This window comes from Nipponia nippon, unplaced genomic scaffold, assembly GCF_047370975.1.
Source record: "Nipponia nippon isolate SJK-2023a ecotype South Korea unplaced genomic scaffold, ASM4737097v1 scaffold_4, whole genome shotgun sequence".
Lineage (NCBI taxonomy): Eukaryota > Metazoa > Chordata > Aves > Pelecaniformes > Threskiornithidae > Nipponia > Nipponia nippon.
Window position 1 is genome coordinate 75,905,729 of NW_028262358.1, and position 288,358 is coordinate 76,194,086.

The window sequence follows — 288,358 nt, forward strand, 5'->3', positions numbered from 1 at the left end:
AGCCTGCCTTTTTTAATCTTCTGGTAAAAATAAACTCATCATGGGATGACCAGATGGCTTAACAGACACTTGCTAGAGGCGGAAGTGCAATTTTTGGACCATGTTCTCTGCTCCCTGCCGGAGCAGACCTCCTGAGCCTGGTAGGTATGTTGCTTTTCTGTGAGATTGCGACAGATCTGTGATGCTGTGGGCATGCTCCCGAAACATGACAGTCTTCCATCAGTAGAATGGAGCAGGAAAAAGAAAAAAATAAGACGACTGTCATTTTGTCTTGACTTTATTCTTCAGTTGACAACAACCTCATCTTCATGCTCCCTTTGCCCCTTCCCCAACATCATCATTTCACACTCCTTTGCACCTGGAACCATATGCCTTAAGCACGCAGTGTTTGTTACTTACCAATCCTGTCGGTCCCTCCCCAGTCTGGGGTCAGAAGCTCTGGGTTTAAGGCACGCAAGCAGTTCGGAGAATTTCCTAATTGAGCAAAAGCCAGGAGATATGAAACCACATCGTGAAATGCATCAACAATTTCTAGGCTTAGGTGGAGAGCTCTGAGAGCAGCCTGCAGAGAAGACAAATGCACAAATAAAACCATTCAGATGATCATCCCTAAGCAAACACATCAAAGTACCAAATTTTTTTGCTTTCTGGGCTGCAACCGCTCCTGGGCACCATACGAGACCTCCCTGGGAGGGCACTGGGGCTCCCGGAGCAAGGTCAAGCACCAGATTTTGTTCAGGCTCAGGATATCACTCCCAGCTGTCACCATTCCTTCGGGTGTCACAGCTTCTGGTTCAGAAACTGCTTCCCCAGTGTCTCATACAACCGCTTTTTTCACTGTTTTTATCTACCCAAATAGATAGACAGGGCCAGGCAGCCTTCCCCTCGCAGTCCTTCCCCTCCTGCGCTGCACCATCTCCAGCTCCCGCCCTGCCAGGGCCAGCCCAGGTACCTCCTCCCTCCTGTCCCCTCTCCTCCCTATTTCAGCAGAAATAAGTCAGAGGACATGAAGGTCCCAGCCTGCTGCTTTGTGTATGTGGGGACAGGGACGATGATACTTAATAAACTGGTGGGATGGGGAATACTTTCACAAATAGGAAAAGGCAACACAGCATGGCTGGGTTTTGGTTTAATTACTTTTGATCTTTAAACTAAAGGATCCTTCCTTTCCTGTTGCTTTTGTTTCTACCTCTAAACCAAGAGGACTGAAGCTCTCTCCTTGCTGACAGGCACTCTTCATCAACACTCTTCATCAGTGGCATGTGTTAGCTGCATCCAGAATAAAACCACTGATGTTTATTTCCCCATCTCCAGTGACAAGCAAAATTGTAATGCCTGTGAAAAGACATGTGTGGCTTAGTGCCTAGCACAAAATCTCTTTTAGCATTAGCAAATACTGACCTTCTCTGGAAGCATTTTTGAACATGATCAGCACTTCAGTAGGGTGAGGGATGAAGCACAAGTTAAAGAAGGTGCATCCATCTGGAGACAGCAAAGAGCGTCGTCGAGGATGGAAGGATCTGAGTTATTGCAAGAAGGGAGAGGTGCTTAGCGTTTTGGAACTTCTTTCTGCCTGTCACTTCCCAGAAAGACTTTTTTTTAAAGTTTAATAAAACCGTTACTTGAACATAGCATTTGCCTCTAAGATTTGGAGCAAGTGTGTTTTTTTAGACATAACATGATTTAGCTTCGGTGTGTAAGATGAAAGGTAAAGGTCTGACCTCAAAAACCTGCTGAATTTGAGAGGAATTTGAAAGATACTTTCTTAAAGCGCCTGATTTATAAAGCAGGGACGTGAGCTGCTGTGCTGAGGGCATTTAGGGTCTCTTCCCCTGGGGAACATGCTTTTGCTGGCTAGAACAGGAGACAGGCAGGGCAAAGCAGCAGACAGGCATTAAAAAACCTGTATCATTATTTTAAAGCATGATGTGCACGTGCCTACTAGTAGGCAGCCCACTTTTTTACCAGAAGATATGAAAATACAGCATTATTACATGAATAATGCATTTTCCTGTTTTTATATACAATGTGCCATTTCTTGGCTTCACATACATGAAGATGAAGTACAATGTGCGGCTAGTACATTCTGAAATAAGAGTTATAAATTCAGCTTGGAGATTAAGTTCAGCTCTTTCTGAAGTAAGTTTCGCAAGGTTTTTAATCTTTTTTCTTCCTTTTGTCTGAAAGAAAAAAGCAAGGCTGCATGCAAAAAATAGACCTTTGGTTTGGGTGGGATGGGGTCATGAAAGGTTAAATACTCTGTGTCGTAAGCACGGAAATCATATTTGGGCAGGGTTTGTTTAGCCAGCTGTGCCCTGCTAACTTTTGCACAAGAATGATAAGCACAAATTGTACCTAAGGAAACCAGACAAGTGACACTTTTCAGGGTGAGATTAGCGTTCACGCTCTCCATTTCCCCCGCTTTACATCACAGCCCGTAAACAATACCGGCAGGGAGAGAGCAAACAGGGCGACCAGGGGCAGAAGCACACGAGCCGTCCAGATGTGCTTCGTCCTTACAGACCTGGGCGGACAAGGACTGTGGGCAGCCTCTCACAGATGCTGTACTTCCCCGCCTCACCACAGGATGTTAAGGGTGGCTTCTCTGCAGCCGTGTTGCAAAGGAGCCCCACACTACATAACCCTGCTACGGTGCGGCGCCTAACTTCTTCAGAAAGAAAATAAGGACAGTCCACTGCGTCCAGATAAGCCCAGGGGCTGCTTACCCCAGCAACACGGGAGCCGTTCGCAGTGCCATCTCCCAGGACATGGCTAAAACACAGTCTAATCCCAAATAAAACAGATTTTCTACGCTATGAAAAGAAACCCCCAAAACCTCCCAGAGGTGCTATGTCACGCTCACAGAGTGACTAGTACTTTTCAAAGATGTATGGCTAAAGAGCTATGACCTAGTTTCATATGCCTAATCTGAGAACAAAGAAAAAGGCTGGGGGAAGGGAAGAACAGGATGGCACCGCTGCACGGAAACCGCAGCCCTACATTTTCCTCTTTCTTCCCGCTTCTAACATTTACTTTTAAGACAGCGGTTGCTGAGGGCATCTTTTACTATCTTATGTAAAAGATAACATTTCTGCTGCACCTGAGTGCTTCTGCCTTTTTCTAAGGGATGCTGCTAAGGCTTAGGTAAGTCAGCAAGGGTGGGTGCAGGGTACCTGTCCACAGCCTTCCCTTTGTCCTGCTGCAGCTGGGCTCTATCTAACATAAAGGTAGCAAAATCAGGAAGGACAAGGGGTTCACCTGACCAAATGTGGGTGTTTACAATATGAGTGCCTCCCTTGAGTCCCTGCAGAGAGAAGGAGGTACTTCCAGGACATAACACATCTCATCCAAAAGTAGGAGTCTGAAACAAGTCATCCCTTTGAAGCACCTATTGATTATCAGGGGAGTGTAGTCAGATACAGGCATCTAGAGTTAGGCAGGCTATTCTCAAACATTTCCCATTGATGTTAATGAATTTTAGGCTTATGGAAATACATATATATATATATATATATATATATATTTGTAGAAAGCTTTTCATTATACCTATTCCCATTCTCATTTCTTCTGATCCTCCCCCAGAGTCTCTTCTTTCCTTTCTTCCTTTTTTCTTTATTCCATGTTGTTTTTTCTCTTTTTCCCCCTCTTCGCTACCCACCTCTCTTTTCCTCCCTATATTTCCTCCGCTATAACTAGCCACCTTTCCTCCATCCACCAGATAGATACAGGTTTCTTCCTCCCAGCTGCAGGTCCTTCTCAGAGGGAGGGAGGGAGAGAGGGATGGGGAAGGCAGGACCTGCTCACCCCCCAAGTGCCTGGCAGCCACAAATGGAGGCAACGAGATTAGTTCAGAAGATAAGAAAGCAATTGAATTAATGTCCTGCTATAACCCACTAAATGTAGGCAAGATGGAAGCTAAATTTCTGCTTTCATCATAACTAATTGACAGTTGCTGTCTACAAGGTGCTTCTTAGCTTCAGTTAGCCAACAACAGAAAATGAAACATTAACTGGTAATAACTGATAAAGTGGGGACAAAAAAAAAAGGCAGAGGGGCTGAAAGGGCAGGAGCCATTTTTAATTAAAGCCTTTTCTCCAGCTCCCTGCAGCTCCCTTTCTGGCATGAACACCAGTTTCCATGCGCAGGGGCGGGTCGACGCAGGTGCAAAGGGCGTGCTGCAGTGGTGCCCGCGCTCGCGGCTCTCCAGACACCTTCATGTCTGCCTCCCTCCGGTGGGAAAGGATTTGCTCTCGGCTTCCTTTGTATATCCAACGCAGAGAGGCAGCACGGTATAGCAGGCGATATGAAAGTGAGTGTGGGTGGGCCGCAAGCTGCTGGAGAGACACAGGCAAGCGTCGAAGCACAGGACGAGAAAAGGCAACCTCAGAAAATTCAGGGCTATTTAAAAAATAAAAGGCCATACATATGTCTACATGCTTATTTTCTAGGATGTTTCATTGTTTCAGATGTTTCATTTTAAAGTGTAAAAGGACAATGTGTAGATGCTCATAAGTAGATATGCTTATATTAACAGTTTTAAAGAAGTGTAATAGTATAAAGTATTATAGGGTATTGACATATTTTCTTGCTGTTGAAAAGTTGCAGGTCCAAGAGGCACAAACTGTTATCTGATTAGACTGCACAATGCTAGGGCTCACTGATCTGTATGTTGAATATCCCAACAGAGGCAATGCTCTGCAAGACCTTCTCTGTCACAAGATGGATACTGCCAAAATGCACCATGGCTTTATGCTTGATGTCCCCGCGACACCAAGAGTACCAGGTAGTGCATAGCATGAACTGCAGAAGTACGGGTTCTGCAGCTGAACTCAGCTCCTCTGTGCAAACAAATCATGTTTGACTTAGTTGTTGCTAATAAACTAGGATGACAACCAAAACAGTTGTGATGACAAGTAACCGCTCTTTGTCCTGACTCTGAGATGAGTTCAGGGCAGAAGATGGACACTGTGTGAGCCACGAACCCCCAGATGGAAAGAACCTGGGGTGGGGAGTACCTTAAGCTTGAAATGTAAGTCTACTAAAATCTTTTGCTCTAGGATTACTATTATCTCTTCTGTTACTGTGTCTAGAGAAGGCTCCTTCTAAAGCTAAGAGTGAATGTGTTACGAATGGCCCATGTACAACTTCTTATGATAATATGCAAAATACTATAGAGCTTAAAAACTTCTCAGGGCATCTGAGACGCCAGTACAAAATACAGTGCCTTAGAAAACACCCAGTAAAAGCAGGTAGATAAAGGAAGGGAAATGGGCTGTACTGCGGGCCTGTGATGGGGTTACTCCCCAGCAACTACTAGCCAGATAAGAGCTGGCCGAAGACCAGTGTAGCACTACAAGCCTGCAGCTGGCGTGCAGTTAAACAACAAGGAAGGGGTGACGATCGTCTTCTCAAGTATCTTGTTGATCCACTTTTTATGATTTGTTGGGCTTGTAACCACACTCCCAACCTTTGTTATCAGAACTAAAGCTTTTGCCTGGACCTTAATGAGTGGGGTTTTTTCATGTTTGCTGCTGAGCCTCTCTATTGCTGGGGAACAAGGTGATCAAGAGCAAAACCAGTGTGCTGGGTGACTACTTTCACATCTAAAACCATCTGCCTGCTGGTGCTAACATGGGGAGCCCAGAGACTTACAGACAGTCTGCAGAAAGGCTCACCTTGCTAGCCACAAGTTTTGAGGAAGGAGATCCTTGTGACACGGCCAGAAAAATGTCCCCTCTGAAAGGAGCAGATGATACAGGGTCATCCCCTAGCCTGTCGTGTGCTCTTTCTCTCCTTTCCTAACTTCTGACAAGTCACATGCCTGCAACTTATTAACAGGTTTTGTTTAAATCTTAAATAAATCAAATTTAAAGGGTAAGACAACCCTTACTACCTAGGCTTAATCATTAATGCAGAAGATTTACATCCTGAAAATGAGATTATCCATTTCTTTCCCCCTGACATGCAGTGTTGGGATTAGAAGCAAGCACGTTTCTAAAGTTTTCCTTCTTCGTATGCCAGTTTTTGCAGGTGACTCTGACTGTGCACATTCTCCATCCATCAAAATAGCCTGAAGACTGGCAGAACACACTGCTCGGGGCACTTTCAGACTATCATTCCCCTTACAAACACGTATTCACCTTTACTTAGTAATATGGACTGACTGAGGACTCTGGCCCCCGGGAACACACTTGCAAACATGATACAAACCTGGGATCAGCTGCAAGGTTCTTCTTTAAGTCTTGCTCCTCTTTTTTTCCTTGAGATAGTCCAATTATGAAGTATTTGTCTCTGATGACAGGAAAATCATCTAAGAGGCTTCTTAGGCTATTGTAGTAGCCAATGAGCTGACCTCTCAGGGCATGCTGGGACACACGCTGATTCAGCCTAAAAAAGTGTAATTAAAATATGGAGTGTTGTGCAGGGTGTCATCTGTCCAGATAAGATTTACCTTTGTTGAGCTTAATCTCTTTCTGTATGGACATCTTTGGCATCTTCTACAGCAAAATTTACAAGCTGTGATTCTTCTGTACTGTGACAACCAGTGGGATAAAAATTGTGAGTGGCATTTAAGAACCAAGGTAAATCTTAGATTTAATGTTTTTCTTCACACAGATGTCTTTACAATGCCTTAGAAATGTCTGCAAGTTAATACAGCAACTGCTTTGTGGTAGCTATTGATACTTACATTACGATAAGGAAGCAGAAGCAGGAAGGAGCTAAATGAGATGATGAGTTAACTGCAGAACTGCGAACCAGACAGCGTGACCCTGAGTCAGCTTTCATCGTCGCTGATCTGCACTGAAACTCCACTCCAGCCCCTGGCTGCAGGCTGCCTCCAGACCCATCGATCTGGCTTTACCTGCACACTCGATAAGCTGTACCTGGGGTAAAGGTAGCCTGCATCTGCAGCATGACACAAATCTACGTCATTTGCAAAACATGGCTTAGTGAAACAGCTGCCCTACTTGCAGCTTGCTCCTTGCCATGCTCTTTCCCAAGGCTGCTCGGATGCACGTCTGCATACCTGGGCATATGAAGAGAAGACAGACATGGATGCTGGTCACATGCCAGGTTCTTGCCTAGGCTTTTGACAGATTGGATCTGGAACATAGAGTTCTGAGGTGGCTTCATAACAGGCTACCCACTCCAGTAGAAAGGTAATGCATAAACTAGTCTAGTGAAGTATATCAAGTATGGTCTGTTTCTCAGTGAAAATAGACAAGAAATAGCCCATTTCCTTATTTTTTTCCCCTTCATTATTGGCATGTGTGCTCAATCTCATGATACTGTGTGCAAGACAAAGGTCCCAGAAACATAAACTTACCTGGGAATAAAAATCATGAAATACTGAACATTGACATATGAACACAGGATTAAAAAAAATAAAATCAAGTCCAACTCTGTTTGAACCTCTGGTTTCTCCCAAGTTATCTCACAAACTAGATTGAATTCACAGGATAGTACATCCCACTCATTCATTCGTTGATCTACTGCACATTATTTCCACTACAATTTATTGCTCATGTCAATAATGTTTATCTGGTATTTCTGCTGAAATACCAAAAAAGTGTTGGTGTCGTGTGCCTCTACTCAGCATCCCATCATCAATCCCTTCTCCTCATAAAGAAACCAAGTGGCATATTTCCTACTCATCCAGCAACATGGCTTGTACTGCTTGTAATGCTATCCCACTAAACCACTGAAAATGTTCTTTTCCTCAGCTTGCAAAATGGCTTACAGGTATATTCACAATATTCTGAATAGAAAGTCCATCAGTTCATATTATCCACATGAAAAAGACGCCCTCAGAGCAAGAGTTATGTTTAAAACATGATGTTTTTGTATTGAAATGTCTATACTAGATCTATATTAAGCATATAGTAAACATATAGTAAACGTCTATATTGGTTATACTTACTTATGGCAATATTCAACAATAATGTCTCTCTTGAGTTTCAGAACTTCCTCCTATAATGAGACAATATTTTCTTCTTATTATCATGTAGGACTTACATATGCTGTGAATCTAACAAAGCCAAAACACTTGTAACATTTTCTATTAATATAATTTTAAAAAACCTTCCAGATTATGTACGGTATTACAAATATCTAAACTATGAAATTCCAAAACTTTAAGGAGGATAAACATCAGGAAAGATTTCAACCAATATGCTAGACACAGTAGACAGTTAAGGCAGTCTTGTAAATAGATGCAGAATTATTTTATTCAAGTCTGGTTCATATAATTTTGTTCACAAATTCTGTAACATTTCCCAAAAGAGTCTGCAGTGAGCAGTTATTTCCTCATACGCTCATATAGCCTACTGAGCTGGCAAGAAGCTTATGAGGACATTAATCTAAATAATTTATGGTGACTATTTCAAAAAAAGAATAGCCATTAAGGGTTTGTGTAGAAGGAGTTTGATTTTACTATCTGGTAAATTCTTAAAAGCCATGTCTAACCTGTAATGTATTCAGCACAAGATACAGAATCACAAGCAGTTTAATACAGGATCCATGTTCTCACCTTTAGACACTGGATAAAGAGGAATTTGCAAAAGGCAAAATCTATACCCATCGTGGTATCTTTACAATTATTATTTTTTATAACTCTCATATCTTCCTCTAAAATAAAAAAAAAAGTAAAACTGCTAGAAGCATATATTTAAGGAACCTTTCTCACACAGTGTCCATCTCTACCTAAGACCACTGTTGGATGCTTCATGTGTAAAAGCCCAGAACAGTTCTGTACCTATCAGCATAACTGTAGCCAGAGTTTACCTCCTTACCTAGGGTGGAAATAGTCTAGGAGCAATGCCTGTTAGCATCCACAACCTTTAGTTAGCCATGTGTCCATAGACTGCTGCTGTTCTCCACGCACCTCTCCGTCATGAGCCTTGCAGCCGTGCCCATGGGAGGCCGTGGGGAGAGGGCAGAGTGGAAGAAGGTTCACTTGAGTCTCCCACCACTGCCAGTGGAGCCGGGCCACCGTCTGCAGCCCCACGCCTGACCTGAATGCCCCGGCCACGTCCCAGCCTCCTCCCTTCCACCAGCGTTTCCACACCTGCCACCGTCTTACCTTACTCCCTAAAGGAACCACAGAGTAAGTGCAACGCTAACTCAAAGCTACCACTCTGCCTACATGCCAAAATCCAACAGTCCCTCTCAAAAACGCTGAGGAGCCTCCTGATGTACTTACAGGGTTTTGCAGCCTGCTGCCCTGTGCTTCTCTCTTTTGAGTGAAAGTGTTCAGCATCCTATCTCGGGGTCCCCGTTTCTCCAGCTGAATGGAAATGAAAGCTCCTGGAGGCCTAATGACGGAAAAAAAGCGTGAGAGCTGAGAAGAGTCACCTCTCCAAAGGTAAACTGATAGCCTCCTTCTGAACCACTCAAATAACTTCTTTAGATTAGACACAGCTTCTCCAACAACATTCATTTTACTCATTCCTTATATATAACAGGTACAAATACACTGGATCTTATGGATCAGCTACCAGAGATGAGATGAGCTCTGGGGAAAGTCTCACAGTCTGCCTATTTTTCATTGCAGCACAAGTGAAGTAAATAGTGAAAGAAATAGTGACAAAATAAAAAAAAAAAAATTACCTCCTTATACTGGCATTAAGGCAGTAACAGGAACTGTGAGGCTGCCTGGACTACACTGGACATGCTGAATGCCTTTTTATTTATACCTTCAAACCACAGGTTGTTAAATTAACACAGAGTTTTCAGTGCTTGCCTTCCAGCTGATCAGCACTGAATAATATAAAAAAATTGCTCTGTGTCTTGCCGGTACCCTGTTAGTACACAGTACCCCATGTAAAAGCCAGGAAATCGGGCCGAGGAGCTAGTAAGCGGGCACACAAGCACCAAGACCAAGCTCTGTTCTACAGGAGGAGCGAAGTCATATTTAATGGCCTTATCCTGGCCCACTTATTGTTTGCCATAAGTTTGCAATGTTTTCAACTGTTAGCTCACTGATGCTTAGAAATTCCTATGAGGTATCTGGATTTCCTCCTTTAATTAACAGGTTATCTCCATGGGGTCTGATGTGAAGCCAGAGTCCCATCAACAGGGTATGGCGAGACAACCGTACCGCTCAGACCACCAATTCACACCAAGAAACAGGGCATCTGGGAATGTGTCCTTACGGTCGAGAGCCCATTGCTATGTTTTTTCATGGCGGAGGCCCAGCACAATCTAAAGCAGGTAGTGCTTGGGGTTCACATGTGTGCCAGACTGACCCCTACCCAGTGGAGGGGGCTTGGCCAGTCTGTAACAAATACCTTTTAATGGTACAGAGTAAACCTGGAGAACACCCAGGAGAAAACGAAATGGACGGTGTGGTTGCTTGCAGCAGCAGATCCTCTGTTTCACTCCCAGACGCTGAATTTCTTCCACTTGCTGAACTGCTCCGACTTGTTAGACTTAGATTTCCTTCCTAAAATATCATGAATATCAATTCTGTGCTTGCTCTCATAAAGACCGGCAGCTCTTCCTACTAAATCAATGCAGATTTGCAATTCTGTATGCTCTCATTTACCCTAGCTTTATGATATAATAATTCACTGGGGTCATTGAAAGTCACAGAAAAAGAACATTTCTCATTGAGCACAGGCATAATGAAACTGTAGCAGCAGCAGAGTCAGAGGCAGTACCCGATTTATAAACCAGACAACATTCTTGACAATCAATCAACTGCAAATAAAATATGAATATTCCCAGATATTCACATTTTCAAATATGTACAAATAATTGTATATCTAGACCACTTGTCTGGAAAATCAGTTTGCCTCCCCACAAACACAAAAAACTATACTCATCCCCCCACACCACCTACTTAAGTCCCAGTGGCTCCTGGTATGAAGGAAACTCAGAAATTTCTGCATATTTATATAAAAATAATCCTAATTTTCAAGTAGGAACAAGTGGTACTTTTCCAAGTTCTTGAAGTCGTATTTCAAAAGTGGCACAGGCACTCTGAAGTCCAGGGAAGCTAAAATAGCACACTAATTCCCTTGCAAATCAAGGAGAGCTATTGTCTTTTGCGTATGGTGGGAAAGGGAAAGACCAAAGTGGGAAAAAAAAAGCCATATTCTGAGAGTTGAGTTCCTTCTCCTAACTAAGTACAAGCTTAGCTTGGGTTAGTGCCAGCTTGCAGACGGATCTACTAAAGAACACCTTTGCTCTGTTATAGTAGAAAATGGACTTATTGCCCAGAGAACAATTCTTCCTGCTTGGCTGAGCACGGGAAACATACAACAGGTATTAAAAAACCAGCGGTCAGCAGCTGCCTTAGAAGTAAATGGGCAGAACACGAGCAGTGTCTTTGTTCCTGAGAAATATTTCAGCCTATAAACAAAGCCGGTATAGAAATGTTGGGCACTGAGTTTACAAATACATGGGAGTTTGCCATTCTGAAGGTCCTAGTCCAGTATCAAACAGGCTGGTCTGCATGAGGGCTTATTGCATGGTGAGACTGGGTGGGTTAAGCCTGTGCCCTTCGTGGCACAGCCCATGGGTCTTGGCTATCAACCAACCAGACCGTGGCAGGTGTTGCAGAGCGCACAGCTCCCTTGGCATCACGCAACCAGGTCTCCTTCACATGGGCTGAAGGGAGATGCCACGGGCCCTGGCCTGTGTCAGGTGGGCAACCATACCACTCACAGCACTGGTGGGTCCCTCGGTGCAGACACAGCCTGTAACATCCTGCAACCATCTCCCTTTCCTATGTAAGGAGGTTATACAAGATTTTTTTCCAGTTTTACATGTTAATCTCGAATAACAGATGCATGACCTCCTTATCACTGCCTCTGTTGGTCGTATTAATTGTCCTCTGTGTGTGTTTGATTAGTTAGCTCATACCCGCTGACTGTAAATCAGCAAAACCTGAGCCAGAATGGATGCAGCAGCCGTTAAATGATTTACAGAGGAGAGAAGACATCTGAAAACAAAAAATACAGTTGCTGCCATTCTGTGGAAAAGAAACCATTCAGTATTTAGACAGTAAAAGGTCTCCAAATGTTTGGAAGATCAATCCTTTTCAACTGGGGGATGAAGAGCTATTTCCAGAGTAAGACTACTCATGGTTATCAGCAGAGACACACAACATCAGCGCTTTGTATGGCAGCACGGAGGATCGATTTGGGAAAGAAACCAAGGTTGCTCAGTTCCACTGAGGATTTCGGTGCTGCAGGATCTGATTAGAAATGAAGATGCGCAATCTCAGACTTCTCCGTGAGAAGGAATGGAAACCAGCCTCTGGGACGAACTAGACCACAGCCAGCCCTGGGAGGCTGCACAGCTGGCCATCCAGCTGCCAAACACCTGGGTGCCCACCAAGTGGCTGCAGAGTGCAGCAGCTCCCTGGGACACAGCCCATGTGCTGCCAAAAGTTGCATGAGATCAGTGGTGTGAGGGGTTCCTGCTCAGCAGCAAGCAGGCGTCTCTGACCATACGATACTAAGCTTTTTTCTGGTGGGCTGTCAGGATATCAGTTTGTTTGGGTCAGTGGGTCTCAGCTGTGCGGTGCAGAATCACTGTCGTGCTGGGACAGGATGCAAACCATGCAGTGGTGAAACAAATTTGTACTCATGCAGTTGACAGTCTCTGGGGTGAGTCTTGGCCCTAGAACCTCTCTTACATTCACCTCTGGTGTAAGGAAATAAAATGTACAGGACACTGCTCTAGGAACGGCAATTCATGCTCAGAAGCTTGCAAGTCACAGCTGCATGAGACGTCTTTCCCTCCCCTCCGCACGCTGCAGCTCTGAGTGACCCAAAATGAGACAATGGGGAGTCATGATAATGTCTATTTTTCATTTTTAAACTCAGAAAAAAACTTGTGTCACACAGGAAATGTTTTAGCCTCATTCCCTTAGCTGGTTCAACCCATCTCTAACAACTTTTGAACCCTCTGACTAATTTTAAATACATTTGACATAAGAACAGAGATCTCAAGGGTATAAAGCTCCTTCCAGATTTGCAAAATCAGCATTCAGCTAGTGAGGAGAACGCCCTGCTCAAAGAAAAGGCTAAGAAAGTTTGATCCCTAGCCATTTTGCTTGGCTTGCTCAGCTCCCAGGAGGCAGCGGCCAGCTGGGCTCCCAGCATGACAGCCAGGCAGTCAGCGTGTGCACGGCTACAAACCTGCCACAAAACACAGTGCGTCTTGCCCAGGTAAAAAGCAAAACACGGGCACTTCCCAGACACAGGAATGACCTGAGGATACTGCCTGGTGGCAAGGGACTCAGCATGGGGAGCACTGGGGATGCAAGAGGGGGCTGAGGCAGGATGGATGGCGTCTCCTAAGGAACATGGAATGAGATGTCAATATAAGCACAGAGAAGGCAAGACAAGCTCTAAAGCATCTCTATTTGCTTATGAATTCAAAATTGCATATGAGGTCACTTAGCTCATCGCTGTAACACAGCTGTCTCTGGAAGAGGCACAACAGCTGTGTAAGAAAATGCAACACAGAGCCCTACAACAATTTAGCATGTATGAAGCAAGGGCAGCTCCTGAGCACCATATATTAAACACAGGATGAAAAAAAAAAAAAAAGCCAAATAGGAGCAGTAATGGCTCGGTGGCCCTGGCAGGTAGCTTTTGAACCAACATTACAGCATCAGGCTGACATGAATGTTTCCCATTGCAAATAGTGTTGACCATACTTCTGTTTTCAGAAGACAGGACAAATGAAAGCAGCAGGAACTGATGGTTTCGCCATCCCAGAAGAATGCATATTTCAAGGTCAGGTTGTGATTGCTAGCCTTTCTGCGTACCACAGGCTATAAGATTTGACCCATGCCTTTTGAATCCAATTCGTCTCCAACCTCTTTCAGTCCTCTCTTGAGGTATATTTTTAGCTATGCTTCATCACTTACCCAACTAATAGACTTTAAATAAATCACTGATGTGACACCATTTATTTTTATGTCATATGCTAATACACAATCACTGCGGTTCCTGCAGTCATCAGTGATGCTGTTCCAAGTGTTGCGCAGGACTGCCATCCAATTGATTATAAGCAGAATTAACAGATACCCTCTGTGGGCTAAGTCTGACAAAACCCATCATTACCAGTGCAATGTGAGAAAGAAGATGCTGCTAACCTTCACATCCAGGGTATGGGGAGGCTGGATCAAGTAACAAAAGGAGGCTTGCTGAACAGCCACCAAAAGGGCATTTTTCTGAATGACCTGACAGGCCAGGATAAGTTGCGTGTTCTGTATTCCAGATGGACACAAGAGCTAAGGAGAGGGAAAACAACACGTTAGGCATTTCCTTCGCCATTTAAAGACAGGTTACTTTACAGCCATCCCTCTCTGTCTTGTAGTACTTCAGCAGCTTAATTTAATGAAAGGAGGGGTAAGGGAGAGCATTCTATTCTATTTGTATACGTTGTTATCATTGAAACATGACTAAATGTAGAGATCAAGGAAACATTTCATTCATTTGCATTCAGTGAGTTCTATTCTCAGCTCTACTCGGTAGAGCAGGACGTGCCAGACAGAGCAGCCAAGTGCAAACAGGCTGAGAAAGGAGTAGATACCAAATAAAACATATTTGGTTTTCCTTGGCAAATTTTTAATTGCATGCCACCCTGCTGCAGAGTACAGGTCATGACTGAGTTGATGGCAAGAAGGAGACTTTGTGGAGAGCTTTAAAGAAGAAATCTCCACGGCCTGGCAGTCTGATACTGTTTTTATACACTCGTACAAAGAGGAAAGGACTAAGTATGCAAAATAGCATTGAAGACTAAGATCGTTTTCTTTCATTACAGAACTCTCTACACCAAACGTTGTTACTATGTGTGCATACAGCCACACACAGGCATCCTGCTTTATTTAACAAAGTTGCCCAGACAAAACTCTGCTGACTTAAAGAGTTTCATCCCAGTAAGGATTCCTGGATTAGGCCACATTAACAATCATCAAATTTTCAGTGCAATTTTATGAAGTTAATTATAAAACAGTAGACTAAATCATCACTCAGAGAAAGATAAACAGTAGAGAAGTTTATAGTGTCTCGTAAACACATGACTGAGGCCCTTTTACATACTCTAGCAAATAAATAATAATGTAATACATATTTTTTTCTTATTCTGCAAATTAAATAATTCACGTGCATAACATCACCTCTTGTACGGAAACTAAACTTTCCAATATGACTGTCAATTTCTTGAATGCTTAATGGTAAGCTAGATGGAATGTATCTGCAATGAAAGCAAAATTATCTATAAACATGGAGTATGACACAGAAAGAAGCCGAACTGAGGATGAAAGGAAAATAGTGATAAATTCAGAAATACTCTTCATTTCTTTCCTCCTTTAAATTTAGAACACATAATGGAATTGGTCACTCTAGTCCCTAATTTAATGATATTAGGATGTTGCTCTAGTTTTCAGAAGCAGTTTTGTAAGAAAAAGAATATATGCTCATGATGTTTTGTGGTTGACTTTACAATGACTCATTAGCTCTTCCTAGATGAGCTTGGTCTAAACCAGTGAAAAATCTGCTTGTTCAGTTTAATCATGCCTTGTTTCAAGTATTAGTTCCTAAAGTGGTTTTTTTTGTGCTGCTGTGCTGTCTTCTGGGCTCTGATGTCCATCACTGCCCCAATTCAATTAGCAGCTGAAGTTTCCTTCCAGGTTGCTTGCAATTGTTGAACTTGTTTGGAACAGCCCAATTTTCACAGCGGGCTAGAGTGTAGGCAAGTGAATAGGATGCAAACAACAGCACGGGATTGCAGGTGGTATAGCACAGGTTGGAAGGGAGCCCTACTGCCCCTGTTAGCCATGGGGAACGACTGACAGGCTGCCCTCTCTGAATCGAGTAAGAGAATTCACAGGTTATTTCCTTTCTTCCTCATAAACCTTGATCTAAAAGACACACAAACACACATGCAAAAACCCGTGTATTTATGTATGTGTATCCACACACATATTTACCAACTCTTTAAAGAGTAAATCAAAGAAAATGTAAAATCTACTTGTTCCAGTCACCTTCCCCAGGGGAAAAGGGAAGATAACAAATAGCCTTTTCCTTGTGCAGAGATTGGGTCTAGTAGTCACTGAGTTGAAAAACAAAGATCAAAGATGCCACTTCATGAAGTGCAGTATAACTCTAGAACAAGCTTTCTTCATGCTCAGAATAAGGACCTTATTCACAACAGTTTTTGCGGTCCTGTTTTGCTACCTATGGGGTTTGGGGCAATCACTTTCGGGCCAGCCCCATTAGGCATCCCTCACTTTCATAGAAAATGCACTTTAGTCCCGAAATTGCCAGCGTTCCACACAAATTCAAAGTCTCCTCATTTCCACTGCTCAACAGTTTTAAATTAGCATCATTCCATCCCAGAGTCTATACAAAAAGGAGACAAATCATGCAGCATTTTACATTTTCTGCCTGAATAATTTTATGTATTTTACACATTGAATTTTTTGTGGCTTATATGTGAGCCTAAGCAGACTAAAGGCTTGATCTCATCCAATCTAAAGAGATTATGCCCTGTGAAACACAGAAAAAGCTCAGTCTACCTGTCAACACAGCTGTCATCTTCCAGGAGAGATGTAATGAATATTGGTGGGAGGTGGTCTGCTTTCTCCCTGTGAGATGCAGATTCGAAGTGCACGGGCCTCAGGTACAAATGGAACTCCCCAAAACCTGCTTCTATTGCAAAAGCCTTATAAAATCTAGAAACAAAAATACAGGGATGTATTTGAAAAATCAACTGTCTTCCTGCTGTAAGCAATTCATGTCTAGAAACCATCAGGCTCATTTCAATGAGACATCTGCATTCAACTTAAAACGTTTCTTGGCATCTGAAATACTATGATGGGTACGAAGCAAACAAGCATTGTACCCAGATAGCTGATGGTTGCTTAGTATCGCCCATTCGATTGACACAGACAAACAAAGGACAATAAGTTGTGAGTCTACAATGTTATAAGGGAAAATGAAGGGAAATATGTTAAATATTCCTATTTAGAAAGGACTGCATTTGGCAGAGAGATGAAGAACATTATTTTAGACTAGAAATTGGGAAGAGGACTGTCTGCCAGAGAGGAAGCTTCAATAGACAAGCAGAGCTCATACACATTATTACTACTAAAACAGTGACTTCATAGCTTAAGAAACATTTATTCTAGAAGCCCCCAGTATGACACAACCCCAGTACAACCTCCCCTATATAATAAATTATGAGGCAGTCCATCAGCAGACAGTAAACACATGGTCTAGATGCAACCACTAGCTCAGGAAATCTCTAAAGCACCAAGTGTCAGAAGCTGGGCACTGTCCTGCTTTTTGTAATCCCTCCGTATGGATCCATCACTGCCCTCCTTCAGATGCAAGACCACAGCAACACTGATCTGGCCTGTGATGGCTCTTCTCATATAGTGTAAGAAGATATGAAAGACACTGACTTTTTGATACAGACTGCAAAGGAATAAGACATTCCTTTGCTTCCTCCTAACATCTAAGGCAGGTGTTTTATCAGTCAAGAAATCAGGTGACAGAGAAGCTATGTTGTGAGAATGTGATAAAGACACAAACAGGACCTAGAAGACATAGCTCTTATTTCTTTAAAATCAGCTAGCATTCCCTGCCTGTAAAGTAAGGGAAAGAAAAGGGGAGGAGACAAAATAATATATAAAAGACATCATGAGCATCAATCAATAGTCATATGGAGCACAGCCAAAATCAACTCTAAGGTCTTAAAACAAAGAGCTCTTTGTAATTATTATAAATGTTGCTCTCTTAGTTGACCAGTATAGACAGACAAATAGCTTATACAGAACAGACATCAGCACACAAATCAGCTTATTAGTACTGTGTAAAGGGGAAAAATAGAGAAAAAGAAATATATGAAAAAGGTGACTGTGTCAAACAAAAACAGAAAGAAGCAAAATTCAGACTAAAGCTGCACTGTCTAGGTCTACTATTCTACCACAGGATGTCCCTTTTCATCAGATGGTAGAAGATGAATATTGAGGAACTGAGGACTGAGGAACACTGAGGAACGACAAGAAGCAGCAAGGCCTGTAAGGAACAGTGCATACAACATAAACATGTACTTTTTGATGTGAATGACTTTCCACTCCAGGAATGGAGAGACAGTCAAGTAATGGCAGTAATTCTGGCAGATCCTCCTCAAAAATCTGATGGAAGCTATGGTATGAGGCAGAGGAATCCATAAATGTAGGTGTACTCTCTTCATTTTACTCTACTTAGCAGGAAAAAAAGATTACTAACCTTTCTGATGTTTCAGTCTAAATCTGAGTCTCTAACTGTCCATATTACAATGATTTGTGAACTCCATCACATCTAAAGAAGATGTAAAAATAGCACCTCAAAATGTCATATTAAATAAACTATATAGGTTTATACTAGTATTTAGACTGACATAACCATCTTCTATTAAATTAAGATAACGTTATGCTTAATGGCCTTACGTGTGCATCATGAGGTCTTACTTTTTGTCATAACTTTCCACTGAATTCCCATCCTGTAAAATGACAATTTACTGCTATTTTTTCAGGGAATTCTAAGTATGTCACCTCAGATGAGTATGTCTTCTTAGCCCTGTACCCCAAAGAAATGCAGCCATGTGATGATGCGGTCTGCTCCTCTGTCTCCTCTGGATAACTTTTAAAGCAGTTGGTGAATATTAATGAAATCTGATACAGAGACAGGGCTTTCAAGATATTAAGTAAGTTCCTACAGGTTTAAGGAAAAAAAGGTGATTAGCTATTGATTTTTCAGCTAAGTGAAAAGTTGCGGTGTAACCTTACCCCTTATTAATTACCAGAAAATATATGTGTGTGTATGTATGTATGAGTGAAGGAACACAGGGATAACTCAACCAGTGGAAAAAGTTTAACTAGAATCTGTATTTTATTAGAAAGCTGAGTGTCCAAACGAGAAACACAAACTGCCAAGAAAGAAGACCTTCTTGCTTCATGGAATTGCTTGGGTTGAAGTAAATTAACCTGTTTGTTAGTTTGCCCAAGAAAGTTCCAGATATCAAATGATAGTTCACAAAGTTCTTATTTTAGTGGAAAAGAGTTGTGACAGAAAATCAGGTTTTCCACCAAGCTAACTTGAATGGTTGTGGCTCACATATCTTAAAGATGTCTAGGTTTTCAGCTGCTGAAAATAAATACTGCTGACTTTTTGATACAGACTCTAAATTTTCAAGAAGAAAGCTAGAGAAAGGGTTAAGACAAAAAAACCACGACTGGAATGTCATCTACCCTACACACCCAACTTTGCTATTGCAAGCAATCACATCCCACAAATCCTTTTCATAAATGAATCAAGCCCCATTTAAAAATTGTTGGTTTCCTACCCTTTGCTCTTTCCCTTCCAGAACTTTGTTGTCTGATTCTTAGAAATCCCCTTTTAATTTCCAGCTTAAATTTATTCACAGTGATTAGACCCATTTGTTCTGCTGCCAAAATTGGCCTTTAACTTAAATAGCTCCTGTCTATTCCCAGCGCCTATCTTCCTGGTGTATTTATAGAGAACAATCTTATCTTCTCTCAGCCTTCATTTTGCTAGGATAAACAAGCCAAGATATTTCATTTGCTTTTGTAAAATGCGGTCTCTGTTTCCCCTCAGCATGCTATTAGATCATCTTTGCTCCCATTCCAATCTGAATTTATCTTGCCTGAACACAAATGTCTGAATTATACTTAATAATCCAGGTGAGGTCTCACCAGAATCATGAACACGGCAGAATTTATTCTCCCTCTATCTACCGGTTACAAAACTTATTGCCTGATTACAGTAAGATATAATGGCTTTCCCCCGCCACGGCTGCAATATGTTGGCAGTTTACAATCATCCCGTGGCCAGCTATACACCCAGTTCTTTCTCCTCTTCTGTTGCTTCCAACTAATAAGCTCAAAGTTCACAGGAGAATTTCCTATTATTATGCATAACCTTAAACTTTGTGTTATTGATGCTTATCTCGTTTCTACTACTCCAGTCCTTAGAACCGGGAGTTCTTCCTGTAACATATTCCATTTATTTTCCATATCAGCTTTATCTGCCAGCACTACAATGTCCTGAATTTAATAACACCCTCTTATGTTTTCTACTGAGATCATTAATAAAAATGTCAAGTAATATGGAGCTGAACAATAGGAATTTCACCAATAACCTGCCTCCAAGCCAGTAGTTCAACACTACCCTTTGTAGTCTCCCCGTTAGCTCAGTCCTTATCTTCTTTGTCTTCCTGTACAAATTGTCATCTCCTCCAGCTGATAACTCCACAAATGCATGACACTGATTTCCCTTGTGTAGATTATTTAGTTGTCATTGTAAGGATCAGCATAGCCAGAACAGTTTTTATTTTTTCCTACCTCTGGTGGTGAACAAACCTGTACTTCTTGTGTGCCTTTTCTTATATTGCACTACTCTTCATAAGAGGGCAATTAAAATAATCATCTCTGTAAAACTCTGCAGAAGGCAGCATCTTTGTGTTGATTCAATCAGTGAATTCCTCCTGCTCCTCCTCCTTTCGACAAAATTTCGGTGTTTTCACTGGGAAAGGGCCTCTTCTGTTAAGCTTTGAGGAGCAGCGTGGTCTCAACTTTTGAAACTGATGAACATCTGCAGACCCCAGGTACACTCCATCTCCACATAACAAGCAAACATATCTCCCACAACACAAATGCAGGCATTCTCCCTCTCTCTCTTTTTTTCCAACTGTAACAGGTGGTCTCCTTAAAAGAAGTTACTTTTTCCCTACAAACAAGACCCCTCTGAGGTCACCATAGCTAAAACAGCACTACTGACCCACTAACCTGGCTAACCACGCAGTCTCTGTCGCCACCTCTATCAGCCGATGGTGGAGCGTGGCAAGCTCCAGGAGCATGGAGAAGGAATCCAGGAGAAAGAACTGTTTTTCTCTGCCTGTCTTCTTTTCTTCCTCTGCTCCCACCTCTAAGGGTGACAGAGCAATCTCTCGCACCAGCACAGAGTCTTCTATCAGTACGTTGGCAAACAACTGCAAGGAAAGGGAAAAAAAGGAAACACAGAAATCATTCACATACAGATGACAAAGTCTTTAAATACTTTAGGGGACCATTCTCCTTTTTCTTTTTCTGGAATAAATCATGACTGGAGTTGCTTCTGACTTGCAACCCATGCAAGGTCAGAATTGTGTCCACCCTGACCCCTAAAAATACATTGGCATTTTGCCACTTGCTTCAAAGGTGAAGCAACACTGAATCTATAAACCTGGCTTTACTTGGAGGACTTAACAAGGTTTATTTTAATTTCTTTTTTATATCTAACACAAGATATTTGCCTTTTTTATTATAATCAAAATTCAGAAGGCTTTCAGATGTATACACCTCTCTAAAGCAGGGGCTCTGCAACTTGGTTCACTTATTACTAGCTGGCACCATTCCTCCTCTAAAGAGTGTACAGACCCCAGCACACGTGCCGCTGTATGTATGATGCTCCCAAAACGGGGACAGCAAACTCATATGGTCAGCTAAGTCAGCAGAGCTGGACCCCTTTCCTACTGGGACAGTGGAAAACTCCAAAAGAGCAGAAAGCCCAGAAAAGAAAAATGATCAAAAGCTGCGGCTCAGTAATGTGGAGAGCTGGAAAGAAGAAAATGGTCCATTGGCTGTTGTGCTGTGGAAGTGCAGTGGAAGAAGAGCTCCCGGCTGTGCGTGCAGGAGAAGATGCTCCCTGTCCCTAGCTGTCTCAACCTGTACAACTGTGCCACCCTGCTCATGTCAGACAGGATAGATGTGGCCACTGGTACAGCCGAGTGGCTTTCACGCTTTGCTGCTTATGACCAATGAATCACAGAACATTAGGAAATCTGAACCCAGCCATGCAGTTATTAGTAACAAATATCTAGATTTCAACACCTGCCATTTGCTACATCTTCACAGCTACACTGAAAAAAAAAAAAAAGTTTGAAAAGACAACACCCAAAGTTGTGTCAGAAGTTGCGCAACTTTATTTTGTCCTTCTCCCCAATGTGCTTTTGTAATTCTGTGACTCTGGGTGGGTAGAACAGGACAACCCATCTTTATGTGCTTCTTCACAGAGCTGCTACAAGGAGAACAGCATCTTCCCTATTTCCAAAGAGGAAAAGAGAAGAGGTAATAAGCTTAGACTGTAGCAAGGCGCATCTGTGCTAGACTTTAAGGAGAACTTGCTAAAGGTGAAGCTGGTGAAACACTACAACAGACTGCCTGAAAAAGTCTATCACGTGATGCGTTTAAGAACAGGACAGCTATTTATCTCATGGGAATAACATAAGTATAGTTGATCCTGGCTTGAGGTGAGCAAGAAAGGTCTCTGAGCTTCCCAGGGATCATTTAGCCTTTTGATTCCAGAATTCACTCTTATTTTCATTTGGTACTCTGGTATATCTACAGAGGAAAAGCACCTGTTCCCTAGCTGGCAGCATCTGTACCTCACCCCTGGGTAATTTGTTTATTATGAAGTATACAGACATTTAGGAAGTCAGATGAGGAATAAGAAATGGATCTTGTAAAACCATCCTTAGTGAAGGGTAAGAATAACATGAAAGAATGAGGTCCAGGGTCACAAAAGAAGCAGTCCAGGAAGGACAGAAATGTTGATTTTAGCATACCAAAGTCATAAAGAAAAACAATGTGATCATATAAAGACTGCATCATCATGGCTATGCAAAAGGAAACCAAACTAAATATGTTCTGGCACAAGTAGATTTCCTAAAATTTAAATGTTTGACTTTTACAACCTTAGTGTCTTTCTAAACATTGCCTGCTTGCATGTTTGTCTCATCTGCAGCTTCTGTTGGAGGAAAAGGAATGGGCAAGAAGTAAACACAACAAACCCCCTCCCTTTCCCCCTTGGCAACAGCAATGTGGTAACTGTAAGATCCATCACAGAACTCTGCCACTGACTTCTAGGATTTAAAACTAAAAAAGCAAAGAATCATTTGTGATCTGCTGTGGACAAGAGAGTAGTGGGCACCGTCAGTGGATTTTATTGGCATCAAATTGATGCTGGATCAGTAATTCTTGGGTTTTGCTCCAGGGCAGGGAGGGGAATATGGAAAGTGGCTGTGCCCTTCTGCCTTTAGTTTGCCTCTATACTGTCTTACCCATCACTGTCTTCACAGTCTCTTCATCTAACCAGTTCCGTCTCCGTGCCTCAAACTTTTCATTTTCATCCCCACTCCCTTGATTAGCAAGTCTTGTTATCACTGCTTTTGGACAGCTTGATCCCATCTCTTTAGCAAACCATTCTCAACCCTCCACCCCACCTGAGGTGCCTTCTTGCCCCAGTCCCAATCTGCAGTGCACTTTTTCCCCCCCGTATCTTTTCCTTTGAAAAGGGAGGAACCCACTGGGTCTTAGTCCTACTCTCTGTCCCCCAGCTTTTCGTCTACCTCAATCTTCATTCCCATTTAGTGGCTGCCATCCCACTTACCAAGCCAGCTGTATTTTCTCCATGCTCCTGCCCAGCTCCTGCTCCACTAGCAGAGCTGCCGCTTCTCCTCTGTGATCTGCTCAGCCAGCTTCCTCCGTTGCCTCCAGTGAAGGCAACGTGAGTGGTGAGTGGCACTGCAGGCTAACAGCTTCTCATACTCACTTCCAATGCTCAGACCCAAATCAAACATGGATCACTTAGACCAGAGCTATTATTGAAGGGACAGTGGAAAGTCCCGATTTGCCTCAGGTTATAGTTACACCAGGGCACACAGAAACTTCAGATAATGTCTTCCTACTGAACATGTTGCAATAGCCTATTTTATTTTAGTTTATGCTGGCTAAACTTGGCAGGAATGAAAGCATAGCATATCACTACCTAATGAGCATTCTCAAATCTGAAATGTATGCTCCAAAGTATAGCTGTATCACAATCTTGTAAAGAAAACAGATAAAATAATTTATTTTCCATTTCTTGCTCTCACCAACAACTAAGCTGTCTAATTAAAAAAAAAAAAAAAATCAAACTGATAGAGACATCCAGCATTGATAATTTCATTCACAGTAATTAGCATTTATCAAAATTATAACCAACCAAATTCAGAGTTCTACACCAGGAAATGGTAGACATTACAGTAATAACCGGCTCCACCTATAACAATATTTGCTTTAATGTCTAGTCCTTTTTTTTTTTTCCCTTCAGACTGTGCACACACAAACACAAAACCTGGAGACTTACTGTGATCTCACGTCAGTTTTAAGTGTGTGCATTTTCCTTCTCATTAAGCTGATTTTTCCTACTTTATACTGGCATGAGATCAAGAGTTCTACCTTTCTGTGTTGATTTACAGAAAAAACATCTTGTTTTAAAGGTGGATGGAATGGATCTTCACCAATCACAAGCAAATAATTGAATTGAGAATCACATAGCTAGAACTTTAACCAGCAAGCGTAAATGAACTATCCAGATCACACTCTTGGCCATTCTGCTTTAAAGAGTCATTACTAACATAAAAATTGAACTTACATCTTTTTGAATCTGAGAGCTGTAAAAAGTTTCTGTCTTTTCCATGTTATCCACTCATCAACTACTAGCTGAAGTACTTGTTTTTCTAGATTATTTGCTTTACTGGATGTTTTGGGTCTGCAGATGCTGTAGAATTCCCGGTAGACATACTCAAGAGCTTTGGGGATCAAGCACACCAGACCAAGAGAAGGGTGAAACTCCAGTAAATAAATGTTCTTCAAAGTAGGTCTTAAAAACAAAGAAAGAATAAATAGCTCTCTAATAAGGCTTTTATAAATTGTATATATAAAGAAACCTTGCAATTGCTTAATTTGCAAAAATAAATTGCAATGGCTTTAGTGCACATCAGAAATCAATCATCAAATCTGAAAATAGAACTGAAGCCTTAATAAACGTAATTATGTTGGAACACATCTAAGTAGTCTCATTTGCTAATGAAAACAGAAAACATTTAAAATTCTCTTTCATTAGCTGACATGTTTTATTAATTGCATTTTCACGTCTATTATGCCCACCCATTAAAACTGTCTGACTTGAAAATAAGCCCTCAGATAACCAACACAAAATCAAAATATGTGTGTGGGAGGAATAGGGCCAAGAGGCTTGAGACAGAGGCAGGAAACCAGAAGGGAGCAGAGGCAAGGGACTCTTGGCCTTTGGGTGCGGATTACCTGCTGTGGAAACCCTTCGCATAACCCACAGCGCTGCACAGCTGCAGGATGGGGAACATGTGGCAGGTCTGTACTGCAGGTCGTGTTTCCACGTGTGAAAACAGAGTACACGCACATCCAACCGGAGAGTTGTGCGAGAAAGAGTAATAGACTGTGGCCAAAGGGCAGTGAAAGTTGTGAAGGCAGGTCAGGATACTGATGCAGCCAGTCTAAAGCGAGGCTAACCTCAGTACCCACTTTCATCATTACTGTTTAATGGTCTGTACCCATGGGAATATTAATGTCCCAGTGCACTGCAAGATGCAATTATCACATCCATTGTCATGAAAGGGCAGTGTAAAGCCAGTGGGGGAGGAATCACTTTTCTTCTTTGAACGTTTTTCTGGCTTTCTAAATAGCATGAGACTAAATAACATGAGACACTCATCTATTGCTTGATTCGCCTTAAGACTGTCATTTTTTCAAATACTCTTATTTTCAGGTGCTGGATCCCAAATTTTTACAATCAGTTACAAAAACTAGAACACAAAGAGGTACTCTCCAGAAAAATAAAAGTGTATAATTACTCACCAGCTAGCGTTAAGAGAGATAAGCTGCTTAGTAATTACATTATAAGGAAGTCCAAATTCACCGATGCCACCTCTCTGACCTTCCCGCCACATCTTGTGGATGTATTCCCTCTGGGCGTCTATCTAAAACTCAGCAATAAACACAAGTGACATTAGTCAATAAAATTCACACATAGCTAGAAATCAAGGCAAACACAACTATTCTTTATTTAAACATAAGCTGCAAAAATTTCTATTTTTATATATATATATATATATATATATATATATATATAAATTTTCAAGTCAATTATATATGTACCCACTCTAGATGAATTATTCCTGCTAAAATTATTTTGAAACTTTCATATTCTTTCAGAACAAAATCTGAGCTCCAACGATTCTGACAAGGCTCCATTTTTATTGCTAGCAATACGGTAGCGTTTGTGGCAACAGCAGAACAAGAGTAGCCTCTTGTATCAAAACCCAAACTTCCATTTGTGGACTAAAAGCCCAGTTACAAATGTTAGCTAATTAAACTTCCCAACTTGCAGCCTCTGAAATCAAAGCTTGGAGAAAGGAAATATCTTGTGGCAGGGCACAGAGAAAAGCTGAGGCAGATTTTTCAACCAGAGGAAAAATGTGACGATTTCAAATGTTGTGCTTTAATTATTAGCACAGGAATTCACAGTTATCTGAAATATACTGCTTTTCAAAGTGCACTTTAAAGTACAAGCTTTGTTTATATTATTTTTAAAGTCTCTTCTCTCTTACTATAAACAGGACTAGTTCCTTGTCCACTGCATCACAGAACAATTTTATAACAACTATAATTTTAACTTCCACGCCTCTCAACTACTATTTCTAGTTGTCTCAAACGGTAACAGATGTGGCTTTAACATGACATATGAAGTTCTGCAATCTTTCCAACATTTTCTTTCTGATACTGATGAAACGATAGCTTTCTGCTCTTGAGCTTCAGCCCTTCAATTTACTATGCATCCATAGAATTCATTGTTAAATTACTATTGACCAATTTTAACACTGCAAACCCATGCAGGCTATAATCAAAGCTGCTCATTCTGGATTTCATCTCCTACTTCCCCAGGATGGATATACTGTAAATTCAACCTACTTGTTGGTTTACTATGTCCCTCAGCAGTTGGAGGTGAAGTTGCAAACAGATGCATTCATCCTTGTAGGTGTTGACAAAATATTCAAGCTTGAGATCAAACCTTGGACGTTTATGCATGATGTCAGTTACTATTTGGGCCAAAGCAAATCTTTCCTCTGGGTCCAAAGCGTGTTGGTGAGCTTCAAAGTAAACACCTAGAAGCTGAAGAGATATTCAGAAGCACATTTAGAAACGTTTATTCACCCAAATATTCATTCTTGGTTGGGGAGAGATTTCTGAACACGGATTTTGCCACCTGTATCAAACCAACAGTGACCCGGTATGGCATCTTGTTTCTGGCACAGGATATTACTCAATGCTTCATCAGAAGGCTCAAGAACAGAACACAGAAAAAAACTGCACATATGAAAAATTTCTTCCAAATCTTGCATAGTTAACATGCTTTTTTTCTGCTTAAGTATGAAGATTTTTATTCTGCACATTTTTCCCTTCAAAAAGTAACAAGGCAATGTACTTACTACTTTAAAAACACCTACTTCTTTCCACTCAAATCCATTCTCTATTTCCTTTCCGGCACACACACTGGTTTAGTGTCTTTGAAAAACTCCATTTCCCCCAACCTGAAACCTGCAGACTCATACAAGACTCTCCATTATCTCATTTGGCAATGACTGTCACAGTTACTTTACATTTTTTGGAGAAATTCCAAATTAATTGAAGATGTAACTAAAGATGTACAAAGGTGCATGCCCTCTTCAGGCTCCTCTACCAAGAATAGCTGTAAAGTTTTATTTAAATAAAAATTTTAATTACAAATACCCACAGCTTAGGACATAAAAAGAAATGTGCCAAGCATTACAGCATGCGAACCCTCACGATGACATTGTAGTACTTTTGGGTCAGATGGCAATTAAGGGGTTGAAAATATGAACAGCCAGTGCTCTTGCTTCTGGACAAATTGGTCATGTCAATATGAAATTATCTACATGGGCTATTTTACATTGATACGAAAGTAGAAAAGCATCCACGTTACTTTCCATACCAATATGAGAACACTGTGGAAAAGGAAGATGCAGAAGGCCCTGAGAGGTAACTCGGTAGCTGAGAATTCAGATTTCAATGTAAACAGTCAAGTTTTCTGGCATAGACCTGCCTGACTTGAACTGTTCTGGAGGAAGCTAAGACACTAGAATAGGCCATAAGGAAGTTTTATAGTGGCTAAGCTGTCTCAGCTGCTGGACAAAGGGTTATTGTTTCCTCATTCAGAAAGGACTCTGTCCCAGCTGGAAACAAAGCTAGCGAGACCCACTTCCATTTCATTTCATCTAAAAGCAAAAGACCTCCAGCAACAGCACATCTGTACATTTAATCCTGCCTAGAGAGCAGGGTTGTAAGAGCAGTTCCAGAATACACTCTTTGATCGTTTTGGAAGAGAATTAGTGTGTTGCTGCTGTAGAGGTTTCATTCTTCTCTACTGGGAGTTTTTCCTTCAAAAAGAAAGCAAGTCTCCTTGTACAAAAGGTCCATGATAAAAATAAAAGGTAGATTCACAGAGCTAGCATGATCATACAGCAATGGAAAGGAAAGTCTATTGGGATGAGAACAAAAACTTAGTGAACTAGGCAATTACACAGTATTTTATACAGCTCTGTAACACAAAGCCCCTCTATGAAAATGGGAGAGTAGCCTTAGGAGATTTCCTAAACTACATACAACTACTTCAGTTTAAAAGGTTTTCTATTTAAAGCCTTTTCAGTGGTACACAGGAGATTCCCTAACACCCTCTAGCATTCCTATTTTGAGAGCTGCCCTGGGTTACTCCAGGACTGAGAACAAAACTTTTCAACTGTGTGAAGGCAACCTCAATTAGTGCCATTTCTCCCTGCTTCTAAAGTGGACTACCTGCCCCTTTCCCCTTCCTGACACTCACAGCACTGTCCTTGGGACTGGTGAGTCCCACAGACAGAAATAGGCTTCCAAGCTCCTCTGGGTCCCTTCCTCTGAACTTGTCTACTCTTCATCTTTCACATCTTTGGGCAGAAACCCTGTATGCTTTCAAGTCCCATGGCAAAATACAGACACATGACTGGACTCAGAGAGAGCAAGGGGAAAGCCTGCAGGATATGCAGTAGCCCTTGTGAATGGCAAAGCTACGAATCACTTAACGCACATTTTTAGCTTTAGTTTGTTTGTTGGTTTTTCTTAACTCCATACTAAATCATGGCATTTTTTTCTCAAATAGATTAACTAACAAACAAGAAATAAATTTATAATATATGTAGAATCATAACTATAGGTTTTATTAATAAATGGATTGGGTTTTATGCTGTAACATGCAAAATATCTCTCTGGTTCCCTCTGACAAAGGGTAATCCAAATGATGGGCCTAGCCAGCTGCAGACTGAGTCTCTCCTCCTTGGGCTTCACAAAGATGCAATGATTATAGTTCTAATGACAGCCATAAAAAGTTTCCTGCACCAGCCCCAGAAAGCAGGGACAGCCAGGACTACAGAAAAAAAATGCATCTTGGACTTCCTGGTGGCCCCGGCTCCTCAGGGCTGGACCTGATTCGTCCTAGTCTGCATTTGCTCCATTCCCTGGCACACAAGGAGGGACACAACACACTCTGCAGTTTTGCTCAGGAGATGGCCTTGTCCTTCCCAACTATCCTTCCCAGTGGTGGGTGACTCTCCCTAAGGCCTTGCAGAAGTGCTTCCAGCCCCTGGCACAGCAGCTACAGAGGCTGTGTAGACTCTCTTGTTGCAAAACCCATTACATCTGGTCCTTTAGACCCGACTCACAGCACCCAGCAGCTCCAACCCTCTGTGCCCAGCCCAGCCCAGCACCAGGTTGCCAGTGCATCTGAAACCCGTACCACCACCCACGGCTGCTGGCTCTGGCTTCCATGTGTATACACAACAAGACATACTGTTGAAAGGGAACCTTACACAACCTGAAGTGAACGGATTGTAAATCACTGTTTTCAGAGCAAGAAAAGCTTCTGTACCTGGCATTTTTTTTCCAAGAGAGCAGTTTCACAGGTCCAGAGGTCAAGCAGCACAGCACATTGATCCACAGAGGCATGTGCCCAGCCAAGGATGTTGCTGCCACTGAATTGCTCACAAGTTACATTGCCTAAGACAAAAAAATTAAGTAGAAAACAAGCAGATGCCGGCATCAGAGGGATTTCCACATGCCTAGAGTCCCAGGGCTTGTCATAATTCTTTTTATTTATAGCACAGGGTTGTGGTTTTTGCTTGGCAGGGAAACCTAGGCCAGGAAAAGATTTCAAGTCCCATAAGCTTTGGAGGGCCCCAGAGTATTCTGCAAGGCAAAAAACAAGCGCAGCAGGTATTGGGTTTAAAAATATCTCTTCCATCATCTTTTTAACAAATATTCCTTGAGATAAAGGGCAATGGCTGGAGTTCAAAAGACCCACATCAAGGGATAAAGCCAGAGAAAGCACAAGAAAACTAAGGGAGGAAAGTGAAGAGAAGCTTAATTTTTCACAGCACCAAATCATGTTGGGATCGTCTTCACCTCCTCACCTTCACTCTCAGATCAAAGAAACGCGGCACGAACTACTCAAAGATAAATTTTACAAAGAGATATAGCAGGGCAGAGTGCACACCCAGGGGAGGGCTTTCTTTTCAGATGGCTTGCTATTAGAAAAGTCAGTCTTCATAATTTAAAAATGACTGTGAAGGAAGGAAAAAAATCAGTACAAATGTTTCTACAGCAGCAGCCCATGAGAAATCGTTGAAGAAATCATGCTTTTGGTTTCTTGGTTGTGATACAATCTAAATTAGAGCTAATTTTGACGATAAATGATAAATCGAGTAGAGTGAATCTGAAATGTTTAGAGCTGCAGAGTTAAAAATCAGCCATGGAGTAAATAGAAGAGGCTTCAGCAGCTACTCCTCAGGTCCAGACTTTAAGTGTCTTATTTTTCAAAAGCTGAACAAGAGCGTCATTTGAAGTCCATGATCATTGAAGAAGTCAGCATTAAAAGTGTTTATGTCCATGGCACACAGAAAGAGACCATAATAAGAAGGAGCATAAGGAGCTAGCACAGGTTCTACATGACCAGTCCTCAGGTGTACTGTGTGATGGTGATAATGAACTGACATGTAAACACAGGAACTGCTACACCAGCCAGAGTACCTTACCTCATTCAGTAGTCTGCCTCCTGTCATGATAGAATCACAGAATGGTTGAGGTTGGAAGGGACCTCTGGAGGTCACCCAGCCCAACCCCCTGCTCCCAAACAGGGTCACCTAGGGTGGGTTGCCCAGGGCTGTCCAGTCAGGTTTTGAATATCTCCACAGATGAACACTCCACAACCTCTGTGGGCAACCTGTGCCAGCGTTTGACCACCCTCACAGTAAAAATGTGTTTTTTTCTGTTCAGATGGAATTTCATGTGTTTCAGTTTGTGCCCATTGCCTCTGGTCCTGTCAGTGGGGACTGCTGAGGAGTCCGGCTCCCCCTTCTTCATTCTCTCACACCAGGTATTTATACACACTGATTAGATCCCTCCTGAGCCTTCTCCAGGCAGAACAGTCTCAGCTCTCTCAGCCTCTCCTCATATGAAAGATGCTCCAGAAAAAGGTCTGCAATGAGGACCTTTAGGTGATTTCAAAGCAGCCCCTAGCAGGCATTTAGGCATTCACAGGTTTGTAAAGGTTTTTCGTCATCTTAATCCTCAGCTCTGCCCTGCATTCTCTGTCAGAACATTCAATTTTAGGGACACATATTAAAACATCAGACCATTATCCTATCAATACAGAACGTAATTCCAGTGATTTAAGAGGTATTTTGTGCATTTCTCTGAATATCATAGGTCTTTGTGGCATTTATTCACTATTTTCTAATGGCCCTCCCCCCATACTTTCTACAATTACAAGCTTCTTCCTCCTCACTGTTCTAGAAGTACAGCTGCTCTTTTTAGAAATCTGTAGTACAGTCTGCCTCAACTCAGCTCTTATTCTAAAAAAAAAAAAAAAAAAAAAAAGGCAGGAGGAAAAAAGGAAGTCAAATATTTTGCAGCTTCTTATTTACAACTGAGAAGAGTTTAGAAGTGGTGGGAGGTAAATTTAGTTCTGCAGAAAAGCAATCCAATACATTAATTAAAAGACATTCAGAAACAATTAACATTTTTCTTTTCTGACTCTCTCTCTGTGCCTTGAAGATGTGCTTGCTCATTATATTACTTAACTACATCAGTAAATGTCCCTTCTATGTTATTTTTCCCTCCAGGATGACTTTGATGTCTATGACCCTGAATAAGTGCAAAACTGTGATATTAACAACATCTGACAAGCGACTCCACGTGCTCAGTAAGGTCTTTGTAACATACTCATCACTTAGCTAACTAGGAGGATAAAGAAAGATCCCAAAATTCCAGTCAGCACTTGGTCTTGCAGAAGTACAGCAACACTCAAGACATCATAGGATCAGCCTACCTTGAAAACAGCAAACCAAATTACCACAGGTCTTTTGGACCTGTAGATATCTTACTTTTATCTTTCTCAATGTACTGGCTGGCCACAAGCAGCATCTGGTTCTCAAACTCTTTCAGGCCCTCTAAAGCCACATCATATATTATGGAAACCCCTCGCTGGTCCTGTGTGTGAATATATCCATCTTTGCTAGCGTGAAAGTCATCATGGTTTTCCACCTCTGCAAATTCCATGAACTGAGCGCTGTGGACCTATGCCATGAAAAAGAGAGACAGAGAAACAAGCAGTCAGCTCTGCAAGGATTGCAATTCTGTATAATCAACATACCTAAGGGTGCACCTGGCCTAGGGACATGGTATTTTGTCACTAGCAAAGAGCAATAAAATAAAATATTGCCAAAGTATTATTTTTCACAGGTAACACCTACACTGTGGCTTCATTTATACTATCATGGAATAAGACAAGCTGCACGAAATTTCTGTCGTGCCTAGTTTTTCCTTCAGGCATATAAATCCACAAAAAGCACCAAGAAGGCATCAAAACGAGAAGATTAGCACTTGAACTAAGGTATGATTTTTTTCCCTTTTTCTAATTTAGCTCAGACTTGGCAAAAAGTGTCTGAAATTCTGATATTCGAATATGAAGTCAACATTTTTTAAAGCCTTCTTGGGTAAGTTACGCTTGCAAGATTTGGAGATAAGCTCACACACACAAAGACTTTAGCACTAATTAAAAGGAACGCCCATTGACTGATGTCCCAAATTGCTGTGACATCAGCACTTGTTCAACAGAACAGTTTAACAATGACCTTACTTTTCTAAAAAAACATCAACGTCTTTAAAAGAGAATCATCTACCTTGGCAGTGAGTCACTAGTTAGCTTGGTAACACCCCAGGCAAGAATCCAGTACTGCAGTCAGCAGAAGTGGCGTTTGCTTTCAAAATATTCTGTTTCTTGACTAGGAGAGCCACAAAGGGAATTACATACATCTGTCTCTAGGTGTATAATTAGAGAAGTTAATCTCCCAGTGTAAATAAACACTTGGTATAGGGGTATAGCCATAGAAACCTTTAAAAGTGGTTCTTGTAAGAAGCTAGCAAGCAAATGCAAGCTCCTCGTTTTCTACTGCTTGTTTTTACTGTTTCCTGGAATGTAATGCACCTTTGTTCTCACTTCAGTGCCAAATAATGATGCACAGTGTATTGGGACTTCCTACTTTCACTGGCTCTCCTAACATCTTCCTTTACAAGATCCCCAATGCTACCCAAACTTTACCTGCTAGCACCTGGATGTCTCTCATTCTATTAAAAGAAAGGATGGAGGAAAGGAAAAAGTATTCGCTTTAGTCATGGAAATCTTAGTCAAATTTAAACGCACTGGGAAGAACAGCTTGCCAGCTTCACAGATCTGTGCTGGATCAGAATTCATTCTTTACCACAAAGTTAATGAGGCAGCCCTGCAAAATATACGCCTAATTTGAACATAACGGTGGATCAGCCTGGTCAGATTCCTCTCCTTTTTCTGACACGGTGTTCTGCACTCTCTGTTCTTTCCTTATTCTTCTGAACAGACTATTTATTTCACCGTTCTTAGTGATGAGGTACAGAATTTGCTAAAGGTTAAATCAAAGCCCTTTATAGAAGAATTAAATTCAACTTGATTTAGATAAATAACGGAGCAAATACTGGGCTGACTTCACCATAGCAGGTAGTAGGGGCTTTTAGTTGTTTCTAAACATCCTTATGGAGAACATTCATTGAAATATCTCCACTTCCTTGATTTTTTTCCTGTGATTTCTGCTCTGTCCCACTCCTAAAAATCTCAGTCAAGACTACTGCGTTCTGCAGAAGGGGCATGTGACTACAAAATTGAAGAGTTCTTACAAAACAAAACCAAAATGAAATGAAGACTTTCTCCCTGTCCTGTTTGGTTTGGGAGTCATATTTTAAAGAGACTACCCAAGCCTTCTAAATACTACTTATGCCTATAAAAAACATTAATACCCAGTTATATGTCTATAGCAACAAATCAAGTAACCGGATATTTATGTGCGGTGTTTTTTGCCTGCAGATTTTGGCTTTCCTCCTCTAGCTCTGGGGCTTAACAAATCCCTTTTGGGTTATAAAGCAACACTTATGCACCTACATATATTTTATCTACTTTCTTCCAAGCTGAATCTCAACAGGGGACAGAAAAGAGTTTTAATTTAATGTAATGCATTGTTTTGCAGGGCCTTCTGTCATTGAAACTCATGCCTCTGATGCTCTCCATCCCAAGCAGTCTGCTAGGGAGGGTGCAATACTGTCTCAGAATCTCGGTTTCAGATAGCTCACAGCTTACAATGTGGAGGGATTCATAACACAGGTCTGCCTCCAATTTTTGGGCATAGATTAGATGCTAGAAGTATTTTAGAAACAATGTGATATGCTTTGGGTTTATAGCACATGGCAGAGAGTATGTTAGATAGGTCTAAATTAGTTTGCCAGTAAAATGGTTCTACTATTGTTTCCGTTCTTGAGAGACAGTCTGTGCAGTACATTAAAAAAAAACCCAAAACAAAACAACAACAACAACAAAAACACATCAGAAACTGTTGTTAAGGAAATACTGTTGCCCCTGCTTCTAAATTTGTTGCTAATTAAACTGTGATAGGATTAGTAAATATTTATCTAAGCTTTAGTCGAAGTTCAAGCATATATATCCGTATCATATGTATTAGTTTAGGGGAAAGAGAAGCTGCTGTGAAATAATGTCTCTCTCATTGCTAGGAGCTCTCTGAAGTATTTCACAGCTAATCTCCAGATCAGAGAGTGCTTAGATGGAAGGTCAGGACTGATCTTTGCATCGTTTCTTCTATGACAGAAAAAAAGGGAATGAAAATAAATTTATATTATGCAGAGTTCAGAAGGAGCGTTTGTCACAACGCCTGCTTCCTGGAAAACTGACACCTCCCATTGCAAAACACAAGTTTTTAAATTACTTTTTCTGACTTGAAAATTGGAAGATACTAGACCACCCAGTTCAACATTTCTTAAGTGGAAAATCACAGTTTTCTAGTTCTAAGTAGCTTTTCATTTAGGAATTTTAATTTATTAGATTTTTAAAGGATAAATGTGGCCATATTAGAAATAAAACTAAAGATACCTTAAAAATATCATCAACTCTATGTCCTCCCCACACACTTTATTTTCAAAGAGGTTTAGATTTTTTTATGTTTAGGGACATGAAGGTTTTTTTCTGGTTTGGTTTTTTTTTTTTGGAGGGGGGAGGGTTGACATAAGCAATAAATGGGGACAGGAAGCCTACTTCTTTTTTGGTTCTAGCCACAATTCTTCCATGAAGTGGCTTGTGGGTTTGATTCTGTGTGTTTCTACAGCAAAAAACAAACAAACAAGTTTTCAGTAAATGAGAAATAAATGTGAGCTCACAATGTTGAAAAAACTCCTATTAAAATGTTATTGTGCTTCTTTAGGCTTTCTACATGAGAACTTTGGGATGAGTGTTAGGTAGCAGAGCTGCAAGGAAATTCTACAGCTCGAAAGACAAAATACTATATCACATCTAACTACTAACATCAGCATGATATATTGATTCTATTCAGTGTATTTTACAGAAGCATTGGGGAAACCAAAGTTTGATAAGCCTTAGGAATTTAATTCGAATTATTATTTTTCCCATCTGTGAAGCTAAGCGTACTAATTATATCACTTCAGCCACATGCCCTCATTCAAGGTTAAAAACATTAAGTCCTAAACTCTACCTAGATCTAAATAATACATTTTAGAAGTCATTAGGAGTTACTTAAACAAGCATATCCATAAATTGCAAAATGTCTCATATTTGTCAGGAACATCTACTCTGTGTGATAAACCCAGACTTACAAAGGTCCTAGTTTAAGCACAGCCAGCAGCACTGGTCTAAGTAAATGTTTATCTGGCAGGCAGTATTGACATGATACTTCTATGTGCCTGAAGTTTTTCAGAGGTTTGCTACAGACTGCTGGTAGATACAGGTATTTAGTCTGTTAAGGTGAGACATGTGATTCTGAATCCCTCAGACGATTCAGCAATTGATCGCAACATAGCTTGCATGGAAGAGAGAACTGGATTAGGCACTCCTGTTGAAGCACGCGTTTTGGAAGACTAAAGGCTGGGTGGTAGCTCACCTTGTAGTCAGCTGGCGTGTAGTGAATATACGGCTGTGAACTCAGGCCGCCAAAGCCACCAGTGCCTCCTCTGGCAGCACTGACCCAGGAGGTGTCTTCTGCACTGGGAATTAGGCAACCAGCCTTGAAGGAGAGGCCAGCAGTACTGATGGTCAGGCTTCTCTCCACGGACCTGAAGTAGTTAAAGATTCCCAGGCACACTTGCTGAAACAAACTGGAGCAAACACACAGTTGCATTTTCAATTCGGTGACAGCACCCCTCTTAAAAAAATTAACTCTGATCTCTGCAGATTTTATGTTGAATTTTTTTACCTTTAGCTCCCGGAGCCTCAGGTGACGTAAGAAAAGAAGGGACGAGTAGGCTCCTCTCCTCACCACGTGCTCCCTGTGGGCAGTCGCAGTGCCCTCTTCTAATCCTAGCAGCAAGCTGCCCATATAACTATACTTTTTTCCAGACAGGAAAAGTGTAATTATATTTTTTGCTACTCAAGGAGATTTCTAAACCTTTCTAAAAGACAGTTTTGCTATGTCTGTTGTCTAAGAGAAGGCTGCTGCTGCCTACAGGACTGACTGTCATGGAAACCTGCGGTATGGAATGGCACTATTGCTTCTGTCAGAGAAACAGCAGGTTGATATCATTTTTCTTCCTTTTTTCAGGTTTTATTAAATATATACATACATATATATATACACATATCAACAAAAAATTTTTTACCCTCTTTCATTCTTCTTTCTGAAGGATGCCGGACTCTTACCGGAGCTGACATTTCCTACATCGTCCCCACTGTGAGCTGCAGCTGTGTTATTATCATCCTTGGTAGTTAGTTCCTAGTTCCAACACACATGGTTAAAAATTGGTGTGGTAAGTATGCATATGATTCTTATTTGACAGCTTTATGCATAGGCTTTATCATAACAAAAGGAAAAGAAAAGAAAGGAAGTGCCATACTGGATGAAATTCATAATCCAGCCAGCAGTGAAATTATCATGGCATATAACTCCACAATATTTTATTGCTTTCCAGTCCTTAGTGTTTTATCCTTATGAAGTCCCTGGGCTGTCTGAAAGAGCTATCCCCTTTCCAAAGACAAGATTGCAGCAAGGGACAGATGGAGGAACTTTTCCAAAGAAATTCAGAACATGTTTTATCAAAACCTCGACCCAGCTATGGCTAGTGACATTTCTGACCTCCTAGTCCATCCTTTTTCCTCCTGTCATAAAAGAAAAAAATGATTTCTGGGCTCCAGCAGATCATAGGCTGAGCATGGGGCAAAATCATAGCAACATGGCAACAAAGAAGTAACATCAGACTAGGCTGTAGAGAAGTTTTACTGTGATGTATACACAACACGCCCAAAACAAGCATATATTAAAATATATTAAATGCTCTAGCTAACGTTCTGTAAAATTAAATTCAGTACTTGGGTTTTTCTCTCACTCCTTTCCAGCACACTCAAGAATGTGCTACAAAGAGTAGCAGAAGAGCAGCAAGCAGGAAAACAGCTATGCCTGCCTTGTTATCAACTCCACCAAGGCCTTCTCACATGCTTCAGGAGTTACTCCACTAACATCAGTGAAATTAGACTGGCATTACTACCAGTGTAAATGAGAAGATCACTGTGAGTCACACAGTATTTATTAATTGTGGAGCATTATGGACAGTGATTTACTAGGCACTATCCAATTACTTTCCTCAGACTTACTTATATATCAAGTATATAAGAAAAATTTGTCCTCTTAACCCACTTCTCTGTCCCAATTTATTTTACCAATTTATTTGAACTTAGATGGCATAAGTTGGAATTCTTTTCAGTGTGTTAAGAGTTTTATAGCATTGATTTTGGCATTGTTTTTTCTGATTAGAGAAAATCCCATTAATGTCTCTCCACAAACTGGTGCTTGTCAAATTTATCCTGCTCAACATGAGACATCCTAACAAAGATACTCACAGAAGTGACACAGGTAAACTCAGGACTACGTTGTCTGTTCTATGAATTTGCAAGTTGACATGAATATTTTGTCTCCAAAAATTCCTTCAAGCCAAACAAATCTTGATGTCAAACTGTCAAACAACGGATTCTTTACATAATCTTCGCAATGATAGATTATCTGTTAACTGATTTCTCTATCCTTACTAAGCATGATCATCCTCACTCATCCTGTCCTCATTGACTCCAAAGGTCTAATTTCTTAAACTTTAGAAAAACTAGGTCCTTCAGTCACTATTACTTAAAATAATGTAAGGTCAAATAGAATTAAAGTATATTTTCCTGAACCAACAGCATTAATTGTACATATCTATTAAGTGTCATAATAAGTATATGGACTAAGCATGGGATGAAGCATTTACACTTAAATTTTCCACTTTAAAAAGATACAGACAATGCTGTCTGAAAAATGCCAGTAAAATGAGGAAAAAAGGGTAGCAGCTGAATTTTTATTTTAAAAACACTGAGACGTGGACAGCACTTTTTTGTGAAGGATCTAATTGTAGCTTTGCTATACCATCATGACTAGACTGTTTCAAAATTAGGTTTTTAATTAACCTAATGCTGCTGAGATCAGTCATGTGCCTTGCATCGCCCCCAAACAGGTACTCTTTCCCAGCCCGGTCGTGGACTCAGTCCACTTGACAGAAGATGTACAGTGCAATGATGTTTTCTTTCTTTTTTTTTCACTAATCATCACATAGCTTGCATGAGGCAACCCAATGGCTTTTTTTTTTCCCCCCCCTGAATTTTTCATCAAGTAATCAAATATTTCCTGGTCAGGGTCAGCCTGAGGTGGGAAGCAACTCTATGTTTTTATATGTGAGAGCTTTTCCTGACAGAAAAATGCGGGTTTATTTTTGAACATGGAGTTGGTATCAGGCTTGGGGCTGATTAATCAGCAGGAAAGAGGGAATGGGGAAAGACTAAATGCTGTCGCTCTCCCTCTGTTCCCTTTCCCCTGCTCCTTTATCACTCGCTGCCCTGCTTGGTCCTGGCCAAGAGCAGGGGTGCAAGAGCTTCTCATTAACATTGGGGCTGCATCCAGCCCCAGTAGCTGAGACCTTTCCTCTTTAAAAAACAACAGCAAAGCAAGGAGATTGTTCAGTTCCTTCTTAACTTGCCACCAGGGCCCACTGGTGCGGGCGGGCAGGCACGGGTAAGAGCGAGCCAAAGGAAGCACTGGGCCGCGGATACAGGAACTTCTGAGATGTAACAGTTCTGTGAGTAATGCTTTCATACTTGTCAAAGCAGCAGCTGTGAACAACTTCTGAGTCAGAAGGACAATAAAGAACTAGGGAATCAAAGTCCATCTTCATCAAAGGGATACTTTCAAATTCAGAGGATTAGTCACAGAGCTCGCCAGGGAAGGCATGGCACAGTTACTACAAATTCCCCAGATACCAGAGAGGTGGGTCCTACTCCTCATTCACTACCCTGACAGTTAGGCCAATTGTGGGTTTTTTCCCCCTCTTCCAAACTTGATGATCTCTCTCAGCTTCTGAGCCTCCGTGAGGCCGTGCCCAAAAACACCACTTCCTCCCCAGGAGGAGGAACTTGCTATCATGCCCGCCCCTGCACAAAGCAGGCATCTTCTGTCAGGTTCACAGGTGCTCAGCTGCTGGATGGCCCCCAGCAACGAAGACATCCCGCCATCCTTCCTCCCCTCTCCTGCATACACACCTGCTAACCCATTCCCTAATACCACACTCTCTAGTAAATACTAGGGCACACTTCTATTTCTTGAGGCCAGATTCACACCCCAGATCTGCTACAGGCATGTATGTATGTTATTTTTCGATAGGTGCAATCTCACACTGCTTGTGCTATGACTGGACCGGTGGCTACGCAGCAGCTAGTGAGCCCCAAGGAGGAGAGGACATCATGTATGCGGCCTTGGCATGTGACCGCACATTGCAGCTGGGCAGGTCCTGCTTAGCAGCAGTAGCACGAGACTGAATTTTGAAAAAGGGGAATGTTGGTGTCCAAACAGACACCTGTTAGAGGAGCCCTCTATCAGAGCTGACAAACGCCTGCTAGACATGTTAATTGACCTTTATTCATCATTTCCCCTTCTAAGTACCTGGTGGAGCTCAGTGCAGGCATAGATCTCCTTCCAGACGCGATCGTAGCTCTGCTGCCCTGAGGCACGAGGAGAAGCCGCAGAACTTGACGGCGCAGGATGTGGTTCGAACACCGCTGCTGCGTGTTCCCGGAGAGCCTCCATCACCCTCTCTTATGTCTGAGACCTTATTTCAAACCACATCAAATACAGACAAAAGATTCACAAGGCAAATGAGTCAGCGTGCCGGCCCCCATCCCGCAGTGAGTCAGGGTCAATTCAGAGCATCTAGTGAGGGAGCCTCTGCAGCACCGCTCCTTACTGCTTCTCCTTTATTTGGGAAAGTTTTCTGCTGTCCCCTCTCCAAGGTGAAAATGTAGAAACAGGTTTGCCTGTCACAGCACATGGAGGGAATGCACCGGATAAGAAAGAATACAAAAGCACTTTTTTCTAACTGAGATTTATGGAGGGGAGGGACTACTGGGTAATCCCCTCTCTCCTTTCCTGTTAACCCCTCACACTTAAGGAGGTGTACATGTTTCTTGACCAAAACCAAACATATCGTATATATTTGGTGAGCAAGCCATTATGGAAAAAAGGAGAATGATCTTTTATTCATTGTCTCAGTGAGCTGCAAAGCCATTTTTACTTTCGTTAGTGGTGATGATGGCTTTTACCCAAGCTTTCCAGAAAAATTACATACTGTGGCAAGATTTGAAAGAATGTTTCCTTTGTGAAATATCTGGCATGGGGAAAAGGTCTGAAAACAGATATCACAAAAGAAAGCTTATTTCAGTCCTAAATTAAAAAAAAAAAAAGACCATAAATGGCTAATCTTTCTTAGAAAGAGTATCATCAAAATCAAATCCATTCAGTTATTTAAAATATTGTAAAGCCAACTTCAGCTGCAAAGTCTACACATCCACTTTCTGATTTCTGCAATTTAAAAAGAGTTCTCTCTCAAATGTTTTGTAAGACCCACAAAAGTAAATAATCAATGTTAAATGGGAACCAGGGAAACTAAATATATACAGAGTACTGCCAAAAAACAGGTTAAACAAAATTAGAAGTAGCACAAAAGTAATTTTTAAAAACCACATCTAATCTTGCAGGATTTTTTTTAATTGCCACTTGTATCAGAAGTATAATTTGAAAAACATGGTCATGCTTTAGCAATTATTGGCATCACTAAAATTCTTTTGACATGAACTCTAGCAAAGCAGTGATAGGAATTCTAAAGGGATTAAGACCAGGAGTTTTATAGGACTCTTCTTTATCATCTGTTTTGAACAAAGATGCTGAAAAGTCAAAACAAACGGAACCTTGCTTAACGCAGGAGGAAAAAAAAAAATAATCATTAAAGGGGGGGGGGGGCAGGGGAGCAAGCAGCCTTTAATAAAAATGTAAATTAAAAATCAAACCCTATGGAAGTTATTTTTCCGTTCATTTCCCAAGCATTTCCTTCATTCACTTTCTTACTGGTTGGGAGTCAACAACTTCTGATCTGTTACTGCTTCTCTACTTAACACGGTCACCATCTGGTGTTTCACTGTCAAGCACCTTTGTTCCCTTAGAGTTATATTTATTTTTAGGCTGGTTAGACACTGAAACACAAAATCAGAAGTCAGGCAGTGGGAAGAGGCTTGGGGAAGGTGAGCAGGGTGGGAAGCCAGGAGCCTCCATTTTCCCTTTCCCAAGCCACAGGGTAGTTTTCTTCAGCACAACCTTAACATCCTCCTGCCTTCAGCCCAACAGAAGCTGCTTTCGAAGGCTCCCCGTTGCCATTTCATTGAGATCGGCTTCAGGTGTAGGCAAAGCAAGTAGCTGCCTAAAAAGGATACAGGAGGCTGATGGGATCCTAGGCAGCAGGCACCGTCCCCACGCGTCGTCCATGGCTACAGCACCGAGGGCTCTATCCTGCTGAGCTGGCACTGTCTGCTTCTGCCTGTTTCTGGGTGTTTTCATGTTGCTTTGATCGTTTTTTTGGCACCCTCTCCCCATGCCATCCACAGTCCCCATGCAGATAGGAAGCCTCCTCCTTCTCCTCCCCTCTGCAGTTAGCACCCCCCAAGGAAGGCAGCAACCCCCACAAGGGGGTCCCAAATCAAGGCTTGCCCACAACTCGAACACGTACGCAGCATCAACTGGGGCTCTGTGACAAGCCCACTGCCCCCTTTCTAGACAGCAGGGGATCTTCAAGCCTGAGGACAGAGGTATTTGGATGGACAACAGCAGTGGTTCCTTGGGGAGAGAAGACCAAGGAGCCCGGTGACATTTCAGGGCTGAAACAGCCTCACACGAGCTAGAGACATGGCTTAGGCTGCTCTGGTGTAACCAACACAACCCGGGTACTAAAGGAAGAAGGAGGCAGCTCATCAAGGACTTTCCATTTCGCAGGAATGTGATCATTGATAGAAGAGAGCACATAGGGGCACGACGCCTCCACAGCTTCAGCGAAGGGATTTTCTGTTTTCTGTGTAAAACTGGGAGCTGAACTACAAGGTGGTCTTATTGTTCATAGTGCTTCAGGCTCAGCCGGGGGATGAGAGACAGTAATCTCATCCTCTGAGTGCCAGATCAGTTTTACTGGCTGAGATATTTATACAGATCCAGTCCTATAGTACCAGTTCACCATCTTAATTGCATTAGTTTTCCCCATCCTTGAGAGGCAGAGAACTCCTGTTACACCAGTTTTACAGATTAAGATACCAGAACTGCTCAAATTTCACTGGAAAAATGTGCCAAGACCCCAGTACATCTGACCAGCCTGTCCCACCCTGCAGTTCATTCATGCATCTGCAGCAGGCATGAATGAGCAGAGCTTACTGGGCATAGGCAAGTCAGCCCTGCAGGGTACATTCAGTGAATAAGATGCAATTAGGACAAATGAATGCTGCTCTTGACTGATGATCACCATCTGCAAGACAATGATGCGAGGTTTTAGGGGTGCCTCAGGCTCATTGTGGATGCAAAGCAGGCCTGATCTGTGAATGTACAGTGCCATTTTTCCAAGGAGGCTGGACGGCAGGCAGCCTAGACAGAGCTGTCCTGCAGAACATCCTCAAAATGGTCAAAAATGGTAATATATCACCAGAATCAAGAGAACCTGTGAAGCTAGAACCAAAATAGAGACACTCGGTAACCTCTCCCTGGAGCACATTGTGCCCTACCAAGCTTTAGACTTGTACCTCACTATTGGAGCAGCTCTCCTTGTCTTTTGAGCACAGGTCTGAGCCTTGGGCACATTAAAAAAAAGCTGTTCTGAGCAATCCCTTTGACACAAATTACAACGCTGATTTTGACCTGACTTAGGTGAACTTCAGAGCTTTTGAATATTTATGCAAGTGCGCAAGCTCCCTTTTGAAACTGCTGAACTGAGAAAGAGGGGGAAAAAATCTCTGTAATGCCTTAGTAATGGGTCTTTAATGAATTCAGGCATATACACATGATACATAAACCTGAGGTAACGTTTAACTAGAGATTTCAATTTCCCTGGAAGTGTCCAATAAATAAATTAAAATCACTTTAAATCACTCAAGTTATATTACCTCTACAAATTTTGAATGAAGGTCCATCAGCTTATCCACTTTTTTCCATTGTTTCAGTTTTATCAAAAGCTTTTGCTGCCAGGGATCTACTTGAGGCTTAATCTGGTTGACATAAAAGTAACCACAAAACTTAGGAATATTGCTACATGTTTTTGGTATAGGAAGCAATATTTAGTAAAGGAAGTGCAATACATTCACCTTTTATTTTCAACAGACATAAAAAGGGCTCTTGACTATACAGAAATATAGTGGTTTGATAAGGCCTGAATTATTAAAAAAATCATCACTTTATTTGTCAAAAGAAACATTTTAGACTTTAATTTTTAAAACGTATTTTGGTACAACCTGAAGACTGCTTAGGACTAACACAACTGAAAAAGGAAAGTTCCTTATAATTACCTTTAAAAAAGGGATCCAGTTGGCTCTCTTCTTCAAAGCCCTGGCTGGATCTCGCACACCCCAGTTCTCTGACCGAGAAACCTCTGTGTCATAACCTGGAAATGTCCTCATCGTCTGCTGTTTGCAGAAGATGCTTCTAAATTTTTGGACAACCTAAAGCATAAAAGGAAATAGTACTGTTATAAATTTCCCAAGCCAGATATTAAATCCTATAGCAAAGTAATACTGCATACTATCAGCCAAAAAAACATAAATAAATGGAGTGATAAAGTGACACAGGAGACATTCTGGTCCTGTGTTTTGTTTTCTTTCCTTTCCAGCAGACACAGTGAAAGTCCCTGCTGTTAACTCTGGAGCCTCCAAAAAGAAGACCAGGATTTTCAAAAACACTGTCTTTCAGTCGAAGTCAACAGCAAATTTATTATCACCGGCTTTGGTAGGAATAGCATTAGCCTAGAAGATGTACTTTGAAAATGCTATTCAAAAATTAATAAGCCGCTGCCAGCCTACAATGAAGATAATATACATCATTGCCTAGTTGTGTAAACAGCTCTGCCGGTGCTTATCTCAGGTAGTTCAGTGAGTTCAGCTGAAGTCGTCAAATGTTAATTTGATGAGGGCCTTACAGACCAGCTTATGCAATCAAACCTTTTTTTCAGCTGTACCACCTGCTCTCATACAAGGTGCGATTTGTAAGGCAAGCCATGTATTTAAAAGCAGTATGTTATTTACCTTTAATAGTTATGCGTCTCTTTTGGCCCCCAGACACATGGTGGAGATTTTCACTTGGTTTTTGCCTTTTGGATGACAGAAAAGACGAAAACCAGAGCTTTCCTGCTGGTAACCCCTGAGCTGCGGAGGCTTGGCGAGGTCCTGGGCAATGGTGTGTCGCAGCCGACCTCTAGTGGAAATACCACAGCTCGGGGAGACACCAAACAAGGCCAGGAAAACTCGAGAAAAAAGGCACAAAAAGCATGGGTGAGAGCTGGGAGAACAAAAGTACGGACTCAGAGCCATGCTGCTGAAAATACAGATGTCAGCAGTTACTATAGGTTAGTGAGAACGAGCCGGGCCTTTCTGCTGCTTCCTGTCAAGAGCGAAAATGCCCACAATCTTGTTTTTCTGTGACGCAAAACACTGACTTCTAATAAATGGAACTTCCTTCCATACTTTTAAAGACTTTTTTTTTTCCCTTTTTTTTTTTTCTTTAGTATCAAGAAGTGCGTTTCAGCTACCGGGGAAAAGAGCTCCATCTCATCAGCTGAGTTCTTGAGATCCTTAAGGTTGTAGTCAATATGAAAATGAGAAAGCAGAAGCTGGAGCTGAGGTTTCAGGTCCCCAGTTTCAGTGCTGTGCCAGGGCAAAGTGAATCCAGTGTCCTTGTGGCAGGATTCTGCAAAAAAGCCATCATCAGACCAGCTGGAGAACATCAACATTTTAAGCAACATGGCTGTAAGCAATGCTGTCGGTGCCTTTTGCTTTGCATCCATGTAATGATGTAATTCCCCTTTTTTTTATCTCGAAGCAGAAGTACATCAGAGAATGGAATGTGATGGGGGGGACGACCCACATTGTATGGATTTTTATTATTTTCATTTTCCATTTAAGAAAGGGCCTTCCACCAGACCCCGAAAGACTAACAGCTTTTGCAGGTCAGGGCACCTCCACAGTCTTTGGAGGAGTGCCTATCTTCCAGCATGGAAAGGATGCCAATAACAAATCCTACTGCCTGAACAGAGTCGTGGCTCAGGGGTGTACAACATTCTTCTCACACACACCCCTCCCAAACCTTCACATGCCACAAGCACTTTAAGTATGTTACTATTTCAGGGTTATCACTCCTGCGGTATTTGATTCTGGCATGATGCTGCTATCGCAAACTTCTGAAACAAGGGTGTACTGGGGATGGCTGAGTTTGGCCTGGTGTCAATGTTGAAGAGTCTGTTGGCAACACAGCACCCATTTTTAGAAGAACTGAAATGTTTTCTCCTCCTTCTTTACTTCATTTCAGGCTTGCTCAAGGCTTTGGAGGGTATCGGTATTCCTTCATCCTTGAACAGCCAAAACAGCTGTGTTCCCCTAAGTTTTGTCATCTATTTTTCTCTTTTTTCAGGTCTTTGACAAGTATGTTTAACACTGGTTTTTATATAGAATCTTAGTTTGCCCCATGCCATCATCTTTCTGTACAGAAATGTGGACATTATTCCAATTGCTTTTTTTTTTGTCTCAGGCCAAGCCATGACAAACAGCAGCACTTTATCTGCTCCTTCTTTTCCAAAGATTTTTGAAAGTCCAAATAAGTATCAACTGATTCTCCTTTACCCAGTGCTGATGGGTACTGCTGATACATGCAAAGATGCTAATAGGTAAGTTACAGTTTGCTAAAGTTCAGCAAAACTCTTGGGGTTTAGTGGAACTACATGTAATCTAATTTATTATCTCATTGTTTCAGCAATAAAAGGCCATCTGTGTTTCTATTCCACGCTTTACTTCAGCTTTGTTTTTAATCATTCTGTTGTTTCATCTATGAAGCTCAGATCTAGATAGGAGATGAATGAAGCTTATGATGGTAATATGATACAGTTCCTCAAATATTAGATAACTAGATACTGAAGATCAAAATGAGCTAGAGCACTTCTGAGTTGTTTTTTAATACCAATAAGGGTCTACTCCATGGCAAAATGAACAGCTCGGGTGAGCTCTATAACGCTGTAGGTCTTGCGCCCTTCTCCGTACATTATTAGCCCACTGCGTCCAAGATCACAGACCATCCCTCCCTCTCCTATCCTGCTCATATGAGAGAAACGTTGGCCTGTTCAAGGGGCTTAGTTTGGAGAGAAGAGTTTAACTCTCCTCTCCTTTTACCTTAACACCAGTAGCGCTGTACTGCTGGGGCAGTGCTGCCGTATCTCCCCAGCATGCCGTGCCTGAGACCTCCTTGGGCCTAAGGCGTGAAAGAGGGCTGCACCAGTACAGCCAGTTCGACCAGTCAGGGCTTAGTTAGACCACTAGGGACTAAAGGCCCCTTATCTGTCCCAGGTAAATCTGCACTTTCCTTAGCACTGTTCTCAATCAGTTGTCACTGGCTGGGCCACTCCAGGCCAGGGCTGTGCCCTGCTGCCCCGTGCAGACCCACAGGTACACCCACTGTGGCAGAGGTCTTCAGTGGAGAAAGGAGACAGGGAGGACAAGTCACAGCCCCTTTTTTTTCCTCCACTCTGGCCAACCCACTTCTTGACTGCAAGCAGGAGGTGTATACCCTGCCTAGTCCCCAGGAGAGAGGGGTTGTGCTTTTCCAGAGACAATCCTGCGAGCTCCTACAGTTCCACACTGTTCCTACTCTGTCTGTAAAAGCAGGGGTTAAATCATAAGATTTAAACACTCTGCAACAGGAATGCTGCTTTGCTTGCTAAGTACCATTCACACCGTGTTGTGGTTTAACCCCAGCCGGCAACTAACACCACACAGCCGCTCACTCACTCCCCCCACGGTGGGACGGGGGAGAGAATCAGAAGGGTGAAAGTGATAAAACTTTTGAGTTAAGATAAAGACAGTTTAATAGGACAGCAGAGGAAGAAATAATAATAATAATAATAATAATAATAATAATAATAATAATAATAATAATAATAATAATAATAATAATAATAATAATAAATATACAAAACAAGTGATGCACAATGCAACTGCTCGTCACCTGCTGACCGATGCCCAGCCCAGCCCCAAGCACTGATCACTGCCCCCAGCCAACTCCCCCCAGTTTATATACTGGGCATGACATCATATGGTACAGCATAGCCCTTTGGCCAGTCTGGGTCAGCCCCCCTGGCTGTGCCCCCTCCCAGCTTCTTGTGCACCGGGCAGAGCATGGGAAGCTGAAAAGTCCTTGACTAGTGTAAGCACTACTTAGCAACAACTAAAACACCAGTGTGCCATCAACATTATTCTCATCCTGAATCCAAACCACAGCACCATACCAGCTACTAGGACAAAAATTACCTCTCTCCCAGCCAAAACTAGGGCACACAGGTAACTCCACATAAGCAACATCACTTCCTCCTTTCCTTCAAAATGTAAGAGAACTTGAAAATAACCACAAGGAGATTTTTCTAGAGATACTTCAGTATAAGTCTTAGACCAATAGCTCTCTTCTCTTAGTTTCTCCAGAAACAGGCCACCCACAGAAATATTTTAAATTATATTCTTGCAGAAAGTTGGAAGGGTGAGTTTCAGGGTTTGGCATAATTGGGACAACATCCCAGATTCTCCACCAAGTTGATCCCACAAGCACCCTTCTGAACCGCCTGTTTCTGCAGCCCAGTGCACAGTAAGGCCAGAGGAGTGACTGCTGCAGATTCTGGGCTCCACTCTGGAGTTTGGACACCAGATTTCCAGGATTCTTGCTGACTTTAAAAGCCACACTCCAAATTTCTCAAGCATACAAACCAAGGATGGCAACATTTGCACTGTTGACCTTTCTTAAAGAATATACATCAACAAATGCATCATCTGTAGGACTTGTGGTTTTAAAGGAAAGCTGATAATTTCTCATCATTTCTTCTTAAAACTCTTGAAAAGGGAAACACATCAATATTAAAAATATCTGAATTCTTGCCAAAAGCACTTCTTAATTTCTCCCAGTTGTCTTGGACCACATCAGGACATTTCTCATCAGCCACATTCATTCTGTGAGAAATAGGCAAATGCTGGAGAACCTGGAGTTAAGAACATATCTGTTGTGATTCTTGGTCATTTAGAAAGCATACAAACTACTCAGTTGCAAATTTAGTAATAAAATAAAACACAAAAGAGAAAAAAACAACCATAGTTATCCAGTGTGTATAATTCCAGAAGTTATTCACTCTCAATGACTTGTAGCACTCATATAATAAAATCATTAAAGAAACTAGATAAAGTAAGGAAGTATTCAGATTTGTTTTCGAAAGTTGGTGCTTAAACAAACAAATACTCCTCAAGTCTACAGACTATTCATTGAGATGACTCAGCCCCTTGAGAGTGTCCTGCTCTATCAAAACATCATCACAGTAATAACAGAGAAAAAAAGCCTCTCCAAGCTTTCTCCTTCTCATCCTGGATCTTCTCAAATCCAGGCAGCCCAACACTATCTACGCTGCACTCAGGGAGCTCATTATTCCACTTACCCAAATTCAGCTTCATCATCGTACTATTTCCTTTCTACTAAAATCAATCTGCTAAAAGAATTGAAAGTCATATGTACGCAGTCTAGCTCATTGCCTACAAACCTCTAGATTTCTTTCACATTGAATTTGATCTTCCTCAGTTTACTTTCTTATCCAAGACTTGAATGCTTCATAATTATACTTCACTGTTCAAAAAATGCTTGTCTTACCTGTAGAAAACGGTGAACGCCCGTCAGAGAGTGCAGGTGACACAGTAACCACCGGGCGTAAATCATCAGATCTTCCTGTGTCACCACATTCACCGGAATTTTCTTTCCTGTCAGGAAACTTTCCCTTGCTGCTGAAAGTCTTGCAGCCCTCTGAACCACATCGTTGTATTCCTCCATGATGTGACTAATTTGCTTCTGTTTATGTACCTAAAAGAGACACCGTCATTTTTGCATTTCCGCATCTTCGTTCCTGATTAGCTGGAAGGCCATTGCATGAGGAATCCTAGTTTGAGAGTAATCTCAAAGGTTTATTTCCTTCCTAAATGCTTACGAATGGTATTTCCAACCCAATGAGGAAAACGGAATTTCAGTCCAAATAGTGAAAGTCTCTGAGCACCTAATACTGACCATAAGCAGACAGCTGAGAGTCAATGTCCAGAGGCAAATTACGCTTAATGTTAATAGCTTTTTATTTTGGTGGAAAAAAAGCCACTGCTAACATTTTGTTTTTCATGAACAGCTACTATGCAAGATACATACATGTTAAATCCTACGTTTTGGCTCCTACCTGATAGAGAGGATAAAGCTGTTCAATAACACTGCTGTGCGTACAAAACCTCTTCCATCTAAGCATGTGCAAATATTTACTCTGGACTAGTTGAGTAATTCTGTATGTAAAAAACCTGAATAAAATCAGAAATAACCAGCAAATCACACATTTCTAAACAACAGCAGCTTAACATTATAGGAAACTTAAGCAGTATATAGATCATCATTAGCATCAGAGAATAACACCAAAACAACAGCTAATCAGTCACCAAAGACCACTGTGCTGTTATATTTATCCAAGAAGGGTACTTCCCCTAAGTTGTCCCAGTGGAAACGTTAGTGTGGGAATAAAAAAAAAGCAGTTAATACAAGGAAAATGGCAGAATTCAGTCCACTGGACCTAGAAATTTGAACTCCACTTAAAAAATGAAAATAAAAATAACCGACAACACAGACGTAGTAGAGCAGCACAAAAGCATCAGGGAACGAGGAGAACCTTGTCGCAGCCCATCTGACCTGGCTTAGATTCCTGTCCTCTTCAAAAAAAGAGAAGAGGAGGAAATTTTCGTACCGTACAAGGAAACTGCAGGCACTAACATTTTCGTGCCCGTTCTCAGGAAGGAGTTTCATACTGTTTTTATTTTAAAATGTGCACAGTGCAACCTGCTGGGCCAGAGGAAAGCTCCTGGATCTTGGCAGCAAGCGGGAGCCCTACCTGGTGCAGCAGCAGAGGCAAGTTTGCTGCTGTATGGTCCCTTCTCCAGCAGCTCTCTAACTCCCTCTGCATGACATCAGCCTGAATAACAAGAGGTTTTGCTTCTGCCACCTGCAAACGGAGCACACGTTGACTACATCTCTTTTTCAGGATATGAAAAAGAAAGTGGTAAATACAGAAAAATGTTTAACTTTGAATTTCATTAGGAGTTGTCACATAAACGCTGCAGGGCCAGGTTCACATTATTATTCAGGTAAAAGAAAGGTTATGCTGTTTTACTACTGTGCAAACAACGTTATGACCCTTCCCATTCTGCCTTTACAGGTCCAGATTCCAAAAAACATATCACTTTCTCTGATTTTAATTTTCACTTACTACTGGGTAAAGAGCAAAGAAATCTTTTTTAAGCCAGTGTACATTTTAGCTGCCTACCTGTAAGCCTTTCTTCAGTGTTACCTCCCTTTCTTTTCTGAAATAAGATGCATCCTTTGGAACTGGAACAGAACTGCAGGGAAAAAAAATAAAAAATTGTTCAACAGGTTGTTACATACAAGCTGGTGTAAACCAAACATTTGTCAGGCCCAACACGACTCAGATGGTGAAGTTAACAGTAAGCAAGTTTAATGGCATGAAAACCCTATATTAAAGCAGCAGAATTTATTTCATTAGCAGACATTTTTTGGCAAACTGTTTTCTTCCACCTCCATTTTTTATTCAAAGCTCTTCAAAAGTCCATCTGGATGCTTGTCAATTCTATGGGCCCATATTGCAACCCACAACTATGCAGCAGAGCTCCTTGACAAGCATCCTTCACAATTTAGACAACTTCCTTCCTAATATGCCCATATCACAGAAGGAGGGGCTGAGAAAACTTCTGGAGGAGAACTGGTTTTTAATTCTCATGTATCCATATACTTACAGCAAGCATACATTACAATTTTTTAATTTAACTGAATAAAAGGAATGCATGCAAATAAAAAAACATAGGTGAAAACTGGACCATTAAAAAAAAGAGCTCCTGAGTCTTGTCCAAAAGCAATGCATGGGAAACTCTGCTGGAACACTTTAGAGCCCTAAAGAGGTAGGATCGGGAGGGGTTTTGTGATCGTCTACCATTTCCACTGCTCTAAGGCAGGGAAAAGTAAATCTGTTCCCTAAAGGTGTTTGTCTATCCTCTTCTTAGGGACCTCCAATCAAGGATGGTCAGCAACCTCCCAGTCCAGATATCAGTGTCTACAATCCAACACAATCGTTGGAAAGTTTGAATTTCAGCCCCTTAGTTTCTGTCCTATTCATAAATGCAAACAGAAGTTTGTTCCCTTCATCTTTACAGCAATCTCCCATGTGTCTGAAGACTTCTAACCTAGAGAAAATGGAGTGGAAACATAAGTCCAGCTCCTTTCTTTTTGTCTCAAGTGTCCTAGTCGAGTGTTCTTCACCTCTGTTTTCCTCCACATATTCTCCCGGTGGTCTACAGCTTCCTTGAAGCACAATGCCAAACCTGGGTACATTGTCATAGCTTGCATCTCATCATCACTGAGGAAAGTAAGAGTGGCTGTCTTAGATGTGACCATTCTGTTTATACATCCCAGCGCTATGTTTGAAGCTAATTCCTCTTCACTGTAAGAAGGAAACACTTGACATGCTAGGGGGATTTAAAGTTTTGTTTGCAATACACAATATGAAATCAATTCAGTTTATGTTTTGACATTCTCTTCCGTTTTAACCATAATTCTGTGGTAGACACACAATGAAAAAGCTGCTGTTCCTGGCTCCCATGTGTGTATTCAGGTCTCGAAATTGAACAGTTATATAGACACATGACTTTTGTATCATGACCAAAAAATCCCAAAAAGAGATACGATGCATTGCTAGAATCTCACTCTCTCCCTCATTCCCCAGGAAACTCTTGTTACCTGTATGCCCTACTGGGTATTCCCTGGAGTATCCTGTCGCCTTCTATTTCTGCCTTCAGCTCTGCCAGCTGTGCTGCTAGTTCTTGCTCCAGCTGCTGGACCCTCTCAGTAGAAGAGATCTGGTATACTTCATCCATTTTGCCTATTTCAGTTCGGCAGACCAAAAGACAAAGCAGTCGCGAAGCTCCTTTCTTAAGATCAAATCACTTGTGAACTCAGAACCTGGGGAACTGTCCAGGTAAAAAGCACAAATTCCCACTCCTATATAGACAATATATAATATGTAGCAACTTCATTAAAGAATTGTTTATTCAGCATCTCCTTTGACAAGAAGACTTTTCTTTTAATATCAGGAACAGAACTGGGTGAATGTGATTTTTCCCATTTTGATTGCCAATGGAAAACAGGAGAAAAACTATTTTGGGCCAAAAATTTTCAAGTATCTTCCTGCATCCCACTAACAAATGCCACCTCCTCCCTCCTCCACCCAGTTTCTTAAGGACACTTCAGAAATTTTAGGTAATTAAACATGAAATGTGATGCGCTGAATCAAAACATTTTACAAAAGAAGAATTGAAACTTTTTGCTTTCATTTTTTTCTGAAACTAAATACACTGACATTCAAAATCTATTTTCTCCCCGCTTCTCTCACCTGAAACTATTACTTGAAGTTGACCAGAATACAAGGAATGAGAGAATTTGGAAGAAATGCCACTTTCTGACAAATGTACCGTCTGCAAATAATCCACTAATACCAAAGTCACTCAGTTCTAACGGGAAACACTTGCTTTGTGAGAATTTCTGAAGTAGCCATGCTCTCTTCCCAACATCTGGAATTACAGTTATTCTATTCACTTGCCAGTGAGGGACATAATCAATCAGAAAGCAAAAAAAGGTAATTGTCTTTTTAAGGGAAGAAGCAAGTCATTGCGGAAAGATTTGGGGTTTCTTTCTTGGGGGCAAAGGGGAAGAAGAGGCTACTTCATTTGTAATCAGTCACAAAGCAACCATCTGTACCATCTATTTCTCAATGGTTTTCAGAACCTGGCTGCTCAGGGCACATAGTTTCTCTTTTTTTCTTGCATGAGAGACCACTGAAAGATAACAGCTGTTGGTCTAGTCACAGGTTTGACTTGACAAACACGGGAGATGATCAAGAGGCTGAATACAGCAGTGTAGGATGTACCTTTTGGGGGCTCTTCTTGGTTGGTGGTATCCTAAGGTCTTGGACAAATCCTTGTCCCATGTTATGGGACTGGTCTTGCTGATAATAAAAGCTGCAAACTAAGCAACTGTGGGAAGGAATCAGAGAATTCAGATCTCTGCACCTGAATTTCACAGCTGAGAGAAGAGGAAATTCAGGTAAAAAAGGATAGAAAGAAACACCAGGGGACAGGATGACTAAAATGAGGAAGGAAGCGTTACCTTAAAAAATCAGACTAAAAGATTTTACCAAACCCAGCCAGGGATCTGGGTGAAATCAATGAGAAGCAGCCAGTATATTCATACACTACAAACAGATGCCTAGGTTGGAGCTTGAACTAGCAACGCAAGACTGAAAGCTGACACTATAAGCATAATATAAACAAGGTGGAAGAGCAAACACACCTTGGCAGCAGGATATGAGATGCTTTGGAAAGACTGAACTTACAGTAAAGGTGATGGGGTAGTCTGGTATTTTAATGGATTGACATGTATGAATGGCTAGCACAGGTAAAAGGTCAAAAGAAATCTTTTTGCATTAGATTTACTTACTTTGGGGAATGAAGATAAAGATTTTAACTAGATTAGTACTAAAAAATCATAAACCTGCCATGCTCTACAAATGTCTGCAATTACTCACTGAACCTAGATGGTATTTCAGACAGTTTTGGCAAGCGGTGAGAACATTAGAGAAGCTATCATAATCTGGGTTAGAATGGAAGAATAAAACCAGATGTGTATGTAAAGAGTTGAAGTCCAAAAGGGCTAATTTAGAGAAATTAATAAAAGTAATTAGAAAACTCATGCAACTAATACCTCAAAGATTTTAACACTGGAGAAGCTGGAGAATGTTTAAATCAATGGTAAAAAGCTAATTGGAACTTGGCCTCAAAATAAAAGCAGGGGGAATAGTTTGGAAGGAAGGATGGTGGAGCTGACCAAAAAGGCATCAAGAGTAGGCAGAGAACCAAAACAGGTAAAAACAAAAAAAAAAAAAAAAGAAAAAAATACCAAAAAATCAGAGGGCTGAGACGCCCAGAACTAAAGCAAGAAATACCAGCTAAATTAAAAATTGCTAAGGAAAATAAAGAGTAGGCAGTTCTTCAGCTATATAAGTAAGAACGAACCAAGAGAAAGGAATTGATGCCACTATGCAGGCAGTGTAGATCAGATAAAAATAATTCAGATATGGCTGCAAGTCTAAAGGGAATATAAATTATCATTTCTGGGTATAAAGCAAAACTTTTGGCACAACAGTAAAGCTGCCCATAAACAAATTCAGGTTGCAAAAAGAAGCTATCTTAAGTACCAGCAAAATAAAATCCTATAGTAGTCTGTGTCTTCCTGAACCAGAGAGCACTGAGTCCCCGGTTTCCAAGTTGTGGATCAGTGAGACTACTCATCGTGGGGAAGTTATGGTAAGCGTGTTCTCAGGACAGGCACTCACATTTAGGCCAATGCACGAGAACAGGAGGAAAAATGGTTGTATGCAGGGCAATGCACAGGATTCCCAGGCTGTCAGCAGCCCAGGACTTACCCAGTACTTCTGAAGATTTTGAAGAACGAATCCAGCATCCTCAGAAATCAGAGGAAAGAGCTCCACATTTCATCAGAATTTATCTGGCCAAACTCTTTGTACAATATAAATATCTTCATTTAAGTTCACCAGTCACCCTTTGTAATCGGAAAAGAGAACCAGGCATTTGGGATAAGATTTGTCTGACTTATTTTAGCTGTTACCTTAGGGTATGATACAGCACACTTTCAGAAACGCTTGCTCCTCTCCGCTGACGGAAGAGAGACTACGGGACCCACACAGGGAACCCAGGGAGACTTGCAGAAGCTTCAACAGGCCCCAGCAGGGGATACTGTAGAGGCAGCCTTGCCCACTTCAGTACAGGCAAGCCAAGGAAACCAGAAAATGCTTCATCAGAAATAAGAGCATATGTTTTATTATCCCCACTTCCTTGTTTTTTTCTGCTATGAAAATCATCATGTGTTTGTACAGTATTCTTATTCTGGGAATGTCTTTCGGTCCACATAAACATCTGCACTTAGTTACGTTAGCCAGTGTCCAAATCCCAGCGAGATCCTGCCCTGATTATTTTGCTAGGAGTGTTTTTGCCAGCCTCTATTCCCAGAACACACTGGATTTATAGCTATGTCCAACCTCCAGCTTTGCTGGTTAGAAGATTGTAACACACATGCTCAAACTGAATGCCTTTTGTACTAGGACAAAGTCTTTCCAGCAGGCTTAAGTAACAAGCCATTAATTTGTGCTAGCATATTTCATTAGCAGCAGGAAAGTGAACTATTGTTGGATACAATTTGCTGGTCTGTATTTTTAATTATACTGTTTGACCTACATCTTTTGTCCAATTTCCTTAATGCCTAGCCATAAAATATGACCCTAGATTCAAATACTAACAAAACCTGTTGTGGCAATTTTGCATAACTCAGCGTAAAAGAACCTGGATTTTGAGTAAATAAACCAATTAGTCTTTTTTTGGGGTCATTGCGTGGTTTTGTCTGTTGCCCTTTATAGCTAGATTCAAAACATTCAGGAAAAAAAAAAAGAAATATACAGTTTCATCTGAGAAGACAAACAAAACCATGCAAGATATAAATCAAAACAAGGATCTGTAAAAGAGTAGAGTAAGCAGTTATTAAGCCAAAACATATTGTTCTTGTGAAGATGACTGCTCTGACCACTGTGCTTTCTCCAAATGTATGTTTATGGAGTTCCAGGCCAGAACTTTTTTGGAGCATAAGACGTGTAGCATTCAGATCCCAGCAAAACTCATTGCGATCTGCCTGCCTAATTCTCTCAGAGCTGAACCTTGCCAACGCTTGTGCACAAGGCTAACTTCACCACTGCGGTTTCTGCAGAATTATTCATGGCTATATCTTTCTTTGAAGACTTATGCGATTGACAGTTGCCTCAAACTGTGAATATGCTAATAAATAAACACATAAGCTGATCTCCTACCCTACCCCCACACTGAGATACAATCTACAAACAAATTCCCTGTGTTTCTTCAAGCAAGAAAACTTGTTTGGGATACACTTCCTTTGTATCTGGGTTTGACTCCCTCAGCCCATGCTGAAGCGCATCTGCTTTGCTTTAGTGTGTGAAAACACATGCGCTAGAGAAATAAAAGCTCCAGAAAAAAAGCAGCACAAAAGAATTTTTAAAATCTAATTAAAATCTTCCAAGTTGAAATGCAAGTGATATACCACCGTCAACTAATGTAAGCTCTCATATCCTATATTCCTATTTTCCCCTCTCGAATCCCAGCTCCAGGCTGGGACAGCAAGGCAGCTTTTTCAGCTCCCCGTCCCCCTCCGAAGCAGGCAGAGGTGCGAAACACGCAGCTACCGACAGGACCGGGTTCGGCAGTTTTCCCCTTCCCTCCAGCCACTCGCCCCACAGAAAGGCAAACTGAGCAGTTTTATTCTGGGACTGGACAGTCCCTGTTGGCACGCACATTTTGAAGACCGACTGTTCAATGCGCCCATCGTTTAAGCACTGCCCCAGCCAGTACCTGGCTGACCGACCCAAAGCTGCTGTCCTCCACCTCCTCCAAGAAAGAAGCCAGGGCCCTCCTTCTCCAGCTCCAGCACCAAAATGGCCCCCTCTTCCCGGGTTTCTGTGGTCAACAAAAATACCAGGTCAAGGCACAGAGGGAGCAGGTGGTTGACGTGCAGGCTCCCTGCCTGGGCAGGCCCAGCTGTCCCTATAGCAACCCCAAGCTATAGGAGCTGCGATGGCCTCTCGGCCGTCAGCCGCAAGCCCAGGGTGCTGCTTGCTCTCGCTCCCGTGGTTGCCGCCATGCAAAGCCTTTCTACCCGTTTCTATGCACTTGGGGCAAATTGCTGGCAATTTTTCTCTCCCAGTACAACGCCCGACGGTTTTTGTCTAGGGCTGGACCTCCAGACGAAATATAATGCTTTAGGCTCCATAGGGCTTGGTAAGGCCCTTCTCACTTGCTCTCTCATATGCGGGTACAGAGCTTCAGAGATTATTTAACTACCCCTAGGAATGGCAAAGGCTTATCTTGTGGCAGCAGGATACCTACAATCTGAAAACGTTAATAGCAGAAATGCTTACTTTTCTTTTGTCTCTGGTATCAGCAATTCCAGTGTCCAGAAATGCATAAACCTACCTCAGAAACACTATCTATACCAGGAAAATACCATGTTGAGAACTGTATTTAAGTGTTTTTAAGCACACAACATGCTTTTCTAAGCCAGAGATAATCCATAAGTAAGAAGGATTGAACAACCTGGTCTTCCACAGTCCTGATAAAGATGTTTAGTACATATAAACTCCCCCTCTCACCCCCAAAAGCTCACACACGTAAGTCCTGTCAAAGATTGTAACAGTTTATTCTAAATTTAAATTAATTGTCTGAAAATTTTCCTAATCCTTTCTCTTGAAAGGATTTCCAGCTTTCCATTAAGACCATACATCATTGCTAGCCTTTATTCAAAACTGTTGACAACAGAGCATGCCTCCAATTTTTATTCATACTTGCACAGGGGCTTGAGAAGAGCACTACATTCTCTTTATACCAGAGATCTACAGCAGAACTTCACTGATACATCCCAACGAAGCTGTTTTTTTCTGACATATGCAAACACTCAGGAAAATCAATACCAGTCAGTAACCTCAAGACAAGAATTTATTGCAACTAAATAACCAGTGTCAATTTGAAGTCACTGTTACGTCTTTTACCGTACATACATAGTATTAGTCCCTAATACTAAGACTGCCAATAAAGCTTATAGAGTAATAATAATAATGAAAAACTAGACAAATAAGAGACAGTACCTCTTCTTGTGCCTCAGTTGCAAGGATCTGAATCTTCAGTTATTAGAGAAAAGGAAAACCACTGTGTTTATTTGAGCAGAATCACTAGCCCAAGTCATTCTGGAAAATCAAGCTCTAAGTATCTCCTTGGCAGCAGGGGGAAGAAGACACCAAAGATCTCATACTATTTTAAGTGTAAAAAAGGTATAAAATTTTATTTGACAAGTTAACAAGTAAGTCATCAATCCATGAAAACACTTTATTACAAGCCAGTGTAGTTGAATTATAGCTACCCTACATGAAAGTTAATTCTGAGGTGAACAAACTGATCTAGCAGTGAGTAGACAGTTTAGAATGTAAAATGCTATATTGATGTTATTTTTAAAAGGTATTTTGTGAAACTAAAAATTTACTAGCTGTCAGACAACTTCAAAACTTCTAACACAGTAAACTTCAGAACTGTTGTTCCCACATGATATCATCTTTTTTCAGTGTTGACTGAAGTTTCTGCACGTTTTTTAGCAGCTGAAGAGAGCTTCTGCTTTTCTGCCCGGGACAAGATTTAGACGTACATTCCCTTACAGTGACTGCAATCTCCTTTGCTTCCTTTTGGTCACCACACTTCAGTTTGATATGAGCTGCCCCTTGCTTCAATTTCTGAGTTTTTCTCTTTAATTTCTGCACCTAGGAAAAAAGATTACTAATCAGAATGTTACATACTCAGAAGACCTACAGCTGTAGAGCTTACTGGACTTCTACCAAACTCCAAACTAAAGATGTCTAAAGGACGTTTAAAAAAAAAAAAAGTTAAAACCTACTACTCTTGCATAGCTGTCTCGCTGTAACAGAAAACACTACAGAAAACTGACCTCGCCCACACAGAAAGCATTACAGAAAACTGACCTCACCCACACTCAACAGGTTGTTGAACCCCATCACTCCCTAAGGTAAAAACGCTTGCTTGAGAGAGACAGAATATCATCTGTTACCAATTTATATTTACAATGGTCTTTTTCCATTTCAGATTGTACTACCCCAACCAAATAAAAATCCTCCAACAAACCTGTAAAATGTATACTGTTTATTATTGGTTACTGTATCTAAGCAGTTTACTCTGAAGCCTCATAACAAAACTGGAAAACAGAATAAATACGGTTGCTTGCTAAAGAATATTTTTTAAAATGTCAAACAATAAGTCTTGACTTGCACTTGGCATGAAAAGGTCACTCCCAAAGATAAAATTAGGCTGGAAGGATTCCATATGCCAATTTAGGCTTTAAGTCCATTTCTAAAAATAATTAACTTTAATTGCATTCTAGAACATACTATTAACTGTGAAACACAGAGATGACTACAGCATTTTTAGTGTGACGGGTTCTAAAAGCAGAAATATGCATCAGAAATATTAAGATTTCTACAAATAGAAATGTCTTTGTGCAAAAGCACCAGAAAAACGATATAGGCCAAGGGTTACAGGACTGGCCTGTATTGATAACCAGGGCATGATGGACAGTAATCAGACAGACAAACACAAAGAATGTGCTATTTGCATCATGACCCTAAGGTACGTGCTCTGATAAGGCTGTACCAGAGCACAGATGACTTGCCAGCAGATCTGCACCCTGATAATAGGCAAGGAGGACAACAAGGTTGCACCACATTGTATGTGCCATTCCTCTTCTCATCATCCCAGAATGAAGGCAGACTGCGGTCATACAGATATGGAAAAGGAAGAAACAAAGGTGCAGTTGTTGTCCTTTGTCTAAGGTTCCTGCAGGATGAAGTCAGCAAGATTCTGAGGCAAGGAATAACACCATAATTGTTGTCTCTTCAAGAATGTAACAGATTTATCCAAAGAACAGTTGTCCTCACTGCCTCCCTTGGCAACGTCTCAACAGTCCACGTCCTTTGTCCATATTGCTAACACACAACACTGACAATTCTATTTTGACATAAGCACCTTTTGCTTGCAATTACGTGGACAATAAAAGGTTTGAGTGAGTAAAATCTATCAAAGAATGAACGTGAATAAAATTGGTCAGATTTAAATTAACAATCACCTCCCCCTTTCATAAGGTCTCACACAGTTTTGTTTTGTTTCCTGTATAAGCAAAGTTCTTAAGTGAGTCTATCCTGAAACATAAGATGAAGAAAACTATCATGAGACAGAACTATGGATTGCATTTTTTATAATATGTTCCAAACCAAATTGCTACAAAAGGGCTAAGCTGTTCATCTACAGAAGAGTGATTTTATATGTGCATATATGAAAAGCTGTTATCTATGGCTCCAAACCAAATACTGACAGAATGCGTACAGGTTCGGGGTTAAACAAAACTGAAAGGCTTGTCTGGCTATGACTTTGGAGAAGTTGTGGTCAACAGACTATTTAGTTAATAAAAAGCTTCAATATTTCAGTAATACGAAAGACATTTAATCCAGTCTGTACAGGAATTACAGCTTCTTTCTCATTCCCCAGAGGGACAGGACACAAAGGAATGAAATCTCAACAGTTTTTCTTAAGGCAGTGAGCAGAAGTGACAAACTGAGCAACCCAGCTCTGTATTGCAGAACTGCCACAGGGCAGGAAGTTTCCCACTAGCATACATGCCTAGCTGCCAGCTGTAAGCACTTTTTCTTGGTCAAAAGAAGGAATTGGAGGTACAAGAACACCGAACTAGCAGTCTAATTATAATCACTCACATTGGAACATCCTGGCTTAAGCATTCCAGTGACATTCTAGTTAATGACAACAGGAGGCAGAGTTGTGGCAGCCTTTCAACTCGAGTGTTACTAGCTAGAGAGTTTACATCTTATTCTTACAGTAGCCTGATGCTTTTTCAGCTTGGATATTTGTTCTCCTTTAATCTCCATTCGTTTTACAAGGCAATCCAGCTCCCGTTCTAGGTCTTCATGAACTTTGGAGTCTTGAGTCTCCTGTATCTGCTTCAGAAGTTCTTGATGCTCACTGTTAAAGACAAGAATGGTACCCTAAGTATTCATGATATAGTCTCTAGCATTTCTTCCAATACTTTCAGTGTATTGCAGGAGTTGCTAGCCATTTTGTCCAGAGTACAGCAATTTCGCATTATTTACCCCCTCACACAATACACATTAATCTGGAATACATTCACAGTAGAAAAGAAAAAGTTTTTCCAGTGCATCTGATTTTCTCATTCCAAATCTGTAGCTGATGTGCATCTTATTCCTCCCCCTTGCCACAGTCATAACAACTGCATGGGTAATAGTGTGCAAAATGAGAATTTGGAAAGTGAACAGCAGCTATGCAGTACGGCATTTTCCCTTCCTGCCCAATTTAGTGCAGCCTTGGAAAGGTTAGTGTAATACAGAAAAGTATTGTTTAAACTAGTACATTTAAGTTATGTTTTTTCTGACAGATAATCCAAGTTAAAATATTCTACTCAAGGAGATTTGCAGTGAGGTGTGTTTCTTAATTAAAAGAAACTGTGTAGATCTACTTGATACCTAGATATCTGAACTAGTCAAAAACAGAGACCTTCTCTTAGATAAATAATCTCTTTACAAAGGTCACAGCTTCTTTTCTGACTTCTGAGTAACTGCTGCTCCTTGACAATTTAATTGAAGCAACTGGTTGTTGCTGTAAAAAAAAAAAAAAAAAAAAGCCTGTCCTTGAATTGCCATGACTAAGACAAACAGTGCTTTTTCAAGAAGAGAAGAGATTGGTTGCCAGTTTAAATTTTGCCACATCAAGGATTTCAAACCAGTGTCAACACCCTAACTGGTTTAGCCAACATGTCCTCCTCTGTTCAAACCACAACTCATTATGTCAACATGTCTACTATGACCAGCTACATAGCTTTGGCCACAGTTCTGCAAGCTTGCATTAATGGGAAGATGCCTAAGAACATGACAAGTTGTAATCCACATTTACTTGCATGGCTAGGAAGATACACACACTCCCATCTAATGCGTTAGCTTCTTCCACACCCTGCCTGTTTTCTAGCAGGAGACTGTCCCTCTTTCACAACCCCCTTACAGGACTGGCAAGTTCTCCTACTGTCAACACGGAAAGGGTATGAACGCCAGACTGTCTCAGCACAAAGACCCATTAGGTACACGCATATGGAGAGAACACAGAAAGAGTGAGGACAAAGTAATAGGCTAGATGTTGTGACAGGACTATTCCTGCCACAGCTGTACTAACCTATTCTACTACCCAGACTGACTGCATGCTGCAGGCCTACTCAATGTTAACACCACCTTTGCAGCCTTCTCCAGGAGAACATTCTTGGTCTTCTCTGTAGATCTCAGAATATGTTTAAAATTTCTAAAAGCATAGGCCTGAAAGATTTTTCATGTGCTGCAGCTGTAGCTTCAGTAGCAGCTCGGTTAAGTACAGGGTGTGGAAGCAGAAAAACCCAACTGAGAGTATGCTGCTTGCTCATGAGATCAGTTAAACACCAGGACAGAAAAGAATTTTTTGAATGAGAAAAATCCTACCAGTCAGGCCTGCTCAGGCCATTCTGTCAACAAGTAGTCCTGCACTTAAAACAGGTTAGGTTTGACTGTAGCACACCTGTAGCTTCACAGGACTACCACTGAAGCCACTTTTACTCATAACACCAGGGATGAGTACTCACAAGCTCATTTGGCCCAGCTCATCTTGTATGAGCAACAGAAGGTCCGAAAGACTTCTGGTGGCAGTAGGTGATGTGGAACAAGAGGATACAGATTTTGAAAGTGCACTGCATCCTGAAATCCCAGATGTAGCTCCTCCTTGGCTTCGTGATGAGATATGTGGATTGCGATGCTTCATAATATGCAACACACTTTGTACATTTGCACTAACAGAATGGCTGGAACCAACAGACTTAAAGCAGAATTATTAGTGGTTTACAGAAGTGATTAACAATTACAGTAAAGAGACTTATTCAAACTGTAGATGCCAATTTAGCAAGAACATTTGGTTTCACTCACCTTCCCAGCCACAAAAGGTAGTTCACCAGCCTTTACATGTAATTGTGGAAGGTGCATTTTCTTCATTGCAGGATTTCTCTGCCGTAAGATAGACAGGAAAGGTAAGACAAGACATTTCGATCTGCTGACCCAACGGCACAATCTTAAACTTTTTTTTTTTTTTTTTAAATAAGTAAAATTCAAATAAACAAGCAGTGAAATGCATCATCTCAGTTTCCCTCTGGCTTAAAAAAAATAATTTCCCTCCTGTATATGGAAGGAGTAGGACTTTCCAACAGCTGAGACAAGTAAATTTTATTCCAGATGTGTTTAGCAGATAGTTTGACAAACAGGTTAACATTAAAGAAATTGAACACTGCTTACTTAAGTTTGCAAAACCACAGTTGCACAATTTTGACGGACCTGTAATATGTGTTGCAAAATCAATTCTCTTGATTTCAGCAATCCCCCCCAAATACACCATCTTATGATGCCTAGTTAAAATTGCTTTGGAAACTAATTTTGCCAGATAAACTGAAAGGCAGCTAAAACAGGACATGGGGGATGTCAGTAAGACTGTAACAGAGGTTATTGTCATGCTGGTAAGGGAAAGCTTTTCAGTGAGGTGCTACCAGCCCTAGCCCAGTTTTAATTACCCAAGGAAAAAAAAAAAAAAAAAGAGGTATTCAGCACTGTTCTTCACTTTGGAAATGGAGTAAAGTGCAGCAGACAAATCAAGTGCCTCTTACGTCACTGTTCTTCACAAATTCCTATCCCTGTGCGAGGCAGATGCTATCAGCAACAGTATGCTAATAAAAACTTTCATGTTACCTTCTTAGTTTTTTTCTTCTTCCCGTTTTCCTTTTTATGTTCATTTTGAGATGTTACTGAAGACATCAAAATTCTGTTTATCTCAAATCCTGTTTGAAGCTGTAGAAATAAGCAAAAAAGAAAACAACCATTTAATGTAATATTGGAAGTATGAAATCACATGGTCTAATTAATTCCCTCTTTCATGCATGGATGAGAACCAATTAAGGGCACTATTAATGTCCTGCTTGGAAGGCATAAGCTACACTTAAAAAAACTGAACAGATTACTAGGATGGCAGGGTATCAGGCAGATCTTTCAGCTCTGTCTTAGAAGTCCTCATCTTCATATTCAGCTGCAGCAGCTGTATTTTTCCACTTTGACAACCAGCAACTGAGATAAGCCAATCCTGCTGCATGCTAGGGATCTGATGATAAAATCCAAAGAATATGAACATTTGTATTTTACAATCTGGGGCCAGAGAGAACTGAGCCCGTCTGTGTAACATTGAGGTCAAACCCTTGGATCGCTCTGTAGTTCAAAGTTGATACAAAGGCCCATGATAAACAGGATAATAGCTATTCCCAATTAAACATAGACAAGGACTTTGTTTTGGCATGTGTAACAGTTCTGGCTAAACAACGCTGGAGGTCCATCACAAAAGTGAGATTATTCTGGCTTTTCTGTCATCAAAAGGAAGTGAACCATCCCACATCCTATGTTTCCCAACCCAGATCCAACAGACCTAAATCGATCCTGCAGTGAACTAAGATGGTACTAATACTAGTTTAGGACTCAGTTTACTACATCTAAGTCCTTTCTTGAGCAAATGTTTATACTACTGCTAAAGGCAGACTATCTGCTCTGGGAAAGTAATTCTTACTATATTTCTCAGCAGATAAAATCGCCATACTAGGCCTTCTGCTCTGCAGCAGCAAGCAGTTTAAGCAAGAAACCCAAAAACCTGCAAGTTTTCAACTGTGTCATTCTGCCGGATTCTGGAGGGGGTCAGATACCTGGGCTACCATCTGCATGTTATTTCAAGCTTCCTGGACTGATGAAAGCCCATCATCCTTGGATGAAGTATAAAAACTGACAGCAGCGATTAATTAATTTAAGCTGTCAGCTTCGCTTATGGCTAGGTTCTTTCAATATTATTCTTCAGCTCTGTATCCCCCCCACCCCAAGGGAATGCCACCACAACTGCACTGTTTCAAAATGGCTGCTACTTCTCGGTGAAGTGAGGTTTGGAATATCTGAAGCTACTTTGCCCCTTTAACAAAAGGTTTCTTTGATTTTGCTCTCTTTGGCAAATATTCCTCTCAGATGGATGGTGGCCCAACAAACTGATTATGGCTCCACAGAATAATGAATTATTCAAGCTCTCACTTAATGAACAATGTAACAGTATCACTGATTAAAGACTTTTCCAAGCATAGTCCAATGTATTAGATTTCAGCAGATCTTAACAAAAAGAGGAAAACAAACAGAATAACCAACCTTACGTGGGGTATAGAGTTTCTTATATGACCACCTTCTAGTGACTGTAAGTTAAGGTTATCCGATTTAGTTGCAGATTCTCTAGAAATCTATTTTCTAGAAATGTATTTTCTACCCAGATCACTTATAGCAGCTTTGAGGCTGATGAACTGTATCATTAATAAAAAACAAGCAGAATCTTCCTTGATTGAGATATGCAACACACCTGGCAAGCTTTCGACTATGTAGTTTATAACTGGTGTAGCTAGTATTCCAGGAGTTCTCCCTGGGTAATAAACATGTGGAGTTTAAATGTAATAAAAGAAAGAGTATTTTGGACAGAGAGACTAGCTTTCTTGAGTCATAAAAAATAAGATAAAAGAAAACCTTTTCAGTTTACCTGAGCAGTTTTGTCTTGCATTAGCTTACACTGATGCTCTTCTTTACAAAGCTTTTCTTCCAGGTGTTTGATCTTGTCCTGAATTTGAAGGCAAGAATGATTAGTCACACTTCAGTTTGCCATGCTGCACCAGAAGTTTGAAGTAGCTTTCAATCTGGGATAAAACAGGACTGTAGGAATTTTTAAAGCCCAGACTGAAAAAAAGACTCATGCAAATGAAGCCAAGGTGGCATTCAGTCAGGTATGCTTTATGATTTTAGCTTTAACAGAGGAAACTTTTGCAAAACTTAGTACTATTAACAGTATGCCATACAAATGATAATCAAATGAATGACTTTCAGACTGTCATTCCATGCATGCTTACTTCTGCAATTCTCTGAGTAGCAGTAAGTTTAAGACACTCTTTTTCTAGCATTTCAAGCTTTTCAAGTTTTGCATGCAGTTCCAACCGGTTCTGAACTTCCTCTTTCTTAAGCTGGGCCTGGAAAAAAGTAAGCAAGAATGGAGTTGGCAGCTGACTGAAATTGTTTCAGACAGCAAAAAACCAAACACACTACAGTAAAGGTGTTTAACTGGTTTACATTTCATATTTTTTAAATTGCAAAGTGATGAAAAATACCAGGCAGACAAAGAAGACTTAAGTTTCCAGCAGCCTTTTTGTCTACCAAATATGCAAGTATTAGCATGGTTTTGTTCATTAGGAGTTCCACCGAGGGAGTCTTTTCATACAATTCATTGAACAGTTGTCATCAGCCAGTTAGACAGTAAATTGCTTCCGTTTGCTACCACCCTGAACAGAGCTGAGGAAAAATGATGGCCATAAAAAAGTTTAGATATTTTACCCATTTCTATACTTTTTAACTATATCACTACTTTGTTAGTATGCTAAAGAGCTTCACCTGTTGTTCTAAAACCATTTTCTTTTCCAGTTCTGCGCTGGAAACCATTTTCCTCATGTAATCTAGCTGTTTCTCCAGCAGGGAGCAGCGGGACTGTGCTGCATTTAACTGCACACTTACATCTACAGAGAGAAACAAAGACATTCAGTAGAGCAATGGGAGTTATACATTTAGCCCGGTCTATCATCTAATTGAGGAATTCTCTGTCTTCAAAACATGCAAGAAAAGTTTGGTTAGCCTGAACAAGTCATGTGGTTAAAATATATTTTATATATAAGACATGAGAATCAAAATGTTTTTCCAGAGCTAGTCCCTAATTTGAATTCCAAAGGTGTGAGCACTGCAGTTACTTTGATTTATATCAGCAGATATCTAACCAGAATCTGGTTTCTTCCCTTCTCCTCACTTTGCCCAAGTTAGCAGTGCTATACGTGTAAACAGCTGCTTGCTTTTTGTAGGAGTTAAACATACCACCTGAAATCTGCTTATTCTTTAAAATAGCTTTATGGGTTATGCAACACTTGGTTAATACATGTAAAAAACCATCTCAACTTGATCCACAATTATCAAGCTCCTGCCCCTCCCCAACTCTGAGGCAAAAAGGAAAGGGGGGGGCGTGCATTAATCAGCAGTTTGCCAAAACAAACAAACAGTCCCCGGATTATGCAGTCTTGGAGTTGCTGTGGCTACACCTTATCACTCAAGAGAAATACCTTTCCTCTGTTGCATCAGTTCTTGATGTGCTGTGTCCTTTTTGTAGGATTCATGCTCTAAGGCCTTCTTATACTGAGCAGCTGCTATGGAGAGGCTGCACAGATTATCTTCAGCCTGTGACTTCTCCAACTCTAGACGGCGGATCTTTTCTTTAAGAGTTTTCAGGGCTGCCACCACAGCTAGCAAACAATGCAACACTTACACCTTAACTAACAGTTCCTATTATTGTCATTATTATTGTTATTGTTATTATTACTACAAAACACTTCAAACAGCGAAATACCACCTAAATTTTCTTCCTGGGATCACTCCTAAAAAGAATTCTATCCCCCAGCAGTACGCTAACACACGCAGAACATACCTGGGAGAAAATGGACAGGTTTACAGCATAACTGAGGTATAAAGCACAGGTCCTACGAGCAAAACTATTTTCACTCCAAATGGTAGCAAGCACAAAGAAATCATGGCAAATTGAGCATAACAAACTTGGGGACTTGTGTTTACACAGAGGCAGGTATCTAAGTTAGGTGACAAGTTTTGGTGTAACACAACCAGTGTGGACAGATAAAAAAAAAAAAATGGACTCAGGACAGGGTGGAAATCAGATACAAAGGGACATTTTAGTAGAGGATGCATTTTAAAAACTTTATTGTTTCAAAGGTAATGATTCAATGTCTAGTTCCTTGTATTTGATGCTTCCTTAAACCACAGAAACAAGTCTGCAAGATTTCATTTTTAGCTTCAAATCAGTATGTTTCAAAATTATGCCAAAAATAAAAGTTGCAACTTCAGCTACGAGGAAAACTCTACTAGCTCTCCAAAAACTATACACACCTGTGGAAGTTTAAGACATGTTCTGTAACAAGTCAAGCGTTTTTTTCTGACATTTTGTAAGCTTTGATAGTTTCCCTATACCAATTCTCTCAGCAGAGTAATACCCAGCAAATATTGCCAGCTCCATAACAACTCTCATCAGCTTACTGTAGCCCCATTAGAATAAAACTAAAAAAAAGCAAAAAGCAGTTACCAGAGAGCAGAAAGGTGAAGTAGGACCACTTCCATCTTTCTATTGGCATGCCAAACATTTCCTTACTTAAACACTTAGCTGCATAACATTAAACTGAACGTTTTAATCCAAAAAGCCCAAACTCTGTATGACAAAAGATTACTACAGAAGTCACAGATTATTCAAATGAAAGAACAATGTCCACGCACACACACATAGGCTATGCCTGTGCAATATTGCAAAGTTGTCCATGATAGTAAATCCAAGTATCGTATCCTTGTGATTCACTGAGCTCTCCAGATAAGCTAAGCCACCGAGCATTTGTCCTGGGAGCCCCAGGGAGTAACCATCAATTAAGGCACAGGACAATCATAGTGGACCCATGTTTCATACAGACTAACTTTCATTCTGCTAACTTTCCTGGGAGTCTGAATTATTCAAAAGTTCTCCCAAGGAATCATACCACACAAAAAAAAATTAGAAGTGATTTTAAGCTAGAGGGAATCGAATAACACTCTGCAAAGCCAATTTCAAGTCCATGTACCATACTAATGATCTTTTTTTTGCTGTATTTAAAGTCATGAACTGCTTCTGCTGAGTTTGAAGCATTCTCCTTTGCTTTTAGAGGAAGTCTGACGATTTTAAGTTAAACAGTTTTCAAAGCCAAAGTTTATAAGGATGTTAGAAGACTTGCAGCAGTTTCCATTCCAGATGTATGACTTCAGGGAGACTACTCCCTCATGACACGTATACATCCTGTCTCAATGTCAGTCTGATAATCGCAGCAAGTCATTGAACTGAGTAAAACAGAACGGGGAGTTTGCTCAAGAGATTTCACATGGAACAATTAAAAAGACCACTTTAAGGACATATTTTGGCTTTACCTTGGTTATTGGGGATAGAAGACCTGTCACAACCAACAGCTGCCAACTTCTTTGATTCTATACAAGCAAAGGCTGCAGGAAGCAACTTATCTGGTGGCTGAAGAAAGCTTCCTATGAAACTGTTCTTTGATTCGGAATCCATAGCCTGTAAAAAGAGAGCTATTTAATGCCATTAGCTCTTTAACAGACTATGTAACTTTTCGAAGTATATCACTGGGCTGTCCCTGGCTCTGTTTATATCAAACCAGATCATGTGCACTAAATTAATAATTAAAAAAAAAAACAAAACAAAACAACACACCCCCAGATGAATCCTGTATTGTAATGCAATTCCAAAACAATGCCTTTCATAACACTTAACATAGCTCTCCTCGACCACTCAAAATGTTCTAAGACTTTTCTCGGTGCTTTCTAATAGCTTATGCTGATGTTTGTCCTTTTAAAAGTCAAGGATTAACAGCATTTTCTATGATCTATTTTACAGACCTCAGTGTCTGCCTCTCAGTGCTCCCTGCAGAGCAAGCATTCCAAGTTTTACAGCCCGTTTTCATTTGCAGCCTCCTTCGTGCTCTAATGGCTGTCTCTTTACATATGGCTTTATTACATAATAAAGACATAGCTCTCCACATTTAGTGTTAAGATAACAGAAGGATGTTTAACATGCAATATCCCCAGCATTCTCCCCATTATTAAGCCTATGTGTTAAGTCCTGTTTCTCCACTCCCTTTCTGCCCCACCCTTTTGCATTCTTTATTTTATCAGAAGCACATTTGAACACAGTTTACACCCTGCCAAATAATGATTTTCCTTGATACTCAAGACATGGATGGTGAAACTTGCAGAAAGTGCTTTAGTCTAATATAACCTCTAGGAATTAAAGCAAGTTTTAAATCACACCGCAGCTACCTAGCAAAGTAGTACCAAGCATTTCACTTGATACAGTGTAAGAAATGAACAGTATATACGGCTTCAGCTGGTAGAATAACAGCTTATTTGAAGGTTCAGTGATATAACAGTTACAGTATTATCACTCGAGTTTAAAATACAGGGCATGCAACTGGAACAGGCTTCCTGCTTGGGCAAGGCTATTTACAGACACTAGCTCCTAAGAAAACCACCCAAAGGAGGTATCTAGTAACAGGAGGACGACACCCAAACCAAGACTAGAACCTGCTGATGAAGCACACCCCAGGAAAAGCCATTCATACCGGGCGGGCGGGAAGAAAGTTTTCACTAACGGAAAACGTTTCCAGGAACAGCTCTTCCAGCACTGTTTCAGAGGCTGTATAAACTAGAAAAATCATCACCCATCCACACCGCCTCTTCAAGATACACACTAAACCAAAGGTACACGGAAATACTTCCTTCCTCCTCCAAGTTGTCGTCGCAGAGACGTCGACATGACCATCTCTTTGCCGGGGCTTGCTTGACTTGGGGCCTCCCAGACACTGCTGCTTTTGTGTGCTAACACCCCCAGGGCAGATCCCACAGTTCAGGGTGGCCCCCCTGGCACCGGCATGGCCCCCCCAGAACCAGCACAGCCCCCCAGACCTGCAAGAGGGGGGCAGCCCAGGCTACCCTTGTACCACAGGCCTTTTCCGGAGAGTTCTCCGTGGGGCCCCGCCGCCATCCTGCCCGAGCCCAGGCCACAGGCTCTCGGCGCTGGGTCCACAGCTGCAGGCAGCCAGGCACGCCTCCATCTCTGGCGAGAGGTCCCGCCTGGTGACCCTGCCACATTTATGGCCACACAAGCCGTTGATGGGCCTCCACAACTCCGTTCTGGAGGACCAGGAAACACTGCACAGGGACACCCGACCGACTCTAACAACCGGCTAGGCCAGACAGGCGTATCGGCCATTTCCATCAGCAGAAGGGGCAGTGGCAGTGAAGGGCACACGGCAGGCAGCAGCAGAAGTCTCAATATACGGATGAGAGAGTCCTGCGGCCATAGGCAAGGTCAGGGCCAAGACAGGAAAGGAGATGGGCCTGGCATGGCACAGCGCACCAGCACAGCATTCCACGAAATAAGAAATAAGCAAGACTTACCAATTTCCCCATTGCTTCTCAACCTCTACACGTTGGTGATAAAAAGACTAAGAAAGTCCATAAAAATACACATATGCGCACACAACAAGCTTCCTACCACTGCTGTGAACAGGGGAAGGCAACTTTGGGAACTCCAGAGGAAGAAGGTGGTTTTTGCTCATGCCATCTAACCTTTCGTCAGTCAGCATAAGCAGAGACTCACTTTTCCAACGTCCTCTGGTGGAACATGGCTCCCTCGCATGCCCGCAGCTGCCACGCATCAATTAGTTTCCTTATTACTGTCACATAGACAAGTTCTGCCGTTTCCAAGGAGATGGGTCTGTGGACAGTTGTAAGGAGGGCGGTGATCCGAAGCAAATAATGAATAAAAGAGGGAGGGAATAAAGCACCAGAAAACTTCTGCAGACCCACAGTTTTGCCTGCACAGCAGAGGGTAATATGCACGCTGCGGCTGGAGTGGGGAGCTCCCCAAGCTACTCCTATGAGTACAGGCTCAGCAAGGGGTGTGAGGGAATGCAACACCCCAGGACCGAGGCGCCTGTGTTTGCAGAACCCCTGCCGTGGACATAGTTACAGACTCCTTGCTTTGCCACAGCTTCCTCAGATACAGAGGCTGTGTGAAGCAGGCTGAGGGAACGGTTGCTATAGCGCTTGGAGGCCCTGCCAACGTAACAGTAGAGGTGCTCTGGTGTAGACAAGTCCTTTAATATCCTAGCAGGTAAATATCGTTTATAATAACCAACCTGCACAGGAGTAATCTCTACAACACTGCAGGTCTCAGGCAAGGACATGGGCCAAGAAAAGGACCAAGTCACGTTACGCCAGCAAGACATCATCAAACATCCTGACCGCTTTCAGCCCACTAGGACAAGAAATCTATCAGGAAATAATTGAGTAGCTTGACATATGTTTGGACGTCAACTGTCCTACCATCAACTTTTTCCCCCATGAGTATTTGAGCTTCTATAAAACCATCACAGACAGGTTTGCTTTTTAAAACTGGTTACACGTCCCACAACCATTGCAAGCTTAAGCTACCGCTCTTTAATTCCACGCTACTCTGGATGCTGGTACACAGCCCTAGAGAGGTGCTTTAAAGCAGATATTGCATCCCGAATGGCAATGTTTGTACTAATGTAACTCCACGAGGCTTAGGGGGATTTAGCACTTGAACAGCACTCATTAAAGCAGCCAAAACACCGTTGTTTAGACAAGCCCTTGGTTGAGGAAATTAGTGCACTCGTTTTAGAGTTTGGGGAACAGCCAAGGGAGAAGTATGCGTATTAAACAGAGGCTGAGAAAATACCCCGATTACAGGCGGAGGGGAGGGGAGGGGAGGGGAGGGGAGGGGAGGGGAGGGGAGGGGAGGGGAGGGGAGGGGAGGAAGAAGGAAGAAATGCCCCACTCCCACCCCAGCAGCCTGCACCGCTGCAGGGAGCGGGCTGAAGCACTTGGGTTGTGCAGGTCACATCTGGAGTCACTGCCAGCCCTTTGGGTTTTTTAACCAGAACCGACCCAGCCTGTGTTGGTGGACACAGTGGTGATGGTCAGATGCCCAGTGTTATTTTACACAGAAAACCACAAAGTAGCTGGTTCATACATACGCTGCATCAAGCATGGGGCAATTCAGTGCTGCCTGTGGGCCTGCTGTTAACCTTCAGCCTGGCCTAGCCACCTATGCTGTCTCCAAGCCCGAGCCAGGAGGCTCCCGGGGTGCAGTGCCACATTGGTTGCAACCCTGTGCACAGTGCATGGTGCCAGGCATAGCAAATTAGCTCTTGTGACAGCACTGCACTAATGCAATTACACCACCTGCCTCCTACCTTGCTGCAGCCCATGTGCTCACCCCCTGGGTGTGAGGATGAGCAGAGCTGGTCGCTTCAGCTGGACCACTTCTGCCTGTTGGCTCACCGTCACATGCGGGCTGGGAGCGAGCTGGCACAAAGGCTGTGGGGGAGCAATCCCATCCTCAGGTCCATACCTGTATGTGTGACTTTCATGCCTCAAAGGAGAGCAAGCAAGCTGGAGTTTGGTACCTTAAAACAGAGAATTTCCCATTTCATCATGGTCATGTCAGTACTAATGTGATTTACCTTTATGCTATATTTATTTTTTGCTGAATATGGCCTGCATTGAGTGCCAGATTACTAGATCAGGCTGCCATAAAAATCAATTGAAATTTTAATTACTGCTGACTAGCACAAGCAAGCATGCCAATAGTCGAGAGTTATTGAACACGACTGAAATCCTAAATGTTACGGAAAGACCATTTATGACTTCCTCATCCTCCTCCATCCTGTTCCTCCCTGCCATTGCTAGCCACATCATTAAAAAAGTTAAAAAAAAAAAATTCTTTTGAAGTTAAACGTCCAAAAATGTTTTGCCACATATACAATTATGTCCTATACTGTAAAGCAGCATGTGGAAAAGCTTTTTCCACATTTGAACTATAGCAGATTCAGGGAATAATGCTGGCTTAACAGTTTCCCAAAAGATATACACTAAGGGAATAATGTGATAATGTAAGTAATGCTTCCACTAAGTTCTTCAATGTTTGTTACCTTACAGAGATCCTGGTTCATTCAAATCGCTGTGAGGGCAACCTTTTAGAACCAAAGATAGAGGTGCTGTCAGAACACCTTCAAAGAGGAAAAAGAAAAAATGGATCAAAGCATTTTTCAGAAAGAAATACAAAGATATCTATCTTCTGACCTGACCTACTGGGCATGCACAATTTATAGTGTTTTTTTTCATAACTGAAAACAAAGTCTCAGATGAATCGAGGAATGATTCACTGTTTATCTGACATATTATAAAAGAAATTTTAAGGAATTGCCCCAACACCAGCTATACCAAGAAACTCCCAGAATGCTGGCTGCCGCCTTGTCTATTTGAGCCAAGCCTTGCTGGCGAAAGGTTATGTGAGAGGCCACTTTCGTGACACAATCCAAATTGGTCTATTTTTTTACCCTTTCACTTTCCTTTGAGAACCAGGGAAAAGCTTGGTCAGCTGTACTAGCTGTGCTGCAATGCTCTTTCAGCCTTATTCCCGACAGACAAAGAACAGCCCTTTCACTGACAAAAAGAAATAAATAATGTTGTAGGCAAACTGCATTGTTGTTTTGGGAACACCCAGTCTCCAGCATCCTGACACAACCGCTTTAATCAGCCCGAAACATATGACCTTGCTCAGGACATATCTAAGTAACTGGTACTCATGTGCCTTCTTTAATCTAAGTGGGTTAGAAATGAAATGGTGACAGCTGCAAAAGTAATAGGAAGTGAAACCTCACTGAATCAATAAGGCATTTCAGCATGTTTTTAAGTTCTGTTGAGTCCCACTTTAAATGAGTTTAGAACAAATGACTAAAATTTGTTGAGGCATTTAAGGAACTTGGGAGTTTTTTGAAAAACTGACACAGGCAAATCCATGGGAGTTAGTTTGTTGTACAAACTGCGAGACACAAACTGACAGTCTCAAAACTGGATATATAAAGGTTAAGTGCCTGGTTTCTTCTCTGATACTACTGTAGCAAAACCTATTCATTCTTGAATTTCAAGTCTTATGGAGAACTTTCATACAACCATTTTTTTTCAGTCTTGGAAGAAAAGGAAAAGAAATTACATTCTGTGTTTTCTCTGTATGTACTGTGAAGTATGATAAAACCTGGTATTTTAATGAAAAAAACAAAAACACCAAAACTGCTAAGCCTTTTATTTCATTGTGTCAGACCTTCTAAACATTCATACTGATATTTCTCTAGTTCCTGTTTGCTAGACATAAAAGACAGAGAACAAAAAAGAGAAAGAAAGAAAATGCAATGAGTTACACAAGTACTTTGGGAGCAAGGCACAGAAATAACCAGGCGGGGAAAAAACAGATTTTTTAAAGACAATTTTTTTTAGGAATGAGTCCTACCTGGCAGTGTTTTAAGGAATCTTGGGTCATAATGTCATTAGAGTTTTGCTGTTTTCTTCAATGAGCACAGCAGACCCAATTCCTCATTAAATTGGGCCTTCATTCATAAGTGCATGATAAAATCATATTCAATACTTTGTGGGGAAATTGAGTTGGTGGAAACTGCTTCAACCTCTATAAGCAGATGATAACTGAACTTAGCATTCAGAGGAGCAAGACTGCAAATTCCTATCTAGTAACTAGATGCCATGTTAGCATGAAAGCATCTGGCCTGGAATAGAGGTTATCAAAATAATTAGATTTCTAAGTCTTTAATCAGACCAAAGTAATTAAATACAACCTTTTTGTAAGAAGCATCAAACACAAAACCAAATACTGTAAATGGTCACTAACATACTTCCTTGCTTCCCTTGTAGTTCTGTTCCTCTTATCTTCTCCTTTCATCCACCCGCACATTATAGTTGCTTTTTCTTCCTTATCTCCTCTCTTTTCCTGTATTTACATCATCCTATAGCTTTGTTCCTTGCTCTTCTTCCTTCGATCTTCTTTTTCTCCCACTCCCTCTTCTAGCATAAAAAGGTAGGGTTTTTTACACAGTAATGAGAGCGATTTTTCCCCCCACAAGAATAACTATCAAGTTTCTTCCCTTCGTACTTAGGATCCAGTTCCAACAGATGCTGCCTGCTCTTAGTACACTGACTGATGTGGACATTGAAGGTGCTCTCCTCAGTACTCTCCAAAAAGTTACTTTTTCTCCCCACTGTTATTTTCTGCTGCTGATGCCATCACAGTCTTCCATATGTGGTTTGCTTAGCTTGGTCACTTCTCTTCACCCTCAAAAATCTGCTTTTGCTCATTAGATTGGAAGCAGCTCTCACAGCTTTCTAGAGAGTAAAGCAGCGTACATGTGCCCCAACAGATGGGAAGGCAGGAGGAAATTACTGGCTCTGGCTATTGATCTTGATTAAAAAGAGGAAGACTTTGCTGTTGTGGAAAGGGAAGGTTTCCAAGGGCAGATGACTCCAGTACGGAAGACTGTGTATCTGTGCACAGGCAGAATAATTAGAGATTAGAAAGGCAAATGTAAAAAGGAAAAGACATATTAGGATAAGGTGGGGCAAATGTAAGAGTGGCTTGAAATGACAATCAGAGTGAAGAAATATAACGAGGTAGGGGATAGTTATTGCAGGTACTGACTCATTCACAGTAAACACTTTTACTGCATGATAATTTTTACCTTTTATGTCTCAAACATTTAATGGGATCATTGAAAGATGATTCTGAACATTGAAACTTGCCCTCTAGGCAGATGAAACACACAGATTGTGTACCCACCATTGCCTTGGAATTTATTTTCAAAGTAAACTTCTGTTTTTTTCTCAGGGAAAGTGTCAATCTCTTCATCCAACATCCTTTAACCTAGCATGGAGGTGGAGTAGGAGGTAGATTTTTAGCCAGATAACTAGAAGACCGTGACATGGACGAGCAGAGAAACACAAAGAGGGTAACTGTTCATAGGATTTGTCTCCTTTTACCTACTACCACTCCTACTTTTTTTTTTTTCATATATTCCTGTGCCGCTGATAAGTAGGCACCTGGCAGGGAACAAGAGCTCCATTCTGCATTTGTACATCAGGCAACCTAAGAAAAAGAACGAGGGAAAAAAAATACTGACAAGGAAAAGATAAGTTTCACTCCTGGCAAGAAATGATTCTCAAAGTCATCTTTTGTCAGCGACACTTGTCTTTAAAGATGCAGAAAAACTGCAAGCAGATTTGAGTCAGAGCAACTCCTCAATCTTATTTTGGAGACCTATTTTGTTGAAGAATAATTTTAAATAATATCATCTGTTTACATGACTCAGAATATTCATAGCAACTCCAACACATCCACACTCTGCATCCTGAACAGGCACAATATCCTAAATATTAATGCCAAATAGTTTGTATATCATATGGTATAATGAGTACTCAAAAATAGTCTATCACTACTTCTGGCCTAAGTTGTCTGGGAAAACTTACAATATTGAAAGCCATGCAACAGAATACTTGTGTCATACAATCTGTACATTTAAACTTGCATGACTTCAGAGATGCAGGAAAAATCTGAGTAAGATACTACAAAATCCTGCACAATGATGTATATATAACAATAACTTAAGTTGTTGACTATAAATTATTTAAGAGACATTTCTCCCCTATTAACTAGATGCACTGTTTCTGACTGCAAGGCAATTTAGTGGATCTCTAGGGACTTGACTTAAATTCTTACTATTCTGTGTGACCTTAATAAATCACAGATGGATGGGACTGATAAGGGACTGATGTTCCAGGATACAATGAGCCTTCCAGTCTCAGGGCTGAATTCCCAGTTTGGTAATGATAGGCTTACATTCCCTGCATGTAAAACAAGTGCAGGTATATGGCCAAAACAAGCAGCATGCTCAGTGAGGAGATAACAAAAGCTGTGTGCAGGGAAACTCTACGAACATGGATGTGTGTGAAGTCCCACCCTGGTGCTTGGCACCTTTGTTCTCTTGGGACTCAGAATTTGGAGTCCTCTTCTGGTGGTGAGTGCCAAAGTCTGTTCTTTAAAACAATGAATAAAGAGTCCCTGTAGCTTCTCTGGTCTGTGACTTCATTTCATACGGCTGCTGGCCACAGCATTTTTCTTTGTGTTATTACTGGAAAACACCAAGGGCTGTTAACAGACAGCCTGCCAAAGGTGTTTTAAAGGCCTATTGGCTGTCAGCAGATAAAGAATTCCCAATAAGCAGTGTTCACTTTCTTTTAAAGTGTAGCTGGAGGAAATAGTGTCCATCTTCTCTATGCTGTTACCCAGTGGTTAGAGCATTGGCCGGGAAGTGGGAGTTCCTGGGGAGCATTCATGCTGCATCCCTGACCACCATGCTAGACTGGGAGGAGAAAGAGCAGGAAGGAAACAGGGAGTCACCACCTTTTCGTTTGAAGTTATGACCCTGTTCAGACAAGCGTGTAAGAGCCTAAGACAAGGAGAAGGCAGCTGAGGTGAAGGACAGAGTAAAATAAGGACACATCTCTCTCATCTAGTTTAATTGTTGGAAGAGAGTCCTCGTTTTTATTGATGTGTTTTTGTAGTAAATAGTCCCTGGATAAAAAACAGCATTGGCTTGGGAATAGCTACCAGAAACCAGGAGTAAGTGCCTACAGCTCCCTGTGTCTCCTTCCTTCTAGTTCACACCAGTGCCACACGTTTCACATCCCTTCCCATAAGGACACAACTTCAACAGGGGAGGTAATAAATGCTTCCCTTCCATTCTGCAGTCCTTCTGAGCACCTGGGACACTCTCCTGGGAATTACAAGATGTTGACATAAATCCCTTTGAGCTAAAAGCCGATTCTCTCATCACGGGGTTACTGCACTGAAGATGAGCACTCTACCAAATGCAGCCGGGCACTGAAGCCAGCTGTGGCTATTACAGAAGAACCTGACTTGTTGGGCTTGGAGAGGTTTCTCTCAGCCGGACCTCTCTTGGAGCTGCTCTACCTACTTCCTAGACCACAAGTGGGCATAAAGGGGAGAGAGGTGCCAAGATGCCCAGCTTGGGGCAATTCTGAACATTTCTATCCAGAAAGAAACTAACAGAGTTCAGGCGGCTGCTCAGTGGAGTTTTTCAGATCTGAATTTTTAGTTCACCCATGCTCTTTTCCGGAGTCTAGCCCTTAGGTCTTTCAGGCTACATTTATACAGTTAAATGGAGTATAGTCAGAGAGTTGGCAAAGTACAGTAGGACTTTAAGTGGCCTGTGGTTCTGGTACGCCATAGCCCGGCTCTTCTCAAAGCAACCCATGTTTCAGCGTAAAACTATTCCATAGTCTTTCTGCCAGAAAGATATGGTCCCCTAAGAAGAAGCCAGTGGCTAACTTACCCATCCTTGCTGCATTTGTGTCCTCTAAGGAGGCAGGGTGGCAGAGTTTGGTGCAAACATACACAGGCAACGCACAGTAGGCCAGAACACACGGTAAATGTACGAACACATGGTCAGAAGTAAAACAAGGCAACATTTTCTCCCACATCTTACACCATAGCTTGCTCAGTCATTGAGGCCAGTCTGTTGGGATGATACATGAGTCTGGGCTCGACACTAAGCTTGGACCTCGGTTCAAAGACAGTAGAGGAGTAGCCTCTGGCTTTCTGGTGTCTCTCTGTAAAAAGAGGAGTCACAGAGGTTTGCTTCCCCAGAGGGCTGCTGTGAAGAAAAACACATTAAATACTGCGGAGTGCCCAGCTATTGCAGCAACATGCCAAAGCCCAGATCTAAAAGGGGAGGGTGAATTTTTAGAAAAGAGTGATCCCATCCTAGGTATTTACCAGTTGGAATGAAATAAGCCTCAACAAAACCAGGTGTAAATAAAAGCAGTTGAAGGAATCTAATTTAAAAAGCAGTTCCTTCTAAGTTGCACAAGTTTTACTGTGTTATTACTAGCTCTTCAGAAATCAACTAAGTGAGCTCTGCAGTAAAGTGCTCTTTTGTGACATACAGGAACTGGAAAATACTTTAAAAAGTAAATATAATATAATTTAGATCTTATATCTTAGAAAGGACATGAATACAACTACTTTATATTGTATTTTCAAAAAATACTTCTGCATTTGGGTATCATTTGCATATGGCTATACAAGTTCTTATCTAGTTAAAAAAAGAGGGAAGTTGATAAATCATCAAGGAAGGAAATACTGAGGTTTAAAACAGCCACAAATTTGTTTTTCTTCAGCTTATCATTTTAAAAACTCAAGTGCTGTAATTCTGGATGAGTTGCCAGATTGTTTCCTTCATAATTCTGCCTTTCTCTTATCCATTCTTTAGGGATCAAAAACAAGCATATTAACTTCAGCCAGTGAACATGGAAATCAGACAAACACATTCCCCTAACTTCAGGCTCTGATTAATTCCGCTGGTAGCCTTTGACCTTGATTTCCACAATATCTTGCAGTACATACAGAAGCTTGACCTGGTATCGGAAAACTGCAGAGATTTGGTTTGGAAAAAATAAAGCCACCTTCATCTCCATTACCATTGCTACATTAAAATCTATAAAACAAAGGGCTGAAAATCTGAAGCTTAGGCCTTGGAGCCAGTTTCACAATCTGTTTCCTGTAGCCAGAGTTCATTTGCAGCCAGTGGAAAAAACAACTTCTAAAAGATAAAAGGCAGTGCTGTGACTTTCAATCAATCTTAGCATTCGGTGTGGGAATATAGCTGTATTAAAGTCTAACACCAATGCTTCAGTTCTGATTCTGGTTCACTTTACTGATCGCGGATATATGTAGCCATTGTCAGAGACACCCAGCAAGCACAAACTTATCATGGGAATAATGAGATCTATCCAACTTCTGAAGATCAAAATTTAGATAGAAATAAAGCAAGCACACATGACATGCCTTTTCACAGGAAAACTGGGAGGCCATAACAAGTGACGACAGAACGGGATGGGAAGCTAAGTGGTAGCTAATGTAAAAAAAAAAAAACAAAAAAAAGAAAACATGAAAGGCACTGGCAGAATTATTTTCTTTGAACCCATCGGTTATGATGGGTGGAGGCCTCGAGTGCTTAGAGAAGTCAAGACTCACATTTATTACAGGTAGTGATGATTTCAGTAGATATATTGTTCACAAGGGTGCCAAAGGCCTAGAGGAAGCAGCTGCACAAAGCAGTCCAGGCCTGTCCAGGCTGCTGAACAATGGTTCGCAGGCTCCTTGTAGAAAAGATTTTATGGGAAAAAAAGGTTGGTCTTCCTTGAAAGGTACAGGTAATGATAGAATGACGCTTACTTTGCAAGCTTTAGGGAAACCATGCCAGAAAACAAAAGGAGTAACAGATGAAGAAAGCAGATTCTTTACAAGTAAAAGAGCTGTTGATGGCTGGTGTTGGTGAGCCAGCCCAAGCTCTGTTCCTGCGCTCCGAAATGGTTTCTGTGTCTTTCTGTGGTACGCGAGTAGCTCGTTCTGCATCTAACTTCAGTTTTGAGGTTTGAATTTTAGAGTAGGAAATGGTGTATGTGAGAAACATAAGACCCTATAGGCCCAACGTCCCATTTCTAATTTACTTGCAAGTGTCCTTTTGTCTTTCGGTATAGTCAAAATTGTAGTTTTATGATTGCTTTAATGTGATAGCTGCAAATGGGTGATTCTGCCTTTGTCTATATGTTTCCCTCTCCTCTTCTCTGCCAAGAGGTGAATTGGATCAAGGAAGCAACTTGGCTGAAACTAACTTTATAAAAAAAATGCCTCTTTTTCCCTGCAAAAAGGAAGGAAGGAGACCGTATGGCCAGGGAAAGAGCAATACCGGCCCATTTGGTGGCAGCCTGCACTTAATCACAGAATGGCTGAGGTTGGCAGGGACCTCTGGAGGTCACCTGGTCCAAACCCTCTGCTCAAGCAGGGCCACCTCGAGCCGGTAACCCAGGACCACATCCAGACAGCTTTTGAATATCTGCTCTCTGGGCTCGGTCACCCTCGCGGTAAAAAAGTGTTTCCTGACGTTCAGAGGGAGCCTCCTGTGTTTCAGTTTGTGCCCGTTGCCTCTGGTCCTGGCACTGGGCACCACGGAGAAGAGCCTGTGTCCGTCCTCCTTGCACCCTCCCTCCAGGTGTTTGTGTACATCGATAAGATCCCCGCGAGCCTTCTCTTCTGCAGGCTCATGCACTCCAGTATAGTTTAGGTCAGAAAAACTTTGGATTATCTTGGTTTAAAAGACTGTGAACTGTTGCCCAATTTGAATATTTCAGGGATTTCCCCCCCCGCCCCGGCCTTTTGTTTTCAAGTGTTGAAGGCGCTGTATTTCGCTTGCACGGACTGTTTTTTTTTCCTTTCTGCTGGTGTGTTTACTTAGGCTACATCAAAGGCTGCTGTTGAAGCGTGCATCTGACGGGCCATTGCAGCTGCTTAACACGCGCGTGTTCCATTTTTGGCCAATGCAAATTTCTGAAGCAAATCCACTACGGGAATTGCTTTACTCCTGGCTGTCGCCAGCCATCTGCTTTGGATAACCTGTTGAGGTGGAACACAAAAAAACCCCGACATTAAGGGAAAAACACCCGTGCAAGAAACGGCAGCGACCGCCCCCCGCCCCGGCAGCGGGACCGCCCTCGCAGCGCCGGCAGGCGGCAGCCACGCGCGAGCGCGACGCGGCCCCGCCCTGCCGCGCGCTGCCTGCCGGGACACGTAGTTTCCCGCCGCGGGCGCGGGGCCGCCCTTGGCCCGGACTGCACATCCCAACCGGCCCTGCCGCTCCCCGCCTCCATTGGGCCGCCGGCAGCGAGCGCTGAAAGGCGATTGGCTGGTGGGCGTGTCCGTCATGCGGGCTCCCGGTGTCGGGCGGGGCGAGTTCCTGCCCTGCTCCCCCCCCGGGTGAGGGGTTCGCCGGGGGTCTGCGGCGGCCCGGCCCCGGCGGGGAGGGCTGAGGGGGCCGCCCCGCACCGCGGCGGAGAGGCAGGGCCGGGGCCGGCCCCTTCCCTCCATGCCTGGGGCGGGGAGGAGGAGCCGCCGGCGCCGCGGGGTGGTGGCTGCCCCGCTCCCCGCCGGGAGAGGCGAAGCCCCAGCGACGCTGCTCGCTCGGCAGCCCCGGCGGCGGTGGGCGGCGGTTGCCGTGGGCGCCCGCCGGAGCTGAGGGAGCTCCCGCCCGCCCTGCCCCCCATGCGGCGCAGGCAGCGGTCTCTCCGCTCGCCGCCGCGTTTGTCGTCTTTGTGGGCGGGTTGGCGGCTGCCGGGAGCCCGCCATGGGGCGGCCGCCTCGGGGCTGCTGAGGCGGCGGTGGGGAAGCAGCCGGACGGCCCCATGGAGGAGCGGGAAGGCGAGGTGCGCTGGGACGGGCTGTGCAGCCGCGACCCTGCCACCCGAGCCGCCGCCTTGGACGCTATCGGCCAAGCCGTGCTTCGCCGTAGCGAGACCATCGCTCCGGTGGCGGCGGTGCCGTCTAGCCGGGCCGCCGACGGGCCCTTGGTTCCCGCCGCCCGCGACGGGCTGAGCGAGGTGCTGGTCCGCCTGCTGATGCTCTCCAAGCGCTGCCCCTTCCCCGACGTGAGGGAGAGGAGCGAGGCGATCCTCGGCGAGGTGCAGGTAAGCACGGCAAACCCCACCTTCGCCATGGGACGGGGCCGGGAGAGCCCCGCGGCCGCCCCCGGGGGCGGCCGCGGGGCTCTCCCGGCCCCGTCCCACGCAGGGCACCGTCGGCTTTCAGCTGTGCAACGGGGTGGGCATCTGACCCCGGCCGGTCAGATTTATTCGAGCAGTAATACATGCTAAATATGCGTCGTGTTGTCCCGTCCCGTCCCGTCCCGTCCCCCCCCCCCCCCCTTCGTGAAGAAACATTTAGAAAAGCATGATGAAAAGGCAGTTTGGTATTACCAGTTGGCTTTAATACCAAAGCAGGAAAGATTTGGGTAGAAACGTTGGAGGTTGTTAATTAAAAATATAAACCGATAGGGGAAGGTTTTGAGCTTTTAAAAGCCGAGCTTTAAGACTATTAGAGCAGAGCCTGTCAAAATTCCCTTGTTGTTGTTTATTGGTAAATAGTTTCTCCACTGGAATTGGTAAGATCCAAACTATTTTTTTTTTTTATAGCTCATACGCGATCTAGCCGACAGAGGATTACACTTACTGACCTTTTATGCTAACAAAAAATAAATGTTACTTTGTACTCTTCCACTGTTAGCCTAATTATACGTACTCGCATTGCAATTCTCTTGCTCACTTAAAGTTTTGCCCAGGTCTTGAAATTCTGATGGAGGGCTTGTATCAACGGGTCCAGCAGCACTGCTAAAAATACTACTTGCTCCAGAGTAGGAAAAGGAAATTCAGGTATTTCTTCTAATTGTAGGTGAATTTTTAATCAAAAGTGAATACATAGAGCTGTGCTTGGAGTTAGCTACCTGATTTCCTCTATTGTGCTGCTTCTCCCTGAACATTAACAGGTTTAATATAGGGGAATCTAGAGGGAAAAAATAATTTTTTATATATATATAAAAACATTATCTATATTTTATATAGATAAACATTATCTATATTATAATATATACGGTACACATATGTTTTATATATAAAACATTATTATAATATATATTAAAAATACACTAATATATGTATTTTAAAGGAACTTGTATATAGATCCATTTTCGATCTGTGCTACTTTGAAGTGGTTCAGAGAAATTCTGGGTTTGGATTATTGAGGCTGAGAGAGGCTCTGTTTATTTTGTCAACTTCTCAATAGTGTGCAATGTGATAAATACAGTATAATTTGATTTATTTTATATAGTGTGGGCTGTATGGGGCATTTTTCTGGAAGCAGGTTTTGCCATTAGAAGCTATGAATAAAACATATGGTCTATGTGAAAGGCCTGACAGCTATACTGCTTTTCTTTAAAAACCCAAACCAACAAAACAAACCTCCCCCCCCCCCCAACTTGAATATTAAATTGAAAACTTAATCGGGCACCTTGGCATCAGCATCTTCCCTGTTAAAGATTCAAATGAGAAGTGGATCCATTACCAGTGAGAATGATGAGTCACTGGAACAGACTGCTAAGAGAAGACTTGCTTTTATCAGGCACAAGTTATCAGAGTCTATTCAAAGGTCCAACAGGTGGTGATCTCTCACCTAAGTCTTGGAGGAGGTCAGACTACATGTTCTGATGACTCCCTTTTAGGTTTTTATATATGAAGTTACTAGCATGTTCAACTGTTAGTCTTCTTTAGAAACTTTGTTACTAGCTTTTTTTAAATAGGCCAAAAAGTTCTAACAGAAAATAAGTCCATCTTGATACAGCAAGTGCAAGTTCAAATCCCATGGTCGTAGCTGACTTCAATAAAAATAGATGTGAAAGATATAATAGATATGAAACCAACTGTATACATACAAGCTGCAGTAAAGGTTAAGCAAAATAAAATCAAATACAACATTACTTTAAGAAAATCTTTAAAAGCTGCTTTTGTAACTTTTCTTCTTTGGGAGTAGATCTGAGAGAGAAATATTCTATATTCTATGAATATAGAGTGGCAAGTCTTAGTTGTTATGACTTTATTTACTCATAGAAGAAAATGTTCGTTGTAATCTTTGGATCCGCATTTGTGGAAGAAATAATGTAATCCAAGTAGTCCATTTTGGATGCTGCGGACTATTGTCAGGCGTGAAATGGTTTTCTGTTGATTTCATGGCCAAGAGGAGTTTTATTCAAATCTCTGCAGTGAAGATGGCAGATAAAGCAAACTATTAAATTAAATATAATTATCCCATAGAACTCGTGGCTTTCAGCAGTGATTCTAAATGTAAGTAGCTTAGTAACATTATGAAAATGTGAAATCCTATTCAGAACAGTATCAGTACTTAAAGGACTCGTATTACTTTATCTCCCTGTTTTGGGATATGAAACGATCTTTCTTGAACTCCACAGCAATATGTACCATTATGCTGTCTAAACCTTATACTCTGCCAGGTAATGAAAGGACATAGAGCCCAGGGCAGGAAGAGGCAACTTGGAACCCAAAGATTCTACTGGGAACTGGTGCTGCCCTCCTTCTCTCTCCTGTGGGATGGTCCAACTCAGACTAGTAGGCTGAGCCTGGACTGATTTTTTTTTTTTTTTTTTTTAAATGAAATGGAGAATTGTAAAATGTGCTTTCTTCATCTTCCTGCCCTGCATCCAGGATAGGTCAGTGAGGAAATAAGACTTGAATGTGGTCTGATAGCTATTTCTTTCTGGGGCTAGTGCCCTCTTGCCTCTTCAGGTAATCAACAAATATTTAGGCATGAGCAACTATGCTGCTGGTGTTTTTGCAGCTTTGTGTCTGGAGCAAGTTGGTAGAATGCATTATATGGCTGGTGTAAGCTGGTAAGCTGCAGGCTTGGCAGAAGCCTGTGTCAGCATGGCATCCCTCTGAGCCTGCCTTTGTTATGGTCTTTTTTTTTTTTTCTGGAGAAAAATTCCTCTGAAATATGGTGGAATCCTAAGTGTACAACTTTCTTCTTTGCTATTAATAAATATTAATCAATAGTATTATTAATGCTATTATTAATAAATAGTATTGCCTCTATCAGAATCTATTAAAATAAATTATTGCTTAATGTAAATTCCTATTGATTTGACTTATTCAGGATAATGAGTTTCTTATTGTAGGCTATATATATTTACATATATATAATAATATATATTTTTTAGCCTAAGAGAATATATCTAATTTCTCATTTAGATTAGACAAGTTGTTTTTGTAAGAATTATTACAACGACAGTATCAGCAAACTAGCCCTCTTTTTTCTAATTAAGACTTCCTTGCTTTTATTAATACAAGCAAGGTTGCTAAAGTCACTTTGACCAAATATATATACCTTTAAATATTTTAAAGATATTTCAATTGCAATGCTTTAACCAAGTGAAAAGAGTTTGAATGTTTGTGTATGAAAATATTTGATGAGTGGTTTTTGAGATAAAACCCCAAATAGATCATAGCTTTTTGATAACTTCTTGCATATGTTGTATTTTGCACATATGTATAGCATATTGCTTATGACCTTGCAGAATAGCGGGTCATTCCACCTAGTATGCTAGGTGTCTGCACACCAACACAAATATATGGGGAATGAACAGCAGTGGAAGGTCTTAACAAGTGATGATTAAAAGTATTCTGCCCAGCCTCAATCCGATCAATTAGATGTATGTGACTGGAATATAAATACAAGGTGTATGTCAATAGCTGGAGAAGAATCACTGAAAGTATGAGATTTGCTAGTTAAAATCTCTCATAACTGTCCAATGTCTTTTGGAAAAGACTGAGCAGAACATACTGCTCTGCTGAGGTATGTAAATTCATAAAAGTAGTCTTTTAGATTAACAAAGAGGAAGCCTAGATGGGAGGCAGGTTATGTGGGAGTGACCACCAGTTGTTAGCCTACATAAGATAAAAGATGACAGAACAGCAGAATAAAACCCACAAATGTCAAAAAGCTTACAATTTGGTGTGTAAAGCTTGACTGGGGGGCAAATATAAGGAAGAAAGAAACTGGTCTCAACCTCTTTGAGAAGTAATGTAATAGTACCAAACACTTTAATTGAAGGGAAAATTAATAATGAAAAAAGAACTTTGCTCCCTATTGATCTCTTCATTGATGTAAACACCAGAAACAAACAGAAAATGGGAAACTGTATGTTGCTGAAGATGCACACGACGTGCATGAAGATGCACGAACAAAACTGGGACAGTCAAATACATAATGAGGTGTAGCTAAAAGGGATATTGGAAGAAAGCAAGAAATAAAAGATCCACAGATTAATGGATTAACAGGTAATGCTGAGGTGATTGAAATGTTCTCTGAAATGGTTAATCCAGCCAGTGTAGTTAATAGCCATGATAAAAGCATAAATAGTACTCGTCCTAGACTAGGGGAAAAAAAACCCTGTAGGTTGCTTGGATAAGCAGCAGATTTTCAGTCTGGTAGGGCCCGATGAAATTCATTCTGAGATGCTTAAAAACAAACAAACAAACAAAAACAACTAGCTGAAGCAATCTCAGACCTGATAGTGGAGGGAAGTAGTAGACTCAAAAAGAATAATGGTGCATACCTCTTCAGTGTGGGCTAAGTGGGATGGGATGAGGAGGAAACTGGTGGATTTTAACTTTAGCTCAAAGAAAAAATACTGGAGCAGTGATGAAACACATTTTTAGTGCCTAGAAAAAGAAGTTGAGCAACAGCCAAAACAGACTTATCCAGGATAAATTATTTTAAAGCCAGCATTTCTACTTCTTCTGTGATGGAGTAACAGGCCTTGTGGTGCAGAGATGCTATAATGTTAATATGTTGATATACTGGAGTCCTCAGTATTCACGTTATATTCCCACTAACAAGCTAGGGAGTTATGATCTAGAAACTACTGTGCAGTGAGTAAAATGAGCTGGAAAACCATCCCCAGAAGGTAAGCAAGGTCAGGTACCAAGTACTTGGTACAGATTCTACAAGGTCCTGTCCATCATGATCTTGATTAGCAAAGTTTTGAGCTTGTTGAATTGCAGATTACAAGCTGGGAGGGAGAGTAAAAATAGTGGAAAGCAGCCATAGAATTTAAAATTATGTTAATAGTTAATGGGAGCTTGTATTGTATTGTCTAGACCTCTGACTTTTTAGTGAAGAAAGTTTGAAGAAATTGGTGGTGGTACAATCAGCTAAAAAGGAGGCTAAGACAATATGTTCCCAAATAAGTGGGGGACAGAGGGGATGAAAGGACTGCTGCAAAGAGGAAGAAAACATCAGCTAGAGAGCAAATGATCAGTTGATCTGAATTCCAGCAAGACTTTGGTAAGACATTTGGGGGGAAATTTCAGGGATTAGGATAGTAAAGCAGTGGCATAGACTATCCAGTGATGTCCATCACTAGAACTCTTTGTCTGAACTGTTCTTACACATCGGGTAGGAGTGATATGCTTACTTGGTCCTCTCCTTGGGCAAGGCAGAACATTGGTAACTGGATGATTTTTCCTTCCAGCCTCTTTTTCTGTGTTTTGTGTTGGTAACTGCTTGGAGGGACGCACCCTCCAAGTGCCTTCCCCTTGATCTTGAAGACCGTATTTACCAAATATGTAGGACTGGAACTTGTGGTCTGGAACCTCTGTCTTTTAGTTAAAAGCAGCGGGTGGGCTCAGGAGGACTTTGAATACCTCCTTGTTTTCTTAGGCCTACAGCTCTAGTGGATAAATGTAACAGAATCCCTAGTTTGCAGAGGGCTGTATGGCACATAACAAGAGAGGGGTCATGTCAGCAGCCAAATATATATCCTCCTGTATTGTATCCTTTGGGCGCTGCCTGTGACCTAGGCTTGCTTGGCAGGGAACATGGAATGGAATATCCTTACCTTTCCAAATCCCATCAAAATACTTGTATGGATTTAAATTAAATGAGCATCCAGAAAGGATGGGAAGACTTCCAGTCACAGCCAGAGCAGACATCCTGTCCTCTTCCTCTGCCACAGTGTGTGGGACAAATAAAGGCTCTGCCAGGAGGGGAGGTAGTATGTCCATAAAGGACAGAATAGGAGTTAACTTTTCTGTTTCATTGCTGGATTTCTCACAATAGAGTTTACTATCTCTTTTCTTTGTGTATGCACCACGTCTGAGCTCTGTGGTGCATGCTGGTTAAGAGTAATAAGACTGAAACTCAAATAATGCTCCTTGCTGTCAAATAGTTTATTCTGATGACTCTGATATTACAGGAGACTGGCTAACTTTCAAAATTGTTAATCTGCTTTTGGTGTAATCTTTGATAAATGACTTCATAACTTTGCCTGCAGTCTTTTTAGCCTTCCTGCACAACAGAAGTAACTTTCTTTAGTGAACTTTGAAATCTGTAGCTAGGCAGATCTGTTAGGTTGTGGGATTTTTTTTTTTTTTGTCCGAGTTAATTTGACTGTGTCCTACTGCATGTTCCCCTGTGATGCTTGCTGTTGGTCAGTCACCATGGAAAGGTGTCTCAGATGAAATTTATAGTCTGTTCAAGCCTACGAATTTAAATATAGTATCCTCGCTGGTGGTGGTGAATCTGATCCATCTGGAAGCTGACTAGTCTCCTTACACAATGCCAATACCCAAATCAGTTTCTGTTTCCCATAGTACTCTTATGTAAAGTGAATGAAAACATCCTTTTTTTTGTGAATTCAGAGCAAAAGTATGTTCTGTCTTTTCCAGCCATTAGGTGGAATGGGTTTAATTATGTATTGTAGGGTGCTCCCTTCAAAAGCCACATGTCACTCTGCCAGATTGCTAGTTTAGAAAACATGTCTGTTAGGGTTGGTTTTTTTTTGTGGTGTTCAGATACTCTTGCTCTTCTCAATACTGGGAGAGATACTGAAGTAATGACATAATGCACTTAAATGATTAGTCTTATTTACAGCTTCTGCTAGCCTACAAAAAGAACTGTGCCTATTGTAAAGATGTTCTAATGATAGGTCTGTATCACATGTGTGTGGCGAGGCTGGCTGGAGAAGTTAAGGGAGAAGACTTAATCTTGACACATCAGGGAATGTTCTGAGCAGGGGTGTGAACGTATTTTTTTAAAAACTTAAATTGTCAATAGCCCTTAGATTGCCTTGTCTGACTCCTCCCTCCTTTAGCCTACTTGCCTCCTTTCTGAAGGCTTCAGTCTGTTTGTTGAGAGAGACGAAGGGAAATTTTCTTTTGTTGAGCTTGTCAGCTGCAGAATTGCCTGACTCTGAGAATGTCTTTGGTTGGAATAAAGAGTTGCTTGAAAACAGTGGAGGTTCTCAAAGTGACGTAAAGTAGGATATCTGGGTCAGTTCAAATGCTGTTTCTGTGTTTGGAGCCTTTCCATAATTTTCCATGCTAGCTGTATGTCATTCTTCTTGTATGGAAATGAGCTTTGCTTAGTCAACTTTTTCTTATAATTGTTTGGGATAACTTGATCTGTAAATTTATGGGTTTATGTGATTCTGCTGAATTCATTTTTCAGGACATCATAAGTAGAATTTTTATTTTCAAAAAAAGTGAAGAGTGAAGTACACACTTGATAATATTGGCTTGGTTGACTTTTATTTTTTGACTACATTGAAATGCTTTAAACTGAAGAAATTGATCACAAACATTTCCTCATCTCTTATTATTTACTAATGAGGTAAGCAACTGTAGGGTGTGCATTGGTGGCTTACATAAAGGTTTGTTTTCTGATTTTTTTTTTTTCATAGGAGCTAATATCTAGAGAACTGTAGAAAGCAAAATGCTTCAGCTTTTATGCATTTTGTAAATAACAGCATCTGTTCTCCTGATCTAGCAGTTGCTAAGTCACACGAGCTCTGTTTGAGATTTTTTTTTTTTTAACTTCTGCTTCTCTTTGGAGAGGTAATTCTAGAAGTTGGCTGTTCTTCTAACTAACCTCATAGCTGGAGATGATCCTTTCCAGTCTACACTCATGTATTCTGGTGTCAGCTTAGTCCTTTATCTTAAATTATTTTCCTCACTCTGATACTAATGGTATATGGTTAGCAGTGATCCTTCCCCTCTCTGCATTTATTTTGCTAAAAATTCTGCTCTAAGTTGCCAAAAAGCCAACTTATTTCTGGGGTTTTTTTTTAATCTTATAATTTGTTTTCCCCATTTGGTATGTAAATAACTGTCTTTATTTTGGGGTGTTGGCATGCATTTGCTATTTGCTCACATGGAGAAATTTTATGCATCTTGAGGAGGTGTTCAGTCAAAGTAAAAAGCACTAAGAATTTGGAAAGGTTTAGAAATTAGTGTACGATATGCAAAGTATTAAGTGAAAAAAAAGTTTATGGACTGCTAGGTTATATAAATTAATACATCTTCCATTAGCTTGACCAAAGTACATGGTTTAAAAGAAAATTACATTGTCTTGCTGTGACAAGTGCAAAGTGAGCATTGAAGAAATACTTGCTTTTTTGTCATCTTACTCTTGACTTTTTCTTCAGGTCAGGGTTTCTCCTTTTAAAACAAACATAGTGGAAAAGTACTGAATATACCATTGTGGGACAAAAAAATAGTTTTGAAAGCTTGAGTATATTTTCCTGTGGATAATGAGTGTTTAAATTTCCAAAAATATGGTTTGCTGTCAGTATGGTTTTCTATTCCAGTAAGTTGTTTACAGTTTAAGGGGGGCAGGGGGAAAGCTTAGCTCTCTGTCCAGAAATCAAGTGAAACGTGGAAATCTTCACTTGGACCTACATACATTAATTAAATCCAAAAAGTTAAGTGGTGGTTTTTCTCTTGTTTACCACTTTCTTGATGTTTCCAATGACTTTGACTTTATTTTTTTTTCTTTGTGTTTTCTTCTGGAAAGCTTAGATTAGCTTGCTGCCAAAAGTTGTGTTGGGAAGGTGAACTTGTTTAGTTCTATTTAAACCTAGTAAACAATTAACCATTTTCCTTACTCCAGCTTTATGTAGAAACCAAACTTGTTCTTTCAAGTCATTTTGGGGTCAAAAATATCACCCAGTGTTGTGTACTAGTGCCTGAATATTACCCCAAATACACTGGGATGGTGTTTTAAAAATAGAGGTGGTGCTGGAACGCATACTGCTACTTATGTCATGTAATCAGATATAAGTCTTCCTTCTGTGCAACTACAAGAACTTACTCTCAATCCAGGCATTGTGCTAAAGAAAAGCACAGTGCTTCTGAAAACATGCGGTTGTTTTTTACTGTAAATTAACTAGAAATTGTAACTTTTCTTCACTTTTCTATGCTTTCTGGAGTCAGTAAGATGTTCTCAGTTGCAGGTGTTTCCTGGCAAGTCCTTTGCCTACCTAAATATCTGACTGGCTCTATGAGCCTAAGTTTTGAGATGCAAGGTGTAACAACCTCTTAGTTAAATTTTCTTCCCTGGGATATTCTTGCTTGCTATTGAGTAGTTTTTAAACAGTTGTTCTTATGAAATAGGTATTTTAGTTAAGGATTCCTTAACTTCTAGAGAGTAAATATGGAACAATATGATATTTGTTCAAAGGAGGAACAAACTTGAAAATGGAAACTTGTTTAAAGGTCTAAAGCCTTTCCTGTGTGCTTTTTTTTTAAAGGAGGAGGGGAACCTCTTTTCTGAAAGATTTTTTTCCATTGCAGCTTGTTGCTGAGCCTCCACTGTTTCTGGTGTTTTGGTGCAAGAAAACTTTTAGCTTTAAAATGCAGCCTGTTTGCCAACAGCACATTCCACTCAGATTAAACTGTTTATTTGGATTTTTCCATTTATTTAAATTTTAGTTCTAATGTAGATTTGCACTGATTTCTATGTAGAAGAAAGACTGAAGAGAGGAAAAAGCTTTTCTTAAACTTTCTATTTCTCTGAATTTCCAATCAGTGCTGAGTGCAAACTCACGTCCGTTTACCAGGACTAAATAACTGGTAGCTGCCATGCACTTAATGTTTTCTGGAGCTCATGACGTTATGAAGATAAGTTCTTATCAGGACAAGATTGCTTTTGGTATTTGCCCTAACTTCATATGTGTCCATTCTGTCCTTCCTATTTATGTTACAGAAAAGGTTTTGGAAGCATTTTAACTTTACTTTTTTTTTTTTTTTAAACAGTGTGCTTATCACAGTTGCTTATATTTACCTAGAAATTAATGTATAAATAGTGTTCTGTAAGAGGAGCTTAATTCTTGACATTCCTATTGCTACTGTTCTGTTCCAGGACACAGGAAAAGAAGACAAATGGAAATGTTTTTGTCTGGCTTTTAGAAGGCATATTGTATCTTGGCTTCTAGGGTTCTGCTTTTCTAACTGTTCAGAACATGGCAGCTCTGCCTGGCTGATGTTGTCTGGCATCTGTCGGAAGAAGAGTATATGTAAATTGGGAAGGTCAAATGTTGCTTCTCTTTCTTTCATCACTTGGTGTCAGGTGTTTCAAGTTTTTGGGTGAGGTTTCACTAGGAATGAAAGCTGTGTCTTTTAATGCAGAAGATACTGTTTGTATAGCACAATGTAAAATATCTCGAAATTTTAGATTCTCAGGGTGGTAGTTAAGTCTTTATAGCTTATGCATTAAGTGAATACCTGATACTGAAGCATAGACTGTTTTGTGGTTTTTTTTCTACTTTTTAGAGTAAAAGAGACTTGGGGGAACTACAGTCTTCATACACTCTGAATTCAGGGTGCAAATCATTACTGCTAAGGGCACTGGAAAATATGGCTGCTTCAAGGTGCTTCCACTGCAAAAATTAATTTTATAGGGATAGGCTGTGGTGTGCATCCCATGTATGTGGCGTACACTTACGTTCTGCTCTCAGAGCCAGAGGTCTGCATTAGAGGGTTCAGCACTGCAATGTGTGTCACAGATTTGCATGTTTTGGGGGAGGTACAATTCCTGTATCTCAGATCTTCTGGGACAGGATAGCCACATGGCTCAAAAGTAGTTCCCAGTAGTAATAAATCTTTATGCATGTGTATAAAAACATGCTAAGATGATTAAGAAGATTCTTGTGAAAATCTCACGTGGAAACTGAATGACTTGCTGTTCCCTCAAAAAATAGTTGCTAAAAAAATACTTGGGAAGATGTCCTGAGGTTAAAAAACCAAACACTTTACAAAGAATAAATTCAGATTTCAATACCGTCTTCTAAATGAGTTCTTGGTGGGGTTGGGAAACTGAGGATTTCTCTAGATGTACACTCACAAATTGTCTGTTTAAAGATGACTTCAGGAATAAACATGTCTTCTGAGATATAATACCAGATTTTATGTAGGGGGCAGACCGGATGAAGGAATTGTTCTGTCTTAAGAAATAACTTATATATGAAGCAAGGCAAGAAGTCCTTCCTTCCACTTAGTGTGTTCAGTCAGTAAGGAATGATTCTTGGATTTTAATTTTTAATATTGATAGACTTCCAAATAGATCTGTAGCGACACGTACATCAGTAACAGTGTTGTTTAAATAAACAGAAGTGGCATGAAGGTCACATACTGGTGAAAAATACAGGTTTTTTTCCTCAGAAAACTTAATAGTTAACTATAGATGAAAAATTCACTTTAACTGTAGACTCACATGACTATGGAGGAAGAATTTGGATGAAGCGGACCTTTGAAGTGGACTGTTCAGTGTCCACACCCTAGAAATAAGATTTGAACTTTTTCATGTCGGTTCAGACAGACGGCTCATCTCAGTTCAGCTCATCAGAAATTTCTGAGAGTCCTTGTAAAAGCTTATTATACAACCTGAGAAGCTTTCTCTGAAGTAAATGGGCAAAATGTAGGCATATCCCCAAATCGTCATAACGTCTCATCTTAATTTCAGGACTAAATGGTGGGCTATCTGGGGACTGTTTGGGACCTTTGTTATTCAGAGCTGGTTACCTACATGCCTCAGTGCTCACCTCTTCTTGATTAAACCAAACTAATGCTACAAATCCATCAATGCAGCAATGACAACCGACTTTTCAGTGCCAGCCCCATTTAACCAGAGTTTGTAATGGCCTGTTTCCGTTGGCAGTTGTAACCATGTTTGCACTTTACGCAGGGATGCTGGCATGGGAGGGCCACAGCAGTATGTTTCAGTGAAAGTCTACTGCCTTGTGTTGAAGATACAGGTTTGGGGCAAACTTATCCCAGGTCATCCTTTGGTAATAATAACCTGCCTGGTTCTGTCCTGCGTGCTGAAGTCTGGTCTGTACGTGGAGATTCTGCAGTAGTAATACTTTGCAATTCTGTTTTTCTATTTGCACACAGAAGTTGGCAGAAAGATGCCTTGGTTGGGAGATCAAGTGGGCCAGATGCCAGAGTGGGAATCTGATAGAGTGACCTTCGCTGTGTTCTCCCAGTCTCTCATGCAGTAGCAGTCCAGCCAAAGCAGAAATCTGTCCGGCCAGGCTGGTATTTGGCACTGTCTGGAATGGCTTAAAACTTGTCTCCATGCACTTGCTAAATAGCCTGTTATTGTGGAGGGATGGGTTAGAGAAAAATGTATTCTTTCTTCTGGGTTACTACAAAACGTTTTCTAGATTTGCCAGGTGAATATGCTGTGAGTTAGCCCCCTGGATGTAACAGTCTCACCTTGGTTGCGCTAGTGCTGATGAACTGAATGACATTATATAGGGTCGAGCATACGATTTCATAGTGGCCTTTGCTCTACCTTGCTGTCTAGAGCTCGGCACAGTTGGAACTGAGACACTTGGAATTTGGACCTCTGTCACTTGCTGATGGTGAAAGTAGTTAATTTCATGCCAGTTCTGTTAGGACACTAATTGGGTATGCTATAATTTTTCCAAAAGACTATGTGCTTGAATTATATTACAAAAAAACTCACATTTTTTTTTTCTTTATATGTAGCTGATTTAGGCAGCCATAAGGAGATCCCGTCTTGATGCTGTAACAGAAACAAACATACAAATCTGTATCATCATGTGAGTGTTTTCTGAACTTCAGCAGAAAAATGAATACTAATCTTTAAATATTTCCTCTATATAATACTTGAATATTTGTTTACAAATAACAGAGTAGACAATCCAACTAGGTAAGACTTGTAAAAAGCATCAAGCTCCTTTGTCGTCCAAAACTTCCAAGAAATGGAAATGGAAATCAAATGGAAAGAGCATGTGCTGTAAGTTGTTATTAAGTATATACAATATGGTAAGAGGCAGGCAGTCTAACAAAGAACTAACTCTAAATTCTTAAGCCAAGCATTACTTATTTAATTTTGAAATAGCATGGAGGGATTTTACTAGGGATAAAATTAGGCAAAATATCTTCTCCTTCTGTAAGTAACAGAAGCCAGGGATAATATAATTTAATAGTCTCATTTGAGACACAATTCCTTTATCTGGTGCAACAGTAGACTCTGATGCTCACTGAAATCAAGCACTCCATCTCTTAGAGATTAAGACAGTCTTAATGTGGATAACAGAATCTGTAGACTACTTTCTGCTTCAAAATGAGTGATACCTCTTCTGTAGTTTGTGCTTCTGAATATTGAGCTTCGTTTGGGAAGTACTGAACCCTGAGACTCTGAGACAGCAAGGGGAAGCCTGTTCTAAGAAGTTACTGGAGTTCTTAACAATTCTGAAGGTTAGAATGAATAAAGAATTGAACCAGCATGCTGTATAATATTCTGCTGTAACAATCTGATTATTATAAGCAAACATAGAAGAGAACCAGCTATTATGTCCTTGTGGCAGTTGCTTTCCTTCACTTAATTAGGTAGGATAATGACTGTTCACAGAGTATGCTCTGAGCTGGAAATCCAGAGTCACCTGCAGGACAGTATCCTAAAGGGGGGATACTGTCATTGTTGAAGCAAATTATAAAGCTCTAGAAATGTCTTAAAACAATCTGTTTTATTTCTCTCTTGTAGTGGAAATAAGCCTAGGAAATGTGTGGGGCAGGTTATTTAATAAAGAATGGATTCCGTCCCCCTCCGGCCCCTGGCTCTGTATTTCAGCTGGTTCTTTGGTGTATTTTTAGAGAGTGAAGTTTAGCGTTTGCTGGGTTATGAGTGTTTTCTTGGTTGTTTCAAAGATGATTGGTGTATCAAAATAAAAACTTTTTGTGAAAATGTACTGCTTTTGACAAAGTGCTTGCAGGGGAAGGCTTCCTCAGTAACGAGCGAAAATCCCATGAAGACTAGAAAGAAAAATAGGCTTTGAATAGCCAAAAACTATGAGTGTGAAGGTCTCGCGTTCCAGTCTGTGCTTTGTCCCTGTCAGATCAGTGGCTTGAGAGTGCAGTTGAATAGACAAAGTAGATCTTCTCAAGCAGTAGAAATTGTGTGTTTTTCTTTAAAGTAGTAAATATCTTGGAGCATTTGCCTTGCATGTACAAGTATCCCATTCAAGCATGAGTGGGATCTGGACTGAGCTGGAATTTGAAACCTGGTCTGCCTCATCTCAATTAAGAGACCTAACTTGGTCCTGGAGGTCTTGTTTATTGACAGGATGTCCCATGGAGAAGTACGTACCCAAGTTCTTAAAACTTCCTCAAGTTAGGAAAAAATACCTGTTGTCCAGCTGCTGTGAAATTCATTTGCCTCAGCGCAAAAGTGCTTTATATTAAAGCCAAAGTGGTGAGGAAGTTTCTAAGGCTCTCTGAGGTGGGCTGAAGGATTTTACCCAACTAAGTAGTTGTAATACAGTTCTTAAATTAATGAAGTGAGCTGGAACAAGGATTTTGGTGAAGACTGAAACATGCTAAAATAATTTTGCCAATCATAATGTTCAGTATTTATCTCCTGTTTCTTTTTTAGAACACTTATAAATATGTTAACTTCAGAAAACTAGGATGAAGTACATGTTTAGATGGCTTGTTTAAAGTTCAGCTACTGGGATCTTTTTTTGGAGAGGAAAAAAAAAAAAAATGTTGTGCTACCGAAACAGGTCAGAATTTTCTTGTACCACAAGGGCAAAGCGTTTTTTCTTTATTCAGATGAAAGGTTTGTATCCCTATGTCCCTTATTATGATATTAAACAAATCTGTTTAATTAGAAGATTGTTGTGGATGGCTTTTTGTTGTTGTGTTGTGTCTCCCACCCCTCCCCCAGAAGAATTTAATTTTGAACTGGAGTATTTGTTGCCTTAGCAGTAGTATTTCGGCCACCTACTGTCATATTTGCAGTGGGAACTGTTTACTGAAGGTAGTTACATTATTACCATCTGATGATCAAAGAATTATGGATGAAAAATAAGCCAGCAGGTACTTCATTAACACTGTTGTGCACAACAGACAATTTTGACATTATCCTGAAAAAAATTCACAACTGCTTAATGTTATTACTGGGAGCAGCCCTGAATTAACAGGACTGCTCGTGTGTGGTAAAATGAAGCATACACGTGTTTGCGGGATTGAGGCTGTGTGCTGGTTGGTTTGTCCAAAAGCATCTTGATACCTTGTTGCAGGATCCATTTCAAAACATAATTAGTGCTGCCTTTTGCTATGAACCATTGTGTGTTTCCTCTTACAGGTTTCAGGTTTCCTGGACCTTTTGTGGCCATAAGGTTTGTGATCACTCTGCCAAGCTGACGGTCACGGTTGTCTCTTAATCTGAGAAGTTACACTGTGAGTAAAGAGATGTAGGAAGGAGGTTTTGGATGTGCCATACGGAGTCTGGAAGCACACTATCTCTCTGTGTGTGGTGGTGTAACTTCCAGCAGGGCCTAGGAGGTCAAATGCAATGTCATATGAATGCAGCTGCACTGTTTTCAGGACCAAATTGGCTCACTGATTGTGGGCTACCAGGTGTGCCAGTTACCATAGCAGTAAATAGATAAAGTCCATGCCAGTGCTTACAGTTAAATTAGCTTAAGCAAACTCTTGCTCACTTGAGCGTGCTTCACAGAATTCCACATGGAAAAGGTCTGATAGCAGGTAGCAGTCTTGAGATGACAACCTGCTACAGTTCAGCTCTGACAGGCTCCTTGGAGACAGGAATAGCAGTTTTTTAGATCCCTAGCTGTACTGGAGCAAGCCATTTTCTTTGGATAGTATCCACATCCTTTTGTTCCTTACACAGGTTTGTTTTAATGTGTAGGTGATCTAAATGAACTGAAGCTGATGCATTCGCTGCAGAAAGATGTAATGAATTTGAAGGAACACTTGGGGGAGACTTCATGTCTCATGTTTTATTTCCAGTTTTTTATTTGTTTGAAGTAACGTCACTGTGAATTGAGATCTATTATTCTGAAACTCTTGAAAAACAAAGCTGTTGTCCTTAACTTATTGTCTCGTGCTATTTCTGGTTACAGAAGAGTAACCTGAAAGCCTCTTGAGACGGGGCATATTTTTAGGTATTTTTTTTGTTAGTGATGATACCTCATTAGTTTTCTTTAAAAATTATATAATTGTAGCTGACTTCTCTACCTAGATATGAAAGCAACGATGAGTGATACAGTTGTGGGGAAGGGAAAAGAGAAGCATGCATAAATAAGAAGTTTGTGATAGTAGGTGAACCAGATCATTGTAGCACTTCATATATTAGTTATGAATGCTCACCACTATATTCAAGTTGCATGCCTATTTCTATTTCAATTCCTTATTTTCAGTATCTCAGTTTTATAAGGAATTTATCTTCAGCTGAAACTTCCCAATTTTGATCTCTGTAGTGTTAATCAAGATTTTGCATTAATATGTCTTTAAAAAAACAAAAACGAGAGAACACACAGCAAGAACTCACCTCTTCTAAACACAGGAGACATGCATTCCCACATATTAAAAAAAAAAAAACAAACAACAAAAAACCAACCAAACAAAAAACCTTACCCAACTATAGTGATGTTTTAATAGTTGAAACAGCTGGGATCAAAAAGCTGAGGTTTGTGAAGGAAATCAGTCTTCTGAGTATGTATGAGTGTGTCTTGTGTTGCTGGCGATGGTGTAGACTTTCCCTGATCTAACCAGAAAATACTAGCATAGGTACTAGGAGAAAATAATAGCCATAATCAGTCTGTTTTCTTTTTTTGAAGGATCTAGCAAGAGAGGGAAATGACATTGTCAGAGAACTTAGGTGAATAACTCCTAACTTTAATTATGAGCTTACCAATGAAGAATTTTAAATTAGCATATGGCAGCTAATTATAAGTTGAGAGATCACAAAAGAGCAGATTCTAGTTGCGGGGAGAGGGCTGACATTTAATGTTTTGGGACTTTTTAAGCTCATATTAAACAAAACTTAACCAATGGATGTGTTTAAGCTATCTCTAGAATAAAATTTTTCTGTTGAACTATATTATCTGTAAAGTAAAATTGTGTTGCATGGTAGTGTTGCTGTTTGCTACTTTATTTTTTTTTTTCTGTTACCAGCAGATTAAAACTACTGCATTGTCCAGTCTAAGTTTTGGAAAAGTCTATTTAAATACTGTTAATTTTCCACTATTATAAAGCAAGATAGTGGAAAAGATAATTCTTTGTCATTGGCAGTTCCCGCTTGCTAGATGAAACTAGATTATTTGCTCTGTGACTATGGTCCATTACGAAGGACTCGCTCAGGCATGCGAAAAGGGACCCTGCGTGATGAAACTTCCTGGCTGCTGTGCTGCATTTTAGCCTCTCTCCTGCTGTATGACTTGATGGCAAGGCCTCCTCCAGCTGGAAGCATGCTCTACTTGATTCAGCTGTAGCAATGACCCAACAGACCGCATGTATCCTCAAAGTTTTACGACCAAGCTCTCATGCATTGGAACATAGATGGTATTTCTAATTAAAGGGGGGGGGGGGGGGGGAGCATTGGAGCTTGTGGCCTCTTAGTCTGATAAAAATACTCTTCAATTGTTTCGACTCCCTTACTATATGTATGCAACTGAAAGAGTTGCACAGCTTGTATCTTTGAAGCATTTTCATATGCAATACTGTACTACTTCTTACAGCTCTGGGCATGCATTGGATAGCCTCCTACAGATGATTTGAATGGTAATTCAGACACTTGTACTTGGTGTACATTTAGATCATGATTGTGACAGAGATTACTATGCAGTATTTTCATTGACCAGTTTGTCTGCTTTGTTTGTGATACATAATTTACAGTGACAATAAAAGAGATGAGGTTCTGCAACAGATGGCACTGTAGGAAGAGGTAACCCTAACAGAAAAAGTTTTCCCTATAGTAGAACGTAAACTTGAAAGTTGGAATCATCTAGGTAGACTCAACTTCTGGTAGTTCCTAGCATCAGAATGCTTTGCTTTTCAAACTCCATGTTTTTATAGTACAGGGCTTTTTTTGTTTGTTTGGGTTTTTTGTTTTTTGTTTTTTAAAATGGAAAAAGATATCTTAAGATTTGTGGCACTTACTGTCAGCAACATGGGGATTCCTCTGTCCTGTATGATAATTATTCAGCAAGACAAAGGTCCTGGTTTTCACTAAGTCACTGGAAGACAATACTGCAGCCCAAGGACTGTAGCTGAGCTCAGAAAGCTTGCGGTTATGCCCCAATTGAGAGCTTCAAATCTCAGGATCCTTCTAACCCTGTAGGTAAAGTCAGCGAGCAGCTAGGCAGAGCCTGATCAGATGTTCAGCCATGCACAAGAGTTTCAGTTTTGAAAGTGGGCAATAGTTCCAGGGCTATGCTCAAGCTCACTCTGGATCCAGAGATTAAATGTTTCCCTCTCTATCTCCTCTCAGAGCTTGCAGAACATGGTGTTCTCAGAGTGTGTTTATTGAAGACCTATCAGATGGGCTGTGCACAAAACAAACCAGAGCTACCCCTCCCAGTCCTGAGTAATAGCTTAGTGGTTAGAGCATTCCCAAAGAGTGAGGACTCTGGGTTCAGCACCTTTTCTGCCTGAGGTGATTCAAAGTCATGCCTCTTACATGCCTAGGCTCCCAAGATGAGAGAATTGGACTAGCTTTTGCTCTCATTTCTGGGCCAGCGAACACCTTAAGGATTGCATGTAAAGCAGGACTAGTGCAGCTGGAAGTGCTGACAGTGTTACCATCATTAAATAGCTTAACTTTGTTGTTTAGGGAGGAGAAGCTGAAATCACCTCAGGCTTATTAATGACTTGAACTTGGCCTCTATCTTGTTAAGTGACCTAACCACTGAGGCAAGCGAGCCAGTCTCTGGGCTTGAGGTTGTGGTCTTGAATAGATGCAGGAGCCTCTTGGTGGTGGGCAGAAAGCTCTAGCACAGGGAGATGAGACTAAAGATGCACTCCTGTCTTTGGTGCTTCCTGTTGGCTAATTTAAGTGGCTTCCAACTTGACTTGCAGGTTTTTGTGAATGCTAGTTAAGGTGCATTGCCCTCCTCAATTTTTATATAACTATAATAAATACAACTTTTGTGTTGCTTGGTGATAGGCTGAAGTGTGATCTCTGCTAAGAGATTCAGGCACTGAGGAAGCGTTGCTGTCTTGAGCATCATTGGTCTTGTCTCTACAATGTAAAATGTGACCTTCCACTAAGATACTTCTTCCTTTTAAGTATTAAATTAAGCCATTTCAAGGCTTCTACACTAGATAACTAAACTGCCTTTGTGTTCCTGTGGTGAGAATGAACATGAAGCTTCCAGCTCACAAGCATTTGAAAAGGCAGTTGAAAGTGGAGATGCTTTGTCATTTGTTTCTTGCACCTGTTTATAATACATAGTCTGTCCATAATGCATAAGGACAATTCCCCCCCCCACCCCCGTACAAGTAAGCATGTTTCTCTTCAGTGAGAGTCCTTTCTGAAGGCTTGAGAGTTTTTCTCTTCCCAGATCTCCAGACTTCTTCCACTTCACATCCCCTCACACTTGAGGGCACTGTAGGTTCATTCTTTCTTCATACTTGAATGGCTCTACAAGCTCTTGGTGGAGGTTTGAACCAGAACTGGGTGTCTCTTGAATATTTTTTGTGAGTTTCCTCTTTATTGATCTTTAGTTTTGGAGAAAAATGTTCTGATCCAGAAGTTTCCATTAAAGGAAAAGAAGAACAGCTCTTTAAAATACCGGTGTTGTTTGTATAAGACTTTGTAGTACAGTTTGGCACCTGGAAAGGAAATAATTGGTCTCAGGTGGACTTGCAACTTGCTTTCAAACCCCAAGTGCAACAAGATGCATGTAATTTGCACTACTGCAGCTAAGTGGCTGAAATAGGGTTAGAGAACCAGCAGGACAGTCTGGAGGAAGAGCAAAAGAGTGTCAAGAGGTACTGTACACTGTGCTGAGTTTAATACAGGGTGAAGCTTAAATTCTTCTTGAAGAGAAATGTGTACTCTTGCTGCTATTTAAGTTTTCCCATGCCAAGCTTTTTCACTTGACTGTACTATACAGGAACTAGATCGTTACCATTAAAAGAACCTGAAGTTCTTCCAAGTTTATATTCAGGCCAAATGAAGTAAGCCTCTAGCAAACATGCAACTAGATGACATAATAGCATATATTAAATGTGCAGAGGCCTTTTTGTTTCCCCATCCCCTAATTATATCAAACAATAGGAGATGAAATACATGCTTCTCTAGTGACACTGTGCTTCAACTGTTTAATAGAACTTCATTCAAACATAGATCTGTGTGCAGTTGAATCTTATTCATAGTGGATGGCCACGAGCATCCTGAAACGCCAGAGGTTCTATGAACAGTGCTGTGAAAATCTGCAACCTGAAGAGTTAACTGAGTCTTTCTCTGTGACTGAACTCACAGGGTATGCTGCAGCACTTTCCTTCATACTCAGGCCTTCTGATTTTAGGGTAACTTCACATGACTGCACGTGAACTAAATTACCACGAACAACTGAGTAGCTCATCTGTAAAACCTTACTTGTCTGATTTGCTGTGTAAAACATGTCAAGTGTACTATCAGTTCCTGTGGCTGAAGTGACAAGATCTAACTCACAAGACTGTGATAAATTGATTATTTGCAGTTGTGTGAACTTATTCTGGTAATGGCTCTTATTAGTGTTTATTTTGCCTTCTGTGTTGAAGCATGCCTGCATGCTAAGGCATATATTCTGTCATCTTCAAAAATGTTTCTTAAAAGATTTTGGAAAGGAAGGAAGTGTAGCAAATGACAAACATCAAGTGGTGCTGTAGACAATTATTGGTTTAAGGTATTGGCAGTAGATTAAAGAAGATGGCAGATGATGGCCACTTCTTTCCTTGTTTTCCCACAAGACTGGGCTAATCACTTTCCCCCCACCTCCCCCAAGTGACATGAATTAGTTACACAGTTCCTGGGGTGACTGTTTTGTGACCTCCTAGGTCACTAAAAGCTTTTATGAACGTCAGAAGGCTACAGTTCTAAATATGGAACTTCAAAATGGTGTGGGGCTTTTTGTTTGGTTTTTTTTGTTTCTGGAATAGCTAGCATAAAACTGAAGGTTGGTTCATTGTCAGGTTAGCAGGCTTCCTTTGTAGTGATTCCTTCCCTCTTCTGTGAAGTTTTAATCTTCAAAATATCAAATGGAGAAACAAGCAACCAAAACAAAGGAAAACAAAACCCGGTAGCTTTCTTTTTAAGATTAAGTTGTCTGTGTCCTTGAAAGGAGGACTCCATTCAGTTCTTTGTGGATTATTACCCCTAGTGTGTGGAACCATGGAAAGCAGTAGTTTGTGCAAAGTGGAATCTAGTGAGACTGGGCTTGTGTAATGATCCACTGCTAGTTCTTGATTTCTCCCTGCTGGAAATCTGGGAATCTCCCCAGCCTAAACAATATATGTTTATTAAATTAATCTATCCCACAGTGGCTTGTTCCATTGTGGGCCTAAGATCTTACTCAGCCAGGCCTTCTGGGTTATTAGACCCAGTTGTTTGGGAAAGGGGTGATGTATAGAGGCTTGAGTGACTATAGTTAGACCTGCGCCTGGACCAAACATAGTCCAGGAATAGCGGAGATGTAAAGAAAGAAAGAAGAGAGCTCTTTGGGCTCCTACAGTTTACACTGTCCAAGTGCTGGTTTGTGAGCTTTAACTTTTAGAAGAATTGCGTTATAACCTGAAGGGGAAAACAGATACTTAACTGTGGCATTAGGCTTTCATGGAATGAGGAGATAGTCCAAGCTCTAACAATCCCATTGCTTCTAGTCATTTCTTCTTCCTTCTTACGGTAGAAGAATTTGAGATGTGGTTTTCAGTTAATGACAGTCTAGCAGTTTGCACCTCTGGCTCCAGATCCAGCCTCTTGGAGGACAGAGGCTTTTGGGCTCGCTGCTTCAGGTGAGTTTGGAGCCAGGCAGAGCCTTGTCCCGTGGTGCTGGTGGAGCAGTGCTCAGAACTGAGCAGGGGTTGTAATGCGTGCTACTTGCTTTCTTCTGTGAAGCAAGTGATGAAGTCTAGTTACCGTTTCTGGAGTGGGAAAGAGAGGTGTAGGCTGGTGAGGGGGATCAACACAGTAGCTTGTGAAGTTAGGAAGATTTTTCTGAAGCGTGTTAAGTGTTACCTCCCCTTCACTGGTATGCTTAGGGAAAGGAAACTTCCATACTCCATAAAGTTCGTGAGAACATAAAGCTTTGAGAACATACTCAGAACTAAGCAGTATTTTTCAGTAAGTTAGAGCTTTGTGTGGGTGTTTACATGGGGCAGTAGGGGAAGGTATGAGGAAAAAGTATAGCTATAATAGTAACATAATAAATGTTGCTTTAGAATTTAGGCAACTCTGGCTGACTGTTTGGTGTTCTCGTCCTTGAGAAGTGCCCTGTGGAATATGCAGATGTCTGTAAAAAAAAGTTTTTGAAACCTTTTTGCCTGTTTTAGCCTTTTAATAGTCTGATTACCAAATGGCAGGGAGAAAGAAGTTCATTCAGTGTTGGATTGTTGAGACAAACAAGTAGAGAATCATAACCCTAATGCCTATTTTGTACTAAGTGCCAAATAAAATCATATTATTGGAATGAAGGAGCATATATCCTGCTAAGGCACAAGAATACTTGGGAGCTAGCAATCAATCATTTCACTAAGCCCTATAGCCAGTGATCATAAGGGAAGAGCGGAGCCTGCAAATATTAGACTGGCAGGATCTGGAAATGAAAGCAATGTGAATGGTAAAATCCATTCAATAAATGTCTTTATGCCTAGGCTAACTACAGATTTTTAACTGTAGCATTTTTGTGCAAATTCTCTATGCCCATGTTAATTAAACTTGCAGTGTATTATTGTTGTAGCCCTTTTTCCACTTATTCTACACCATTGAACTCATCAATGTTTTCCCTATTAATTTTCTTTGAGGTAGACCATCTCTCTTGCCTGATTTGCAGATTCCATTTTCTGTCTCAGCTGTCTGTGCATAGATCAAATTCATGTCTGCACTTGACAACTACCATAGTTAGCATATCCTAAACTGAACTCCTTTCAGCCTTTCCCTTCCCTAGTCTCTCATTGAGTCTTCTCGTTGTTCTTGCTTACAATTTCGCCATCATCGTACTATTTTCCTACAGTATCTCATGCTGCCAACTGATATGTCGTGAAATCCAACATTGTTTTTCAAACGTCAGTTCCACTGGTACTTGCTGCATGAAGCTATTGATTTCTGTATTGACTGTACAGACGGGATCTAACTTTGTGCCTATAAAGCACATACCATACTGGGCCTATATCAGTTTCAGTCCTTCCAGATTGCACATACTTGCATCATGCAGGATGCGGGGCTGCAGTAATGCGTCCCTCTGACGCACGATAGCATAATAGAAGAAGGTACTGCTGAGGCAGGACGTGGGGGCAGGGGGGTGAGGAAATAAAGCAAACAACAATGTTTAACTGTCTGAAATTCCAAATGAAAGAAAAACTGTCAGGCTGTGGGAAGTCACAATTTGGGGTTGCAGCTCCTTGACAGAGTATGACAACTTAGTAGCACCTGCATAAATCTAAGATACCTGCTTTCAGCTCTTAGAGCTGTAAGTGTAGTAGTATGAATTTTTTTTTTTTTTCTTCTAGGTTACTTTGACATGTCTTTTTCAACATGCTTGTGTAGAGGCTTTTTGCACTATTTTTCCCGTGCTTACTGGTGAACCAAAAGAAAACCCCTTGGTAGCATGACTGAACTGTGTATTGTGTTGCCATTAGAATATTATTCAAAATTTCCAGTTTGGGTCTGTCTGAACACAGAAGATGACAATCCCTGTCCTGGAATTCTTCTTAAAGGTGCTAAATTTCTCTAACAATCTTAAAACTGATTTGAAGATGAAAATCTTCTCTAAAATGAAACTTACGAAGTAATATAAACTCTACAAATAGACAATTCTCTAATAAAATAATTTTGATTTCTTCCTAAGAGATTAACACTGAGTTTATGGTTATTTTGTTGTTCAGTCATGGTAGTTGTAAAGTTTTACAGTGAATCTACGAACCTGTCAGCTTCGAATTCTGCTAATCAAAGCTGCTGTAGGTAGCCTTTAAGATCATATCTTAACTTCTGAAGCCTTTGCCAACTTGGTGTTACATTCACATTCACGTGTCCTTCTACTGAAAGGTACTTTATATGTTGGTTTGTCGTAAGGAGGGGACGGAAATATAATCGAGACTTTGATCTCTCAAGGACTTGGCACGTGAGTGTTCTCTCTGACTTCTCCTTACTATGAAATCTTCCTTTGGCATTTCTCTCCAAAATGTACCTTCTGCTTCTTTAGTAATATTGAAACAGGCATAACAGTTCTGGGACTGGCCTGGGAGTACAGATGAGTTCTGTTCCTGGCCCTGCCACTCTCCGATTTGCTGTGTGATCTTGGATGAGTTATAGCCCCATTTCAGTTTGCTTATCTGTAAAATGGAAATAATGCTCATGGAATTTTACAGTAATTTTAAGTTACGTGAAAAGCTGCTAGCATAAAGTTATAGAGATAGGTTTAGTTGAAGTTGCAATACCTCCAGTTAACTTTTATACACTACAGCACTTTAGAAAACTCCTATAGCATAACATATTAATATGAAGAAAATTATGTATAGATGGAATATGGTAGAAATTATCTCGCCTAAGAGATGTAATAATTTCTTTTGATACTGTGAACAGGCGATGTACAGTGCTGCTATCTGCCTTTTCATTTCATTTTATTGGCATTTCACTTCACTTTTAATTTGCCTTAATTCAGAAGTGGCTAAATATGTTCAAACTTTGAAAGAAACTGAATTTAAGTTGGGGGAGAGAAACAGAGTGCGAGTTATAGAAGGAGGTGAAAATAACCCTTTCACAGTCTTTGCATCCACATGTGCATGTATCTTCCTTAGAATCCTAAAACTTCTGAATTTGGGGGTAGGGTAGATATTATCATCAAGACACTGAGCTTTTTTTGCTGGCCACTGAAATGTAGCTAGCTTTGAGAAGCGAGGAAGCTGTTTAGCAGAACACAGCAGTGCTGCACAGTATGTCAGGATACAAAGAACAACATACTGAAAGTATAAGGGAAAGCAGCGTTCGGCCAAACTGGGATCTGGCCAGAAAGCTTGGGCTTAAGTCAAGAATGGTGTTTGAAAACAAAACAAAAAAACCCCATTGCTTGTCTCGGTATGCTTGCCAGCCTCTTCAGCTTAGAAATTGGTAATGGGCTTTACAATAAAGCATTCCTTTAAAATGGTGACCTTTGGAGCCAGGCTAGATTGGCAATACCTTATGCTAGCACAACTTCAGCACAACTGCAAGGTAAGTAAGGCTTGAATGTTAGGCCTTTGTATATTTGAAGAGCATATTCTAATAAACATATACCCTGCTTGCGTATTCCTTCTGCCATCTCACAAGTTGTATTGCGAAGTGGGGCTAGCAGAAGGAAGTAAGGTGGCGAATGCCATCATCTTGAAATCTGCTATGACTGCAAAGCTGACCTTCTAAAAGCTGCAAAATCAAGCTATGTTAGGCCATACCTTTTGTGGAAGGTAGATACAAAACAATCGTAAATTTCTGCAGCTTGCTTGCAGAAGTTCCAGTGTTCAGTTTGGGAATGGGAGGACAAATCTAAGCCATGTTTTCACTTACATAAATGTTTTCTCTTATGAAATTCACATGTACTTAATATAGGGTGCCAGGCTGATCACTGCAGCTGTTTAAAATAGAAAAGCAGATGGAGCAAATAGAAAGATTTACCACACAGCTTGATCTCTTCCCCTGAAGCAGCCATTCATCATCAGCACTGCCGAGACAAACAGCAAAACGAGTTTCCCTTCGGCGCTGCGATTGGGCTTGGAGAGGTGGCAGAGCTGCACAACAGCCTTGGGATTGGCTGAGTGGGAACACACCTCTGGAATCTGTTTATTTCCTAAAAATAAGATACAATCTTTTACAGTTCAGCTAGGGATCTTTTATCTTGCATTTAATATCCAAATAAACTTGAGAAAACACAGTTAACCTCTTTGGAATGGCTGTAATACTTGAGCTAAATGAGTGGAATGAATTCAGTTGTTTTGGTTTGGGGTTTGTTTTTTTTTTTTTTCTCCTCCTGAGTACAATGAGAGCTGTGTGGGTTGTCTAGATCTGTTGTTTTTATTTTTCTGGGTGGGTATATATGATATTGAAGAACTTTCTTCCATCTTAACTAGAGCTGAAAGTTGTTTTTCAGATTTTATAATGTTCTGACCTCGGCTTGTACTAAAAGCAGTTGTTCTTTTAAAGCTGTTTTTATGTCTGCTCTGTAAAATTTTGTTTACACTTGCAATAATGTCTTTCAGTGCTTTTGTAAATATCAAGTTACTATTCCTGATCGTGTTTTAGTGAGCTATGGCTTCTTTCTTTCATTTAAATAGATCTGGAATTTTCTTGGATTTTTTTTTTTTGAAAGTTAAGGACTCAATGTTGTGAAGTCCTATGTAAAATAACTTCAGACCATAACTGAATGAGAGATTTGATCAGCTGCAGTGAATGTTCAGCTGAGTAAGTATTTGGCATAATTGAATACATCAGAACTCATTAACCTACTTCCTCTAAAAAAAAAAATAAAAATCCCAGGGAAGGAAATTATATGGAAAATACATACAACTTTTGTTGTGGTTCATATGAGATGCATACAGAACCAGAAGGCTGTGAAAAGCTAGTTTGTGAGGCAGGAACTCGTGTTTGTTTTTTTTTTTTATCAAGTAACAAGGGTTTGGACAAGCACTAAATACAGGAATATTGACTATAGAATTTATTGCCTTCAGAAAGAAGAGGCAAAGATACATAGGAGAATGAGAAGGGAAATGGATCAGAGGGAAGATTAAAGGCAAGATAAACTGACTACCAGAAAGCTCTTTAAACCCAGGAATAGCTTGTTTTCCCCCGAATAATTGGTTTTGCTTTTGGTATGTTTAAATATTGATAAAGTTAGTAGTTGGTAATACTTAAATTGCCAATCAGCTTTTCAATAAGCACCTATATTTTCCTTATCGATATAGAATTAATGTTTCAAGATTTTCCAAAGACCAGCCTTGCTACGTTATTAGTGTTGCTTAGCCAACATTAAACATTCCATTCCTAAATCTTTGCACCCTCAGTGATGGTTTTATAAGCTTTCACATTATCTCATTAAAATTTCTTGCTCTTTGGAGTGAAGTGATGAGGAAATAATATCTGCACTTATGGAGGAATTACCAGCAAAAGATATTTTAAATTCTCTGATGCACAAGTCTCTTAATTTTGTTTGTTTAAATTCTTAACCCAGGAAAGTGGCTGAGAAAAGCCTTCTTCAGAAGGTTAAAAAAAATAAAAAAATTGTAATTCAACAGCTGCAAATGGGGGAGTGGAATGGCAATGGTTATTGTTGATCTCTAAATTTTTTTTTTTGTTAGTTATAATCTATATAACAAGCAAAGGTGTCTTTTGCTGTAGAGAAAACCTTTTTCCTGTTGAATAGGAATGGGGCAGCTAGCAACCTCATTTCTTTTATGTTCACTTTAATAACTGGTGACTGGAATATTTTTAAATTAGTGTAATTAAGGATAGCTGTGTGAAGGAGGGAGGCTTGTTCACTGATGCAGAGGTTGCTGAAGACCTGCTAAAGCAAGGGGCTTCCCTCTCTGCTTCCCCCACCCCTAGTTTTCTTAGTTTTCTCAGGACCCCTGTAAGAGGTCCTGAGGAGAACCTTTTATATCTATGCTTTAGGGCTGATATAACAACTTAGGGTTTCCTTGGCTTACCAGCATTATGCTTGCATAACCTGAGACTTAGTAAGCCTATGTTGGAGAGTGCAGGCCTTAACACAAAGCCCTTCCCTTTATATCAGTTTTGTTGCTGTTTAGCCCCTTTGCAGAATAAAGGACTCCTCTCTTCCCTTTCTGCAGGGGGAAGAAAGCTAGTGAGGAAATTCTGAGAGTTCTTATTTTGTTCTCTTAAGTGACACTCTCTTAACCTCCTAAAGTATTTGCTGATACTAAGTTGGTTAGTAAAACTGGAAGCTAGTAGCAGAGAGCTTCAAAAAGTGTGATTGGATAGCAGATGGCATTCCATACTGACAAGTGCAAGACATGCATGTAAGGGGAAACAAATTCCCGTTTTGCATACTGTGGTGGGCTGTGCTTTGTGTTTACCACTCAGAAAACAGTGAAATGACAATGGATCTGTCTGTTCCATTTTTGGTCAAATAGCAGACAAAGAATGAAATAAAGAAACATCACAACAATTAATCCAAGGTGTATTCTAGTTAAAAAAAAAAAAAAAGTATAGAGTAACAAGAAGAGCAAATGGAGAAGTGGGGCAATAATGACCAGAAGGACTGGAAAATATTTAAACTAAACAGACTGAGAGTCAGATTGGAATAGAATTGTGAAGGAGTGGTGTGGCACAGTATTAAAATCAGTAGTGTAGAGAATGGGAGCAATATTTCTCCGTTTCCTCCTGATACGAAAGAGTAAAGAGCTTTCAGTGTCATTATTGGGTGGTAGGTTGCAAGCAAAATGAGGTGGCACTTTTTTATTTTTTTAAATAAGGCACAGCTAAGCTTTGAAACTTTATTTCTGTAGGCTAGTATGGCTGCCAGTAGCTTATACTGGTTCCGACAACTAGATACAAATTGGGAGAGGTCTTTGGAAGGGTATTAAAAGCGCTGCCCCACCTCTGGCTCAGTCTGGGTGGCAGATTGCTAGAGGCAAGCAACGAGTGCGTTAGCAAGGCAAGTGGGCTGTGAAACTTCCATCTTATGTTGCTCTCTGGCCCTTTGGTATTGGTTGCTATTCCTGTTAGCACTGACCAAGGGATGACTGTGCCTTTGTCTCAAACACAGGAGTAGTCCTCCCTCAAAAACACAGAAAAACTGGGGTGAGCCACACTGCTGGGGGAGGATTGCACTTGGAAGTGGAAAGAAAAAGGGCAAGGGTCAAAAATATAAATGAGGGGACACTGAGTAAAGCGCCTGTTAACAGGATTTACCTTGTTGAAGGTGTCCCAGGGAGGGCTGTTAGTGGCCAAATGCTTTTTTCAGTGCTCTGCTTATGTATTGAAATGAGAAGTGGGGAAGAAAAAGCAAACCCCATAGTTGCTGGGATACCTGTATAGCTGCGATTGTTAATCCGAACCATTTTCCTCAATGTCTTGGGTCCTCAGACAGGGAGGAATATAAATAAAAAGAGGAGGGGAGAAGTGCAACCAAAATCTCAAAATGGTATTTTAAGGAGCTGATGCTTTTGGCATGAATGAGAGACTGTGTCCTCCTTTCTGCAGAAGGGTCCAGTGAACAGCCGTGGGCTCACCTGTATCCACAGCCCCAGGGAGGACTTTCCAGCTCATGTGCCTTGCGTGCTGTGTATTAGCTCTCAGTAACAGCAACCAGCACTGTTAAAGCCTTAGTTCTCTTATGTAGCTTAACTTAAAATCTTACTGAGATTTAAGATTTTCGTACTGTTTCTCATGGAGAAAGTAGATCAGTCTTGTATACTTGATTAAATAATGTATGTTCATGTTTGGTCCAGTAGTTGTTGTAGTGACAAGGTATATGCAAAAGAAACAGGGCAAGAAAATATTGATAGATAATGCTTTAGTTTGAAACTTATTTCCGTTAGTGAATCTTATCCACTAGAAAGGAGTAGTGCTTGTTGGAGAGTTTGTTGACTCTTATCTCTGCACTGTGGTGGTTTTACTGTTCGAAGATGCTGCTGTTTCCCTAAATTTGATCTAAGTGCAACATTGCCCCACAAATCTCCAGCCAACTCAAATTCATGACTTTGATATCAGAGAAATGATGCCATTTTTAAAGCTAGAAGTGGAAGGCCATGTTAAATTACTTGGTTTTGTTTACTTTTGGTAAGATTTTAAGAAATTGAATTGCTAAGAGATTTGGTTTCTCTTCCCATCTCAATGTCAAAAAGGCTGGACCAGTTTTCATCTTCAGAGGCGAGTATGTTACTAAAATAATATTTTAAAATTCTTGGAAGAATTGGTATAGGAAGAGGTTAGCTTTAGTAATTGTGGGTGATAGGTATCTAGAGATGCTGATAGGAAAGAGCTTAGTGTTGTTTGTTTGTTTTTCCTCAGGGAGGCTGTCACCTCACATTTGACCTGACCAGTGTAACATCTATCTCTTTCTAGCAACAAAAGTTTATCATTTTTTTCTTTTTGATTTGTAGAGCAGTCCTGGATTTTGTCAGATCACCAATTATTTCCAATATTTAAAAGGTGCACAAAGCTTAGCATTGTAAAAGGAGTCCTTAGATTGTAAAAGGCTTAAAACCCAAGACTGTGATTGAAAACTGCATTCTTGAGGCATGGAGGGAACTTTGGAAGCATAGAGTTACTCATTTTCCAGATGAGTTTCTAGATTATGAATTAAATGCCCATGGGGAAACAAGTATGTGCAAAGACATTTCCACCTGTACTTTTTCCCCTGTAAGCATACAAAAGAACACATCAAGCTTGCTTCTAATTTTAAAAAAATAAATCAAAAGTTATATGAAAAGAAAATATTACACATACACTCCTCTTCCTGGGAGAAGGCTTAGAGAGGAATATGGACTACTTGGAGCTGAATTTCATGACACTTTGCATACTGCTGTAAGGCACTAAGGTGCTGGTAATGGCAAAAGAGGCTCCTACACAAAGCAGAACTGAAAGTCTGTGTAGAAATGGTTTAGCACCCTTGTTTGAGTCAGGTCAATCTGGAATTACCCATTGGTATGGGTTTTATAATTCCATTTGCATACATACTGTTCAAATAATAATAAAAAATTCCTAAGAAATACACTTCAGATTTTAACCATGTCCATTAGATGCAAGGAAACCAGGGATTATTTTAATTTCTTTTACTCTAGTCTAAGAAAACTCTTACATCTTAATGTAGATCAATATGATAAAATGGTAGAGTGGTTTGGGTTTGAAGCTGTTGAGTCTGCTGTGGGGAAAGTTCTGTGCCTCAGTCTGATCCGTTAGTCCACTCTTTGCTCCCAGCAACCTCCCAAAACAGTGAGACTTAGAGAATAAGTTGTAGGTTTTGTTTATTGCCTTCTGGTTCTTCAGCCTATAGGATTCTGCCGGAGGGTAGGAAGGCCCTACAGAGGGACCTGGACAGGCTGGGTCATTGGGCCAAGGCCAACTGTATGAGGTTCAACAAGGCTCAGTGCCGGGTCCTGCACTTGGGTCACAACAACCCCATGCAACGCTACAGGCTGGGGGAGGAGTGGCTGGAGAGCTGCCTGGCAGAAAAGGACCTGGGGGTGTTGGTTGACAGCCACCTGAACATGAGCCAGCAGTGTGCTCAGGTGGCCAACAAGGCCAATGGCATCCTGGCTTGTATCAGGGATAGTGTGGCCAGCAGGACCAGGGAGGTGATAGTGCCCCTGTACTCGGCACTGGTGAGGCCGCACCTCGAGTACTGGGTTCAGTTTTGGGCCCCTCACTTACAAGAAAGGCATCGAGGTGCTGGATTATGTCCAAAGAAGGGCAACGAAGTTGGTGAAGGGCCTAGAGCACAAGTCTTATGAGGAGCGGCTGAGGGAGCTGGGGTTGTTTAGCCTGGAGAAAAGAGGAGGCTGAGGGGAGACCTTATTGCTCTCTACAACTACCTGAAAGGAGGTTGTAGTGAGATGGGGGTTGGTCTCCCTAGTAACAAGCGATAGGACAAGAGGAAATGGCCTCGAGTTGTGCCAGGGGACGTTTATATTGGATATTAGGAAAAATTTTGTCACCGAAAGGGCAGTCAGGCACTGGAACAGGCTGCCCAGGAAGTGGTTGAGTCCCCATCCCTGGAGGTATTTAAAAGACGGGTAGATGTGGTGCTTAGGGACATGGTCTAGTGGTGGACTTGGCAGAGTTATGTCAATGATTGGACTCAATGATTTTAAAGGTCTTTTCCAACCTAAACAATTCTATGATTCATGTATTACAGATTAGTTTTATTTTTCATTAAAAATTCTTACATTTACAGGTTTTTATAACCTGGGCAATACATATATGAGTAAAACATGTAATGATTTGATGACATTGAGTAGTGTAGCATCTCATCACATTTACTTTATTAACTAAAATGGAAATGGCCGATTGGGTAACACTGCACACAGGCAAAAACAAGCAAATGTTTAACAATGGTTACAGTGGTTTGTAGGAATGTGTTCACATTGCTCGTAAATGGCCTTCTCTCTGGTTTGGGTTTTTTTAGTGTATATATATATATATATATAGTTGGACTCCTTGCTCTTGGCTTGTCTTTGCATTTGTCTTATTTTTTTAATATCTTAGTTTTAACTAGCATGTATGAGTTACCCAGAATTAAACAAAAGAGATTTCTCTTTTTAAGCAGAGGAGACAAGCCTCTGCTTGTTGCGTTTCATCTTATCACCTCAGTTTAGTGAAGGGGAAAAGATGGAAGGCATCCTCATTCAGGAAAGCACCAATGTGTTGTCTGGTGAAACTGAAAAGGAAGTTGCAGTGATTGAGATGGTAAACTAACTCCTCAACAACAGCAGATGGGGGAGGGCAAGTACAGATGTTTGGCTGGGAAAATGGAAAGTGGATTGGTTGGGTAGCTCAGAGAAGAACTGATTAATTCCTTATGCTGAGAGGCTACAGTAGTTTACAAATAATAAACATAAATTTAAGAGGAAAAAGTGCAAAGTTCTCTTGTGTGTAAGTTTCTTCTTTTAAATCTTCAAGAAAAAGGTGAAGTTATTTTTTAAAAAGTTTGGATTTCTTTTAGAAGAGAGAGGCCAAAATTTTATCCTTGAATGAGGGAAATGTTTTGCTTCAGTTATGCTCACTTGTCCAGGATCTTTCGTCATGCAGCCCAGGGAATAGGCAGAGCGCAAACATCTAATGAATTCTGGAGTTTAATTACGTCTCCTGGAGGAAGTAGGAACATATCTGTTGTGTCAGCAACTAAAAACTAAATAGAAAAATAGATTTTTATCAAATCTGTAATGACTTCAAAGTTAATGTGAATTTAGTACCAATTTCAAAGCTCAACCAAAGTGTTAGCTTCATCAGCTGGTGCTGTTTCTTACAAAGAAGAAACTTAATCTAGAAAGGGAGGTGGAAGCCATATAGAAGTTAATTTCTTCAGGCTAGTTTTTGGAACAGCCTGTACACACCTGTTAGAAGGTGAGACCTGACAGAAGAAATCCAGATTTTTAGTAACACGGTGTGGAGTGTTTTAACGTGTGTGTGTACGTATGTGTGTGTGTATATGTACATAAAACTGTCAGTTATCCCTGTGGGGTTAGATGTAACTTGTTCATTAGACTGTGAACAGTCTAAGCGGGGGGAATGGGAAGGGGGCAGTAATTCCTGAATATACCAGCAGTCCGTACAATGCTGTCGCTAAACATGCAAGTGCTTGCTTTGGTAGGAGAATATTCAGAGTTGGAACCCTGTCTTGGTAGCTATTAGAATTATATTCCCTGTACTGTGGGCCATTACGCTTTCTGTGATATCCTTTTTATCTTGTGTTTCTTGTTAAAATAAATCATAAGCCTGCTGTGATAAATGGCTGAGCAGGAAACACCTTGGTACCCTCAGTGCCTTAAAATAAGAGGTGAAAGAAATCTTTGCCAAAAGGAAGCTGATAAATAATTGCCTCCTACATAGAGGGACCGGACTGAGTTATACCATTCTGTGTTAAGTGGAAACTAAGGCAAAAATATGTAAACAGTTTGTTCGGTCACTGTAAAAGCTCCAGATACTGTAGCTTAAGCCCCCTCCTCTCTGTCTTTACTTATGCAGACAGGTGGCTGTAACCTCTCCGTTTTGAAAAACTGAAGGAAAAGAATGAAATCCCCCAAAGTAACTGTACTTAAGAGTAAAGAAAGACTTGAAACAAAAAGACAGATTACAAGTGACTAATCTAATGTTTGAGGTCACTAAATCAGAGCTGGAGAAAACACTGAATGTGGTTTGATTTGGGAGGAAGACTCAATAATTTGGGTTGGTTCGTTGACTTACAGATCAAATAGAACATGGAAATCACCATGCGTCAAGATAAGTTTTGGTATTTTTGCACCTTCTAGGGCTTTTCTTTTTTATAATGCTACTGCTCAGAAATGTTTCTGTCGGTCTAAAATTTCCACACTACAAATTCTTCTCCATTTTATCCACAGCTATAAACTGTAGCAATAGAAGTACTTTTGTCTTGTCATTACTATGTCTCCATTTGGGAGCTTTATAGCTATACCTGTATTTCTTCCCAAATTAGTATTGCTTTGTATTACTGAGGCAATATTATGTGCAAAACCTGCATAGATATGACGTAACTTTTCCTTGGAAAGGATTGTTATGACCTGTTCTTTGAGAAAGTCTATCCATTTTTTGCAGCAGATCTTTTGATATTTGGCAGGAGCAGTTGAACTACATAAGAGGCCTTTTCTTTTTTCCGCGACCACCACTCAGATTTGTCAGGGGTATAAGTATTAAAAAGAAGGATTTCCCTTTGTGCAGTTAACATGCCTCTGAAAACTTTGCAGCAGTTACGGGCATCGCCTGGGAATAGGAGGGAGCTGTCAGATCGGTTGTGAGGGTGGAGGTGTAAGAGGGTAAAACTGGGCTCTGTCCACAAATCTGCAGTCTAGTCACATAGTCATGGTGGATTTTCCTTTCCCCTGGAGCTGAAATGGGGGAAGAACATTACAGTTGGAAAATAGGTATAAATGTGGCTGTCGACTAGAATTTCTGTCCCCTTAAGTATTGACGTTCTCTTCAATTACATAGTAAATGTGATCCTCACCACAGTCACTGTCTGATTAAATTCCGAGAACATAAACTAAAATTTTATTCAAGGGCAAGTTTAGCCTTTTCCCATGTCCAACTTACATCTTCTAAATTTTTTGATGTAGGATATTATATGGATCAGGGACTATCGAGTTGAAAAAGGGAAGTTCCTGTATGTGCGTACATTGTCCGAGATCTCTGTTGGAGCTCTGTTTCATTGTTGTAGTCTATTTATGCCTTCCTGCAAGTTCTGGAAATGCTGAAACAGCAGAAAACAAGAATGTGGTTCTGAGCAACTGTACAGCAAGTTCTATTTTAATCGCTTTCATCGGCTTTATCCTACAGTGAAAGCTGTGTACTCTATCTCTTCATCATGGGGGGAGGAGGGGGAATTTAAGTTGTAATTAAGCCTTATTTTAATATATGATTTACATATGAAAATCATAAATATAAATCTGTTACAACCTTTCCTAGGACTGTCAGAGCATTATGAATCAATAAGTGGTAGGCTGAACAGTTTTGCACCAGCAATTAAAATACAAGCCTATCGGTACTGCTTCTTTGTCCACAGATTCAGAACTAGGAAAAAAGATAGGAAATGTCGGTTTGCTTCCCAGAATAACAGCATTGCAACATGAATTTGATGTTAAGTAGAAAACTCAAACCTGCTCTGGATTCTGGAGGACTGCGTATTTCATCTCCCTGGAATTTTATACTGGCTGGTTGAGGTAGTTTGACTAGGAAACAGCTATGCACTGTCGGTATTGGTACAGATACTGCGGTAAAAAATAAACCGATAGCCTGACTGTTTTGCAAAGTTTGGAGTTGTTCTTCCTAGGTAGGTTGCATATGTTCTTAGCTTCTGTGTGAAAATTAAGTATTGACTGAAGCAGACAACTCCTGGCTGGCCTGTTCAGCTGACAAATACTTTCCTGTAATATGGGTAAGTCCTAGCTTTCTAAGGAGGTATTGCTGCTAATGCATCCCTTGGGTAATAAATTAGCAAGAATTTTAAATTTCATGTTTACAACATTTAATTGGAGCTCAGGAAATATGAGCTAATGTTAAATATCTACATTACAAGCAATTCTCCAAAATACTTCAGAAAGTGATACTTCTGTTTTAATGTCATTGGCTGCACTGTCACTCAGGCTTTTGCTTTAGTGATACCGCATTGTTCTGCATAGGAAGCGCTCTTTATAAGACACTTGAAGTTCAATTCAAATGTTATGAACATTTAAAATCAGGATTTTTGAGGTTTTGATAATCTTAGCAGTTTTAGAAGATCATAGTATTAAATTCCCAGTTGTTAAAGTGGCTGTAAAGTAACCAAGACATTGAAAAGTAGAGCAGAACCTACCTTAAAATACTGTGAAAAATCCCCCGTCTCCTGAACAAACACTTTGTCTCAGTGTGCTTTGTGGAGCGTTTTATCTCAGAATGTTTCCCGTGTTTGTTAGATGGCTCAGCTCCAGAAGTGCTTTAACATAGTCAGCTTGTTCTTTTCTTGTATACCTCACGGATGACATTTTCCCTCTCTTCATTTTTCAGGTCTGTAATGCATTCCATATTATAATTTCTTCTTTTTCCCTGCACATCCCTGAGATATATATACATATATATATACACACACACACACACACACACACACACATATCCTCACATATCTAAACTCTTCCACGTTCTGTTGTTTCCATATCATGTATAGAACAAGGTTTTATCTTTATGTCCCATGAACTCAAAATTTCATTCAGGCAGAAATGGGACTTCAGGACTGAACTGCTCTAGGACTATTTTTTAAAGGGCACCTTTCCGAATCACCCTCCATTCCATGGGTGCCTGGACATAGAGCACTCCTATAGAAACACATGGTAGATACACATAAGATTCTAAATCGTAATTATTTTATTACTGAGATTAATGTAAGAAAACCATCGACCTAGCTGGTACTCTGAAATCCCATTTTCACTCTGAAGAAATTCAGGATCTCCTGTTATTTTCCTGCACGTGACGTCAGCCCCAAATCCCAGAGTTCTTTCCATAGCCGGTTTCTTGTCTAACGTACCATACTTATCCCTGTCTGTGGCTGCTTTTCTTTGCGTGTCCCTCCTGCATTCCCCTGCATCTCTTAGCTGTCTCTGAAAGCTTGATAACCCTGTAATATAGCATCCTTTCATTCTTCTGCTTGGGGACTTTCCAATCCCCAGATCGTCATCCCTTAGGATTCCTTTCTGAGTGTTCCTGTCCAAGCTCCAGTATGCATCTAATCTAAATATAATTTAATTTAAATATATATTTTTTTTCTAATGTCACTAATATATTTATTCAAGGCTATACAGTATGAGTGTATTCTGTATGTCTTTTAACTTAACTTACTCTGACATATCTTCCAAAACAGCAAAAAAAAGTCCTAAGGTTCTCCCTGTTCTATTACGAGTAAATATCTTGTCTTGGCTACTCTGGAGTCATATATGTGTTTGTAGCATAACAAATCTTTCTCATGATTACATTTTTAGGAATCCTTTCTAAAGTAATGTCTTAATTTAAAAAACTAGTTATATTTAACTTAATTTCTGTTTTCTAACCACTTTATAATTTATTTTGACATACGAAATTTCACTATTACTAATTTTTTGTGATAACATTGTGACAAAAATATTGAGACCTTAAGCCTGGGAGATGTAAGTTATAAGCATGTCAGATATGCTGTTTTGCTCCCACAGAAAAGATCCAGCTGTACTAGCAATCTTAGATTTTCTTTAGCAGAGAGGTAGCATGAATTAGTTACATTGCTGAAGCCTTCTGCTGAGCATCCAGTAGCAGCCTTGACAGTGTTTTGTCTTGATGCATTGCTGGCCAAAGGGAGAATTTGTTCTAGCAGTACTTGTTAGGATGGGCTGAAGGTTAAATTGTTATGACAGTAACCACACTTGGAAACGTAATCTGTTATTGGAAAAATTTCTCCTTGTTGTTAGTATAGGGAAGGGAGAGATTCCTTTGGAACAGGTTGCACAGTAATTAAAATATAAACACTGACTGTATGTAATGTACAGGGTAGGTTTAGACATGGATTAATCAGTACAGCAATAACAATAAAATGGATGCTAGTTTTTTGTGACATCCCTGAAAGCAAAGTGACTCTGGAACTGCTTTGTCAGGCAAGTCTGAGCCTATGGAGGGACAACAGGAAGCCTCGGGTACAATTAACGTGAAACGTGTCAGGCAGCCTTTAGGGAAAGTGGAATGTCTTTTTTTCTTCCCAGTCTTCGGGAGCAGATGAGTTTCGTTTCTCTTTGCACGTATTTCATGCCTAGAGCCTTTTCAAGAGGCAATTCACCATTTCTTCCCTGATGGATAGCGGGCATCTTCCTCCTGTTATGTTCATTTTTCTCCTTGCATCTTTCTTTTCCCTATGGCCCTTTGAGTTTTCTACTTGCCAAGTCTTAAAGCTCCTTTCTTGCTTTGTGGCATTTAAGAAATGATTTTTATATGGCTATTCCCTTTCAGGTACCTGAAACAATATTCTTTCTGCCTATTTCTGCATCAGGTCACCTTTATATTCAGTCCCTTTGGCTGTCTTCTGCTGCAAAATGCATAGGCCAGGAAGCATCTAATAGAATAGCTGAGGGAAAGAAGTGTTTAGGTTGCTAGGCCAGGTTAGAGAATTGTGATAATCTGATTCAGTCTCTTGTATATGTAGGTCATGGAGTTTTGTTTTTCTCCCAGAAGCTGAATATAAGTGTATCTTTCTGAAAGGTCTCTAATCTTGCTTAAAAAATTGAAACAGTGCTGTCCATTTCCTTCCGTAAGAGCTTTCAGGGTTTAATTCTTCTTGCTGCTAGGAAACGGTACCTCTGCAAGATACATTTATGTAATATCAATTTCCATTCGTTGTAGTTTTCTGTGATTTAATTTATGAATCAGAAAAATCTTGATTTTTTTTTTTTCAATCTTTTTCTCCTTTTCAGACACCTTAGCCAGTCTTAGGGGTGTGTATGTATACATCCAAAAAAATCAAGTCATCTCTCAACTTCCTCTTTCATAATTTGGATAGACTGAGGTTTTTAAGCTGTGTACTAAGAGGCACCTTTTCTTTATAAAGTCAAACAGGAGCTGTAAAAATCCTTCCAGTATTTCCAAACAATTTTTGACACCAGGAAAGTCATCATATTCTTAAACAGTCAGATCAACATAGTGTATACAGGGAAGGTTGTCATTTGTTCTACGTGATATTCCTACTGTTATACATTTTGGATCCAATTAGCCTTCTAGGCAGCTGAACCACACTATAAATGCACAGTGGAGCCTGATCTGCAGTTCCCAATGTTCTTTTTGGAGACGGTGCTTTCCGAATTACTTTCCCATGTGTACATGTTGATTATTTTCTTTGTCCTTATGTGTGGGATAGCTAGCTATATTAAAATGTGTTTTCATAGAACCACAGAAATAGGGAAGGTAGGGAAGGACCTGAAGAGATCTATTAGATCTATCAAGATGCCCCAAGGAAGAACCAATTATTATATCTAAGCTGTACATGAAAAGTTTATCTGCCTGTTTTAAAGGCTACAGCAGTCAAGACTCTACAGAATCCCCTTCCTCTTCTCAGTCTCCTTCTCCTTAGGTCAAATGTCTTTGGGGTGTTTTGGCCTTAATCCCTGTTCCCAGTCTTTCTTTCTCAGTCATCTTTTCTAGGCATCTGATCACTTTTGTTGGTGAGAATACAGAGGACAGTGTTCAGTTCACATCTTTGATATGTATTGACCAAAACGATGGGGTAATTCTCCTGATTAGAACAGAGGGGTTTGCTTCCTCTGTCTTGCAAGCTAAATTACTGTGTATGAATCACATTAAGGTTTTGTTGGGTTTTTTTCATGTTGACCTCATGATGCCATAATCCTTTATAGCCTTAACTCTTTTCCAGCAGAGTGTCTCTAGTATCTTGTTTCCCTTTCCTGTCTTTGTGTGGTTGATAATTTCTGTTGGAGAATAATAATTTAAATCTCTTCCCTAAGAATTGTCTTCTGTTTTTTTAGGTGATTCTGGACCATTTCTCCAATAAGTTCAAGTTTGTCCTCTCAGGTTCCCCCAGTCCTTACAAGCTTAGTTATTTTCTGTAAGCATTCTTTCAACTCCATAATTCAGGTCGCCATTCTGTGTAGAATCAGATTTAGGGGGCATTTGCTATGGAATCCCACATGCTATGTCTTTTCATGCTGGCAGTGAGCCATTGATGGCTGCTTTTTCAGCATAAGACAGTTTGTGTTCATATTGTTGTAGTCTCATCAAGGAAAAAGTTTCCTTAGCTTAAAGTCATAATTGTAACATGTACTAGCGTCTTCCCTTCTTCAAACCTACTATCCTGTTGTGGAAGGCAAGTTAGAAAGATTTGTTGAGGATCTGTGTCAAACTGATTTTTGGCACGCAGTCATATATTCTTGTCTAAGCACTTACAAACTGTTTTGCTGAATTTTTATTGTTTGGTTTTTTTTGTTGTTGTTGTTCCAGTTTTTTCAGGAATTGAAATTCAGCTGGGTGAACTGGTTCCTTTTTTATTTCCTTCTTTAAATAAAAGCACTGTTTCTTGTTTCTCTGTTTTTTGATACTTCGCCCATCCTCCATAAATTCTTGAAAACAACACTAGCGGTTTCACTCAATTCTTTATATATTTAAGGTAAATTAAAGAAGCCCAGCCAATTTAAAAAATAACATAAATTCTCTCTAGCCTGACTTTGTCTTCTAGTCTGACAGTTTGTGTTGATGTTGAGCTCTGAGAGTTAAAGAAGGAAACTCAGATAGTTTGTATGAGTAATGTTATCTTTTTATTTTTCCGTTCCACTTATCTCCGAATTCCAAATTTTTGCTTTTAATTCCAGGTTAGGAGGACAATAGATGCTGAAATACTGGACCTTCTGAATTTCTGAGTTTTTGGCAGTCTTTTCACCTTTCAGGGCTATGTAAGTGTGTGTTCCATGATATAGCCATATGTCCATGTGTTGCCTATGTCACAACATCTTGTTAGGTCCTAATTGCATATGTTAGTGGAAATAGCAGCTCTAGCAAATAATTCAAGTTATTTTTGACCATTAACAATATGGACCAAAATATGAGAAGCAAGCAAAGATAAAGTTGTTTCTAACTGGAATATGGACAGAAGATCCAGACAAGGATTTTTATTAAGATAATATCAGGTTAACTTGGCCTTGATACTTGAACTCTTTAACTGAATGTTAGATGGCTTGTACCAATGTTTTTCTGGAGAAGTAGCAATGTGCACTCTTTTATTTGCCTCGACTTATTATTTAGGTCTAATGAAAGAGCAGGAAGTCAGCTATGGCTTTTGTAGCTGAGACCAGTTTCCTCGTCAGGAAAATGCTTTTATTTAAAAAATACATATTGTGTACACACATACTCACGCATTATATTATGGCTAATGCAAAAAGTTTAAAGCCAGATCTCTGAAATAAAAGCTTTTTAGCTATTTTTATGGAAGAAGGTCTTCTCAGTTTATGAATAGCGTTTAAACAGTGCTGTAGTCCCTATATTTATCAAATAGCTGTGAATTGTTTACCAAAGTCCCAGTAATTTACAATAAGATAAATTATAGGAATCTTTCAAGATATTTCAATATTTAGATTTTTCAGGTTTATGCAGGCATATTTGAAAAGGTGAATGTGTGTTTCAGAATTTGAAAAACAGCTAAATTTTCTTGGTTTGACAATTTTCTTGACTTCGACAATTCTTGTCTGATTAAGTTGAAAATTGAGAGAAATGTCCTGTTCAAAGTGAGTATAAAAGTTCCTTTATAAAGGAATGGTTGCATCATGCTAATATAAAATCTCAATAAAACTATAAATACATTTAACTTTTTGAGATATAGCTCTATATTTTGCTTTTAATCTTTGTAATATATTTCTATTTATTAAATAAAGTAAAAAAGAAAATATCTTTTCTTAACAGAAGATAAGTGCAGCCTACCAGTGATTCTTTCCTCCTTCATTTTCTGTAAATCCCCTTTTCATCCAGAATGGAAATCCTTTTTGTAGCCACTCTCTATTGCAATTTTCTCCTTGTGCTTACCCAGATGAGGAGTATTCTCCAACAGTCATGTGGCCTAAGACTGGACCTGAGGACCAAAGAGTCTGGAGAAAAGTCCCTTGTCAACAAGGCTGCCACTTAAACCAGAGACACTCGTGCTTGTATGCCTGTGTCACAGCTGGATGGAGCTGATCTTGGGAGGCAGGACCTGTGCTAGAGCTTGGGCTTTCCTCGTCAAAAACAAAAGCCTGAAATTCTATTTGTAAACCATTAGGCAGGTGTGCAAAAAAGATGGTATTCCTGGAAACAGGCTGATTGGCAGGGCCTTTTAGATATTTAAGCACAGTTGCAAAATGAGTGAGTCATGCCAAGCTTGGCTATACACACTGTAATTTATGACCAGAGTTCTGCTTGCTTAAAATTGCAGTGTAGCTGTACAAGTTCTCTAAAGGCTCAGGCAGACAAGACCTGAATTTCCAAGCTTAGCAAAGAAAACTTCCTTTACCTCTCCCACTTTTTTGAAGGGGGAAGAATAGCATATCACACAGGCTTTCTCAACTACTTTAAAGACTGTTGAAAATCCATTTAAACTTTTGTGCTAGTCTCACTGAGCAATGCAGCATACGTTTTTGGAGTAATATAACCAATGTCTGTTTGCCAATTTGTGTTTTGAAAAATTATATGCATTACAGTATTCATATTATATTTATCATAGACAGCATTTCCAAATATTAATTACAGCATATACCAAAATTTACTGTATCGTTTTGAGCTGTTATCACACAGGCTATACAGCAAGCAGATTTCTTTGGTTTTGATATTTATGATTTGTCAGTTCTAGAATTTCTTCATTGTACCTGAAGACACACAGAAGAGAGTCATTTCCCTTTCCTGCTTTGCTTATGCATCTCTCTGAAACCATATTATTACTGTTCAGGTAACATGTTTTTTGTTTTAGAGGGTGTATTACCATATTTGAGAAATAAGGGAGGCTGTTTCTTCAGCATACAAACTCTGTGGATGCCCAAGTAATGGCTGAATGAGTGATTCTTGAGTTTCTTTTCTGTCCTTCCCCATTTATACTCGTATGAAATTAGCATTTCACCAATAAATTGATATCAAGAATCCAGCAGAATTATTTGAATGCAGTTACAGAGAACTGTATGCTAATTCTGAATTATAAGTAAACAACATGCAGATATGTGGATTATGCATATTTAAATTTGCTAATTTGGAAGCCGAGCTTTTCATAAATATCTTGTCTGAAGCTGAAAAGGACCAAAATTGGAATCCTGCTTGGCTTATCCAGTATTGATAGGCCATGTCAAGTTCAAATACTTATCTTCAAACTTGGAGTTTTCATGTTTAAAGCCCAGAATTACTTGCACATATGTCACACAGAGCTTTTGTTATCCTAGTGAATTTATCAGGATGAAGAATTGAAACTGAATTTCTGTCTTTATTATAATATAGTCCTACAGTGTCTCTTATCAGATCTTAAAGTGCTTACACTTTCACAAAGAAACCACAGCAGTAGCTGTTCCCAGGCTGACTTGACAGTACTGCAAGAACAGCAGCATACGTTTACATAGTTTTGTTAGTAGTCTGTTTTGCAAATGTTGTTCCATGCATAACCCAGCTCATCAGTAAAATATGAGCTGTTTTGAGTCCTGATGTAAATAAATGTACACTGGGTTATAAAAGCTTCTTACTGATTTGGTTTTATCTCTTGTTTAAGCCATTTGTAAACAGTGTTTAAAAAGGTACACACATAGCTTGTGACAGTTTAACCAAACCCATTTTTAAATACTTGGTAGCAGTTTAACTACAAATACTGCATATAGCTAAGGCTATAAAAAGATTGCTTTCTCAATGGATCTTGTCTCCTCTCACGACATGGTTATCTGCCGAGCACAGCAACTTGCATGAATGCTTGCTGCTTTTGACTGCTGTTAGTTTGGTGAACTCTCTAGTAGAGTAAGAATGAATCCGGTGGTGGCCCAGGATTGAGCAGCATCAGCGAAGCCATTTTAGCTGTTTGAAAACCAATACTGTTTCTAGTTTTGTGTGGTTGTTAATGATCTAAACAGAGTGATATTGCAAGTATGTATCTGGGATGTAACTTGACCTTCCTTATGATTGGGTGTCTTCCAGGAGGCATAGACCTCTTTCTCACATTAAGAGGCAAAGTTTATTAGCTCTGAAATGGTGACAACAGTGTTCGTGTTGGTTTCTGCACTGAAGCTGGCTTGCGTTCAGACACCTTCTTGCACTGGCACAGTAAGTGTAGGCCTGCACTCTGTAGGTGCGCACTTTAGACTTTTGGACCCAAATGAATTTGCAAGACAACCTGTACAACTGTATAAAACTTTTTTAAAAAGCATTTGTTTATGGCCTAAGTATATTTCATATGGAATCACTGAGATACAGTGCAAAGGCGACCAAATAATGCTGCTTGAACACAACTGCATTTTAAAGCAGGTGTAAAAGAATTCTTTCAGACATAAACTGTGGAAAAAGAATTGCCTCTCTTGATGATAAAGTAAGCTTTCTGTTTCAGATAAGTACAGTGCTTGGATAAATAAGATCAACATATTTAAGGAGGACAAAAATAATAATAAATCTCTATCAGATATTTGTAGAGTGGGATTTCACATTGAATTTTATTACATATGTAGGCTTTTTTCCTTCATGGATTAGTATACTAATTCATATTATAATTTGACAAACAACAGATTTCAGTTTTTTTTCGCTAGGTATTCATTTATTGGTATTATGTTACGGCAGCTCCTAGAAGTTGTAGTTATTGACTGGGTTCCTGCTGTGGTAACTGCTCTAGCATGATGTTTTCTTTCTGCTGCTCTCCAGTGAGACTGTAAGCTTGTAAGTAGGGAAAAAAAGTGTCTTTCTAAGACTTTGTCTGCATGGGAAATTATTCCATGTAGATTGACGTGCCTGATCAAACTGAGCCATAATGATGAATAAGCAGCCAGTTTAACAGAGAAGAAAACCTAACACTGATTGACAAATAAAAGTGGAAATAGGGCTTATGTGCATGACTACAGCAGCGCAGGCACAATGTTTTTATTTAAGGAGTTCTTGAAAGGAGGCAGGGAGTCCTAAGTTACTTGTAGGATGAGAGGAAAAGGCTAGTAACATTGGGTGTTAAGAGATCTCCAGTTTTCCAACAATCTTCTTTCCCCGTCTTTACTGTGCTATTGTACACACATCCTCTCTCTGGCGCACATGTTCACAAATTAGTCCGAGGCTCCAGTGGAGGGAAAGATACTCATCTCAGCCACACCACTGCCTGTCAGAGCTGCACTTAGTAATGTTTCCTCCTATTTTTGCTATGGGGTTGATTTTTGTTGTCACTTACATTCAAAGGCGAGCAACCAGTAGCATCCTTGAGCTACCATAGGCAGGTGGAGAGCATGCAAGGTGTAGCTGTTCTATGGCTGGACATGCTGAATGGTATCCTACTTGGCTTTCCTAAGGCAGCCACAGCATTTTGGAAGATCCGTGTAAATGAGCGTATCCACCGTGGTATGTATCAAGTTCCTGCCAATCTGTGTTCCTTCCTTGGGAACACACTGGAGGTAACAGCTAAAACAAATTGAACTTCTCATGGGATATTTAAAAAGGTCTTTCCTTAATGTCAGAGCAGAATGTTCTGTAGAGCCACGTGTTGAAACAAACTGCAGGAAAGAGAGCTAGTGGCCTTTCTGGGAACTTGGTGTGCATCTCGTATTTTCCTTTGGATCAGGCTGTGCCCGAGTTGGCTCTTTTTAAGGCAGCGCTGGCTGTCTTGACTGACAAGAAGTGCTGCTTCTGTCAAGTTGAATCACCTTCAGCTTCCTTCCCTTAGCTGTCTGTCTTGTCTCTTTCCCTTTGGCCTACCTTGGCTTTCATAAATTCAAGTGCTTGGAATCTTTTATAGATGCTTACATCTAACCACCTGACTCAGCTCTAACTAGAGGCCTTTTTTTCCTTCCCCATCTCATCCTCCTGTTTCTGTCTTTTCATCTAGAAGGCGGTTGGGATCCTTTTCACTTTCCTATCCATTCAGGATTGATGGAAGCTCTTTCCCTTCTACCCTGCATTTCCTCCGTAACAGAGTTAGTTAGAAATATCCTTTCACATCGACTCTGTAAGACTTCTGCAAAAAGCTACTGTTATCCATCCATCGCCTACATCCCGCGCTAGCTGGGGTCTGTACTTCCACACTTCTGTTTTACCTCTACTTATGAAAGCTGGAAAAGATTTTCCATGCATTCCTTCCCTTAATCAAGTGTGAAAAGTCTTTTTGAAATCTAAACATCATGCACTTGGGTGAAGTCTTGCTTGGAGACTCATTGGTCCTGCTTTCGTGTGTTTTCATAAGTATATTGAGGGTCCTCAACAAGGCTTTCATTAAACAGCTATGCATTTTTGTTTCCCTTTGTGTGTGCATTGAGAGGCTTGCTGATAACCATCTTTATTCTTTGATGCAATGACAGGGCTGCTAATATTGTGTGAGAAAAAAAAAATATATGGGCCTTCCAGGATGTAGGACAGGATTGCTTTCTGTTAGCAGAGATGGTGTGAGCAGGGAATAGGGATATAATTGTAGTAAATTACCAGTGAAAGAAACAATGGAAGAGAGCACAGGTGAAAAGTTCCTTTCTGAACTTCAGCTACTGTTAAAGCAGCACAGTGATGGACCTCTCGCTAGGCTTTTCTTACTGCTGCTCTTCAGTGTGGAAGGGTCTAGTCTCTGGCTTGAGAATGGAGAATAAGATATGAAATGTTAGGAGCTGATTCTCTAGTGGATAACCTGTGGATTTGTTGGATCAGCTAGAACTGGACATGTTGACAGCTTACTTGGAGAAGGCTTTCTGCCTCCAGTGATGACAGGGTGAGGGGAATATAATTCCTCCCTCTTAAAGAGCATTCACTGCAGCAGTAGTTTTCAGCAGTATGTTACCCACAACTTGTTCTCTTCTTCGGTAGCAGAGGGTTGTGCAGAACAAATAGAACATTTTGTCCCTATCTTCTGAGGCAAAGATGAAGTAACTAACTTACTGTCCGAGGCCATTACCTATCTGTCTCTGAGGAAGTAACCTCTCTCCCTGTTAGAGTAACTAATAGTGGGGCTGCTGGAGAAGAACAAGAAATGCTCAAAGATGAGCAAGAGCTGGTGCTAAAGTGGGCATGAATAGAGATGGCATCAGAGCCTTTTGAAGCACCCCTCCCAGTGGTGTACTGCAGCTGATTTTACGAGGGAGCAGGAAGAGCACGCTCTCCTTAATTTTTTTTCTTTCCCCTCCTTTATTCTCTGCAAAGCATTGTTCTCGGGAGCAGTGAGATTCCACGCTGCTGCTTTTCCTAGTAGTTTCATTCCCCTGCTCTGAAAAGTCTAGCAGAAAGGGATTGTTCTTTAGAGATTTTAAATCACCCTTTTCTTTATCCTTGTTCCCCTGCTTCTCTGTCACAAATCCACTCTGGCCATAAAAGAATTGGGAACAATAATGCTTTGAGCCACACTTAAGTTGAAATACTGCTGTCAGGTGTACTCTGTCATGCATTATATTTGATGCTGTTTACTCCTAGACTTGCATTTGTTTCACTTTATATCTAGATGAAAAGACAGTTGTAGACACACAGCAACAGCATAATAGAAGTCTTTCTTAGCAATATATTCTGTGAGAACTGGTCGTGTGTTAAATTCTTCAGCAGTTAGAAAAAGAAGATAATTTTTTTTTTTTTTGCATAACACTGAAGAGTCATTCTGTGTTCACAGATTAATTCAGATAATGGTACCAGGTAAAATTTAGATCTTAGTAATAAGGATACTAGAGCACTCTTTATCTTGGGAATCATGGTACGTCTGTCATTAGAGGCCTTCCAACAGGTTAGGCAAACATCCGTCAGGATGACAAAGCTGTAGCTGATTCTGCTGAAGCAGGTGGTTAGTCTTGAATAGGCTTTCAAGGGTCCCATCTGTCCTTTTTCTATAGCTGGAATACTTTTGTAATTGCCTTGTGACTGTTTCCTAAGTATTCTGCATGATGTGCTGTATAAACTTCTTTCAGATGTATTTCTCTTAGCGGTCATGGAGATTAAATCATTGAAGAATATGTAATAATTTTATGTCACTTTCCATTAGACCTTTCTGTACCCATCAGGTAAGCCAAGCAGAGTCCAGTAACTATATATTGAAACTAAACAGCCACTCACTTTACAAAGTTACCTCAAAAATAGCAAAGCTGTTGGCTAAACCTCTTTATCACTTGGCTAGCACAGAGTTTTTCTCTGAAATCCCACTTAATCTAGAGCATGTGTCTTTAAAATAAGTTGTCTGGCCAGTATTTCTTCTCTTGCTCTGGTATTTGTAGCAGTGGAGCCTTTAAGAAAATAACTAATTGCTATTTTGATGGGGAGAAAAAACAACTAAAAACTTTTAGCAAATGTTCTAAGCTTGTTCTTTCTTTTTTGAGTAAAAACAGTGTTGTAGCTGTGATAACAGCAAACCAGACTTGTGGGGAGAGGTAGCGGCTTTTCTTAGATGAGCTCATACAATTGATAAAAGTAGATAAGCTTTTAAGCCTGATCTGAAGTAGAGCTTGCCCCCTGTGGTTTTCCAACTGCATTAGTTATCTAATGAAATACATTATTTGAAAATAAACCTTATTTTCTTACAGGATTCTTTAGTAAATATTTTACAAACCAGAAATTTCATATTCAGTGATCTTCATATTTACTCCTATGGGATTTTTGTTCTATAACACTACTCCACATGAAATAGAGTTCTGCTCTAAGTATTATTAATGGAAGACATGGTATAGGGGAGACTAAATGCAGGTAAATAGGATTTACCCTCTTCTAATTTGGGCAGAACTGGGGTTTAGCCCTTTCTCTGTGAGACCACTAGATAGTTGAATCTACTCATTCTTGGGTTTTGGTGACTTTCTGGTAGACCTTGTGAATAACCAAAGACATAATTTTCCTGTCACCTTGACAACAAGTAAGTAACATCTATTGCTTTAAGAAAGAAGGTACACAAATATTAATAACTTCAAAGGGTTTGAACTTTTTGTTTTCTTTCAGAATTTAAATTCAGTTTCACTCTCATGTCCAGGGAGCTTTAAATAGTACTTCTCTAAAATGCATTTGTGGGGAGAATCTGTCCTGTTCCAGCAGTGACGTTTGTTCAAATAGAGCACTCTGAAGTGCTATCAGTTCTTGCCTATAGCAGCAGAATACTTCCTAATGGAAATGGGTACTCAGAAAGGAAGATTGCTGGGTTTGGAAATACTGTTTAGAAAAGTTATTCTTTGGAGTATGGTATGCTAAATTACCACGATAGCAAACCTCTTCTTTGAAGGAATCCTTGTTCTTTCCATAAACTTTCTTTGTGGAAAATTCTGGGGGGGGGGGGGGGGGGGGGAAGGAAAAACCTCCAAAAGTCCTGTTTATATGTTTCTAGTCAACACAGTAAATATTCTTCATAGAATAACCTTAGGTACGCCCAGAAGCTTGTCATACTTGTGTGGCTGTGCTGTGTTTACACAAGCTGCCTAGGTGAGATCACTTGCTTTGCAGTGTGCTTGGTACATGCCATGCTATTAGCAGCTCTGCTGCATGGAGATCTGGCTATTCATAAATGCCTAAATAACATCGTGAGGTTACAGTGATGGAGCCAAACTGTACTTTTTTAGATCCTAATCCTCTAACTACGTGCACTGAAGCAGGGGACCTGTGACTAATACTCTCAAGGAGTTTCAATGAGGCAGCTGCCCGGGTGCATTCAGATGCAAGGTGGTCTTTCAGTTTTTAAGGTTCACCTCATCTTTCATAGCCCTTATAGAATGGCAGCCCAGTCCTTTTTGTAGTCATATAAACAGGTACTAATAACTAGGGAGACCCAGCTATCTTATCTATGCTGACTTTGCAGCCCAAACAGAAATAAGTACCACTAAACCCTCCTTCTTTCAACAGTAGGAACTGCATAAAAGAGTGATGAGCTTTAAGGAGGGATTGTTTTTGCTACGTTTATTTCCATCTCCTTGATGTGGATTCCCTGGGTACGTCGTCCAGAGTAACGACTGGACCATGAACACGTTGCTGCAAAATGAATGGTCACGTACGTGATTTGAATGACAATATCAGTCTTACTCTGCAGGATATAAAACCATACTTACAAAATGCAAGGAGTACTACTCATGAATACAGAGAGTATGCAGTTACCAGATAACAACTGTATGATGAAATCTGTTGAAGCAGGCATGCATCAAACAATATTTGTGCTAGGGCTTTAGCTTCCTCACCTACATGAAGGTAAGGGAGAGTGAGAAGATTGCTGCTATCACGGTAGTTTCACGCTCTAGCGGACCAGTGGAAATGGGGTTGTGCTGACTTACAGTAAACTGCATTGAAAAGATTAACTTTGCAGCCATAAGAGTTAGGAAAGAGTATCTCCTACAGAACTTGAGTGCTTTGTGTGGTTTACGCAAATACAGCAAGTAAGCTGTTTAGCTATTTGAATTTCCCTAGGGCTATTGTATATTGATGTTCTTCATTTCCGCCCTAAATTTGCGTGGAGGCAATGTACTCCCAAATATCTGTGGCTTGTTTGTTTCTTTCTTAAATCTAACTCCACTTCCCAGTGGAATAGCTGTCCCCTTCTGCAAGTAATGTTCTGGTTATGTTTATGTAATGGTTTGTGCGATCCTTTGGAAAAAGCATAGGATGATAAATGTCAGTGGTAAGTAATTGGAATATGTTTACAACGCATTTTGTGGTGCTGTGTTGGATGCACCTGAACTAGCTCTGACAGGCTGGTACAGTGCACTGAAGGACTGTGCCAAGAGAGAACCGCAGGTCCCCGAAGCCGTCCAGCTTTGCTGCCTGGCACTGCGCTACTGTTAGAGCCCTGCACCGAAACGGCAATACTGCTTCCAGAGCTGGCTTGTTGAGCAGTTCTTTCTGGTGCTGTGTGTCATGGCTAAATAGTCCCTGTTCAAATCAATGGCCCAGATTCTTACAGAGCGTTTTATAAAGCTCTTACTATATCCTGGATGAGACCAAAGGAAGCAAATCAAATGTTAGGCTATGTTACAGGCTAGGGAAACCAAGACAAGATGTGGTATTATACATTTTCACCTTGAATGCTTTTTAGCTTTGGCCGTCTTACAAAAGGCACGTCAGAAATAGGCAACTTAGGTTACCAGAGTGGGCTGGATTTTGGATGAGATGAGAAGATGAGAAAGGCTAGGGGAGGGAGTGATGAATGAAAAGAGCTAGTTGTGTGTTCCTGTCTATTGTCTTATTCTAAGAAGTGGTAGGTAAATTAAAACCCAGAATAACTTTTGTGTAAAGCAGAATGTTATAGGATACTTTGGAAGCAAGAGGGAAAGAACCTCAAAGCCTAGTTCTCATTTCCTACCCACTTCTTTTCCTCCCAGAAATCCCCACTTGCCTCCCCAATGTCAATATTTACGCTAGTTATATTGAAGGTGTACAGCTGTAAAAGTCTAACAGAGATCATCAGTTACATAAAGGAGGGAAAACACCTAATCATTATAGCATGCCTGGACAGACTCCTGCAATTTATGTCTGTCTCTGGTATCTGCTAGCTCTACCTGGTGGGGATGGGAAATGATGATTTTTAGTATACAGCTTTAAAAGAGGGAGAGGGGGGCGTGAGGGGACAGTATAGCTCAAAGCACTGTACAAGCATTAAATAGCCCTTACACGGAGCCCACCTCACCAGCTGTGCATAAGGCAGCCTGTTTTACCCCTGCTGTGTTCCAGGAGACTGAAACATAGATAAGGTTAAACAGTATGTACAGAATTCAAGGGCACAGTTTCTTTTTGCTTTCTTATCTGTACAGACTTTTCAATTGACTTTTAATCCTTCTTACACAGGCTGTTTAAATCCCATCAACACTGTTTATAAATTAAGATTTTTTTTAATAACTCAGGCCTTACCCAACCAGACAGTTTTCAAGTTGCTGCTGAATGCTGCTGTATTCATTAAATCTCTTAGTGTTGCCAGCTGTCCACTATTTCTTGCCTACTGAAAGGCTTTGAGTCCCTCTTTACTTTGGGACTTAACTGGTTTTGTTAAATTGTGTTAACAGATACTCCTACATCATTTGTCACTGGCCTGTAGTGTTAATTGCAAAGTCAATGATAGTTTGATGTCTCTGAAAATCTGTGTGATTATTAGATGCTCTTTGTAACTGTGATTTATTGTATTTGTTCTGAAGAGGAGAAATAAAGGCATCTGGATTTTCTTTCTCAGATGCTTTAGATTTAACAACGTATAAGGTTGTCTCTAAATAATGCTGCTGATTTTAGAAGGAAATTGTAATAAAGTCCATAGAGTTACACTGAAGACTAGTTTTTGTATGTAACCGCTGCTGTATGAACCGCTGACGTAACCGGCTGGAATTGTCCCAAGCTTGGGTGAGTGTTTGTCCAAAGAGAGAAAACAAATACAGTAGCTGCAGTGGAAGGAATAGATAGGCTACCGTTTTATTTTCACATTGAATTTGTGTATTTCTCTTTGCTAGCAGCTCTGCTTAATAGTAAAACTAGAAAGTTTAATTCTAAGAATTTAATCCATCTGCAGAGGTTATACAGTGAAACTCTGAAGCCATTGGGAAGGATTTAGTTGCCGTTTGGTCACAGACTCAGGTAAACCCATGTTTTCTGTGAAGTGCCTGCCCTATCTTAAACTTTCACTGTTTGAAACTTCAGTGAAGTTGAATCACATACCAAACCTCACCTCCCGAAAACTGCTTTTCATCTGAGAGATGTGATTTCCACTCATTGCTGATGTACTACACAGCAATTTATGAAGCTGCTGTCCTGGGTGAGTCCCTGTACTAAGGGGGGCTGTCCCTAAGCCAGACAAGTAGAGGGATGCTTTTCCCTAGGAGTCCTTGGCCCCAGATGCTCTTTCGTACTCTCCCCACCTAAGCCTCTGGTTTGCCATCCTTCATTTCCAGAAACTTGCCTTTTCTGGCTTTGCACGCTCCCCTGTCCTTAATGACCAGTGGATCCAGCTGTCAGGCCCTGGGGAGGAGTGCAGCCTGTTTCTTCTACTTTCACATGTACATGATGTACAGGGAGAGTTTTCAACCTCTGCTTTTCCAAGTTCTTCTGAGGTAGAAAGAAGTGATGGTGTGATACTAGCTGAAACTCAGCCTGCGTTTAGTGAACTCATGCAAGTTTCGGGTTCATAATAACAAGGTCAAACCCTGATAAATTCTGCCAGGCTTTTTGTTTCCTGGGGCAGTTCAGACGTTTTCGGTCTGCGAGTAGCTTTGATAATGAGCCATCAGCAAAGTCATAACCTGCTCTTGCAGAGCTAGAGGTCTTTTGGAAATAGCAGCAACCTGTAGCATAGCAGAAATCAGTCTTGTGTACCTTGACAGAAAGTCTTTGCAGGTGAAGGTTTACTTCAGGTGAAGTCTTTGCAGATGAAGGAGTACTGAGGGCTTGCTTTGCTTGCGGGGCGTTGTCCTGAAGCTTTAGTACGTCACTGTGACCCCTTTTACAGCTCTAGTTCTCATGTCATGAAGAGCTGAGCTGTCCTAGTTTGGGAAGCAGTGTGGGCAAGAGAGACTGAAAACGATAAAACAGTAGAAAAATGTTATCCTGATTTCTGCCTGTATGACCTGATTTTGTATGACCAAGTGACCAGTATGTAGCACATAGTGGCACATGTCTGCTTACTGGAACCAGCATATGCTCTGAAGGATGAACATCCTCTGTTCTGCACATGGCATTGCTAAGTAATTGCTGCTGCTTATAGTAGTAGCGTCTGGAGTCAGGCAAGCAGGCGTACAATTCAGATAATTACAGCCCAACCAAGGTAACAGTAAGCAATTAAAGACAGGGTAGTAAGAAAAGGAAAATCAGATTTGTTCTACTGTAATTTCTGATTCTTTGAAGTTAAGTAGAGAAGTAGTGGCGGGGAAGGTGGGAAGCGGACCCAGGCTGCGAAGAGGAAAGTCAGCTTGTGACTGAATTGTGATTAGTGTGCACCGATCTGAATCTTAAAGCCCAGCTGCTCTGTAGATTCTCATCTCTTGCAGGTATCTTCTTCAGTAACTGGCTTTTGTGTCCTGGATTTTGGGAAGAACTTGGTGTACAAGCCTTTCTGGTACATGTGTATTAAGGGATACACACACAGGTTGATATAATCTAGATGTAAAGAGTTCCGGTATCTACATTTGATTCCTATTTAAGCAGATTTCCATTACATAAAATACATCATGAACCCAGGGTCTTGCTTTCAGTGTGCACTCTTCTGAGTCTTCTGTCTGCATTCGGCTGTACTGGTCAGTTTGCGAAAATACTGGGCAAAGGAAAAAGTGGGAAAATAATTTCATAGTATGGAACAGATGTGCTGATTCTTAGAAGTGTCACTTCGAAGTTAATTGAAAACCTTGGAAGCTTGCTTTCTGAGTCTTTCCCCACCCATTTTTCACATAACTGCAACACTGCTTTAAGTTTTCAAGTTGGTTTAAGGGCACCTAAGACGGGATCCTCTGCTTGATGTAAACTGTTGTTTGTAAGCAGCAAGCCATGGAGATTAAGCGCCCGTCCACCACAGGCGCTGTATGCTTTCCAGGGTAATGTACACAGTACGCTTATGTAATGTTGGAGGTTGTTACCAGACTAAAAATACGTACTGTTTCTCTGGGCAGTTTGCTTAAATCTTCCAATCTAATTTGTTGACTCTAGTTCCCTTCGTGTTCCTTTCACATTATACTGGTAGTTACAAACTTGCTGAGCAGCTGCCCCTTGCCTTTGTCCCCTGAGACAACTGGGAACACGGGCTAAAGGTTGTAGATGGTCTGATCAGAAGGTTCACAGTAGTGTCAAATGCAGTTGTGTAGCTTCTCCAACAGTTGGTGGAAGTTTTGTGTGAGGAGAGGAGGAAAACATTTAGGGAGAGACTTGTATAAAACATATGGGAAAAATGGATGCAGCTGTATTCCTTCAAATCTGATGGTGACCAAAATAGCAGGATAAATGCCATTAACATTTAGTTGATACTTTGCTAGTTGACAGAGAAAACATGAAATAAATTTGCTTTTAGAGGTTTTATTTACTGTTTGAAAACTATAATGTAAAGTGTTGTTGCTCTATTCTGTCAACAAACTGTTCATAAAAAAAAAAACCCAGTTGTTGTTATATTCTTGTATTTTATTAAAAAAAAATGTTTTAACCACACATAGCTCAGTTAAGAATTTAGTAGGATACTCAAATGCAAAATTCAATTACTTTAAAATAGACAACTTCCATCAAGAGAGTTTGTTCTAAAAAGGAGCGGAAAAGGCATTTACTTGCCAAGTTCAGACTTCTGTTTGTACTGCAGGTCTTGATGATATCCCCAACTTAAATAGGCTGCAGTCCTTCCCATGCTCTAGGTGCTTGGGATTGAGCATGTTTTCAGCTACTGTTGACTGAGAATTGTTAGCCAGTAACTCTCAACGGGAAGCTGATTGCTTTAAGACTGGCTTGGATACCTCTGTGTCCAATGTTCCTTAGTGTTGTACTTTTAGAAAAAAGTTTTGCATAGTGACTTGTTTGTGGTTGTTCTCTCTTTTTTAATAGCCACATAAATGTCAACAAGCTGGCACGCAAGGCAGCATAGCAGGGTTGGAGGATAACTGCAGCCAGTACCTTTCTGTCATTCTTGTATCCAGCTGCCTTCTTAACTTACCCTCTCTCTCGGAGAGTATTCTTGTGATTCCTCTATACTCAGCCCTGGATTTGGGCCATCTATCCTATACGTGCTGGTTGCTTCTTACCAGGCAGGCCTGTCAGTGCTGGAGGATGTAGTGTCCCTCTCCTGGGAAACCTGTGGCCGGTAAGGCTTTTCTTAAAACAAAGGATCATTTGTTGATATATAGAGCAACAATTCAGAGACAATATTGAGCCAAAAATCTAAATGTATGTTTTGTTTTATGTGAACGCCTGTCTTGTTATGAGGCAGCGCAGGCAGTTGTGTTGGTGTTTTTCATCAGTGAGTACCCATGCAGAGAGTTAGTCTGTTTTTAGGACCCCATAAATAGTGCTGTCATCACCCACACACATTCCTGTCCCTTCCACCCCTGCCCCGCCCTCCCCTCCCCTCTCCTCCCCTCCTGGAAGATTGTATAGACAAGGGAAAAAAGGAATTTGGTCATTTGGGGCTTCTGGTAGTTGGTTGCACAGCGTCTGTAAAATGACCGCTGCGTGCATACACCCAGGTGTCGGATGTGTTTGGCGCACGTTCAGACCTATTATAAATATGATACTTGGATGGTCACAGGCAAGTGCCCAGTGAGCTAGATGTGTTCTGGATGCACTGCAGTTACTTTTCATGGTTTTTTTTTTTTGTTTTCAAAATTTGTTGATTTAACACCATGTATGCTGGCCACCTGGGCTGTGCCCAGATTGCCATCTAGAAATGTGGGGCCCCTATCCAGTGGTTTCTTTTCTTGAGTCTCTCCCTGTGAACCAGCTTCCCGGCTTTCCCCTAGCTTTCTTCTTTCCTCTGCCCCTCAGAGCAGCTATGTTTAAGAAAGGTTCAGAGCCATTAGGAGAACTTGTCCAGTTGCTGTATCATGTGAAACAGGGCAAAGTCCTCCACTCCTAACACATTTGCTGTATCAGTTTATATGGGGGTTATCTTTCTTTCCTGTTCAGGTCAGCTTAGGCACGGTCAGACGATGAATTTTGATTACTTGTACAAGACTGTTTCCCTCAGCCAGGGCAATGCGCTGCCAGAAACAACCTGTCTCAAGTGGCCCTAGTATAAAACATTCCCTCCCAGCAATGTCTTGATTGTATTTCAACAAAAGAATTAATGCAGGACAGCTATTGGAAAGTGCCTGCCTATGTGTGTAATGCTGCCTTAATCTTCTATAGCCCTGAGAATGAATTTGCTGTAGAAAGTGTGGCCCTTGCACGTGAAAGAAAGAATATAGATGACATTGCAATATGAATTCAGGGATGCAGGGTTTTATTTATTTATTCTTACAGAGCAGAGAATCAGGCTCTGGGAAACAACAAGAGGACCCCTCTGATTTGCCACAGCTGAACCTCCCTTTCTGGATCCTGGTTAGTGCAAGCTCTAAACTTCACCTGCTGGCTGTGGACATGCAAACACCTTGCCTTAGCAAAATGACTCTCGCCAGGCTTAAGTTTAAATCTAGACGAGTGATCCTCAGGAGTCCTCTCTCTTTCCCTAGCTGAACGCCTGAATTCTGTCCTGCCAGTCTTTGCTGGTTCAAATGCTAATGCAGATCCTGGCTCTGGTTTCTCTGTGAGCCCCAGGTGTAAGCTCACCAAAATGATTTCTCCTGGACTCAGCCCAGTCTTGTTTGTTTTAGCCGTTGTGCGGTGATCCTTGACGACTCCACACCTATGCTTTGCCAAGTAATTCCTTATTTGCTACAGCTCTGGGAATTGGTCTCTGGCCCTTGTTGGCTACAGTCCAAACTTGGTTTAGCCTCAGCCCTACCAGCTTCAGAAGAGTGTGATGGTACATGTAGATGTCTTTCAAGTCACATTTCACATTAAGTTATAAATCATTCGTTACTCTCATGAAATTTATCTTTACATTTACAAAAACAATAGAATGAATGATTTTTGTGGTAGTCTCTCTCAGTAGGAGGACTTCTCAGGAAGATGACAAACACACCCCGATAAGGGGAAATCATCCTGTCTGTTGTTGTTAGGGATATAGGCGTGTCAGCAAATGAACCAGAGGTTTTTTTGTTAGTAGTTTAGTTTACAGGCTTCGGTGATCATTGTTCCATCCTCATCGGTAGTGAAAATGTCGTCCAGTTCTGCCCAAGTTTTCACTTGCTGCCTTGTTGTGCTGTACTTGGAGTCCCTGCTGAGCAGTTAGAGGGCAGTTGTCACGCTGGTATGAAACAGGGGGACAGGTAGAGATTTGTAGCTTTACTGACAAAATGAGAAGGTGTTTGAACGCTATAGCTTCGTGTCCAGTAAAACAGATTTATAAGCTCAAATATGAACTGTAAACATCAAACCCCTTATTTAAGGACATTATCCCTATTTTAACACTGTCTTAGTAAAACCTCTGTGTGTTTAGTATGGTATGTGTGCATTTTTATTTATTTACTTGTACTTTGTTTATTTACATTTGAAAACTGCTATAAATCAGGCTTTAATGATAGCTTGATTGCAAAATATTGATTCTGCTATGGAAATCTGAGAGCATTGTGTCTTCTGCAGCATGTCTGCTGCGTATATTTTGTGTGCCATTTCAGCACGTTTGAATCCGAGGGGCTACGCATACAGTGCTGGCCTTTCCCAGGACTTTTGAAGTATCACGTGTTTAAAATGCTGTATAGTAAGTAGTCAGGGTGGCCCAGCAATGGTAGGCGGCCTTTCTTCTCTCACAATAGCAAGTGGTTGATTTAAAATTATGATTGTTAACAAACAGTGGATTTAAGGGTAAGTTCCAATATTGTGGTTAACTTAAAAAAAAAAAAAAAACAAACCCAAAAAACCCCACAAAAAAACAACAACAGCAAAAAAAACCACAAATAAAGACACTTAGCAGTATTTGAACAGAAAGTGCTGGAACTGTTTTCAAGACTGTTTTGACTTAGTTCCCCTAGCAAATATGCATTCGAGAAGGTAAGTGGGGCAAGGTAATAACAGTTCCGCTGTTTGGACGTCATCGTTGCAGACAGCAGCACGGCAAAGCCCAGAGAAGTTTGAGGGTTTATCGAGATCCCAAGCAGCTCAGTTGCAGAAATCTCCCTGCAATTTTGCAGTTCCCCTGCAGGGACCCGCAGGCCTCTGCGGCCTGTGGAAAAGCGCCGAGGTGGCAGCGGCGGCCGGAGGGTAAGGAGATGGTCCTGCAGGCAGCTTGGCGGCAGGCCAGCTTGTCCCAGGGGCCTTGAGGGAGCTCTCCCAGCTCCGGAGAAATCCAGAATTTAGGAGGATGCAGAAGCTGTGCTGTGTTAAACAGGGGCACGTGTACAATGTCCTTGAAGCACGTGCTGGGGCTAGTCAGAGCGGGCGTTGGCTGTGGCTGGTCACTGGGCCGGGGGACTTCTGCTCCCTGCCGTGCCCCCTGGGTGGGTGTCAGTGTCCTTTTAACTTACAGTAACAGAAAGAAATGGCATATTAATGCAAGTGTCAAAACAGTAAAACCTACGGTAGGAAATGGTCTTGATTGCTGAGTAGGCGACAGACCAGATCTTTTAGGATTTGTATCAGCAGGAAAGCAGTGCTTTTTTCAGTTCTTCTGTTTTAGAAAGCAAAGGCCAATAAACTGATTTGGGTCAAAATGTCTTAGCCACATCGCCTTCTCAAATATGGAAGAACGAAGAACACAGTGCCGTCTGAATTTAAACAAAACAGCAATAATAACTGCCACAAATGGCAAGAAATACATGATTCATCTGGGGTTTTCTTCATGGTTGTCCTCAAGCAGAGGTCTTCGTGAGTTTGTCTTTGAGTATAAAAGAAACAGATTTGATACAAAAATGGCAGATCTGGTATTATCTCCTTAACTTGTAACAATCAGTTGTTGAATAGTACCTAGAGGATGATCTGTTTTCTTAACTGCTATCATTAAATCAGTGATGTGGGTTACTCTTCTAGGGTGATGTTACTTACTTTGTACTTAACTTTTTGCCAAGATAATGTTCCAAAGGAGTTGATAAATCCTAGAATATTATTGTACTTGGCTCCATATATTAAACAAATACGGAGAGAGATTCAGTCTCAAGGAACTTGCAACCTTACCATCAAGACAGGTCATTACAGAAAATGCAAGGGGAATACAGCTTTATAGGTATTTGGATTTTTTTTCCTGATTAAAAAAACTTTGGTTTTCCAAAACTCACAAACTCAGATAAATAATGTATATTATTTGGGTCACAGCTAGACTGTGAAAACTGAAAATAAACTAACTGATTTTTCTTTTTTTTTTTTTTTTTTTTCCCCATCTGCTACTCTGAGGCACACTGAGCATGTGCCTGAAAGTCGCAAGTGTAAGAAGAAAGCCACAAAAGAGTTCCCCAAACTGCAGCTGCTGATATAAGGGTTCCTGAATCTCTAGCGGTACTTCCCATATTCGTTTAGCAGTATTTCACTTGATTTTATCTCTTTGTAACAATCAAGCTTATAGAAATATAGCTGAGAGTTTTTCTGAAGTGCATTAAATGACATGACATGCTTTTGTTGCATTTCATTCTTCTTACTTGTCTTTTTGTGGGAAAAACATTGAATTTATTAAAAAAAAACAACCAAACAAACAAAAAAAAACACTTAGGTTTTGGCTGTAGGGTGGAGCTATGTGAGATTAAGGGCTGACTTCTTCAAGTCTAACAAAGCATTTTATAAATTGCTAGTTTGTTCCTTGGTGAAGGCTCTGCAGAAGTAAGCTTTTTGTTTTTTGTACCTGTAGGATCAAGTCAAGCACGAACCTCAGGTCAGAGTTTTAAGCAATTTTCTAGAAATATACCTGAGCCCCGAAGGGTAAAGATGACAAAAACCTTCTGGTGAGGAGAAGAGCTTCTGAGTTGCCTATCTGTACGTACCAGAGTATGAAAGTAGGTTGTAGTTGCAACTTCTTCACAGGACACTTGCACAGCATTTCCTGCATACTCACTGTAACCTCACAGCAATGCAGCTCTGGGTCACTTGCTGTCACAGTCTCACCCAATTCCAGTAAGCCAGGTGTAACACTGCCGTACTCCTAAAGGCATTTTTTTCCCCCGATATGCTTGCTGTTGTGTCCAATTTCTGTCAGAAGCTAATAATGACATGCATTTCATTGCCTTTTCTTCTCTTTTCATAAAAAGACTATTTCTGAGGTCAAATGCAGTTTAAAAAACCCAGAAGCCTTAAACTCGCACAGAGATGATTCATCTGGCCTTCCCTTGCTTTGAAGGCCCACATTTGCATTGTGTAAAAGGTTTTGTTTGCAGTGGATTCCCCAGAGTGATAAGGCAACCTCCATCCGTGTAGGACAGGCCTTCCAACAGCATCTTTACACAGTTGTGATGAAGCACGGTCAGACACCATTATAGCAAGTAAGGTACTGCATTGTCTCATTGCTCTTAACTGAATCAATTAGGAGGACTAGGAATTGCAGGAAGTTCCCAAAGGTGAATTTTCACTCAACTGAGAAAGGATATTCATCCTTTTTTAGTATTCATCTTGGGGGGAGAGAGACAGAGAGAGATCGTAAAATGGATCCCAGCTCCAAGGAGCTGTGCAAAATGTGTTGGGCATTGATGTGACCTGGCAGTTGGCTAACTGAAAGGAAGAGAGGAGACCTCTTTAGGCCAAACCAGTTCTAGATGGCTATGAGCTATGTTGAATTTTATTTTTCTTGATTGAATTCCAAATACACTCTTTTATTGAGGTTAAACTAGGGTTTTTTTAACCTTAATGTTTATTTAGTACTGAGAGAGACTGCAGTGTGGCTGGCAGCCTGCAGATGTTCTATTCCCCAGAGAGTGGCAATCTGCAGCCGGACAACCGATCCCCTCTCCATACACCCTCTAGCCACCAAAAGATCAGAAGTTACCTGTGAGTTCCCAAGGTCGTTTTTGAAACTAGTTAACACAGACTTTCATTTTGGGAGTGCTGGGTCTGGGGGGAGTTGTTAACCAGAGTATCCTTGCGTAGTGCATGAGCCTGGAGCCACCTCAGAACAGTATCAGAAGAACGCACTTCTCTAACGCTGGATGTTGACAGCAAGTCAGCCAAACAACTTTTATAGTTCAGCTACTGTTTATCAGCCTAGGAGGAGCTGTGTACCCTCATAAAAAGGGGGAAGAATAATCTGGTAAGACATTCTTTCAATCTACTAAGCTTTAGATACGCATCTTTAATCTACCTAGTTGTAATAATCTTAGAAACCATAAGTCTGTTTTCGTGTCCTTGCCAAAGCATGAATAATCTCAAGATCTCAACTTCTTATAGCTCCCTAAATTAAACTTTGTACTGCTGCTACCTAATAACTCGGAAGGGAATGTTAAATTTGGACAAGCTTTGGGGATAGAAAAAACAAAACAACTTGTGGTTTAGAGGTGGAGGCGAGCTGTAGAAATCTTAAAGGCAGAAATTACCAGAAGAATGACTGTTTTGGGGGAATAAGAGTCCTGAGTGACGAACCAAATAGTTCAGGGAACAAAAAAAACCACTGGAGTTCTTGGAGCTTGGAGAGTTAGTCGGTCAACTGTGAGAACAGCTCAGGTGTAACAACAGAGTCTCACAGCCTGTTGCAGCTCTGAGAGAAAAGATGCTGGGTCTTTCGGTGGGGATACAGTGGGCTAGGAATGACCTGGTTTGTAACTACTCACAAAACTCCTCTATTACTTGCAAGTCATTTGCCTGTTAAAGCTGAAAATGTGGCCATTAAGAAAGCAGCATGTAAGAAAAAGCTAGAAATAGAAAAATAGCATTTCAAGGATGGATAAGGTTCGAAGAACAGACAATAAATATAACCTCTGAATATCGTAAAATGTTCAGTCTAAGCCAGCCTTGCAATCCTGAAGACTACAAAAGGAAAGCTCCTATATATTGGTCTAAACTTATTTCCTGATGTGGCCAATTGTCAGCCCTCCATTCTCCTAAACAACTTGGTTTTGTTGTTATTATAAAGGTATCAGGTGAAATGCCATTCCTAAGGGCTGATCCTTTTTGACACATAGGGCAAGAATTTAGATTGTACAAAGAATACAGTTTATTCTCCTCCCTAGAATTAAGAACTAATTCTAATAATAGAGTGAGTTTTTTGAAGACTGACAAATCAGATTAAGGTTAAATCAAGAAGAATGCTTTGAAACACTGACCATTTTTTTCTTGACTCGCATGCTAGGATGATATCTTCTTCTATTTAATTTAAATTCTTTCATCACTGTAATGAGTGGTTTGATTGCTGTGCCTCCCATATGGTTATCATGATAAAGATTTTTGCTATTTTAGAAATAACAACTGGATAGTAAAGGGATGGAAGAGATTAGGAGATACATTTGAAATTTGTTATGAAAAGGGTAGTGGCTGTGGACAGTGAGGAACGAGAGGAATCCATAGGGAAATGTTCAGAGCGACCAATGCGGGGCTGCTTAGTCATTGCTGAAACACCTGGTGACTTCATTAAGGCACCAGATCAGGTGGAGCTGCTCGAGCTGTTCTGGTTGAAGGGATTCTTGCCCCCATGCTTTTATTGCTGCTTCTTTGCTAGGAGTTACGTCCCCCTGAGTCAGTGTTAGTAATGACTAACCTCTGTCAGTCAAAATCAGCTAAAGCAATTAAAAAAAAAAAAAAATCACACATGCACACCCCCAACCCAAAATAGTTCTCCAGTCGCTTACTTTGACTGTATGCAGTACTGAGTGCTGTTTGCAGCAGCTGGGCGGGCAGGTCTTAGGAGAGAGACCCGTCCCCCCCGGAGGGGTTGTGACACCCGGGCTAGTGCGGTAACCTCTTCAGCTGGCGGAGCTGCAGATGGGAGACACCATGCATCTGCAGCCCTTGGCCGCCTCGGGGGGTTCAGAGACACTCGGATGTGAACACTGGTATTTACATCCATTCTGCTAAGCTTGCTACATCTTGCCAAAGCTGGTGCTACCTTACGAAACCGTGCGTGAGAGAAATCCAGTCCTAAGAACTAATACAAATCGGGTGGCTCAGAGCCCCAAAGAATTATCTGTTTTTACTTGTAAATGTTCCTGGGAAAGAATTGTCTGATCATCCTCAGAGATACTAATTTGATGTCCAGGGCACTGCAGTAACAGGCATGTCGAGTGCTTCTGCTTGGATAGCTTTTCTATGGAAAGAATTTAAGATCTTGGTTTGCCAGTTCTTCGGAGTCATCTGTTTGTGCTGAACTTGACTCAAAAAAGTCGCCCTATTGGACTGAAATGGAACTATTCCAAGTTACAGCAGCTAAGTGCAGACATATGCGTCTGCAGGATAGGGCTTTTCACGTTGGTTGGTCTCCTTTTAGCTTCACCAGGACATTTCTTTAACTGTAGCAATAAGGAAAAACTGCATTCGTGATGATTCAACCTAGAGAGCACAGATGTTAAATGCCATCCTCTTATGCAAGCAGCTTTTATGGAAGTGCTTGCTATGAAAGAGTATGTTTCCATGCTTTAGGTGATGTTTGCTTTAGGTGACTTCATGTGTATCTATCATACAGGCTTTCTGGGTGAAAGGAAACTTGGTATCTATCAATATTTTCATGTTAAACATTTGTTGTTGTTTTTCCCCTCATAAGCATTTCGCTCAATCTCTGTTTAGTTGCATCGATACACGGTCAAACATACTGTTGTGTTTCCCCAGGGGAACGCTCAAGTTATGCAAACTGTACCATAGATCTGTCCCCACATCCCCTGGCTGCACGGCGTTCTGCACTCAAATGAGCTTTGTGCTAGTGTCAAACCGTATTCCCTCATGAAATTGCTCATGTAGCTCATCGTACTAGCCCCCAAATGGAAGTAATTTCGGTCTACAATTGCATACTGATTTATAGATGAGCATGTGGCTCAGTTTTGCGTGTTCTTCGATTTGGAGGAGTTGCACTTTGGAAATACTTGGGTGAGGGCCGGGGTGGAGAAAGCGCTCGCAGCAAGCTGGGGTGATGAGATTCTGCTAAGGCAGAGACGTACCTGGGGCCCAAGCAGAGCTTGTGTACTCAGGCCATATGGGAGAGCTTTTAAGACCATTATTATTTATTTGCTATGGCTGTGCAACTTCCTCTTCCCCTTTGTACACGCTTTTTCTGACATGCTGCCACTGCCTTCATCTATGCTGATACAGAAAGCGAAGAATGTGGTATAATTTCCTACCTTCTGCTGTTGTTTAATGAGAGGGAATTTCCCTTGGACGATGTCAGAGAAAAATCTTTATCTGCCAAGGTTCTTTGTATGGGAACGAATGTTAACATAAACAGGTTTCGTCACAGATACCCAGGTAGGGCGATCGACCGCAGTGGGGGAAAAACACTTCAGGGAACTGAGGGAGTGCTGCCCTCCCCCCCACCCCCCCACCCCACCTTTTTCTTCCAAGGATGTTAACAAATCCACTGAAGGGGCTGACCTTTCATCTGACATCCAGGAAGGCTTCTTATGGTGAGGCATCTTCTTACATTTTAGCTTTCAGGTAATTACTCTCTTTCCCAACAGTTTTTCTGAGCACAAGCCAGTTCTTCGCCTGTGTTGCAAGAGGAGCCCATTCCTTCTCGTTTTTGTTATGTTTTGGCCTGAAGTAAGGAAGTAGCCAGTGGGAATTAAACAGTGTTCTTCATTAGTTTATTTTATTAGCTCACAAAATGCAACTTTCCTTGCCAGTATTCCATTCTTCTTTTTCCATGCTTCTGTTGAGCATTTTATGAAGTGCAAGTAGGTAGGAAGCACACTTCATTTCTTCTGGAGAAACTTACGAGCTTCAATTCAAGGCCCCGGGTGAGGAGCTGTGGTACCTGGGCATCTCTGGGCAATTTAACCTTATAACTGCTGCTAAGCCTTCAGAAGCAGAGTATCCCTTGGCTCTCCAGAGTTAATTGCATAGCCCAGAGCGGTGGTGGTATGTGGAAAGGGGAGAGGAAAGGAAGCCTTTAAAGCTTTAGTATGAGAAACATGCAGAACTGCTGCCTTGAGTCGTGTTGCCACATTCCCCTGACAGCCCTGTCCTCGGTGTTCTCTGCGTTTTGCTGCAAGGTTGGTACACCCGTAACAGGAGCAGCCTGTAAACAATTTTTCAGTGTTCAGTTTTACATTTAACAGAAGTTTAAAGTTCAGTGTCATGGAATTTCCCTGCTTGGTTGTTCGAGAGCTGGGTAGGACTCAAAACCGAGCAGCCTGAATTGTAGGCAGAAGCCTTCCTCCCCCAAACGAGTACGTTCAGGGGTTCAGAGCGGTCCTGGCTTCCTCCCATCAAAACTGCAGTAGAGGTTCATAGACTCATAGAATCGTTAAGGTTGGAAAAGACCCTTAAGATCATCGAGTCCAACCTTTAACCTATCACTGCCAAGTCCATCACTATACCATGTCCTCGAGCACCACCTCTATCTGTTCTTTAAATGCCTCCAGGGATGGAGACTCAACCACTCCCCTGGGCAGCCTGTTCCAATGCTTGACCACCCTTTCCGTGAAGAAGTTTTTCCTAATATCCAATATAAACCTCCCCTGGCGCAGCTTGAGGTTCTCCTCTTGGGGTCTGTCGTATTTTATTTTCATTCAAAATATTTGAGGGGAAAATGATCTCACAGAATTTAGCTTTATAAATCTTAGATTGCTGCGGAAGACAAAAAAAAAAAAAAGTGGGCCAGCCCAGGGCCTTCTTTCTTTTGAAATAATTGATGCCATAAAATCCCACCCCGAAAGAGGTGGGAGATGTAAGGCATCTGGCAGAGTTTACAGCCCTGGGGGGTCGACAAGAGAAGCACGGCCTGCTGCAAACAAAGGCTGAGTGTTTTGCTGATGCGATTGCAAAACACATGTTTGCCCAGGACTGTTATGATCTTGGGAATAGGCAGGAGGCCAGATTTCCGCAGCAGCGTACTTAGTCACACAAATATCTACAAAATGTTAACCTCCTGCGCTTTCTCAGTTTAAAAGCCATAATTACTTTGTTGCTTAAAGAGAAGGTAGAAACTCTTGCATAAGGAACGGGGCGGGGGGGGGAGGTGTTGTCCAAAGAGCTGCTCCGTGCCGGGGAGGAGAGCGGGGCTGGGGGAGAGGGGGGCAGCGCGGAGGAGCGGGGCGGCCGGGCCCGGGGGCTCCGCGGCGGCGCTTGCCCCCGGGCTGGGCGGCTGCGGGGCATCTGTTGGCATCCCCGGGGGCCGGCAGGCGCCGGGGCGAGGGAGCGACCGGGGGGGCCGCGGCCAGCAGCTGTCCCTCCGCCCGCCCGCCGCCCCGCTCCGCCCCGCCGCCGCTCCGCCCGCGGGGAGCGAGGGAGGGAGGGAGGGCGGCCGGGCGGCGGGGAGGGCCCGCCCCGGCGGCGCTGGGCGGTGCGGCAGAGCCGCGGCTGGGCTGCGAGGGGAGCGCGGCCGGCCCCGGCCCCGCAGCGCTGGCATGAGGGTGGCGAGGCCGGGCCCCCAGCACCAGGTACCCCGCGGGCGGCGAGGGGCTGGGGCCGCGGGGGAAGCCCCCGCAGGGCTGAGCCTCCCCGGGCGCATCCCCGGGGAGAAATCCCCGCTGGAAGGTGGGGCGGGGGCGCGGGCAGCCCCCGCTGCAGCCAGCGGGTCCCGGCTCCGCCGCGGGGCCGGGGAGGCAGGGGCAGCGCTTCCTTGCGGGCTCCTGGCTCGACCCCTAGAGACGGCGTTCAGCGCTCCCGGAGGGTAACTTTGGGGGATTTGCAGGTCCTTTCCAGCTCCCTTCTGCGGGGTATCCAGGTACTGCCTGCGGTGACAGCGCAGGTGCTGTCGTTAGCCTCCGCATTGCCGCCTGGTCCCAGAGGCGCTGTGCACCGCTCCTGTGTGTGGTGGCGGGGCGTCTCTGCTGGGGTTTTAGGCTCATCCGAGTAGTTTTTGCCTCTGAATTGCCCGGTGTTTATGTCGCGCTTGCATAGACGTGGATTATTCTTTTGAAACATTGAGGCTGGTCTTGTGTTTCTGATAGAGACGAGCTTGCTGTAATTGGAAGTAAATGCAATCAAACAGCAGCGTTATTTTGGCCAGGAATTAAAATGCCGCTTTGGATCTCTTTTGTAAATTTCCTAGTGTCACCGTGTTAAGATTTTTCTTTTAAAGGAAATTTTTAAATCCTCAAACTGCTGCAGGTTGCCACAGAAACGATTTTGTATTTTTCTGGTTTGTACAGATCTAGTACCTCTTGGGTACGAATTGCTTTGCTTTGACATGATCCTGGAGTCCAGTCTACATAATGCAAACAGTAACTGTCACATTTGAACTTGTTTCCTTCTGTGTCACTCACTTACTGGTATTTAAACAGTGTTTACAGCATGGAAATTGCAGACGTTCCTTCCAGATCCTTTGCCCTTTAAAACTTTTTGTTTCATTGTACACATTACAGGACGGGCATATAGAAAAGCTAGGCGCTGATCATTGAAATTCAGCCTCTTGGTTTCAGTGAGCTCATATCAAAAGCAAATTGGGTTGTGGTCTCCGCGCAGTTGTGTCACAAAACCACTTCAGGAAGAGCTGTTACTGCTGAGGAAGAACAGGTAGCACCGAGGTGCCTTGAGACTGCTCCAGTTGGACCTGCTCTTGGCTGCTCGGTCCGAGACGATGACCAGAGAAGAGCTGTTAGAGCTTGAGACTGAGGAGCCTGGGCTCTGCTTTGATTCCTGCCGTTGTGAACAGGGTGTGTGACCTTGGGCGCACACTCGCTTGCCTTCGTTTCTGTCTTGAATCGAGTCACATAAACTAGTTGGGGATGCTTTTAAAATCTGATGTTTCAAAGGACTTTGAGACGTTCAGAGAAAATATGCTTACTGATATTTAAATTAAAATAAAGTAATTGAAGTATTTAAATTCATGTAAGAATAATGCATTCTTTGTGAAGTAGAAACAGTTCAACATTTGCTGTGCTCTAATTCCAGTGAAGAGCAGTAGGTCTGTGGAACAAGAGGGGGAGTACTTGTTCTCAGTTCTTCAAATCCATGCAAGTGCAGACATGTCTAGTGCTTCAGTTGAATGACGGTCTGAGATACCCAGAAAATGGAACCAGTGCAGAAATTTAGAGTACACGAGCATTTTGGGGATCATTTTTTCTGTCATTTTAACATGAATCATGGTGTGTTTTGAGAAAGCCACAGCAACTGCAGCTACTTCTGGATTAGGTAAATGAATAAAATAGGAAAAACTGCCAGTTCTGCTTAGCCCCACATTTAGAAAAGGTGTAGGATTTGTGGGATTATTTTTGTCTTTTTAGTGTTCGTAGGAAAAGAATCATATTTAATCGCTACTCTTTTTTTCTTAATCCCTTCATTTCCAAAAGCTACCCATCTGATAAGGAAACTACAGTAGCTACTGCATTTAGCAGAACTGAAAATACAGCTTTTAAGCTGAGTATGCATCAGCTTGGTGATAAATAACTTGTCCTGTGAGGCCAGTTGTGCCAGTCATTGTCGTTAAGATCCTAAACAAGGAAACTCCACATTTGTAGCCTGTTAGTGTCACCACCAGTGAGGTTTTGCTGTCGGTGACCTTTAAAGGGGAAGTAGGAACCAGACACAGCGAGTGAAGCAGCAGCAGCAGCACGAGGCCTCTTAGGCTGGTAAGTGCCAAAGTGTCCCTTGGAAATGCAGCACGAGCTTCTTGGACGCTTAGATGCTTTGGGGCATTTTATCTTATAAGCGTATAAAGCTCTAAATGGGTATTTTTAATGTCAGCTTCAAATGCATACCAGAGTATACTAAGCTGAATTTTCAGCACTGGCACATTGCGGGGCTTAATTCCACTAGGAGATGGTGTTGAAGAGCTTTTAACCCACAGCTCATTGTGCCTTTCTTAACCCTAAGCTTGGGTAGGAATGCACTTAGATTACCTAAAATGATCACTGGTTGTCTAGGAAAATGTTACCTCCAAAAAAGGTCACCTCAAACTCATTTCCCTTCTCTGGTTCCTTCCTTTAAATTGTTTTACATTGCATTACAGTGTGTGATTTTCATATAATTTTGTTTGAATCTAGCAGTATTTAGTGCTTAATCAGGATATAGGTGATTCAGATGAAGATATTAATCCAAATGTGGTTTAGTGAAGTAAATCAATAATTATATTTTCACTTTGCCTGTGGCTTGTCTGTGATAAAATGTTCTTTTTGCCATTTAGAGGAGGTTTAAGTAAGTATGTAAATAAGTCTCTCTGGGAGATATAACATTTGATATTGGTACTGACTGTACTTGAGGGGAGCAAAATGACTCACTGTGCTAACACCAGGGAAGCAGTCTGAAGATTGTGGTTCATCGCTAGTGCTTGGCTCATGAATCCTGAATGACTGAAAATTAACAGTTTGGTAACAGTCCCCATAGTCATCTGGCAAAACTATACTTGAGTTTGGGAGAGGTTTTGTGATAAGAGGCAGAGCTCTAGCTGCCAGGAGCCAGTAGCGGGGGAGGAACAGGGATCTGAGAGAGCATTTTGGGTGCACTGTGGGGCAAGAGCTGTAGCTAAGGTTAGGTAGCTGTTCCTGTTCTAGAGGCCCTGGGACTTGGCTTGTAGCTTAACTCTGCTTCAGTCTTTGCAGGTGGAATTTCTGATATTAGGTGTCTTTAAAAGTGACTTTCTGTTTTCTTCACTTATGCTTTAAAGAAGTTCAGAACCAAAGCAGATTATGTTCTGTTACTAGCAGAGGTGACGCGTGTTGTACTTGAAGTATTTAAAAAGCATCTTCTATGCATTTGCAGTTCAATTTTCCATTTTCCAAGCTTTTACTTGATAGGAATGCTGTTCTTCTCAAGACGCTTAAAAAAGTTACCTAAAAGTGGGCTTGATTGACAGTCTTAAGATACAGAAAAACCATAAGTAGAGTGAGTTTCTACACGTTGCTGTTTTAGAGTGGTCTTCTCTGAGCATGTATGTGCATGCAGTAGAGATTTTTGGTCTGGTTGTCATTGTGGAGTTGATGTACTAAGTGGGCCAGACTGGTGAGAGAGAATGGTAACTGGGAAGTACATAATTAAGTTTGCAGACTTGTCTCATTAACTCTTCTGTCTCAGCTCTGAAGAGCTGTTTCTTGGTGTAAATTTGCATAAAACATATTTCCTGGCTGAGAAGTCTCTGAAAAGGCGCACAGTCTGATGGTTAGGGCATTAGCTCGTGACTTGAGAGATCTCAGCTCAAGCCGCCAGTCTTCTGTAGCAGCCTCTGTTAGACATGTAGCTTTTCTGTTTCTCAGGTTTTTTTTCTAAATGGGGGGTAATACAGTTGCCCTACCTCACAGGAACTTTGCATGAATTAAATACATGAGATGCTCAGATATGGCAGTGATGAGGGACATGTAGCTTCGGAAATGGTAGGTATCTGGTCAACGTATTTCCCATGGAAATAATAATAGTGGCTGTACAGAAGTACAAGTTACATTACATAAGGGGAAAGAGGAGGCTTTCCTGTGACTTCTGAGGTTGTCACCGCCAGCGTAGCGATACAGCATTTATGTGGCTAAAGTCTTGCTTCTCTGCCAAGGTACGTCTGGGAGGTGAGCAGTGGGGTGGATTGCCGCCTGGCGAGGCCCACCTCCCTCCATTAGCTGTGAGCTTCTGGGTGTTGAAGGCGAAATCTGTTCCACCCTTGCTGCTCAGCTTTGCAGCCATCCGAGTTTTATGTTCTGCCTTTGAAGATGGAGTGCCTCTGATGCATTATTATTATTATTATTATTATTATTATTATTATTATTATTATTATTATTATTATTATTATTAATTCGATTTAGTATATTTGGTATATTTAGTATATTTATTTATTTATTTGCACCTGAAGCCTCAGTTGTGGTTGGCTTTCTGCTGGGCTTGGAGCTGTATTCAGCTGCAGAGTTTCTAGACTGAATGGAAGTGGTGTGGCAAGGTTAACAATCAGGAGGCAAGAAGCCAGGAGAAGTTTGATGCAGAAGACATGGCACTAAGTAGGTCTCTTCGGTGTGCAACTCGGAGGTCTGGAATCACATGAAAGTTGCTTATACTTTTGTAGTAATCAAAATAAATATTGTTTGCTAGTCCTGGCTGCTTTGCTGAGTGTTTGTTGGTGCTCTGGGTGAGGTGCTTCTTTAAGAGGAAGGTGCAGGAGAGAGGCGTGGTGGTGTGGCGGGTCAGGGTGCCGGTTTTGCCTTAGAGAGGGAAAGGTGGAGAGCGGTGCTCCTTGAGTTGAGTGTATTTGGAAGATGGAGGCTTAGTGAAGGGCATCATGGAGCATAGAAATATGTTCAAAATGAAGGGAAGATGCTCTAGGACTGTTTTGAGAACTATTACTGTGTTGTCTATATAGTATTTGAAATGTTGGGATACTGGGAGTACCTGGAGATGCCTGCTGTTTCTCAAGTACTAGGAGAACCTGATTAAATGCTGCTTCTGAAAAAGAGGGGAAAACAGTTTTTAAAAGGTCTGCCATAGCTTAAAGAATAACAATTTTCAGAAGATTTCTAATGGGTCAGGATTTATACAACTCTCATGACTGTGGTAACCATGCGCCTTATGACAACAAGCTTATTTCTGTTCTCAGCACCCTCTGGAAGCAACATACTTAGCCCCGTTTTGCAGATGGGAAACTGAGGCTCATCTTCACAAATCCTTTGCAATGTCTCTGTCAGAACAGAGACTTGAACCCAGGCTTCTCAAGTACTAGGCTGGTGCCATGATTTCGAGGGATGCTTTCTCTCCTGAGGGAGAACAAAGCAACTTATTCAATCCTCCAAAAAACCCTCAGTCACTTTGCAGAGAGGGCTTGGTTACTTAAGTAATGTAACCTGTTATATGCAGCGTAATCATAGCAGTTTGACCTCTGCATGCTTTAAAAAAAAGGTGAAGTGTTTTGATACTGATGTGTTTTAGATTGTGAGGCAAAATATGTTAGCAGTCTGCTGATCTCAGGTTCTTAAATCTTGGGGTTTTTTTCTTCCTGTAACTGTTCTGGGAAAGAGGAAGACTGAAACATAGTTGTTCAAGAATTAAACTTCAAGGTATTTCTCTTGGAGTGCTTGAGTTGGCAGGCAACTGCAGACATCTGCTAAGTTAAATGATGCGTACGCTTTTTTCCTTCGCTGTCATTTGGATGTAAGATGTTTCTCTAACTTGCTAGTGTAGCTGTAGCCGAGATAAGAAGCTGTGCTAGAGCTTTGAGGAGAGAGGGTGTTTTTAAGATATAATTTCCACCCTACAAGTGGCATTGCTAGAGACTTGGCTGACAGGCAAAATTTGTCCGTGAATGTTGGGACTCTCAGCAGGAAAAAGCTACGTTGCGAACTTCACTGTCCCAGGGAGAATGTGAAAAGACTGGCAGTAAGAGCTGCCCTTTCATCTCCCTTTATCCAAATAAGACTTGAGAAATGAAGGCATCTGACGTAGGATTTAAGGAGCCTGTCAGAGTCTGATAGGCTTTGGTAGTTCTGACTTAGACCTGCGCTGATTGTTTCCGGCTCTCTGAAGCTGGTTTTTAATCTTAGGGGAAAGTTCAGGGAGCGGTAACTGATTAATAAAATTGCTTCTCGTACAATGAACTCGTGCAAATAGAAACCTCAGCTAAAGGCAGAAAAAGTGCAATAGTGAGCGCGACCGGTATAGCTTGTTTATAACAGCCTTTATCTATGTGGGGAAAATGTAGCAAAGTTAAAAACCGCATTTGGCAGGCGGCTTTTAGGGGCTTCATTTGCTCTTGCAGCCTAAAACAGCTGAAGATGCCCCTCTGCTCTGTGTGGCCTGAACTGGCTCAATACATGGTATTTATTCATCTAAAGCCAGCTGAGAACCTGGATGGGGTTGGTATCATTAGAAAATGAGTGGTTTGGGCTGTGGAACGGAGGCAGTGGATATGTTTTAAAAGATGACTGGGGGGAGAGTGAACAGGTAAGGAGCCCAAACCATTAGTTTATATATAGCCTAGTGTTTAGCACTCAGCTCCATCACCAGCTTTAATCCCAGGTCTCCCTCCATCTGGCAGAGCACCGCGCCATCAGCTGCCCTGTTGGGAGCTGCTTCGGGTGGCAAGGCTCCAATCTTTCCTGGGGAAGCCATGCTGCTGGCTGAGGCGAAATCCCCTCAGGAGAGCTTGTTGGGAGTGAGTCCTGCGCACGTGAAGGAGTGAGCCTCGGTAGCAATGGGGAGGTGGGCATCACACACGTGTGGATGTGTGAGGTGAGTCCGTGTCCTGCTTTGGTCCATGCTCCATGGACCCTGCTGTGCCTTCTCTGAGGGCTGCTCCGTGCCAAACACAGAAGCTGCCCTTGAACCCATGGCTCCCACCCGTCCAAAGGGAACGGTTTAACAGGCAGGACACAAACGCACCCACGTCTTTTATGCAGTTTGCTCCTGGGCTGCACGAAGGGCCCAGGGTGCCGTAGGCCTGGCAGAAAGCTTTGTCTAGCTGAGGGAGAGGGCAAGTAGCGAACTGCTGGAGGGGTATCCAGCCTCCCTCCTACCTGCAAGGCAGTATGTCCGCAGAAGTGTGTGCAAGGATGTGGCTGCTGCTGTTCTGATTGAGCAAAATCCCCTCCCTCCCTCCCAACGTGAATAGTTTTTTATCCTATCTTGAAAAGAAAGCAGATGCAAATGTAGATCAGGTACTTTGAGCAGTTTAAGAGCTCTTTGAGGTTTGGAAAAAGAAATCTGATTAGGCTTACAGCTGTTTCATTTCCTGACAGATGCACAGAGTGTTATGTGCTGGCATACTGCGGATGTACACACACACATCAGTCTCATTTTGTATCAGTGGCATAACCACACAGCAGCCAGCTATGTACTGAACTCCTTGTCCTGGACACCCTGCCAAAATATGCTTTATGCAGAATTTTCTGTGAACCAGGTTGTCGTGTGTGTGTGCATATAAATTTGTGTGTGTTTTCTTCGGTTGGCAGAGCCTTTGTTGTTGAATTTTTTGTTGCTGGAGTGGGGCAGTACACTGTAAACAAGTGTGGCTAATTATAAAGCACTTGTAGAAAAAATGATTTGCATTTGTACAAATGGTACTAATAAAAGTGCCCATGTAAGAGTACCACGAGTACCCAAATAAGCCCAGCTCTGAATGGAGAAGTCTTCTTTCCTGCAACCACAGCTAAAAAGCTGTTTATAACTAAATGCTGAGATGGTGTAATTTTCTTTTCTAGGAACTTGGAATAAGAATTCCTAGACCACTGGGACACGGACCAAGCAGATTCATCCCCGAGAAGGAGGTGTGGTAGTGTTTTCAAGTACACAGTGAACTTTATGCTTTTAAGGAACACGCTTTTAGTAGTAACCCACATTTGGTTTCAGGACAGCTGCTGAGCTGCAAAACATTTTCAGTTGTGATCACATTCAGTCCTGGTGAGACTTTGGCCACAGTTCTAGTGTACAGAAGCAGTGAGAGCCCTGGGGAGCTTTGGAATAGTTATGACCCCTCCCGTACTGCTATCTAGCCTAGGAGAAACCCAATACTGTTTTCTTTAAGTGTGTCTGTTTCCTTGTGAACGTCCGGATGTAATTTCCTACTGGTCCACAAGGCACCTGCCCCCCTGCTCTGGGGTTGCTTTTTCTTGAGCTACCTCTACCATTCTGTATAACCTGAGAAGCTTCAGAGTACTGTGGCTGAGCATTTATGGTGCCTCTCTCCTCATCGTCTGGTAAGAGAATTTGGAGCAGAGGAAGAGTTAGTAATACGCCTGTGATCTTCTAGGAATTTTAGAGCCTTAAGTTTCAATTTCCTTTTATTTCTCTCTCTTGTCATCTTAGCTGGCTTTTTACTTCTTTCCTTCTTTTTCCCTTAGTAAAAACGATTATTCAATTAGCTTTTTTTTGTTATAATAAGCTAAGTTAGATCAATTTGGGGCATTCAAGAAAGTGAAGGTGAGACAGTTAAAAATGAGAAGTCAGTGTTGTACAGGAGAAAGTGTAAAGCCCAAAATCTCCTTTTGCTGATATACCCACTTGTGATCTCCTAAATGAGAGGTATTAAAGGGATTTTATGTGCCTTGCCGTATGTGCACTGATTTAATGCCATTAACAGATTTATAATATAATTCCTTTCACTGGGGCCTCTGCGTGCTGTGGTAGTATATTTATTTACTATTTTAGTGGTACTTCTTAGACAATATTGGTAATTGCTCTTTCTGTTCAATCAGACGATTCAAGTGGGAAACGAAGACGCCATGATGCACGCGCTGTTTGCAGATTCTTTTGCTACGCTGGGCCGATTGGACAATGTTACCTTGGTGATGGTTTTCCACCCACAGTATCTTGAAAGCTTTCTAAAAACTCAGCACTATCTACTGCAAATGGATGGTCCTCTCCCGCTTCATTACCGACACTACATCGGGATAATGGTATGCTGGAACATAAAGCAGCAAGCAGAAACAGCCGCTTTGGCAACAATCTCTGGTCTTGTTGAATAGCAGTTATTACCGTGTTTTGCAGTTTCTAGTTGGAAAGGCATTTCATCAGGAGCGAAGGGGAAAAGCAGAGTAGGTTTGTTTGTGTCTGGTTTACAAATTGTTTCATAAGACCAGTACTTTTCTGTTCATAGTTTTGGTAGGATTGTGAGAAAGAGGGAGGAAAAAATCTGTTATAAAAATAAGACAATTGTTTATTTTTGGTTTCCTTAGTATCTCAGAAACTGCTTTTCAGAAGAGCTTGTTTGTGCGTGTGTCCTGTCGAGTACACCTCCCACTAACTCAGTAGCCTGTCCCATTATCCGTTGCTGAATCTCTAAATTCTAAGCAAGTTTCCTGCCAGAAGTGGTTGATTTCATAATTTCCAGTCTGCCAGTTCAATGATCTTTGCTTGCTGAAGCTGAATTAAAGTCTTGGGCTGTGTCTTAATTTGATGGGGAAAGTATTACTGTTTGAATAAACGATACTGGGTCTGTTCTTTGCTGAAAAGCTGCCCTTAGTCTCTCTTGCTGTATGCGTTCTAAAACCTGCTTTTGCTGGTAAAGATTCACCTAGAGGCAGCCTTGCTTCTTCCCCACTGGAGAGTACTATGCAGTATGGATTACTTGCTTCAGGACATACAATAAATCTATGCCTGCACGTCTCCCTGGATATAGGCATGTTGCACCTGTAGCCAGCATAGTTATAATGTATATGAATGAGGAATATTTATGTTGTGAGAACAATAATCAAAACTGGTTTTTCAAAACACAGGCTGATGTGTTAATTTTTTTTTTACTTCAGCCTTTGATCACTGCAAGTCTGATTCTTGAATATTTTGAAGAAATGATGAGTTATGGTATTTGTCATAAAGCACTAACTTACTGTCATTGTTTTGTGTATCACAACTGTGTTTTCCTTTCTAGGCTGCGGCACGACATCAGTGCTCTTACCTTGTTAACCTCCATGTGAATGACTTCCTTCATGTTGGTGGAGACCCTAAATGGTTGAATGGTCTGGAAAATGCACCTCAAAAACTGCAAAATTTAGGAGAACTGAACAAAATGTTGGCTCACCGACCCTGGCTTATCACCAAGGAACATATCGAGGTAAGTCTTTCATGGAGTAATGTGAATGTAGCCTTTTATTTTTTTTTCTTCAGTAATGCAGTCACAGATTCTTAGGGTTAAGAGCCAGAAAGGATGAAAGATGTTCTGTGTTACTGACTTTCATTTCAGCGTTATATCACTGTGCTACTGGATGATATCATATCACTTCTGCCCTTGTAAAACTAACATGATCATAACTGGTCTTAAGTGAGTAACAAATTGAATGTACAACACAGTGCCATTTCAGAGTTGTCATGTCGGAATTCTGTTGGTGCGATGACGATGTGCTCAGATGTGCACTTCCTTAAGTCGGGTGCTTTCAGTAGCCAGAACCCCCTGAGCATTTCCGAGATGCTGCCGGAGGTTAGGCAGAACATCAATCACTGCATCTTTGTCTCAGTTGCTGCTGGTTCAAATGCTTGGTTTTCGGGCTGGGTTGGAGGGAGCAGGCTGGCAGAGCAGCCCAGGGGAGCGGTGGTGGGACAAGCCAGCCAGGACCACAGCCCCAGCAAGCCACCAAGCGGCTGCTTCTGCTGCCCCCTCCACTGAGGGCTGCCCGCATCAGCCGGCTTCGAGGGTGCGTGCAGCATGTGTGCAGCGACGGCAGCTCTCGAGACAGGGGCATGCCTGCCCCGGGCCTGGCCGTGGTTACTGGAGCAACTCGTCCTCCTCTGCTCTTCTCTTTACCCGTAGCAAGGAGGAAGCGGGCGCTGGGGCTTTCTTGGCACTGTCTGCCAGGTGGAGCAGGTCCTGCTGGGAGGCGGTGGCAGGTCCTGCTGGGAGGCGGTGGCAGGTCCTGCTGGGAGGCAGGACGCTGGGCTGGGGGGGAGGGCGCGCGCTCTGCCAGAAGGCCCCAAACCTCCCACACTTTCCTGCCTGAAGGGGAAGTTTGGGGTTTGAAGCTTCTTGTCAAATGTGGAGCATTCCACCCACAGGGACAAGATGGAGGGAGCCCGGCCCTGATGCCAGGTTTTTACACAGCTGATCCGCGAGGAGTTGCCAGGGTTTTCTGAGACTGTAAAGACCAGTTGAAGCAGCATGTGACTGTTGCGGTTGCATCTTCATCAGAGGTGTGAAATTGCAATGCAGGTCGGCCTGGCCTCAGTACAAACCATATGGTGCAAAATAGAAACCCCAACTGATTCAGTAGCTGAGGGCCAGAGAGGGGAGGGAAGGCGTCTCCTGTGTGGCTTAACCACACGAGTCCGTGGCTGGCAGGTAACCTGGTAACGGGACACTGAGCGCACTAATGGCAGCAGAGAGCTAGGAAGCAATTACGGACTTTGGAAAAATAATTTTATCTGGTAAAGAAAGGTGTTGATAAACTGCATTAAGGTGGGATCATTTGAATGAGTTCAAAATTAATATTTTCGTCTTGCATTATTTTTAAAGCAACTTTTGAAGACTGAAGAGAACAGCTGGTCCCTGGCAGAGCTGATCCACGCGGTCGTCCTCCTTACACAGTACCACTCCCTTGCTTCCTTCACGTTCGGTTGTGGAATCAGCCCGGAGATCGACTGCGAAGGTGGTCACACCTTCAGGCCCCCTTCTGTCGGTAACTATTGCATATGCGATATTACAAATGGTTACCACGGGGCGGATGAAATTCACGCCAGCCCAACTGGAAGTATTCCAGTAAGTAGCTGTCTGAACAATCTCTTTCAATAGTAGTAGTTTCTTTGTAAACTTCATACACGGAGGATGCCCGTCTCTTTTCGTTCAGTGAGAGTGGGATTGATTAGCCTAATCCAGGTGAGGGCTAACCAGTTGAAAAGATACGTTTAGGAGAAGCTGAAATGACACTGCTAAGCTGGGGGAGGTTACTGAAGGGAGAGGCAAAGATACAGGCTCTCAGTTGTCTTATTTTTTTGGTCTCTTGTCATTCATATAGGCAAACTGAGATGACTCCTGGCCTCAGCTAGTTCATGATACGCGTCCTGGGCAGCAGTGGCCAGGAGTGCTTTTTTCCATGGGTGCGGTGGAAAGTTGGCTCTTCCTTTGATTCTGGTCTTTGACTTTGTTGCCTTGACGTGTTTGTGATACACCACACAACAGATCATTCACAATTTTATGACTCCGTCTCTAAAGGAGTATTTCCTGCCTGCAGCAGTTACGCGCACTGATCTGTACTTGCTTCTAGTTAGTGAAAAGCATGATGTGAACTATGCGTTGGTTTAAGAATAGCGATAACAGGGTATTTTCAGCGCAGGTTCCTTGCCTGTGAGACTTTACTGCAATGGTGTGGGTGGCATTTAAATTTTGTCTGATGGAGCTTGCTGGTTCTCTGAAGGAGCAAACTGCAAAAGGCAGAGAAGAAAGGGGCAGAACTGTATAAATTAAAGATAACTCTATTTTGCTTTGCACTGATGGATTTTTACAAGACCAGATACAGAATTAATAGTGTGTTGTGGTGTTAAAACGGCTCCTGTGAAATAAGATTATCTTGCACTAGCTTTCCTTTGAGGCTTCATTAAATCTGCATTTACACTCCCTGTTCCTTTTTCCTTCAATATGTTTCTTCTCTGTGAGCAGAGAAGGAGAAAAATACAGTTAGGTAGTAAATTGTGGTTACTTCCTCTATCAGAATTTCTGTTACAGCTCCTTGTTTTTCAGTTGTTGAACATTTAGATTAAGTAAGAGAAATTAATTTCAGCGTGAGAACCACTTGTTCCAAAAAGTCGTGATTCTTAATATATGCTAAAAATATGAGGGATCTAATTGAGAAAAGGTGATGACTAAATGTGAACTGTTGGGTCAGTACAGATTTCTTTCCAGAACTGTTTTCCTTGAAAAGTCAGTATTTAAAGATGTAAATGAAGGACATAGCTTGCGTTTAAATTTTCTGGCTTGATGATTTCTGCCGTCATTGTCAGTTCTTGTTACATGGAAACGAAACGTTTTTCTCTCCTTTTCAAGTCTACAGAGTCTGTCTGTGAAGTTGAAGCTCTTATGGAGAAAATGAAGCAGCTACAGGAGTGTAGAGATGAAGAGGAAGCCAGCCAAGAAGAGATGGCTACACGTTTTGAAAGAGAGAAGAGAGAAAGCATGTTCGTGTGTTCTTCAGGTAGAACAGATGTAGTGTGTGTATATTTATTTATTTAGACTTTTCCAAATCACTTGAAGAAATACTTACTGCCGCAAAAGGAAAAAAAGGTGTTATTAGCTGTCTCAAAAACGTTACCATTTCTTTGAAGGGATCAAGATTAAGGGTGCCTCGTTTTCTTCCAGAAACACTTAAAAGCAAAGTAGTGCCAAGATTTGTGGCTTTTCTCAAACACACCGTAACGCTCACTGACCAATATTATGTTTAATAGAACTTTCCAACAGAAATGGAATCTCTCTCTTGAGAGATTTAAAAGCTTCACGAGAGATTTAAGCATCTCACAAGACATGGTAAAAAGAAGTCCTTAACACACTTAGCTATTTAAGTGGATGAAACATGACTTTTCAGATGACTGTGAGATAATACTTCATCTGTTACAAGCTTAGGGTTGTTGTGGGCTCTTCAACAGAGTTTCCTCTAAAATAAACTTGGCATGGAAGCCTTAGGGGTCTCTTTTTTTAATAAGCTCTCTGTTCCAAAGCAGATTTTCCCTTGACGTTTTTACAGACCCCTTGAGTTAGGAGCAAAGTGTCCCCTAGACTTGGGAGACAGAATGAAGGCTGGTACATAAAAGGAGGGAGAAAAAGATGTTTGTCTGTAAGAAAGAATGTGAGTGTTTTTCATGGAGTTGCCTCTCAAAACCATAGTTGCGGTCACGCTGAGCTGTACCAGGGAATTTTAATACGGGTAATCCAGTGAAACTGTGTGTTTATTTAAAAAGCACAGAGACTCGCCATTCTTCTGTAAGAGTTCCACTAGCACGCTTCCCGTTTGTTCTTACTGAAATTGTGTGAAATTCTGTTTGAAATTAACAGAAGATGAAGAATCGGCACCAGCCAGAGATGTGTCTCGTCACTTTGAGGATACCAGCTATGGTTACAAAGACTTCTCCAGACACGGAATGCACGTGCCCACCTTTCGTGTTCAGGTAACAAGGATGGGGGCTGCTATCAGGAGGCTTAGTGCGCGATCTGTTTGTTGTGCCAAATACCAAACCTGGAAATGGCTGTGCTGTAACTTACTGCCCCACGGATGAGCAGGCTTAAAGCAAGCAAGTGAACACCACCACCACCAGCCCCGCCCCCCCGGATTATCTGCCCTGAAATAAATTACGTTAAAGCACTAGGTCTTCACAAGTTCCTTTCTGAAATGCTCCATTCTGCATTTTTACTTACTCTAAGGATTATTCCTGGGAAGACCATGGCTATTCCTTGGTTAATCGTCTTTACCCAGATGTGGGACAACTGCTTGATGAGAAGTTTCATATTGCTTATAATCTGACTTACAACACAATGGCCATGCACAAAGATGTGGATACCTCAATGCTAAGACGAGCTATTTGGAACTATATTCATTGTATGTTTGGAATAAGGTCAGTTTTACTACTTTTGTTCTATATACATCAGACTTGTTAGCATTGGCTTTTTTTTTTTTTCTTTCTTTCTCAGACTGAAGCAAAGCTATTTATTAAGCAAACATGTATGTATTTTTAAACATATTTTTATTTATGGGGAAGGGCCAGTAGTGGTACAAGTTACACAATAATTTATTTTGCCGTAGGAACTTAGAAACAATGCCAGTAAAATAACTTCTTGAAAATGAAAGTGTTTTTCTTTCAATTCCGAACAGATACGATGATTATGACTATGGTGAAATTAATCAGTTGTTGGACCGCAGCTTTAAAGTTTATATCAAGACTGTGGTTTGCACTCCTGAAAAGACCACAAAAAGAATGTATGATAGCTTCTGGAGGCAGTTTGAACACTCTGAGAAGGTACCGTTCGCGTGCGTGCTGAGGGACGCGGGCGGTAGATCCGTTTGCCGTGCTAACAGCCACAGCTACCCAGCTAGCATTTAAGCTTTAGCTGATGTTCCCGGGATTCTGCTCACGTTCAGTAAATTCCTTAGGAGGTGTAGTACTTCCCAGGCTGAAATAATTTTTCTTTTCCTACTGCATGTTTGCTAGCTAACAGCTGACATGGACTGTGCGAGCTCTGAACTGTATGGGGAGGTTAGACGTGCAAATGGGACAGCTTCACCTCGACGGCAGCTTTCTCCTCTGCTGTCAGCTGGTGCTGCCTGTGTCCCAGAGAGGCAGGGACAGGAGGCGAGATCCATCCCTTGGCCTCAGACCTGCAGCAGCTTGCCGGCTGGCCCAAGGTCTTCGCAGTCCTACCGTCATTTTTAGTGCGAGTCGCCCCAAAGCAGTTACTCGTGTTAAAGCCTAAAGTCCCGCTGCTGGGTTATAGTCTGAATTTGCACCTCCCAGTAGTGTTTCTTGCTGTTAACTCTCGGATGTCTACTCCATCGAGTTCACGTCCTCTAGTTTCTCCTTGGAAAAATATTTTTAGGCCTCACTTAAAATGAATGCTGCTATAGCGCTGAAACATACATGTGCCTTAATCAGTGTTCATATCATCAGAGGCTCTATTTCTTGCTAAGCTCCTTACGAAAATAGTTTAGAGATACCTAGTTATAATAGGGATACTATAACTGCAATGATTTAAGGTTGTTCAAGTAAAATACTACGTATGTTTGTTTTGGTTAGACTAACTGATAGAGACGAGCTTTTCAGGCACACAAATCCTCCTTTAAAGCCCAAAACTTTGCTTCTCCATAGCCGTCAAAATCCAAGGATTGTACATGTATGTGTCACTGAATGCAATCACCATCCATCCTCATGGAAATCATGCGAATGAAACTACGCACAGCCGTTACGTGCCAGAACAAACTCACAGCCAACCTGCAGTCAGTGAGAGAATACTTTTCAGCCCCTTCCCCACATGGTTTCTGATCTCATCCTCAAAGAAGTACAGTAAAGACACTGAGGCGATGAGCTGGGGAATGAAAATTCTTACCTCTGGTAGCTACTGAACACCTCTATCTCAGAAAAGATAATGTTTTTATGGCATGTTACAATTTTTCTTGTGCTTCATCTCAGCTAACCACTCCATGTTTTTCAGGTCATAATTATCATAGAATCATAGAGTCATTTAGGTTGGAAAAGACCTTTAAGATCATCGAGTCCAACCATTAACCTAGCACTGCCAACTCCACCACTAGACCACGTTCCTAAGCACCACGTCTACACTTCTTTTAAATACCTCCAGGGATGGGGACTCAACCACTTCCCTGGGCAGCCTGTTCCAGTGCCTGACTACCCTTTCAGTGAAGAAGTTTTTCCTAATATCCAACCTAAACTTCCCCTGGTGCAGCTTGAGGCTGTTTCCTCTCGTCCTATCACTTGTTACTAGGGAGAAGAGACCGACCCCCACCTCACTACAGCCTCCTTTCAGGTAGTTGTAGAGAGCAATAAGGTCTCCCCTCAGCCTCCTCTTCTCCAGGCTAAACAACCCCAGTTCCCTCAGCCGCTCCTCATAAGACTTGTGCTCCAAACCCTTCACCAACTTCGTTGCCCTCCTCTGGACACGCTCCAGCACCTCCATGTCCTTCTTGGAGTGAGGGGCCCAAAACTGAACCCAGTACTCGAGGTGCGGCCTCACCAGTGCCGAGCACAGGGGCACTATCACCTCCCTGGTCCTGCTGGCCACGCTATTCCTGCTACAAGCCAGGATGCCATTGGCCTTGTTGGCCACCTGAGCACACTGCTGGCTCATGTTCAGGTGGCTGTCAACCAACGCCCCCAGGTCCTTTTCCGCCAGGCAGCTCTCCAGCCACTCCTCCCCCAGCCTGTAGCGTTGCATGGGGTTGTTGTGACCCAAGTGCAGGACCCGGCACTGAGCCTTGTTGAACCTCATGCAGTTGGCCCCGGCCCATCGGTCCAGGCTGCCCAGGTGCCTCTGCAGGGCCTTCCTGCCCTCCAGCAGATCGACCATTACCTGTGTGTTTCTCTCTCCGTCCCACAGGGGCAAACAACCTTATCACCTCTTCCTTTGCTAGCAGCCCCCTCTGCTCCGCAGGTACCAACCACCCTTCTGCCTTTAATTGATTAACTTAAGCTAAATGTGAACAATTATTTTCAAGCTGCGCATAGTCTGCTGCTGAAGAAGGGCTTGTGTGCTTGAAAGCTTGTCTGTTTTTTTCAGCCAAACCAGCTGGTCTACCAAAGGACGACTCCCTCTTCCTACGCACCTGGCCCTGCTTAGGTGTCCCCGTGACCCGTTGCGGCGCTGTACTGCGGTACCGCACACGGCGCTTGCTGTAAAGCAAGCTTTGCAGGCAGCTCTCATTACCCGGGTAGCTGAAATGCCAAGTGCTCCCCCACTGCTGCTGCAAACGCTAATACGAAAACCACAGCCCCACAGACTTCCTTTCGCTGGAGCACGTTATTGTGAGCATGCCGTTAAAGCGTAACCTCTTTTCTTTCCCGAAGGTCCATGTAAATTTGCTTCTGGTAGAAGCTCGGATGCAAGCCGAACTACTTTACGCTCTGAGAGCTATTACTCGCTATATGACCTGATGTCTCCGGCTGCCTGTCGACGTTGGAATGTTCTGCAGCTGCAGTATGGCAGAGGAAGATACGAAGCCTCAGGACCAACGGTAGCTATAAGTTAAGATGCCCATTGTGCCATAACTCCTTTAGTTTCAGCTATTTCCGTGCTTGGAATATCACTGCTGCCACTCGGCAGCGAACGCTTGGCAGTTGACAGGGTTGTGCAGAAGTGCTGCCTGCTCATGGTATTTTGGCTTTAGACAGCACGGGGGACACTCTCTGAACTTGTGGCCGTATAGCAAATGATAGATATATAGATCTTGTGTTAAGGCAAATACTACGGGAGCTGGAGCGTGAAAAGAAGTGGGACTTGATGACATTTGCTTTCCCTACGAGAATAATTTTAGAAAATCTTGATGCTGCTATTTGTGCTGGTGGAGTGAACAGACACAGGCTGTTCCAGTTAAGCTAAAAGTGAAAGTGAGCACTGCTATTGTCTGAGCCTTTATTGTGCGTGGTTTCAAAAAAGCCTTGTTATTTAGTTTTCTTTTTAAATCAGAACTCAACCTCTGCTGTCCACACTGATAATTTTAAGATCGCCGTCAATTTTCTCAAATAGTTTAGCCTTAAAATGCTACAGGACATTTGTTCAGCATTATTTGGTGAGCTCCAAAGTGCAATGGTCTTCCTATGGAAAGAAGAGGACTCGAGTCCTCGGAGCGTTTCAGAGATCTCGCTACGTGAAGCGTCGAGTAGCTGCTTGTCCTGTTTCTCAAGGATGAACCGATACCCGTTGAGGAGCTAGGACGAGGTGCGGGAATGTTGTTCTAGACTGCCAAACAGTCCTACTGTATTACATGCCCAACGCTGGTCTTACTGATTTTTGCAGTTGCTTAAATAACTAGGCTAAAAACCATCTATTTTTAGTAAATCAAAACATGATTAAAATGCTGACGTTTAATATACAGTGGTTTTGGAGAACATGGATACTTTTGTATGAGTGTGAATTGCTTTTTGAATTTGTCAGTATTATTGGTATTTTTTAAATAAAGGTAACAACTTTTCCTCTTGGCGTTTTTGTGTGGTTTAACTTCACGCTTCTGTTCTTACTGGTTCACAGGCCATTTTAAAATGTTTGAAACGGTAACTGAGCAAACAAAATGACAAACCATGACTTTTTCAACTGAGTCTAAAATGGTGGCAGAAAACAAAGTTTGAAAAACAGATTTAGATCTTCACTAAAACTATAGTAGCAGCACCTCTCATGTAGTCCTGATTTCATCTTTCCCGTAGTCCTCCATCCTCTCTTCAGGCATACTCTGTTGTACGGGGTTTTCTCTTTCCTTGCAGGTGCGATGGATGCACTCGACCCCTTAACCGAACTAGCAGTACTTAAGGCTAGTGACGGGCTCCAAAAGGAGGTAGAGGCCTGACTCACGGCCGGGCCAGGAACTCCTCTAGTTCCAATCTGGTCTCTGAAAACCCACAAAGGAGCAGAGTGGCACAGTGAGCATCGGTCGATGCATGTGAGCTTGGAACACCGATCATGCAGTTGACACCTGAATAACGAGTGGCTTTTCCAAGATTTATTTATCAAGGAATAAAGTTGTGGGTACAAGGAGTCCCCTGCATACCTTTTCTATGGCATGTCATTTGTGAGCCAACCACTTTATCCCGTAAATATGCCAGCCTAAGTAAGTGAGCCGCCTGTGAGCTCTCCCTGCCAGGCTGCATGGCGGTGATCTCCCCGTGAGCTGCGCCGCCTCTCAAGGTTGCTCCTCGAGGCAGAGACACCTTTTGCCAACAGTAGATCTTTGGTAAGTGACCAGTATTGCACATAACCTCATAGTATGGTAACTTTGTCTGGGTAACTTTAATTGCACGCTGAATTGATGCTAATGAAACATTACATCAATTTTGCTTATATAATCCCTTAGACATACACCGTGGACCATGTCTGAGACTAGGTTTGCACCTAGATTCCTCTCTGAGGAGGAGTTTAGAAAGTAAGGGGGGGGTCCTCCCTGAACTGCATGACTCGACGGGAGGGTCCGCCTTACCCTTTTGCATCCCTGGTCTCTCTGTCAATCGCTCTAACTCGAGTGTCACTTGTTTTTCCTTTGTACGTTTCTTCCATGCGGTAATTAATAAGGTGAACCTTACCATCAGACTTATTGAACCTGCGCAACCCCCTGCTAAACTTCGTTAAATTCCATCAAATTCGTTGAACTCTGACGAAATTATTAGTTCACCTCAAGAGAACGTATTGCTGCTTCTCTCTTTTGAGGGGTGCATTTCACTCTTTTGTGACAACAGGCAATGGGTGTGATATGACTGGAGATTCCAACAGTACGTTTATATGATCACGTATTTTCAATAATTAGGTCTAAATGTTATTTTGAGAGTTAAACTCGTTTTAGAATCCTTCAGTAGTGAACTTAGTTCTGGATTAGGCTGTTGATTTTCATAGGCGGGTGCCAACAGCAGCAGAAGGATGGTCAGGTCGGTGCAGTCAGACTGAGGAACGCACGGCAAGAGGCACCAGGAGGGAGCGACAAACTCTTTTGGACACGCTCCTACAGCTGGCTGTACGGGGGTTACAGTGCACTCAAGTGTAGAAACTCCTACCTGCCGACAGGAAGGTAGGAGCCGTATTTGTAAGGCGGGAAAGAAATTGGTTTTCCCTAGCCCACGCGTAGAATTAAATGGAGATTTCTGTCCCCTGGCTTGGTTCTCAGTTAGCTCAGGCTGGTTTCTCTTACTACAGAACACTCTGAGAACAGTTTTAAGCTTATAGTCCAAGAAGGTAAAATATCTAAAAAAGATCTAGGGGAGAAAGATTAATAAACTGTCAAAAATGGTGACTAACAGGAAACATCTGCTGTTTCCTCTTCTAAACTAAAAATACAGGATTTTTAATGTTCCAAAAACAGAGCAAAACTTTCCTGTCTAAGAGCATATCATAAAGCTAGGCTATGCCTAAGGACACAGAAAAAGTGTCTTCCCAGGCTGTAAATGGAGTTTCCGCAGCACCTGAGTCTCCTGCTGGGAGTGGGGGTGGGGGGGTGGGGTGTCAAAGGTAGACACGAAATTTTCCAAGAAGCCTAAACTGGCTGTTTCCATCCTGCGCTCCCCAGCCACCTGCAGCTACCTGCCAGCACTCCCTCCCTTTTCAAGCAGTAAACGCTGCAGAGAGTGTGAGAGTGTGTGTGAGAGTGAGAGAGAGAGTGAGAGAGAGCGTGTGTGTGTGCGCGTGCGTGCGTGTGTGCGCGCGCGCGTGTCAGTGGCTTCATATGGTCACATTTTCAAACAGAGCACTACCCACAACATGCAGAGACTCCTCACTACGCACAAAGCTACGTACTTATTTGGGAGGAAGGGCCTGAAAACGTTTGGGGATTTTCCATTAAAAATGTTGAGGCGTTTGTGGTCCTAAGTAGAAGAGAACAAGGAAGGCTGTGAAGCACAGTGGCAACCAAAGACGGTGCTAGGGTTAGTCTTTAAAAACAAGAAAATGGTGAAGTGGCCGGGTGCTCCATGGAAGCGGCAACAGCTGCACAGAGCAGCAGCTGTGCACGACGCCAGGGCCCGAGGCAGGAGCCACAGCCCTGCCTCCGTCCCTGCCCTCCCTGGCTGCAGGCTGTAAGCCCCGGCGGCCCCCGAGTGGCTCCTGCAGAGCCTCAGCCTGCGGCTGCAAAGCCCGGCAGCTCCCGGGTGCGCGGCAGCAGCAGCTGGCGCACCTCGGCCGTTGTGGGCGCCAGGAGCGTCGGCACCTCGCCCCGAGTGACCGCGCAGGCGGGGATCCTGCCCCGAAGGCCAGGCAACGTACGGAAGGAGACGGTGTGCGCCAGCACAGGCAACTAAATGGCTGGCTGCTGCCTGGGCCCACGTGGGACGCTGTAAAAAGGGTAGAAGAAGCCTTAAGAATACATCCAAAATTCAGCATTTCGGGGCGCGTTCTTGTTACCTGCAAGTTTTGTTCAGAGAAGGACACGGGCCCGTGCAGCTCCACGAGAGCCACCGCTGGGTTTTGCTCTACCCATCCCGTGGAGTCGCAGGCCGGAGCTCCCACAGAGTGGCCGTCCCCGCTTTGTGCTCCGCTACGGGGTACCCAAATTTGCCCTGTGCTGCGGGACGCGCTACACAGCGCTGCAGGCCCTTGTTTACAGTTTGATGGGTAATGACTGACATAACTAGCATTTTCTTTGAACAAATCTTAATTGCCTACATATCCACCTGAGCAAAACATCAGTTTCAGGCTCCCTCCTGACAGATACGTGGCCCATGTCAGTTCTGATCGGAGCTGCTGACGGGACTTGGCCACGAGGCCTTTTCCACTGCGTCCCCACCCTGCATTACGCAGCCGGCTGTTTGCCTGCCTTTCGCCTTGATGTGAACGCCAAGAACAAATGCCTCTAGCTCCCTCCCCACAGGGGAGTACTTACCCATCGTTTAATACCCCCAAAAAGCAAATCCACCAAGAAACAAATGGGGCTTTGAAGCCATTTATCTTCCCCCTCAACTTCAGCTAAAATTAAAACGGCAAAAGAAGGAGTGAGAATTGAGATCTTTTTGAGCTCAGCAGAGCTGTTGTTGGAGCCAAACTAAACTGAACTGCTGAGCAGTTCTCTCCTGCGGATTGCAGCGATAAAGGCTGCCACGCGCGCTCCCTAAGCGCTTCACTGCGGGGCTGAGCCTCGCTGGTCACAAGAAATACCCGAGCTGCTGGGACAAAAGGAACATTGCAAATTTCATTGCCTTCACTGAAGTTTCCTCCTCACCACTCCCAAAACCTGGACCATGAAATCTCCCCTCCCCTGCCCCTTCACCAGTAAAGAAGTCCCCAAGAATGTAGAAGCAGGGACCTACGCTAGGAAAAAAATTTCCCTGCCCTTCTACTATGGCTCTACTTCCCAGCCTCCTCGCTTCGGCTCCTCACCTGGAAGCAGGGGTCCGGGCGCTGCCGAAGGCACAGCGCTGCCACGGAGGGAGCTCTGAATTGCTGCCTCAGAAACACAAATTCCCCCAGCCTCTCCGCAGGGATTGAGGGATTGCCGGGCTGGAGGCTGGCTCCCCCGGCGCACGCAGCACAGTGCCAGGCTGCTGACCCTGGCCGGCAGCCCCTGCAGAGCAGTTTATTCTTAGTGATCTGGGGTCAGAAAAGAGACAAATAGGTCAGGTCTGTAAAGCTTTCTGTAGCTAATTGGACTGTTAACGCTTGAGGCCAGTGATGCACCTGCTGAGCTCATCCACGGGCTAAAAGCAGGGACTTCTACACACTGAAAGGATGAAAACTGAGCAATAAACAAGCCAGCAGCAGTCAGAAGGAACGTGAAGGATGTAGAGGCTGTCTTTGCCCCGTGGATGGAGACACGAGCACAGGGGAGAAAGCAGGCCAAGACGGTCTGAGAAGTACAGGCACACGGGCGGCTCCTGGGAACGTGGGAACAACTGCAAGAAGAACACAGCAGACTAGCTGAAATCTTCTCTTACATCAGGGATACGGGTGTTTTGCCTTAAGATGTGAACTCCCAATTCAGAGAAATCCTCTTTCTATCACAGCTGGACCTATATCCCCCAAGCACCAAGGCAGGCCCTGGGATACCCCAGCCACACAGTATCAGGAGAAGAAAGGCGGATCTCCAAAGGAAAGGGGAGCAACTTTCCCCTTGACGGCATTCAGTCTGAAGAGTGAAGCTTATGACACGACACAGCAGAATGCGCCAGCGGCATTTGGGTTACTCTGTCGCAGAATTTCATATAAAGTAAAAGTGTGTCAAAGCCTGCAGGGAAGGTGTGGCTCCTGCCATGAAACATTCTTTCATAGCGCGCAGCATTTTTGGTACCGCTGAGGCTCAGGTACCCAGTGGTAATTTACCTTTTAAAAATTAAAAGTTCAGCAAATAGTTTTGTTTCATTTTCCCAGCCAAGAAACTATGCAATTAATAGACAAATCACACTGAACAGCTGCTTGATCAGCTCAAATATACTGTAAAAAGTAATTACACATGCAAAAATTTCATACAAGCTTCTCAAAAGGTAGTATCCAGTATATAAATGCCAGGCTTTACTGACTTTTCTAAAATTAACTTCCCATGTTCTCCAACATGCTTACCAATGGCAACATACAGGTATATTAGAACTACAAAGCTGTACAGTCTACACCACACACACACACAAAAGACTGATCAAAATGGAGGAACAGTCACAGCTGGAAGAAAGGAGCGATGGCTTTGAATTCTGTCAAGAAGTTTTTCTGCCACAGGTTTGAACTCTCTTTCCCAATATAGTTTGTGGTAGTCCCTTAAATCTCTGTCGAGGCTGTAATCCAACGCTAGCTCTTCATCTGTAATCAAGGAAAACATCGTCATCAGTTCTGAATAAAAATATACCCAACCACGTATTTTATGACCACAGCACATACAACTTACCAGTTGTGTATGTTGTTGGCTTAAAAACAACTCTATGTGTAAGACAAACTAAGCATCACTGAGAGACTTAGATTTAATTGAAAAAAAAAGGATGTTAAGGTCAGTGAAACAGTAAAAAGGGTATTGCGGGTTCTTTTATTCTCGCACCTCACAGGTGTAGCTCCAAGATCAAGCATTTACTGTGACTGTCAGCCTGGACACTACTTGGGTTTTAACATTACCCCACTTTGCTAATGTAAGTAATCAACTAATCTAACTACAACTACATTTTTCCTGTCACAAATTGCTCTGCTAATCTGGGTCATGAAGCCTCTTTCAAACTGTATCTACTATCGTACTTAAAGAACTTGAACCACACTAGTTCCTATATCACTGATGTCCTCCCTTCCTCACAAACTTCATAAATAAAATAATAGGACACTCTTAATGGAGACAAGCAATGTTAGGAATGAAAGGAAGTCATCACTCCTTATTCCCCCTCCATTTTTGCCTGGCATTGGATGTGGCAAAGAAACAAACCCTTAGCGAAAAAAGAAACCAGTCTGCAACCAGAAGCAGGCTCCTGAATCAGGAACCTACAAACACAACTGATAATACTGAACAAATGTGTTCATACCGTTTAACACAAGGATATTTGACAGCCTTTAGGCCACAAATGGACCCAAAATGAAGCTACAATCCTGCACCCAATGGGGCAGTGTGACTTACCTTTGTCCTAGACTACAAAAGAGCACCAGATTCACAGTCTGTTAAATAACTAACTCCGTAAGGGAGCTTACTGCACATTCACAGCAGGCAAAAGACAACTCGGAGCTGAAGAGAAACTTCAGTTGCCCACATTTTGAGTCAAACTTTGTGTAGAAGAGAGACGCTCAAACAGCAACTATTCCCATTTAAAAGAGTGCCAAGATGCCTATGCAGAGCATATGGCCTGAGCTGCCACAGCTATAAAAGAAGAGACGACGTTACTCTTGCATGGAGATGGGCTCCATTTCATAGAAAGTTACCAGTAACTGCCCACAATACTTGACTCCTCTGCCACTACAGTGTTTCTAAATTACCACAATTAGAGAGATCCTGATTGTGAGGTAGATTCCAAAAGGGGTTCTGCATAAAGAGAAGATGCCATTTAGAGGCTTTCTGTAATAAAATAAAAGAGAAAACCCATTCTTTCAAGAAGGAAGACATGTCCTATCTCTGCAGGAAGAAACCCTGGAATCAGAGACAAGATCCAGCCTCAGACATCCAATCTATTTGATGGTATCACAGGATCATTTAGGTTGGACAGGACCTCCGGAGCAGAGCCACCGTAGATCAGGGGTTGCTCTGGTCCATGTACTGTTGAGTACTGAACATCTCTGAGGATGGAGATTCCACAGCCTTTCTGGGCAGCCTGTTCCAGTGCTTGACCCCTGCCATGGCGGGAACTTCTCTTCCTACTGTTTAATTGGAATTTTTCTTATTGCAACTTGTGCCCATTAGCTCTTGTCCTATCAATGGGACAGTAGCCCAACATATCTAAAATGAATCTCAGCAGCAGAGAAGTGGGAGACCCTGAAGAGGAAGATAAGGAATTATGTTTTTTGTTTTCAGGGAGAATTGCTTTGCCTCCTCCTGCAATGATTTTTCTACCTAAATTAACTGTCTTTTAACACAGAGCAAGATTCATTTCTCCTTTTTAGTAGACAGCTGTGCCCCCCAGAAGTTGATTGAACGTTTACAGAATCACTGAGGTCAGGAATTACAGCCTACAAGAACAGGGGTCAAAACCAGATCAAAAGCTGAAGTGTTGAACCAAAACAGTAAATTTCCCAAAGCAGAATGTGAGTAACACTGAGGATCAGCGTCCCACATGCAAGCTGTGCATCCTCAGATAATTTAATTTTCCCACGACCCTCCTCAAAACTAGCAAAATTGGGTACTGGCCAAACAGCGTATGAACTGGCTGCAAGCCCAGGAACAAGACTGGGTCTGCAGGCTATGGGGGAAGCTGAAAATTAGAGTACAGACTCTAGTCTGCAAGGGCTACCCATCCCTACAACTCTGGCAAGTTGTAGCAACCTCCTCGACTTGATAGTGGAGGTAAAGGTGAGCAGAAGAAAAGTCTGGAAAAAGAGGGGGAGAAAGGCGATTTCACTGAATGACCCAACAGAAGAATGTTCTCAAGACAGAGGCTCGTCTCCACTGCTGCTCCTGAGGGACCCGGGCAAGGCAAAGCTGCTGCCAGGGGCCTGGAAACACCAGCCTCCAGGAGCTCTGAGCGAATAAAGCGACACGAGACTTGAGAGCCGCTGAAAGAAGGCAAATGACAGTGCCGCTGGAAAGCGGTGCCGCTGGAAAGCAGTGCTGCTGCGTCTCAGGCTGCTGGGATCAGGCAGGGAAAAAGATAAACAAATGGCGCCTTTTGTCCAGCCTTTCTCGGACCCAGCATCTTTTCAGTCTATTTCCTCTCCCTTTTGGCTCCCTCATATCTTCTGTCATCTTGTGCCAGGTAGGGGAAAGAAAAATAAAGGGGAGGAGGCCAAGCACAGCAGGTGAAGCGAGGTGTCTGCTGTGCCATGCTCCGCTTTTTCCGCTTCCTGAGGCCGTGCTGATGCTTAAGTGCAGTCCACGGACTGTCAGCACTTGCCTCCTGCTTCCTGAACGATAGAGCAATGACGGTTCAAGGCTGTTACTGGATACAATGGGAGGAGGAAGGTGTAGGACAATATTAACCAGCTGCTATTACTAAAATTTGTTGGCTCTTAACACACAGAGAAACCAGATCCAATGAACAGGATGCGCTTTTTCTACAGCTACTCTTCTGACTACGGTGTGAAGAAAGACTAGCCTTCTGATTTAATTCTGACCCGGTTTTAATTAATCGTCATTACAATTGCATTACAACGGCAACTGTAACTGCAGTCGCAATTGTATATGAACTTCCAGTTCACAAAAGCTGTGCTAGTTAATGAGAGTTCCAGTTGCTACCCAGCCTGAACTCTGCAGCCAGATCAGTTGCTGGAATAAGCAGTGGTAAATGCAGAGGCAAAAATAAGTAAGGATTTTCCAAAGCAAAGATATATATTCCTTGCTGCATGCCAGAAAATTCAAGCACGATTGTAGCTGTAAAGTTTGCTGTTCTGTTGCAGAATGTTAAAAAGTGCACTAACGATCTTGAAACACAGTATTTTCAGATAAATAGATGGAATTACTGCCCACATTAAGATATGCTCTCTCATAGCAAGGAATGTAATGCAAGGAGTGATTACAACAATGAATAACAGTAATTCTGCTGTAACTGGAAAAAAATCCTCACAAATCCACCCACTTTTCTGATTGTCTAAAAACAAAAGAGACCACGGGAATCTCACTTTCTATCTGGGTCTGACTAACCTGCAGCCTTCTCCACAGCAAGCATACATCTTTAGTAAATTTCCAATTAAAACCAAATCAAAATTACTTAAGGTTTGCTTCAATTTCATTTACATTTTAAAGATTTTTTAAAAAGATAATTGCAAATGACCTACCCAAAATAAAATCATAACCAAAGCAGTGCTCATAAAATAAAGGAGGAAAATTAAATATAGTGACTATAGGACTGTTACATAGCAATTAAACTCTGTAAAATTTGAAGCAAACATAAATGTGTAGATGAAAAGATCCAACTGGGTATGCGAATCAGGGTCTTAACGTTCACTTGTAGACACCTTCCAGCCTGTATCTGTGGAGGAGCACACCCTCCCTAGCTTTAGGGAGCAGATGAGAAATAGTCAGGATGTTGTCCTTGCCCACAAGGAGATCGTGGTGAGAAAAGAAGGGTGGCCAAGGGCTCTCGTCACGAGCAGCAAGCTCAGCCTGCTGTGCCACAGAGCCCTCCGACTAAGGGGAAAAAAACCACATTCCTCAGACTGCCCGGTGTGTGCTGTGCAGTAACCAGGCGCACCACAGCTGAGCCCCGCTTCTGTCAATACCTGCAACGACCTTTGAGGCCAGAAGGGCCCACATCCAGTGAAAAGTACGGTTTGTGCTGAAGGTCTACGGGATAGTTGGCTCAAGCAGACAAAAAGGCAGCTGGTGAAAAGCATTAGCATGCTAACTAGGCAAACTAGAGTGGGGAGTGACAGCGGCCAATTCCACCTTGGCAATCTGTAAGATCTGGGGGAATGCGCTGAATGGCAACAGACCACTGTGTTGCTCGATAGTCCGTACCGGCCAGCCGCTTAAAGCTGCATGCCAGGCTTCCCACCCAAACTAATACTGCTTTGATTTTGCTGCTTCTATTTCTCCTATTAAGGAAAAGAGACCAAGACTATGAATCTCACCTAAAAGTGCCGTGAGCAGCACCAGCAACGTGTCGGCATCTTCTCCAAAGCATGAGGCCACACTCGTGATGTTTTCACTGTAGTTCCACAGGGTTTTGCATATCAAACAAGCCAGCTGCCAGTCAGCCGGCCCAAAGTCTCGTAAACAGTCAACTAACCTGTCGGTATCAAACAAAAACATTGTTTTGCTCCATGTAGTTTTCTCCAGAGCCCTTTAAAGTCTAGGCAGTCTAGAAATATATGCAGACTCCATGCATGTTTCCAGGAAAATTCTACATTAATAAACTTAAGATGCTACTTTCTTCCTCAGTAACTTTCTCAGTTCTTCCCCTTTTCATTTAGTCTAGTTCCCTAAGGATGTGAACATGCCTATATGTGCGTATGCCTGCCTGCATCTGTCCATCCCCTGGAACTTTTTAACCCAACTGACCAATTTCAATCACATACGTCACAAAAGTAACCATCTCAAAGACACTAAAATTCCAACAAATTTCATGGCAATCTGTGACTGTCCCAAATCTGTGCCTACCACTAGAGCAGATATTGCAATGCGAGCCAAGCCTTATCAGGCACCACGAATTCATCTGGAAAAGATGGTATGAATGCAGAAAAAGCTTCAGTCAGAACGTCCAGCTGATTACACATCAGAGGACCTGACCAGAAGACAAATCCAAAGGAATTTGCTACTTCCATGACTCACAGAATTACCTCTTACATTCAGTGAAGTCTGACTATTTTGCAGATCTCACCCCTTCTTGTATTACCTCAGCCTGCACTCCCAATGGACTCAGAAATGCCAGTTTTATTAAGGACCATTAGGTTCTTGACCTTTCTGCTAATCTCAATCCCTTGCAGATGCAAAATGCAGGCTAGATCAAAAGCAGGACTCTGAAATTAAGCTATAACTTTTCTGCCTGCACCAGTTTGCGTACAGTAGCTATCCACAGTTCCAAACAGCAGTGTTTGCACGTCCTGGGGCAGCAGAACTAAGCGCTGTTTTTCACCTGCTGTCCCTAGTGACCTCTGCAATAGGGATCTTTCACTGGTGTTCTCTTCCCCAACCCCACAACCCTCTCTTTCCCTCACTTCTCTACTTCACTGTGAGATTTATAATCTGGTGATTAGTAAAGGGAAGACAGGGTAACTATCGTATTCAGGTATGGCTGAAAATAGCAGTAACTGAAAAGCAACCAAAAAGAGGTTTGCTTTTTCTCTCCTCTCTGAAGGCAGTCATTGTGGAAGACCAGGAGGCATCTAATGAAAAGCCAAAATAACTTGCCCTAATTTTTTGAAGTTTAACTCTCTGATGAGACTAATTCCATGTTTTATTAGGGCCACTATATATTGGTACAATAACCTCATTTCCAAAAATCCACAGAGCTGCTTTGGCACAGGCAGGATGACCTCCTTAACAACTACTTCCACATTCTCTAGATTTATTCCATACTGTTACTGTTTTTCCTTCCGTCTTCATAAATTTTCAGACAAAGTATAGAAAATTCTATATTCTATATGATTCTATATTCTACAGAATATTCTATACAATAGAAATTCTATATAATAGAAATTTCTCACATTTATTATTCGGTTTTCCTGTAACTTATTTTTATTCTTCTTTTCCAGCTTTATATTTTGTACGTTAACTAGAATATGGGAAGGAAGGATGAGCAGACTATGCATTGCTTACACCGTATAAAAAAAGTAATTATATGATGTATGAACAGGAAAGCATTTCAAAGTTAGGCATATTGTTTCATAAATGCGGGTTGTGTCAACTGCTTTACAAGCATAGGAACATGATCTTTCATGTTGCTCCAATTAAGCTGGATCCGCTATTATCTGAACATCAAAGCCGCAAGCGTTGCATTCACAGTGGTTTTTCAAGATCTAATACCACTTACAGTGTAAGTGCCTTAAACTTGAACTCAGAGAGAGGAGTCTCAGGAGCTATTTATTCTCTGCCGAGCACAGCTGCATCAGGTAGTTCTTCCCGCAGTACTAAGTAGTTACAAAAATTGCAAGAGACCATGTGGGGTACCATAGTTCTTGAAGTAATCTTCACCCTTCAAACAGACACATTAATGGTGCCTATTAATTGTAGCCCACGTAGGAGCCAGTTAAGTCAAGCATAAGCAGCTATTGCAAAGCCGTGCCTTAGTCGCTTTGTTGTATGGTACTCTCCTCTGCTGTATCAGGAGGATCTTTGGGAAATTATTCTCTGGTTCTTGGCTCTGCAGTAGACTAAACCACTGTAATGCTTTTGCAAAAAACACATGAAAGAATATGGAAGGCTTTTTCTTGAAGAACGTTAGATGCTGAATGTCTATCAAGTATGTATCCTTATTACAAGTTATTGGCTCCAATAAAAAAGAATCTGATTGAAGATCTTTGGCCAAACTACTGGAATTTGCCTTTTTCATAAGCATCATCAGGAACTTACTTTCCAATTCCTCCTTCTTCCATCAGAAGAGCTCGTTTGTTCTTGTCTACTGTGAGATTGAGCAGAACTCCACAAGCAGAAAAACAGACATCTTGGTTCTTGGCATCAAGTAAAGCAATCACGAACTTGTAAACTGGATTGTAAAGGAAACAATATTACTGGGAAGATGGACTTATCACGGAAGTGGCATTACAACATACTTACTAAACACGTATTTAGAAAGCAGTCAAATGCAGGATATACCCTACCCAAAAATTTAACCTTGTAGCATATTACTGTGACATTTGTACAACAGGCATATGAGCCAGAGTAGCAGCCATTATTACATCATGCTGAAGACCAGCTTTCTTCAAAGCAACACATATAAAATTATAGTTATAAAAACACAGCAAAGTAATGTGAAAATCCGATCGGAAGAGGTTAAGCTCACCAAACTGAATTACAGCTTATTTCTTAAAAGTATCACTCTCCTTTCAGTCACACAGTCAGCAGAAACTGCTAGGATGTGGCACTTGGCACTCGGAGAAGGAAGTTCTTACCCCCGTGAGTGGCAGGGTTGCCCTACCCTGCACCAAGTCCAGCTGGGACTGCTGCAGCCTGGGGCTCCTGCGGGAGACAGGCAAGAAGCAGACGCTGGACGTGCAGCATCTCACAGCACCTGCTGATGCTGAACTTGGTAGGCAGTGGAAGGCAACCCCAGTGAGGGAGTCACTCTTGCCTAATGCAGAGGCAGCCTCTCAGCTCTTCCTGAGCCCGGCGCACTGACACCACAGTCCCTCCAAGGTGGAAAATTCAGTTCTTTGACTGAGACAGCTCATCAGCTACCAGCTACTAAGTCTCAGTTCTCCCTTTGCAGATACCTGGCTCCTCCAAAAGTGGTGATATGTCCACCCTTGAAAGAAGGGGTTGTATATTGTGGCGTATCGCCTCACTTTGAGCACTGACAAGTAGATACAAAAAAATTTACGGTGAAGTGGTGTTTAATTAAACCTATGACACACCTTCTGTGGAGAGCAAGCAGTTGCCGTTTTTCCCAAAGCTCTTTAGACACCCAAAGCAAAAGGACTTGAGAAGACTTGTATCCTGCTTCACCCAGAGGCAAATAGGAGGTCTCTTTGTTGAGGTAGTCAAAAATCTTAAGTGCATGTTACAAAGCGCTAACAAGCTGTCGAACATGGGAATCAAAAACCTGTGATCATGAACCTAAATGAGAATTAAATTGGGTTTTCATTTTATGTCTTATCATATCACTACCAACCTGTAGGACTTGAGAAATTGCAAGGAGTGAAGGGAAATTTCAAAATTATAATCTTTAGGAAAAACAGAGTTTTTGTAGTATTTACCTTTGTGAAGGCACACCATGGCACATTTTTCCTACTGCAGTATTTCCATTTTAATGAAATTGAAATAAAATGGTGTTTATAATGACTACTGTTGGATTCTAACATTTGCCTAATTTGCAAAACATCAGAGAAGATCGCTTCTACCCTTTAACTGAGACAGCTTATTAACAGTCTTTCCTTTTTAGAACTATGGACATTTAAAAACAGGACTCCGACAAATGCAAAAGTAACTCACTCTTTTTCTGTATGATGAAGTCACAGATCTCATGATACTGGGAAAGATTGCCAAAGACTCTGACAGCCTCCACAATTCCATCCATATTGTTGCTCATTAACAGCTTTAAAAGCACTATTGGTTTGCAGAGAAATGAAATAAAACCAATTACTTGTATATCATAAACGTGTGCTTGGCTTTTTATCAATAAATATCAGAATGCAAGCAGCAACAGCAATAAATGTAATAAATGGGAACAGTTATCTGTCTGTCTGGTTGCGGTGAAGGGGGTGAGCTGATGGTGGAACAAGAGCTAAATTGTGTAGGGCTTTGAAGACGAGATAAAGAGCTCCAATATGGGGCTAAATGCAAAGGAACAAATGAGGAGCGATGAAGATAGCCTAAGCACAGTTGTAATAATGGGACCCAGTTTTGCTACACAGTTTTGAGTGGGCTCATGTGAAAATCCAGGAAGACAAAGAAGAAAAAAATGTTGTAATATATAAGAGAACTGATTTAGATCCTGAACAGATGGTCTTATGGTGGGATGTCTCCTAAAACTCAGATTATTTTCTGACATTAGCTCTATTTTCTCTCAGTGCTGCTATAACAAGCAAAAACATTTTCTCTGAACAGCTACTTAATATTGCCCCTAGTCTGAAGCATTTACTTGCTTGCTGCTTTCCTGCTTAGCAGTTTCACATATGATTAGTGTGTAACTTCAGCAGACAGAATGAGACCTTCAGCATTTCCTAGGAAGAGCTACCATCATGGAGGTTTTCGGTGCACAGCAAAGGAGCGATGTTACAGAAGTTGTATCTATCAGTCTTCCGTGAATAGGAACTGAAGCACTGAAATCAGTCCATCATATAAAGGACTCGAATCCGTCAACCCTTAACCATTCTACCACAGAAAGGTGAGAGAAAAAAATATAGTAAAGAGGTTGGCTTCGTTCCCATTACTTCTGTCTTTGAATGTTGCAATACTGAACATGCCTTGAACTTGTCTTAAAAAGATAGCTGAAATGATTATTTTTTGTCTTTGGGATCCACCACTTGTATCAAACAGGAAGTATTCTCAAAATGTCTCCTGGACGAGCAAGCCTGCCGGTCTTCCATCAAAACGTTTTCTCTCTCCTCAGTTCAGGCAGAGGAAAGGTGATGGGACTGGTTCCACATGCTAACAATAAATACAGGAGAGGGAGAGCAAACGGGGCAGACAGGGAAGTCATTTGTTTCCACATTTCTACAACTAGCAATAAGAGACAGCTGGCTTATGGGTGATAAAATGACTCATCACAGAACAGCAGAACTGTTACCTAGAGAGAATATGGTGTCTACCTGTCAGGGCACTAGGTTGACAGCCAGAATATTTTTTCCTACTCCTCATTCTACCTGCTGCGTGAACTTCAGGCTCTGTCTCTCCCCCACGTCTTGTCTATGTGGAGAGAAAAGTATGCAAGACATGGACTCTCTACCTTTTGTATCACATTAACACAATGAGTCCCAGAACTCAGGTGCCGTTCCTACACATCACTAAAATATGACTATTGTCCATACCGTCAGAGGGGAGAGAATCACACAACTCCTATACTGTCAATGGATTTATAAGCTAGAAACAGACATAAATGAGATTTTGCAGGTCTAGATGGTACTAGGAAGAAAAAAAAAAAAACTTTCTTACCATATTCTGATTAGAAGTAAAAAGAAACATGATTATTTTGGCTCAGGCATATGGATTTTGAACAAGTCTAGCAAGAATTGCTAAGCAGAAAACAATATGGCAAATTCCTCTGGGGAAGAAAAGAAGGGGTTTTGTCAACAACGTAACTATTTTCACACAAGTCATAGAATTATGTTCCAAAAGAATGAGAGATCATTATGGGAAGAATTTAGCCCTATGAACTTCATATTCCTGCAATATGATACCACAAAACACTATCAGCGTCTTTATTTTCTGTAGTGTCAAAATATAGCATGAATAACTTCCACTTCCAAAAAGCTATACAAAAAGTACTAGTTTAAAAGTCCTTACTTTCAGCAATCTGTAGCTTCTTGTCTTGAACAGCAGAATTCTTCACTTTGTAGTAGGATAAATTGTTGATTGTTGTTGCAGCATTGGTGACCAATTCCTCACAGTCATCAACTGACTTGTATTCTGATAGTAAAAAAAGAAAAAAAACCAACCCAAAATATATGCATATGTAGATACACACACGCACATGAGTCTGACTTAGCAGTGCATTATATCTCAGAAGCAAACTGAATCATAGTTTACATGGCCACTATTACAGACAACTATTCTGTTTTTCAGTAACATGGCAGAAGCTAACAGGAACAGCTGATCCAAAAATGGCAATACAAAGTCACTCTTTCCAACTCCTCAACTACAGAAATCATTGTGACTAAGGCAACATGGTTTAAAATCTATTTAGTTAAGACATTTTACAGATCCTATTTGCCGTTTTAAGATGGAACTGAGGAGAATCCACATACAGAAATAGGCCTGTGAGATAGACACAGAGAAATACCAAGGACTATTAAAGTGAAATGTCAGGTATCATGAAAAACTGAAAACAAAAAAAGACTTCTTTAACAATATTTGAAAGATTCTCTCTCTCAGAGTTCCTGACAGAATGTTAGCCAGTGTAAAATTACACCAGCAAGCCTGGAAGTTGTGTACACCGACTGATCTGAGGTTTCTGGCCTCAGAAGCCAAGAGGGAAGGAAATAAAAGAGGGGTAAGTTTACAAGGAGAGAGAACATTTTGTAGTCAAGTAGCTGATACAGTGCTCAAGAAGAGGGGAGGGATGCAGAGAGAAGCTTTGAGGCTCAAAAGCGCTTACACAATGATTAAGACAGTTCCAACCCAGGAAGCTCCTAGAGGGCTTAAGACAGAACGGAGGAATTTGTGAGGCTGCCTTCCTAATCCCCCGTGGCTGGTGGGTAAGACTGGTAAAGTAGCATATAATCAGGTTGCTTGTCTTTACATAATATTTAATGTTCTCATCACACACTAAAATATACTGAGTTCTTTGAGATGTATCTTGTCACTGCTAAACTCCGTTACGGGGAGAACAGGCTGCCCAGTCTTAGCCTGTAATTAGATTTACAAAGGGACCAATAAGTGGTAAAGGAACTGCAGTCCTAAGCCTCCGTTTGGAGGGAAAGGGACACTCTCTTCCATCTGAAAGAGATAAAGGTTGGAAATCTGAAAAAGAAGAAGAAATAAGAGGAAATTTTTCAAGGAGGCTGAAGGTTATGGGTGTGGGGAACAAAAAGAATACTTAATCCAGAACAGTCACAAAACCTGCAAACCTTAAAAAAAAACCCACCACCAAACACATCTATGTAGCACCTGGTAAGAACAGACTTCCCTTATATATGAACTCTCAGTGAGATGTATTTAAAATAAAATTTGTTTGCTTATCCTTAATGATCATATTTGCAAATCTGATCACTGAATTAAAACATCCTACAACATCTTTCCCCAGACACTGAAAAGTCAGGACCAAAGCAGCAATGCTTCCGCTGTCCCAAACAGGCTTTCTACATAAAACACTTTATAAATATCAGCAGATTGACTTTGTTATTTTAGCAACGGAACCAATTCAGTTATGGCTCAACCTAGATAAGAAGGTCAAGCAGAAAAATCCTAAACTCTCCTTACAGACTGAACAAAGATAACAAACACAACATAGATTTTATTACCTAGTACTGTAACAAGTAATTCTACAACACGATGGGCAGCTGCCAGAGCTGCTCCTACACTGGGATGAATGGAGAGATTGGCCAGCACTCTTATCAGTTTTATCAGAACATCTTCTGCTTCTGAAGGGTGCTTTGGGTGGTTTTTTCCTTCCCCTCCTCTTTCATAGTACGATTTCTGTGCATTCAAATCAAGTTCATGGTAGGTTTGGAATAATGATATCAAGGTGTTAACACTTCCTTTTTCTTTAAAAAATTGCTCACGGGCCTGGTTATTCTCTGCTGTTAAATTACCAAGAATGAAGATGATACGGATAACCAAATCCTGCAATAAAATAAATAAACCACATTACATGGAAAACATCAGAAGCTATTAGCTGCTTAAAAAGAAGATAATACTTAATTTGCTTCACAATTCAGTTAATAGCAGGTCCAGAACAACCGAAGGAATGCCAAATACAGCAACTAGAAATAATTTTTATGCTACTGTTTTTCATAACCCAGTTTACACAAGAAATCAAAAACATCTGACAGAACTATTATAGCACTGGGGTAATTACTAATGGGATATACTTAGTACAGGTCATCTATTTTTACCAAGACCACAGTAATCTTAAAACATCTTAAAACAGCACTTTATATAACTAGAATAATCTCATGGGCCAGAGCTTACTAATCTTTCAGGTAAGCAAGTGTCAGTTGTGATGGCCAAAGACCACCATCTTTCTCTTCTTCTCTAGGCCTGTTACCCATTGTAGAGGTTAAACTACTTCCCCTTGATTTGTTACTGTTAAATCCATGTTAGCTCTTACTCATTTCCTTGTTAAGTCCAATTGCTTACAGATAGCTGAATTATTTGTTCCAGATTTTTACGCAAAATGTAATCTACACTGACCGGTCTGTTATTCCTCAATTCCTCCTCTTTCTCCTTTTAAAGACAGGTGCCCTACCACCTTGCAATCCTACATAACTTTTCAAGAATCCCAGAGACATTACCCTTTCTGTCCTTTTGTAAGCACCAAAGGGTAAATTTCATTAGGCCTAGCTGGTTTGAAGACATTTAAATATGCTCCAGCTCATTTTTTAGTGATAAAAGAACTCAGGCTGAAGTAGAGCTTAATCATTCGATCATACTTAACCCTTTCAGGAAAAGAAGCAAAAAAAGGCATTCCACACTTCAGTACTCACAGTGGCATCTTGTCAATAATTCTCATCTTCTGAACACTGCAGCAATTATTTCCTTATTGTCTTCTCACTATTAATGTACTAAAGAAAGTTGCCTTGTTTCTTTTTACGTCCCTTTCTAGTTGCATCTCATTTTGTGCTTTATTTTTCTCTGATTTTGATTTTGCGTGTTCTTGCTACCCTTTTATTCTTATCATTGCTAAATGAGACCTACTTTCTATTTTTATATGGTATCTTGAGATCTTATGATTTAACCAAGTTGCTCTCTTAAAGCACTTTCTATCCCTGCCCTTCAGTGGGATATAGAATTACATCTCTTGTTGCTTCATTTTGGACATACTGAGAAATAGCCTTTTTTGGCAAGACTAGTGGATCCTAACTGAATGGCATTCAACAACATCCCCATCTTTTTCTTACCCACCCGTATGGAAGAAGAAAAAATAAATTCTGAAAGCCTGAACTAACCCAAGTATAAACTAATTAAAACATTTGCCTCTGTCACTTGCATCAAAACCTACTCATTTCCAAAAAGAAAAGTCTATAGCTTTATCTTAACAGTACAGGTAAATTAACAGCATTTCTTCAAGTACAGCACAGCCATCCACCCTTAGCTGCTAAACTGCTGTACTTGCACTAACCTAGAATTTTGCTAAACAACTGACATGCTGTTCTTCTTCAAATATAGTAGTTATAGTCACAGATAGTCTAATCCTCCCTGGTATTAATAATCTAAGTTACCCAGGCACAGTCCAACTTGTTAAAGCATGCATACTAATACTGAAGGAAAAAAGATGTGTAACCAGTGAATCCTTCTTTCATACGGGCCTTCGTCAGTAAGTCTCAGGTCTTAAGCCTCTGCCACAAGCCACTGGCAATAACATCCTCTTAGCGTCAAGCGGATGAATGCTATCCCTGAATATGCGAAGCAGGCAGTCTCCTAAGCGAGGAATAGGTTCTCGCGTCCATGTGTTTAATATGATCATTCCGTAGGACCCACTTCCACTTCTTTTTTTAACTATGCATCATATTTTTGCTAGCATCTAAATGTCATCAAGACAAATTTTTATGAACGTTCTTACTGACTAACCACTAAGAGCTTTCACCTTTGCTGGCACAACCCCCAGTTCACAAAGGCTGTAAGAATTTGAAACAAACAACTGATGAATCAGAAGAGAGAACTGAAAAAAGCAGGCAGTCTAGTTTGACTCGTTTATATTGACTTTCTAATTTTGGTCAAAACAGTATCAGCCCAGCAACAGCTCTACCCAATCAGAAAACAGACAAACAGGTACCTACAGCAATCAACTGATATTTTGAGAAGTGTGATCTCAACTGTGCTTTCCACCTACAGGCTAGCAAAACAAACTTATAAAATACTTCTTTTTAGCTAAGCACATCCGGTTTTAATAGCACATTACCGAAGTTTCGTTATCTTCCAGTGAAAATTTAACTAGCAGAGTCAAAGAGAAAAGCTGCTACAACTTCTCCTGAGTAGTCTAATACTCAAGGGTTTGTATTATTTGGGGCTGTATTTTTTTTTTAAATGCTCATGGGGTAAGCACTGCAAGAGTAAGAAACACCAGCTTAGAATGGCTGTGTAAAGAAATACATCTAAAGATGAATGGCATTTTGAAACTGCTTGCAAGACTAAACCTGTACGAGGCTCATGGGCCTTTCTGTGCATGACGAAAAAATCAGTATAATAAATGAGATTATTATGCATCTCCAAATGTTGGGAGTATTAACTGCATATGGAAATTCAGACATTCTTGCACACTTACAGCAAAATTACATTTATCAGATTAATTTATATAATATGGAGGTTTTAACATGTACGGCACTAAAGACAAATTAGATTACAGATAGGAGTTGCACTCAGTTTTTCATCTTTTTACAACGAGGCATTCATGTGAAACATGCTGCCCAGAGAGTATACCCAAAGCCGACTGGAAGGTTATATATGAGACCACACAGCTTCACTTACACAAACAAATTTGCAGAAACATATCAAGAAAAGCTTGAGAAGGAGAACGGATTTTTTTTCTTTGCTTCCAATCTGTGAAGAAACTGTGATATTTTTGTTTTTAAAGCAGTAATGGCACCACATACTCCATCAGCATTTAACTCTTATTTTTCTGACAGCTGGAACATATACATATGATCACTGATATGAAAGATTTCTTTGCTTATCTACTTCTAAAAACCTATTCCTTGCACTGCCCTAGTAGCAAACGTACCCAGTGTACTTGCTGAGTCACAGAACTTGACAGCAGTTTATCTTGGCAATTAAAGTGTACCTGCCTTTCAGTGTAAAGCACAATGAACAGAGATACAAACAGTACAGGTTTACTTATCAGTAGGAAAGGAAAGCCAATTAGGTCAGTAATTTCTAAGTAAAATGAGATAAATAAGGGAGGAGATTCCATTCTAGGTTTGTACACGTGGGCCAAGTACCTGTTGTTAGTCTGTTTGGTGTCTGGACCCTCAGAAGGGTAGGGGTAGTATGAAACAAAAATTCAGATGCCAGCAACTGAGTTCCTATTGAATCTCCAGCTGGAAATGAAATGTGGTTTCCATGTTACACAAACTTCAATGGAGGCAGTCAAAATTCTACCACCTGCCCAGCAGTATGAACTGCTTCTCATTCAAATCTAATTTACACTTCACTTCCAAATTCATATTTCTGCTTTATTATGTACCTTGGAAAGAAAATCTGAGGGTTTTCTTTGCAAGATCTGATAGTCTACTTACAGACAAAATAAGAGTAGTTATGCCATCCTGGAGCTAATCTCTTCCAAACACAGTAAGGATTCATCTTGAAGTGACATTCTGGCTATGAAAATTCCTGGTCAAACCCAGAAATAACAACTGACCCAAAATGCAACTCAATTTAAAGAAGAAAAAAAGGAGGGGGTGTGTGTATGTGTATGCTACCTTGGAAGCATCAAAAGCAAATTAAGAAGTTCTTGACTGAGGGACCTGAAATAAGGGGCAGAGAGGAGCTTTGCCACAGTGTAAGCAGGGAGTACTTTGTCAGTAAAGAAGGATCCTCCTTCCCCTGCAAACATGAATGCATTTGAGAGGAAGGAGAGGACATTAGAAGAATGTAGTTATATTTCTGTGTACCACACGCCACAGGACCCTACCCAATAATTTCTACACCCAAAAATCTGGTCTGTTTAGGTAAACTTTACAGAAAAGGGTTCATTTGCACTTAGTGACTTTTAGCAATGAAGAACTCATGTCCTGAGGTTTGTTTGTGGACATCTGGAGATCTGGGAAAGGTAAGCAAAGAAAAGCAAGCATATAGTCCATATAGTCACCAGAACAACATTTCATGAAAAGCAGTGTGCACTCTCTAACAAAAAACATTTCAGAAATCACAAATTGAAAAAAAAAGTTGAAAACCATATCCCCCACAGTATTCCTCTAATGATTACTGATCTCCCTGGTTAAAATCTTTATTCTTATTACTGGTTTAAATTTGTACAGCTTCAGTCACTATTTCTTATTATCTCTTTTTTCCTAGATTAAAGGATGGTCTCCTAACACAAATGTCTTCCTTGTGCAGATTCTATTAATAGGCAACTTGCTAATGGTTTGACCTTTGTCACTGATAAATTAATTTGCTTAATCTTTTTTTTTTTTTAACTCTAATCATTTTCTAGCTCTTCTCAGAGCTGCTCCCAAGCTTTCAGTATCTTTTGTAGAAATTAATACCAAAAACTAAGGCAAAATATTTTAGTGACAGTGTCTGTCACACCAAGCAGTAATATCTTCTTATTATTCTTATTTGATATTCTAATGTTGACCTATCTAGTAATTACATTCATTCTCTTGTATCTTTTGATACACCAGAACAGCAGGTTTCTATATGATATATGCCAATGAAGGCTGGTTGACTACAAACTTTGAGCTCTACATTCCTGATCATTTTACTTTCAGAGTACATGTTACATATTCTGCACTTTCCTTACCACTTTAACCTTTTCTTTCAGGAAAAAAAAAAAAAAAAAAAAAAAAAGAAAAAGCGACAACCAAAGTATTAGGAAGATGCAAATACACTATCAGCTCAAGGAAGATGCAAATACACTATCAGCTCAGCATACTGTCAGAAATCATACTGTAGGGAAAGGGTGACCTTCTGTGGTTATTCAGATTTATCAGCAGGGAAATTCCTTCAGAGTTGTCAGAATATTTATCCTAAAATGGATACTTCCTTCTTGAAAAAAATGTTAACTCACAGAGAATAAATAATCAGTTTTGAATATGCATGTGCCCACACAAAACACAGGAGAAAAATCTTGTATTTTCGTTCTTTAATGGTCAATTACTACATTCCTTTCATAGCTTTTTTAATTGTCCAAGGCACTATTATAATGTTGGGCTAGAGAGAGGAGGAATACAACTGAAAATATGTATTTGTAAACACAGGAGAAAAGAACCACATTAGCTATGTAAGTTCTTCACAGGGTTACCTTGACGAGCATTTCAGCAGAAGTGGTGGCATAAACAGCACCCACTCTCCTTTCCATTCAGCTTGGTTCCTCTCCCATATTGTTTCATCAGTATTTGTGAACAAGGAACTATTTGTGTGGCTGTTCAACAAACCAGACTGGAAAGCCACACAGGTGATAACCCAGCAATGGACTGGAGTTCTTTTTTTCAGTTTTAAGGTGATTGGAAGCTGGGTCAGTTCTGTGACATGATGGATCATGCTGTCACACCAACAGCTGTCCTCAGCCCAAATGAGGGATGGCACAGAGGGGAAAAGTGAGTAGCCAAAACACAAACAACAATTATGTCAGCACTGCTGAGCGTTTCTTTAGAGGCAAGCTATGGATACAGTAACACACCACTACCCCCAATAAAAATAATAATAACAAACAACCTTTGGTATCTCATAAGACTATGATGCCACTGAGCAGAGTACCAATAATACTCTCAAAGCATTTAAGAGGCAAACATGTATATCTGAACTAAACACAGCTGCAGCATTAGATTCTATTGTTAAGAGCCTGCAGTTGCTTTGGGGTATTACATGACTTATGTTATATGACTGACTGAACCAGGCAGATAGTGGGTTCCTGGGAGCTCATCACAGAATTCTCCATAAGCCAGCCAAAAAACCAGCCAGGAAGGCCAGTCACTGCATGCAGATAAGCCTTCGCCTAATAAATAAAGCCAGAAACAAAATAGAGAAATTCTCTGCATTTACAGGCCCCATCTGTGACAACCTTCCCCACTGCAGCAATCCTAAGAGCAAAAAGGACATTCAACAGCCCTGAAATGAGTCTTTTACTTGGAGGGAGACAAGAAAAAGTCTCACAAGCAGAAGCCTGCTTGCTCGCAGAAGACTATAAACTGATCTGGGACCCGCTACCTGGTAGATGCATTTGGGAAGAAAGCTGGGCAGATCCAGGCACAGTGAACCCGATAAATGCGGACATCTCCTTAGAGAGGATGACAAGGCAACATCAGTCTATCCTTCATTTAATAAATTGTTTCTGACAAACTGATTGTTAAATCAAACAGGTAAAGCAGCATGCAAATTATAATTGTAAATTAGTGCAGTTCTACTAGCTGATGCAAGAGATGCAAAAATAATAACAAATCTTCTGAAACACATCGGGACCAGGAAGTTTGCCAGAATCTGCAGAACTAATTGATGATCAGGATAAAACACGAGCATTCAGAGAAGAAAATGTCATTGCAGAGAAGCTAAATTAGTTCTTTGCGTTGATTCATGCCCACTGTGAAACTGTGGGGAACTGAACTGGGGAGATCTCAACGTTACAGCCTTCTCTGGGGAAGACTCATCAGAGGATCTGTCCAAAACTGAAGTGATCACAAACAATTTTAAGGAACAAACTGACAAAACAAACAGTAACAAATCACCAGGACTGGATAATCACCCAACAGTTCTAAAAGAACTAATTAATTAAATAGCTTAATTACTAACAGTGATGTGCAACCTCTCAAAACTGCCTTGATGCTTAAGGACTGGAAGGGCGACAAACATGAAAAGGATCCAAGTGAGATTCATATCAGGTGTCTGTACCAGGTAAATTAGAAGAGACCATAAAAAAGAAAAATAAAATTTGTGGACAGTTGGATAAACGCAATCAGCTTTAAGGCTCCTAAGTGCTGACTTACCCAATTCTTGAGTTCTTTGAAGGGATCAACAAACATGCATAAAGAAGACCCATCTGATATCCTCCATGTGGCTTTCCAGGAGACTTTTGACAAAGTCACTCACCAAAAATCCTAGTGAAACTAAGTAGTCATGCTGTATGAGAGAATGTCCTGGTAGACATAAGTGATTAGAGGATGGAAAACAGAGTAAATTAGCAGTTCCTGCAACGGTGAAAGATGACCAGTGGAATTCCACAGGGTTCTGTGCTGGGAGCTGTTACGTTCAACTCGTCCACAAACAACGTGGAAAAGTGGGTGACAGCAATGATATGGGAGAGTTTGCTGATGACACTAAGATGTTCAAAGTAGCAAAGATGAAGGCTGACTGAAGAGCAGAAAAAAGATTTGTAGTCAACTGGTAATAAAATAGCAGATGAAATTTAAATGCAGATAAATGTGAAATGATGTGTGTGGAAAAACATAGAGCAGACATACCTTCGCGTATAAAATTATAGCCTTTGAACCAACCATAACTACCTGGAGAGCAATCTTGGGGTTAATGACAGATTCCTCAGGGGGGTTAATGCTCACAGGAGGTCAAGAAAGCAAATAAAATATTGGGAATTACTGGGAAATAAATTTACGCAGGCATGCAAATCTATGATATGGCCACATCTTAACTGCCATGTTCTGGTTTCCTCATCTCAAAAAAAAAGATACAGGAATCAGGATTGTAAAAAGTTCTGAGAAAAGCTACACGGATGCACAATGGTATGGAATAGCCTCTATATCAGAAAGGACTAAGCAAGGACTCTTCAGCATGGAAAAGAGGTAACTCAAAGAGGATATGATAAAGGTCCAGAAAGTCAGGGGTGGTGTGAAATGAATGACAGAATTAAATATTCACTGACTTTTCAATACAAGAACCAGAGGTTATCGAATAAAGATAGAAAAGGCCAAATTCAAAGCACGCAAAAGGAATTATTTGTGGAATGGGTAGTTGCTACGACAACTCCTTGCCAAAGGATGTTTAACATGTCAGAAGTTTATATGGGGTAGAGGAGAGACACTAGAGTTTCATGGAAAAGAAACCAACTGAGGTTTATTTCACACACAAAGAACCACAGCTGGCTGAGGAAGTTTCCAAACTGGAAAGAGCTGGAGGTTTGGTAAGTATACACAGGAAGGATCGTATACGCTTGCTCTGTTTTTACTGTTCTCTAGGCATCTGATTTTTACCACAGCCGAGTATGGACAGTAGGCTGGATGAACCTTTCATGTGACCCAATGTGATTATTCTTTTGCTGAATAGGCAATTGCTGCATCCAGGGATGTCAGATACTTAAAAAACGTTTCCTAATTAAAAAACTAGGCTACACTAAAGTATAAAGGGACTTTTCTATACAACAGGCACAAGATTTCTTCTGTGCAAATTTTAGTATTACACTCTGTGTTTGTGCATTTAGGATTGAAAATACTCCTAACTGTACACTGATAGAAGATTACATGGAAGCTGGCAGGGCCCCAAAAGGCCACCTAAGCTCAGGCAGCGCCTGACTTACTAACAGAAGCTACCGCCCTATTTAGGCAATCTCCCTGTTCCAAAAGCATGGCCTCCTCGTGACTTACGACATTAACCACAGCCTAAGAAAGTCATCTTTTATATCATAGAAGTATCATAGAACATCTCAAGTTGGATGGGACCTATAAAGATCATTGAGCCCAACTCCCTGCTCCTTGCAGGACTACCTAAAACTAAACCATACGACTAAGAACGTTATAGTAGAGTATGTGAGGGTATTTTGATTTTAAAACAGGCTAGGGATCTGTTAGGGTTAACTACAGCTAACCAATACTCTAACTTGAACGCAAAGGGAAACATTACTGCAAAGAAAATTTCTACATTTAACTAGCTATCTCAAGGTGACCTAAACTCTGTGGCGTGAAGAGATTTACCAGGCAGCTTATATATATAGCTTATCTGAAAAGCTTAGAGATGATAATGATCTGGGAAAGGGGAACAGCATCTTGTTAGAAGATTTCTGGAGATGGGCAAAAGTCTACAATGTTGACTAGAAACAGAAGCATGCAAAGTTCATCCTGCAAGACAGAGGCTCTACAAGAACACTTTGACAGTTTTCACAGCACGTGGTGGCCACCAAGGATTTTTTTGTTACTCCACACACGTAAGCTCTAAAACCAACCACGAGTGAAGTCCAGCAGAACGTGTACTTTTGATGCATAGAAACGCACTGCTGAATTCCCCAGTCCTACCTTGCAGATCCAGCTTTTCCAATCTTCTGTACTCCTCTCCTTACCTAAGACTATGACACATTGAATTTAGCAAGTCTTGCCAACTCAATTTCCCCAAAAGTCTTTCTCACAGACTTAAATTACTGCTCTCCCATTCCTTCTGACTCTTTTACCCAAGAGAGAAAACAAGATGAGGAAAAAAAAGGAGCAGAGCTGAAACTGCAGTGTGGTGAGAAGAACAGAGACTATTTGGGTGGCAGCTGTGGAATTCAGTGTGTGGTGTGGGAGCAAGTCATTAATCCTGTTTCCAGTTGTCACATTTTTATTTTCACAATATGTAATGCTTATTTTTAAAGTCACAGTTATGAAAGCACTTGAAAAAGTCTGAATGCTGTTTTTCTTTTATTTTTTCCCCAGCATGTTTCTAGCTGCCATGACTGACAGTTAAAAATCCTGATCCCACGAACTCTGCAACCTGAAAATTCAGAAAACACACACACTTCCTTTCTTAACATACCAGTTCTTAGTCCTGAGGATTTTTAATGCTTTGAGTTAATAATACTGATTTATCCTCCTCTTTGCTTCTTCCCACAGCAGACAATTTTACTCACACTGCTGTTACTTGTTTTCTTTTCAACACATACCAACTCACGCTATAACTCACTAGCTGTCAGCATTTTAAAAGAAAGATTAGCAATGCCAACTGCACCTCAGGAAAAACATTTGCACTCCTCACAGCTGAAGTGTTCATTATATACTACAGAAAAAGTGATGCATTACATTATCTATGTCCCTCTTCTTGTTTCTGCAAGGCTTCACTAAGCTGACAACTGACAGTTGCATGCTTGTTTAAAAATTGCAGTAAGAAATAATTATTCTGAAGACACTGCATATATAATCATCACAACATAATAACTAAGTTTTTTTAATATACAAGCTATTTCTTTACTAATTTGTGTTTTGATAAAACAACTGACAGTTTAACACAAAAAGCAATGCTAATCTAGTGAAGAACATATTTTAGGACCACTTAATAACGTAGACAAATGAGAAGCTAAATTCCGAACACTACCTGACAACAAACAATTTGAATTTATATATGAGCCTACAATTCATTATGACACGAAGCTATTATCTCAGGAGGCTAGAAAAGTTCCCCTTAAAATTACAGATGAAGATTGAGAGGAAGATGTTACTCAGTTCAAGCTCCTTATTCCCAGTCCCATCATTTGCCGAGTTTTTAGTACACTGCTCACAAGGATAAATAATATAAAACTAGTAAAATATCATGCCTTTGATATTTCTTACATTATTAACATAGCGTTTTACTAAAGTGTCTTTGAAGACTATACAATACAAGAGCAACCTGAACCTAGAAATACTCAGATATGCTGCAGAAATGTTAATCAACAGACATTTAGAAGAACAGAAACAACTTAATCTTTGTTCCTCTTCCATGTGTATTATCACAGAAAACAGGGAGGCAGATAAACAGGAAAGGGAGAAATTATTTTTGTATTTGGCAAGAGAAAGAATACATTGTTCAGCATAGCTGATTTGGTTACCTTCATTAACTGCCTCTAACAATAGCAGCACAAAAGACCTCCTTCCAACAATTCTCCAGGAACTACTAACCCTGGGATAAATTGTACAGAATAACTAAATGTCGTCAAACTAGTTTCAACGCTGGAGCAGCCAAGAAAAGTTCCTTACTTTTAAGAATAATCTTAATGTGATTTAGTGTTCTGTGTTTTGAAACCTTGTTACACATTTGAACATCTATGCTTTACATAAAAATTATTTTCTTCTTAAATCTTACCCGGCAATAGAGCTGAGTAATTTGCCATACAGGGGGCACTCCACGCTTATCAACATGGCAATCTTTAGAACTGTGATTCTGCACCAAACTCCCAGAGCCTGGTGCTCCAGTACACTTAGGGAAAATCACTATGATCTAGCAGGATAATACAGCAACACCTGACCCTCGAAGTTCTAATGAAGTTGCTAGCAAGTATACTCTTATAATTTTACCTCGTAATACAAGGCATTTTGACAAACTCGAAACACTTATTTCTAGGTGAATGTTCCAAATACGGTATTGTAGGCACATGGGTTTCTCTGGTAGAGAAGAGATACGTTCTGATACCTTAAGCAGTTTCCTCTGCTTTCAAATTGCTTAACTCTGGAAAATTCACACTTCTCTTGCAGAGGAAGAGGGCAGGAGAAATCCCAACAATTTCCTACTATTAAATATTCAAATAAACTATTTGCTTTAAAAAGTGTTTTTTAAAACTAAGAAAAACAATTAAGTACTCAAAGGACTTTCTACAGACAAGTCAATCAACTATCTGTCCTCTGTATTGCTTTGAATTTTTAATCTAAATGATTTAATTTCAATTATTTACTACTTAGAAATGCTGTCAACCATTTACAATTTTTATTTTGTAAATGCATAAAAGTAGGTCACTGAAAACAAGCTTATACACAATAATACACAGACACATCAGAGGATTAATATATAAAAATCAGGAGATGAAAAAACTGACCTGCTGCTTCTGGTATTTGTTTAGTAGGGCTAAAAATAAGATGTAACATCTGGAGCAGTCCGCTAAAGCTGCGCAGAAGTCATTGTAGGAAGAAAGTTTGCTACAAAGGTACAAAAATAAAATATAAATGAATGAAAGTACTTTTTCCCACAAAAGATTTTTAAAAAAACCCACTCTGCTTATGACTCTCAGAGCCGTATTTTCCAACAAATGAAATGAATGCCAATACTCTGACTTCTAGTAGAGGCATATACCGTTAAATAAGAGCACAACAGAAGTCTAGCTGTCCTTGCCACAGTGAATTACGGGAAGAAGCGAACATAAGGAGCTTCCCAACCTGCTTGCCATATGGGCACAGTATGCTAACACTAGCACTTCTTAGCGTTAAATGCAAGAACTGTAATTTCAAGATGACATGGGAAGTCAGACAGGAAAAGAAACAAAGGGTCCCTTCCTAATGCACGTCTAGTAGAGCCCCACGACAGCACTAACAGAACACGTCTCTGACCAGCAAATACGGAGAACACGCCTTCCTGCAGTCACGATTTTATCTCTGCTTGCTCCCTAACAGCTGTTCCGGTCCTACACTGCTTACCCTTGAGCATTACAAAAACAGAGAACTGGACATGATTTGGTCATACGGTGGATAAGGAATTGGCTGGATGGTCGCATCCAGAGGGTAGGGGTCAATGGCTTGGTGTCCAGATGGAGAACAGTGACGAGTGGTGTCCCTCAGGTGTCCGTACTGGGGGCCAGTGCTGTTCAATATTTTCATCAATGACAGACAGCGGGATCAAGTGCACCCTCAGCAAGTTTGCAGATGACACCAAGCTGAGTGGTGCAGTCGACACACCTGAGGGACGGGATGCCACCCAGAGGGACCTGGACAAGCTGGAGAAATGGGCCTGTGTGAACCTCATGAGGTTCAACAAGGACAAGTGCAAGGTCCTGCACCTGGGTCAGGGCAATCCCCAGTATCAGTACAGGCTGGGGGATGAAGACATTGAGAGCAGCCCTGAGGAGAAGGACTTGGGTGTACTGATAGATGAAAAGCTGGACATGAGCGGGCAATGTGCTCTCACAGCCCAGAAAGCCAACCGTATCCTGGGCTGCATCAAAAGAAGCATGGCCAGCAGGCTGAGGGAGGTGATTCTGCCCCTCTGCTCTGCTCTGGTGAGACCCCACCTGGAGTGCTGCATCCAGCTCTGGGGCCCTCAGCACAGGAAGGACAGGGACCTGTTGGAGCAGGTCCAGAGGAAGGCCACAAAAATGATCAGAGGGATGGAACGCCTCTGCTATGAGGAAAGGCTGAGAGAGCTGGGGTTGTTCAGCCTGGAGAAGAGAAGGCTGCAGGGAGGCCTTATTGCAGCCTTTCAATACTTAAAGGGGGCTTATAAGAAAGATGGGGACAGACTTTTTAGCAGGGCCAATAGCGATAGGACAAGGGGTACTGGTTTTAAACTAAAAGAGGGTAGATTCAGACTAGATATAAGGAAGAAATTTTTTACAATGAGGGTGGTGAAACACTGGAACGGGTTGTCCAGAGAGGTGGTAGATGCCCCATCCTTGGAAACATTCAAGGACAAGCTGGATGGGGCTCTGAGCAACCTGATCTAGTTGTAGATGTCCCTGCCCATTGCAGGGGGGATGGACTAGATGACTTTCAAAGGTCCCTTCCATCCCAAAGCATTCTATGATTCTATGATACCAGAAATACTGCAATAACAGAACAAACTAGGATAACCTCTTGCTTCCCTTGTAGCCAAAACCAGCAAATATCAGTGTTGATGTTCAATTACAACCAATTACAGCAAGATTTACAGACTTAGAGAAATGAATAATCTGAATAGATTGAACATGTTCTCTTATAAGAAGCTGCCTAAAGTTACTGAGAGAAAAGAATAATCATTCTGTATTACTAGAAGACAAAATAAAATTCAAATCTGTGCTCTGTACTGCATAGTATATACATATATATATATTTTTGTGTGTGTGTGTGATTGCAATTTCCAGGAAGCTAATTAAATTGATTGGTATCCTCTGAGCATGCAGTTCACTAAACTTAAGAAAAAAAAAAATTGAAGCAGTAGGAAACTTTAAATAAGACAAATTACTTTTGTTCCATACTGAATTCTAGATCAAGTAAATGTCCTTGTCAGAATTACAGTGTAAGTATCGATTACATTTAATTACAAGCACATTACCCCACTTTTCATGGCATTTTCCAAGTAAAAGAAATGCTCTCTCCTTAGAAGAAGTAGATATGCTCAAAGTGCTGTAATCATTGCTAAAACTCAACTCGTTTCTAGGAACAAAATTAAAGAGACAGATGTGGACAAGGTGGCATGGAACTGGGGAAGCAATTCACATGCTTTACAGGTAGCACAAACGGCAAATGACCAGATTTGCCTGTTTTTAGCTGTGGAGAGGAAGGACAGGCTAAAAACAGTCCTTTATGTAGCTGCTCTTCAAAGCACAACCCGGTCTCATCTAGCAAGGAGAATGTAATGGATAATTTGGAGGGGCTGAACATGAAGAGAAGTCCATAGCAGAATGACTTCTCAATGAACACGGAGTCACAGGCAACATGACTCAATACAATAACAGAGCAGCAATGGCAAATACTTCATCCAGAACAGCGCTCGTAAATTGTGCTTATAACCCAACTCCTCCTGAAAATACCAACAGTTAATTTCACAACTTCTTAAAAATCCTTAAATTGTTTGCAAGTCCATTTATCATCAGACAGTGCAAGCTGGTGCTTGGTAACTGGAAGATATTTGACTGAGAAACTATTCAGACTACAAAAGGATCTTCTTGGGTGATTCACTCATACTGATCTCCCTCTAGAAAGCACATCTTGGGAAGCAGCCATTGAGCTGCTCATAAAACTGAGATTCTTTCAGCACTTCCATCTGCACACTGGAGCCCTGATCCCATAGATTAAGCTCCTCAAACACTCTGTGACAGCTCAAAACAATGAACACTGATCACATTTTCTCTCTTTTGTATTTTATTTCACAATATACAGTCCCCAATATAACTTAAGCTTGTGTAATTTCTCTCATTCATTTTTTAAAACATGGCCTAAAATAGGATTAATAAATACTTAATAATTTATGCAGCTTCAAAATATAGGAAATGTACTTTAAAAATTTCAATCAGAATCGGTGGGATCAAAGAATGACACAATACAACAAAACATTTTTCAGAGGACGATGAATCCAAGTTTGTATGGCTACAATTAAACAATTATATCGGTATTAATAAAGACACAATTATCATACAACGTCATTAAAAACTACACAGAGCTTTTAAAAAAAAAAAACAATTCAAGGTAAATCTTCCCATTTTAGTGCTTGATCCTGCCCTCTCTGAGGTCACTTGAAACAGCTACGCTGACTTGACTGCATGCAGAAAGAGCATTGTGTTCTATACATACCTGAATATCCTGACAATATAGGTGCATACATCCATATCATTCATACGCTGCTCTAGCGCCACAGAGAGCTCAGAGACCGCACCATTGCAAATGAGTTGGCGTCTTGCCAGAGGTAAGTCAGCCAAGTTTCGCAAAGTAGCTGTCAGCTGCATATAGAATATTTAAAGATTTATTAATCACAGCCGTTTACAACAGAATCCACACTGTTTTGAAAATTTAATAAAGCTCAGATCTCATTTATAATGTCTAAGGCAGTCTGAATGCCCTGTTAACATTCTGCAGGTATGTATCTACCAATAAATTATAACAGGAAGTGTGTAGGTAACAAAATTGTGTATATTGAAATAATTGTTTGAAAAGGATAGATTGATACCGGTCTTTGCCTGCATATAACCTCCTCCTTTGAGGGAAACATGATCCTTCATATGTTTTAAAATCTTGTATGCACGAATACAACCATATACCAATTGGAAATTAGAGGAAACACTGTGGATAGTTAAAGTGATTTTTTGCATTATGTCTGATTTTGCCAATTTACATTTAAGTCTTGCAAATTAATACTGATCTATAATATATATTTTGATAATAACTGTAAGTTGCAAACTAAGATGAATTTATTTTGAAAGACAACAAAAATTATTTTGATTAAAAATTTAACAGTTTATCAAGATCAAGAGAAATCCACTACTCTAACAGTATAAAAGTGAAAAGCTTTAGTCCTCAAGTATATTTTGGAGAAATCAAAATATTTTCAGAAGATACAGTTCTATTTCAAGGAGTTTTAAGCATAAAATATCTATCACTTGTAGATATGTAAAATGAATCAGCTATTGCATATTTTGAAATGCTCTGGTTCTCTTCCAGAGAAGGGTATTCAAATGCCAACGTCAGACAGGCAATGATATGTAAGTTAACTGTTGATCTAAACCAGAACTTACTATAAAATTAATGTGAAGTCATTTAATCTAATGAGAATATGTAAATTCTTCAAATTTTCCTTATTCTCAGGGTAAAGTATTTAACTTCAATTTGGTTTTAAATGTAGTTTGGTAAGGCACAAAGACTATCTGTTCAAATTGTTTGTAATCACAAAAAACTCTATAGAAATTAAGTATTTTATCACTGAATTGGACTGCTTGTTCTGTGATATGTAATTGCTAATATTAAAGGAAAAATCTGACAAAGAGCAGCTAAATTGTTGTGTTTAAGGAGCTTTTGCTCTTAGGATTCTATACACTACTCTGTCCATTCTCCAGCAGCTTTCAAATTTGCTGTCCTACTTCAACAAATTTGACAAAAGCGTACCTGTCTTCAGTTACCACACAAATGAAGAATGAAAATGAAATTCAAGATGTTCTGTAGTGGAACACTAGGAGAAGGAGCAATGTGTCAAAATGGAGAAGCAAGGTACAGAGGGGAAAAAAATTATGTGATAATGTGAATGTGATATATGAATGGATTTAACTTCAGCACCAAATATGAAATGCATACTATAGTCAGATAAACAGAAACTGAACCTATGGAAGCCATTTGCTTTTACTTCATATTTTAAGACGACACATGGAGTTTTTCATTATTTTAACTAAACAACTGCAAAAAAAACCCCCATTTCTAGATATGCATTCTTTCACAAGTCATGATGCTTCAAAAATCAACACAATACTGGAGAAATACTTTAAAATAAAAATATTCTGATCAAATACTTTGCTATTCAAAAGTTTTGGTGGAAAAATTCCTGCCAAATGGAACAGACACAGAAGACTCCATTCAGCGCTCACATACAAGATGTTCACAGTCAGCCTATGATGATATTTGTTGAGCTTTAGCTGAACTTCACAATAAAGAAAATGAAGTTTAAACCACATATTAAAAGTGTTGTTCAAACCCAGACCAGGGCTTTCACTGCAGCAAAGAGACTTACATATTAGATGATGAAAAAAAATAAAATCTTTATCAATAGATAATGGTGCAGAGGTCTCCAAAAAGAGAGTAAAATTTTTCACTGCCTGAGACAGACAGATGGTTCAAAATCCTCCAGCAGCAAATTCTATCAAGAGGCATCCTCACACAAAGACAGGTTGGAAAGGAAAAGCAATGCAAAATAACATGTACTCTTAAATGTGCAAGACAATGAAATTCAGAAGTTCATAGAAGTATACATCCACAAAAGAAGAGGTAGTACGCAAGTGAAATTTTAAGAGTACAAATTAAAAAGTAACAGAAGCTAGCCAGACAGCAGATGAATTCAAGAGATATTCGGATTGCTTCAAGCAGATACCATGATTCATGGAGAAATGCCTAACAATTGGCTCTAGCAATCCCCACCAGCCCTAATCCTTATGTTGCCATGTGAAAGATTAAAGTCACCCAAACAGAAAATTTAACAGCACACAAATGCTACTTTTAAAGGAGAAGACATTTAAGTGCTTTTCAATTAAGGAACATGAAGTACTTGTTAAGTCTTGTCCGTGACACTTAAAAAGCCTTGGCTTTTGAATAAGCATTACCATATTTCATACAAATATGATCATACTGTTAGGTGAAGCAACATAGTTTAGTGGTGGACTTGACAGTGACAGGTTAACGGTTGGACTCGATGATCTTAAGGGTCTTTTCCAACCTTAACAATTCTATGATAAAATGAGTCAAAGATGATCTTGGTTTCATGTCCTCTATTAAGGAAAAATAATTATTATTACAAACATTTTTATTCTTGTATTGTGGGACTTCTGCATAAAATCCATTGTGTAACAAGGAAGAAATCAGAGAGGGACTTTATTCCCACAAAAAGGACCTGGCAAGATTATGTATAACACTGCCATCTGGTGATTGCGCAATTATATGGTTAAAAAAAATGAAGAGTTGGTCCCAGTTAAGGGAGATACTTCAGTTATCAGGATTAAGAGATGGCAGAGCCTCCCTCAGAGACCACCGTGACTATTTAAGGTGTTTTTCTCCTCCAATATAATTTGCTCTCTTTTCCTGTAGACTCGTATTTATTCGTTATTTCTGTACGTCACTGGATATTTGATCTTTTGCTACAAATTAAAGTATGCCACAAAAACTACCTTTATTCTGAAGACATGAGTCACCAAAGACACTTTCTTCGATACTATATCCCTGAAAACAGAACTACTCCTACCTCTGTCTATGATGACTGAACAATTAACTCACATAGAAGAAATGGTGCACATTAACGTAGATTAGTTGAAGAAACTGATATGAGAAAGTCAGACAGGAATTCCATAGCAGCAGAAATCACTACTTTTCTCACAAGAGGAAGAAAAATGAAGTATCTCTACTACTATAGAAGAGAATATAAACAAGTGAAACGGCAACCTCAATAAGAGACAGTTGTCAGTATTGACTTTTCCATAAAATACTTGAGGCCTTCTTAGAAACAGCGAGTCTATTCAAACTATACAAAATAGTTTTGCTACACTTCCAATCATACTGAAAAGCAGAGATAATGATTCAAAAAAAAAAAAAAAAAAAGTGTCAAATGTAACATTTTCCTTTCACACATTTGCAAATTAAACCCTTGATTTAAAAAACTAAATTTATCCACATACAAATAATGGAAGAAGAAACATTTCTGCAAAGTTGTGGGGAAGTTCAGACAGCTAGTCAAACAGCTGAAAATAATCTTTTATTACTTGGATGTAATTTGATATTTCTAAATGCCCCAACTGGCAAAAGCTTCTTTTCATATCTATTTAACATAAATTTCCATCTCTTTCTACTCAACAGGATTCCCATTATATGTATTATATGATTAATGCCGACAGCAGCCAGTAAATGTCAGTAAGTAATATGCTTTGCTTTTAACCATTCCCTTCCTGCTCTTGGAAGGATAAATATTTTTAAACTATATAGACATGAAAAGAGATACAAGATACATATCTCTAAATTAGATTTTAAAATGCCTACCAAAACTACAACCTAAATTTCCACTCACTGAAATGACTGCACAGCTTCCATATGTGAGGCATCATACTCTACTTTTTCATCTAAGCTTACTTTTCTTATAGTTTAGGTGTTTAAGTCACTGTCTACTGCCTTGCAAATTACACTGAGAACAGAGTCTATTCTGGGCCCCCAATCCCTCCTCAGTACTTTTCAAAAGGGGCTTTCTAACTAAACTGATAGCCTAAGGCAGCACTGCAGTAGTATTGGGACTTAGAAAGTCTAACTAGCAGCATTCAAGAAAAATATAGTCATTAAAATCTTGATTACATGCAGACCTGAAGTTTGTACACCCTCTCTTGAAAAAGAAGGCTTGGAAATCCCATGTACAATTTTTGTATAGAACAGAAGGTATGATATCAACAAAATGGCACAGATGATTTTAGAATTGTTTCGGGAATTCACAGTGCCACAAGAAAGTTAATATTCCCAATTCTAAAGATAGACACGTATAAAAGAGAATTTTGTGATTCATATAGGAACTTAATGATGACAGGACCAGATAGGAAAGAAAATAGGAACATGACGAGCACAAGATTTCCAGTTTCATCACATTCTCCCAGTCTTTAGCAATTTGCCACTTTGGGACTTCCTTAGCCAAATGTAAATATTAAGCCACATCATTTCATTCAGTGCTTTGTAGCATCTCCCAATCTGTTTATGTTTGTATTAAGATTATACATACTATTCTGGAGAGACATACCTCATAGCTCCACTAAAATAAACAGACAAAAATCAGTAATAGTAATGTGATGATGTAAGCTATCTGTTTTCTCATATAATTTCAATTAGGATAAAATCGCTTGTTTGTAAGTTAGTAGAAAATTAAAGAAATCTGGCATAATTAGTAGAGAAATTTAGTGTAAACACTACCTCAGAAGATTGTCCAATGTATTTTCCTATGAAGTCCCCAAAAGCTTACAATTACACCGTTCACTAATCTTTACATCAGTAATTTCTAAAGACAAATGCTAGGAATCTACCTGGCAAATCCTCGACAAATACAAAAAAACCACAACCTATGCATAACTTAAGATTTAGCTACATAACCTTTTTTTCTAAAACACTAAGGTTTAAACAGTTTTAGGGCAAAGGATTAGTTTTCACAGCCACCACTCATCAAGGTACCTCACATATGGAAAGATGGTTTTGAGCCTGCTGCCTTCAAAAAGATTCAAAAAGTGTTGGCTTTTACAACTACCTTTTCCTTAAATTACAGTTCTTAAAAAACACTTTGTCAAAGAAATGTAGCTATAGTTTCCTATGTTTTTTTTTTAAAATGCATTATTCTTGTAATAAAAAGCTTTTTGTAATCTCCTAGAGTATTGCAGAACCAGTTTGTATTTATTATTTCAGTTTAAAGAATTTAGACAGGGAACATATTTTTATCTGTTTACTCTAATATCCAGAACACTGTCAGCACCATGAAGTAGTAATAAGAAACTGGTTTTATTAGGTACCTAAAAATATTTTTATTAACTTCAGAATTTCTAAAGCCTTTAAAATTGACTACACAAAAATAGCTATGATAATTAAATTTAGGTCCTGAACAACTTCATGGAAACTTCTTAAAAAGAAGTCTACTTAAATATAGGTACAACTCTGTCAGTGGCACACAGGGTTAGCTTATCTCCTCTAATCAAATTTTTAATTTGCCCTTGAAGTGTGTACTTTTAGAAATAAAAGTAAACGCTAACCTGGACTAATAGATGGCCCAAGTTGGAGAAATATGTGTCATTTTCTTTTATATTATTAATCTGCTTCATTAATTGCAGCAGCATTTCAACAGCACCTTTGTTGACCATTTCATTAAGGAGTACTGCATTTCCAGACATGAATTTTATCGCTCCCATGCAATACAGGAGAGCTTCGCTGTTTTTTTGCAGATCTTCAGTTCTCAGGACCTCCAACAAACAATCTAAAAGGAAAATAATTATTCAGAAAGCCTACTATTAACATGTATATTTGATAAAGTCCGGTCATTGAAGAGATTAACAATTGGGGAAAAAAACTCAGATTGAACTCTTATGTTTCTAATAAGTGGGCTAGAAAAATTGGGTATTTGGATTGAAACCAAGAAACAATTATTGATGAATAAGAGAATGGGCCTGACTTTTGTTCTCCCAGGCTTCAAGAACGAGCACCAGTGGTAAACACATAGCAGTAATCATTGAAATCCTCAGTCAAGATTTGGAAAGGTGATTGTGTGTGCCTGGAATTTTGTGTACTGAACTTGAGACATTCTAAAGAGGTTTATTCCCACTATTTTCTTAAAAATCAAATGTCTTAAAGCATCTCAAATGGAGCACTAAAAAGCACAGGTGCCTAATTCAAATCTCACATTTTAAGTCTGTTCATAGCCTTTTTAGATTTACTTTTTATGTAGGTAAAGTTACTGTAGAAGTTTTGCTTTATGCTACCACTGTCAGATAGCTGAAGTGTTAAAATTAACAGTTGTTAGCACAAGCCCAATGCATCTTTCACAGTCAAATTGAAACATTCTTCAATTTGGTGGGTGTCTCTTAAATAAATAAGTAATCCTAACTAATTTTATACTTTTTAATTTCTAGTAACTTATTGAAACTGATATTTACTTCTGCTTCCTGTGTTCCATCCAGTTGAATAAATAAAAACATTTTCCCATCTCATTAAATTTACGAGATTTCTAAAGTTTTTTCTGTCTCAACTCAAGCTGAAACTCTCTCCAAGTATATGGGTGTATATGGATGAAGTACACACACTCCATGCTCTTGCCCAAACTCTCACCAACTGCCTAGTGGTCAGCTAAATCACTTGGGTTGTGGCAATGTGAGAAATCAGTTTCAGGTCCCTGCTCTGCTCGGTATCAAACAGGGTCTTGAACAGTAGTTGTCTATTTTGGGATGAACGGTTAATTTATTTCTTCTACTGGAGCTGCTTCACTGCACATAAATAGTTCACAGGGCCAGAGGAAGAAAAAGAAATTGAAACTATAACCCAGTGACTGCAACAGGAATTTGGGTGATTATGATGACAACCTAGGTTCATGTCTTCAGCTTGGATAAGGTGGGTCCAAAACATAAAGAGTGAACAAACAAACAAAACCCTACTAAAAACTTTTTTTCCTTCATTAGTTTTTAAAATACAGGGAAAGAAGAGCAAGTGAAAGAAAAGTGAGTGAAGACGGAAATGAGAGCAAAAACCCACAATGCTTACGCAGACATAGCCACTCAACTTGTCTGGGTTGTTTTATGATGCTACTCTCTACAAAACTGTAGTTTTCAGTATCCAAATTCACTTGAGCAATCTGAGCTGTTCTCTCTTCTCTGAGCCCTTTCCTGTTGGTCTTACTACTGGAAAGGCTTATCTGGTCTTTACTTCTGACAACGCTCACACACTACACTTTAAGACCATGAATACTCTCATCTATTTAAGCAGATGCTTTAACTTATGCACATGCAATAAATGCTTGCAAGGTCAAGGCCTACATTAATAAAACATAATTAAGTTTTAATGAAAGGAATGACCATCAGTTGATACTGAGTATCATTCATACACTGTCATTTTCTTAATATTTCTCATATTTGCCAGGTGTGTGTGTATGACACAAATACAGTTACAATCACGACAGACACCTTAGAGTGATTGCTGTCAGTTCCCCAAAACCACTGGCTCAATGTGCAGCAGCAGCAGCTAAAAAAGTCAGTGATTGTTCTCAATATCCTTCCTGATGATGGCCAACACAGACAGCACTATTTCGCTTCTATAAAATTTGGTGCAGACACATCTTGATTTCTATAGACAGTTTTGTTCTGTACATCTCAAGAAGGATCTACTGGAGTTGGAGAAGGTACAGAGAAGGGCTACTAAAACAACTGAGAGAATGACACAATATCCTTTCAAAGAGAGAGCTATAAGGCTGAGATGCCTCAGTCTGAAGAGAAGGCAGAGATATGCGATATGACTGCATTTTAAAACATCATGAAGGTGGAGGGTAAGCTGGCTGCAGAAACTCTTGCAAATCCTGCAAAACTACAAGCAGGGGCATAATGAAAAGTAGACAGGTTTAAAATAGCAGACAGAGAACTTTTGGAACTTGTTGCTCTATGAGATTGTAGAGGCAGACAGAATCAGAAAGTTAATGAACAAAAGATCTATAAACAGAAACTAAAAAAGATTAGGCAGGGATGTACCATCTAATGTCCCTAATAAAATGTAACAATTCTGGATGCTGTGGTAGTACAGGGGAAATGGATCACAGAAAACATGTAGGCTTCCATGTTCTCCCTAAACAGCATCCCCTATTGCCATCATTAGACACAGAATACTGGACTAGATGAACCGTTAGTTTGACCTAGTAGGCAATTTTTAGTGCGTGACTAAGTTAACTCTGAGAACGTTTCTTGAAAGATGATCAATCTAAGTATTGAATTTCAACATCTAACTTGTACACAAGAACAGAATACATACCCAATAAGCTATCATTTTGAATGATGTGATCATTTTTTTCATTCCTGCAAATTTTAAATGCAAGCTTGCAAACACTGAGAAGATTTTTTCCATCCACTTTGATCTGCAAAGAAAGTAAAAGACATAAAAATCACAACTAAAATCTACATACAAAAATGCACCATAACACTTTACAAGTTCAGACACTGGCAAACTTGTATTCTTACAGAACTACTAAATTCCAGCTGAAACCCTGACAGCACACTGAGCCAAACTGAAAAGTTTGGAGAATTAAAGGACTCTGAAATGCAGCTAGTTTAAGCTCTTTTTAGCAAACTGTGCTGACTGACTTTAAAATAACAGATGATATATAACCTTTTTATGTATTTTCTGCAGGTAGTATATCAATAACTTGCACGCTTTCTTCTCTAATTCACTCTTACAAAGAAATTCTGCACAGGATTCACTGGTTTGGCATCTACGGCCATACCACAAAGAACTCCAGTACAACAGTACATGTCATAATGAAAGTTATTCTCAAATACCAAGAAGACAAGATTTTATGACGTACTAATGGTCATTGAGAGATCATGACGGAGAAGTAAAAGTGTTAAAAATACAATGACAAATCTCTTCCTTTCCTCCACATTTCAAATTCTTGTCTTGTTCATGATTTTTAAAAGATTCCACAGCAAAACGTCTGCAACAGAACTTGTTTTTTATAAGCACCACTTAACATCTATGTAGTATCTGAATACATAATTATATCTTCTGATTAAAATAACACACGCTACCTTAAAGGAGAACACCCTCCCCACAACACACACACACACACACACACACACAAATTACTAAAATATCTACAACACAATGCTAGCTGGTATCCTTGCACCAGTGACTGTCCACACATACTTAGTAGAAGCTGAATCAATAGGTTCAAAAGCACCAACTTGAGAGTTTTAACTGGCAATACTACAGAAAGAGATAATTACACTTACTCACTTACCAAAAAAAAACCCTGTTTTGGTATTTTCAGATAAAGGTGTTTAATAAGGCCAAGGTATTATCCAAAAACTAAGCTTCATTTCCATGTGTAATTTTTTAAATTATTGTTTTGTTTAAATTCCTGCGTGTGTATCCCAGCTTAGGACACTGTCTCTCTTCCACGCCTAAGCAATATTCCTGCCATCATACACCAGCTATCCTATTTTGTGTCCCTCCTTCCTCCCCCAGATGTAATTCCTCTGCAAAAAACAGGCTCCAACAAGTGCTGATCTGGATGAATGGGAGACTAGTATCCATATGGCAAGAAACTGTGCTGAGGAAAGGGTTAGTTTAGACACAGTTTAAAAGTATGAAATGAAAAATTAAATGCAAGTTGTAATTCACGATTTTGAGCTTCACATTCTACCAAACAGCATTTTAAAACACTTACAGACAGAATAATCTTTGCCAGCTTCAGGCAAAGTGGATCTGAATCAATGTCTACAAGTTTATATAACGTCTTCAGAAGCACACTTCTTCTTTTAAATCTTTTTCCAAGCATATTTCCTTCATTCAAGGCTTGATAGAGCTTGGTGCAAGCCAGACAAAGATTTTCTATATTGTCTTCTACATGAAGGGGGCGGGAAGGGAGAGAAAAATAAAAAATAATTATCAGTGCCACCTTTTCCAGAGCATCTCAATAGACAAAGACACAAGAGAGCAAAATAAAAAATGGGTTGCATGACAACAAAAATACGACGCCAAATAAATCTCTTAAAATGATAACGTGATCCTCAGAAACAGTTTTATTCTGCTCTTTCCAAAAGAAGAGACTCAAGCTAAGAAGTCACAGAGCTAAAATAATACCTAAAGCTAAAATGAAACTCACCTTTAATGCTTAATAGTCAGATTGACCAAACGTCTACCGGGAAACTGCAAATTTGAATATATTCTTGAAAGAGCTCCACCAAACATTACGTGTGAAAAAGAGACAGTTAAGGAATATTTTTCTGCCCATATACATAACCTAATATATCAAACCTTGCTGGGATTAAGAACAAGTGAATGTAAAAACTCATTAGAACTCTCCAATGCATAGTAGAGGTGCAAGATATAATTGGTTGGACCGTTGGCCTATTGACAAAAAAGTCATCTACCTCCTAACCTAAGTCCCTCATACAGTATTTAAAAAATACAAAAATAAAACCTGCAGTAAAATATTCCAAAATCTGCGTCTCAACACAATGGAATCATGTACATGTTTACTTTAGAGGGAAAAGGAAAAGTCTTGCCTGTTTTTAAAATTCAAGAGTGAAGGTTGTTTTTTTTTTTTTCTTTTCTTACATCTGCTTTTGTCTATAAGATGACACTAATAAAGCACCATATAAACCCACTTAAACTGCCTGTGTAAACTCTGCATTTACTCAGGATGTACTTCATAGCTGAAATAGAGTCATATTCAAGGAGGCAAAGCACTTGTGATAAAATATATATATGGACAGGAAATTACAACAATAAACATTGTATCTAAGGCCCCAAACCTGTAGGCAGATCCAAGGACCCACCTCTCATGCTCAGCAGTGCCTGGAAGCTCTCAATTTGTAGTCATCATAATCACGGAAGAGCAATGACTATTCCATTTCTACTCCCATCGTGACAGAAAATTTAACAAAATTTAGCATGATTCTAAACCCTCTGCTCCAGTAAGCAGTGAAACAGGAGTGGCAAGGAACCAAAACTGAAAGGTCTCCACTCCATTTCATCAAAATTAACAACAACAAAAACTATTCATCACTCATCCCATGGGGCATTTTTGAAGCCTATCCTCTTGAGTACTGGAATGTAACAAAATAAAGTATTTGTTCCTCTACAAAAAGAGACTTTGAGGTTCTATTTGTTTCTGTCATATAACAATCATTTCAAGCGCATGATATTCATAAGATTTTAGACAATAATTAAGTTCCAGGTTAAACTTCAGATTTGTTTTTGAATGGAAAGTTTTCTGCAAATATTTTTGAGGGAGAAAGGGGAAGAAAAAGGCTTTTCTATTAATACATAAAAACCTAAATGTGACCTAAATGCATGTGCAGGGAATTAGCTGAAAGGTATGAAGCAAGTGACTGCACACAAAATTTAAAAATATTGCATTACCAACAGACCTATTCAAAACATTAAAATTATGGAATTCTAATATTCATTTTGATAGGAAAAACTGCAATTGTGCAGTAAACAGCCTAAATAAAGCAATACAACATGCAGCTGCAGGAGGCAATGATGCAATTCAGTTACAATCTGTGGGAACAGTCAAGAAGCAGCAAAACTCTTAACTTGAAGGTTTTTATAGTACTACATTCAATCAGCTAGTGAGAAAGTATCATTACATAATTTCATCTATTATTAGAAAAACTAAGCTATAATCAAGTTTTTTAAAAAGCTAAAAAAATCCCAACACACTAACCAAATCAAGTAAAGACTGAGGAAAAGGGGCATGAAAATTGATTTTCCTTAGTTACATTCATGACAAGGTAAAGACATGATTAGATTTTACCTCTAAATAATATTTTGCTTACTCATAAGGAACATCTCACTATGCAAAACTTTAACTCAGTGGCTCATATTTGACACTCTCAGCATGAAGCAAGGAAAATGTAAAGTTGTATAGCTGTTTTCAAATTTCCTGATCACTGTTTTTCTACACATCAATGATAGATGTGGGAATGAGAATCCTGTCTTTTTTAAATAATGATATATTTTGGGAATCACTCAGTACTGTACAGGTGTTTCATACTCATCAACATCTGCAAAATTATGCAAAAAAAAAAAAATCTAATCTGTACCATGCTATAATGAACACTGCAAAAGATCCCGTAAAACAGAATCAATGCCCTAATTTGACACTCACTTTTAACCACTTGTAAAAACAAATCTACTTTGTATATTCACACCATTCAAATAAATACAATGTCTATAGAAGGCAACTAAACAACCTTTTGAATGAAACATTAAAATGGATTTCAGAGTTCAATCTCTCAAGCCATACTTAATTTATTCAATTTTGCTTCAGTATTCTGGGCCATTACATACTTTTCTGAGGCATCTAACACTTCAAGCACAAACACAAATTTTCATTAAGAATTCCTTCATTTCCTAAAATTGAGACCTTTAATACAGTCTATGCTTAAAACAGTGAATCTGTGCAGTACTTTATTCTTAAAATTATTACCTCATCACTGACTGCTAAGCTGGCAGAGCTATGTTGTCTAAAATAAGGTAATTTAATCAGACAAGATCTCCTCTAAACCAGTATTTTTTTTACAGGATCTCAGAATGGTTAAGGTTGGAAGGGACTTCTAGAAGTCATCTGGTCCGACCTCCCTGCTCAAACACGGCCACCTCGAGACAGTTGCCCAGGCCAGTTTTATACTGCAAAGTCACTGAACATATGAAAGCATAAAAGGCTACATAGTCCAACTACTGGTATTCTGTTGTAGTAAACACAAATGAGTCCCATGTTTCCTACAGGAAATAGTACAGAAAATACACCCTTTCAAGAACACTGTTACCCACCTTTTTCCAGTTCATGGAGAATTGGTAGAATCTTTATATGCCAAAAGATTTCTTCCTCTTCTGATTCGTTTATTCTTGTTTCATCCTCTAAGTCTTCAAAATACATTCAAAAAAAAAGCACATATTCAGTGAAGGTTTCAACTTCTGCACAAATAAATAACTACAAATACTTTATTCATCAGTCAAAAAAAAATCTAAAAATGTCACATTTTGCTATATTCTGGGTTATTCTACCTATTCAAGCTTTTGTTTTTATTTACATTTTCTCAAAAACAAAAGTTTGAAACAAAACTAGATGGATAAATGTTTTGATATGTGAAGTCAGATATTGTTTTGTTTGCTGTCATTAATGTTTCATTTGATCACTACTTTAACGACTACTTTTACATCAACGTTGTACTATTTTTCAGCTCTGTGTCCACGTGACAGCTTATTCTGTGTTAAAAAATATCCATGCTGCAGACAATCCTCCATGATTGTAATATTTTATCTAGAACACATGCACAATATTACACTAAGCTTGGTTAACTGACTCTTTGGTCAGTTATGGAAAAATAGTCTTGTTAGTTATTACATCCTGTTAGCAGTTCTAACCACTTTATGCAATTAGTTTTGAGAACTTCTCAACTAAATTTTTGTAAAATGCGTGTTTCCCTCCTGTTCTTTGTTACGTTACACAATTTCTCACACAGCATCTTGGGAAATGAATAGCAAACTACAGGTATCTGAAAGATGTTTTGCCTCCAATGAACATGTCAGAAACCGTGAAGGCAACCAACTCCCAGTTTTCTTGGCCACCCTCAACCAATTTCCTCCACAGTGACTGAGAAAGAGCTACTGTTCAGTATCAGAAACCTTATCCACTTCACAAAGAGAAATTTAAGATAATATTTCAGCTTTTTTTATACTTTGCTTCAACAAGAAAAGACAAAAAAAGTCTATCAGCAGACATCAAGTTAAAAAATAGTAGACCAAAAAAAATCAGTGGTCTGGAATTCTTCTGGAAACAAGACTGGGAGCATGGATCTGTTTTCATATTGGACAAGGGAGTTGGTGAAACAGGGTTTATTAAAAAATGGATTCCAGGACTGACTTTCATATGGATGCAATATCACTGGGAATCATTCCAACTTGCTGAGCATCCTTTTCACATTCACCTGGCACTACGTGAAGCGACAGAATTCTGGTCGTGACCATTGGCACTACAGCTGGAGAGCCAGAGCTTCCACGCGCAACTTGAGTTTTAAAGGCTCTAAGAATTGCTTACAAGGTGCATGTAGGTATATTTTTGGAGTTCAAGATTAGGTTATACTCCTTATCTTGCAGGCAACCAAAGTTGTCGTTATAAAGATGGGGCTTGGTTTGTTGTTTCTATTTTTTTTTCTTAAATAGGGAAATAAAAGTCACACAACTCCACTAAATAACATGAAGAAAGCCATTAAGACTAGAATATATACTTTTTTTTAAGTGACGTATTTGTCAGAAAGTGTCTCCTACTGTTCATTACTAGCTTTTGCATTTAAATGATACTGTAAATTCTTAACATAATCATTATCAAACACAAAAAATACTGTACTACATGAGAACACTGATATTGAGAGGTTTGCATCATGAGAACAGTATCTCAGACCTTAAAAAAAATGACTGTCTACTGAGCATTACTTGGAACAGTGACACAATTAAAAACCTGCTGACTATTTTAAAAGCCTGCTCTTTAAAAAAAAAAAAAAATCCAGACTCTTTGTGTATCTGTATTAACTTCAACTGTCCACCTATATTTTACACAGAATGAATCTATCAGTTTTATCTATTTCAACAGATTATACAAAAATGCTGCTGTTTCATAAGTAATACACTGGTAAGGATGTTATTACAATAACTATATCTTGTTGGTGTGTGCATATATACATATTAGTAGAAGTACATGTTACTAGGTAATATTATTATTACTTATTTTGCAGACCTTTTTATTTTCTAGATCAAACAAGTTAATAGTCTTATTTAGATCGATGAGTAGCTTAATTAATAAAACACCATGCAGCGTTTGCAATGAAGTGAAAGTTCTGCTCCAGATAATGTAAGAGCACAGCTGAAATGAGAACACTAGAATAGTTTGCACTGTTCCTTCCTGCCACAAAACCCACATATTGACTCAATTATTTCTTTTCTTTCCAATTTGTAGCTACCTCTCTTAAACTGAAAGATGGGACCGACTTTCTAACTACACACATGCTTAACTTTATTAAGCAAGAAATAGACTAGTTCATGTATGCATCTGCAGATATGACCAAATTTCTGACTAGAAAAAAAATTAACAAAGCCATTCAATTTTTAGTGCGGAGCAAAAAGAACTGATTTTTTGTGCCACTCTGCTGCAGTTGTTTCACATTCATCAGAAAAATATAGCAACCTAAAAGTCAGAATGGCATAATTTTTTTAAACAAATATCTCTTGTAACTAGGGGGAAAAAAAAATAATCAGCTTTTACTAAACAATTTTAATCCTAGCAGTAAGAACGAACAGGAAATACATGTTATAAAGAAAAGCAACATTAATAAATTGTAAACTTGTGTGTGTCTCAGTCCTGGGAGATTTTTATGGTGCTGATGAAAAGTTATGGCACTAGTTGTATTTAAAATATTGCAGAAGCTGTCCTGAACCTTCTAATTGAGCGAATCACAATTCAACAGCAAAAATACTCAAGCAAAAGAATTCAGCAAGTTGAAGTTTGCTGCCTCAGTTTTTCATAGGTCTTAACCACAGCTTTGCATTCTGGTCAAAAAAACCCCATTGCTAATCAGTCTACGTCTATTGGTTGCTGGTTTTAGCATGTAAATACAAGAGCCTTAGCAACACTGAGCTTTCAAAAGCTATGTACTGCCTGACTTATCATGTTTAGCCTTTTCACGGAATAATGAGTGGCTACGAATATATCAATATTAAAATAGTTTACCTCCTCTCTAAAATGTGAAAGTATAAACACAAATCATATCAGAAAATATAAATAATCTGTAAATGAACACTCCCCCCCGGACCCCACTATAGAGAAGAAACGATTGAGAATTTCTACTGCTATCCCACTGTTTATTCTGGGATTAAAGATGCAGTATGCACAAACTAAGGAAGCTACATAATGTTAAAAAAGTAGATATAAAAAGAAACAATCCTAATAACACACATGATTTTTTCAAGAGCACCAATAAAATCAGACAAATAAATTAAATGGCTTATAAACAGAAAAAATACAGCCCCACAGAATATTAACTCCCATGGCATGGTAAATACTCTCAGCTCCTCTGAAGGAAATGAAAGCAGAGCACATTACAGCCTTCGCCAGAATGATCCATAATAATGCACCTTCTGAATTCTAGAAAAACAGGAATAAAGCATAATAATAGCGGAGTAAAAACTTCAGGTTTCCATACCAGACTCTCAAATATGCACTTGCCATGTATGAAACGTGCCAGCTATGAGGAAATATTAATTAAAATCTGTTATGTAAAATTAGCAAAATGCATCCCTACAGGGCAATCCAGAATCTGTATCTTCAGCTAATATAGCTTGGCATAACTTTATTAGTTTCTGTGCAACTATGCCAGTTTATAAAAAGTGATGGGCAAACAAGGTGTTAATGGATTGGCAAATTCTTAAGCCTACATATGGGAAAAACAAGAGAGAAAATATCAACAGATTTTTAGAGTGAAGATCTCTTGAATATTGTTTCTCTTAACCAACAACAGTAAAAAAAAAATCAATACATCTAGAAAACCAAACATATTGTTCAGTGAATAAAAAAGATCTTCAAATCACAAAAATTAGATTATTTCTATTTGACTGTATTCCACATTTTTTGACTGGAGATTGAAATGCCTTATCAAGTACCTGTTACTCTTCTCTTCCAGCCTGTACTCCTTGGCCGTGATGAACTTGTGCCAGGCTTTTTCATCTGGTCACTAAAAGATACAGTATAGACACAAAGTATATCAGAATACAATGCTCAAAATGCTTCTTTCTTCACATGCACTCAGTATGAGATCTGCATATTAATAACTAATTGGAAAAGATAAGTTATTTTACTAAGTTAGTAGCCTATCTGCTCATTGAAAATGACATATACTTCCTCCAGTATATATTACAGAGAGCTCCTTCAGAAACACTGACATATTTACACCACAAGAGGTCACCATTATGGAACACAAAACCTCAAGTATTTCCACTTGTACAATAAAACTGAAAGCTGAACCAAACTAAACTCAGAAAGAGCCATTTTTTATTTTATCATCAGTTTCATTAACTGAATATAAACTCAACTAGCTTAAAACTGCAAGTTCATCCATTCACAAGGACAGTGATTTCTTCTGACAGATTTAACACTTTTAAAAGATCTAATGAAAAGAATTTTCAAAGAAACAAACACTTTAGTAACCTTCAATGTAAATATTAGAATTTCCAGGTCTGCCTGTGAACTACTGCTAACTGCGTAGTGGTCACTAGTTCTGTTAGTACAAGAAATACGTATGTTGCTATTTCTTTGTAAAGCAACAGTGAGTAACGCCGTAATTCCTGCTGATTGTACGATTAGTGGTTTTTTGGCCAGAGGAAACTACTACATACATCTGTGATAAATCTATTCTGTTTGCCTAACTACACACTCAAGCAGCACTGATCTAGAAGAAATATACAAGGTACAGATTCTCTTTGCTATTAAACAGGAATCTTTCCTCCTTTAAATTCTGTACTAAAGACAAAGGTCTTGATCTACGTTTTCTATTCTCAGTGTATGTTTAATTTAACACTTCTTATTCCATTTATAGTTCATGTACCAATACAACCTAATCTCCTAAATTTCCTTCTAAAGATAACAGTAGTGTGTTAGCAATGTTACTTCAATTTTTTTTTTTTTTTAACATGTTAATTCAGTTCCTATAAGGCTTAAAGGTAAACTGTTGTTTAAGTGGTTTGCTGGACTGGTGCCTAAATCCTGTCTGCCAGTCCAGACAGAAGATGTAAGTCATCCTATCAACAGATGGAGACAGAGTAAAAGACAAAGCTCTTGTAAGATCACTTCCCTACAAAAGGGACTGGATAGCTCACTGTGATCAGTCAAAAATTTCCCAAGCAATCACATTACAGAGGAACGAACACCTGCTTCATTATGGCTAACAGTGAATAATGCTCTCTTTTTACGGCATGAGAATTTAAGTGCTCCAAAATCCAAATGCTTACACAAACTATCTTGAAATTTTTTCAGTGCATATACAGCAAGTCCTACTCCCCTGGGGAAGCAATGTTTAAAAATAAAAAATTAAAAAAAAATAATTAGACAACTGCTTGCATCTCTACTATAAAATAGACTGGCACCTGTAAGAAAGAGGGTTTCTACAGCACACATTAAATAAAGTTCAGTGTATTAACAGAAATTAAAGTTTGGTTCCATTTATGCGAATACCCTGTCCTACAAATTTTTAAAGTTTAAGAAAGGATTCTACAAGGTTCAGCCATTCCTGAAATCAAGACTATAACCTGACGCTATCTGCCTGTATGAATATGGATGTTTGAGTTTGCTTGCCTCAGAAAAAGAGTTTTGTAACTATATCCTGTCTGTGCCTCTTCCCCTAAAATGTAAATCCACACGATGAATCCAGGAAACCTCAACAAAGACAATCCTAGAAGTTTTGTAGGAAACAAAAGCAGCTGAATGGAAAAGACACTGAAGCAAAGGATGTGGTAACCTGCACGCTTATCAGATAGAAACAGCACATATGCGAGATGCAGGCTAAGACCATGTCAAAGTCTGAACCATGTAAAAAAAAATTTGGTTGGAACCTACGATTTCTTAAACACCAGTATCAATCAGTTTAGAGACCTACACAAGTAGGAAAGCACATTGCTGTACTGCTGGTATTCACACAACTATCTGTACTTTTGGGAAACATCCTCATAAGTTAAACAGCTTAACTGGAACTCTCATTATTTTCAGAAAAAGAATACACTGAATATGTACATAAATGAGAATGACTGGTGGGCAGGCTTATCTTTAGGGAGTATGTACAATTTATGCATTTTGTGAGAGACTATAAAATCCCTTTATGTATCTTTATGATGCTGCCAACTCCATTTTAGTTACAGAGACTTTTGCTTCTTTGTTATCTTTTCACTTTCATGTAGGGCTGAAACTTAAGCAGCAATATCTTGTTAAGAACTATGCAGTTAAAATGTAATCAACCTACTCTAAAAAATAAGTTACCTACTATTGAAGGGAACTGGCTTGTCAAGAGAGTGGTTGCCTTGGAAACAAAGTCAATTGGCAGAAATCTGATCATCTGATAAGGGACTCATCAAGAAATCAACTGACAGAGGCTCTGATGATTTACAGAGGAAAAAAGAACTTGGCAACTGGATCATCTCTATCCCTCTCATATAAGGGAGCTCATAGTAGCCCCTATGAGGAACACTGCTTTCTTGAATGTACACAGACTATGAGGACTTCCAAAAGGAAGGGTGAGCCAGCATTGCAGTAGTGTGTTCAGTACTTTCCCCTGGTGAAAGAATGCATAATTAAGTGAAAGCAGCATTTATTCAGAAACTCTGCATGTTTAGATGTTTACTTGCTTGTTCTTGCCATAAGCCTCTTGTTAATGGTAAATCTGCAAACTCTCACCTTCAGTGGTATTCCATGGAAAACTACACTTCTAAGAACTGCATCCCAGAAGCAAAGAATTGGGCTAGTTCTCTCCAAAGAAGCTGCACACAACAGCAAGGTCTGATTCACAAACATGAGCGTAAGATCCCAATAGAGGAATAGCGCTTGGGCTCTTTCCTCATACTGCAGAGCCTTAAACATCTGAGAATCTGGCTACCTCTTTACTTGTAAAACAGAGTCTGGCAATGGACCTGAATTTTGGGCCACACCTTTCCACGCAGTTAGACCCTTAGCATGGTCCCTGCCACAGTTTTGGCCCAAGAAAGGTAGTACTTTCTTTGACAAATGCCTGGGCACAGGGCACAGACAAGCAGAGGTAGGGACATTCCCAGCTGATACCTTGTGTGTGGGAGGGAGGGGGTTAAAAATACTTTCATTGTATTAACATAACCCGTGACACAGCAGTTGGCCACCAAGCCAGAGACTAACTCCTTTGTTTAATTTTTATTAATTATTAGTACAGATGTAGCCCTGGTGCCCTAGTGATTATTTAGTTACTAGTTAAGAGGGACACAGAGCCTGATACTAACAAGTTAATGCTTCTCTACAGAATTGTCTCCAACAAGCACCTTTGATCAGTGAGGTAGCAAAGCTTAACTAGAAAGAAAAGAGAACATGATCATCTTTTCTGAATTGTTGAACTTGAAGGCATTACCTCTAGACACTACCCTCTCCTCTCCTCATGGTAAGGTTCTTGTAACGCCTACATATTCTTACAACTTTGGGAGGCAAAACTAGAAAACATGGAAGTGGGAGAAGAACAGAGGAGCACAGTAACTGAGATAGTGCAATAAGGGATGAAGAATATGAGGGTTAGTTTTCAAAGAGAAGAGTACAAGTAACAGGGAATGAACAAGAGATAAGGGCAGTGGTTATGGAAAAGGCCATAAGCCCCATGCTATCTGCTTCTACGTGCCAAGATCTCACATGACTTTGCTCCTCCAGAGATTATGAGCCTCTGCTCTTGCACCCATATAAACTGAATCTGTGGACTCTCTCTCTTGAAGTAGAGACAGGAATTGGGACTATCCCACATAAACCAGAATCTGAACAGTCTTACAAAGGCAGTGGCCTACTCACATGCAGACAGTGCATAGCATGCCTTGAGTAAATGCTGTGAGGAAGCCATACGCAGTAGACACTAGCTGGTGTCTGGAAATACATTTATTTTCCATTTTTAAACAAGGAAATGAAAAGGAATTACCAACTTTGTGATCTGGGAGATAACAAGATTCTGCAGAGCACCCTTAACTTTGTATTTATAGGTATCTTTTGTTGGCGAATTCTACATGACTGCTTAAGGCAACTCCTTTGGGATTGCGAGTGGTTGAAGACATCAGAAGAACCAAACTGGTTCCATCGACAGAAATAGAAGCAATAGTAGGCTTAACATCCAAGGACTTTATGGAGACTGACTAACAAAACACCATTTTCTCTCAGTCAGCTCCACACAAAGCTTTCGAAATAGTAGTAAATCTCAAATATCAGCAACATTTAAACCAGAAAAGGTAACTTGGAAGATAGCTTGGAAAAACACACAGCACACTGCCTTCTGAAGGCATCACCTGCGTAAGCTACCATAATACTCAAATTTATAGAACATATGTTTACATACATTTTATAAAAATATGAAACAGAACATGGTCTAGTTAGTCCAAAAGCTTGTCTCGAACTACATCTTTTTAGTGTATCAGAAGACGACATAAGACTGGTAAGTACAGACACTCACAAAAAACCCTCTTCAGAAGTTCCTTCCTGATTAAGAAGCTTTAGTCTGTGTTGCCGCCATGTGAAAGATCTATCATCCATGTGCTCTCAATAAAATGTTGGTCTCATTGCTAACTTCTAGTAGCATTTTCTAAAGTAAAGTAATATTTAGCTGGGGCAGGGATTCAGTTTATTTTTAAATAAATTTCTAAGGCATTTGAGTTTATTGCCTCTCAATTTCCCTTTATTTCGTTGATGCCCTTTTTCTTAAGTCAGAAAACTGTAATTATGAGCATACAATTTCTACACATCTATATCTGCAGAGCATCTTCTGTATCTATAGAACCACAGTTCTAGTCTTCTAAGTTCCTTCCTCGTAAGCAAATCTAAGCCCCTGATAATTTCATTGTTTGTCCTTAGAGCCCTTTTATTTTTTGTCTTTATTTTGACAAGGTAAACAAAACCAGTTCTACTTAATCTAAAAATACACTAGCCATTTATGTAACAAAAATATACAAAAGCCATAATAGGTCACTGCAAGTCCACCTTGCTCACTGTCTTCTAACAGTGACCAAAAAGCTTCTTAGATGCCTCCAGCAAATAGAGGGTGCTGTTGGGGTGCCCTGCCTGCAGGTCTCCTTCAGTTTCTGCCTTCCTGTTTTTCACCCTGATGCATTCTCCCCCTCTTCTTTTTTCTTCCATTCTCCCCCAATAGTCACTCAATTCTTCCCTAATGGATTTTCCTTCATTCCACACCCTTCAGCCCCCACAAACTTCCTTTCTTCTCGTTAATTTAAAACCCAAAACTATGACTCAAATTTTTAAAAATTTCATTTTGGATCCTTGATATATCGATGTTTTCATGTCTTCAAACATCTAGGACAGCAATTTCTAACTTTTCACAAGGCTCTAAAAACAGCCTAGGCACTGCAATAAGTAAAAGATGCAGACTGTTTATACATAAATACAAGCACTGAACATCTGATGTTACAAACATACGTTGTGTGCATTGGAAAGCCAGACACGATGTATTTACACCCAAAAATCAAGACATTTCACTAAGCGGTAAGAAGAACAGATTTAGAGCAATGCTAAGCAGGTCCTGGGGTCCTGCTCAGGCAAGCCAGATGTATCGAAAGGACTACTAGGCACAAAGGTGTTCTTTCAGACTAGATCAGAGCTCAGTCCCCCCGACTGGGTAATCCTGAAACAGATATGCCATTTAGAAAGACTGTTCTTTGAGATGTTACTGACACGTATGTTCAGAGTGTGACTACATCTAGACTGTAATCTGGGTTTATTTTTAATGCTAGCTGTATCCAGGGTGGCATGCCTTCTATTGCTGAGGATCATTTGGCTATTTAAGCAGTTGTGTATTTTCCTTTCAACCAAAGATTCCCAAATTCTATATGGGCTACAAAGGGAAAAGCTGCAAGGATGTGTTGTGAAAGTATAAACAACCAGTAAGTCTCTAAAAAGAATAGTCACAGGTAAATAACTAGTTTTTCCTCTTCTGAGTGCCTGTCACAGGGGAGAAGAAAGAGCTCTTGTCACACAACTAATGAGGGTGTCACAATGCACCCTCCCTTCAGGCATTTATATACGTTGATAAGACCCCTTCCAAGCCTTCTCTTCTCCAGACTAAAGAGTCCCAGCTCTCTCAGCCTTTCCTCATATGAAAGGCTCCCTTCATCACCTTAGTAGCTGCACTCTCTCCAGCTGCTCCATATCTCTATTGCACTGGGGAGTCCAGAACTGGACCCAGCACTCCAAGTGTGGTGGAGGTTTTCAAGATGCAAATGAGCAGGGTGCTAGATAATTCATCTAGGCTCCCTTTTCCACAAAAGATTGGACCAGATGATCTACTGAGGTCCCTTCCAACCTGAGCTGTTCCATGAACTTGGTGTCCACTGGGGCCTCCAAGTCTTTTTCCACAATGCTGCCTCCCAGCTGGATTGCCCCCAGTGTATATGGTGCCTGGGGTTGTTCCTCCCCAGGTGCAGGACTTTGCATTTGCCTTTGTTAAACTGCACGAGGTTCCTGTCAACCCGTTTCTCCAGCCTGTCGAGGTCCCTCTGGATGCCTGCACAACCCTCTGGTGTATCAGCCAATGCGTTGCTTATATACTGACTGACAGTTATCGTTTTTCTAAATTATTCAGAACTGTGGTCTCATGAACTGCCTATCAGGTCTCTTGGCAGGAGCACTGGGGAGCAGGGTGCAAAGACACCTAAGGCTCTAGACCAAGTTTATTAGGGCACAGCCAGACTCAGCAGCTTCGTCTCAAGAAGAAGGATGGCAGCTCCAGAGAAAGTTAAAAGGAACTAACGGTGATCCCGGGAATCAGGGCAAGAAGGATGATGCAGCAGACCCTGAGTCAGCAGCAAGGGACAAGGTGGTGCAAGAACCCTAGGGCAAAAGAGAAGGGAAGTCACATGTGGAGCTAGAGCAAGTGAGAGAGACTACGACTGATTTTCTCAGACAACGTTCAGCTTCACAATGCTTAGGAGCCACTGATTTAGAACATAAGCCCTCTGCTACTGTGATTCTTCCACCATAAGCATTTAGTGGTCAGGAAACAAGAGTTCTAACTCTAAACCATAGTTACTGATTTTAATAAGAAGACATTGTTCTGTAGACTTTGAAAGGAAGCGTAAACAACAACCTAGTATTTTTGCCAAAGCAACAAATAGGAATTGTTTTTAGCTTTTGGCAAAATGAGAAAAAATTAGTGTTTTGTTTTGTCATTCACTCTCATAGAAATTAATTTTTCCATATGCCAATTAACATTTGCATTTTTCATTAATCCATTTATTCCTATTTAATTATACTATCCAGACCTTTTATGTTGCCAAAAGGACATCAGAATTAGTTTTCTGTATTGCCTTTCATTGGTTGAATAGCAGGGAACATGTTTTTGCGGTTTTTGTTTTGTTTTAAACCAGGTGATTTCTTCCTGACCCATAACTTAGCACCTGAAAGGCACTCTGTCTTTTTAGACAAAGAATTGACCTTCACTGAGCCACTTAGGAGAATGTGTCCCTATTTTCCTCAACTACCACTGAACTTTCCTTTGTATGATGTCATCTCAGGGACAAACAAGATAGATACAAACACAACGTGGAAATAAATAATAGGTGTGCCTCAAAAAAAAAGAATTAGTGTAACAGCTCAATTTTTAAAGACTATTTTCCTTTTAGAAAACATAACGGAGACACAGTAAATTACTTCCAGAAGCTAAAAGAAACATAAATTAAAGTATTAAACCAATTACACAAACCTCTATTCAGTCCTGTTTCTCAGCTACAAAGATTTTCAAGAGCATGCAAATAATTGAAAAACTGATAATATAGATGTCCTGAAATTATTTCAGGAATTGCAGAGGATTATATCATAAGTAACACCACCAGAAAAGACAAAAACAAAGGGAGTGAAAACTATAACTGAGACTATAACTGATACCACTGACATGAGAAAGGATAAATAGTGGAAAGGCAATGTAATTTGCAAAAATATGTTGACAAATAGGCCAACTACACTCTGAGTCATCCTAAAGATGAGCAAATAACAATTCCTCTATAAATGCAATCATGGGCATAGTCCATTACTTATGACAGCTCCAGCGATAAAAAGAATATAGTATTCTATTTATACAGGCTGTTGATGAAGAACTCCATGCACACGTTAAATAGTATGGCCTAAAAGAATAATAGAGGTTGATGAAAAACCTATATCCTTACCCTTTTTATTCTTCACAGTCTTTGCATCTTCCGCCTAATACAGAAAACATTAACGATATCTATTTGTGGCAGGGTATCTTTAAGCAAGCAGACAACTGATAGCCTAATTCTAACCATAAAAAAACACCTAAAATACTAGCCTAAATATATTTGAGTCTGAAAACCACAGCATCTTCATCTTCCTAACTTGAATCTTGCACAAGCGTTCTCATTCTAAACAAGAACTCAGTCTAAATCCATTGTTACTATAGTCCTACCAAGACTGAATTGGCATTCCTTCTTTTCCCCTTGCATGGCACACTTTCCCATTCTGGAATTACCATTCAGTTGGTAATAAGGACTCTCAAGATCTAGATCGCTGAGATTTGGAGACCAATGACCTTATCCTGAAACTAATGACTAGAGTGGAAAGACTCCCTTTGGAGTAGGCAGTAAAAATGAGCCTAAGCTCCACTCTCTCTTTCACAAGTGAAAAGACCAGAGATAACAGCTACCTGTTGCTCTTTTCTTCAGAAGTCTATAAAAAGTTCTGAAAAAAGAATTATTCATTTCCAATTTTCTCTCAGTACCCCCTAACCCTATACAAAAACAGGCACCTTCTTGGAAGGGCAGGTGTCATACTGTCTTTGGAAAACACTGTAGAAAGCTCTACCTGTGAAAGCTTTCCCACCACCTGATGGTTTCTTTCTTAAATTAGTGGTCTCAATAGCTACTGGAACCGAGGCAGAAATAGAGAAAGATTAGTTAGGCATAGATTAATTTCCTGTTGCCATGTCTTTACGAGAACTCCAGAAGTTGTGAATATACATAATGAGAAAAGATGAATCCTGAAAGAAGTCTGGAGAATCTGCAGCAATATCAGCTAAACCATACAACAAACTAATAATCACACCATGTCATTCATTTCAAAAATTCATCCAGAGCAAAACAGAATGGGTGTTCCCTTCAGGAAAGAAATCTGTCTCCTCTGTAGGAATCCTTTTCTTTGAGGAGAAAAGGAATTAATATTTTGGGTGCAGATGATGTGAAGCTAGTTTAAGCAATCGGACAGAAGTGACTTCCAGTATTCACTTGTCCCCTGCTTTTATAATTTTCTATTGAAGCATTCCAAAACTCTAAAAAGTACAAGAAAGAGAAACTAGTCTTATGGAAGCAGTTGATGAATACCTCTCAAGGATTCTGTCAAACAGGCATTTAATAAGGACAGCAATGGTGATAGAAAACAGGGGACAGTATATCTTCTTTACAGCACCTTCTACTCCTTTTGCAGCTATTTGTAGAAATCACTTATTAAAAAAAGCATACAGCAGGCCACTTGGGAATCAATTGTTCGCCACCAAGCTTTTCCTCATTGAAGGCACCTATGTTTCTAAGGAGTCCTGGAATGACATCTAAGCTTTCAGAATATTGAGAAATTGGAAGAGGAGAAAAAAAACCAAAAATCATCTTTTCTCACCAGGGAAACTGTTGCTCTTCATCAGCAAATCTGCCATCACTGTTGACATTTGTGCTGAAACATATGAATGCAGAAAACATTTCAGAAGTTTCATTTCTAGCAATCACAATAGATGGCAAAGCACAATGGCTGGATGAAGATGTAAACAAAACTTAGCTTCCTTATGATTGTCAGCAATTGCTCCTTGCTTTCGTGAGGCAACATGTCAATAAATTCCATCTGCTTCAATTAATATACCTATTCTACTATAAGTAGATGGTTACTTGAAAAACAGAATTGCAAACAAAATGACAAATAATTCTTCCCCTCAAAAGGTCCTTTTCTCTTTTTTCCCCCAGTATCTTTATAAAGCAGTAGTGATTTCATTAGCGCTCTTCGTTCTTTCAATCAGTCCTTGGGACAACAAAAGAATTTGAGATGGAAAGTGAGCAAGTCTCTTGCTGGAATAAAATACTTCCCTTCTGTGTTCTTTGAAATAAATGTAATAGCATTAATGGCAGGAATCTGCCATGCTATTTTGACATTCTCTACAGTTTCATCATTAACAGAAACACAGCTTTATTAGCAAAGTTATTTTGGTACATATATAGGAACTGTGGCGAAAGGGGAGTAAAGAGTCTCATGTAACTTCTGTACGAAGTGTACTATTTCTATAATCCTCTTGCTTAATTCCTGCAAGGGTTTTAAATCGCTGGGATACAGAATTGAGGCTGACACAACTGCTCCACATGGAGAATGACAAGACTCCAGGTTTCACATTTCTTTAAGCCCTCCATCCCATTATTCCTGAATACAATACTTTAAATAGAAAACATCTTTTAACTTCATAGAAGATGCCTCAGAAGTATTTATGACATAGAAGCTGATGCAATCTAATCACAGCAATCACCTAGTACCTGTAAACATGTTCTATTGAGAAAGAATTCCAAAACTCTGTTACTGCAGTGACCCCTCTATGGTACTGGAACCTTTTATATACAACTCTTATCAAGACCAAACTCAACAAACTGTATTGAAGGATAGGCTTGTGATACCTTTCAACCGCCTTGTCAGATGAAGAATGACATCTCTGAACTCAGAAAAGGATATAGATCAAGGTCTGCCTGACTCGTGTGAGTACTGAAACAATGTGTTTATTGGCATAAGTCTCAGCAATGAGTTAGAATGTATGCGAGCAGTTGAGATTACCTAAAGCCATTCCATCATATGATGGCATCAACTCCATGGGCTGATACAGATGAGGGATCTTTGTCCTTTACTAAAGGGAATGCATTTTGTATTATTTTTGTGCATATTGCAGCATTGCAGGTATGTCTGGTATTCTAAGCCATATGAGCACCTAAGTGTTGTTAGTGATGCTTGGTGCAAGGGTATAAAGCAGCACAGGCAGCATCGGCAAAAATCATCTCTGTCTCAAGTACAAAGAAAGCACGTGCAACCCACAGGAGAAGGTAAAGATGCACCATTCAAAAATACAGGTTTTGCATTCACCACAGAAGGAGGGAGGAATATTATGTTACTCTTCTATTTTTGAGAAAACTAGTCAGAACAAGATTGGAAAACATTTTTCTGTATTATCTTAAGGTCACTAATTTGAGATCTAATTTAAGTGATGGGTGAGAATCAGCTACCCCTAGTATTATTCTCCCTAGTTCAAACATGGATATGACAAGCTACATGCATTAACATTCCATCTTTTACGTTTAGAATCATTAGTATCTTAGCTATCATGTTGAGAGTCAGAAAAGTAAGTAACTTAGATCATAAAGAAATTAAGCCAGTGGAGCTTACATAAAATGAACCTTGACAACCTATTCTTCAAATATGCATAACAATATTTGAAGAATCTCAAATTGAAAGTATATAATTTTCCCCTTTGAACTTTTTATATTTTCTAAAACTCCTCTTACACAGAGAAACCAAACTGAAAATGCCCTATAAGGCTTCATGTTGCAAAAAGCAATCTTTTTGGTAATAGGCTTTTTTTGCTTGTTCTTAAGAATATTTCAATAGAGAAGACAGTCATTCTCAAAAATTATCAAGGTAATCATGGTAAATCATGACATTCTGTGGTTCAGGCTATCAGAAAACTCAATGATTACGGTACACAATACCATATGAATGGGTGATTGCGAAAAGCACCAGTAACAAAAACCCAAAATGAAAAACTTGTGGAGCTCTCAAGCTTATAAAGGATAAGCATATAATTTTGAACAGATAGCAAGGATGTATAATGAGTTAACTGTTCAATCATACCTGCAAGTTTTAAAATTATGACTCAGAAGGAAGGTCACTGTTTCCAATTAGTAGAAGTATCAACTGACCTTTTCTTATTAGAGACACTTGGACACCATTAACTAACTACCCATTTCAACTGCAACACTCAAGTACTTCACAGCTTTACTAAATAAAAGTCAAATTACAATAACTTACATAGTATGATAATCCATACGGTCTTTACCTAAAAAGTCTTTTGGGTCACTGATTTTAATGGGAGAAAATGATTTTGCACTGAAGCACTCTCCTTGGTGCTTTACTTTCATTCACCCATAATTTTCCATCGCTGGGCTTATTTTCTTGTTTTCTCTCCCTCCATACTTTTGAAACTTTTTCTTTGCTCCTACAAATCTCCAGTCTTTCCGAATCTGCCTCTTTTTTTTTTTTTTTTTTAAATCCTGTGTGCTTTTTTTTTTTTTAAATCCTGAGTGCTACAATAGTTCTGCTATGTATCATTTGCCATAACAGCCTCAATGGACAACGTTCTCTAAACTATTCAGTACTATCATCAAGTTAGTAAATGAAAGGCATTTGATTTTATAAAATTAAGAATATACTCCTTAATATGAAAGGTGCTTAAGAATATCCATGGAAATAATTTCTTCCTAAGCATAAAAACATGCTAGAAAGAAGATATCTACTCACAAATACTTATACTTAATAGTGACCAAGTGTTTATAGGATACGTTTTGAAAATAAAGTGTTATTCATTCTTTGTTGTAGAGATTGTCATATCTGTCAATGTTATTAGCACAAAACAGTTGCTCGTCCAACTACCAATGCAGCAACTGATACACCTACTGAACAGAGTGCCATGGACTATTCCATGGCCTGTGCAAGAATTCAGATCCGAATCAAAAGGAAAAAAAATCTACTTAATTGTGAATTACAGAATGTATGTAATAATCTAGGTTCAGTAAAAACAGACTGCATGCACATAAGTCTCATTAATCTCTTACAGCTGTTCGGTCATAGAAAAAATATCCACTAAAAAAAATTCAAAGCCACAAAAAAATTCTGCCTCTGTTGCCAATGAGTTTAAGCCTATTTTTTGTGTATGAGCACATATTTCCCCAATACCAGAACTGAAAACATGGCTCTACTCATCTGTGGACCTAAGGGAAGAATGTATAGCACCTTAAAACAAGAGGCTTGAACTGCAAAAACAAGCACATTGAATTTAAACTTTTTTTTTTATTTATTTTTTTTAACTTTTAAAATTATTAAAAGACTTAGTTTTGAAATGTTAACGATCAAACAAAATTAAAGTTATTTCATATCAAGAAACTTCCTGCCGACAATTTTTGGACAAATTAGTCTTTTGCGTGTAGAAACTTCCTAAAAACAGAAGGGTAAAGATTTTTTTTTCCTAATAATCTAAACGTAGTTTTGTTTTAATGCGTAAATAGTGCCACCTTCAAATTCCATCAATTTTAAACATTTCAATACTACACAACTGAATATCAGAAGAGGGTTGTGTGGAAGGTGCACATTACCATACTCAAGCAATACTGACCTTTCTCCCCTCAGCTGAAATAAAAATTTTCCTGCTGTCCCTTTTAGGAAGTCTTCCCTTTCCAATCTGTTGATATGTTCATTACAAATTAATTGTCTACTTTCATCATTAAATGGTGTGTAGGACCTTTGCTCTGCTAAGCAGTTATCATTACTTCTGCAAAGATTACTCATCATAGCTGGATCTTCAGAATCTAGCTTCTCTTCATCTGAAATAGCCAAAGAGAATATATTTTGTAGAAGTGTTCTTACACAATAAATACACGTGACAGAGCTCAAAATGAATTACTGTTTGTCATGTTACATTATCAAAATTTGCTTGTATCAATTTAAAAGCTGAGAAAGCTTAAGGCTATTTAGAGCATAGTAGTCAAAGTCTTCTTATGAACACCATTTCTTAAAGGCTTTTGGTTTTGTGTTTTAACATTTTAATCTTTCATCTATTTTTTCTTATTTCCTTTTTACAGATAGGTGGATTGTACCTTGTGAAAGAAGTGATTATATTTACGGATCTGAATATTATGAAGGAACTCATGCAAAAGGTAGCTGTTAATCTTGTACCTTGGTATGTACACATGATAAGAACCTGCACAAGAAACTTATGTGAACATTTGCATGATCCCCAAAGGAGAAAAGAGGCAAACTCAGGCTATAACTACATTAGGTTCTCAACTTCTCCAATTAGTAACATCAACTTGTTAAGGCTAATGGATTAAACTACATATGGGGGTACATGATGTAAATATATATTTATAGAATATGTACATAATAATGAAGTGAAGTTTAGTACTTTTTGTACATGACTTATTTTGCAATGAGGTACAAAGTGAGATATCAGTTTATCATGTAAAGTAACAATCCCAGGCAATGTAAGGATTGTCATTATTACAAATGAGTCTTCATTAAAGACAGAGTTCCAGCACATGTTATTATGAGCCAATGTGCAGGAAACCAAGATGTCAGGTCATTTCCCATCTGCAAGAAAACTACTTTTAAATCCCACATTTAGTGACCTTTATTAAGTCTCCACTAATGAAACTCTTAACAACAAATATGATGTAGTTGGAGGCCTGTCAAGAGATATCATTCCTTTTTACTCCTCCTTTTATACTCAATAATTTATCAGCGAATCTCCTTAGATGACGCCATCTCGTTATCTCTTTAAACATTTCAGCATTTAATGTTAATTTTACCCATTGAAGAAAACTTCTAGTAAAAATTCCATTACTTAGAAACCTATAGGAAAAAAAAAAACACCTGAGTAGCTTTCTACTCATTTTCAGAAGTGAAAGCCAGTATCATTTTTGGAAATCACATTTTCAAAACTGCCTTAAAGCCATTTAAATATTTTTAAAATTTACTCTGAAAGGACATGCAGGTCCTTTAATATAATATAATATAATTCATGTAATTAACAAGATTAAAACTCATCATGCAGTTATTGTTCTAGGAAATAATACGTATCAAAACATTCTTACTCTGATCAGGAGAAACAATTTTAGCAGAAAGGTAATTTCCCTGAGAAGTTCTTCTAAATAAGCGTGCCCGAGCACTGCTGACTTTTCTAACCTCTGCAGCATTGGCAGGAGGTTTTGGAAGGGAAAAGGAAGAATCTTCATCTTTTGCAAAAGTGACTACTATTGGTTTCTGTGACAAAGAGAAAGAAGACGTTTTAATAAAAGCACAGATAATTTCATTCTCATATAAGCAAAAATTTAAAAAAAAAACAACAGAAAACCAAATGATTTATACAAAGGGTTAACTTCAGAATAGAATAGATACAAGTTACATAAGTTTGCTCATTAAGAAATTTTCATATCCAGAATCTAACGATACCATTCCGCTGAACAAGCCAGATATCTATACCCGTATCACCACAGAAAGCCATTTAAAAGCAAACACTCAGGGGTGCAGAAAACAAACAAAAACTAGCCTGAGCAGAGCAGCTGAAACTCAGAATTATTTATTTCCCTCATAAATACTCATTTAACATCAGCTGCAGTATGCTTATTTGTCGAAAAAAATGTTGTGCCAAAGACTTGCGCTAACAATTCTAGAGGCACATCTATTCTTCATTATTTATTTTTCAGCACTAAAGTAGTATTTCCAAAACACTTCAAATGTGTTCATATCATATGTACCACTTCCTATCACACTGAGATAAATCATGCACATCCAGAAACATGCAAGTTCTAGTTTTATTTATGCCAGTATCTTGCATCTTCGAGGATGTGACCAACCCCCTGAACCTCTGGTACAAAACACTTGTTGTGCCCTACATAAACCATTGTCCTGTAAGATCAAGGTTTTCTCCAATTTCCTTACAATAAAGAATCCATTAGAAAGTCTCCAGTCCGATCCTTCAGAGTTCTCCCCGGTATTAGTTGAAGACAGCCAAGAGGTGAGACCCACTCCCCACAGCGACCATGACTAATGCAAGCTCTACATTTACAGTGTACTAACTTATCTCCATTGGTAAAGCAGGAAAGGCAGTTTTTGCATTGGTCTTAACAGTAGTTTTCTCTAGTTTTTTTTCCCCACTTTCACACACAAGATAAATGAAAATTTAACACCAGTATTTAAATCCAACTGTAGATATATTTAATCTAAATATCAGTATGGTCAGAATTTTTTAATTTGATTCATATAAATACATTACCTTATCAAAATTACTGAAGTATAACATTTCTTGGAATTTTTTCCTCTAATTCCCTGAAGAATGCTACATTTAGATTACTGTCTTGAAGAAACACTATATACAGCAAGCATGCTTCATTGTTTTAGCATGCTCTGTTCTCTCAGGTACTAAACAAATGATTATGACTTAATCTTATATTTAAAGATTAAATATAAAAAACCTGAAAAAGCAGATACACTTATAAACTGAAAACAATTCAAAATTTTCACAGAGGGGAAAAAGGAGTTCTTACAAGTACCTCTATCTGTTTTTTAAATAAACTACATTTTATAGATGCGTAAGTCAAATAGAAAGCACAATCAACCAGTTACTTTCAAGTTATTGATCACAGAACCACAGAATGGTTGAGGCTGGAAGGGACCTCTGGAGGTCATCTTGCCCAATGCCCCTGCTCAAGTAGGGCCACCTAGAGCCAGTTGTCCAGGATCGTGTCCAGGCAGCTTTTGAAGATCTCCAAGGATGGAGGCTCCACAACCTCTCCGGGCAACCTGTGCCAGGACTTTGTCACCCTCACAGTGGAAAAAGTGTTTCCTGAAGTTCAGAGGGAACCTCCTGTGTTTCAGGTTGTGTCCATTGCCTCTGGTCCTGTCACTGAAAAGAGCCTGGAACTGTCCTCTTCGCACACTCCCTTCAGGTATTTATATGCATTGGTAAGATCCCCCTGAGCCTTCTCTTCTCCAAGCTGAACAGTCCCAGCTCTCTCAGCCTTTCCTCATAGGAGAGATGCTCCAGTCCCTTCATCATCTTTGTGGCCCTTCACTGGACTTTCTCCAGTATGTCCATGTCTCTGTTGTACTGGGGAGCCCAGAATGGGACCTAGCACTCCAGGTATGGCCTTACCAGTGCTGAGTAGAGGGGAAGGATCACTTCCCTCAACCTGCTGGCAACACTCCTCCTAATGCATCCCAGGATACCATTAGCCACCTTCGTAGCAGCAGGGACACATTGCTGGCTCATGTTGATGCTCATGACCTTTTTCTATTTTAGTAATCTTACACAAGAAAGCTGATTCAAGTATGTGTCTTCTGAGTCTTGTTAACATCACTTAGAATTATAATGCAATATAGCAATACTTAGATAGTTTAAATTATTTTCAGGTTTATTTTGGAGAAAAAAAATTACAAAACTGACTTTATAAGTCTCAGACTAACATTACGACAGGCTTCCATTTCTCCCCAACCTATTTAAACCATATCTTTTCCTAACACTACTGATACACATATTTTTATGTCAGTATTGCATAGAGTAATTTCCAGAGTACTCACATGATCCAGTGGGCTAAGACGAACACCAGACACTGGTCTTGATTCAGCCAAATCAAAACTGGATGCATGAAGACTAGCATAAAGAAATTAAACATAATATGAATAAAGCAGACCCAGTGTTTTGTGGCTGGTTTGTTTTGTTGGGTTTTTTAATTGCATACTTCTTCCCTTTGCCAATGGGGAAAAGGAGGAATAAAGAGTGAAAGAGCACTTTTACACCATTCGCTCTTCTTCCATGAATGCTATTTAACTTTGATATCTGGGAATTCAGCAGCACCAAGGGAGAAGAATTACAAGATCATCTGCACATCTGCCGTGATACAGTTTATTTCATATAAGTCTATAATAATTCTCTAATATAAGCCTAAATTCATGCACAAACCCAGCTGTGGTTAGTGCCCAAGCTATCTGACACAAGCTGCAGAACACTGCAGGGCAGAAAACCCAGGTTTGTGCAGGCACGAGCATGCTCCTTCCCATACACAGGAGAAGCACAGACAGAACAAGCATGGATGTCAGCCAGAGTGACCTCATTACCTGGTCACCAAAAAACAGCCAAGTCACTCTCAGGCTCCCACCTTCTGTAAGGGCACAACACTATGCAGTAAGGAATATCGGATACCTTGAGTGCCTGAAGTCAAGCTGCCATGAAAACAGCATGGACAATGACTTACTTGTATGGCCGTTCAAACATGTTTCAGCATCCTTTCTGGCATGCCTGACACCTAACATTACAAGTACAGCTTATATCTCCTCCCTACAGTCATTACAGAATTGGCACACAAGGAGAGCTAAAAAATGACTGGGAAAATGGATGTAAAAAACCCAATATACAATTTTTTTTTTCTTGTTTGTCACATGACACAGATCTATTGAGCTCTGTGAATTATGCTACGTAACAAAACACCACAGAGAAATAATGTTGAAGTAGTATAAATTTTGTTTAAAAATGAGCATTTCAAACTTCAAGATCTACAATTTTATATTTAAAAATATCTGAGAAAGCTCTGTAAAAAAGATCTAGCATACAGTTTATGTGGAAACAAGCAAGCTTTCACAGTTCCTAGGGAAAAGTTGAAGACTATCTCAAGTAAAAGCATACGTTGTCTTAAGAAAAAGGTGAGTTACAGACCATTTCCTTATACTCTTCTCCACATACAAAACTAGTGTAATGACTGCCTCTGGTAGCTCTAATCCACAGGAACGTCCGGGACACGTAGATTAACACCAATAGTAAGGATCATTAGAAGAAGGTAAAGGATGTGATTAGGAATACAGTGTAACACAGGGAAAGAAACCACCGGAAACATAATTACAGAATCAAATCTCTTGCTGCGAAAGAATATTTGAAAAAATCTTAAAGCCACAGTACCTAAAAACTGAAGGAGGTCTATTCTGAGGAGCTCGTGAGGATCCAGATCCAAAAAGTTTCCTTTGACCCTCTGTAGGTGTAAACGGCCTCCAAGTTCTTAGTGTTCGGAGAACATTCCTGGCTTCATTTATAATCTCAGAACTGGTCTTCTGCTTTGGCACTGAAAGCCTGTAAAATGGTTCTGCCTTTTCTGTATTTTTGTTCTTTGAAGCTTGCATTCCTCTGCAAAGTAGTGCACAAGAAGATCACTGTACAATATAATGGAACACACAGAATATAATGCTAGTTTTAAATGACAAACTAGTAGTTCATCAATGTTTATGCTACCACAATGTAGTTAAAAAGGATATTATAACAAAATCCTAGACAGTGGTGATGTAGTGGAAAATAAGGCTCACTGATACTGCATTTCCCTCAGAATTTCTCAATTCTGTAGGAAAATACTGAAGAAGAGCAGAAAGCATCTGACATGGAGGACCATTAGATTTTTAGAAGGAGATAAAATACACCACACTCAGTACCACAGTGCTTTCTGGGCCAAATGTGGTAGTCTCCAGTACTACAGAAAATCTGTTTCTTAACACCTGATTACTTATAAAACATCATAACCAGAACAGGAATTCAATAATATGCTGTAAAGAGACACTTTCTTTCCAATGAACTCAGGAAATACCCAAGATAAGTTATCGACCTTACCAAGGGCAGTTTCCTAATAAGTCAAAGAGGTATTATTACCAGTAACTGGAACACAGTTATCAGTAATTGATAAGCAGAGACAAGGAAGAATAGGCAATCCATTCTTTTCTCCGAGAGAAATGCCTCCTCAACCCACACCCAAGCATATGCAAAGATAACACTAACATAAGATAAATTATCAACACAAACTTTCAATCAGTGTTCTGTCCTGCTGCATCTTCTGGCAAATGCAGTGGGCAGTGAAAGACTCGCTTCATCATTTCTTGAGCCCCTCAAAATCAATCACTATCCTGGTGCAGTTCTCTGTAGATACCACCCTTGTCATTTTACAGCAAACTCATCATGAGCCTTAAACCATCCAAAATTCCTCTTCTGCTTTTCAAAATTACCTAAAAAGAAAAATATGTTTCTGCACTGTCTTTGACTCAGACCATCTGGTAACTTCTATTCTCTCACATAGTTTATGACAATGAACTGACAATAGATCAGACACCGCCATCTTGGTTATTTCTAAACTATGGAGCAAAAATCCTATTTCTCTAGTTTCTTAGTTCACATCTTCCTGTTCTGCATTTTTCATTTCCAACTGCCTCTTCTGTTCTTTCTTTCAGAGCCTGTACATTCTGGCACAGTTTCTTTAATTAATACACAACCTAACCCCTTCAGCTGAACTACGCAAGATAAAAATCAGATGCTAAGGAACAGTGCACCAACCTCTTTCACTAAAAGACACATAATTACAAACCAGAGGAACAGATCAGGAGCCCGAGACTGTTAGTGTTTTTAATCCTTCCGATTACCATTAATACATCACTTTTCTTCACTGTGACTGAATTTGGCTGTCTGTGCTCCCTACTCTTCCCTCTATTACAACATGATTCCAAAGAGTTAAGTAAGGAATTCCACTGCAGCAGTCTGTTTGGAGTAAGTATACAGCCATTCCTCACTGAATAGGGAAGGTAGATTATCATTCCCTACTCTCCCAGCTACTGGGAGTCAAGATTTTGACCTTTAAGTGGAAGGTCTTCTGCGTAGGCCATATGCCTGATACAGATATTATCCAGCATACATGAAAAGAGTAGCTGTGAATAAATACTAAAACATAATCAACATGATTCTACAAATCCGAAATTTGAATTAATTCACATTTCTTCTTTTTTTGGTCTATATATTTCCATCCACCTTGCTAAATTTTAAAATAAATCTTCTCAAGTAATCTAATATCTTACATTCAACCTCTGAAGGACACAGTTTTCCTTAGTTCTCAAAATCATTGTGCTCTGACATTGAAATGTGTATTTTATGGGATTTGTGTATAGATTCTTCATAGTTAAACCAAGAAGCAACCTGAGAGATACGATGTGTTTCTGTGGAACAGCACCACCTCTGATACAATCAGCTTAAGTTTTTGTTAATTCTACTGTCAACTGCAAACTTTCTATCCTAGAAGTACATTTATTTGCCGCAGTTGAGACCAAATTTCCATTATAACAACTTTTCGTTGAAGCCTTCACTTCTTACCTCTTTCTTTTTAACTGGCAAACTTTTCTACTGTAAACTTAATTAGTAAGTCCTACCACTTGGGCACTGTTAGTCACCCTTCCAATCCATTCAAAACAAAGTTTTAATAATTAACGTTGCAAAGGGAACCTATGACTTAGTTCGAATGCTTGACTGAGCTCACTGCTGCATTGCTACTTCAGTGGAGAGGGGGAGAGCACCACCTGGAGCAGCGAGGGCGGCAGCCTCCGCTCCCAGGGGCCGGGAGACTGAGAGCGGAGTGAGCCGGGAACTGTCACGGAGGTACGGCAGCGAGCAGAACTTGGGGCTCACCGCTGATCCATGACAGCGTTAACACTTCGTCATTTTGGCGTAAAGTGGTATTACACACATTCAGAATTGCGGTGGTGATACGATGCCAATATATTATTAATTGATATCCCATAATTATTAGCCAGAAAATGTAACAGAACACAGAGAAACAAGTAAGCAGTGTCATAAAATATGAGATGTGTGTATATATATATGATAGGATAAGAAAGCTTACTCTTTCTTGCAAGCATTTAAGAACCACGAGTAATTCTTTATCTGACTGAATTTGGCTGCTGTGCCATCACTGTACAACCACTGTCTCTTTCTCAAAAGACAGATAAAGATGATTTATACTCTCTATTTTATAATGCCTAAGGCTGAAACATTTAAGCATCAAGCAATTGCTCTGCTGCAGCAGCACTCAAGAAAGAAGTTCCATCTGCTCTCCAGTGCCCCACACCCCAGAAGCTTTGAGGAAGCACCTTCAGCTATATTACACCAGTTCTCTTCCTAGAAAATTACTACCTAGATCCGTGCATAAGGGGAAAAGCCTCCCAGTCACCAGAAGCTTTCTTGACTTTGATGAGAATAAGGTACCTGAATCATTCAATTGCAGTGCCAGAGACTAATTTAAAATATGGTTCAATGAATGAATGCAACAAGCAGAAAGTGGACATATAGGGTGAAGGAGCAGCCCAAGAGTGGAAGGGGAATGAGTACACTGGCTGCCCAGCGTACAATCTGGTTTTACGCTTGATTTTCATTATTTATACAAGACTAGTTCTGTCTGGTTTTGTATTTGCAAGAATTTCTATTTTTTCACAAACTCTACTCTAAACCCTTTTTTAAATAAAGTATCTAAGTTGCAAACAAGAAATAATTCTATTAGTGCTTCTCTCTGAAAATCCAGCAGCATTCCCATTTTGCTCCCCAGTCCCAGCAGGGGACAGATAAAGGGAATGTCGCAGTGTCAATGGGGACAGGTTAACTGGCGCACACAAATCTCGTCCCCCACTGCTGTCACCATTTCCCAGGTAGCCTTTAACTTGCACAGATAAAGATCTCCTCTCTGACTCTACCAGTGTCTGAAAAGCCACACTTGGGCTCGTTTTTCCTCCACAGTTGTTTACTCCAGCAGCGTGGTCTTCTCTGCATAGGAAGAACTGAAAGCAGTAGATAGTGGTACAGAGTCAGAGAACCCCAGCTCGACAGAGCACTGGTCAGAGAACCCCAGATGAGTCCTAGCTATCGCCAGGAGCAAGACAGCTGCAGCCTCGCAGCACTTCTCCTGGGTCAGCCAGCACATGAGAAGCACAGCTGACTACATCAGATGTGGCACCATACTGACTCTGCCATCCTATCTCCCACCTCAAAACCAGTGTCATTTAATTGCCAGCGTACAGAGCGGGTACACTTGCAATGACTAAGTACAGTGAGGAGAAACCCTGTTCTCAAGCCGTGAACACTCTGCTCATCGACATCTGAATCCAGGTTCTGTCTGCCAAGCAAACCTCTAGAATAGTTAGCACCCAAATACAGGTTTAGTAAGAGTGAACTAATAAGGGGTATTATTAGATATAATTTTAAACATCGGCAACTTATCAATCACAACTGATAGGCTTCCAGCTTGGTGAAATTTTGAAGCAGAGAAATCGCTATCAAAAAGAAATGAGAACAAAGTTACGAGAAATGGAGCCTGCAGCCCTCAAGAGAGCAAGATTTCCATTGCCGCCGTCAGATAGCGCCTCCAAGAGCAACTCCCCAAACAAGCAGCACCTGTGGAGTAAAAGCTGGCCCGGGCTTTGCGGAGTAACCAACCCAAATCCGGCAAAACGAGGCTCCCCCCCGGAGGCGGTGGGCAGCAGGCTGCCGGGAAACGCCCCGGAGGTTCTCCCTCTCCAGCCGCCTTTGCAAAACCGCACCCCCCGGCCCTTCGCCCCAGCCCGGACCTCCGCGCCCCCGCGGCGAGGCGGCAGCCCCCCGAGGACGGGCGTTACGGCCAGGCGGGGCGCGGCTGCTGCCGCCGGCACCAGGCGCTGGCCAAGGCGCCCTGCCTGCCTAACGGCCCCGCCGCCCCTCCCCCGCCCGCCCCCAGCGGCGGAGGGTCGGGACCGCTCCCCCTCTCCCCGCCGCGCCCGGCGGAACCGGCGCCCACCGTTCCCATGGCAACAGTACACACGGCGGCCACCGGGCCGCGGGCGAAGTGCGGCCGAGCCGGCAGCGCGGCGGGGCCGGGCGGGACCCTCACTCACCTCCGCCAAGGGAGACCGCGGCCCCGCCGCGGCGCCGGTACGGTTACGCCCCGCGCGCTCCCCTCAGCCGCACCTGCGGGGGCGGGGGAGCCCCGGCGACGCCAAGGCGCCTGCGCGGCCACCTGCAGGCGCATGCGCAGCGCGGCCCAGGCCCGGGTGGGCCGGGGGGAGCGGCGGCAGCAGCGTGCGCCGTGGCGGGCTGGGGCGGCGCCGGGACGGTCCCGGGAGAGTCCCGCGGCGGTCGTAGCCGCTGTCTGTCCGGGCTCGATGTCGCCGCACCTCAGGGGCGGTGGCAGTGGGGACTCCCGCTGCAGCGTTGGCCCGTAGGATGGTGGTTTTCTGGTGGCGGGGGCTTCCCCCAGCCCGTCCTGGCCCACGTTCAGGGCATAGTAGCGGGTGGCAAAAGCCCAGATTAGGGGTGACAAAGGTTACTGGTTTTGGAAATGATGGGTGTGTCCTGTCACGATACCTTCTCTCCGCTGAGATTTACAGGTTGGAAACGGGCATTGAAAGTTTTCCAGAGTAAAACAAACCCGTGGGACTCGGGCGCGGTGTAGCGGCAGCTGCAAAACTCCGTCCCTGGGTCGCCCTGGTCAGGCACCGCGGGTGGGTTCGCTCATCTCAGCGGCCTCCTGCCGGGCCAGAAGCCCTGTCGCAGCTCCTGCTGGCCTCCTGTTCCCTGGGAGGCCAAAAGAGAGCCGTTTCCACATGGTCCATAGGAGCGCTTGGCACAGATGGGTGCCCCAGGCTGGACAGCTTTGTCGGAGCGGCAGGAGGGGGTCACTCACAGCGTCCCCCCGAGCTGCCTCCCGCGTGAGGCCCTGCCAAAGGGGAACCCACCTCTGGGTTTCGGGGCCCCGTTGGCCTGCTGCACCGCACAGTCGCTGAACGGCTCCCTCGCGTGCCTCCCGCTACCGGGATGGGTAATGTGATCGTGGCCCCTATCAGAAAATCTCCAGACATGTAACAACGACAAAGACAGGCCTGTTGCGGCAAGTGGGTTGTTCATGACTGACAAGGGCAGTCTTTGTTCGCTATCTCTGAATGCGTTTTGAAATTTATCTGAAAACTGCTATAGGAGGGTGGTTATTATCTCTTTGTGAATAATAGAAAAATGCAACAAATACAGCTCCATCTGACCAAGCTTCTTCCTTGGTTCCTTTCTAACATACTTCAGATATATCTGAAAGCACTCTCCAAATAAATTCATGTTGTATATATATTTATAGGTAAATATATCTATATCTTACTGACTTAAAGGTCCTTTTATTAATTGCTTACTAACATAACTTCTACTTCCTCGTGTTTGTTACACAAGAACCTGTGGACATTTTAAATTTAATTTGTCTTTCTGAATATTGTTATAAGCCTGTTATGGCCCTTTCTTCTAGAAAAACATCCTCTTCCAGTTCCTCTTTTAATTCTGACAGGCATTATGATAGCAGTGAAAAGATCTCCATGTGTAACCCTACCTGGTTTACATAACACATGCCATATCGCTGCTAGCTTCTACTTTATCTCGTAATTATTAGACATCTAGTCCTCTTTCTTCTGCCTCAATACCTCAGAAGTAATGAAAACCTTGTTAGTATTGTACTTGCTTTTCTTTGTGTAGTCTTCCTTAAAAGCCAAAAGAATGTGTGTGTGTATGCATGTGCCTGCACGCTATTTTCAGATCATTCACAGTTAGCTCATTCTCTGTTATTTTCTTCTGAACCTTTCTTTTATTGAGATAATACAAGCGAAGTTTCACAGAAAAATGTGTGGATCTGTTTCCTGGTAAAGCCAGTTCGAATCTCTTTTTTACTGTTATCATCTCATCATTCTTTAAACAATTTTTAAATCCACCCAGTTAAACCCACTAAGCCTTCCTTCTTGGCTTCTTCTTTAATCCTATTCATATGGACATTATTTCTCCTTTCTCTATTTTCTAGGTCATCAAATGGAAGAGTTAATTTTTTATTCATTTTCTGAGCTTTGGCAATTATAGCAAATATTTCTTTTGTGATGTCGCTCTGCTATGTCTCAACTGTTACAACTTTCTCACTTAAATCCCTTTTCTCATGTGCTTTTTATTAAAGGAGCTCTCTCAGCACCTATTTGAAATGCAGGTACTTAATTAAATCTCCTTGTTTGCAATAACACTGCTTTAGGATCAAGTATCATCAAAACATGTAAACTGACTAGGTCTAGACAAGCCAGTAGTTGCTCAAAAGATTGCTGAAGTAAAAGCAATGTGTTCTGAGCAGTTCTGCGTAACTAACAAAAAACCCCAAAGTATTCAATTATGTCATATTCATTCAAATTACTTTATTTTTTAGATTTGAAAATCATGAAAGGGATTTTGTGCTGGTATCCAGTCTCAATTTTCAGTTTGGCTAACTTAAATTCGTCTAGAAATGAAACTTATCTGCATATCCAAGCATACAAGGCTTATATTTCAATGCAATTCAGAATTAGTTAACAGTGTTAAATGCTTTGCCTGCCAAGTGTTCATTGATCATACTCGCTGTTCCTTGTTGCTGACCTGTAAGAGCAGCCTCCAGTGCCATTTCAGCAACACGAGTGGCAATGCAATCCCCATTTCCCCCTGTTTCTTTCCTGTTTTTCAAAACAAAACAACAGTCCCACCTCCAATCTGGACAAAAATCTTCCTGTCATGTTCAACTTTGCATAGACCATCTGGTATGTGCTGTTAAGTAAGCTCTGTGTTTCATATCACTTGTAGCTCGTTACAAAGGCAGGTGAAGCAGTTCATTTTACGGCAGTTAGAAACAACCCCTATACTAGGTGGCTGAATAAGTTTTAATCAAGCAGGTTTATGAAGATCTCCATTATATGCAGCAGGGGAATCTGTCACGGGAAAAGAGCACTGGGTATATGATGAGATGACTAGCTGGTGGATAAGGGGAGAGCAGTGTATGTTGTTTATCTTAAGTAAGGCTTTTGACTGTCTCCCGTTACACCCTCACAGACAAACTGTTGAAGTATAGACCGTTTAAGTGGATAGTGATCTGGACTGAAATTTGGCTGAACTGCAGAGCTCAAAGGGTTGAGATCAGCGGCACAAAATGCAGCTGGAGGCTGGTCATCAGCACTGTGCACCCTCAGCAAGTTTGCTGATGATGCAAAACTGAGTGGAGTAGCTGGTACACCAGATGGTTGTGCTGCCATTCAGAGGGACCTTGACAGGATGGAGAACTGGGCCAAGAGGGATTTCAAGAAGTTCAGCAAAGGGAAATGTAAAATCCTGCACCTGGGGAGGAATAACCCTGTGCACCGGTACGTGCTGGGGGCCAACCAGCTGGAAAGGTGCTTTTCAGAAAAGGACCTGGGGACCCCCGTCGACACCAAGTTGAACATGAGCCAGCAATGTGCCCTTCCTGCAAAGGCGCCCATCGGCCTCCTGGGCTTCATTAGGAAGAGCATTGCCAGCAGGTGGAGGGAGATGATCCTTTTCTTCTGCGCAGCACTGATGAGGCCACAACGGGAGTGCCTGGTCCAGTCATGGGCTCCCCAGTACAACAGAGACATGGACATACTGGAGTAGGCCCAGCAAAGAGCCACTAAGATGACTAAGGGACTGGAGCATCTTTCCTATGAGGGAAGGCTGAGAGAGCTGGGACTGTTTAGCCTGGAAAAGAAAAGGCTCTGGGTTCAATCTTATCAGTGTGTATAAATATCTGAAGGAAAGGTGCAAAGAAGATGGAGCCAGACTTCTTGGTGGTGCCCAGTGAAAGGACAAGAGGCAGTAGGCACAAATTGAAATACAGAAAACTCCATTTAAGCCTAAGAACAAATTTCTATGGTGAGGGTGGTCAAACACTAGAACAGGCTGCTCATAGAGGTTGTGTGGTCTCCATCTTTGGAGGTATTCAAAATCTGATTGAAAAAGTCCCTGAGTGACCTGCTCTAGTTGACTGCTTTGAGCAGGAGGGTTGGACTAGATGATCTCCAGAGGTCCCTTCTAACCTTACATATTGTGTGATAGATGTATTTTTTTTTTTTAATTCCTTAAAATCTTACTCAGATTTGGCTGAAATTTAAGATTTTGGAAATTGCCGTGATCAATCTCTAGCTCGCATTGCTCAGTGTGGTTTGGTCACTGTGCCAGCATCCTGCAAACTCTGCACTTGACCCTCACTCTGGCCAGCACTTGATTCCCTCCATGCTCACCGTTCAGTCCTGCCAATAAAAACGTGAGCTTTCCTGGTGAAGTTACACTAGCTTCCCAAGTGAAATACCCTTCAGTTGGTGTGTTTCTGTTGACACACGGCACACAAGACTTCTTGTACCAACTCAGCATCGTGAGCCGTCTACCAGCTGCACACCCACTATGCAATTGTCCCTACATCAATGACTGCTTTCATTGATTTCCTGTTAATTCTGCTGCCTCTGCCAGTGACTGGAAATCCCTGGTGTGTTAGAAAAATGCCTGCTTTTCTTCTAGTCTGGCTTTTGACCCGACTAGACGGGCAGGACTCCACATGACTTTGGTGCTGCTACTCAGTTTAAGACCTGAATTTCTACAGCCAGAGCAAGAAGGGATGCTCGGGGAGACAGCCTTTTTTCAAGAATAAATAGATTGGGAATGAAAATGTGAAGATCATGGAGGCCGCAATCCACTGTAAAGCCTAAAAGCCAAGAAGAGAGCCAGTGCCAGGTGAAGAAGAAAAGGCAGTTTGTTTTCTCACAAGACACAGCCTTAATTTCAGTGGTCCAAGGTGTTCCTTTTATGACCAGCTTGTTGTGCACTCCTTACAATCGATGGTTGTGCACTCATTACAGACAGCATACTGGGCTGGGATACTGCTCTTGTCATTCACGTAAGCCTGTGGTGAAGGATACCAAGAACTGGCTAAATCTGAGGAGATTTTTGGGAACAGAGACATGGATAGAGTCAAAACCATTGAGATGATAGATACAAAACCCCTTAGGGACCTCTCTGAACACACATAGCTAATTGAGGAAGGGAATTCGCTGGAATAGGGCTGGTGCATTAACTTAGTGATCTTGTTTACTTTGTCAAGGTTTCTACATCAGTATTCCTTGCCTTCCCTCCTAACGCGTTCTCCTGTCAAATTGTATCTACCAGCTGCTGGTGGGAGGGAATATTAAGAGTATATTAAGAGTACTGAAATGTCAGTATTCGGCAAAAGTCCAAAAAGTTAAAACCAAAACTTTCACAGAGCCGAAACAAAGCTATTGCAAAGCAGTGAGTGAGCACGTTCATCATTTACAAAACACACTTGCTTTAAACCAATAACATGCTGTATCATTGGAACAAACCCAAATTACTTTAGATGATTTTTAGTGACAGTGGAACCAAATGAGTGAGTGTATATTTTCAATAAATCGTTCTATAGAACTTGGACTTCCTGATTTCTATCCAGGAAATCTAAGACAGAAGCCTCAGTCCATGTGCAGCACAGCATATATGCAGTCATGCCAGACCTTCTGCGCGTGTGTTATGCAGAATATCTGTAAATATGCGATAAGCTGGACATGTCCAGAACATATTGCACTTAACTGCATGCATACAGGCTGCCTGCAGGCCACAGGTGCTGCATGTCCGTAACACATCAGACTCATCGTTCGGGAGCTCACGTTACACACGTACTATGCAGAGGTCCAGCAGGTTCCATGCGTGCGTATGGTCTCTAAGCTCTATGTATGTTCCATCCATCTATGTATTCTACATGTATGATAGCTATCCAAGGAATGCACTCGTCTCTAATATCTGGCAATGTCATGGAAAAAAACCAAAGCACTGCTGCTGACTTTGTACTGAATTCAGGAAACAGGATGAAACTCCACTCAGCAAATGAAGGGACCCTGTGAGACCCCTCCATGGTTTTTGCAGGAGACTGCTAAATTAGAGTTTTGTTGTTTGGTGGATATTGCTGTTATTTTTTCCCAGTTATGGTGTCTTGTTTTTACCAGACCTTTCCAACCAGAGCTGCATCGTCTCTGTTGCGAGAGCTGGCCTTGTAACTCCATTAATGACAACCGGGTAGATGGGGAGGCAAGCACGGGCTTCCTCCCAAACCACATTGATGTAAAATACCATCTAGAGAGGTCATCATGGAGAGGCACTGCTTTCGTTTTATGTATTCAAAACAAGATGGTACCGAATTGGACATACACCTTATTTACTGTTCCACCACAGTTAGCAAAGCCCATTGTATCAGGTTCATCTCTTATTTCCAGTACATTACCCAGCATGAAAAGACCGTGCAGCAGGAAATACTTAATTTTGTCGAGCTCAGTGGGGACTGAGCACCCCAAATAATGCCAAAATGCCCAGATCGGCACAGCTTTCCAGAAAGCTGGCACCACCTATTTCTCCACCGTCTCCTCTTTAAGCAGCTCTTAACTCAGGGTGAATGTGCTATGAGGTTAACACAAACTTGACATCCAACCCTGAAATTTTCTCTCATCCAGTGTTCACAGTATGACTCAAAACTACAATTTATTCTTGCAGTTTAGCAAATACTTACTGCAAATAGTTAGCTACGATTCATTGTCTCTATGTTCCAGTTGTCCACAGTACCCAATATTTTAGACTGCTCTTTGGATATGAAAGAATCCTTTCATCTGCCCTAAATGAAAAGAAAGCTCTGCTGTTTGATACAGTCTGGGTTTCTGGCAGTGAGAAATCTGCAATACGGAGAAACAACACATATAAAAATACGTTATCACACAAGATAGAAGAGTTTTTGAAAATCTGACCCAATATTTACACAGATTTTATGATGTGACATTGTACCTCACAGTATACAATGGCAGCTCCACAATATGCTGCAGAAAATTACCAGAAGGCAATCTCCCAAACGCGGCACAAGGCATTCTGGGTTAGCCTCCCATAATGCCAGACTTCTTTTGCTGATAAAAGCCTGATGCTCTGAGGACATACTGCATCTTTACAAACCAGTCAAATGTGAACACATCCTGCCAAAACAGCTATGTCAGTAGCACGTGCCAGCAGAACTTCTGCCAGTAAAACTTTCTAGTTCAAACCAGGCCAGCAGCGGCGGCAACAGCAGCGGACACAGCCTCGGGGCGCCCCGTGAGCAGGCATCCTGGTGGCTGCTCGCACAGTGGCAGCAGTGCAAGAGGTGAGGGGAGAGCCCAGCTGCCCTTCTCCTCGCCAACACCCAGGCCAACGTATGTTCCCAGAAACCCCTGTCTCCTCTTCTGTAGGCTCCTGTTGCTGGCCTTGTTTGAACATGGCAGTTTTACTGGCAGAAGTTCTGCTAGCGTGGACTCTTGACATTCAACAGTTGATCTGCAGAGGACTTAATTCTTCCTCGTGGGTCCAGTTACGCTGGCATTGTGCAGCACTTCTCACTAGGCTGCAGCGCAACCCTCCATCTTCCTTTGCTGTACTGCCTCCGTACCACCCGCAGTCCCCTCTCTGCAGTACTGTGCCGATGCAGCAAACCAAGCTTCCAGTAGGTCATTCTCTGCTAAATGATAACAAGAGACCGTCTGGTGGAAAAAACAAGATCTCTTTCACACTTCTCCGATTGATCAGCAACACAAATGTAGCATTAGATGCCGCTGAGACGAGTATGAGCTTCAGTTTGGCTGCGTAAATGGAACTTTTCTTTACCATTTTTGACAAAAGATCATGTACTGCAGCGACAATCATTTTGCAAACAAAATACTAACAGGAAAAAAAGAAATATCACTAATAACTTTTCAAAGATTTTCATTGATTTTGCTGACACTGAACTCTCCAACTGGAGAAAAGATACAAAGCAGGGAAGGGTTAAGAAGGTGTGAATCTAGGCCCAGTGTTTACTGCGAGAAGAATGCTACGGCTGCCCAAAGTGGGAAAATGAGGAAATGTGAACTTTCAGACCCACAGAGAACAGGAATTCACAGAGAATGTGATCTCAAGCGTGGGGATCATCTTCTCCAGGGAAGCCGTGATTTGCTGGAATAGTATGAAAGCAAAAAGAAATTAAACATAAGACTGGCTAAAGGGTAAAATTGACTGCTAGGGTAAAAATAACTTTAAAACAAATATTTTAACTAGCAGAGTCAAATGCTTAGAAACAATCAAAGTGACCACTACACCATGAGTACAATTCTTACATTCCAAATTTTTATAGCTGTAAAGAGGTGTGGAATTATGAAAAAAGAGGTGGAATTATGAAAATCCTTATTCTAATATTTTAAGCAGATTTTATTAAATTGTAGGTGATTTCAGATATGAGATAGTTCAGATTGTTGAAGAGAAGAGTTTGGAAAGTTTATATCCATTAGGACCTGAAATTTAATTTTCACTGAGCTGAACTGTATTTCCTGCAACTGTGAAATTGAAGAATTCAGTTCCTACTATTGTGATACCTGGCTTTGAATGGTATTTTACTAACAGAGTTCCTCAAGGATACATCTTCAGTCGTATTTTTATTCATTACCTTAAAATAGGAAGATGGAGTTTGTTAATGAAATTTGCTGATGACACGAAAGTGGGAGACATCGTTAATATGGAAGGGGATGGCAATATGATACAGGAAGACCTGAATAACCTTGAGAACTAGAGTAATAGAAACAGAATGAAACCTAATAGCACAAATTGCAAGCTTGTGCCCTTGTGAACTAATATAAATTTCTGTCATAAGTTGCAAGGTCATCAGTTCAGAAACAAGGATATGCAAGTTGTGCCTGGAAGTGCAAGTTAACCACTGGCTTTCAATGTTAAGGGAAGATGAAAAAGGCAAATTCGATCCTTGGGTATACCAGGCGAGATATTTCCAGGAGACAGTGCAAGCGAGCATGGCTGGAGGAGGCAGTGCTGAGACCCTCTCTGGAGCTCGGTGCCATCCAGAGCATCCGTGTTCAGGAGAGAGGGATTGAGACGGGGATGGGTGCAGAGAAGGGTGGTGAGACTGATCAAGGGACAAGCCTATCACGGCATAAGACTACAATGGCATGGCTGGTTTATTCTGCCAAAGGGAAGAGTGAAAGACTCTCTCCATATCATCTCTTTAAAGAAGATAAAGAGCAATTTATGCTAAAAGACAATGTTGATTCAGGAACAAATGGGCATTATCTGACCTGGAAAATTCAAAATGGAAATTTTTAAAAAGGTTTAAAACCACTGGAGAGGTAAGATTCTGAAACAGCCTCCCAGGAAGACTGGAGGAGGCAAAAGCCTGACTACATTAAGAGCTGTACTGAAGTTGAATAAAAAAGAATGAGGTGAGGTAGTTGCCCAAAATAGCTGAGGTAAGACCCAGTTGTCCCATGCAGTATTCCTGTGAAAAACTTTAAAGTGATTTAGTAGCCATTCATAAAAAGAGTAAAAGTAAAGAGCCTTTGTTTATAAATGAGCTCTGCATTAGCACAAATTAGATCATTTTTCAGTTGGCAAGCCAATTCTTTGTTTTTCTTGGTAATATGAATAGCAGTACGAGGTCCAAGGACAAGATGAATACATGTGGAATTTTGTATTTCTAGTTACAGAACTAAAAACCAAAATATTATTTCTCCCTCAGGTAACACTGAAGTTCTTAGAGCATTAATTTTTCCAGGAGATCACTTGCTGTAAGGCCAGTCGCCTGCCTTAGTCAATGAGATTGCCATTTGAAAGCTCAGGAAAAAGGCAGCGTAGCACTGCGAGCCTTGAAAAGAAAACAACTGTTTTCGCTTTGTGTGTGTGTCTGTGTGTCTGCGTGTGTGTGTCTGTGTTTTCTCTGTTATGGTTTGTTGTGCAACAGCAATAATCTCTATTGCTTTGTAGTATACTCACAATAAATGGCTTTTTAGATTGATTACATGCCTCAACTTTGCTTTGGCTATTAATCAATCTCAGCAGCTGTTTATTGCTTTGTACATTACAAAGCAATAAAGATTATCCCTTAAAGAGCTGTTAATGCCTCATGGAAAAGTTTGAAAACCATTATTTTTAGAAATAGTACTGCTGATATATAATTTTCTGGCTTTTCTTTCTTCCTTCCGTGTTATTTTAAGAGAGCTCAGTGCTTGTGAAATGCACAACCATGTGTCTAACCATCTTTGTTGCTTTCTTGGATTCCTTTCTATTGCCTCGCTTATCTTTCCTTAAATTGCTAAACACGGTGCTCCATTGCCGACAGCATTTTGTGTAATGGTCCAGATTCGTCCTGAGTCAGCAATGGATTCTGCATTCGAGGGTAACATCTCCAGGACATCCCAACATCTATACTATTCCTGTTCTTCTTCAGGTTTTTTGTCAAGTAATAGTTTTAGGACTTGCCTACACTGAAAAATGAACCAGTAAAAATCTAGCAATATATATATGAATGTAAAGATCCCTGCGTGGACACTTTTATTCCATGATAAATAAACTAAGGAAAAAGGCATTCTTGGTTATTTTGGAACACAACCTCCATGTGGGGAGAGATGCTATCCTACATACAAAAATATAATTCTACCTGTAGAATTACATAGGCAAAAAAAACACTTTAATTTCTGGCAGCAGCTGCAGCTCAAATATTAATCGATATTTGAGTGGTATTTGTGTGACCTTGCAACTGTCGTAGATGTACTCTCTTCGTACGTGTGCCAAGCCCACCTACTTTTGCAACCCTGCTGGCCTGCTCAGTGCTACCTCTGAAGAAAGGCTGAGCTGCTCTGTATATTTGCAGCTGCTGTTCTTCACCACTTCTTGTATTCTACAGCCTGCCCCTGAGCACAGAAAGGAAGAATTGGGTGAAAGAATTATTCTTCCTTCTGTCCTTGCCCCTGTGTGCATTTGCCCAGCAAACTACAATCTGGCCCATTCTGTCAGTCTCAATGCACAGGAGAACTGCCTTGGAGATTTATTGTCAATGTTAAACCACAAGCTCAGGTTTCACAAGATTTTCTGTGGTCTCCTATCAGCACAGTCTTCAGTCATGATGTAAGGAAAACCATTTCTAGTGGTGAGAAACTAGGTTACATTCAGTCATCTACTTTTTCTACTGAAGGTATCAGCAAAAGCCCAGGGTGTGCACGAAATTTTGTAATAGTTACCCGCTCTTTCAACATTGGACTGTTATCTGCCCATTCTTATCACAAATACTAAGACCACTAATCAGCCATTGGTTGATGCTGAACTTGGTTCCAATCATATTAATGATGAATAGGTTTAAATATTCATTTCAATATCAATGTGTGTGTAATAGGTACACCCTCATTAATAATAAAAATACAGAAAATGCCTAGAAATAAGTAGAAATATTCTCTCACATAATGGTAGCGTAACCTAGAATATGCAAAAGTAAAGAGGAGCAAAAAAAAGACATACGAAATGGCAAAATTAATTTGGTGACAGAAAGCTTATCTGAGGATAGAAACAATGAAATGGAAACATGGTGAGGAAGAGAAGGAAATAAGTATGAAAGAGGGGATGGAATCCCTCCCCTTTTGTTTTCCCTTTAATTGGCATCTGTCCTAAGGATTTTTTAAATCATCAGATATTCTTAGAGGATAAAATTTCACATTTTATTAGTAGGTGAATGCAGCCCATTCATCTTATGAGTCTTCAGTTTTGTAAAATTAGTTACAGAATTAGATCCTGCAGACTCACACATGTGAGAGGAAAAGACTCACTCATCTAAGAACAGCTATTTTTAGTAGCTGTATCAAGTGGAATGCATAAATAAAGGAGGTAACATGCCATGATGAATTTTCCTGGTGAACCTTATGTACAACATCTAGAGAACTTACTGTAGACAGAGGGTATGTAGTGGAAGATTACTTATCTTTTGAGACATCACCTGTCATCATCCCTGCTTCTGAGGAGAAGCTATAGAATACAGGCAGTAAAGAATTGCTCTTAAATGATACAAAAATTCCTGTTCAGCAAGGTTCAATATAATCAGAAAAGCCAGCGTTGCCAGATGCTGTGAAATGTTAATAGCTGATGTTGCATAAAAAGAGCCCTAAAAATAGCCCCGTTATAGATTAAGTAAGATTTTTCAGCTACATTTAAAGACTGAATATGATGGAAGTAGAGTAGGTGCAAGTTGCTAAAACCAACAGTACAACATGGTCTAATTTACTTTAATTTCCACAATGTAAATACTTTAAAAGTATATCCCTTATTTTGAAAGCTGAGGCCATGCTTCTGTTGGTAAGCCCTGGACACAGATAATGTGTTTTCATCATGCCAGGTAGCATGGCTGTAGTACTGCTGGCTGCTGCAGCATCGCTCAGCCTGGTCCAGGCAGGACGTACCTCGCAATCAGATTAGACTGTCGACAAAGATCTGCGCAGATATATTTTCCTTTGCTATCCCCATGGTGGTTATGAATTTCTGTTGCTTTACTGCAAAAATCAAGCAGGCCCCTTGGCATCAAACGACTGAGCCTTGTTTGCTCTACACCACTGGTTTAAAAGTGATCAAGTCCTTCACGCATTAAAAAGATTTGGCACAGATTCAAGCAATGAAAATTTGTCCAAGATGTTTAATCTCTGTAGGTACAGGAGGTCAGTCAGTAACAAGACTATCATTAAGTGTACTCCAGAGTCACGCTAGAAAAATGACCTTTCCAGTTTGGCATATGTTTAAACATAGTCGACAGACAGGAAATAAGATAATTACACCTTACGGGGTCTTGCAGCTGCTGGTACCTTCATTCCAGAGCCGGGGTAATTTTGAAAGGTAGGCACATTTGGTAAGATAGACTGTGAGAAGCAGATGAAACTGAAGGTACGAGAAACAGCATGGCTAGATGGGAGGGGTTTAAAAACCCCAATATTTCTTTTAGCTGTCTTCTTTTATCACACCACTTTTTTAGACAGTTCTTTTCTACCTTTCAGCTCTCCACTCTGCTCCTGGAGCAAGCCCGCACAAGGCAAAAACACAACAAGTTTTGTTCAGTAGGCTCCCAAATACTTCCTAACAGTCTCCAGCTGTGATACAAGCAGAAACACATAATATTAATAAATGCGAAAAGCAAATAAGTTTCTTATTTCTTATTTCTTATTGTACAGCTGCAACCCAAAGACTACAAACATGTGACAAGTTACTGAGAAGCTAAAGCCAGCCTGCCGTATTTTATGATAACATAGAGCATTGACCAATAATCCTCCTACTTCCTTGGGTGTCTCGTCATCTTCAGGATTGTGTTCAACAACAATTCCAGGTTGTCTCTGGGGTGGAGCATCATTTTGCTAGTGTGTTTATACATCATCTCACGTTATGAAGACCTGGCCATGACTGGACTCCAGGGTGTTATCAGTCTGCAAGTGATAGATAAACCAAATAAATGAAGTTGAGCCACAGAGAACTGGTTCAAAGTGAAAAATAAGAATGTATTGGTCACTTAAAGCACTCTTCTCCTTTTATGATTTTTAGAAGACAACTGTTGGAAACTTCTCAGATACTGAGGTTTTGCCTTATGGCAGGGGATATGAAAGGAAAGACATTTATGAAGAACTGGTAGACTCACTTCTGAAACAGCTGTGCCCTTCTCTGGAAAATTTGACTACTGGCTAACTAATCAAAAGGGAATTTTGGAGCCATCAAGTTCAATAGAGAAGTTCTCTCTTCATACTCCGGCAGCAATGTCAAATGCTAATAAGAAAATACTTGTTCTAGTCCCAGGAAATTCTGTGGGGACCCCTGAATGAGATACTAATTCACTTTGTTAGGAGCATGTGTTCCTGAGAAAAGGACACGCTGCAAAGTTTAACTGCAAATTAAATGTGGAATCTAACTAAAAAAAATGCATAGGAATTAAAAAAAAAACAACAATCCCCCTCCCCCCCCCATTCTTACAGAGCACTTAAAATTGCACTGAAGTCTTAAAAGACTGAAAGCTGCTATACATACTTTAAATTAGTTTTATAAATCAGTCCAATGGTGAAACTTGAGAAAATAAATTAACCACTTACAGGCCATCATCACATACTAAGTATTTGTTAGAACTGATAGTAGAAGATAGAAAGAGATCCTGTGTCCCATCTCTTGAAGGACAGTAAAATAATTCAAAGCCAGGAGTGGCGTGCGCAACAGCAGTGTTGATTCCCCACTGTGTCGCCTTCATTCCAGTTGAATGTGAGGACTGAAACCTTCCTCCAGCAACAGCTGGCAGATGGAGATCCTCAGGTTATGGCAGACCACGCAGGCAGCAGAGCCATTCCTCCACCACTTCATAGAACCATAGAATCATAGAATTGTTAAGGTCGGAAAAGACCCTTAAAATCATCAAGTCCAACCGTTAACCTAGCACTGCCAAGTCCACCACTAAACCATGTCCTCGAGCACCACGTCTACCCATCTTTTAAATACCTCCAGGGATGGAGACTCAACCACTTCCCTCGGCAGCCTGTTCCAGGGCCTGACTACCCTTTCAGTGAAGAAGTTTTGTCTAATATCCAACCTAAACCTCCCCTGGTGCAGCTTGAGGCCGTTTCCTCTCGTCCTATCGCTTGTTACTAGGGAGAAGAGACCGACCCCCACCTCACTACCACCTCCTTTCAGGTAGTTGTGGAGAGCGATAAGGTCTCCCCTCAACCTCCTCTTCTCCAGGCTAAACAACCCCAGCTCCCTCCAACCCCAGCATCCCTTCATTGTGCAAGATGCCATGATTTCTACCCCATGCTTCCAACACCAAGCCTGTGTGAAGCCCTTTACAGGATACTCAGATCAGAGATGGAACAGGCAACGCTTGCAGCAAAAGAATTCTTCCCAGCTACCAAGGGACTCGGCAATTGCACAAAGCTGGAGCCAGGCCAAGTGTGAAAATCCTCCCCAAAGAGTTCTCACACTCAGTCTAATGCTTCAACCAAAACTCTTTTCTTTCTTGCTATTAGATCTTACTGCTGTTATATCTATGCTTTCATAGCAGTTGGAAGCTTGTTCCAGCATTTCACTATTCTGAACAAACACTAATCGAAACAGTATTTCAGGCCTGGCCATTGTTAATCATCCCCCCACAAACTGTAGTCAGCAGAACCCCACCATATTTCATGTAAAATCCGTTCCATTTTTAAAATAAAATTAAGCATATTTAACTGATTGATTGGAGGCGCCAGCCCTGAAGCAGGTCTTGAGGTCCTTGTGGAAGAGAAATTCTGTGCTAGATGAGCAGGTGTGGCTTTTGTGGATCTACTTAGCAACAACAGGGATCAGGTTTTGGTTAGTAAAACTCTGACTGACTAAAGTGAAAGAAAAACGAGAAAGATCATAGCCTACAACACTGCATGGATTCTTCATCTTGCATTGACTTGATATAGTTTAGGGTTTTTTGTAAGTAACAGACAATAAAATATCATCTCATGTTTTAAACACATGGCAACAGCTCTTTAAATAATGAATATTTTGGAAGATTCCTCCACCGCTTTTTCTATTGTCCTTCCTAATCTTTCATATCCCTGACATTCAAAAATCATGAATTCGTCTCCCAGATCACAGCATCAGATTGAAAATTCTTCATGTTTATTGTGTCTTTTAATGATTTTGTAAGTATCCTTCTACTTCTTAAGCCTTTGTACATTTATATTGTCATCTCTCCTCCAGAAGTAGAAGGCTAGAGACACGTTTTTCCTCAAGGAAAACTGAGAATCTCATGGAAGTCACTTGACCTTTTGAGCTGGTGCATTAATAACTATGATAAATACCGCAAAAGTCCAATACAGTCACTGATAATGGACTTACCTTGGGAGACTACATTCGCCCAGGGCCGACGCAGTCCCTAATACAGGCCTTCGGTGACACTCCCCACTTGACCTACACAGCTCCGCCGTGGAGCAGCTCAGGAAACTCCAACTGAAAAGCCACAAGCAAGTGACAGAACTGGAACCTGGGCTCAGACCCCTGCTGTCATGCTAACAGTAGCTTCCCTAGTGCATGTTAATGTGAACTAATGAATAATGATCCAAAGTCCAATTTTCAGTGCAGCTTATATTTATTTTTCATGCAGAACTTCTGACTTCCATTTTTCCTCTGTGAAAATTCGAAGTTTGCACTTAAAGAAAGTGATTTCATTTATATTAAAATACAAACTGTGCCACAGTGGTAATTAGTGGTGTTTGAAAAATGGTCTAACCTGCAACAAGCCGAAATCAAAACTGCAGAGCTAACACACCTGTCCTACAGGGTACTTAGACTGTGTCACTTTGTAACATGAAGATAAAACAAACATCACCAGACAGGTTTTCCCTCTAAATAGAAGGGGTGAACACCACTACTGTGTCTCTCACTGCCATGAATATTTATGATTAAAAGCTAGGAGAGAAAGAGCATGTCGTCTGGGAAAAAGAAAATAAGCTCTCATCTTAGTAATAAGCCATTCTAAATATTTTGTGTCAAATGATGGTTTGTGATCTCTAGCGCACAGGACAGATCCAATAAAACAAAAAAACTAATAAGCCAGCTAATTACAATAACATTGTGAGGCTCAGGGATTTAATTTTAGGGGCTCCTTGGGCTCACCTGGGATGTGCTACTTAATTACCTGCATGATTGCAGGACTGCATGGTAAAAGATGTTCACCTGCTATACAACTTCTAAAGAAATGGTCATACTGGTCAATCTTAGATCTCCCATTACAGTGTCCACTGAGATGTGGCTGAACATCTGGAGATGATGCTGGACACTGCGCTCATATATTTCCTGATAATGGATGTAATTGCTTCTCTTGCTTATTCTCATTTAACAGTATAAAGTTTTAAACTTTACAGTGGTACCTGTATTGCTGTTCATCAAAAAGAAGGGGAGGTACAGCCAAAGGCCTAGTGTCTGCCTAAATTTTGCTCCACATTTAGAAAGGTGAGCAATATTGCAATTTATAGGTGGTTGTTAAAAAATTACCTGTTTTTTTTTTTTTCAAAAGTTCTGGGTTCTTAAAATATATACTGAAAGGTTTGTTTTTACTGTATCCTGTGCTTTTGTTTTTATTTGAAGTATAAAAATTGTCTACAAACATTCTTTCCTTAAAATTTCTTACGATTTTACCTGGTGCTGGATGTCACCAAGTAGAGCCAATGCAGCAGCAGCAGCAGCTGCCATTATCACGACCTTGGTTTGCCCTTGTCGGGGTCACACAACCTTGTCTACATTAAACTATGGCCACCTCTTGGCCAACTGAGCCATGGCAAGTGTTGAAAGAAAAATCAGCAACCTGATGTAGGTGATGTTCTAGTTCTGGCTCCGGTCAAGGTGAGAGATGTGTAGTATGGCAGCACTCAGAGATGAATATATTGGGCTGAAATGCATTTTGCTGAAATACAGGCAGGACAATGAAACGCTAAAGAGGATTTTAGTTGAAGTGGGTTTACCATTCAGCCCACACCACCAAGTGACAGGCTCCCAAAGAGATTGCCAAACCAGTTGGCTCTGTGGGACAATTTCTATACTGGTAAACTAATCAGGGACAGGGCATTTAGTCTGGATTCTGGCTTGCCACTATTGATACTGTTAAACTCTTAGACTGATACCTGCCATGACTTTGGCTGAGGCACAGCTGAGACCCCAGCAGTAACCAGGAAGGATTCCCACTGGGCACTTTGGTTGGTTCTTACTGTAAGAAGCAGAAAAGACAGATATGCAGCACAGTTACAGAGACATCCATGGGCAGCTAATCACCCAGTGCAATTTTTTTGTGAGTTTTGCTTGCATTTACGCAAAATACTTAGGGTGAAATTGTGACTTCAGTAGGCTGAAAGACTTGCCATGGATTTCAGTGAGACCAGGATTCAGCTGATGGACCTGGAGACATTTCAACCCATGGTCGCAACATATTCCATCTTTCCCATGTCTACATGGAGCCTAAGTGCCTGTGCAGTGTGAAACTTCTGCAGCGCTTGATACTGGGTATCTGCCCTGTGGCGTAAAGATTTGACTAAAGATGACCAGGCCTCAGACACAACAAAAAACGTTTCTTCTATTCCTCTTATCTTTTTGCATTTCAAAAGAATTTCTTGTATTTTTCATTTCCTACCCCCAGAGGAATATGGCCTGCTGAGGAATAATTCCATTTTGGTAGCTCATCCTAGCAATTTCCAGTAGCAGCATTTCTTATGTAGTCATATTTATACTGAAGTAAAGAATTATCAAAATGCACCATATTTTAAATAATTTCAGTTATGATGCTGTCACTTTTTATAACGGATTGTAGCACAGAAAAACAATAGTCCATCAATGTACCACTGTAAAAAATTTAGTCGTGATTGGGTGAGAAATTGAGCATTTTTTCCTATGATTTAAGACGTTGGAGACAAGGTTTTTCATATAAAAAGTAAAATTTCACCAATAAATCAGTAAAAGCAGCTTTTAGACATGTGCTCTATACTTCCATTAATACGCTTTTTTAGATTGGTTGAGTCTCTTTCTGTTTTGTAATTAACTTATCAAGGAGTCATGGTCTAATTTTAAAAAGCTGACTGGATGACAGAAATACTATTTGTTTTAAATTGAAAATATTTCAGCATCTGCCAAGATGAGATTTCTTTAAATTACCCTTTAACAACATTGATTTCTAATACCATATTTCCTTTTCTCAATAAAACAGAAATATGTGTTCAGAGGAAGCTGTTTTTAAGGAAGCATTCAGCTATTCATGGGGTCCTTCTGCAACACTTCACAGCTGGCTTTTGATTTTCGTATCCTGAAGAAGTTAGTATCATCAGTAAACCTCATCACTGTATTCTTCACCTTTTCGACATCACTTTGTAATAAAAGACCAGCACAGATCCCCAGCAAAACTGTAACAAATCTCTGTTGTGAAAAAACTTGTATTTTTATCCATTGCTGCATAGCTTTTGAACAGTTACTGACCCACAGAACATTTTGTCTCTTACCTCATCAGAAACTCATTTTTTTTTTATGAGCCTTTACTGAGGGACCTGGTCAAAAGTATTTTGGAAATCTAACCAGATCCCTCTCAGCTCCTTGTTCACTTTCATACACTCATCATAAAGAACTCTAATAGATTTTTGATGTACAGCTTCCCTCTGACAAAGCCATATCGACTCTTCTTATTCTATCCACTTACTGTATGCACTAGTTCTAGTTTTGGTTACAGTTTTATTTTCTTGGTACAGAAATCAGACATACCGGCTTATGCTTACCAAACACATGGCAGAGCCTTAAAAAAAATCCAAACCCTCCAACTTCGATTCTTCTGTTACTCAGGCCAATTCAAGTGGCACACTACGAAAAGCATTACAGCAATTTCATATTTTAGCTATGCTGGAATTCAAGAATAGGTACTGTCAAGTCCTGGCAATTTGCACAATTCATTTTTATCAGTCTGTTCTAATACCTTTTTCAGTGAGAGATTTTACCAGCTTAAGTCATCTGCATTTCTGCTAAAGATATGGACAACCTTACGTCCTGCCCCACTGACAGAGTCTTCTCCTTGCTCTGTGTTGGGACGGGCTCTCATGGGGTTGTGCAGTTGGGGAAAGGACCTGACTAAGCTGAAAACAAACCCTATCCCCTCTCCAAAAGCAGCTGTTTTTGCCAAATCGGGCGGCTGATCCATGAGTATGTAACTGGAAGACCACTTGTCCTGCTGGCAGGTGTGGGGCACAGGGGAAGGATACAGCAAAACGGACTGAGAGCAGCCTAGGCTAATTGTGAAACTGCATCCTGATACTTCAGCTGGAGGCAGTTTGCTGTCATTATAGTTTCAGTCATTTATGTGCATGAGGGATTTCCACAGAAACCCATGCCAGCATAAGATTTAATGATACTGTTGAGAAAGGAGATGGAGCCATGGTCTCCGAGAGTGCGGGAGCATCTTTGACCAGCAACACCACGTATAAAGAATGTCTCCCTTGGCTATCACAGGTACAAAAGAAATACACTTAGCCAACAGCTGAGAAAAGTGGGAACTCTGCCCATTCAACTACCAGTTAAGCAGGACCAGAGGAGACACTTTGAATGGGAATTTTTTTTCTTTGCATGTTCCTGAAATCCATAATGAGAACTGAAATTCACCTTAGCAGAGCTTTCAGGGATTGTATGGATACAGAGAAGAGGCATTCAAGCAGAAGTCTCATTCTACTTTGTTAATGTTCCTGTGATTTCAGTTATGAAAAGATACAGTACTTATCCCACTGCATTTTGATCACTGGCCTAGGACTATCTAAATATCAGTTCATCTCTCATTTGGTCTTCTTATAGGTGTGTACATATAAACCTGTCTTTTTTAATACATGTATGCAAATGTATACTTTTAAATTACGTACACAGAAGTCATTCTTGCAGAGAGGGAACACTTTTGAGTATACTAACAAAATTTCTTTGATGGACAATAATGGGAGTACACAAGTGGTTTTCACTGGCAGAACAAACACATACACAGGTGGGATGTAGCATACCTCATCCAGATGACAGACTGTTGCAAATGACCTTCAATGTGCGGTAACACATGGTAAGGCTTTAACGGAGCCTCAGATTCCTCTGCAGACTGAGCTCTTGTCTCATCTATGAGGGATGGCAATATAAGCCAGACTGGTGATGCAGCATGGCTAGAACTTGGGCTGTGATTTGTGGGCTTGGAGGATACGGGAGAGCCATAGTTCAGTAGAAAAAAGGTTGATGAGAAAGCTTGTCTTTATCATCGGATTTACTGCTAGTAACAGTCCTAATTCTGGAAAGCACTAAACAGAGTGGGACTTGGTCAAAAGTAAATATTTAATGTCTGTGTCCTGCTCCATTATTCCCATGGTACATCCAGAGATCTGTATGATGATTTTTGTCACTAGTGCAGGAAGAATGGTGCTCCTGAGCTGGGGGAACAAAGGACAAACATTACTCGAATTCCACATTCCCATCAGGTTGGGGATTTTCAAGTATTTCTAGGGAGGAAAGTCCCACAATCTGCTTTCTTAGTTTTGTTGATGCTCTTTCATCTTTGAATACATTGTTAAATTTCTTTAATTGTAAAAATACATTCAATAGTTATACTTCAACTTATATTTTTGGGGAGGGGAAGAGTATACTTGGACTTTTGTGATGGTACAGCCAGATGGTGTCCTTTAAGAATCTAGTGAGATTATACAGCTTAGAAAATCTATTACTTTAAGTATCTAAAAGAATACACAGTTGCTGAGGTTTTGAAACTGCTCTGTGCTAATATCACAACATTGCTGCAGTGAAGGTTGATCCAGTTTATGGTCTCGTGGTGAGGGTCCAGATAAACACTAGAAGTGTTGAATATTGGTTTTATAGATGAAGTAAGAAGGACTCCATGGCAATTTGAGCAATGGAGAAACGTTTTGTGGATGGAATCCTGAATCACTGCCAGTTTGTATTTTCTCTCAGAAATATTCCACAAAAATCTCCTAAAATACTCCCTAAAATCACATGCTATTATTAAATGTATACATTAATAAAATAAAAATCTGTATTTCTGTAACACCTAGGAATTCCAGTCATGAATGATAAGCCAATCTTATTCAATGTTTCTCTAAATATAGAGCAAAATGACAACATTCTTGGTCATAAAAGATTTTACAATCTAATTATTAAGAAAATGAGAGGTGGATGCCTGGAGCGGTATGGAAGCATTAGCCAAGCAAAGGTCGAAACCAGCTTCCTTAAAAACCAAGAGAGAGCAAAGGGCTAGGAAAACAGGCTTCTCAGACCAGCAAAACTTATCTTTCATTAATAAAGCTATGAGATGAAGGTAGTCCAGGTAAGTTTCAATTGTTCAAGGAGACTGAACTATTTTAGGGGTAACTTACAGGAAGAATCAGCCAGTTTTACACACTGAATGGATATGAGGACCCTGAGGATACCAAAGGTGACAGCTGAATGAAGGGAAGATGGTTAATCATCTAAGTCAGGATAGCTTGCAAGAAACACATAGAGCTGTGTTTTAGTTATGCTAGGAGACAGAGGACAGTATCAATGAGGTGGACAGGTCAACTGGCCAAGATTTTAGTTCTGATAGAAAACAGATCTGAAATGAAGAGGAAAATGTTTTACTCCATCAACACATATTCAGTTAGCATTAATTTGGTTGTTCATTTAAGTTAGACACAAAGCTGCACACATGTAGCCTCTACATACATTCAAAGGTACAGAGACAAAAAAGGCTACTGTGCCCACCTCTCTTCCCACTGACCTGTGATCCTGATGTATCCTACAATCACCCCTTCCTGACCATCACTGCACTGGGAACCACTCTTTGAAGGGAAAGGGCAGAACCTGGGAGAAAAGCTTGGAGAGACTGTGCAGGAAATACCTACCATTAATCGATCCTGGTTTAGAAACCTACCAGGGAGGCTTGAACTGACTTAAGAGACTTCGGCATCTTGTGGTTTAGATCAGGATGGGCTAAATGCATGCATTAATTATTGTGCAATAATTGGATCTGTGTGAAGGAGTGAGGATATTCATTATCTCTGTGAAAGAGTGATTAATAGCGCAAAGAACACTACAAAGTTACAGAAGAGTGGGTATCTCTACTTCCCCTTTCTTTGCTGACAGGACCAGCGGTTGTCAGTAGTCAGATGGAGTAGTGTTAAGTGTGCTGGTTCCAGCTACGCAAGCTTGGTCCCAGATGTTTCTGAAGGTCCTCCCCAGTCAGGTATCCCTGAAGGAAGCGCTGTGTTACTGCCCTTCAGGCTGATGTAGATGAGTTTTAAGAGGTGGAGAGCACCTTTACTGGTTGGTGGTCCGCTCTGAAGTGTTGCTCGATGATGGGTGTAGCAAGTTGCTGGGCAAATATTCTTGTATTAGGTTAGTTCTGCTACTTCTACCAATTATGTTTTCTTCATAACACTTGCTTGATCATGCTTTACCTAACAAAAGTTACATCCCTAACAACTACATAGCAAGATAATGAAGGTCAAACTGCAGGCCTCTGACATCAGCGTGACTACTAGAGTGACGTCAGCTCAGCAGGCCAAGACAAGGTAGGGGCAGCTGAAGACTGCAAGGGACTTTGCCTATGCCTTGGGAGACAGAATCTGCTGTTCTGACCTAAATAATCCTCACCCACCTTCTGCTCCCTCTTTGCTTTGTAACAGGAGTCACACCAGCATCCTCTTCTTTTCAGCAGAGAATAATGAGAGGCTACAGCAAAGCCACGAGGAGGGTTTTTTCTAGGCAGAATTGAGTTGACAGAGGAAGACAGCTATAAGGTGAGAAGGAGACAGTTGTGGGCTTTGGAAACAAACTGGAAACTCTAAGAACACGAGGAGCCACCCCTGGGGAGGAAGAGATGGGGGCAGGTTGAGAGAAGGGAAAGAGACTGAGTACAGTCTCCCCCTCCTCGCCAGGTCTGCCACAGACCCCCAACACCCTGCTGGCTTCTCCCAGATTCCCTCCCCATCCCTACACACATGCCCCAGGTGTCTCACAAATACCCTCTGAGATTTCCCTTCCCACTCCCAGGAACCTGCTCCGCTGCCACAAAAGCTCAAAAAATGGCAACTGCTGCCAAGGAGCTTTGAGCTGCAAATTCCTAACAGCATTCCAGCCTGGAGGCTTGCCCCAGGCAAGTAGGTCTGAAGAGCTTTAACCCAAGCTAACTCCCAAGCAAGAAACACTATTGTTTGACAGCTGTAGCTGTTTGAACCACAGAAGCAAGTGTACTGTGGCTCTCCCCTTCTTTACTAAGCTTCCTCCCCTCCTGCCAGCCACATACCAGATTGTGAGGGACCACAGGCATCAGCATCTGCAGATCCCAGCAGCTGAACTGCCTTTACTGCTTGTCTCCATGTTGCAGTACAGCTTGCACATTACTTGTATTCTAGAAATACTGCAGACAAAATAATTAGATAAGCAGGTCTGCCATGCTAAGCAAACAGCACTGATACACTCTTCAACTTCCCACAGGTCCTAGCATCCCTAGGTAGGGTCTTAAACTGTACCGTAACGGTACACCTCTGTTTCATCTTTGCACTCCATGCTTGTCCACTTCTGCTTCTCTCAGTTGCCCTCTGGTCTTCTCCCCTGTGAACCCTCTTGCGTCTTCCAGCTGTTGCTGTGTCCATTCCAATGCTGTATGCCATTCAGACTCCCTTCCCTGGAGTCCTTCAAATAACCTCAAAACTGCCATGAAACAGCACCACATAGTCAAGACAAGCAGAAAGTAGAAGTTAAGATGATACTAAGTGTTCCACACTGGGGTGTTTGGCAATCACACAAAGCCAGAGACTCTGCCACAGCTCAGTCTCTTCAGCATTTGAATTCTGCCTGATCAACAGCATGTGACACGAGTTTATGCACAATACTGCAGCTAGTATGAAGTGTCTCACAAGATTTTCCAGCAACACGCTTCTCCACATACCCAACCAGCTTGTTTTGCTGTGCATATTATTTCCACCTACACCTACAACATGGTTATCTCTCTCCAACATCTTATCATAGCTAATTTACTGGTAAATTAAATTTACCTAAATTAATTTAAAGAGTAACATGCACCCTCAGCTCTCTGCAGCAGATCACAACTTCTTCTTGGCTCTCATTTTTTTGAGGACACCATAGAGAGTTTCACCCCTTTTTCTGAGCAGCAGCTGACTTGCCACCAGACACAGTTTCTGCTTAACAGTCCTTGTTTTTCTTACCCTGAAAAAAGTCATGTAAGATTCAGGCAAATGATTAAGTGGGACCATGTTTTTTCTTATTTTCTTCTACAGCCTAGACTGTCACATTCTTTAATGACATCTTTATAAACACCATGCGCTTTGGTGCTGTATGTTACCTATCAGATATTGAATGCAATGTACAAAAGCAGGTTACGAAAGCACTTGTGACACCAGTGTGCCCATAAATACCTGTTTTCTCTCTTTGTTTTCCTTTTTTGATGTGGGTATTTGGATAACTTAGAAATTGAAATTATATTCTGCTCTAAGTGCTCATTCTTATCAGACAGCATGAAAAGAGTACTTCTTATCCTTTCTGCTACTGCATGCTTTGCTGTCTCATGAGCACATCTCCTTTAATTTATCTGTTATATATACACATCTGGTATGTGTATTCATTATGGACTAGGGATTGTTTGTGCAAATGAGTTATGATTCCCTTGGAAAAACAAAACCAAAACAAGACACCAATCAAACACATGGACACAGCTCTTAAACAGATAAGTAATGCTGGATTCACTCCAAGGGCTTTTGCTCTGTGTTAGGACAAGTTAACCCAGTAGCTGCTCAGTGTTCTGTACTGCTCAGGACAAGAAGCCGTGAGTGCTCCTTCGTGCAGGTGTTGCCTCATGAAGGGTTGAGGATTCCATTTCAGCCCATAAATTTGATATGCGCTTCTCCTTCATGCTGAATTGTATAAATTGAAAAGCACTGCCTGACTTACAACTCCTAACAGAATAATTATTCAAAGGATGCAAGAGAAGTTGAGGTGGAAAGTATGTATACCAGAGCGAAGATGTACATTTTTTATCTCAGAAATTAAAGACCCAAGGAAATAGCACTAGAGACATTTTCCTCTTTCTATCTACTCAGGAGTCAGACACAATTTCAGTTCTTGCGTTAAAATTATCCCTTTCCTTACTCCAAACCAGGAATTCCACAGAAACCAGCGGAATATAGCATTTTAAGTGGTTATAGAAAGGAAAACAGTCCCATGCAAGCATGGCAGAGAATATAAATCAACTCTGAAAACCACGGAAGAGGCGTATCATGATTCCACTCATGCCACTAAGGTGAGATCTCTCATCTAGTAAGTGGGAATTGTTGTCTGAGGGCACCGAAAGTCTGATTTCCTCAGCAAGTCCTCTAATGGCTGACCATTAGGCAAGAGGTGGACAATAACCATCTCTGCTGGTTTGCATTCTTGACTGGAAATAGCTCTGTGCTGAACTCAGTAAGGCTCCATGTATGCTAAAGATGCAGCTGTCTTCATAAAGTCATTCCACATAGGATTAAAACAGTGTCACAAAGATGGTAGGTGTCTGCATACGCTCAGATGATGAAGAGGTGATGAGTGGTTTACACAGATTTGCTTTTTTGGAACGTGGTGCTTAAACCCCACCTATATCATACTCTAGTACCAATACACACATATGCATACTTATGGGATCTAGGCTTTATCGCAGATATTTTAGGCAAGAATTTATAGTAAATGTCATGCTGGTATTTACTGTAGCAGTCCTCTCTGGACTTAAATTTTATGCTAGCTATTGAATAGACCGTTCTTTGGGATTGTGGGGAGAAGAAAGACAACACTAAAATGTGAGAGCTAACTTTTAAAAACAAAAATAATCCACATACTGGGAAATTCAGCTGACAACCTTCCCCCTTCATTATATGGGGTTGTAAAAGGCCATTCCTCTCAAGTTCCCTGCCCTTTATGGAAAATTATGCAGACATTAATATTACCTACTGACATGGTATCACATCACGCTATACTTTGTCCCAAATCTATAAGTAGTTGCCCAAACAGGCCAATACTTAAGAAACAGACTTTGTTATATATGTATAGACAAGTTTCATGAAATAATAAAATTTTACATCGCCTTAGGAACACTGTACCTAGGAAATACTACATAAAATTCCTCCTTGTGCTATTTTGAGCACGTTCTTATAGCCTTCTTTGGTGTCCCCGCCTTTTGATATGTGGTCCCAAGCTACTAACAAACAAAATATCAAAATACTATTCATACAGCTTTATCGCAACAGGAAAGCTACAAATCAACAGTTTTAGAAACACTGATCAATAAAATTAAAAAATCATCTAAATCTCAGCGATGATAAATAACCCTTCCAGTCTTCATAGACAGATTGGTCTGTTCTGTTCTGCTCCCTGCACTGCAGCACACAAGAGTTCGCCATACTCAAACTGCAAGTGAGCGGCCCAAATGTTAAAAATGTTTCTGCGTGTTATTTTCATTGGCATCACTCTCAGCAAAGTTTTGGAGATGGAAGAGCTTTTGCAGGCCTCAGTGGGGCTGCAAGAAAACACACGTTTCCTCAGTCTGATTGCCAGAATGGAGAATTACCTTTATTCAAGACCTTGATCTTTTCCCTGCAATCCTCGTTGGCCTGACTAGGGATCTGGCCCTTAAGAGACCACTGAGTATCGCTGCGACCACCCTCTTTATAATCCCAGATGGTCACCAGCATCCTACATGTTTGTCTCTGGCAATCTGGAAGAGACTTTTCTAGAGGCTTCACAAGATGCTTGTTGCAAGTGCTAACTAGGCAACATTGTGGAAGAAGTTGATGTGGGCAAAATAGACAACTGAGCCCCAGTGCGTGCAGAGATCGTGTGCACAGTAATGGCCTTCTGTATAACGTAGCTTAGAAAATAAACTGGATTGGCTACCTAAGCAACGGCTGTGAAATTAAGCAGAGGACTGCTTGGACCTCTGAGCTACTGGTGCTACACCAGAGGAGAAAACTTGGAAGTTAGCTTATACTCTAAGAGAGCTTTTGTGTGTTGTAGGCACGTTTGGTTAATCAACATTTGTCTGTACTCTCTAATCTAGGGCAATTTCTTCAGGCTGAGGAGCCCACGTCTGCATTTTTTGGCATACTAAAGCCTCCCGCTGACTGCCAGGAGGGCTATTAGGTCCAACACACATGAAGATCGAAGCATTTTATTCCTCCAGGAATGGTGCTGCCAATTGCAGTACTAGGAATACAAAACCATCTCAGAATTCAAAGTTTGGCTTGAAGACAGGACAAAACAACTTTCTAGGAAAACAGATGTGACAGTTACCATTCTGTGTTGCTTTCCGAGGCCTGCTGGTGCAGCCTGCTAAGACCACCGAGATGTACAGAGTTGCCCACAGCAGAGCCAGGGACACGCTTCTGACACAACCTACTGTTCAAAGAGCCTCAGGAACAAAGCCCTGATCATCAAAATTAATTAAAAGGGGATCTTATCCTTCATTCCATAGAAGAATCATTAGTAACTCCATTTTCATGAGGAAAAGGTTAAATCTGAACAGCTTTTTGTGCCAAAGTCTTTAAACACAATTAGCGTCCATTGGTACCTAAGACTAATTCATGCAACAGCAGCTGTAGCGATGATTTTTTTTGCCGCCTGAGAAAAACTTTACACTGAAATGTGGAATAAGGCTATGTCAAAGGTAAAATAAACAAACCATCATAACCAATGCCGGCCAAGAAAATAAGATCCAGCACTGCAATCCTCTGTACTGTTGAACCACTCACTCTCTGGTTTTCACATTTTCAGCTTGTGCAGATTTTTCCTTTGTAAACTCAAATGTGTGCTGGGACTGGGAGTAGAAGAAAAGTTGTGGTTAAACCCTTCTTCTGTCCAGCCTCATTCCTTGAATAATCAGATATAAAAGAAATAAACTATGAAGTCTCTCTTGCAGCAGAGTATCACAAAATAAATTGCGGTTAATCTGTAGCAACAGAACTGTCCATTTCTTCCAGGCAGATGAAATACAAAATATGCAGTAATGCTTAGAGCACTTTCTAACTATTTAACAGAGGGATTTTCCACACAAAACACACTGAAAAATTGAAAAGCTTTACTAGTCCTGACCAGAACATTTAAAATAGATTTTTATCAATGATATTTTAAAGTAGAGGACTGCAACTGACCCCCTTTTGCAGCCTGAATTCAACTGAATCCTACACAATATTATAGACCCTTCTGCAAAATGTGTTCTTAACAGGAAAAAATACGGTATCACCTATCACTAGTCTGAAGCAGGAATGATTTCTAAAGACTGGACAGGAAGAAGCAGTGTCAAGATTGGGAGGGGATTTCCAGTTCTGCCTTGTTGAAACTTCAGTTAACTCACGTGCCTCCTAGTTTCTCCGTGCCTCCGTTTACTCAGCCTTAGCAGCAATCTTCGTACACCCTGTGAAACTCTGGAGCTGAGGTGCTGCAACACACAGTAATTTCCAGTGAGTGTCACTTACAGTAACATTTTATTGTTCATCATTCAGCATCCCCTTTCCTTAAGCATCCTAAAATTTGGGTTTTGTTGGGTTTTTTTCTTTTTCAACGGAGCTGCATGCATCAGTTTATCAGCCAGCTGTCCCCATGTCCCTCTTTTGAGCTGATGTCACCACTTCAGCACCATCCATCCATCTTCCCCTGCAGTGCTCCTTTCCTAGGGACTGCAAATTTCACCTGCCATTAATTTTGTTCATTCAGCATGGTTGTTTAAAAGAAAAAAAGGACTATGAGGAAATGTTGACATCGCTACTTGCCCTCTTTCTCCAGACCTTTCTTAAACAGATATGTAGGACTGAAAGTGAGGAGGGGTCAGGGATTGCAGTCTCCCAGGATCACATGAAGAGAACTGGAAAAAATTACTGATGATCAAAAATGGAACAGATTAAGGGTTTGGTTAGCCTAAAAAAAAGAGAAGACTGAAGGTACACATGCTGACAGTCTCTAAAATATGTAAATTCTATGGTAAAAAGGAAGGGAATGACCTGTTCTCTATATGGATAGGGCAAGAAGTAATGGGGTTAAACTGCACCTAACGAGTTTCTAATTGCAGGCAACAGAAAACTGTCCTAAGCTAAGGGAAGTGGGGCACTGGAAGAGATGCCTGGGGAGGTTATAAAGTTCCATCCCTGAAGATCATTGCATAATTTTGATATTTACCAGGAAGGAGACAGAGAGATTGCATCCTGCTTTACAGTTGTAAAATCACGGGATGGACCAGATGAACTTTTCACATTCCTTTCTGTCCCAGTAAGTTTATGCCATGGCTGTGAAGTCCAGAAAGATCCATTCATCTCCCCCTCTTCCACTCACATATATGAACACCCTCTCTGCCCCCCCCCCCCCCAACAATTTTAAGGTTTATACTACTCCAGGCCAAGGGCTCTGTCCATTCCAGCAGTTGCTGCCCCAAAACCACCCAGGTTCATTTTACAAAGCGAACCACGTTCCATCTTGCAGAGGAGGGTGAATGCCTCCCCCTTCCCTTTTTTGCCCAAAATGCAATGGCCCACGTTAGAGAAAAAATTCTTCTCAACTCAAATCTGATCACAAGATTAGTTCCAAGCATGTGAGCAAGATGCACGACTCAGGAGCAGGACCACCACGAACACCTCTGCCCAGCTTTTCATCTCTTGCTAATGCTGATCTGATATTTCAGAGGAAGGTGACGCTTCCCCAGGTAACCCTATAAGTAACACAGCCAGGGACCATAGGGAGAAACTTCAGTCAAAAGAACAAAAATATTATTTCCTGAGCCTTGCAGGCAACTCACAGAAAATCTGGAGTGTGGGATTAATGGACAAATACAATACATAAACAACACACTGAGTGTAGTGAGTTAATCTTTATTCCAAGCAGTTTTCCAAATAGGGAAAAGCAAGGAGATGCCCGCGGGACTGAAAAGGCACATGGAGTCAGTTTCTGAAAGGGGCTCTCACATTCTTGTATCTGACTCTCACTGAAAGAACGTCCTTAAAAGAAAATCAGATTCACCTTGAGGACCCCAAGTTATGACAAGCCCTCCCCTCCCCTTGCAGAAGCCACCTCCACGGTCAGCCTTCCCCTGCTGTCTCCTGCCTCTGTTGCCATATCCTGCCACAGTGAAGGAACGTTGTTCCAATGACAGCTCCTTCACGCGTAACGGTAAGGGCTTTTCATCCTTCCTTGGGTGTACCAACTCTCCCTTCCAGCTTTAATTGCTAAGTCCTAGGTCAAACCTGCCCTCTCATACTAACCGTGACTGTGAATTTATGAAGCTCCCCCATGAAATAGGTCGGCTGTTGTCCTCTTTGGGAGACTGTTGAGACCTTCAGTCCCCTGGTCGTCAGCAACCTCCTTCCTCCTGGTTTCCACTCCCTATTTTCTCATGATAAATATTCTCTGGCAGCAACAGTGTTCAGCTCACCACACCCCAGCATTGCTTTTAGGGAATTCTTCTGCAGGTCACACCACCATATGTCCTTCTGCAGCCACATAACTGAACACACATCTTCAGGCAACCAAAATGCCAAAATCTGTGGTCACAGCACACATCCATCTGCAAACTGAGAAAAGCTTGCAGTCCGTTACCTGATGTTTAAGTGTGCTCCCATCACGTGAGTGACACACCATTGTATGATGGGAGATGCCTGCATTTTGGTCGCAACATGGGTACGTTTGGGTCACACAAGAAGGAAAGAGCTGTGCAACCATCAGGGTATTGGGCATCAGGCTGCAGGCAGGATGATTACGTGCCTCAGGTCAAACAAGTCTACTTTAATCCCACTTTTCAGCCTTTATTAGGCTAAACAAGATGAGCTCCAGGACAGGTCTCCAGCATATTGAAGCGCAGAACAAATTACAAGACATTTTCTGCCAAGACAGATCAGTGCATTTGGATTTCAGTTTTGCTTATCTTCTGTTGTAACACATCACCATTTTGACTCCATCTGTGATTGCTGTGTTGGGAAGACAACAGAAAACAGAACACTTGTGGCCAGAAGCATCTATGAAGTTTTAGCTTCTAACAGTCCTTCCTGTGACCCACAGAACAGGACCTGCCATAACCAGAATCAGAAATGCAAAAGGAAAATTGGCCAGGTTGCCGTACCTGCTATTGGTACGCTTCGTGGCCCAAACTTCCACCTTTAAACCAGCATCATCAGCTGGGGATTTCCCGCCTGTGGCAGGATTCCCTCAGGATGAAACCCCGGCAACCCTGGAACACCAAAGGGTACGGTGTGCCTTTCTGAAGGCACGGCTCAAGTCACGAAATTCAATGCACTTGATTGCCTTTGCAGTATCACTGAGGCCATGGGGAGGCACTGGACGCGAATCAGAGCAGCGTAGAAAGGTAATGTGAGGTAACCCCTCCCCCCGAAGAGTTGCACAAGTATTCTTAATGCAGACAGTAGCCCTTTGGCCTTCTCTTTCAGAAACGGGTTAGCATGAAACTCGCACAACTGGGGAGCCCACCTGATTGCGCTCAGTCTCAGCGTGCGCCATGCACCCCGAAATTAACCCACACATTGCAAAAATCGCCACCGGGACAAGCGTAGCGCTCCGGGTGAGCGGGGGCTGCCGGATCCCGCAAGGCGGGGATGTTTCGGCGGGGATCAGCAGGTGCGCCGGGCCACTCCCGCTCACCTCTCCTCGCAGGCAGCGGCCGCTCGGTGACTAAAGGCGGGCTGACAGAGCCGGCCACCGCGCTCGCCTCACCGCCAACCGCCCGCCTCACCGCCAACCGCCCGCCTATCCCCCCCCGCCCCCGCACCGCCCCCGCCAACCGCCGCCCCCGCCAACCGCCGCCCCCGCTGACATCACCGAGCTGGATTTAAATAGCTCCACAGCCCCCGTGCCTCCCGGATACAGCGCGTCCCATTGGCGGCGCCGCCCAGCCTATGGCCGCGCCGCGCCGCTCCCCTCCGCCAATAGCGGGGCCGCCGCCGTCCCGCGCCTCCCCTGTCGCTAAGGGAGGGAAATACAGCGCGGCGCGGCGCGGCGGGCTCTCAGGTGCGCCGGGCCGGGCCCTGCCCTGCCGCGCCGCCGGCCGGGGACGGGGATCCGCCGCGGGGCTGGGCGCGTTTTCTTTCCTTAACCCCCCGCTCCTCCCTCGGTTTGTTTTTATTCCCTGCGAGGCGCGCTGCTGTAGCCAGCCGCGTAAGGCGGCGGTGCCGGCGCGGGGCGGGAGGGAGCGTGGAAAGTGGCAGTTTTCGCCTTTGTTTTTCAGGGCTCCGGCGGCGGCGGCGTCCTTGGGGCGGTGAAACGCAGGGCGGGCGGAGGGCAGCTCCGCCGCGCCGGTTCCTCGGGCATCGCTTGCAAAGAGAGAGGGAGAGAGGTGTATCGGTGGTGGCTTGGGGGCCAGCCGGGGCTTAGCGGCCGGAGACGGAGGGGGGCCGGGTGCCCCCGCAGGCTGCCGGAGCCCCTGGATGTTCGCAGGGCGCGGGGAGGCTCCCCGCCGAGCTGCCATGGACGCTGCCCGCCGCTGGCCGCAGAGCGGAGCCGCCCCGCCGCCGCCGCCGAGGGAGGGCTGCTCGCCAGGAGCCGGCCGGCAGCGCGCCCTTCGCCCGGCGCCGAAGAGGGACGGGGGGGTTTCCTCTTCGGCAACGCTCCGCTGACCCTAGGCTCTTCAGCCGGCCGCCCAGCTAGGTTGCACGGCAGCCACGGCTCGAGCAAATAGGTAAAACACGCCACTGCGTAGATGTGCTGTTTGGAGAGAGGAGGAGGAAAAAAAAAAAAAGGAGGATGCGGATATCGGGCCTGGCACGGGGGACTGGCGGTGCCCGGGGAGGTGTAACAGCCCCCTCGCCTCCGCCAGCCGGGCGGGCTGGGTGCCTGCGGGACCGCGGGGGTCTCCCCCTGCCGTGGCGCAGCCCGGCGCTGCGGGGCCTGTCCTCAAAGCAGACTTCAGTCTGTAAGGCCTCTTACATCTGAGAGCTGCATAGCATCGTGGAACAAACAAAAATCAAGGACATTCCAAACTGGAAAAAAAAAAAATTAACTCGGTTTTACCTGTTACCAAGCTGACCGGGCTTGAAAGGAGAATGTATTCATCGACTTTGCCATCAAGCTGTAATAGCATTGCTTAAAACATTTCTACTTGGTTACTATTTACTGCTTCACACCCTCCAAATATTTCCGACTTGTTTCTTTCCATTATCTGCGATGTGTTAATACATTGCCTGAATATCCTAAAGATGTCGGTGTGCATACTCAAAAGGCAAATGTGTGTGTAAGAACTGTAGGCAAAACACAGAACAGGGTTGAGACGTTTCTTGGATTTAATCTCTGTTTCTGGCTCTGCCTACGTTTTAGAGCAAGGTGAATGAACTTTCTGCCTTGCTGCTTTTCTTCCCCTCTTTCCCATTCATCCTCAAATTAAGAACAAAACTTAAGTCACAGTTTTGCTGGGGAATTTTTTTTTTTTTAAGATAAAAAATTCCTATGAAACATGAATTATTGTAGGAGAAGCTGGAAATACTTACTATAGAGGCCCTGGTAAAAGTAAACGTAAAAATCAGAAGAATATTCTTCCCTGAAACAAAACCACTGAGTTATCAGAAATCGGAGGTGCCTGCCTGTGTATGTCTTTGTGATGCGATGAAGTTTGTGCCAAGGTTTCTTTCCCTTTGGGAGAGGGGAGCCTGTAATAAGAAATCCTCTCCCCCCTGTTTCTCTTTCCTCCTTCTCCTTACCTGTTATCCCTCTCAGTGAAGGATGAGGACTGTGAAGCCTTGTTTCCCCTTCTGTTGTTGCAGAACTCCATGGACATGGATGAGTCGGAAGTAAGCACTGGGAGCATTCGGTGATGTCCGTGGGAGGAAGACAAAAGCCACCAAGGCCCTGTTCCCTCCATCTTGAGCCTTCCGTGGTGATTTGCAGCAGCACAGGGAAGTATGAAGCACTGAGGGACTGAAGTCAGTGTTTAAACCTGACTTCACTTCAGCCTAAATGACCACGCAAGGTTCAGATCAAGAGGACCAGGCGTAGAATAGCAGAAGTACTTAAGGTGCCTTTTTTAAAAGTTGTCTTTTGGATATGTAGAGATTAAGGAGCTATTTAGAAAAGATGACTCTCCACATGTGTTTATGTTTACTGTCCTAACAGAAGATGATGGTCTGCATTACCTTACATGCTAGATAGCTCTTGGGTAAATGTGTCTCACCTTATTGATTTCAGGGGAGCTGTATTGATTTAAGTTAGTTAAGGAACTAATCCAGCTAAATTTTAAATAATTGGAATAATATTCTCCCTCTCTTTCAGTCAGATTTGCCCTTCATGTTACTTGCATTTCATAATCCTCCTAGCTCTCCATTTCATCATTACAAGACCAGCATCTCTTTTTTTTTTTTTTTTTTTTTTTTAATAATAGAGAGGAAGAAACCCCTTGAAAGAGAGTCCTTTTACAATCTGATCTTTATTTTAATTATTTTAATGTTTAAATACTTTTAGGGCACAAGCTCATCCTATTTTTTTTTTTAATAGGCCAATTTAGTTTCATTTACTTACACTGGTATTTTTTTAGAGCCAGAAGCTCTCAGGAAGAGAATGTGTTCGATGCACCAGAACCCTTTAGGCTTTTGATAAAAGACACGATATCATGAGTAACATCTCCACTTCTGTTATTCTTCTTATATAGTAGCGACAAGATTGAATCACCATTTTTAGCTATTCTTCAGCAGACCTTGTAATCTATCAATGTGTCAGCTCAACAGCAGTTTTCTCTTCACACTAATGTGAACCAGAAGGTCCAGCTATCACTGATTTTGACAATTTTATTTTATCTGAGATTGCATGTATTGCAGAAGTTTGAAGAAAATGAATTATAGGACCTATTATATTTTCGTAAAGATGTACCAAACATAAAATATGTCATCTAAAATATTTCAAACTCATTTGTACCAGGTAACATTCCTAAGTTAGGTGTTTCATAAGCCTTAAGCTATAAGCACTATAAAATATTTGTGTGATAAATAACAAGTATAAGATCAAATGTGGGTCCCGTATTTTTTTGAATGCCTTGGATTGCCCTCTGTGTTGTTACATAATGCATCATAAAGAAATACGTGCCTTCATTCTCTTTAAATCACTCCGGCATGGGTAGTACTAAGCCTTCCTTCAAGTCCTCGTTATGCAAGTCCTTGCTACTGTTAATAGCTGTCAGCTCTGCATGGTTACTTAAAAAACAAGGTAACCGCAGACTTTTTTTGAAGCTCCTTGCATTTCTGGAATTTACAATAAGTCCGTTCTAGGTGCATTGATCCCTTTCTCAAGTATAACTAAATTATTCTGAACAAACAGTTTTTCCCCCATTAGAAGCAAGTCCCATTCATTCCAGGATATCACAAGGTAATCTGTTTTTTTCTTGAGTTGCGTCTGTAAGCATATTATATTAGGAGTATCTGAATGCACTTCTGCAGTGTCAAAACACAGTGGAATAGACCAGAATGCTGTAATATTTTGAATGTCTGTTGAAAAATGCAGGCATATAACTGCGTACTGAAAAAATATGTAGCGTAGTAAAAAAATCCATGACTAATCTAGCAAAGCTATTAGATAACAAAAAATCCATATAGGCATTAAGTACTATTATTTAAAGTAAAATCTATGTTATACAGTATAAGCAGCATTCAAGTGAAATTGATGAGACATCTATATAAAACAGAAAGAATCATTTTTTAAAGCTATGATGTTACGATGTTCTGTATTTCTTTACTTGGGAAGTGGAATTTTCCTTATCTTTTTGTAAAGGCATAAAATTAACAACAAGCACTTCAGACAATTAGCTGCACTGCCTGATTTGTGGTTTGTTTTTTTTTTTTCCTCTATCAAACATAGAGATCATTGGTGGAAAAAAATTAGGAGAAAACTGTCTGGGTTTTCCAGTATCATGGAGATCTGTCCAAGTACCCTGTCCTTTAACAAGGCCTTGGTTTTAAAGATACTGAAATAGGAATATCTCAAAATTCATAATACTGGCTATGTAAAGAAAAATTTTGCTCTCAGTTTATACTTGTAGAAGTATACAAGTAGTAACTCAGTGATGTGTTACCAGGAAAAGAGGAGTTTGCTTCATATTCTATTAATAGATCTGCTAGTTTAACAATCCTCTGTTGCATGTTTACAATTTTTTACCTTTTTCTTGCTTTTGTAAATTTGGGGTACTAGCTTATTTGTTTGTTTCCCTTTTCCTACTCGTAATTATTTTAAAAGGTTCAACTATATTCTGTTCAGGTTTTGGTATGACATATGGAAAATATTTTTTTTATTCCTTTTGCAAGCAGTAGCTTGGCGGGAGGAGGTCCGCACTATAAAATAGTTTACCTACTAAATTGTACTGCAGTGGGAGATTAAATAAGAAAGAGGAGAATGGCTGAGACAAGTCATTTGTCACAGATGTTCATGCAGTTCTGGTGTTTTGTTTTAAGCTGGATTCATCAAACATGATAAGGAGTAATTTCTGTCTGATATGAAGTTCCCATCCAAGGAGACTAAGTGGATTACATTTAAACTGTGGTTTGAAAATACAGGGAAATGTTACTGGACAGTTGACAGCTTGATTCAGTAGCCAAAGTGGACGCAAGGAAGTAAATTGGAGAATGCTATTTTTGCAGTGTCTAAAATATGTCGGTTCAGAAGTAAGAAGGAAAATGCATCACAAATATATTACTGTGGAGCAGAGTTACTTTAGCTACAAGATGCTTTTCTCTACGAAGCCTAAAGATTTTACCGTAAGCATCTGAATTACATAGATTATAAAGGGTACCGATGTTGTCAGAGAGCAAGCATGAAATGTTGATGTGATAACCTCTGATACTTAAGTGGCATTTACTGACTGCTTTTACAGTATTTCATAAGTTTATAACATAAGTTTAGTAATAAAACTCGGTGAAAATGCATGAGGTAAGCACTAGTGTGATATTTATTTCAGTTTTTTTAGATAGGCAGATTATCATATTTAATAAAGTAGAATATGAATGAGAAGGCCCAGAAATAAGATTGTTTTAAAAGGGGGGGTTAAAAAAATGAATATCAGAGTCATTCTTAGTTTGTATTAGTTGCTATATCTTTAATATAATTTTCCCTTTTGTACGTTCCATTCTGTCTCTCTTCCTTCAGAAATACTGTGCCCCTGCCCCAATACGGAGAAATACAATGGCTACAATTAGCTTCTGTTTACCAGAGCAAAATGATTTTTTCCCAAACTGAAATATGTGCATTCATTTGCTAGACTTCCAGCTATTTTTACCTATGTATTTCTGAGAAATAGATAGTGATGTCCATTTTAATGCAGCTTACTACAGTATAGCAGCTGTAATTTAGCATTTTTCTCTTTGGTAGTCAGATATATGGAATTGCCAGCCTGTTTGCTTTTAAGTACCTGAAACCTGAACTGGAAAAAATATTTTTGATACAATAAGTTTGGCTTTTCAGTCTGTACTTCCTTTTGCGTTTTCTAAGGAAACGTTACATAGACTGATAATCAGAAAAATCGAGGCTTACATAATCAAGCCATACATTTTTCTACTGCCTCCCTTCCCCCACTTAGCTTTCATTTTTCTCTGAAAAATGAAAAATTTTGCATAGAAAATTATATAGCATACTGATTATATGCACATTTTTGTAAGACTGCATAGCTAAGCTATCTGTATGTATTTAGTAAAAGAAAGCAGTAAGCAAAATATTAAAACCTTGAGATGGCTAAACTTCAAAATTATAGTAATCATTAAATACAGCATTATCTAATATGATGTACCTAGCTGTGTAGCATTGAGTCTTTTTTCTTTGCATGGGGAATTAGGGTACTTCTATGTATTCCTTATTCAGAATAAGAGAAATAAGAACGTCGTACCCCATTTTTTTTACTCGGCGTAAAGCTGATGCTCCTTCGTAAGGGAGTTGGTTTTAATACCCAGCTTTCAGAAGATGAGCAGTGATTGTTGCTGACAAAATGTGTAGCAAATGAATCAAAACTCTGTCCTGCTAGATAATTACAAATTGAATTAATTACAAAGAATAATATTAAAATTTTATCTAAATATGTTAAGATGAACTCTTACCCATAGGTGGCAGTCAGCTTTCACTGTAGTAGGGGTGCCAAACTTTCGGTTCATGGTATTCATACTTATGCTGAAATAATTTTGATGGGGTATGCGTATGTGCATGTACGTAAGTATATACATGTCTGTGTGTTGGGAGAGGGGGAGGGAGGTAAAATTAACCCTAAAATTAATTAGTAATAAGGAGTAATCTGAATTGCTATATATAAGCAAAAGAAATTACCATATTCTGGAGAAAAGACCCAGGTATTTTTAAAACCATACAAACAATTTTTTATCTGTCCATTGCTGACGCTCATCTAAATGAAGCAGCGATAATTCAGAAACGAGCAGGTGCCCCTACAAATTGAGCAGAAAGGCAAGTATCTCACCAGTCTTAGAGAACACGACCCTGTACCGTGCCCAGTCCTCCAAACCACTTTTCTGTTTCATCGCCCATCATCTGTAAATTACAGAAGCGCCACAGTGACGACACTCTGCCCTGGAAATCCCAGCAATAAGCGTCCTTAAACACCGAGCAAACACAGAAAAGGTGCTCCAGGTGTCCTTTCAGACATGGAGAGCGAGCAAAACCTGTGGGCTGCAGTTGTCTTTCTCTTTGCAGAGAAAGGGAAGGACGCTGCCTGCAAAAGCAGAGATCTGCTCAGTTTTGCCCTCGGCTTTTTTAGGGCTTTATGTGGTTTATGGGGATTTCCTTTTGCAATACTGCTAAGGAGGCACTTGGGACCCCACCAAAACTGGAGGGGATAGAAGGGGCTAATAAGGCCAAGTCATCTCAGTCTAAAACAAACAGAACTTGTGAAACTGCACACGTGACATACTAAGATGATAGCACTCTTCTGAGAAAAGGAAGACCAAAAACCGAAATTCATGAGTCGGTAAAGTCATACTCTTTTTACTCTTGCAGCTACACTGGGGCTCTCTTCAGTTAAGATTAATCTAATATTGAGTCAAGGTAGGCCACTGTACGCATTTAGCAGAGGTCAGGAACTAGCGTTTTACAAAATGGAAAATTGGAAAAATACACAATTATGTGTTGCTACTACAGTGTTTTACTGTGATGCAAGATTAAGGGCTCAGAATTGAGCGGAATGGTGCTGTATTATTAAAACAGAAGGCCTAATTCTGCTTATGCAAGAGTCACAGCAACACACATCGTTGTATAAGCCAAAGCAGGCAGTGTGATTTCATAGTCAAACAGGGTATTTCCACATACACGCAACCATGACGTGACTAATTAGATACTTGCATATGCACAGCCCCATTTGTTCCCCAACTGTAATAATTAGGAGGATTGCACTTCACATTAAGTTACACTCTTGTGTAACACTATTGAATACAAGATAGCAGGTGGTGATAAACTGGCTGGTGACAAATGTGTAAATTTGATATGCATTTTGAAAATCAGAGCTTTCATAGTCAGCTCTGACCTTGACGTAGGCAAGACCAGAGAAGACCTCCTCAGCCCTCGGGCCTGATCCCAGCTATCGCAGGCAGCCATGTTGTGCTGTTCAACTTGCAGAGATACGAGGCTCCATCTTGAAGCTACCCTTGTCATGAGGTTGCTCCTCATGTTCCGTTCCTCTGAATGGTTAAAGATCTCTGATCATGTGTATCACAACCAGCTGAACCTCTCATGTTCTGCGAGGTCTTTGACTTCAGTTTAAAGCGCATTGCTCTCTCCCAGTATAAAGTCCCTTTCAATCTGTCACCCCTTGAGCTTTCATAGGTTACTGCCAAAACCTGCTCAGCCTCAGTTCAGCCAAGACAGGTGTGCCATACCTGTCGTAGAGGAGGATGCTTTTCCCTGACCATTCTTCTAACCCTCCTTTGCCCCTTTTCCACTTTCAGTAAATCGCTTTTAGCATGCAGGGTTAGAAGTAGACACAGTACTCCCAATAAGATGTCACCAGGGCCTCTCGTGGTGGCATTAATACCTTCCTATCCCTGCTAGATATACAGCAACTAATATTTGTTTTCTTTTTAATTTTAATATTCAGAGCTACCTGCTGTCAACATCTCACAGGTCTTGAGGACTGACCGAAACACCCAACTTACCCTTTTTTATGGATGCTGATAGCAAAAGTTCTTGCTACTCATTCCTAGTTTATGACCTTGACCTTTGCACTATTATACTGGTATTGCATGACAAGGGTGTCAAAAGGCTTTTCTATAAGAAGGGTGTCATCATTTTCATCCAAGCCACAGGCTTCCCATGAATTTTCTGGCGTGTCCAGATTTGTTCAGGAATCTCTATGCTTTGCACGACTACAGACGTGAGCTGGCACATGCGCATGGTACGGCACAGGGCTTCACAGGTGAGCTAGCTTGGCTCATGAAACAGAGTTGTCTCTAGTATTACGTTACCTCAGGCACATCACGGTGTGTTATTTCAGGTAAGCCTTCAGAAAGTTGTACAGTACTTCTGACTCGGTGTCCTGCACTGGCTTCGTTTGACAGCTCTGGGAGCAAGAGACCAAATTCTGAAATTTTTCCAGGATCAACAGAGGAGATGGACTTAGTGTCACATTATAGCGTTTCCATTGATCCCGTAGGTTAATCTCCAGCTTAGAGGTGATGCCTGTGAGATTGAAGGGAGAGCAGGATATGCAAGAGTTGTGTGGCACTCTTGAATAACATGTAAAAATAAGAATTTTTTTTTTTTTTTAACAGAAGAACCTGGAGGATTTTGGTGGTTGTGTTTCTGGAAGTTAAGTGACATTATGACTGTCCCTAATTAAACAAGGAAAAATCTATTTTCTTTCTGTCTTTGTCTTCCCTTGGAAATTGCTGTATGAAATTTGTATTGTGGCATTTTTATATAGCAATTTTATTTGATGTATTTTACTTCTGTGCCTGTGGGACAACTGAGAAAATTGACCACTGTGGTTTATCTTGATAGTGAAAATACCGTACTGAGAACTTTTGCTACATTTGGTGTATGCCGAGTTCCATGATACTGAGTCAAGCCCATCATGTAAAATAACTTTTTTGTGTCCTTTGTTATATGATATTCCAGCCCCACTTGTGGAAACAGTGCCCCAGCTTTGTGTCATCAGCTGATCATTCCTAGGTTAAGGTAGTCAGTGAAAATAATTCGTAAGATCTGTCTGGGGTTGTTGTTTAAGGAAGTCCACTATCAACTTTCCTCTAGCCTGAGACTTGCCCTTCAAAACTACTGTGCAAGCTTTTATTCATATTAAGAGTTAATTTAGTAATTGCTGTCTTCCTTAGTTTTTTGGTTTTTTTTTTTTTTTTTTCAAGTAGTGTATTAACAAATGTTTTCCTGAAATCCAGTGAGATTAGGTCAACTCATTTTCTTGATGTAGAAAAGTAGGGTTTGGAGTTTTTTTAAATGTCTGGCTAGTGTGCCATAATCTATTCTCAGGAAAGCTTTGTAGTGTTTTTCTTATTTTCTATTTATCCAATTTTATCCTACGCTTCCTTGCATCCAAGTTCTTGGTGGGCAGTCCCAATTTTCCCCCTTTTAAACTCTGATTACTTCTAAACTCCTATTTGAGGTGGCTGCTCTTCTGCTTGAATTCAAGGACCAATCTGTACAAGTTTTCCCACCCAGAAATTAAGAAAGCCAGAAAAAAACTAGGTTTTTTTGCCATTTCACCTCCATCTAAGGGATTCACGAAGAAGCTCACTCACAGAGATGGTGGCGAAACATGGATTTTCTTGGAGTCTTTAGCATGTAGCTGAGAAGGCCATAGACATAAGAGCCTCTAAATCCTGCAATTTACTGCTCCAAGGCTTCCACACTTCACTTCTAGTCCAGCCAAGGGCTGGTCGTATCTTGGAGGTTTTATAAAGTCTTAAAAAGAAAGTGAACATAGCTAAACAACTTGGTTAAGGTTGCTACAAGTTAAAAGGCATCCTTTAAAAACCTGAAGTTATATTCAAATGAAGAAAAGAGAAAAGAACATCTATCTGGCAGGTTATATATGTAAAAACACTATTAACTGTATCAAAAAATGAGTTCAAGGAGAAATTCAGTGGCTCACGTGGCACTAATTTTTAGCAATGGCTCTAGAGAAAGATACAGGTAACTACAGACCATTAGGCCTGGTGACCAAGCCAGGTGAACTAGTTAAAGAAAAAAAGTAGTGAACAAATGGCTAAGTAAGTGTGACTTAGGGAGAGAAACAGGCAGCTTTTGTGAAGGGAAGCGACGCCTCGCAAGTCCCTGTGCACGGGGAGAGGAGCTCTGGTTGACACACCTACGAGGAATTAAAAAAAGACATTTGACATCTTTTACCAAAGGCTCTCAAAGAAATTAAGCTGCATGAGCAAGCAGGCAGCTTCTCACGTGGACAAATAACACGTGAAAAGAGAGGAAGCAGAGGACAGAAATGAACACTCGCTTTTCATGGTGATGGGAGACAGATAGCAGAGCCCCTCGACCAGCATTATACAGCGTGCTCAGAAATCTTCTGGGAAGGGGCATGAATAAAAGTTGCAGAGATTACTGTCATCACGAAGACAGGATAAGGGAGGACACCGTGAAGCTGAGTGACTGAGCAACGAAACAGCCGATGAACCTCGGCATAGGTAACTGTGCTGTGATACACAGCGGGAAATGACGGGGTCTGAGCCGGCCGTTTCCCCTCCGGAGCAGCGTCCTGGGGCTGTAATAGACACTTCCACGAAAACATCAGTCCGCTCTTTGGCAGTGGTTCAAAAAGCAAGGAAAATGTTAGGAATTACAAAGAAAGGGACAGGGAACAAAATAATAATAATAAAAAAAACATTATTATGGTGCTGTGTAAAACTTTTCTACCGCTTTCCAAGTCTTGCACGTGTTTCTTTGGCGTGGCTGCCTTTAACATAAACGCATAGCAACGTGCGCGTTTAAAAAAACATTGCAAAATCGAAGGTAGAAAGCCAATATCAGACAAAAAACCAAAACCCACTGTACTAAAAGAAAATAACAGTTTGCTTCACAGGCTTCTTCCCCACCTTCAGAAAGGCCAAGATGAAAAGAACGTAGGAGAGTAGCCGTGGCACTGCTGGAAACATGCTAAGGAGTGATGACGGTGAGTGTGTAGAATAGTCTGATTATACTTTGACCCTTATTTGCACCTCTTTCATCCTCCTAGATCAAATCTATTAATAATGATAAAGCAGTTATTACAATGCCACACTAAAAATCATTGGTAAGCAAGAGAGAGCATTGCGGCCAGGGTTGTAACACACACACACGCTCACATAAAACACGGGGCAAAAAAGATGTGATGGCGGACTCTGTTGACGTGGTTTCCTAGATGAGGCAACTGGAAACACCTCAGAGATCAGGGTTATTTAATATTTTCATTAATGACCCCGTACCAACCCATGTATCAACTGTACTGGTGAAATCTGCTAACAAGGCAAGAGCTGGGAGTCGCTGTCGGTACAGAAGAGGACTAGGCTGTTACAGTGGAAGCGAGCAGCTGTGTCCACTGTGTTAATAAAAGCAGGTTAAAATGTAATTAAAAACCACGCCTGCATGCTAATGAACTTAGTAGGAGTTTCAACTACAGATGGGAGCTTAGGAGTTGGACTCTCCAAGACAGACGTGAGGGTCTGCGAAGGTCCCAGACTGGCCCCGTGGGGCACTGGGGTGATACAGCTGGGAAAGAAGCAAAGGCGGGTGTAGGGTATAGCAAGTGCATACACGGGATTTCCAGTATCTGCTTTCCAGACCAAATCACATCTGCGATATCATTTGTGATTCGGGTCACCTGTGCTCAGGAAATGTGAAACGCAACCGCATACAGGAAGCTGTTCAGGACAAGATGGAGCTTGCCTTGCAAGAACTCGTTAAAAACCGTTGCGTTCATTAACCAAAGATGAGCAGGGAGGGGATATTTTTCTTGAAAGGCTTTTCTTTGCTGACTCCCACAGCCTTCCCCGTCCATGCTGCTGAGGTACGGGTAGAAAACTGAAGGCGAGGAGGAAGCAGGGCTGGATGCACTTACCAGCTCTTCCGCAAGGCATGGAGAGCGATTGCGGGAACTGGTGTTCAGCCAATGGCTTTGCCATATGCATGATGGATGGTAACATTTTTCACCACTGTAAGGTGGCAGCAAACATTTTTAAGCGTGGTGATCAATTTTGTTCTCTAGCATCTAATTGAACATCAGTAAATATGTTATTAAGACGCTTGACAGTGTGCTCTTTTGCTATCAAGGCCAAGATGTAGCCAGATACTCATCTTAATCTCTCCAGACACATTTCTAATGAATTTTTACAGTGCCTAGAGGAAGGGTCCCTGATCTGAAGTGGGACACCTGGATGATAATAGCGAATTATAATTAATAATATATTGCGTTTATGATGTCAGATTGTCATGTAAAGACAGTGGTAAAACTTTGTAGTATAGGCCACTGCTAGAATCCTATTAATAAAATTACTTTAAATCACTCCCGAGGTGTAAGGTAGGATGTTCTCTTGTAGACAGTGCTTTCTCTTGACTATTTATATTTAACTCCCTGTTTATGGTCTATCAAGAAACCACCCAATACTGAGAGAAACTGTATTTTGAAATAACTCCGTTGTACTGCACTGGTTTTGTTATCATTCTGTCCTGTGAAGATACGGATAAACTTCCTGTATACTTAGCAGAAATATGGCACAAGGTCAAGGCTCTATACCCATTGCAGAGCGCAACTAGGGAAGCAAGCTATACCTACTTAGGATTAGTATACTGTCTCCTTGACTACTCAGTCCTCTATTTCTTTGAGTAATCGGTCCACACTTCTACAGCTTTTTGATATTCTGTGTTCTGCTGGGCTGGAGGAAGTTTTATCGGAGTAAAATTTGTAAATTTTACTTCAAAAAATTGGA

The 288,358-nt window shown here is 40.9% G+C and overlaps 5 protein-coding genes, 1 long non-coding RNA gene and 1 pseudogene across 20 annotated transcripts; 2 read left to right on the forward strand and 5 right to left on the reverse strand.

Moving 5' to 3' along the window:
• Nucleotides 1-521: 521 nt before the first annotated feature.
• On the reverse strand, nt 522-40,680 carry CCDC162 (coiled-coil domain containing 162). Its single transcript, XM_087776386.1, is given in 15 exon segments — nt 522-562; nt 1,402-1,520; nt 6,211-6,387; nt 7,922-7,971; nt 14,117-14,254; nt 20,956-21,021; nt 24,486-24,529; nt 24,532-24,713; nt 25,727-25,848; nt 26,840-27,040; nt 29,847-29,943; nt 32,331-32,551; nt 36,466-36,679; nt 37,181-37,293; nt 40,537-40,680. Coding segments are annotated over 15 exon segments (1,929 nt in total).
• Nucleotides 40,681-44,054: 3,374 nt separating this feature from the next.
• LOC148053382 (putative uncharacterized protein C6orf183) lies at nt 44,055-53,150 on the reverse strand. Its single transcript, XM_087776388.1, has 6 exons — nt 53,014-53,150; nt 52,537-52,717; nt 51,098-51,208; nt 49,834-50,040; nt 44,463-44,615; nt 44,055-44,165 (listed from the first exon to the last, which is right to left on the reverse strand). The coding sequence occupies exons 1-6, from the start codon at nt 53,148-53,150 to the stop codon at nt 44,055-44,057; spliced, it is 900 nt and encodes a 299-aa protein (XP_087632514.1).
• Nucleotides 53,151-59,035: 5,885 nt separating this feature from the next.
• On the reverse strand, nt 59,036-72,512 carry CEP57L1 (centrosomal protein 57 like 1). Of its 5 annotated transcripts, none has more exons than XM_087774291.1 (10): nt 72,408-72,512; nt 70,160-70,304; nt 67,556-67,677; nt 67,021-67,137; nt 66,657-66,734; nt 64,799-64,897; nt 63,989-64,066; nt 63,652-63,821; nt 61,853-61,997; nt 59,036-59,713 (listed from the first exon to the last, which is right to left on the reverse strand). In XM_087774291.1, exons 1-10 carry the CDS (start codon nt 72,444-72,446, stop codon nt 59,483-59,485), a joined length of 1,224 nt encoding a protein of 407 aa, XP_087630417.1. In that variant the 5' UTR covers nt 72,447-72,512; the 3' UTR covers nt 59,036-59,482. The 5 variants fall into 5 exon arrangements, with proteins under 5 accessions (XP_087630417.1, XP_087630413.1, XP_087630414.1 ...); XM_087774287.1 differs by having other exon boundaries at nt 63,652-63,881; XM_087774288.1 differs by having other exon boundaries at nt 63,652-63,881; nt 72,206-72,429.
• A 10,536-nt stretch (nt 72,513-83,048) lies between these two features.
• LOC148053383 (uncharacterized) lies at nt 83,049-83,882 on the reverse strand (annotated as a pseudogene).
• Nucleotides 83,802-169,774, forward strand: SESN1 (sestrin 1). Of its 4 annotated transcripts, XM_087774286.1 has the most exons (12): nt 84,197-84,220; nt 124,940-125,020; nt 126,937-127,038; nt 158,867-158,932; nt 159,860-160,060; nt 161,032-161,214; nt 162,607-162,849; nt 164,131-164,278; nt 165,133-165,245; nt 165,499-165,689; nt 165,947-166,091; nt 168,651-169,774. In XM_087774286.1, exons 5-12 carry the CDS (start codon nt 159,887-159,889, stop codon nt 168,735-168,737), a joined length of 1,284 nt encoding a protein of 427 aa, XP_087630412.1. In that variant the 5' UTR covers nt 84,197-84,220; nt 124,940-125,020; nt 126,937-127,038; nt 158,867-158,932; nt 159,860-159,886; the 3' UTR covers nt 168,738-169,774. The 4 variants fall into 4 exon arrangements, with proteins under 4 accessions (XP_087630409.1, XP_087630412.1, XP_087630410.1 ...); XM_087774283.1 differs by lacking the exons at nt 124,940-125,020; nt 126,937-127,038 and having other exon boundaries at nt 83,802-84,220; XM_087774284.1 differs by lacking the exons at nt 84,197-84,220; nt 124,940-125,020; nt 126,937-127,038 and adding an exon at nt 151,081-151,201.
• A 4,904-nt stretch (nt 169,775-174,678) lies between these two features.
• On the reverse strand, nt 174,679-243,252 carry ARMC2 (armadillo repeat containing 2). 7 transcript variants are annotated; one of them, XM_087777128.1, is made up of 19 exons: nt 243,149-243,252; nt 238,389-238,610; nt 237,017-237,089; nt 234,532-234,700; nt 233,055-233,262; nt 229,262-229,315; nt 219,538-219,608; nt 215,656-215,748; nt 212,540-212,715; nt 211,126-211,228; nt 208,374-208,594; nt 202,711-202,856; nt 199,269-199,368; nt 187,153-187,474; nt 185,477-185,599; nt 183,464-183,577; nt 181,886-182,018; nt 179,446-179,603; nt 174,679-175,056 (listed from the first exon to the last, which is right to left on the reverse strand). In XM_087777128.1, the coding sequence occupies exons 2-19, from the start codon at nt 238,604-238,606 to the stop codon at nt 174,899-174,901; spliced, it is 2,640 nt and encodes an 879-aa protein (XP_087633254.1). In that variant the 5' UTR covers nt 238,607-238,610; nt 243,149-243,252; the 3' UTR covers nt 174,679-174,898. The 7 variants fall into 7 exon arrangements, 5 of the variants coding, with proteins under 5 accessions (XP_087633254.1, XP_087633255.1, XP_087633256.1 ...); XM_087777129.1 differs by having other exon boundaries at nt 238,389-238,636; nt 243,149-243,169; XR_015708900.1 differs by lacking the exon at nt 174,679-175,056 and adding an exon at nt 181,347-181,508 and having other exon boundaries at nt 179,482-179,603.
• Nucleotides 243,253-275,442: 32,190 nt separating this feature from the next.
• On the forward strand, nt 275,443-281,215 carry LOC148053384 (uncharacterized). Of its 2 annotated transcripts, XR_015708811.1 has the most exons (3): nt 275,443-275,477; nt 275,695-276,144; nt 277,223-281,215. It is a non-coding gene; the product is annotated as an uncharacterized LOC148053384 (long non-coding RNA). The 2 variants fall into 2 exon arrangements; XR_015708810.1 differs by having other exon boundaries at nt 275,465-276,144.
• Nucleotides 281,216-288,358: the final 7,143 nt, after the last annotated feature.

Coding starts and splice junctions, on each gene's coding strand:
- LOC148053382 (XM_087776388.1), bottom strand. CDS start 53,150: ATGGATGAAGTATACCAGATCTCTTCTACTGAGAGGGTCCAGCAGCTG. Junction 50,041..51,097: donor TGCCTCTGCTGCTGCACCAG/GTAGGGCTCCCG, acceptor TGTCTCTTTTAG/GTACATAAACAGAAGCAAAT. Junction 44,166..44,462: donor ACTGGATCCCTTTTTTAAAG/GTAATTATAAGG, acceptor TATGTCAACCAG/ATTAAGCCTCAAGTAGATCC.
- CEP57L1 (XM_087774292.1), bottom strand. CDS start 70,301: ATGGATTCCGAATCAAAGAACAGTTTCATAGGAAGCTTTCTTCAGCCA. Junction 64,067..64,798: donor AGAAGAAAAAAACTAAGAAG/GTAACATGAAAG, acceptor ATCTTACGGCAG/AGAAATCCTGCAATGAAGAA. Junction 63,882..63,988: donor TACCTTTTGTGGCTGGGAAG/GTGAGTGAAACC, acceptor TTCTGCTTTAAG/TCTGTTGGTTCCAGCCATTC.
- SESN1 (XM_087774283.1), top strand. CDS start 83,939: ATGGAGGAGCGGGAAGGCGAGGTGCGCTGGGACGGGCTGTGCAGCCGC. Junction 161,215..162,606: donor TCACCAAGGAACATATCGAG/GTAAGTCTTTCA, acceptor TTATTTTTAAAG/CAACTTTTGAAGACTGAAGA. Junction 162,850..164,130: donor GCCCAACTGGAAGTATTCCA/GTAAGTAGCTGT, acceptor CTCCTTTTCAAG/TCTACAGAGTCTGTCTGTGA.
- ARMC2 (XM_087777128.1), bottom strand. CDS start 238,606: ATGCAAGCTTCAAAGAACAAAAATACAGAAAAGGCAGAACCATTTTAC. Junction 215,749..219,537: donor CTGGAAGAGAAGAGTAACAG/GTACTTGATAAG, acceptor TGTATTTTGAAG/ACTTAGAGGATGAAACAAGA. Junction 187,475..199,268: donor ACAAATACCAGAAGCAGCAG/GTCAGTTTTTTC, acceptor ATTTTATTGCAG/GATTTGGTTATCCGTATCAT.